This window comes from Drosophila pseudoobscura, chromosome 4, assembly GCF_009870125.1.
Source record: "Drosophila pseudoobscura strain MV-25-SWS-2005 chromosome 4, UCI_Dpse_MV25, whole genome shotgun sequence".
NCBI classification, from domain to species: domain Eukaryota; kingdom Metazoa; phylum Arthropoda; class Insecta; order Diptera; family Drosophilidae; genus Drosophila; species Drosophila pseudoobscura.
The window spans coordinates 15,245,003-15,487,642 of NC_046681.1; the positions used below are offsets into that span (position 1 = coordinate 15,245,003).

Consider the following 242,640-nt stretch of genomic DNA (forward strand, 5'->3'; position numbering starts at 1 on the left):
CATAATTTATAAAATATATTGCACATATTTGATGGATATTTAGGCATAAAATAATAATTTTTGAAAGTAAAAGAAACCTAAAGATTTTATACTTTATTTCGATTGATTTCAGAGGAAAAATACCCCAAATGAAGATGTCCCTTGATTGAAAGCCTACAAAGAAGCGTCTAAAAAGATGCAATTTATGAACAAAATTAAATAAGGTAATTTTTTCGTAATAATTTTATATTTTTAAAAATATTTCCTGCCATACGATTGAGAAATCTTTAATATTCGAGCTTCCTGCACCACCATTTATTATTATTATTTTATTATTATTATTTTATTATTAAATATTTCTTATTATTTATTTATCATTAATTATTATTTATTTATGGAATGATTGGCGATGGTACTTCAATAAATGAAGAATAATAAATAATTAATGATAAATAAATAATAATAACTAATTAATGAATTTTTTTATTATTATTTATTTATTTTTATTTATTTATCATTAATTATTTATCATTATTTAGGTATTATTATTAATTTATTGAAGTGCCATCCCTAATCATTCCATAGCCATTCAAACACTCACTAGCCACCCATTCATTAATTGGCTATTTATTCCATTGTCTATGCCATATCTTTGAATAAATTTACTGATATTTAAATCCCCCATTCCCGACTGTAGAAATTCCTAGAACGAAGAAGTAGGCAACTCTTTCTTCCTTTCCCTTTAAACTTTCTTTCTGTTATGCGAAAAGAATCCTCTTGGGGAAAAGTTCATTTGTTGAGCGCACAAAAGTGTGCTATAAATTTCCAGCAGCCACTAAAAATAGAAGTCCTTTTGCTCTAGCCGAAGGATAACTAGAAAATCGTTAGACCACCGAAAGAAAAAAAAAGAAGAAAAACTGCATGCAAATAGAGCGAAAATCATTATCTGCACATGAAAATCTGGTTAACTTCGTTTCGGAGAAAGGAGAGAAAGGAAAGCGCCGGAGAAAGGTGCGAGAAAGAGAGAAAGAGTTCTCTCTCTCGCAGGTAAAATGCAAACATTTTTCAAAATGCAGTCAAAAAGCCAACAAAACAAACACAAGCCAGCCGCAGAGGGTGAGTGAGGGGGGAGGGAGTTGGGGGGTAAAATGCAAATTCTGTGCCCCGCGAAAAGTGCTACCTCCTAGGGAGGGGGAGGGGGGGCCGCGGGTGGAGGGGTGAAAGCCAGAAGTAGGTGCCAACAAGTTCTGCAGTCGCGCTAAAAAGTTGTTGAAAGGTGCGCTTCCCCACTCTCCCTCCCCCGTCCCGCCACCAACTTTCAAGCAGATGAAAATGCGGGGAAAATTGTGGGGAAAAGTGGGTTAGGGGGAGTTCCATATATTATGTTAGTCGAGAAGCGGCAGGCAGCTGTGGCACCTAGCGCAAAAAAAAAGAAAACAACAGAAGGAGGCACGCGGCAAGGGCTGACTGCTCTCTGTGGCTGCCACTTGCATTAAATAACGGAAATGAAAACAAAAGACTTCAACTTCCGGGCCAAACGATAGACACGAGGGAGGGGCCGTAAGAGAGAGCGAGAGAGCGAGGGGAAGAGCGGGCGAAAGAGTCACCGAATTGCACTTGGAGTGAAAGTAGAAAGTGGCAATGTGGCAATGTGGCATTGTGGCTTTTGTTATTTGCTGCCTCTGCCACATGCCGCCTGCCGCTTGCCGCCTGCCGCTCGCTTTGATTGCATTGCCTGCTGCCCCGCCAGGTGTGGCGCCGTACGAGAGTATTCCCCCATGTGGCATAAATAATTTGCACTCAACGGTAAAACAAAACGCGAGGGCACTTGTAGCGCCTTCTCCGTGGAGTGAGGGGGGCGAGAGAGGGGGGTGGTGCCTGGCGTGGAGGAACGTGCCACATTGCTGTACTTCTTTCCCGTTGATTGCATTTGCTGCCAGGCAGGAAACGAGTGTTGCTTCAAGTGCAAGGACATGCTGCCACAGAAATGCCGCGTTTGTAATGGGAAAAGGACTGTAGAAGATACCCTGTAAAGCGAAAGAGGAAAGGGAGTGATGGCACTGATTTGGGAGGGATACAAGGAGTCCTTCCACAAAGGAGTTAGACCTTTCTTTTACAGGGTACCCCCCTGGTCGTGCCTCCTGCTCCTGCCATACCCTACTTTCGCTTGAACTCTCTCGCTTTTTGATAGTTTTATGTTCTGCTGCGGAGAGAGTGAAAAACTGCTAAATAATGTACTCCCGCAGCCGCCAAAGAGGGTCCGAAGGAGAGCATCTGCTGCTGCTGCTGCTGTGGCCCCCGGAATGTGTTGCATGAATAAGTGGCAAGGGGTTGCGCCTGATAACAGCTGGAATTTATAGGCAATTGTGGCGGCCACAGGATACTGCCAGGATGCTAATAGAATTGCAGCAGCAGCAGCAGCCAAGGCACAACAAAGGATTAAAGTCAGACGGGGAAAGGCCACGAGGAAAAGCCACAAGGAAAATGAAGTTCAAGAACAGCCGAAGCTTTCAGCATTTGAATTTGTATTTATGGATGGCATTAAATTGCCGCCAAAAAGAAAAGGAGAGGAAAAACTAGAGGAGTCAAGGGCCAGGGGGGGGGCAGAGGGGACGTCCTGTAACGAGGCCAAAAAAGATAAATAGGAAAACAAAGAAAAACCACTCACAGCGCAACGTAAATTGAAGATCCTCCGGAAAAAGAAAGGGGAAAAGTGTGTGTTTTCCGCCGGGCGCGGTCATCTCGGCCGGAGACCACCGCCAGACGAAGGACGCAGGACGAAGGACACTTAGCACACAGAAATTCTTTTGCGCGACTTTTCTTTCGTTTTTCATGTTTACTATTTTGTTGTGGCCAAAAAAAAAAAAAACGAAGAGCTTTCCTAGGGGGAAAACCCAGGCTGAGGCGGGGAAAACTTAGCGTTAAATTACTGTGAATCCTCGAGGGCATAGAACCGGGAAATGGAAATTTATGTCCCAATTGCATTTTCGGGTTTTCCCTAGCCCGCTCTCCCTCTCTCTCTCTCTCTCTCTCTCTCCTGCTCTTTCTCTTTGGAAAATTCAGCCGCAAAGAAAGTTTGCTCAGGCAGATTATTGGTTTTCCACGAGAGTTCAGCCTTCCTTTGGGGCCTTTTCCCCACTGGTTTTCCCTCCGCTTTAAAGTCCGCGTTTCCCGCTCCCATAATTATATTAAATTTGTGGCACATTTCCTGTGCCTATTCCTCCTCCTGGTCTCCTTCCTGGCTGCCCTTCGATGGCAAATTAACATAAATACACAAGGAAAATGCCTGTAAAACACTTAACTTTTCCAATGATTTCCCAGTGCCACAGAAGGGGGGGTATGAGGAGAGTGGATGCCACTCATTAAAAGGTAATTTGATATTTTATTGACTCTCTGCCCCACGGAAGTGGGAGAGGAGCGGGAGGAGCGTGCTTTTAATAGAAAAACCATTTAATAGAAAAGCAAAATATTGCACCCCGGAGTCATTTATCATTTTCCCGCGTGGCAGGCACTCGCCTAAGCCCCTTCGGCGGACACTTGACAGCCAGGAAAATGCTTGACATCGCGGCTTAGAACAGAGGTCTAAAGTTCAGAGAATGCCACAGAATGTTGCACCAGCAGCAGGAGGGGGAGGAGGAGGGGATAGAGGGAGGCTGGAGGCTAGAGGCTGGACATCGAAGCGGTGGAAAGATCAAACGAGAGAATCGAAAGATGGCATCTCCTCGCCTCCAATGAGAAAGTGGAACAGAAATTGAGAATCGAATGATTGCCTCTGGGGAAATCGAGTGGGAAATTCTCTGATTCGGATTCGTATTCGGATTCTGATTAAAATATGTAAATTTCCCTCAAGGAAAACGGCTGGGAGACGGAAGGGCGGTGGAAATGCAAGAGAAATTATGAGAAATCGGAAACCAGAGAAACGGCGAATCCTTTAAGTGGCGTCCTGCACTACCCTCCTCCCCCCTGCGATTATCCATTTATCACTGATTTCCCATTCGGCAATTGCTGTTCCTATCACTGGGATCCCATCTATGAGGAGTCCTGCCTGCCTCCCTGCCTCCAGCTCCTTTTCTGCCCCTCCTGATTGCCCGACGCCCGTTTCCAAGAGCGGATCAACGCGATGGCAAAACAAACTTATGTCTGCCTCCCCTGCCTCCCCCGCCATCCCCTGCTTCGACGACCTTCCGCCGCAGGAGGCAGGGGAGAGCCGTAAACAGCATGAAAGACGTTGCTAACAAGAGTCTAAGCCGCTTGCAGGAGGCCACAAATGATTCCACGCGATAGAAAGGGAAGAAATGGGGGGAAAGCAAATAGAAAGGGGGAAAGGGAAGCCGCAATAAAACCCCACAGCTGTGGGTGAAAGGGGGAATGGAAGGAGGAGCGAATCGGTTAGCGATTCCTGCGATTGAATTCAAATTCCGTCGATGAATCCACTTCAAAGTCAAGACGAAACCGAGACACGAGTATACGAGGACAAGGAGGAGTCCTTCCTCCTGGAAGGAACATCGTCTTCGGTTCGGCTGCAGCTTCAAGTGGAAGTCTCCCTGCTGCCTGCCGCATCTTCCGTCCCCGAATCCACATCGTAGTCCCAATCCCCATCCTCCTTCCTTCGTGTTTATCCTGTTGTATCCTCGGCGCCACTCAAGTGGAGTTCTCAGCTTTCTCTCTTCTTTCGCCCCCCTTGCGGGGCGGTATGTGGCAGGGGGCGTGCTTTGTTGTGGGGTTTAAATATTTTATTGATGTCATTTGGACAATCGACTGCTCGACTCCCCTCGAATGCTCACTTCAGTGCCTCCCGCCTCCCGCCTCCCACCTGCTCCTGCCTTCGTCTGGAGTTCTCTTTTTTGTTGCTTCGCTTTCTCTCTCTTACCTTTACCCTTACCCCTAGCCCTCCAGCATCCATCCCCCTCTTAAGTGCTGTCCTTCGATTGTTATCCTCCCATTCGCCCAGTCGGATGGGGTATTCCCTTTTTTAACTTTTTGTGGCTTAAACGATGGAAATCAAATCAAATTTCATGAGCCTCATTTGTGGCAATTACTCGATGGATGAGATGGGAATGGGTGAAGAGGGGGACTGTGGTCAAAAGGGGAGGAATAACAGCAATTGTGGAGTTAAGATTAACCCACAAGTTGACCACAAAACATGGAAAATATTTATCTTTTTTTCAATTTTCAAAAGTTATTCCTTCGATTCGCTCTCCTTTCCTTTCCTTTCCTCCTTCTTTCTTTTGTGTTTGTGTTTTTGTTGTTTGCCGATAAATTGAACAATTTTCCATTTATGTGCGGGAAATGCACTTACAACTTTTCCACTCCCCCGCCGCCCCTCCCCTTCCCCTTCCCCCTCTTTCTGCGCTTCTTTTGTGCGCTTCCTCCTTTAATAAACTCCTGTCTCCCGTTCCTTTTCCTTGGATCTCTGATAAAAAGTATACGGAATGGAGCATGTTCCTCCACAACAAACTTTTTCCCCCACAAACACCCACATGTGTGTGCCCCAAATGGGGCATGCCTCTCTGCTGTTGCTAGGCGCACTAGGAGCCGTGGACTCTTTTGAAAGAAAAGCCTAAAAGAATGCGAGCGGTGCAGCAGCTGCATCCATTTTGTGGCAGATTCCGGGGGTTTGCCTCGTCGAAAACTTTTCGCACAACAATAGGAAGGCGGGCATCGCATAAAGAGAGCCCGCGGCGGCCTCAATGGGTTAATCATGGGATGCGGGGGGGATTTTCCTAATGTTTTCCTGCGAGCATTTCCCAAATATTTCCAACGGAATGCCATTTTCTTTGGGGCTTAATTTAGTTCTCCAACTATTTCCGTGGGACTCCGAGTCTCTCCATATTTTTCGCAGTTTTTCTTCGGTATTTTATGTGCTTGACTTTTTGTTAACTTTACATAAATTTGGTGACATTTTCCCTGCTAGTTTTCCCTGGCTTTCCCTGTGCATTGCGGAAATTGTTTTGAATACTTCATTTCAGCAGTTTTTCCCGAGGATTTATTTATCCTTCTTTCGGCACTTTTTTTCTCTGGCGGAAACTTTCGTTCAAGCAGATTGCAGTTTTTCCGCAAAAGTACAAAAAAATAGTAAAAATAATTTCCCTTTTATGCAGATGAGTCCTTCCCTGTTTTTTTTTGTCTCCCTTTTCCTAGTGTCCTTTTTCTGTAGTAATGAAATTGACATCTTGTGTCGCTGTGTCGCGATTTCAAGCTGATTTCCGTTTTTGTTACGTTTCCGTTCTGGTTTCTTTCATTTTCTTTCATTCATTCCTTGTTTCCTCATCAAGTATTTTGGCTTTCCCTTTTCCCCCCCACCCCCCACCCAGTTTTCCGTGAAAACTTCTCTTAATATCCTCGTTGTTGTTGCCTTTCTTCTGGTAGTGTCTTTCAATTCAATTTCCGCGCTCACTTCTGGCTTCTTGCGACCTCTGCTGCTGTCGCTCCCCCTCTGGCAGTCATGCCGCAGCTGAGTGCTGCATTATGGGGCATTTATACTTGTAGCAGCATCACAAATGCAACTTTGATTGAGGCATGGAGCCGCATCTTTTTTTCGGTGGCATGATTAAATTTTGAGCGAGTTCTAAAGAGGAGGACTGCGAATTGAGATATTTTTAATTTTTCTATTGAAATTTATGCATTATTATCAATGTTATTTATTTTCTTCCTTTTTCTATAGAATTTAATTGTGTAGAATTTTTTTTTATATTGTGGTATTTTTTTTTTCTAATACGGTATTTTTTTCTTAAATTTTCTATAAAATTTTTGATTTTTTATTTTGATATTTTCTAGTATTTTGTTTTTGCATTTTAAGTTTTTTTTTTACTGTGGAGATTCCACAAAAATTCTTGATCAAATCTATATTTTCTTGTGGTATTTAGTTTTGATATTTTCTAGTATTTTTCAATTGTGGGAATTGTAAAAAACTCTCTATTAATTGTCATATTGTCTATTTTCTAGTATTTTTTTGTGTTTGTTTGATTTTAAATTGTTTGAGGGAATTCTGTAAAATATTTCTTCTGTTAATGTTTGGTTTGTTATTTTTGGTATATTATTCGCAAAGCTCTTCGCCATTCAAATTTCATCTTCCCTCCACTCGCCTACGCAACGACCTCTACAATGTGGTTTGTGGTACATCCAACCGAGAGAGTTCTTGATTAATAAATCCTTTACTGTTTCTGTACAATCTACCGCTTATTTTCCCCCTGCCATATAATTCTTCGGTCATATAATCGCATTTTCAGGAGACAATCATAAACCCCTCAATGCCTACGCCATTATCCTCCACTGATCATCCACTTCCTGTGTGCTTGGGGATGGAGCTGGGGATGATGCATCATTAACCATGGCAACCCTGTCCCAGTATCCCAGTGCAGCAGTGTCCCATTGTTGTGGCCTTTTGCAATTGTTTGATTAAAAAGCATAATGAAATATGCAGCAGACCAAAGTTTTGCTGCGTTTGTGTTTGCGTCATTGAAAATCAAGTGACAAGCCCCCAAAGCACCAGCCCCACACCCACCACGGACATCACACGTCCACATAATAATTAAATTGAATATGGCCATTTTTATGCAATTTTTTACTTGGTTTTTAATGGTTGTTATTGCTGCTGCTTCTGAATGGGTGACATAAAAAATGAATAAAATAAAAGTGCATAACGAATAAAATGCGGTCGGGCGTGCAGGCAGCGAAAGCCACTTGCTAGAGATCTGTGGCGACACACGGAGGAATGAATAAGGCGTGTCGACGGTTGGAATACCCTGGAGATTCATTGGTTTTGAGGTAGACTTTGACTTTGAGATTTTTATTCGATTTATGTTCTAGATCTTTGGTATCTGTAATTTTCTAGTATTTTCCTGGTATTTTTTAACTATGGGTAAGATAAGCCGATGGTATTTGGTGATTTGGTATTTTTTCCAGAGCAGAATTAACCCGATTGATTATTTTTTGATGAGATGTGTAGAAATACATAATTTGGTATTTGCTATTGGTGTTTTTTTTTCTTTTTTTTTTTTTGGTATTTTTCTGTTTTTTTTTTTGTATTTTCTATGTTTTTTTTTGTTGCAATCCTCATCTTAAAATCATGATAACCTCTCGCCGAAAATGCCAATAAAATACAAAAAAAAAAATGGCCCACTGGAAGCAGCTTAATTGTTTATTAATGTTTTGCAGAGTCTCGCGTTTTTTTAATATTGTTAATATTAATGTTTGGCCAATTGTTTGCACTGGGGCGTTGTTTAATTTGGTTGCTAATTAAGCATTTAACACATCATTTTTATGGCATACTCTGCAGCCTCTGCCTCTACTGTGCTGCCACTACCATTACTTACCCTGCCCCCTGCCACCCTCCAGCTGTAGTACCACTCGCTTTCGTTGTGTGTCTTTTTTGGGATTTTTATTTAATTTAATGCCTCAGTTACAACTCATTTTATATGCTTAAATACATGTTACATACGTACGTGTGTGTGTGGGGGGGGGGGGGCTGTATATAATGCTTTATATACGATTATATGTACTGTGTCTGCGTGTGTGTGTGTGTTTCTTCACTCGATTCCAAATATATTTCTCATTATTTAACATTGTTTCATTTCATTTCATCTCATTGTTTGTTAATTGTTAATTTGTTAATGTAGTTATAAAGCAACACATTAGTATTCGTTTGTTATTATATTTTTAGCTTACGTATGTAAATGTTTAACATCTGGTTTAATCTTTACATTACATATTAAGCCTTTACTTACAAGCTACTTAAATTATTGTATTTTTCTGCTGGCGCTGATGATGCAACAGATATTAATTCTGACTGGAAGAAGACTGGAAGGGTCTGTGCGGGTCTGTTTCGTTCTAAAGCACTTCTCTTTCCGAATACTGTTTCTTTAAGGACAATTTCTTTTGAAAAATGATAGAAATATATGAGGGTTTTGAGCGAGTTTTGTAAGTTTTGTTATTTTTTTCGTTTTTTTTTTAATTGAAATAAAAATTCTGGTATTTTTGTTGGTATTTTCTGGTATTTTTGTTGGTATTTTTGGTATTTTATTCCAAAAGCATTCTTCCATGCAAATTTCAACTTTAAAATAAATTCCCAAAAATGTTTGGCCGCCTTTAAACTAGAAAATATATTTAAATTAACCTGCATTTTATACTTAAACATATTCTATGCTCGATATGTGTGTGTGGGTCTATATATCTATTTATGTATGTATATATATATATATTTCATTTGCAATCCTTAAGGCATATGTATGTATATGTTGTATGTGTGTATTCATGAGTGTTTGTTTCTTCTTGTGTATTGATCAGCGTTTAACGCACAAATATAATGTATAGATATCGATGATGGAGATCGTGTGATAGATACATTATACGATCCGATAATCATGTGAAACGATTTCTCAGTTTTGAAGCACAGCATTGAAAGCAAAATGAAATTGCATTTACCCTTGTTCCTATACATAGATTTATATATATAGAGTATTTGTATAGATTGTGATTTGATGGATATACATATGCATATAACAAGCTCTCTCTCTGTCTGTCTGCCTGGATGTGTGTCTCATATATGGGGAAGGGCGGATCGTATTTAGGGTCTCGGTTCCACTAGTGGTTCTATGCGATTAAATATAGTATTCTCATTTATATGCTAACATTACGTTTGAAGCCTTAGATCTAGTCCCATACCATTGGTTCATAGACTTACACTTACGATAGAGCTAGTAGAACCAACCGCTGACTGGCGGATTGTTAACAAGAATGTTATTGGTAGGAGGAGCGTCATCCACGCAATGGCCTTGGAAGAATTCGCTCCCCTGTTGGCCTCGGAGTCCTCTGGATCATTCGCATTGCCATTTCCATTGGCCGCCAATGGATTTTGGGTCTTATCTAGGAAGGATTTTTGTTCAGATAAACCGATTTCATTCAAATTCGATTGATATCTCGTATCTGAATGATGGTGGATGGTGGTAGTGGTGGTGGATCATGGAATGAAATAGAAATCACACAAAGAAGAAGCCAAGGGATAGCATGACATGAGGGGGTTCTCTCAGGGGGGACTATTTCCTTATCGATAGATGATATGATACTCACTTTTGTCTTGGCCATAACTAGAGCGTTGGCCATCGGATCCGCCATAGGCGTAATTGTTGCCATTGATGCCATTTTCCCTCTCCCAATGGGAATCGGTTGTGCCCGATGATACGGTCGTTGGTGGATAGGAGACTGGAAAAAGAGGGGGGTTTTTAAAAGTTGATTTTATACAGCATTTACAACATTTTTCTCCATTTTTTCTAGGGTTTTAATTACTGGAAATAATATGCTCAAGGATTTATGAAAATTAATTTAAAAATCAGGTAAGTGAATGCCCATTGTGTGGCTCTCCTTTCTTTCATTATATTCGGTGTGAAATCTGCTTTTCATTTCATTCATTGGCTTTCCATCCATCAATCGTTCATTTACTTTACATTTCCTCGAACCAACAATCAACAAAGATGTATCGGAATATATTTTTGTGTGGCACAAAAAAAAAGATACTTGTTTTCATAAAATTTACATTTTTCAATTTGGCATTTTCACCACGTTTGCTCTTCTTTTTATAAAATTTATTTCAAAGTTTATTTGTATCTTTTTTTATATATATTTATTTAAATTTTTATTTGTGTCTCTTTTTTGTCTTTTTATTTATTTAAAAATTGTATTCAGTCTACTGTCTTTTTTTGCTTTGTCTCTCTTTTGATTTTTGCATTTCATTCGCTTCATTGGATTATGCAAAATGCTAATTATTTGCCGTCAATATTTCGTACTTCCATTGCCATTTCCATAATAATGTTTAAAATATGTATGTGCGTGGCGGGAGTATATTCCCCGGAAAATGTCCCTTCGTGTCTCCGTCGTTTCGTTTCCATTTTTCAATTTGTTGCAAATTATAATTCGAATGCGAGTTCTGTATCACAGCTGCACTTTCCACTAAATTACCGAAAACACTGTTTTCATATGCAAAATCGTTTTCCCGGGAAGGGGATGGCCGAAATTCATAATTAATGAAAATATGTCAAATGCCAGAACTCGCCCTCTGATCTCTGACCCCCCCTAAGCGGTGTGTCATGCGGAAAATATGAAAGAAATTTCAATAGAAAAAAGGGAAACCATAAATTTCTATGGGCTTAGGTTTTTTTTTTACTCTTTTAAATTTGTTCTATCTTTCACGAATGTTATCTTTAAGTTCCACATCCTTGGGCGGAATTTCCCAATCGATAAGTTTAAATTTCTTGAACGAATCCATCACGTAATTAAACGTAAAGACGTGATATTAACTTGCAACTTGAGGCCCCGCACTTGCAACGTACACATACAGACATACGTGCATACTCGTGTGCCTCATGTGCAAGGAGGAGGGTGGGGGAGGGGGGTACTAAACCCGAGAATCCGGAGGAACAGCCTGGCCAAAAAAAAAATTCCACACCTTCGGACCAAAAAGGACGTGACTTGATTTTTCACTGGCTTGATTATGGCGCTGCTCAACGAGCAGCAACGAGCAGGCAACGAGCCCCTGCCCCTCTCTGGGGCAGGTTCATTCAAGTCAATTGCGATGCCATGCAGCAGGAGGGGTAGCCATGTGCCCATGTGGCATGTGGCATGTCTGGGATGCCTTGATGGCAATTCGTGGCGAGGCAATTAAGTCACGGACAGTCCTCGGACTATCGTTCGAGATTTCTTTCTTTCCTGGCCACTTTCTGCGTTTCTTTTCGGTCTTTCATTTGGCCTTTGTTTTCGGTGGGTCTAAATGGCTTAGATTTGTCAATTTGTGTTAAGGCCAATGCGGCGATAGTTTTTCAATGCCTCACAGCGTTCCACAAGGACTGGGAGACCATTGAGAACTTAATTAGTTGGGATGTGAACTTGCGATTGAAGAAAGTAGAACTTTAAAGAGGAAATTTCAGGCACTTTTCCTCCGCAGCATGCTCTACCATAATCTCAAGATTTTCTCTTGCTTTTTGGGCGTGTGTTTTCCTTCCATTAAAAATGCATTTGCCAGCAAACATTCCCCCTTATGCCAATTCCTAATTGCCTTTTGAAGTTCTCTCATGTCTCTTCCACTTACCATACAATCGGATAATGCCATCAGTCTCTCCTCTGGGATTCTTGGCCACACATTTGTAGATGCCATCGTCGCCGCTGCTGACACTTATGATCGTTAGCTTCATGTGGGTCTTGTAGGCAGGCACGCCTACACTTGATTCAACTCTGAAAGTGGCAAAAGAAACAAAGGGTTTATAAATGAAGGAAGGCTTAGCTCTAAAGATAGATTTTTATAGAAGAAAGTCCAAGAGAAGTATCTCAAGAATTGAGGAAATCCTTTAAAGAACATCAGGAAAATCTGCCTTTGGCTAGAGATCTCTGTGTTGAACTCTACTTAATTTAATCTCTCGTTTAAATACAATTTATATATTTTTTGGACGCTCACTTGTACTTGTGCGAATCGTGTATGATTGGTCCCTCGCCGCGTGTCCAATAATTGAGTGATGTGGGATGCGCCTCCGTAAAACATTCGATGGTGACATTGAAACCTTCTGGTGCGCCAACCAATTGATGGGGAATGAGCAGCATTGGGGGGACTTGAGGGGCAGATAGAAGAGTAGAAAATACATGAATTAGATGTGGGATTTCTCAGCTTAAAAAATAACTCAAGTCTCTAGAAATCATTATGTTACTTTCATCATTTCCCATTTCCCGAATTTGTGGTCAAGTTTTTCTCTTAATTCATTTTCAAAGTTTTCAAAGTTTTCCTTCAGCTGTGCCCTCACATTTTTGGTATACATTTTCCATTGCATATATTTCGTCAGAGATATATCTAGATTTTTCGCACTGATGTTTTCCCTGGGGTATTTTTTTTTTGTATGCAAATTTCAGAGCATTTTTTTCTTGCTGATTTTCATTAAAATTGCAAGAAAAAGTCAAGCAAAGTGAGAGAGAGAGAAAGTTCTTCAAAAAAACAAAAAACTATCCCATGAATAGCATTATTCGGAACACGAATACGAAGATTTCTTATCTTGAAGATACTCGCACTCATTCCGCCCTGCCTGCACCTTTTGTATCTTTTCATCTATAGAAATGCAACCTTTGGGTTTCGAGCACAGGAAAAACCACACTTCTCGCGCATTCGGCGCACATTTTTAATTAAGATATTAAATGGGAAAAAGAAGTGTGGAAAATGGGGAAATGGGGAAAGAAAACTGAGGGGAAAATGTCACGAAAAGTGGGGACTAATGAACACTCGAGCATTACGGATTTTTTCATACAGAATTATTGTCAGACCACGGCGGAGGAATCTTCATCATCATTAAGTGCCACAATGGAGGTCCTTTCTCCTTCTTTCGTATTTCTCTCGTATTTTTTGTGTGCCTCTGCGGCTGCCTGCCTTTACCTTTTGTGGATTTATGTCCACCACGAGATGGCAATTAAGCTGAAGGCTAACACAAAAAAATTGTGTGGCATAAAAAGGTGTGATGGCGAGGGTGAGGAGGGGCAGACCGTCTTCTGTTTGTGCCACCAATTGAATTTTTAATCAGCTTTTGGACGCAAATTAGCAGGTTTTTTTTTCTGCTCTGCTCTTTAGTATTTTTGATGAGGCATGAGCCCCACCCGCCTTTAGGGGCTGTGGGGCATAATCCTTTTAATCAAAATACAGCTTAAGTGTGATGAAATGAGCGGCTTAATTAAGTTGTCAAGGGGTTTGGGTCAACGGTCTAGTGTCCACTGTCCACTGTCCACCGTCGAGTGTGAGGAGGGCTGGAAAACCACAAACTTTTATCCTGCGATGATATTTTGATTGGCTGTTTCTTTGGGGATAATATTTGTGCTCCTTTGTTGGAAACAGATTTCTCCAACAATTTGTTAAAACAACTTCTGTGTGACAGCTTGCATACCATGTCCTTTATGTCCTTAAGTCCTGGCAACACACACAGTCGGAGTAGCATACGTCTACGTTTTATTTTTGTGGCGTGCGTTGCTTAACAAGCAGGAAGCAACAAATTCAGTTTCTGTTTCCGTAGTTCTGTTTCTTTCTTGTTCCTTTTTCTATATATTTATACCCTCGTATGCTCGTATTATTTCTGACTGCATACTGATTTGTTGCCTCTTTGTGCAACCGAATGGCACAGCACAACACAGAAACACTGGGAAAACTTCCCCTCAAGAAAATCAAGGAAAAAAGGCAACATGTGCTACAAACGACCCTTAACCTGGCGCCACTTGTACCAGAGAATCGTCCTGCAACGGCAAAGGAATGTACAAGAAAAAGAGCAAGAAATGGAAATCTTATGGCTTATATGGAGACTAAAGGGTACCCTGTACTTAAAAGAAATATCTAAAAAATAACCATAGAAGTAAATAAAGAGGAATTTCTAGAGGAATAAAATAATTTCTAAACAAATTGTACGATTTCGATGAAAGTTGGAATTTAGGTAGATAATATCAGTATCTACAAACATCGAAAAGCAGAGATCGATATCTTTAAAGCTGTGGATGCTACAAAAAAAGACGGCAGGATATAAAGGATTGTAGGTGGAAATTACTGCTAAAAATTACACTACATCTTTAGGACACTCTTAGAAATGTTCGTAAAGGTGGAACAGTGCTGCCGAACACGAATTTTAGAGGGAAAACATAACACATATATACTTTCTTTCTTGATCTTGGCTGTAGTCATAAGCCGATCAAGTTGAATTTCGGAATATAGTTAGATATTAAAAAGATATATACTCGAACCGAAGAGCATACTGATATCTTTAAAATTGTGGAAACCACAATTTTCCTAGATTATAGTCAAAGTTTTCCTTGGGAAAGAAATATGCTAATGGCTATACGCACTCAATAACCGATGTTTCTCCATAGTCTACACATATTTTGAGTTCAAAGATTTATTCCTCTGCCTGTAACTAACCTGTGAAAGAGCATATTATACCCTCTTCCATTATAGATACAGGGTACACGTCTCAGAGTATTTGTAATTTCGTATGCAATGCAGAGATATTTTATATTGATATAATTTCTGTTGATTTCAGTCCCCCTCCCCCTCCCCCTCGTTTGGAGAGCAGAGCGAGAGGGCTTAAGCGAAAGAGCTTAAGCGGGAGTCAAGTGGTAGAAATCACCTTGAAGTTCGCTTGTCGTCGTTTTCCTTATTTTCCCATATTTTCCATTCATTTTAATTGCCCTTACAAAAGGAGAGTCCCGCTCAAGTGCTTTTCCCCCTCTGGCACGGGGACAAACATTTGTCCCAGGATAACAGCTTCTTTACCACTCTGCGACTCCGTCTCCGACTCCGACTCCCACTCCCACTCCCACTCCCACGGTCTTTTACTCGACTTTTCTTTCGTTTCGTTACGTTTCCGGGCACTGATTTAAATTACAATTGAGTGGCGACAATATTGGTGAAAGGCGGCGGTGGAGGGACCACCAGCTCTGGAGAAAGGACACTCGCCAAGCAGCTGCTAAGTGCCACAGAAAGAACCCAAGTCGACGGGTGGGCGGGCGTCCGGCCAGGACTTGAGTCAACAATAATTTAGCCCTCCAAACCGATGGCAGAGAAGGTGCACTGGCCACTGGGCACTTGGCACTGGACACTGAGTGACATTTTTTTGCTTCTATAGAAAATTACTGAGAAAAAACTGGGAGCTGCAGAGAAAGAGGAAAGAAAGAGGTGAACTGTCGAGTGTAAACAACTTGAAAATTAGCCGTTAATGAAGCCTCGTTAGAGGGTTCGGGAATCAACGGAGAGATTTGCAGGGAGGATTACCTTCTCTTCCTTTCCCGTTTTTTTTTTTTATTACTGTTGCAAGTGGCCATTGATTGGGGCACAATGCCATGGAGGGACAATATTTGTGTGGAATTAGTGTGAGACAGTTTTGTGTAAATGGGAAATGACGATGGCATTGACTTGATTGCCGGACAGGATAATGGCAGGAGATGGCGTCTATCCTTGGCGGGCAATTGTCTAGAGAAAATAAATCCTTTTATAGGATTGGCAAAGGCTTAAGGGGATGGGAATTACACTAAGAAAATGTTTGGGTTTTTGTTTTGTTGAGATGATCTGTTATTTTTCTAATAATTTGTATCTATAGGAGTTCCTCTCCTCCTCTGCCCCAAAGACCCACCTCTAGAGGGTTTGTACATTTTCTTTTCCTGCAATCAATGTATTTTCGTCTTTTCTTCTATGGTTTTTTTGGGTTTTTTGTGTTTTTTGTGTGTGTTTTTGTGTTTGTGTTTGCCACTGACCGCTGCTGTGTGGTTCTGTGGTGCACACGTGTAATTTGTACTGGAGTTTTTGTGGCAACAAGGACTCCGCCCCCCACCCACCTTCGTTCCAGTTCGAATGTCAGTGGCGAAAACACACACACACAAAAATAGATTTATGCTTGCGGCATTTTTAAGTGACAGCAAACGAGGAAATTTCTGTGACGACTGCGACATGGCTGGTGGCCCCCACTGCATCCTTCCTGCCTTGCATACTCCGTGGCGGGCCACGACAGGAGCTTGACAACACATGTGATGGGATGTGATGTGATGTGGTGTGGTGTGGTGTGGTGTGCTGGCTGTCTGTCGCCTGTAATAAATCTTAAAAAACTGCACCAACAGCCAGCGAACGCAGTGATTTGATTCCATCATTTTATGGAGTTTTTTTTTCAGCTTGTTTTCTTGCTTTGTGCAGCTGTTTCTCGTTCTCGTTTTAAGCCTCAAACTTTGCTGCAGACACAGCTACAAGTGTGGGTTCAAATTGCAAAAATGTTTGAAAAAATTCCACCAAAAGACTAAGCACAGTGAAGACTCAAAGGCATAGAAAAAGGCATTGAAAATGATAGCAGAAATATCAGAAAGATACTCTTGGAATATGCAAGAGTATCTGTAGTATCAGACAATGCCAGAGATACATTCCCCTTCAAGTTCTGCTGAAGGTTTCTCCCACTTTGTGCCACTGTAGCGCAGAAAACCTTTTCCCAGATTCTCGACTTTAATCCGCTGATCCGTCAAATGGAAATATGAGTTGGAAAAAAAGAAAACCCAATTTTAACAGCTAAACAAGTCTTTTGGTCAGGGAAAATAAATGGAAAACTGGATGGAAAAATAAAAAGAACCTCCAACAAAATGAAAGATAACCCAAGTTTGTGTTTAGATAAATTTCTGGGAGGATACTCCATTGAATGGTTAATGGAAATATGACACAGATTGCTGGATGATTCACTTTATCATTTTGGGGATGACAGGGAAGGATACTTACAGTCGACACTGACTTTGATGCGCTTGGAAACCGTTGGGGGCACCCCATTCGAGGCGATGCACAGGTAGGCGCCCATATCCAAACGGGAGATGCGAGTTATCTCCAAAGTATCGCCCTCCCATTCGTTTACTGAAGCGAGAGAGAGAGAGAGACAGGGCAAAAAAAAGAGGAGAGGACAGCGTTAAATGATTGATGCAGTGCATCGTCGCATTTCCGCCCTTCCATTTGATGCACTTACCTATGTGATTCTTATTGATGGCTATACGGGAGTTATCGTCCCGTTTCCATTTGATAATGGGTCTCGGGCTACCGCTCGCCCGACACCTCAGCGAAATGTTGGCGCCCTCGCGGACAATCACATCGCTGGAGCTCAGCGAATCATCAATGTTGGGGGGAACTGCAGAGAGAGACAGAGAGAGATTTGAATTACGGTGACAACGATAATCCTCTTAAATATACATATTTACAATTGAACTTTGGCCTCATGTTTATTCATGTTAAATATTTGTGGGCTTTGTGGAACCATAATATTAGGGCTTTTCATACAGGAAATTGCTTTCAAAACGAGGCCTCAAAAATATATTTGTTATTATGAGTGGAATAGGAGCTTATGTTAGAAGATACCCTTTAATTTTAAGCAGGAATTGGTCTCTCTCTTGCAGAATTACAAATATACTCTGTGCTACAGTTATAGCCAGTGCCTCCGAAGTCCAGCTTATCTGCTTGAAAGAAAGAGAGAGCACTACAAGCACAAAGGCAACGAATGTACATATTTGCTTATTTGTGCCTGCTTTGGAGATCAGCCGATGCTGAAGCCAATGTAAACTGCAATAACAATTTTTCATAGTCTACTTTATGCCACTCCTTCGCTTCTCAGCTAAGCAACAACACTTTTGCTTTTACAAGCGCCGGGGCTTGTCGAAGCCGAGACTTGTCGAAGCCGAGACTTGTCGAAGTCGAGACTTGTCGAAGCCGAGACTTGTCGAAGCCGAGACTTGTAGAAGCCGAGACTTGTCGAAGCCGAGACTTGTCGAAGCCGAGACTTGTCGTGTCCGAACATGCACAAAAGTGATCGTCTCTTCTTTTTGGTCTGGCAGTTGTACCCATTGAATAAAATATTAGTAATGATCAAAAGCAATGCATTGCCATGAGTGAAATCTTTATTTCAGGAGTACTGTGTGTTTGCTTCAGGGCCTCCTCTAGTAATTTTGAAGAACTAAATTTTAATATCAATGGGTTTTTCTACAATAAATCTGCTAAATGTAACACAAATTATAGATTTTTAAGGATATCTACAGCTTTGGTTTCCTTTTATTTATATTTATTTTTATACAAATTTTTTTTAGGGTTAATTGTTTAAGCAATTAGTCGAAGAATCATGTGCTTTCAGCTATCAATTTAATTGCAGTTTTCATTAGGAACAATTTTGAAGGAAACATGTTAGTTTTTTAATGTAATTTTTTTGCAATTATTTCTTAACTTCCATCTCCTATGGCCTTTCATATAATTTCGTATTTCTTTGTTTGTGTAAATTTTTTTAATTAAAAGCATGCGCGCATTCGCGCATTTCCCTTCCACAAATATCGCATGCATTTTTAATAATTTGTTTGTTGTTTGCGAAAGGCAGGGAAAATAATTTCGCCTGTGCAAAGGATACTGGATTCACAGTATTCACTGAACTGTGCTCCACATTTTCGGGTGCCTGGACGGGCCCGTGCTCTCGGGTCTCGTTCTGGAGTCTGGACTGTGGACTCTCTCCCGTTTGGCTTTCTCCTGTTTTCTGTTGTTTTTTTTTTACACCGTGCTTAAAGGCACATAAATTATTTTTTAATTCGCCGCGTATTTGCACAGGATTTTCCGGTGCGATTTTCACTTGCCCTTAGGCCAAGCGCTGCTGCCGCCCCGCCCCCGACCCGATCCGACCCTCTGGGGAGGCAGCCTCGTCGTTGATTAGATTTTCGCATAAGTTTTCCCCCTGCCCCCCTGCCCCCCCACTCACCCACAACATTGAGGTAGCCAAACTGCGTTTTGGCCGTCACCGTATTGATCTGGCACATGTAGCGTCCCTTGTCCTCCTCGTGGACATTGTTGATGTGCAGATACCACGTGCGATGCCTGTCGTGCTTGTCGTGCGTGACACTGATCCGTGGATTCCGCGTGATCACGTGGTTGTGCACGGTAAGGATAGCGCTCTGCTCAAAGTGCATCCATGCTACCTAGAAATAAAATTAAATAAATTAAATATCTTGTGCATATTTTGTAACGACTTGGTGACCTCTAATCCACACCCCCCCCCCCCCCTCGTATTAGCACTTGAAATGGAAGCTTAAAATATTTAATAACATCGCCCAATGGCATTTTCCGTCCATTCTCCAACTAAACTACACACAATTTCACCCAAGGACTACATATCCTGAGCAATTTTCGCAGCGTCAGCATTCAGGAAAAAAAAAACATAAAAAAGTGGAAATGGAACGCTTTGGAAAAGGCAGAAAGCGGAAGCGAGAAAATTGCATCATAGTGTCGCATATAAAAATAAACGCAAAACCGGTTACAGGATCCAGTGTATCCTGTGGATGTGTCTGGTGATAGCTCCTATGAATTACATGCATCCTACGAGCAGCAGAGGGAGCAGGAAGTGTGTAGCCTTACTCACAGGAGAACCTGCCACATGGCACTGCCGCCACTATTGCTACTTAAACATGCCATCAGCCGACTCTGAGGCTAAAACGAGAGCCAAGGAAAGAGAGAGCTTCCCCACTGCACTTTTCCTTTTGGCATTTTCCTCATGCCCCCTGCACGTGCTTGTGTGTAGGTTTTTCCTCTGTGTGTGTGTGTCACTCTCTCTTCCTCATTTACACCTCAATTTGATTCCATTTCCCACTGCGTTCAGACGAGACTATTGAATGGGTTTTCCCGGGTTTTCTTTCGTTTTTTCTTTTTTCTTTTTTGGTGCTAACAAGCCGCTCGCTCGCCCAGTGGATGCGATGATGATGCGATAGGTACTTGAGCTGCAGTGCTTGGAATTTCAGTGTGAAGTGTCCTCTAATGATGCCCCTAGCCAGAGGTCCTGTGTGCCTTCTAAGAGTTGGTAATTTGATGGGTCGCTCGTCTAGTCGTATCTCTTTGGGATCATCATCGTGTGGATAATTAATTAGTTGACTTTTCCTCCTTCTCGTCTTATCATCGCGCCTCATTTGCTATGCATTCCACTCTCTCCCTTTCTCTCCCTTTCTCCATCTGCCTGCCTCCCCTAATCTCCCGTTTGAACACCGTTTTTATGCCAAGTAATCAAATCATTAGCACTCATTACAATCTCCTTAATTAATAAATCATTTCACGTTCCTTTCATGCTTTCCCCTACCCTCGGCGCTCTCTCCTTTCTCCTTTCTCCTCCTTCTGATTCTATTTTCGCGCTAATGATGCATTAAAACTATGCAGCGAGACGCAATGTCAGCACTTTTCAGGGTCTCTCCTTTCGCTGTGTGCATTGCGGGATTTTTTCCAATAGATAAATGAATAAAATGGGGAATTTTTATTATTTTTATTTGAGCCAATTTGCGATTTAAGGCGAAAGATTAGTTTTGAAAAGAGAGGCAGGATTTTTGAAGGTAATAAAACTTAGGGAAATCTTTATGGGTTCTTAAACCGGAACAAGACCTAAAACTAGAGCTCCTAAAACCTTCAGGAGCCATCGATGGAGGCCCCAATGCAAAAGTCTTACCTTATATGATCCCAGATTCTTAACGGAGCATCCGAGCTTAACATTACGTCCGGCAGGTACAGTTACATTTTCGATGTATTCAGTAAATTCGGGTTCTTCGACAACAGCTGCAAAAAACAAAATAAATCAATAAATAGAAATTGAGAAATAGAGACAGCGAATTAATTTAGTGCATAAAATATTAATCCAAATTTTCATTTGATATTTTCATATTTGACTAAGTTGTTCTTTCGGGGGTTCGGGTGGTTTTGGCTGGGTTCCAATGTCAATATGTCATGCATTTGGATTGCATTTTGTATTTTGCATTTTGCATAATCAAATAGACCATAAAAATCAATTATGCGCACAAAATTAATTGTAAAAATGTTTTGTGGAACACATCGCCAAGAGCCATCGTTGGGTTGCAAAAATTCCTTTTGTGGGGCCAGTGGAAAATAATTATTTCATTGATTTCAGCATCGAATCATTATTGCTGCTGCTGTTGAGGCATGTGCCAGCGGCACAGGGGGCAAGGAATGCCAATGGTTGCAATGTGGACTAGAGGATACCTTTTAAATGGGGAAATATTGCCAGAGAAATCTTGGAGAGTTCAAAGGGTATATCTTTTACATTTTTGGAGGAAAAACAAAGGACTTCGTTATTCCAAAGGTAATACATATATAATTTCATAGATTATGATAGGGGTCACCAATCCAAAGCTCAGTTGTGTAGCCTCTCACATCCGATTGTAATGAATTTTTCAATTTAGGCGGCAAATAACATTATATTTAACTTAACCAAAGATCAGTTCTCTATCTTTTACAGTTACTAAGTTACACGATTTTTCTTTATTCCAAAATTCGTTTTAGGTGCAACTTTTCCCTGACTTCAAACATACCCCGTTGTACCCTGTAATAATAGCAATAGCAAATGTGTACAAATATAATTAAACACATGTTCGGGCACTCCCCCCCACACCGTAACCCCCCCCCCCCGCATTCCCTGTCGTTATTTCGGTTGAAACATCAACAAGTTGAACGTTTTTTGTTGCCTCTTTTTCAGACTCCTGCAGGCAGCAGCTGCACGTTGCATGCCGCATTCATTAAAGTTTTAATGGCCGTAGAAATAACTGTGCGAAATTCTCTTTGGCATTCTTTGGAGGGAGAGAGCGACTTGGCCTAAAACATTTAGCTGCTAATTTGTTTGGAAGTTAAGCAAATATTGAATATAGAAATGCAATTTTTGTTGACTCTGGGCATTCGATAGGCAAACGGAAACGGGCCAAAATCAATTCATTTGCATTTGAATTTGGCCATTCAATTAACCAGTTATTCTGTTTGCAGCAGCAATTATTCAGCAGTCCTTCCTGCAGGACCCCCGCCCCCCGCCAAAGGCAACGGCTAGGCGCTGAATAAACGACTCGGATTTCAATGGAAATATTTGTCAATGAAAGGCGGAAAGATGCTCAAAGAATGCGGACCTCTTATGTGCGATAAATTGATCAATTAAATGTGGAATTAGCTATTTTATGCCATTTACTTGGACGATTAGTTGGGTAAATATTTGTATATTTTTATAATCAAGGAATATTCCATAATTTTGACTAATTTGATACCTTCAGAAATACCCTTGATATTATGCGTAATATTCGATTTATTATGCTCTTTCCGTTTGATATTTGCATTCTGTGGAAATGGGGAGAAATTCGGTGGAAAAGCCCCCAACATTTTAATTGCAATTTATGATTATGAGCGTGTATATATGTATATTCCATATTTTCACAGACGACAGCGAGAGGGGGCGGGAGAGGAGGCCTCTCCAGTTTCCATCCATTGCCTAGGCTTAATTATCTATTTATGATGTCCGGCAGGCTTCTGCCCGCCAGATACACACAAATGTTGTACGATATAGAGTTACACATTTGCTGCAAGTGGAATGGGAATTGGGGGCAGTGTGTGCGCCGCACAAGTCAATAGAAATTCGACAGTTGACTCTCGAAACGGGCCATGAAAATGGTATGTGGTTACCCCTTAAAAAGGGAGGGTATTTCGAGCATCAGGAGAGGTTTGGTAAAACAGAAAACGTAGTCTTCGATAGGACCAGCCGACTACAAATTGGATGTCCTCTGGGGTAAAGGGTAGCTTCAGCATCGATCAGCGTTTCAATCACCTTCTGTGACACCATGTGACCCGGCCTCCTAGTGGCTAACAAGCCCCCGCAACTAATTAACGAAACAATAACACAAAATGTTGCATAAATTAGTGAAAGGCTGCGACGCGCTCCTCCTTACTCCAGAGGGGTCAGAAGGGAACGGCCAGCGATCGGAGGAGGCGACTCCCCCCATAGGAAAAGTGACACCCTTAAAAAAATGCGCGGGCAAACACTGTTGCAAGTCAAGCGTGCAACGTTTACGCAGTGGGCGTATGGGGGGTGGGGGGGATGGGCCAAAATTCTCTGCATAATCATGGGATTTCAGCCAGCTGCAATTTTCGCGCCAGAGCGCGTGTCTGCATATAAATTTTGCCGAGACGAGACGAGGCGAGGCGAGGCGGCTGCGGCCACGCCCTCAAAAAGCGACATCCAAACAAAAACAAAAACAAAAACAAAGCGAATGCAAAGAGATGACAGTTTTCTCGAGGGATTGACAGGGAATCGGAGATACTCTTCAGGGGGGAAAAGAAAGGGATTCTCCATGGAATGTTGAGTTGAAGTTCCAGACAGATTTCGGAGCATTTTCGAAGGAATTTTGGGACTTGAATCAGCTCCCAATCTTTCAATTAAATTCATTCTAGTTTCAACACCTAATTGAAATACAAACCCCATTTGCTGGTTGAATAGTGAATATATTCACACGACTATTCATGAATAATACTACGGCTGAAGGACGAGGATGATGCGGTTGGATGTCGTCGCCTGGTGCCACATAAATTATCGCTGCCTGAATGAATTTTGTGCACAGCTAAGCATACCCTTTGAAGAGGGTATAATGATTATTTGCAGATGTTTGTGACATCAGAAAAGGGAGGATTGATGGGGCTTTACAAGTAGGAACTAATGAAAAATCACCCCAAAGAGGAACTTCCACTTAAGACAATTGTTCTGGAAATTGAATGGGAATATATCTGGGTTTTTTTAAGTGTATCTAAACCTTCGACTTTCAGCCTCAAAAGTCTATCTTTTTTTATGCTGTTGCTCTTGTTGCTGCGGCTGCTTGTTGCACCTGAGAACAATGACAGCCGGCATTTGGTGGGGCCTGTGGCATGCAGTAGCAGTTGGGGGTGGGCGGGGGAGCATTGGGGGATATAACATTGAAAAAAGAGAGCAACACCTAACCCCCTGGGGGCCGTATTTCTTTTTCGTCACATATCTGTGCAGCTGCTTTTCATTTTTGGCATAAAGCCCGTGTATCACTTATGACCCTAGGCGACTCTCTATTGTCTCTCTCTCTCTCTCTCTCTCTCTCTCCCCATCATTCCCACCATGTGCCACTGTGGCCCCTTCTATTGTTCTGTATAAATATGACGCCTACGACGAGATACGAGATACGAGATACTGTATCCGCGGATGTTATTGATGCCATCATCGGGATGGCAGCAGCATCGAGAGAGTCAGAGAGCCACAGGGCCATGGGGCAACACTCGCCGCGGATAAAGATACGGGTAACGTAAGAGAATACTGCAGGGTTTTCATATGCGAAAGGAACTCTTTTTTTTTGGATAGGGACATGGTTCGAAGGTCTGATCTTAGTATTTTGCCAGTAAGGTCTAGTTCTCTCTTTTCCGAATGTACAGAGATATATGCAAGACCCCTCATACATAAAGATACATTAAATTATACCTGAGATATTTTTATACCCGATACTCAAAATGAGTATTGGGGTATATTAGATTTGTTGTAAAAGTGGATGTGTGTAACGTCCAGAAGGAATCGTTTCCGACCCTATAAAGTATATATATTCTTGATCAGCATCAATAGCCGAGTCGATTGAGCCCTGTCTGTCTGGCCGTCCGTCCGTCTGTCCGTCTGTCCGTCCCCTTCAGCGCCTAATGCTCAAAGACTATAAGAGCTAGAGCAACGATGTTTTGGATCCAGACTTCTGTGATATGTCACTGCTCCAAAAATATTTCAAAACTTTGCCCCGCCCACTTCCGCCCCCACAAAGGGCGAAAATCTGTGGCATCCATATATAAAAGATTTAAACTTTGAGGGGAATGGTTTAGTCGTGCCAAAATGTTTCTGAAAGGCACTGCAGTCCTCGCCTGCCTGGGCTTTTTTTCCCTGTCGGCGGCGTACGATATAACATCCGTTGTCGAAGATGGTAAGATCTTGAGAAATCAGTAACCAGCACTTTGTACAGTTCTCTGGTTTTTCCTTTAGGAATTCCTGGATCCCTCAAAATTTCCACAGAACCATTTGTTAGGATCGGCCATGGCTACTATTATATTGAGAGTAAAGTTACAAAGAACTGGTATGAAGCCTATGAGTCGTGTCGACGTATGAATGCCGACTTGATTGCCTTCGAAACCATCGAAGAATGGGATCTGATCAGACAGTATATTGTAGACCTGGAAGTCCGTAGTATATACTGGACAGCAGGCAATGATTTGGGGAATGAGGGTAAACATGTATGGCATTCCACTGGAGAACCGCTGACATTGAACATCTGGTCTCCGGGGGAACCGAATAACAAGGAAGGAGTGGAGCACTGTGATGAAGTGTGGTATCACGAGGCTAGGGCCTTTAATTTATTGAATGACCGGGACTGTTCTTTAAAGCGGCGGTTTATCTGCGAGGCACCCCAGCCAAAGATAGCCTCGTTTATCATCTGGTAATACTAACTCTAAGGAGATGTGCATTAAAATGAAGAACTCAAACGAAATATTCTTTTTCTTGGATATATAAGAGGTCGCTATGTTTTTTTTGAATCGTTGTTGTGTTTTGTTTTTACTCTCTGAGATCGGAATGTGTACAGATAAGACCGATTGGCTACGATTTTATAGCAAAAACGTGGGGCATCGTTGTGAGTCGCTGCTACGGCCGCGACTCTACATTTATACCCGATAGACAGTCAGTGTGGCCATAAGGCGCATGACAAAGAGTGTGTGAGAAAGAGAGACTGAGTCACTGAAGTAATAATCAGATCTGATCTGGTTTCGGCAGTATAGAAGATTCTCCTGACTTCAAAAATGTGGTTGCCACAGATTTTCGCCCTTTGTGGGATCAGAATCACAGAAGTCTGAATACAAAATATCGTGGCTCTAGCTCTTGTAGTTTTTTAGAACTAGGCGCTCATAGGGAGGGACAGACGAGCGGACGGACAGACAGACATGGCCCTACCGACTCTGCTATTGATACTGATCAAGAATATATATACCAAATGGGGTCGGATCGCTTCTTTCTGGACGTTACACACATCCATTTTCTATATTCTTTTCGAGTATCGGTTATTTGTCTAGACCGCACTTCCGTTTACTGTTGGCTTATGGAATATTTACATTTAAAGATATTTGTGAAAGATACTCACTGTTTAAATTCGTGGTTGGGCCATTGGCCACAACACCGCCACCGGCAACAATCACGCCATTGCTTCCGACCACCGTATTGCCAGTTCCTGTGGCGACACCGACTGCCCCGCCTCCGCCGCCATTTGTGGCACCGTTCGCTGTCTTGGCTCCGGATGGGTGCTTGCCAGGGGCGTCTCCGCCGCCGTTCAGTATTTGTGGCAAGATGATCTTGTTGTTGGTGGCGTCCCCCGCTGTGGCCGTGAGCACGAGGAGGGCCCCAATTAGATGCCAAGATGGCAGCAACATCAACTTGCCGTTCTTCTGGCCTTCGGCGACCGTTTAGCCAGAGCAACCTCAACCGCCAGGAGCAGCCCCAATGATGGCCTCGTCTCCTGGCCAAAGTGCATCCTCCTCCTTCTCTCTGTAATCCTGAATCGGCGCCTCTCCTCCACCACTCTTTGCTCTGTTTGGCCTCGGGTTTTGTTTTATGATTTTATGATACAATGTTTTTCTTTTCTCGAGCGTTTTTCACACGGTTTTGTTATCAGAGTTTTTCTTTTCCATTGCCCTTTGGCCAAATTTGCTTTTGCAATTTTTGTGGCTTAAAATTCAATGTAAAAAGATCTCACGTTTAGTTGAAATTTTTGGCTTAAACACACTTTTTCCCTCTATCTCTCTCTCTCTTTCTCTCTCTGGTGGAAAACCTAGAAACATTTTCCATCTGCCAGGGGCACACAAAAACTGCCTTAATTCTCGAGTTTTCCATTTGACTTTGGCGCCCCCATAAATTTGCCTTCAATGCACTGCCATTCCCCCTTGGTTTCCTCCCCCCCTCGTCCCCTCTTGACAATTGTCGGCTGTCTAGTAAGTTTCCCCCCGCATTTCCCCAGCATGCAGATTTTCCGGGCGGAATTCAATAAAGTTTGGCAAAATATTATCCCCATAGAGCCATATTCTCGCTGCCACGCCACACAGTCGTACCCACAGCCGTGTAGCACGTGTTGCAGCAAAGTTTCCCGGAAAGGGCTACCAGGAAACCCCGAAAAAGTCATAAAGATTTGCTCTAGAGACCCTCCTGCTCTCTCTCTCCCTCTCCCTCTCTCTCTCTCTCTCTCTGGCGAGCAGTTGATAAATGCTGCTCTGGTTTATCTGTATATCGATTCGAAATTAAAAGTCAAACCAAGGAACTAACGAAATGAAAGATTTACAGGATGTTTCTCTAAAAATTAAGTCTTTTTGAACTGGGTTTTTTAGAGTTCAGCAATGTAAGTTATTTGTCTTGATATCGGTATGATTATTTTGATATTTAGACTGCAATCGCTCAGAAAATATGGAATATTCCTGGAACTCATGGTGGAAACCTTGTGGTAGCCACAATTCCAAAGATATCGACTTCTACTTTGACATAATCACAGATAATGGTATTATCCACCAATATACCAAATCTCATCGCTATCGGAGAGCTTTGAATACTTTAAATACGAATGATTGAGGGTTTTGTAGCAGCCATAAATTCAAATAGATGGACTTCTGATGTGGAACCTTCTCAGGCAATGATATTTCCCACCTAAACTCCAAGATTCATCACAAACGGAGGATCATTATAAGCAGAAAAGTGTTCTTAAAACAGTTCCACAGTTAGAGGTATTTTCTAGAGGTATATTTTCTGTTTCTTTCTGTTTCGGGATAACATTTTAATGTCGACCCACACACATGTGCTTTTCAGACAGACAGTCTGAAGTTTTTTACGAGTATACCAATTAATTTGAATGCTCTTTCCATTTGTTGTTTATCTTAAGTTTTTTGAGGTTTCCCACGAGGGAAGTCTTCCATCTGCTCCTCTTCTCTCTTTTATTTTCTGACTTTATTTCCTACTTTTATAACTTTCATTTTTGTCAACGTTTGTAATATATTAAGTTTCCGTTTGAGAGCAATGTGTGTATGTACAGTGCGAGACAGAATTATATGTCTTTCGGCCTAGAAGTCTGATATAAAAGATCTATACTCCATAGAGGGGCCATCAAAATATCCCATAAAGAAAAGTTTCAATAAACCAAATGGCATCGTTACACTCCCGAAACGCACTGCACTGTCCTGCTATGTATCGTTTGCTGAAAGATGCTTCTTTTTGGCCATCCTCTCTCCAGGCGAAACTTTCTCTTCGAAATTTTGATATTTTTTATGGCTTTTAAGCGTGTCGCCAGTTAGCTTTTTGTGGCAGTCTGGCAAACACTCCCACACGCCCACACCCCTCCCACCCCTCTAGCAAACACACAAAAAACTTTTTCCCTTATGACTCGCTTATGAAATTAAGCAATTTTTGATGCCCCTTTCCCCCCCCCCCCCAACCCCGCAGCACACATGATGGAGCAGCATTTTCCTCATAGACCAAAACAGATTTAACATCCAAAAAATGGTTGTAAGAACAAGTGGGCGGGGCACACCGTTTTATGCACTTTTTTACGAGTTTGCCAAAGTGTTTGGTAATTAAATTAATAAATTGTTAGACGGAGAAAGTTCTCTCTGCTCTGTTTTGTTCCTTCTTTTTTTTTTTTTTGGTCTGTGAAAATTAAATTTTAATGAGGCTATTTAGCGCTTGTTTTGTTCGGGGTTTTCTGCTCAAATTTGTCCATAATCGTTTGTTTGCGATAAACGCGATTAAGGAAGAGAGGATATCCATCCGATATTGGAGTTTTCTTTTAGAGATCTACCATGTTTTTTCCATTTCCAGGGCCATATGCAACTCGGCCAATTAGCCTCGAAAAAAGCAGATTTTCGGCCTGTGGCAGAGACGGCAACTTCTGCCAGCCGAAAAGCAAACAAAAACCGTTGCTACGAGAATCTGCCGCATTGGCAGATACTCGTATTTCAGGGATTCCGGTCACATCTCGCAGCTGCAACTTTTTGTCGGTCCTCCTCCCGGAGGTCATTCTAATTAGACGGTTGGCCACGAGGACCTGTGGTCGCCACTTGAATTTATTTAAAGAGCATTTTGTTGGCAATAATAAGCCCCGACAGCCTTGACTTCTTCCCAGGGTGTAAATCATTGCTGGCTGAGTGGATGGGGACCCCCCTGGCCCCCCCTAAGTTTCGTTTTGCTGTTCCTTTCTCTAAAAGCTGACAGCTTTTAGTGCCACCCGATAATGGAGTGGAATGAGATGGGGAAAATGGAATGCCAGTGGGTGTCAGCGAAATTCTTAGCAATAAAAAGCCTCCTACAACAAATGATGGTGTAAAAAAAATAATGTAATTTTTTATGTATTGAAATATTTTGAATAATGGAAAAATGAAATTATTATTGTTTGGTAATAATTTTTAATATTTTATGATGGTTTTCGATTTTTCCTAATATTTTTTACGTTTTAACATTTTGTTGTGGTTTTCGATTTCGTATAGTATCTCTTACGTTTATTATTATTATTTTTTTCATTTTAATTTTTTTTGTTGAAATTGATTTTTTTTTTACCAATTTTTTTTCTTTCTATTTTTTTTAGTGTTTTTGGTATTTTTTCAAAGATTAATTTCTTGTTACTTTTTTAGAAACGCTCTAATTTTTTTTAATTTATCCAAAAAGTCCTAAAAGAAACTAAAAATGTAATAATATTTCTCATCTCTAAATCCGACTAAACCCTTCTCTTACCAAAAACGGAGTCTGAATAAACCAAATCACAAACAGTTTATATTTACTCCATTGTTAACAAAATGTTTCACTTTTGATCAAACAAAGTTCTGGCACAAAAGTCGCACAATATCCACCGAAAATCTCTGCCATCATCAGCTGCCATCGATGGCTTCATCATATTTTTGTCCCCCTCCCCGCATCACCCTCCTCGGCGCAATTTGTAAATTTGTTAGAGCAAACGAGCAAAACAAACCCGATTCCGAATCCGAAGCTAAATAAAAAAGGGAAAAGAGAAAACCCAGTGAAAAGCGTACAACAAATAGAGATATAAAGGATAAATAAAGGAGCAATAAGCTCTGCATTGCACTGACGACAAAAAGTTTTGCGCCAACAGCTGACGGGGGGTTTTTTTTTGGTGGGAGTGTGTTCTCTCTAGACCTCTTTCTCTGACTCTCACTGATACTCTCACTCTATATCTCTTTATGCCCCCTCGCTGTTTGCTCCCGTTTTCCCCCTTACACTGGATGTACGGCATGCATTGCCATTGATCTGCATCGATGCTAGGGAAGGCAAAACAACCAAAGTTTTGGCACAGTGGAAAACGCCAGGAGATGAACATTTCAATGGTTTCATGGAAAAACTCTATCAAAAGGAGTCGGAAGAGGTTGGAATCCCTCTAAAACATTTTTCGTATCGAGAAAGTAATTATTTCTCACGATTTAAGCAAGTATTGAAGTAAGGAGGGAATTCTAAGTCTAAAAAATGGTAAATTATTCATGGAAGAAGTCCGAAAAGAAAAGAATTAACCAGTGCTACCCATCTGCTTGAAAAATTACAATAGAATGGTCACACTGCACCAGAAAGGAGACTTCGTTTTAGGAGAAATAATTCCCATAAATCAGATGTTTGAAATCCTAGAGGCTCTTCAAAAGGTCCTCCCCTTCAAGGCTCCACTGTACCGCCTGCGTACACACACTGTACCCATTACGTATGCAGTTTTCAAGCAGTTGGCTGCAGTGCAGTGCCACATGCAGGGCCGTACCCGACCCTTTTGCCGTGCTGCCTTCAGCCAGTAGTGGGTTAATGTATTTTTAAGCTAAATTCTTTGTTTATATTTGCTTTGCTGTTTTCGACTGTGTTTGCCTGTTGTGCGTTGCCTTTCGCAGTGTGGCATCCACAGCCACTGCAGTCCTTTATCAATCGCTACTGAAGCCCCCTCCCCCCCGACCGTGCCTCCCTCTAGCTTCCCCCTTGCTACTCTTCTTTTTTTTTTTTGGTTAGTTTTTCCCCTCCCGAAAGTGAACTCTGGTTTTTCATTCATTTATTCGCTTATAAGTTTGTTTGAGAATTTTTCAGTCTGTCTGCCACTGCCACTGCCACTCCCGCTGTTGTAGCTCTGATTGAAGTGCGTTTGTTGCATGTGTCGTTCGAGGACTCGTCTCTGAGATTGTTTACTCTTTTGGCTGGCATGAAATGTGCATTAGCAGAGTTAACTATTAATTGTTTGCACATTTTAAGAGCTGCAGAAGTGACTTTTGCACAGGAGTTGAGGGGTTTTTGTGGTTAAAATAACCGAGAGGGGAGCAATTTGAAGAAAAGCCTGAGCCTTTCAAACGATCCGATGATTATGTGTTCGTAAAAGCTGGTATAAAAGTATTTTCAATGATCTTTGGAGTTTTTTAAGAGAAAAATATAGCACAGTGATCGTGGTTTAATGGTGTTCTAGTGCACACATTCAGGGAAACTCTAGTCTTAACTGAAAATATTGAGAATTATGAATTTCTTATAATTTTTTGATACACTTTGTATCCTCATCTTTTTGTTTTTCCTATATTTTTGGATGCATTTATGATCTTCCTTTAAAACTAAAACCATTTTTGGTTCTTAACTCAAGAGATCTTCATAATTTATTATCAAAAATGGTCAATTAAGAAAAAACATCTCTATGATCTTCACATCCTCACAACTCATAGACATCTGTGGTTTGTAGCTATATCTATCTTAAACTCTCACAAAATCTACAAAAATGATTTTCTAGAAATTCCGCCACCAGATCTCAAGATCAATGTTTGGGACCCAATGATCTTAGAGTTCTGAATAGATCAACTCAATTCTATGTCCACTTCGATTCCCATTTCCTATGATCACCTTTCACACTTCACTCCCGAATTTCCCGGCAAAAATAGTACTATAACTGTGACATTTCACTGCGACATTACGTGAGATTTTACGTTATTATTTTGATTTTGTGGCGCCCCAGGCCAGCCGCAACACGCGTCCGTTTCGTGTGGAAAGCGTAACGAAACTGATTTTCCGAGACAGAGCCCGGCTCTGGCGCTGCCCGTGCTGCGCCGGAAATGCTTCAGAAAAGAAAAGAAAATCCAACGAATGAAAAATGCTGTTACGTATACGTATACGCCGGGTCAGACGAATGATAACAGGCCGGAAAATGACGGAAAATGAGCCGAAGTTCCGAGCTTCGTTCGCTCGGAGCCAACCAAAAGGAGGCGGAAAATGCTCGATGCTCTTCGTGTACGGTTCGATGTGGTTGTTGTTGCTGTTGCAGTTCGTTCCGCCGTGCTTGTTGTTGTTGCTCTTGTTGCTGCTGCTACTCGTGTTTGGTGTGGTGTGTCGTGGGGCTTGTAGTTCTGCGTGCAACCGCAACCACAACAACAGACCGCAGAACACGCGACAAAAATGTTAACAGAGTGTCCGGCACCCACCGTCAAACCCTCACGCCATCGGTTGGAGTTCGAGCTCGAGCCGCGCTCGATGTTGGCACGCGCTGGCGGGCGAATCCTTGTCTGAGGCACTGTACATATTTTAATGGAAAATTGAATTAAAATGAATTAAAACACGAAAATCACAACAAATTTTCAACTCGAGCTCCGCTTTCCTTTTGTCCAGCGAATGTTGCATGTTGCACATTAGAAGGCGAGCATTTAATTAGAAGAGTTAATTCAATTTATTTTGAATTTTATACGACTATTTTATACGACTGTGGGTGGAAGCTGAAAAATCGTAATTTATTTGAGATAGCATTCGATATGACTCTGAGTGCTTTGATTTTTTTTTTTGCCCATGAAAGTAGGGCTAATTGTGTGGGATAATTGGGTGAAAGTTTCAATGCTGAAAGTTGTATCTTGATAAAGATTTTGAGCTCTCATTTTAGAGAGTTTTCAGCTGAAATTTGTTTCAAAATTAAAGCGGAACTCGTTTTGGACAGGGAAATCCTGAAATCTGTGCTTGAGTGTAAGCTACGTCAGTATTTTTTGTGGTATTAATATTTTCCCAATACATTTTTAGAGTTTTTTTTTTAGCTTTAGATTATTTTAAATATTTATTATTATTTTGTATTTGTTTAATTTTGTGGTAATTGATATTATAACATTTTTGTAGTATTTTTATTTTGGATTTGATATTTTTTTCAGGCATAAAATTATTGTATTATATTTTTTAAGAATTTTGTTATAACATAATTTTTTTGTCTTTTTTATAGTATACAATTTTGTATTTCTTATTTTTGTGAGAAGCATCGTGTTCGATTGTTGATAGACACTAGGAGAGGCTTTCAATCATGTGCAGACTCTAATTCCCATTCAATCTTTTCGTGCAGTCACTTTCAATCTCTTGCCTTTCCTGAGCCTCTTAGTTTTCGTCCAGAATTTAAGCTGGAATCCCATTATCCTTTCAGATTTTGGAGCATGGAGGCTAATTAGCTTTCCACCTTTCAGGGAAGTAGCACCCCCCTCCCACCTATCGTAACAGCAACAAGCGGATACCAGAACTTGGCCAGAAGAAAACGACAGCATGTCAGAGAAGGAGATAGAAAGAGATAGAGGGAGAGGAAGCGAAAAGTAGAAGTATCTCCCAGTTGTCCAAACGAGCTTAATGAACTCTTTCAAATCAGAGGCAGAAGCATCACAGCATCACAGGCATCGCTCAATGCCAAAAACATTAAAACTGACAGACAGACAGACGGACAGACGGAAGGCTAGACGGTAGACGGTAGAGGATGACTGCTGCCACACCCCCGTCTCAGAGGAAATACGTGCAACGCCGCGTGGCAAGTTCATTGTGTGTGCAATCCCCAGTGGTCTTCCGGGAGCTGTTGCTTCAACATGTGACCAAAAAACAGGAGGCAGAGGAGGCCACAAAGGTCGTTGCAACACATTCGCCTCGTTGTTGGGTCAAAAGTCAAGTGTTGTTTGTGGTGGGTGGGCATTTGGGGGACGGGGGACGGGAGACGGGGAAGGGGGGGTCCAGCCATTACAACACTTTGTTGGCTGCTTTCTAAAGTTTTTCTCTCACCATGGAGAAAGTTCTTCTTCTTTGGCTTTTTTTTTCGCTCTCGTCCTTTTGTATTTTTCACGCCTTGTCGAAAGTTTTCCTTCCCGGTTGTTGTTGTTGTTGTTTCTGGGTTTTTTTTTTTCCTATTTTCCGCCTGCTGCTGCCTTAACAATGAAATTTTTGACTGCTGATTGTTTGCTGTTTCTGATCAATGTTATTCTTCCAGTTCAATGCGACTTTAAGTAGACCAAACAGAGGAAAAACATGGGGAAAATTAGACTGGAAATGTGGCCCAAAAGCAAAGGATACCCCCCTTATAGCAGGGCAAGGAATCCTTCTTTATTTTCTGGTACTTTGGGGCCAAGTCTGCAGCAAATTGAAAATTGAAAGTTTTCCTCCACTTTTTCCTAGTTTTTCCCTTTATAGATACATTTTGTTTTGCAGTTTGTCTGCGACTTTTCTTTGGGGGGTTTACTAGGAGAACGATGCTGCTGCCCCGAAATAAGGTAGAAATAGTCGACTCTCGGGGGTTTATTTCTTTCTTTGTTTCGATAGAGATTTATATCGGAGAGAAAAGTTGAGAAAGGGAACATCTTTCGACCTAATAACATCACGTAATGCTTGAGGTTCACCCCCCCCGAAAATCCCGCGTGGAAAAATCAAAGCTTCTGCCCCTCACCCTGCCCCTGTGTGTGTGTGTGTGTGGGGCAATCATTTTTCCAGCAATTTTCACACTCAAGCTGGCATGCACTTTGCCTTGTGCATTTCCCTCCATTTCCATTTCCATTCCCATTGCCATTCCCTTCGTTTTATCTGACAGCTGCACTTACGCAATGTTACGCATAAGTGCCCCTGCTTGTGGCACCTAAAATGTATGCAACGTAGGTGTTTTTGATGCACTGCCAAGATGAGGGCATCACTCATCAGGGAAGAGGCTCACTAAAATGATTGGAAATGCGTAAAACGGTCGAGAAAATTGACTGCAAATCGAAACCTTTTTGGAAGAGAAGCGTGTATATCGATTGCCTGGCTGATTATCCCCTATCGTTTGCAGTATTCATATGGAAATTCCTTGCCCTGTTCCCTGAAGAGTATTCAAACCTCTCTGAAGCTCTCGCTTTCCTCTATCTATTTTTCTGAATATTATTTTGAATGAATTTCATGGTCGGAAAATATGTGAAAATTCATTGAAAAGCTTCCCTGCGCAAAGTCGCACGACAAAAGCCCCCTCGCATGCCATTAGCCCAAAGGCGCGGAAACCGTTTGGAAAACCGTGTGGAAAAGTGTTCTGTCATGCCGCCGATATTTGCATTTCCATTGGCTGTCAATAGGTGGTGGATCCTTTCCCTACTCCTGGGCTCAAAAATCATTGCTCGACTTTATTAGCAATCATGACTAAGCGCCTGCCCCCCGTGCCCCTTCCCCATCCTTGATGAACACTTTTCTCGGCTGCTTTTCTTTTTTTTTTTGCACGCTGACAAATTGACTTGCCACATGGCCTAAAAGTGTGTGTGGCAGGCAGCTGCCACGAGGCGCTGCGGCTAATAACTCAATAAAGGAAGTCATGCCTCATGCCTCATGCCACCTCGTGGCACTTGCCCGTCCCTGCGGCTTACCTTTTGTTTGGCAGGAGACGAAGTTTAAGCCGATTTCCGCTTGTTTGTCGCACAATTACAATTTGTCAGCATTCGGGGCGGCTTATGGGATGTCCTTAGCCTGTCTTGGAAGCGAAGGATATACTGTATATATATCCGGCACCTAATTAGGGATTAGGCATTGCGGCAAGGGCACAAGTGACGCGCGGGGAGCCTCACAGCAAGGACTTTGATGTGAAAAGTCGAAAAGTGTGAAAAGTCATGCATTTTTCAGGCGATTTTTCCCGAGAAATCTACAAGATTTGGTATTTAAATGGATGGAAAAATAATAAACTGTACAGAGAGGGAGGAGGATTCGAATAAGAAGTAAGAGGGGGCCCATATGGCACCATTTTTCAAAGCAATTTAGAATAAAAATTATTGAAAAATTCCTAAATTAATCTGAAAAGATTTCCAACCATTAAACACCTTTATAAACCTCTAAAAGTGCCCTTAAAGCACCACTTGGTAGAGTCAAAGTTCTACCATCGATGGCTGTGGCGCTGCTACAAATTGCCTGTCTCTTTCTCCCTCTCTCTCTCACTCTCTGGTCGTGGCCACGCCCCTCTGCTAGGCCTTGAGGCTCTCCTAATGACCGCACGTAGAACATCTTGGCGCTGCGGTCCTGCCATAAATAACAGTAAAGCGCATTTGTCATAGGACCAAGGGGTCACAAAGGCAAAGGTGACCCCGACGCTCACCTCACCTTTCGGCCAAGTGCAGTCCTTGGCCTTTGTATCGCTGGACGTGTTCTTGTGCCTGTAAATCAGCTCATTAGTTAAGTTGGCAGCAGGCACCTCCATTCCTGCCCCACTGCCTCCCTGCCACACGTTCTGCTGCTGCCTCGTTCTTCGTTAAGCTTCATTTAATCAAAAACAAAAAGTTGGTCTACAAACCACGTGAAAAATCACCCCATGCTTAAGGCCTACTCCTTGCACTCCTTGCTAATAAATCTCTCGGTTTCGGATGGGCTATCAACGCTCTCGTTTCAGTGGAGAGCGGAGGTTGGGGGTGGAGCGGGGGTTAATATACGATTTAAGGCAGTAAAATATCTGCCCAGAAAGTTCGAAAGGGATTGAACGATGCTTATGCCATTGGAAGAGGGGGGAAAATGGATGCGAATGGATGTGGATGGATGATACGTGTGTGAATCAAAAAGTTAATGAAGAGTTTTCTGCTGCCACTCCTAAAGGAAGGCATGAAGGAAGGGTTCAGAGTTCACAGAAGAAGCAATGGACCTTCATTCATATTTTGTTATTGTTTAAAACAAGCGTTTAGGGATCATTAGAGGGAGGGAGAGGGAGCGGGAGAGGAAAACTCTTTGGAAACAATAATAATAATTTGCTGGCAAATGCCCCAAAGGGAAAAGCAGGAGGGGAGACCCTAACGAGGGGTGGAGTGTGGAGTGTGGAAGAGGCTGCCCCACACCCATGGTGATGGCTATAATGACGTCAAAGTTGTCAGGTAGCGATGCTTACCTTTGGCTTACCTTTTTCCGCTACTGTTACTTTCACCTTTCCTTTCCCACCGCCCCTCCCCCTCCACTATGATAACGATAACGATAATGATGATAATGGCGCGCTGCTGCTGGATGCCTCGCAGGCTACTCTCTCGCTCGCTGGCTCGTCCGCTAATCTTAATTACTTTTTGTTTAATTACTTTGACGTTTTGGAGGCGCCTCCTCGTCCGCCATTGTTTCCACTTTTCAACGCCCGAGGGTTGCATGCAGCATAGCAGCGAAGCGGCTGCTTTTCTTTTCTTTTAAAATAAATAATGTTTACTTATTATTTTTGTTTTTTTTTCCTGCTTTTTTCCTGGAAAAACTTTCCATCGCTAAAACAAAAGAAAAAGGCGAACCTTTTTTTTAAGACAAATAAAGGCCCAGCATATGCTTTTAGGCGGTTCTACCTGCTTGCCCCGTGCCCCTTGCCCTTTGCCCCCTGCCCCTTGAATTAGGGGGCATTTTCCTGGAAAGGTATTTTCCTAGCTACATATTTTGTAAACTAATTTAGTGATTAAAATCTGTAAAAAGGCAGAAGTCCTCGAGGGCCACCCCCCATGGCCACGCAGGAGGGAGAGGGGGAGGGGGAGGGAAAAGCCCAACCTAACCAATTAACATAATAATGTTGATTTTTTATGGCCGAAAGTTTTGTCATTGACTTTTGGGGATCAAAATGTTTGCCCAAGGACCTGCCACAAGCCTCCAGGAGTGGAATATGTTGTCACAGAAGAGGGGTGGGAGCGGTGGCGGGGGCGGGGGGCGGGGCGGGCGCCATGTAGTAGTGTATAGGCCATGAAATTGTTTGATTGCACATTAAGTGGTGCTGTTTTCTGTGTGCCACAAAGTACGCAACGCACCACAGAAAGAGTGAGGGAGAGAGAGAGAGGGAGAGAGAGCTGCCTCCTGCAACACGAATAATTTATGGGGAAAATCACAAAACCGAAACCAGAGAAAGACACACCGGAAAAGTAGAAAAGTGGCCAATATAAATTCCACAAAGAGAAAGACCCAAGAGGGGGGGGAGTCATGGGGTAGGGAATAAATGCTGTGGGATTGTGGAATGCTTGTGCGTGGATGTTAGACGAGAGTGATACCCTGGAATGTTGGATATTTTTAGGGAATTTTATTTGGAAGAAATATTTTAAGATTTATTCATTGGAAGAACTATGAAAAAAGGAGTTTAATTATTGCTATTGAAGGAATGAATATAAGATTGAATAAGTGGAAAGACTTTCAAATAAGCCTCAACTAAATAAATGGAAATATGTATCAAAAAGGAAGTCGTATGGGTATTGTCTTTATTGACAAAATGACAATGAGAAAATAGAATAATTTAAACACAGAATTGAAGACAGAAACAGAAGCAGTATCCACCGACAGTTACCGAATCCATAGCCCGGAGAAGAGTCTTGCGGCCGAAGGATGTCGCCTCTGGGGTACACGGCCTGGCTGACGGGCTGCTCGCTGTTCACGGTGATGGTGTCGATTGTGTGGCAGGCTTATCACACGCTGCAGACCCTCAGCCGAGCCTCAGTGCTGCTCAGCGGTCTCCTGGCCATCGAGCGGACGCCTCCAAGGTGGCCTTTGGCTGTGGAGCCTGCACAGATCTGCAAATCAGTGCCACGGAGTACCACAGCCGCCGGGGAGGTCGTCAGAAACGAAGATTAGCTGCCCATTATTTTCAAAGCGGAGCCGCTGCGGAGCTTGTGCTGGCCAACGGCACGTTGTTCAAGCAATTGATTGAGTTTTCCAAGGTGATGGACAAGGAGCACGTCCATTGGTACATTGGCTGTGCGGTTTTTCATGGAGGTTGCTGAGGTCCTGCTGGGCGCACACAAGTCCAGAAAAACTGCGCTGCCTGCTGCTCCAGGAGATTCGGCTGGCGGGCTAGGAGATCCTGGAGCACATGGCGGGCGATGTCTGGGGTCCGTGTGTGCCAACCGCTTCAAACTGCACAGCAACAAGAACAATATGCACATCAGAGCCGTGGAGGAGATGACAAATGCCTTGAGGACTTATCAGCCCCAGTTGCTGGCGGCTAGTGGCCTCCAGATGATGGACGTTTTCAGCATTGGACCGGGAGCGCGAGAGAAGCGCCTGCAACAAGTGAAAATGCAGCTGATCAGCCAGCTCAGTGGTACACGGAATCATTTCGAGATGGCCTCCTTTGTCGGGTTGAAGCTCCTACAAGAGCTGCGTCGATTTGTGCTTCCCTATGTGGACTCACTGGGCATGAACGAACAAGAGCTGGCCAATCTGCAGCTGGTCCTGACCCATGGTCGCACCACCCTGGCGATCGACTGGAATCCACGCATTGTCCACACACTCACTCAAATGGGACAGGTTTTTAGCCACTACAGCGCTGAGAGTCGTGGCAATCCCAAGCGACGCCACACACTGGCCTATCAGACCATCTTGACCATCGTCGACTCCCAATGGAAGAACACGCGGGCTGCGGCGGCCAAGGCGACCCGCTCATCGCTACGTCTGCAAGACGCAGCTTATCCGTCCGGAGTCCGTGCTCCAGGTGTTGGACGACAGTTTCGCCACATCCATGCAGGAGGAGGCGCCACGCATGCGCATAAGTGCGGCCAGACCGATGCCCTGCTGGAAGGAGCACGTGCACCAGCGCATCGAGGTGGAGATCTGTGTGGCCCCCGTCCTGGTCTGTCGCGTGGCCAGGAAAACGTCCGGCGTAGGGGATAACATATCTGCCTCTGGCCTGGCAGCACAGTTGTAGTGTATAAGAGACACGACTGCTTAGTATCTGCCTAGAAACCTGCCATACAAGACTCGAATGGAAAAGCATGGCCTCCCTTTGGTGGATTTGGATACAGTACTCGGCTTACTTAGCACCTTATTGGCCTTAGAAACGCGTTACCTCCGCACAAATTTGAGGAAATGATTAAGGATGCGGCACAAGAACATCGACAACCAATATTGATGGCATATCTTTAGAGACTTTACTTCTTTCTTCTTTAATTGTCCATTTTATAAGAGGACTTACTCTACAAAGTCTTCAATATTTTTACCAATACTTTTTGATATGCTTAAAACATCAGCTGTTATCTGTTTTAAAATTGCGAAACGTACTGTTCGAACACTATCACATACCTATTATATGGAGAATGTGTAATAAAAATTCCTGTTTGGAGCGCAAACTTCTCATAGAAATGTTCCTAGAAATTCCCCCAAAATACAAAATGCCGCAGACGTGTCACCAAATGCCTGCCGCAGCCTGAAATACCCGCAGGGCATACCCTGTAGAGGCCACACACCTACGCCACTGTGGGGAATGAAATGGAATGGGCCACGGCCCTCAAAAGTATGCTATATAAATGTTAAGGCCAGAGAGCCACAACACGGCTTATGACGTGCTTAAAAGCCACAAGAGCGGGGGAGACGGAGAGCTGTGGAAGCAGTAAAAGTAGAGCAGAAACGAGGCGAAAGAAAGCAGCAAAGGAGAACCCAAATAGAAACTGAGAAACAGGGAAGAGAAGGGACAAAGTAGTGAGAGCATGGAATATCCTTTGAATTCTCTGCCATTTCGGATCTCTGCATAGAGATAATGTACCCCATTGACTTTGAAAAAGATAAATGTATCTTCTAGAAAGTAAATCTCAGTTTGCCTTTCACTCAATGTTGATGTTCGATAGAAACGAAAAAGGAAATTCCGAAAGTAACAAGCGAATCGGGGAAAAACTTTAAGTTAAAATCAAATTTCAAACTAAATTCCCAGTGAAAACTACCACGAAAAAATGGTATCCAAATTCGCTTGCGTGACTGCGGGAGGCCTCCACCTGATTGGCGCCGCTTTCTTTGTGCCTCTGCCGGAGGACCAATACTCGCCAGGGCCCAAACTGGGCAGCAGTTCCTTTCTTTTGGCCGCGTTGCTGTTCCTGAGCCACATGCAGGTGATTCCCAGGCGTTTCATGCAAATGGCACCGGGAGTCTTCGGTTTTGTGGAAGTGATGTTCACCGTCTTCGTCACGGAGTGGCTGATGCATGTCCTGTGGTGCGGCATGGAGCGCTTCATCCACTGGATGTCGCGTATCTTTTGCCAGAACTGTTTGTGGTGCGAGTTCGTTGTGGAGTCCGTGTCGACCCTCCTGATGGGCCTCGCGGCGCTGTATGTGGTCTGCGAGGTGGTCTGTTCCGTGAAGATGAAGACTGCTGTGGAACGGGCCGCTGGCAGGGCCCTGGACAACCTGCCCATTAGCCAGGGCAGTGGCTCATTCGTTCAGAGGCTCAAGGATCTCAGGACCTACATCAAGGGTGCGATATACTTCTTCCGCCTCACGAGGGAGCAGCGGATGCTCACCATTCAGGTGTTTGAGGTGCAAGTGGCGCACGCAAGGCGCGGATTTGTCCAGGAATCGCAGGAATTGCCGAGTGAAAGCCAGGAGGAACCCGAAGAGATGCAGTGCCATACCGAAGAGGAAGCTTCAGAGATCCAGGAATCGTATACAGAGCTGCAGAGTCAGGAGGAACCCACTGAAGAACCCACAGAGTTCCTGAGTGAAGAAGAACCTTCAGACTTTCCCAGCTACTACCCTCCGCTTTCGGAAGATGAGATGGCGTCCTTTGACCTCTGAGAGCAGAGAATCCTTCCTTCAGAGAAGACCAGCCACTGTCGCAATCTCCAGAAATTGTTTATTATTTATACAAATTTATGCCACAACATCTGTTGTTTTTTTCCCCCTCCTCCTCCCCTCCCCACCCCACCCCGTTTCTCTCCTTTTTGTTGTTGTTGTGTGGGCTTTCATTTTTCGATTTCCTTGTGGACTTTTGGGCTCTGCCTTTTATTTGCTTTTCATTTTTTGCCTCAGCGCGTTTTTTTCCATCCTCTGTCCTCCCGTTTTTAATTCCCGCCTGTCGTCGTCTTTCTCTATCCCGTTGCCATGTTAGCCGCAATAGATTTGCCGTAAATTGTATTTTTAATCTGTCCAACAAATGCCATTCCGTCGACAGGCAACAGACGACTCGACAGACGATTCGACAGTCGATGCCTCGACATTCGATTTTGTTTCGAAAGCGATTCTGTTTGTGTTTTCCTTTGCCACAGAGAGACGGGGGGGAAGAGAGGAGAGGAGTGGAGTGAAGTGGAGTGGAGTGTAGGTGTTAATGAGCGTGTCAGTTGCTTTATTTATTTATTAGGTAATGGATATCGTCTCTCTTGTAAAAAAAGGCGTTTCGTAAAACCATTTCATTTCAATTTCTCTGAAAATCGTTGGAATAGAACTTAATTTTGTGTTTCTTCTTAAAGAAACTAAGATTTTTACAGAAGTAGGAATTTTTCGATATCTTAAGCCAAAAAGTAGGGTTTCTATGAACGTAGGAACTCTCCAGAACTCTCCAAGTTCCATCCTGATTTGGGTTATCTAGACACAAAAAATAACAACAAATAGGTATCCAAATCGATGCACCCTGATCCCTAGCGTTACTTCTTAAGGCCTTGAATAGCCCCTGGAATTTCTTTAAAATTCCAATCTCTATTCCTTTTCACAGAACATCCTTTTGGATTGTATAAAACATCTAGTGTAAATTTATTTTGTAGATTTTGTTAGATGCAGCAATCGATTAAATTGCAAATTGAGCAGCAGCACCTGCCCCTGCCGCCCACACAACACATCAAACGGAGAGGCAAAAAACAAAAATAGAGGCAAAAAAAAACAACAGAGTTCTGGAGAAACAAAAGTCGAATATTATTTTTGGCAATTGCCTTGGAAATACATACGGGGAAAAAAGAAAAGAAAAATATGATTGACAGATGAGAGAATTGCATTAGTGTCACTCATACGTGAAACCCCCTTTCCAGCCATGTTTTTCCAGTGTTGAGTAATTGAATTTGTGCCAGTGTTGATTCGATGAGAGATGCGGAGATGCTGCTGTTTCTGGATCACGAATAAAGGTGGATAGATGGTTGCTTCCCAACGAATCAACGGGAAATGGGTGAAAGTATATTAAATATTTCACAGAACACCACCCCCTCCTCCCCCCATGAGGCTGGCAGAAGGGATAATGAGCTTTGACATTCCTTTCGAATGCATTTGTTGGGGGGTTTTTCTGTGTGTTTGGGAGATATTTATAGGAGTACTACTTTTTTTGAGGAGTTTGTATGGAAAATATCATTAAATGGGAGATATATATAGAAAATATCCTTAGATGTGGAAAAATATGGAATTTCTTACACTTTTTGTTGTAGAAAAGATCTTTAAATGGGAGATATTTATAGAAAATATCCCTAGATAGAAAAATATTGAGTTCCTAACACTTTTTGTTGTAGAAAATATCTTTAAATGGAAGAAATTTCTTGAAAATATTCTAGAAGATACGAAACTCATGAGAAATATATTTATAAGAAGGAAAAGTATTGCCTTTCATGAGGTTTTCTTGGTTAAAAGGGAAGTTTTTCCTGGTTTGTTGGGTATTTCTCACAAAAAGTAATGAAAACTCAAAGATACAACCTATTGTGTCTGTATTTCTTGACTGTGGTGGTAATATTTATCCAAAAACTTAAACTTCTGGGAAATATGAAGTACATTTTTTTGTACTTTTCATCATTTAAGACCTCCACTTGCCTTAAATCTCTTGCCTAACTTTCGAATCAAAGTTCTTAGCAGATTATCGGGACACGCACACCGCATCCGCACTCTTTGCTCTCAGCTGCTCCTTGAATCCTTGAATACCCCCCCGACCAGCTCCATCTCCCTGTCGTTACATACTCACGCGTGTGCATAGGCAATGGATGGTGTAGAAGGGGACTCTCTGCTGTCAACGCAGCCCTCGAGAGGAGAGAAATATGTGAACTTCTGTCAGAGGATTCGTATCGTACATATGTCGGCATCACATTTTTAAATGTATTTTTGTGTCATGGCAGCAGCAGAGGCAGGAGTCAGAGTCTTGTTCGTGACTGCAGTAAATTCCAGACTATCCCCGAAAATAAAATAAAAATAAAGAAAAAGAAAAAGAAAAAGACGAAGGATGCATGTCTGCAATTTTTTAAGCAAACATTTTATTTGCTCAAATGCCAAGGAAAACCAAGTGGAGAGCAGCTTCCCAAAGAAAACTTGAGAAACTGAGACACGGAGACACTGAGACACTGGGAACCCGGCAGAATGCACATCCCACCTCAAGAGGGAACTTCTAGCCTTTTTCTACTGTTTTTCCTGTTGTTTTTCCTTCCTTTTGTTGACATTTTGAGACAAATCTTCAATAAAATAAAAAGGAAATCAAGTGGCCAGAGCATAAATACAACTCGAGCTACCAAAAATGGGGGAGACTCGGGAAAATGCATGGCATAAGTGGCATTGTTTGCTGGACATAAAGCTGGAATTTTGAAAGGAATTGTTCTAGTTAAAGGATGGATGATGGGAGGAATTGGACATGGCTGTAAACTGTAGCTAGATCCCCCCTCCATAGGCCCCAAAGTTGTATCTAAGCTTTCCCTTTTGCAACCCAGAGACACCCTTCAACACCTTCTTTCATACGGAAAATCCTTGTCGGAACCGTTTTTTGTTGGTCTTCCTTTCTGTCCTCGTGTTGTGTTTTGTGGTCAAGCATATGGCAGAACAGGACAGACCACAGAAGGACATGCTACACACACTTCCTCCGGCGGGCAGCAGCAATCACGTAAAAACCCCAAAGCCCCCGAAAACACACACAGAAAAAGTTGTTAGCCAATTTACTAAAATGTCCAATGGAAGGTCTGTCTCTCTCGTTTGCCACTCTGTGTACTTTTATCTGTGTTTCGTATTGAATAACAAATTATTTGTGGCATCTGTTTAGCAGGAGGGAAAATGGACTCCGAGCGGGGGCGTTAAACGTCGCTGGTTAGAGTCCGTCCATCAGTCATTGAGCCATGGATCCTACTCCCTTGTTGTTTGCTCATTCGAATGGAAACCAGGAATTAAGATAGTTTAATGTTCTGTCTGTCTCTCTCTCTCTCTTTCTCGCATGAAGTTCAGAGTTCAAACTATCTTTTTGTGGCGGCTGCTGGCCCCTCCTTCTGGGATACGTGAGTAATTTTTCAATGAATAGAAAACATTTTTGACTAGAAGCTTATAACTTTTAATACAATTTGTAGGCTCTGCTGACCTCTGACCTCGCTGGCTATCGCTCTGTGGCTTCATTAGATTTTCCCCCATTTTTTTTTTTATTTTTTGCCAAAAGCCAAAGAATTTATTGCCGCAAGTTCAAAGCATTTTCGATGGCTGCCGTCGTCACGCTTACTGCATTTTCAATTGCATTTCCAATAAATTCCCCATTTTTCCCAGCCTCAAGTTACTCTTCTTCTTGTGCCTCGTTTTTCCTTTTGCCAAATTGTAGAATAGAAAGAAAATTCGCGTAGCTTTTTAATTTTCACATGACTTCCGCGAGGCAGAGAGAAATGCATTTTGAGGCCAGAGGTCGAAGATTGAGGCCAGGAGGTTCCCTCTGGGAGTTGCTCTGGGGGCATGTGGCAGGATGTGTAATTACTGGGCGTGGGCGTGTGTTAATTATCCTCCTAATTGGAGTGTGTGGCGTCGAGGAGGGAAATGGAAGGTGGTTAAAAATTGCCCCAAAGACCATGGGAGCAGTGCAATGAAATTATTGTTAAAAGTGGTGTCCTGCTTCTTAGGGACTATATTGATTGCTTCTGGTGTCACAAAGGATGATGACTTTTGAACTGCTTAATAGGGAGACTTTAGATTGTATATTACCATTCCCCTTCCCCCCTTCTTCTACCTTCAATTACTAATATCAATCCACACTCTACGAGAACAAGGCTCACCATCGCTTTCAACTATAATTTCAGTACTTTTCCAGTTTTAATAGGAGTTTTTTTTATCCTCTAGACGAAGGTCTTTATTGCTAAAATAGTATTGAAATGTGTCCTCATTTTGCTCACTTTTAAATCATTATAATTCCACTAGTATGTTCTATAAACGAAATACTAGTTAGGAGATTTTCTTTTGGGATAGTTTCGCCAAGAATTTTCCAATGAAAATAACTACGATTTGGTAAAACGAATCATGTTGATAAAAAAAACATATTGAAATGCATGTTTTTTAGTTTTTAGTTTATTAAATTATTTGTTAATTATTAAAATTTTTACATATATATATATATATTCTTACATATTTTGAACTTTATGAAAAACTTTTAGCTTAATAAATATACCATTTTTTGTATAACATTTTTTTCTAAAGATTTATACGTTTTATAATAATGAATTACTCGAAATGTTCAGTATTTCCCTATTGGTAGGTTCATATAAAATAGGATTAGAACCTCGTAGGGACACACTGAAGAATGATTACACTGCGTATACCTGTTGGAAATGTGGCCACACTGGTAATACTCAAGATCTTTCCAGGAACATCTGTTGAATCGATTTGTTTTGGGGAATATCGTTGGCTCCAGAGAATTTCTTTAACAAATATTGAAGAATCTTTTCTTTCGGATTCCTTCTTGTCATCATATTGCCATATGCATCCCCAGATGCTGTTTCATCCTGGATTCGACTATATTTCATAAATTCATTAAATTCATCGAAAAAGAAAGACCATCCCTCTCTCCAGGGTAAAAGGGATTTTTACTCCCTCCCCAGAAAATTCCCCTGCTTAAGAAAACACTCTCAAAGAGCTTTATAAATTTTATTGCCAAGTGTTTTTATGATTAAAAAATCCATAATATTTTATTATTTGCCAAACTCCTTTGCAGTATCTCCCAGCTCCAATAGCTCCTTCTTCAGTCCTAGTCTTATATCCTCCGTGAAGCCTTCTTCAGCGCCAACTAAACTTTTATTTGGCGCCGCCTTGTCTTTTATAACCTGCTGCCAGCCAATGGGAGCATCGTTTTTCAGTTTCTAAATTCCAAATAAAATGCGGGTGGAAATAGTGAGGGTGTTTTCGGAACAGCTTTTGCTTCCTCCACAAAAATAAAAGCTCCAGTGCCTGAGCTTGAAAACAGCTTTCTGAAGGGGCGAAATATGTTTTTATTTTCGAACAGAATGTGGTCTTTAATGTTTTTTAGCAGTAGAGGTTTATCCGGGAGGTGGATAAACAGGGTAATTTTGGGGTTTAACATTCAAAGGGTAAGAGAGCGAAGAGCTAACATTTCACAGTCATCTCGAAGCAGGCAGCTCTGAAACTCGTGCACCAATCTTTGGTGGAACAGGCCTGACGCTCGTCTATATAAAACAGGTTTTTGAGGATGTTCCTCAGCTGAACATTGCGCATTGTCAGAGGAGGTGGAGGACAGACCAGAGTAGCGCCTCTTGTCCAGCTATAGTTCACTGGAATCGGGGGAAATTAGTTTAATTAAATTGATGAGATGGCTCCTGCAGACTTCACGTGCTCCTGGATGCGGCTCGATTTGGCGTCCAACCTATTCCCCAGTAGCTCCTTCAATGCGTTGGTCGAAAGCAAGGAAGAATGGTGGAATGTGGTGCGGAAGGAAATATGATTTGTATTTCCTAATAAATTAATATATATTTAAATATATTTAATCCAAAAGAGCATTCCGCTCATCAATGGGAAGAAATAAATTATTAATCTAATTTTTTTAGAAAATAACTTTGCTGATCGCAACTTCTGGTTATAGCGACTGAACGACCAATGTTATGGTCCATCTCGATATATTTCGTTCCTTCTGTAAAAACATCTTGGCCTTAATAATAATTATTCAAACAGTTCTGGTAACAGAGAAAGAGAGAGAACATGTTAAAGTAAAGCCACATTACTTTCTAAATCGCTCTCAATTTGTTCGCCTCTTAGCCAATCAGAACACAGCATTTGTGGGGAAAAACCTATATTTTTCCGCTGACAAATAGCTGGAGAAAAATCTTTGTTTCTCTTGTCTGTTAAGATTTCCTGCTCTGTTAAAACGAACAGGCAAAGAGAGCTTTCATTTAACAGCGGCTGCTAGACAACAGCTACGCTAACATAGTCATTCACCTAACATTAAAGAGAGTTCAACAGCTAGCATTAACATCAGAAATTAACATAATAAGCTTAACAGATTATTAACATGAAAGTTGAGGACTGTTAAGAGGCATTCCACGATAGAACTAACAGTGGATTAACAGCTTTCAACCTTTGAGACATTTTCAATCGTTTTTTCCAGGTATTAATGAATTAATTCCATTGGTTTGTCAATAAATTGTAATCCCTTCTAAACCAACATTTAAATCTGAGGTTAAACATATATTTATTTAACCAATAAATGGCTTAAAATATCCAGCGTATGCCCACACTCGTATGAATATGGAAACAATTGCTGGATTGACATCCATTTGGCGTTCGATACTCTTTGGCTTTTGCGGTCAAAACAAATTAAGTGGAATTAATTTGACTTTCTCTGACTTTTCACCTGTGCAACCGCACACTCACTAGCAGCAGTAAATGCACCTCATCCGCACCCCCACCCCTCTTGTATCTGCATCTGTGTGCATTTATGATTTCAGAATCAGAAAAAGGCCTGGCCTCTTCTTCCACATCGGAACAGTAGAGGCCTTTGTTTGGGTTGCTGTGCGTTTTGCTGTTTTCGCTGTTTCTGACATTTTTGAGTTCCCCCACACCGTGCCCCTCTCTGCTTTTGCTGCATTAAATATTCATCATGGAAAAAGCCCTGGTACAAAAAATGATGCTAGCGATATCCTCCACACATTTATTCCCATATGCAGGACGAATGGAGTGAGAGAGTGAGAGAGATGGAGAAATGTTTATGGTAATTTATACCCGAATGCGGAGATTGAAATTCATGTAAATAAATTGCACCTGTAAAAATAATTAAAGCCAGTCCATGCCACTCTGTTCGCTGGCTAAAATTTATATGAACTCTGAGCTCCGTACCTTTCACTTGGCAGTGCATAAATTTACTCTCTTTTTACACACTCCCCACAGCCATGCCCATATCCAAATATCCGTGCATACTCGTATATCCCTACTATATAGTGGCTAGATGTAGTGGGTGTTAGTGGGTGGCAGGGCTACTTGTTATTTGTTATAAGAGTACCTGCGGAAAAAATGAAAATATGTACAAAAAACTTTCGTGCCAGACGTCGGAGCACTTGAGGTGTTCCTGGGGGACCTTCCTTTTCCTACGTTCCCAAAGTGCGGGAACCTCAAGTGGACTTCAGGCACGGGGGCAAGGCAACAACAACAACAAAAACAAGAAATCACGGAGGTATTTTTATATCAGAAGATGAAGATACCCTTTATTTAATTGCATTTTTCCCAAGAAAGCTCTCCGATGTTCATTGGTTCTTGATTTCAGTGATTAAATGCAGATTTTTCGTGCTGAAACTATATGATATAGTGAGCAGATCTTCAGATCTTTAAAATAAAAGAGTGTGTGGTAGAGTATTAGCCAGATATGGGGACTATTTTCCATAGAAAAGTACAGACAAATGCTTCTCTTCCGGTCTGAGACCCACCTCTTCCCATAGCCATAATACCCTTTCTGTCATACCCTTTCAAAGGGACGTCGTTCCACGTGCAAAAAATTCTTTTGCTACTTTTCCAGGGCGTAGAAAAAAAAAGTAATGGAAAAAGAGGGGGAGCGAGGGGGAGCGAGGGATAAAGGTGCTGCTCTTCAGCCAACAAATATTTTTATAATTTCCTTTTCCACAGAAAAATTTGCATTTTTCTGTTGCGTTTGCAGCTGTTGTTGTTGTATTTGTGTCTGTGCATGGGTGTGTGTGTGTGTTTGTGTGTGTGTGTGTGTGTCCGTTATGCCTGCCATTTCCGCTTTGCGCTTTGCCACTTTGCCATTTCCGGTTTTGACGGCTCGACGGGTATTTTCTATTTCTTGGCCATAATTGCAAAAAAGTTCGTCTTTCACCCCCAGAAGCATTTTGCATACAATTCCGAATGATTTTCAATGCGAATGTCAATGAAATTAAGGGATATTTTTTTTTTTTTTTAATTTGAGGAAAGCATTTTTCTGCTCGAAGGAGTACGCGTTGATGCTGTCGATTGTTTGCTGAAGGAAAAGACGTATGGATGGAAGGAGGGAATGTATGGGGGGGGGCGTAATGATGATTCGATTGATTGTTGAAACATTTATTTTGTGTCTGGCATTAAATTAAGGGGAATCGATTCGAATCGATGGCAGCCCATGCATTTGCAAGACTTTCTTCGTGCTTTCCGAACTGTTTTCAACACTAAGTTGGGGACTTACCAACACTACGTCTTGGCCGAATGTATCTACAGCTTCACAGCAGTGTTTTCTCTGTGTTTCCTGCACTATTTTTAGATCTCTCATAATTGCCCCTCGTTCTATTCCATACTCCTTTTTTCTTTTCGTTTTACAGCACTTTTTCAACCCGCTTACAGCACTGCCATCATTTATAAATCCCTGACAAATGATTAACCATTAAATTACGCATTAATTTTCAATTCAATTATTAACATTAATTTATTAATTTTCCATTTAATTGTCCATTTTCATTCCCCACTTTTCCGGCGCTTGCTGACATTCATTTATTGTTGGGCAAACAACGCAAAAAATATCCCTTAAATATGGATGGCCTACAAGGGGGAGACTGCGCCTCCTAGAGCGTCCTGCATCGAAAAGGGAGTCGTCTCTAATTAACATTTAAAATTATCAAGCTGCCATAAATAATAATTTCGTTCGGAGACACGGTTCAAACTTTGCAGACGTCGAAGGGGGAGGAGGGAGGAAAGGGAAGGGAAGGGTGTCTCTTCCAATTGCTGTTTCCGCCCTTTGTGTCTGTGGATTGCTTGTGGGTCACAGATACAGATACATGCAGAGATATATCAAAAGCGTAGAGGAAAAGGCGCATAAACGTTGCATAATTTACATAAAATTGCATTAATATGTTCTTTCCACACACGAGGCATCCACAAGGGGCATCCACAGACAGACTTTACTCGTAAAGGCAAGCTGTGTCCACAGCCAAAGAGGAGCTCCTCCGCCCCACTGGACTCCACTCGACTCCACGCCTTTCTCCTCCAATCTGCTTGGACCATAACTCATCCGCTTTCCCGGCCTCTCCTCGGCTCTCCTCTCCACTCTCTGTGTGTTGCTCTTCAACAGAAAATTCACACCAAAAAATCAAAAAGCAATAATGATGCTCGTGGAAATGTGGGAAATGTAGGAGGAAAAGTCTGGCTGGCCAATGTCTGAGTGTGTGTGTGTGTGTGTGTGTCGGGGGAAAAGCCAGCAAGTGCCGTGTTTTGGGCTACGTGGAAAAGTTTTCGAGTATTTGTCGTTATAAATTTGACATCAATTGCCACCACGCGGCATGTGGCCAAACGAACGAACGAAGGAAGGACCTGCATGCCTAAAGAATGCCGCCTGATGGTGGATGGAAAGGACCCCTATGGGATAGTCGGGGGAAATCGAGGAATTGAATGTCTGGAGGAAAATCTTGGTAGTAATGGGAAACGGTTTAAGGCAGGGCTTAGTAGGAAAGAAAGAAAAATAATGTAAAAATAATTAAAGATTGAAATATTAATTAATGAAACTAATTTTATCCAATTTAAAATCACCAAATTTTTTAATTGAAAAATAATACTGTACATAAATCTAAATATTTTGGAATTTTTAAATCATTTCTTTTATATTTTGACACTTGCAGAAGCATAGGATTTTCTTCTATTGTCATTTAAATTTTCCCACCTCAAATGTTGGTTGACAAATTCTAAAATCTATGATACTCCTATCTATAGCCATCCCTGGTCGCTCCAGGACTCTGTATGCATCCCTGAACTGGTGATGGTTCCATCCCTGGATTGCACCAGTTTATTTTGCATCCCTTGAACTAGTTCCATTTCCAGCACGCATGCCCCATAGAAAAACCATAGTTGGTGGATAAATTGAACTTTTGTAATTGAAAATTGTGAAAATAGATTTGGATTTAATCTTATATGTGACTTTCTATATGAATGTTTTCATATTTACATTAAATATTTAATGTATACGGTGTTGTGGGCAATTTTTTGTTTATTATAAAACGTAAAATTGTTTAAAAAAATAGGCATATTTTATTAGAATTAAACGTAATATATTTTCAATATATTTCAAATTAGTTTGCTTTTATATTTTTTACAAAAAGAATTCCTTATATCCTTTGGATACATTTCAAAGTATTTTACAACCATCTTCTGCATGTGGAAAAGCTTTTGCCCAAGACATGAACATTGTTGAAAACTTTTAGAGCTTTTCAACAAACTTTTTTGATCTAAAGAATTGGGTTTTCAGTTGTTTTTTCAACCTTCTTGGATAATTTCAAAGCTGAATTTAAAAAAAACAGACGTTTTATCTATAAATATATTTGTTAGAATTATCCGAAAATATAAAAAAATCAGTTGGAAAAGGCAAAATTATTTAAAATATATAACAAAATAATTGGGGAACCACCGAGTCAATTGCAGACCATCTGCTGGTCAAGAAGATCGGCTGGGGCACCCTGGATTCGTTGATCGGTGATTTGGTTGAGGGTCTGTCGAAGGGCTAGATAAAGAACCCTGCCGCATACGGCTCCGGGCATATTCGAGGACAAGTACAACCAGATCTTGCGAATTGAGGAGGAGATCGGCTGCGGTTTTAAGGTCGCCGGTAAGAGATTCGGGAAGTCTCACTCAGATTTGGTACATCAAGAGTCCAAGGACTGGATGATGATCTGCAGCAGGTGCAGGGGAAGACCCATCCGGGGGTGGTACTGCTACATCCCTATGTAATATCTGATGGTCTCTTAGTGTCGTTAATCTTTGAGAATCCCTTTATTCAATCACTCTTTGGTTTCCATAAAATATAGTTCGATTATCAAATCGTCCTTTAAAGTGTACTTTCCAAAGTTTAAGGACCCATAAATCAGTTAAAATTCGTATAACTTGTGCCATTTATTCCATGCAGCTTGTGTGATTTCCCCCCACTTCTGGGGAGACATCAATGCAGGAAGAAGGCAGCTAATGACGTGTGAAATTCTCTCTGATGTGCATTACCTGGCGGGATAGTAATGCCATCTTGCGGATGGGCAAACGCTGAGAGCCGACGAGCAGCCACTTAACATGGTATTCCGGGTAGATCCTTCAGGCCTCCTCCTCCCGGAGTTGCATGGGTTTTTCAATTTCACGCGCCCTGCCAAAGGGACATAAAGAAAAGTGCAAGCGTTTCATGTTCATTCGGGGGAGTGTTATCCGCAGGTGCATGCTGTCGGAAGGGGGGAAAGGGTGGGAAGGGAAGGAAGGGGTGGGTGGATGCAGCGACGCCCTCAATTTGAAATGCACATCACGTTTTTAGCCACTTTTTTGGCGACAGGCGGCAGACGAATGAACGAACGAACGGCAGGGGGGCGGGGATTGGGGGTAGCGTGGCAGACTAAACCATGGCACGTGTGCCCCTTCATAGAGGGGGGCGGGGACATTGCCTATATCCATCTCCATCTCCACCGCCTCTAAAGTGCATTTTTATTTAACAATTTTTTCCATCATTTCCCCCCACACTCTTCCAATGCCAATGGGACATGTTTCATTGCATAATCGAATTCAATCAGCAAATCAACCAGCAAAAATATACAATAATTCTATTAACCTTCCACAGTAAACCCTGGCATCAAAGGACCCCTCAGCTAATTGGAATCTTTGCAACTAAAATATGGATAATTCCTGGCATAATATCTGCATTTTATGGCCCCACGGAAAAGAGGGTTGGAAAAGCACGTAAGTAAACATTTTCCTAATTATACGGCCGCTTCTGAGTATATTCTCTTGGCACACGGAAAAAATAATTGCAATTGGCACACATTTTATCGTTTACTTTATTTCTAAAGTTTTCTCTCACGAGAGAAGTTTTTTTTTTCTGGCTTTGTTTTTCGTAGCCAACTTTTCGCATTTGGCTATGAATTTTATGCGAAAGTTCCATTTGTTTATACAATTTATGCTGACAGTTGTTCAAATTATGCAAAATGTTCTCGGGCTTGTATTTCTTTCAATGGATATTCTATGTTTTTCACGGGTTTATGGTCTTCAAAGTGGGTCAAAACGCGTAGAGAGATGGATTTTTGGATAGAAATTATTGCAGAAATTTTGGCAAACTTTGTGAATAATTATTTTGTCGAAGCAATGAATTTTTGGAAATTTATTATGATAGAAATTCATGAGATTAAAGGCATAGAAGGTTTTAATAAATGTTGAAACTAATTATTTTTTATACAAAATACCTTTAAATATAGAAACAATGATCTATAAAAAACATGCAATTTTTTTATTATACAAAAAATTCTTATAAATATGGAAATTCCTTCTGAAATGTAAAAATTAATACAAAAAAAGATTTAAGGGTTTCTTGAATATAAAAATGAATGTTCCAAGGGTAGTTTCAAGGATACTTCTAAGTTGGAAGTTCTAATGTTATGTTTTCATAAAATTTGGAGTACAAATATTCCAAAAATTACTGAAATATCTAAGCCCTCTCTTAACGCCAAAGAAATTCTTGAAGCATCAAAATTAGGTCCCTCTTTACCACCTCATTCCACCTTTTACCCCTTCTGCAAGCGGAAAAGCCCCCTTGGGAGCGACCTCTGGCAATAGATCATCATTTACATCCTCAGAATTTTCTATACATTTTCAAAGGAAATACACAGGAAAAAGGGGAAATGCAAAATACTTTAATACTTTCTCGTTTAGACGCAAAAAAAAAGAAGAACATTATTCGATTGAAATATAAAAACCACAAGAACACAAAAAAAAGGAACGCAAACAACAGAGAAAGAGGGAGAGAGAGAGAGAGAGAGAAACAGAGAGTGAGAAGAAGGGAAATGGCAAATGGAAATAGGGGGTCATAGGACAACACTAAAAAAAAAAGAAGGCAAATTTTATTTGCATTGCGGCTTTTCAATTCGTCTAAGAACATAAAACGCAAGCAGGGGTGGAGGGAGGGGAGTGAAGGGGAAACCCTTTCGAATGATGGAAAATAAAGTAAAGTTGTAAAAAGAGAAAAGGGAGACAGAGAGAGAGAGAGAGAGTGGGAGAGGGAGAGCTGCAGGCTGAATGGCAGACGGCGGAGGCGCGGCGTCTTAACAATTTCCTGGCCCAACTTCTGCTTCATTGCATATTTCCGTTTCCTTCTGTCGGGAGACGGTGCCTCCGACTATGGTCTATGGAGTGTAGTCCTCCACACCCCCACAGCCCCTCTCCTTTTGTCTGCCCCTTTGGCGGCGGCGGCGGCAGCGTCGGCACATATGGAAAAGCAGCGACAGCCGACGAAATACTTTTCTCTCGACTATTTTTCCCCCCGTTTTACGATTTGCAATTATTTTTGCTCATTTCAGCAGAAGCAAACATGCCCGCAATTCCTTGAGGGACAACTAACAACAGATACGAGTCCTGCCAGAGTCCTGCCTACTAGTTGTGGCAACAGAGGGAGGGAGCTGCCCCCCGCCCCCCCTTTTGCTTCTCTGACAATTTACATAAGTTGATATTTTTCGAGTTGTTTTACTTCGAGAGATTCCTTTCCTTTGCTTCGATTCCTTCGATGTTCTGCAGTTCTCGTATTGTCAAGAGATGTAGATACAGATACACGGAAAGAGGGAGCTAGAGATAGATTTACAACATGAAAAGCATTTTAACTGCAGCCGAACGAAGCGAACCTTCTGTTGCATGCCGCCGCTCTCTGGCGCTGTCTTTGGGTCTCCTTCTTTTTTGTGTGTGCGTGGGCGTGTGTGTGTGTGTTGAAGGATATCATCGCCTTGGGGAGGTAATTGTCTTTGAAATCGCATGCTGAGTGGTTTGTTTAATGCTTGTAAGTCGGAGATCTGTGCATCTGATGCATGGAAACATGGCATTGAAGGATGGGGCTAGTCATAGAAGTCAAAGAAGCAGAGACAGAAGTGTTCCTTTGCCAGAAAGGAAATAAATGAACATATTGTCTAGGCGAAATCCATGCTAAAGTCCCAGTACGAGTCTTCATTTAGCCCCAAATCCATCCCCTCCTCAGATATGCATCGAAATTTCCTTCCGTTTTTTTTGTTGATTAAATTTTAAAGTATTAAACCCTCGAACCCCTATACCATTGCAGAGAGGAGAGGCGGCCCTCCTCTAATGACGACATGCGGCTGTCAACATGTGGCGTTAACCCTCGTCCGCATCCCCCATCCCCATCCTCTAGGAGGAATCCTGCAATCCTGAAAATTACCCACGTAAAAGCTGGCGAAAAAAGAGAAGAGTGGAGCGTCTCTCTCTCTCTCTTCACAGCAACTGGGCTGAAAATGAAAACTGAGCCAACAAACAGGAGGAAAAGTGCCAAAACATTTGCCTTTCAAGTGGCATCCCCGCCCCACATATCCCCCTAGTACCACTCGTACTACCAATAATTTTCTAGCCGGTCGGCAGCGTGTGCGGAAAATCAAAATAAAACGTTTTTCGTTTCATTTGCAATGAAATTTTTGCAAGTGCCACAGGACGAGGCCAGGACTCTCTCTATCTCTCTCTCTCGCTGTCTTTGTTTTGCCTGCTGCCGTGATGCCTGTCTGTCTGTCTGCTGGTAGTTGTTTCCCCCTGAAAATCGTTTTCCAATACAGTATAGAGTTTTCTCTTCCTGAATGAGGCAGGGGGCTTGGGGAAGGGCATTTTCTATGCACGACATGTGGGCAATCAGCGCTCATGTCCATGGGATACTTCTTTTGGGTTCGTTCCCTTTTTTTGCCACCGGTTCCCTCGGTCCCAGCGTAAATGCGGTCTCTGGGTGAGTGTTTTGATACCCCTTAGGGTGCGGGGAGGTATTGCTTTTGGAATGCGAGACAGAGAGAAAGATTCAATTGGATATATTCTATGTGGTGGCCACATAGAATATGTTCAAGATATGCAGCTATTTCTTTTCATTTAGGAATATAATGCATTCAAGCATTATAGATCATAGGCACTTTTTTGTGTCCAAAGATTCAGAGATATGGAACTCTTTTCCTATATGTAGATATATATGTCAGAAATATCGAACTAAATACCAAAATTCATTGGAATCGTTTAAGTATTATAGATCATAGGCACTTTTTTGTATTTGCAGTGTCCTCTTTTTCAGAGATAGGGAACTCTTTTCCTATATATAGATATATAATGCTAATATCTAACTAAATACCAAATTTCATTGGAATCGCACAAATATTTCAAATCACGAATATGCTGTATATGTTGTCCCCAGTTTTAGAGATACAGAACTCATCTTTTACATAAAAATATGATATATAGTAGCATAATCCATCTAGATACCGAAATTTCCTGCAATCTTCAAAATACTACATCAGAAAGATAGGAACTAGATTCCCATATAGCCCCCTTTCCATTTATTTCTGACTCCTGGCACTCCCAGTAAAAGGGTATCTCTCGTAGTCGTAACTTCCAAGCAAGAGCTCTCCACTTTTTTTCGATTCTCTCTCTTTTTTTACAGAGGGATATCTATTTTCAGTTTTATTTCTCACTCGCCTCATGAATATTTAACTGCCGATGCAATTGACGATGATTGTTATGTTGTTTGTTGGTGGCAGGCGGGCAGGCACACACCTCGTGTTTTACAATTAGACGAGGGATACCCGTATTTGGGGGATTGATTTTCCTCCTCCACTTTTCATTTATCAATTTGCTTAACATTTTCTTTTTTCCCTGGGATTTTTCACCAAAAGAAATTGCAATTTTAACGCATGACAGGGCATTCTCAATGCGCTCCAAGCCAAAAAAAAAAATGAAGAAGAAAAAGAAAAACCTGCTCAAGCACTTGAGCCATTCTGCCTTTGCTTTGCTTTTGATTTTGCTGATTTTTATTTTATATTTCTTTTTTCTACTTAGACATCGTCGCGTAATCGAATATAAATTGAATTTTTTGCCAACAACAAATGGATTTTCCCCTCAAGAGTTTTCCCTCCACTCGACAAGAAATACAAAAATATAAGCATGAGATTAATATTATGCATTAAAAATGAATAAAAAATAAAATAAAATTCGTAGACTGTAAAATATATGTATGGGATTTTCCTAAGACTTTATTTTGGCAACAATTCTCGTTAGTAAATAAATTCTCTACATCTTTGGATTTTCTTGTTTTTGTAATTAAATTTTCTTGGCAAAGTTTTGGTTGATTGAAAAATTCGAGGCCATAAATTATGGATACGAATGCCTTGAGGCGGCTGGGGGGAGGGCGATATAATTTATGATGTCGTTTCGAAGGGTCATTCACATTCATTTATAATCATTAAAAACTATCATGAGGGAGGCCCCTTCTGGCTGGAACCCTCCAATGGATGGGGAAAGGGGTAAGGGATTGGTATTTAAATTTTACTGAAACTCTTTCCATCTCTTGGGGTGTCCTTTCTCTGCCATAAGCATACTTTTCTTTTAAAATATTCCTCTCCTGCTCCCTGGAGATTTCATGTCTATTTTCGGTGCTTTCTTAATATTTTTCTCTATATTTTGCACGCTTCTCTCTCTCTCTCTGACTCTCTCCTGTCTGATTGAATATTTTGTTTGGCTGTCTCGCACTTGTTCTGCATTTTATTTTCATGCTATGGCATGTTTTTTGCATTTATTGTATGGCCAGGACCTCCTCCTCCGGCTGGCCATAATGTATGCTCGTCACGTCTAGCCACTTGTGTCCTGAGAAGAGAGTTACCCTCCTGCCAACTGCCAACTGCCACCTGCCTCCGTTCCTCCTTTCCTCCTTTCCTCCTGTGGCTATTTCCATGGCTCGTGTCTGCACATTCACTTAGTGTGGCGCGGCGGGGGGGAGGAGGGTACCTCTTTTGCATATTGATATGCGGAGAAATCTACTGCCACTTTCCATTTACATTTCCCCGAAATTAAGAGGTGTTCACACCCTTTGCTGGGGCTGTACTTTTCCTCTAATTCTGTCAATTATTGTTGCCTACTTTTCAGCGCCACTTGCAGTTTTCGGAAAAGCGTGGCTAAGGACCGTGTCTAGCCGAAAAACAAATGCCCAACAAATGCCTCTAAACTGGTCCAATTTTCCCAGTGGAAAACCCTGACCAACCTCAAGGCGGAAAAATTCGTGTAAAATAAATAAAACCCTAAAAAGGCAAAGACCTTTTGCAATTTTGTTGTGTGCCCCATAAAAAAAAAAACGATGGGGCACGCGGCACGCAGAGGCAATTAAAGCGGAAAGAGAGAGAGAGTCGCTGCCGCTGCCACTCCACTGTTGCATGTGGCATGTGGCACAAACTTCTGGCGCCCAAATGGCGGCTGGCAAGCGGCGCCTCAATGTCAGGCCATTAAAATTTAGTGGGTGATTTTTGCATAGCCTCAAAGACGGAAACGAAGTGGGAAAAACACCTCCCCCTTCCGCTGCCCTCCAAAAGTGCAGCAGCAGCAGACGTTCCACCCCTCCCCCCCTCTGCTCTCACCCTCGGAAACTTTTCCCTGAAAGCTCATCAAGCCGGAAAAGTTTTCCCAGCGATAAATCATATGGTTTTCTTTTTTCTTGGCTTTTACTGGTTTTGGCTTTTTCTGGCTGCTTGTTAACTCGTTCGTTTAAATTAAGTCGAAAGGAGCATTAAGGCGCCTACGCGGGACTCAAATTTAATGTAATTTTCATGGGCGGACAAAACAGTGGGCGTGTCTGCGCTGACAGCTAATGAAAATATTTGTAGGAAATGAAGGGCCCGCAAAGAGAGAGTTCTCCTAAAGTGTGTGGCTAATTAGCTTTTGGGCAGATTCCTTTTGGCCTAAAAGAGGAATTCAAGTGGTGATAAATCTAGAAAATTATAAGGAAAACTTTGCCAAAGGAAAAGTGTAAGGAAAAGAGATTGAGAAGAGAGTCTATTGGTTATAGAATGATAGAATGATAAATTCCAAAAATATACATATAGAAGATTTTGCCTGAATTCGTTACTTAAGTCCCTGCCATGACAGGAAATCTCTGCATTGATCGCAGCACTTCTGACATCCATCAAAGTGTGTGGCCGCCCCCCTTTGGGAGGTCTCCCAGCGACACCTCTGGAAGCACTAAACAGCAGGCAGGACATTTCATGTGATTGCTCAACAGGACACAGAGCACTGGGGCCCCTCCGAAAACCACTCCCCAGAGCAGGACCTCGTGTTATTGTCATTGTTATCAACGCTGTCACAGGAAGAGCCGAGTCCTGCTGTAGTCCTGTGTTGGTGTTGGTGTTGTTGTTGTTGTTGTTGTTGGTAGTGGTGTCTCTCATGTGGGAATATGTTTAACATTTTGACACTTTTGCGCACGGTTTAACCTACGCACCGAAAGCCTCCTCCGTCCGACATTTGAACTTTCGACAATCTAATGGATGTTGATGAGGGTTTTCCTCTCACTCTCTCTCTACATTTTCCTGGAATTTACGATACATATCCAAATGTCAAAACAGTTTGCAGTGAAATTTGTAACAATTTGCAATAGTTTTCCGAAAGGGGAAGAAGAGGCTTTGGAATGCTTAAATAAGGGAAGCTGTTTGTAGGAATAAAATATATTTTTAGAACAAGATCGAATCGAATTGTTGCCATTTTGGTAGGGGAAATGTGGCACATATTTGCCTGAATCTATGTCCTATAGAAAAAGAACCCTTTCCATGGAATATTCTATCCAATTCGGATAATATACTCCTGTATATAATGCCAACAATGGATCTGTGAGGGTATTTAAAGCTTCTAGAACCCAAAAACTACTGCTGTACCAGATTTTCGCATTTTCCTGAGTAGTTTTTGGTATCCGCAAATCAGAGACCGTACAGCAATGTACAAATACGACAAATACTATCCCCAATACGGTGGCAGGGGCACGGGGAAACCCACTTTTAGTGGTTGCGGCATTGAGTTTGTGCTTTGCTGCGGTGCTGGTGGTCGCCATTCGATGATATTCGAGTTGTATTGAAACTTAATTAAGTGCCAGCCCCCAGCCCCCCAGCACAGGTGTGGAGTCCCCTTGGGGGTGCCACACGGAAATACGGAAATTGTTGTTGCTGCAGCCGGCGGTCGCTGGACAAATGTTAACATGTTTCTGCATTTAGATTTGGATTTCAGAGCGGATTTTGGGCTTCAATTTTAAAGTCTAACAAAAGGAGACCATGCCAATGGCTTTATCCCCAATCTTTAGCCATTAAATGCACCCTCGATAAGGACTTTGTTCCACCTTCAACACGTAATAAAAAATTATGCAGAGAGACAGTTAAAATACCCGCGAGACACAAAAGGGAGGCAGGAGGCAGTAGGCAGGAGGCAGGAGGCTTATCTTTCCCCTTGATTTCCCCTTCCATTTTCATGTAGAACAATTTTCCAATCGTTTCACAGGCTTATCCTCTGCTCCAGCACGCCATGGAGTAGCATTTTGCCCCCCATTTTCCGGCTGCCAATTTACGTTATCGTTTTCAAATTGAAAATTTGCGTAATCACATTTTCTTGTAAGTGAAAATCGCTTTGCAAATGAAATTAAATCGATTTCTTTAAAGCGGGTTGGGGGATTGAGGGAGTGGTGGAGCCCAGCACCACGGAGCAAACCGTTGCCAAAGCTTGTAAATATTCGCTTACATTATGGTTTTTCATTTCCGCTTCCTGGGAAGAGCTCTGGGAAGAGGGAAGACCCTGCCATGTCTGCACTGTCTGCAGTTGGAGTTGCAGTTCTCTGTCGTCGTCGCGACACTGCATTTCAAAGAGCCATCAACGTCATCAAATCGTTAGTCAAATACGGAAAAAAAGGATAAAAAGTCCGCGAAAGGAGTCGCTCTCTCATGGTAATAAAAATGATGAAGTACTTTGGAAGAGTTCTGTAAGTGCGACTTGGAAGGAACTCCTCTACTTAAAGAGGAGATTTCTTCTGTAGTAAAAGATGGCAAAATGTGGCGGGGAAAATATGGATAGACAGGGGCAGGAACAAAGGAAGGGTCTGTGGGGAAAAACTTGGCATTGCCGGCATAGCTTTTCCTTTGCCCAATCCTTTTAGCTGCTTTATGACCGTCGAGAGGGTATATTTCCTTTGCTTTGAGGTTTGTTGGTGACTGTAAAAGACAATCGATAACTGCTATAAAAACCTATGATTGATAAGTCGATAAATTTCCAATTCCGATTTCCTATAGAAATAGGTCTTATAATCTTTCTTATGAAATTAATCAATAAAAAATCATCAAAATAATACAAACGTATCGCTTAATTGCCTATAAAAAACGCATTAAGAGACAGTAAATAAGATAATCGACAACTGCTATTAAAGCCAATGAGTGCTAAATCGATAAATTTTCTGTTTTTAGAAGAGAAATATAAATATTCTTCTTTATCTCCTAAAAAATTAATCGAAAAGTATTAATCGTTTCAAATAAAATGAATTGATAAATTCCAGTAAACTTCTTATCGAAATAGGTTTTATCATCTTTCTTAAAAAATTAATCGATAAAAATCGATACCCCATCGTAATCGGGGGTACACAGTAAATAAGACAATCGATTTCACAAGAGTAATATTGGTATTCTTTTTTCTTAATAAATTAAACGCTAACAATAAATTTAATTGATAAATATTAATCAGTACAAACAAAATTAATTGATAAATTCCAATAAATTTTCTATCAAAATAAGTTTATCCATCTTAAGAAATGAATCGATAAGCAGCGTTTTTAAGAGACGTAAAAAAGGCAATCGATAATTACTAAAATCGATTAACTTTTTGTTTCAGCTTTGGGATGTTGGTATTCTTGTTAAAGCTTTATTTCTTAAGAAATGAATTGATACAAAAAAATAGTCGATAAAATGGAAAATTTATCATTAAATTCCAATCGATAAATTTCCTATCAAAATCGGTTTAAATCTTTAAAAGAGTATTTACTGTTCGACTTGTCTTATGGCCATAAGCTTTTCTCCCGCTTTCCTTTGATTCCTAGAGCAAACGCATAATTTCAGTTTGAAAGAAAGACCATTTGAGGAGTAGTTTTTCCATCCATCTCTACGCTGCCCTGCCTCATCTGCCCCATAGAGCGGGGCATGCAGATACATGGATATATATACAGTATCTCCCTAGACGTCTGTTTGCTGCCAATCTGAGCGTCGCGCCATTAAGTCAAACAGTTTGAAGTAATTTGAAAGCTACACACAGCCAGGCAGGCATTCCTCCTCTGCATCTGTATCTGTATATGTATCTGCGTTGTGCTTGGCCATCTTCCTCCAAAATTTTTTCCATCCGATACACAATTTTATGTTGATAAAACGTCACATTTCTGACTGTATTTTTGACATGCAATTTGCAATTTTCGCAACAATATTTCGCTGCTGCTGCAGCGAGTTTTCGGGGCCTTTGCTTTTGTGGCATTTGCCTTCTGGCGGCAATAAGTTTTCCCCTAGATTTTTGGCAGCCAATGCAGATGAGGCTCATGGATGATGATGCTGCCATTGTTGATGCGGCGGCAGACAAATCCCTGGGGAAAATTCACATCTGTCTGGCGGAAGAAAAAACTTTCTGTTGGCCCCCGCAGTTTTTGGTCGATTTTGGTTTGTTTTGAGACTAGAAGATACCCTGTTTAAGGGAGGCATCTATCGAGTATTCAGAGTCCTTCTTACCTCCATTTAGTACCTAATTTTTCTTTGTATTATCTCTCGTTAAGCGCTAATTAGCAAACTTATTCGAATGTATTCCAATTTGGTCATGTGATACTTTTGTGTCCTGTGGAGTGTCCTGTGGTGTGTCCTGCCACCTTCTTGACATGCCTCTCACGTTGCTGCTGGTCTCCCCCAAGACTGTCCCTCCCTTTTATGACTGATTATGCTCTGTGTTTCGGGCATTTAATTGCCACTTGGCTCTGGGATGTGACTATTTTTATGGTTAATGAGCGGCTTCTGTGCGGCAATTTGTGGTGGAAGGAGAGCCAGAGAGGGATCAGGTGAACGTAGGATGGAATGGGGCTGGGGGAGTGGGCAGTGAGCCAATTAAATGGGTAATATTGTGAAGAGGCGGCTGTTGCTGGTCGAAAACATATAAATTAAAATTTATAGGGGGATTTGCGTGAATGGAAAAAGGGGAAAAGGGCTTTTGCTAATGGTTGTGGGGCAATATTCTTAAGGACTTAAAGAGGAAATGTTACGAAAAAGAGTGCCATTAAAAGAGGGCCTTAAAAAGAGTGCCTTGAGTAGACACAATTTTAAAGATACAAAACAATGGATAATGCAGAATAATTTATAATGGTTTGATCTATTAGAATGCCAGAAATCATTGCAATCAGTTGATAATTATAGGCAGAATAGAGAAGAGTATGTATAGGAAAGTGTGCCTCGACAAAAACGTTTCTACGGAATCAAAGAGTAGAGTCTTTTGTGGTTTAATTTTTGCCTTTGGAGACTCCTTAAAGACATTCAAGGGGTATTTGCAGACTGTTTGAAGACATTTAATGGTTAAAAGGGAATCTAAAGTATAGAATAGATGGTATTTCGATGGAATATTATCCGTTTCAAGGAGAAGATCTTATTTTACTCGGAAATCTGAAAGTGTAACCTCTTTCCAGCTCCATATTTCCTCAATAGACAGTTCAATTTTCGATCTACCAGTCATAATATTTCCCAAATTCCCTGTAACGTATCTTTTAAGCACTCAAATATCTTCATTCCCCATCCCCATCCTCCTTCTCTGACATCATCTGTTGCCTCGCAGCCCTGGTGTGCCCCATTAAATGATTTGAAAAATCTTTCACAATAAATTAGATGCCATTCGGCAATTTCCAGTCTCGTTTCCGTCTCGACTTCCTCGGCTTTTCGGCTGCTGTCTGCCTCAAAAATTTAAATATAGGTCAAATATGCATTTAATTTCCGCACGAAATGAAATGAAAAAGCTGTCTGTCCCGCTCGCCTACACAGCTGTCACATGCACAGCCCTCCATGGCCTCTCAGAGAACACGTGTTTGAGCAGCCACCTCCTGCTTTAGTGGGGGGGGGGGGGACGTGGGTGCCCTTAACTTATTTGGGGGAGCTCCATTAAAATCTTGCTAAATAAATATTTAATGCGTGAACAACTGTGGGGAATTGTGGGCAAGGGAGGAGGCCAGGAAGAGCGTCTCTGAAGGAAGCAACAGCCTGGCCACCAGATGATTTATGACCTTCACTCTTGGCCCTCCTGGCCTTCGTTATGCTGCTCCTCTTTGCTTTACGTTAAACTCCTCTTTGCTCCTCTTTGGCCTTCTTGGTTCTGCGTGGCTTCTGCTCTTGTTCGGGCCCTTTGTTCCGTTCTTCTGCTGCTTTTGGCCTGCCTGCCTGCCTAATGGTTCATAATTGATTTTTATGCCTATTGTTGGCCCTCTGACTCTCTCTCTCTTTCTCTCTGGGCCCCCATTAAATGGCCCGCACTTAATGTGACGCACTGCAGCAGGTCTCCTCATTACAGAGGATCCTGCCTCCCTGGCCGTATATTTTGTATATTAAAAACTTATAATTTCTGGTATTGGCGGTGGGCATAAATCCCGTTTTATGGCCCTACAAAGTTCAAAGGTTAATGAAGCAATGATTTTAGGAAGAGGAGGGATTCTGATGGAATTATTTGCTGAAGGATTTCCTGGGTTCCAAGACTTTTTTGGGCTCCTCTAATGCCATCCCCAATTCCACTTCCCAGACAATCCCATGTTGCCTTTAACTAAAATCTAAATAAATAAATGTACATTTTCGGACACTTATTCGCACAAACGTGGCCCAGACACAGACACAGACACAGGCGGGGAGAAAGCAGAAAGCATTTCTAGTGGTGGTGGGGGGAAAGGTATCCTTCCACCTTCTGGTGGACTGGCATGGAATTTCATGCGTTTACTTTAATAATGCGCATAAATTGGAACCTCATGTTTGGTGGTGGGGGAGGGGGAGGCCCCACCTCGATCTTTTGACTGCTTCATTCCTCAGGAAGCACATCCTGGGTGGGGCGGGGAGGGGGTGGATAAAGCGTGCCTTCATTTCATTTAGCTTTTGTTTGACTTGGACCCTGCTCCTCCCCCCCCGCACATCCTTTTGGCATCTGTCTGCCCTGTCTAGTCCGACAGACATTGGACACTGGACTCCCCGAATATTTTCGCTTGCGTTTAATCTTTAATTTGCCATCCACTAGCCGCATATATATATGGGGGTAGCGGGGGGCATGGATACCAAACAACCCCCTAGATGCTCCTGCCTGTCTGTCTGTCTATCCAACTGTTGGGTCACTCCTCGCCCTCCACAGACAGAGGGCTCCATCTCTGTCTCTCTCCATAGCTTCCTGGCTCTCAATTTATTTGTTTCCAGCTTGGCTTCTGGTCGATGGAGGCAGGGGAAAAGGGGGAGTCATGGCTGGCCCACGCATTAAATTAAATACTTAGCCGCCGCCGCCGCCTCTCGGAGTAAAAATTATGCCAACATTTAAGTGTTTAATATCCGTCGGGGACTCCGGTCCTTGGCTCTTCCATCGAGGGTTCCTCTTTTGGTCCTCTGTGGATATTTATTAGTTGATTTTAATGGGGAGAAACCCCAGCAAACACTTGGCATACATAATTCTGCAGGGCCAAAGCATTAAACAAGAGATTTTTCTGGGTTCTAATTTTAGTTGAAGAAAAAGACTTTAAAGGCGAATTCCTTTTTGGGGACTCAACTTTTCTTTAAAGATACAGAAGATATGGGGGATGTGCTCTGCACCTTTCATCCTTCTGTATGGTTACACCTCATTGCCTATGCAATTTCCACACGAAAACCCCCTCTGGAGAAGTTAAACCATACCCTAAATGGATCCATGCCTCACTCTCTCTGTGGATGCCTGCAACAGCCGTTTTCCTAACCAGCAAAAACCCTCAAAGGGGCAGGCAACAAAACTGCACTCAACACAAATGCAACTACCCCTTGGAGTCCGTGGGGTCCGTAGAGTCCGTGGGGTGAGAGGAGGCGCCTCCGAATAAAGGCAGCACAAAGTGGAAGCCACTCTGCCGAGTGCTCTGTGCTCCTTCTGTGTGGCCTGCTACTGGCAGCAATTGTTAATAAGATTTGCACATCATTTCACGTGTCTCGGCCAACTGTCTGGCTGGTTGGTTGCATGGTTGCATGGTGGCATGATGGCATGGTGCATGCTCTGCCCGGTTGTATATTTGCATGCAATAAAGCCACAAGGAGTCCGGAGTCCGGAGTCGGAGTCGGAGCCCATTGTATGTTTGGCATTTCATGGCGTCGTTTGGCACTACATTCGGAGTCGTCGAGGAAAATAGAAGTGGCATTGGCATTGGCAGTGGGAAACCTAACCCCTAATTCGATCCCCTGGCTGCTGCCTGACGGACTGACCATTATTGCATATTTGATGGCATTTTTTGACACATTTCTAATGGAATTTACCCACACCCCACTCGCCCTGCCCAGAAACCCTTCCAGCGCCAGTGTCTTTAAATATTGATATGATTTTTCATTTCTTTCGTTTTTCCCCCTGTTTTCCTTGAGGAAAATCAGCAGCGTAATCGGGCAATTTGTTGTAAATAAATAACGCCAAGCTTTTCACTTGATTTCGGATTTTTTTCTTTCTTTTTCTTTTTAGCTGTTTCCCTTTTTTCGTTTTCCTGTGTGTGTTTCCTTTTTATTTATTTATTGCGGGGAGAAAAACAAAATTAAATTGCAATAAAACAATGATTTGCTTATTCTTCCAGAGAGGAGGGTGCCGAAAAAATATAATAAAAAGGCCAAGGACTGCGGCGTGGAGGGGGGAAGATGGAATGCGACAAATTAATTGGAATTTATGGCTGGGATGCGTGTGAAGAGGAACTTGGGTCCCCATCCCGATCCCGCCCCCTCACCGCTCCACAGAAGATGAATGTGTGTGTGTGTGCCCAATGGGGTGTCCAAAAAGGGGATTTAATGAACAATTAGGAGAGGGATTAGTGGAGGGAGGGACCCCTGATGCTTGATGGGGCGGCTACATTTGAAGTTTATTTGAATTTTTTACTACGAAATTTCAGAGGTGTGAGCCCTGATACTTGGTGGAACGTCCGCTGTAGGAACTTTACTTTTTATTTTGATTTTTTACTCGAAGACTTTAGGGGTTTTACTTAATAGTTTTGTGGTGGATTTGGATGTGTGTAACAGGCAGACAGAAACGTTTCCATTCCTATAACATAAATATACATACAAATATATAACATAAATCATAATTTCACGTTTGTACTGACTGTACTGACTGAATGTAGGGTACAAAAGTAGAGCCGCGATCCTTGCCGCGGCTCGCAACGTTCCCGCTCGTTGTTCAATGAAATTGGCTTGCTCTCCTTTCAAAGCTGTGTGCGGATACATTATGTAGGAACTTTAATTTTTATTTTTATTTATTATTATTTATTTATTTTGTAGTCTCCTCTCAATCTTTTTTTCAATCTTCCGATTCAAATACACGGAAGGGTAAGGGGGAAAATGCCCTGCTGCACTGAGAAAAAAATGACAGTAAACCAAACACATGCATATTTAAAATAAATATTCGGTTCTTAAATACAAAAATAGTGAAATTAAATAGAACTAGTATAAAATTAAATAAAAATTGAGTTTTAAGGTTTTTGCAATACGGTTATTTAAATATTAAATATGTATATTTTAAATATGGTATATATTCATTTTAATTATGAAATAAATTTAATTTAAATTTGAAATATATTTATTTCAAATATTAAATATATTTAGATCAAATATTTAAAAATTATTGTCCAAATGAAAGTCAAAAGACATATCATTTAAATATTTCCACTCTCTGGGCAATAATGTCATAAATACTATTTAAATCCACATCCAACAATTCGGGGCTCTGGGCTTTGTTTCCCTGGGCGAACTTGATAAAGCGACTGTAGAGAAGAGATTACTGGGCAGCCCTCATACCTAACATTATATTTGATTTTATTTTATTTTTTGTATATTTTTTCTATAAAATTTGTTTTGCCTTTCCATCCGTTTTTTCGTTTTTTCGGTGCTGATCTACTGCTGATAGGAGACCTTCACCTGCGGTTGGCTTCGCACTCAATTCAAAAGGCAAATGCATGCAAATTCAATGTGACAGCCTTCGGGGCGTCGAATATTTCCTCGATGGCAAGGCAAATCCATTAAAATATCAACAAAACCTCCAACGATGTAGGACATCAAAATGTAATTTTCAGCTCTCGGGAACAGCTTGTGCATAATAATGAGATTCGGTTCGGGTTCGGAGGTCTATCCTTTTCTTTGTGGTGGGGGGGGAAGTGGCAGGTGTGTGAAAAGGTTGAAAGGATGCGTGGGTTTATTTTCAATATAATTATCAATAGATAAGCGGCAGTCTAGGGTTAATACAACAGAGATTTTGTGGGCTTAAACTTTTGGGAGGTTCTTAAAGAAATTTTTGTATATTTTTTGAACATTTTTCCGGAAGGTTTTGTCTCAAATTTTTTGTAAATTTTACTCAATTTTCTACTAAACAATTTTGTTTTCCGTTTTCCAATTCAATTTTTGCGATGCCAGTATTTCAAGCTCAAGTTCAAGTGGCTTTTCCGGCCAGAGAAAGGCAAACTCTCTCCACGTAGTAGACGTGATTTCGTATTTATAGAATATGTGTGTGTGTGTGGTGTGGTGGGGTGTTTTACTGGGGAATATTTTCCAAGAGCAAGCCACAGACATGGCTCCTGACATCCAACTAATTGCAAGTTATTTTCTGCTGCCGCCTCCCCTTGTGGCAGGACTTGTTTTACATTCATTCCTTGCTGTGGGCACATCCTGGCTGTAGTGGCGTGTAGTTTTCCCCTCCTCCGCCATTTAGTGTGAATAATTTGCTGTCGTCGCGTCGTCGAAAAGGTGCAAAAAAAGAGGAGAAATTAAAAATCAGTTGCAGAGGTCCTGGCTCCTGCCGTAAATATATCTGTGGGATGCAAAGCATTTGTATCTGACAACAGACAAAGACGGATTCCAATTGAAATTTGAATAACGAAGGGGCGAAAGTCAAGTGACACGCGAAAAGGGAGTGTCTTTCCGCCTCTTTAAGCCGACACAGCTTTAACATTAAGTATACGCACCGCAAAGCGTTGTACGTGTTGCTCCATATCCCGGCCCTCGTCCTGCGAGATCTGCTGTCATTATTAATGCGTATAATTAGCGCACTTTATAAAGATTGATTGGTGGAGGCAAAAAAAGGACAGGGAAAACCCCCCACGAAGGAAGGAACGAAGGAAACTTTCGTCTTCTGTGTGGCAGGAAACCACAGTGTAAGCAAATACTGCCACACACCCCGTGCGGCACTTGTTTATGTGCCACACGCATGACTGAAGCGTAATTTTCTTTCATTTTAATAAAAGCAGCAGCAGATTTCGCCCTTCCTCTACCTCTCTCTCTGCGACGGGAGGAAGTGGGATTTATTGTTTTATTAAGAGTCAAGGAAGCGGTTGTTATTCCGAACGGAAAAAGCAAGTATCTTTCAGTGGAGTCACTAAAAAAAGATACATCTGCCAGCATAAACCAATCATTGATATAAACCAGAGGTATCCCAGAGATCCTAGAAGGTATTCCTCTCTTTCGTTTTGCGGTATTTTATTTTATTCCCAGTATTTCTTTTAGTTTATTCCACCACCCCCCATCCCTAAAGCGTTTACGTTGCATATTTACGATTATTGTGGCACACACACACACACACACACACACATTGCGGGTGTATCTTGTATCTTGATTCAGTTACAGAAAAGAGAGCTCCCTACCGCAGCTTTGAGTTCATTATTCAGCCACAGATTTGTGTGTTTTACGATACCCTGTAAAGAGGAGAAAGGAGGGATTGGAGAATGTTACAGTGGAGAATACTTTATGAAGGAAAATTAGAAAATTATCCAATATTCTCAGAGTTTCTCCACTCTTTTAGTACCACACCTTCTCCTCTTAGAATTGATCCACACTTTTGGTAGATAATTCCTCCTGCTGGTTGGCCTTTCATGGATACACCCTTCAGGGCTCTCAATATTCTTTATTCTTAGGGATCTCCTTCCTTGGAGAATCCTCCCTACCGCAGCTCATTGTCATTTCCACCTAAATCCAATCTTATGCCAAAGACACTCTCGTATTCCTACACTTTTGCTGTCTTAAGCGATTTTCTTTGTTTTTTTCGGTGTCTTTTATCCACAGATTACAGTTGAAGCCTCCTCAGCATTCGTTTATTTTCGGGGCCTAAGCTCCTCTTTCTGACCATGTGAGTGGTTTTGTTGGGCGCTGTTTTATGGCCAAGAGTAGAAGCATTTACTACTACACTAATCATGCAATTCTTGTTACAATTTTATTGGCCCAAAGCAGAGAGAGAGAGAGCGAGAGACCTTAAGCCTAAGCGAAGCTCATTAGCACGTTGAGTGCATGGTTAATGAGTGGCAGGAAGCAGGGACTGTACTTTGGAGGGAGTGGATATTATCCACAGAAATACGGGAAATTCTCTGATTAAATGGAACCCAAAACAATGCACACTCGTTAGACTCCAAAGACCAGGGAAAATTCACAGCCAAAACAATGGAAAAAAACTCCCTGGAAAATTGAGACAATTGCCTTCTCAATTGTCTGTCTGTCTGTTGTTGTTAGGACCTCCTCGGGGCATGTAATTTGCAGATTTTGTCAACTTTTTGGTCTGTTTTGAAGTTCTTTGAAGGGAGAAAGTTCCACCATTGAGAGAAAGTTGTGCCCTGTGCTGGTGCTGCTTTTGAAAAGTGCTGCTTTCATTAGTCAATGCAAATTATTTGGCAATCAAATGGAAGACCAACCAGTGCCACTGCCACACCTTCCATTAACCCAAGAAGCGAACTCCAGATCTGCCATAGAAAATCTCTGTATTTTGTGGCATTCAAATGCAAAAAAGTAAGCAAACCTTTCTCCACTGACTCCTCTCTGCTTTCTCCTTGCCCCGTTCTTTAGTTTTTGTGTGGCATTTCATCTAAATGTTAATAAGTCTCTGGGTTTTCCCTCTTCCTGCCCGCCTCCCCCTCCCCGCATGATGCTCTGTCTATTTGCCCCGTAACAAGGTGTCAGAGAGGTGTCCGGGGGGCGGGGCGCTATGCCAAGGCATTTTCCACTTGGCCGCGCTGATTGAAGGGGAGAACGTAGTCCTAGTCCTAGTCCTTGTCCTTGTCCTGCGGGTCTGCGCTGCCTCTGTGGCGCCTTCAAGCATACATCCTGTTTATTGGACTGGCTTATTGATGAGTCTCTGGCTCTGGTTTTTCTTTCGCTTTTCTTTGCTTTCTATTTTTTTGTTTCTTTTGTGGATTTAGGTTGACTAAATAGTTGTCTCTTTTTTCTCTCTCTCTCTCTCACTCTCTCTCTCGGAATATTCTATAAAAGTGGCACACACCGGAGCCTGTTTGAGGCTGAAAGAAAGTACTTGACACATTGGTTGGCTGGCTATTGCCACTTTCTTTGGGTATTTCTATTGATTGATTGACTTTTGGGGGATGCTCGGGGTCGAAGTGGGGGATTAAATCAAGGTTTTTCTTTATTTAAAAGACAGTTTGTTTTAAAAGATTGAAGAATACCAGAAATCTATTAAATGAAATGCTAAAATACTGCATAGAGTGTTTTCTTTCAAGAATTAACAGATCATTCGTGAAAATCGGCATGATTGAAGCACTATATTATATAGCTGATATAGGAATTATTTGTCTAAAGGCTATTTATAGGGGAAATATGTATATATTTTTTGTATTGTTTTTATTTTTTTTATTTTATTATTTTTACTATTTGTCGAAAGGCTATTTAATGTGGAAAAATATTTGTACTTAAATCATTCATCCAAAACGCTTAGATATTTACAACTACATATATACGCATTCAATGTGCTGTCGCTCTCTCCCAGTGTGGCTTTGGTTCTCTCTCTATCTGTCTCTATCTCTCACCCTATATCTCTCACTCCCACTCACTCTCTACCTCTCTATTTATCTATCCCTGTCTTTCTCTCCCTCTCTATCCCTGCTTTCATCGAATATTCCAATTAGTCTGCCAACCCCGAAAAAAGTTTTGATTTAATATTTTTATTTGTCGCATGTCGCTTGCTAATAAAAAATTCATGTAACTAATTTAAATGCATGAGAGAACTCCATCGCAAACAACACACTCCCCGTCCCCCGTCCCCCCTCCCCACAACTCTCACTCCTCCACCACCCCCGAACTACTCCTCCCCTGTCTGGCGCATATTTTAAATGAGAAATAAATTAACAAATTTTATAATTTATATAAAATGTTTTGTAATTAAATTATACGCATAAAATATTCATCACTCATTGGATTTTATACACATTTACTGCATTCAATACTTTTCGCCAGAAAAAGCAAATGTTGCAACAATTAATTTATTGCAGCATCAGTGGCGGGCGCAAAGTAAACAATTAATTGAGAGAAAATTCTATTAAAAATCAGTTTAAAATCAAAGCAAATTTTGTGAAAAAATAAAAAAAGGAAGGGGTATCCTTGATTTTATGCTTGAGAAAACTTTGAGCAAAGTTTTCCTTGGGGGATTGGGGATTTCGTTTCAGTGGCTGTGGAGGTGTAAACCCTCATCAATCCTCAACCGAAAGGTTTTCCGTCTGTGACATGCGTAGAAAACTGACGCGAAATCGTGGGCGTTGGGGCAAAAGTTTTCCCTCCCTCTCCCTCTCTCCCTGTTTTTAGCCAAATTTCCCCTTGAAAGAAGTCTGTTTCGGGCCAATTTTCGGCCCACCGAAAAAGTGTGTCAAGGCAAAGACTAATCCGAAAATAAACATGATTTCAGGAGCCCCGCATCAAGGATATATTCACCAACTATCGATTGATGGGAGGAGGGGGGAGCAGGCATGGGAAGAAATCTTTTTCTATCTGTTTAATATCTCTAGTAAAATTTGTACTCTATATTTTTCCCCTGAAAAGCCAACTGCTGTTAAACCAGGTCACCACATGTATCTTGGCGCACTTTTTGGCGTTCTTTTGGGGTGCAAAAGGAAAAAAAAGAACCGGAAAAATTGTCCCCCGGTTTGGCATTGAAGTGGTAAATATTTGCCTAGTGTCAGAGTGGCACAGAAACCATTCCACATCGGTTGTTGACAGTTTTATGGCAAAGCCAGAAGCCAGAAAAACGGAAAACACGAAAAAGTAAAGGCTTTATTTTGGGGATAGGCTTAAAGAGCCATCAACCTAACAAACCAGGAATAAAACTACTTAAAACTACTTAAATTATAGAAAATTCTCTATGAACATCACGTTATAATTGTAGTACCTTCCATGGGCTATAAGAACGTACAAATTCGAGGCCTATGTCCCGCGTATATTTATGTAGATTTTTATGGTATGCAAAGAGAACCACGACCTGGGCCAATTACAAGACAAAAACGGTCATAAATTGCACAGCCGATTTTCCGACTTTTCCCGCCTTTTCCCGCCTTTGAAGAGCACTTTTTCAGGCTCTGGCACTTGACCTCTTTGATTGTGGTGTGGCCTCTGTGGCCTCTGTGGTCGTCTGTGGGTCTCGACATTTGTAATAAACGTCTGGGGGAGAGCAGACAAAACATGGCAGAACTTTTAATTGCACGCCCAGGCAGACAGTACAGACAATACAGTAAACCCTCGCAAAGGCGATGCTGCCTCCCCCCACCTCCCCCCCTTCCAGAGAGAGAAATTGAAATATTCCAAAGCCCTGGCTGTAGCAAAAGTTTTGCGTGTTATTTGCATACGAGTAGACAGACACATGTGGCATGTGTGGCAGAGTGTGCAGTGGCTGGTGATTTGATGGGCCCAGCCCATCGGCAGCATTAAAGAGTCGACACAGGCGAAGAGTCCTGCCGCTTACCCAATCCTCTGAGCGATCCTTGGCTGATGCTGTGCCAAATTAAATGCATAATTACTTGATAATTGGATTTGTGGTCGCCGGTCGCTCTACTCTGCTGTGCAAAATTTCTAATTAAAATGTTTAGTGGCAGCAGCAACAGCAGCAGGGCTCTAGATGGCACTCTCTCTCTCTCTATCGCTACTTTCGAGGCCCTCGATAGCCACTTGATGGGCGCCAAAGCCTCAGGCACGTTCATGCTCGCTCTCTCGATGGGGTTTCTGGCCAAGTAGCTCCAAGTGGAGCCACGGCACGCCATCTCCCGCTGCGAGGGGAACGAACCTGAAGGAAACCCCGGTTTACCTGTGCCACACAAAAGAGTATAGCGGCTATGTGGTGGGGTTTAGCCACAATCAACCTATGGGAAGTGTGAAAAAGAGTTTTAGAGAAGCTTATAATAGGAATTATTATATATGTAGGCATTTTCTATGGAAATTGGATAAAACAGCTGAAGGCAATCTGCAAAATCTGGAAGAACAGATTCATTTCAACATTATTCATTAGTTTCTGATCGAAATATACCCTCCAAAAAATCTCAAATACCATTCTGCGCTGATATATAAAATATCTATCCCTATTTAGATATTTTTCAGTCATAATTTCTAAGAGAAAACTATAGAAAAAATCATAGGCAAGCCATTTCCCTTTAAATTTCATTAGAGAACAGATTTTTATCCGAAGCATTCGAGGCACACGTCCATCGACATTATGATACATTATTCCTTATTTTTCGCTGATAATCACATACAAATATTCCTAAAATTGCTCAGAGATACAATCAAAAACCTATCTTTTGTAAGGTTATCTGTTGTGGCCCCTTTATAGACCCACTTGTCCCATACAATTTCTTAGCCAACGCCTTGATAGGCGACCTGCCTGCTCTCTCCCACGCCTCTTGGCGTCTTCTTCGAATGTAGAATGTAGAAGGCGTTTGTCGTTCTAAATAAGTAATAAACACCTTTATTGGAGCTCTCCTCTGCCCCTACACTGCTCCCCTCCCCTCCCCACCCCACACCCCTTCTGCTGCTGCTGCTGCACGTTTCGTTGTAATAAATTTATATTTTCCTGTTTTGCCGGATTGTAGTTGTAGCCATGGGGTGGCTCTTCCGTTTCAGGAGGTGCTCCCAGTGGGTGGGTGGGTGGTTGGGTGGTGCTACAATCACAGTCACAGTCGGGGGCTACCATAGTTTCGGGTGGCTTTTAAAATTTTCATAAGGAGCCGCCGTCGCACTCTCGCATTCGTAATACAAGGGAATTTATTGCTCGTACACTCTCAGGGAGGGGGTGGGGAGGGATGGGCCTGCTTATTTATTCATATGAAATTGCCTGATTACCGAATGCCCTCTCTCTCTCTGTGTCCTGCCCCTTCAGAGGTGCAGTGGCACACTGTGTAGTATTAGTACGTGTTTGAATTATATGCCCCCTCATGCTGTGAATCGGGATTTGGATTCAGAATCGCAGGACTTACTGCCACACTCCCTATTCCTCCTCTACTCTGCTGCTATTCTTGTAATGTGCCTGTTTGTATGGCAATTGCTGCTTTGGGGCCCCCCAACCACCGCATTTTTTATGAACTCTCTGTCCGGACGGGTCATGACTTTTATGATTTGTATGACCATCCATGGACGGGGGATTGTACTCCCCCTCGTTGTACTCGTGCTCACATCTGTGTCTTGTAGTTTCCAGATACTCGAGAATCGCCATTGAATTAAGCAAAACGATGATGAAATGGCAATGCGGCAAAATGGGTAGAAATTGGAGATGGCATTGCTGGAAGATGAACTCTGAAATGATGAAGCTATTGGTTGAAGAATCCATCAGAAGGAGGAACCTTCTTTGGGCTATGAAAGGGCTAACGTTTTCCACTAATCACAGGACTTTTAAAGGAAATTGAGCTGCAGAAAAGGTAAGAATCAGTTACCAGCAAAAGGAACCTCTAAACCTTTTTATTCTCAGATATTTTTCAGCCTCAAAATCTTATAAAATATAACATAATTTTGGTAACATTTTTTCCATTGAAAATTCCCCTAAAGAATCCCCCTTCTATCTACCCTATATCATTTATTTATATTTCCCACTCTCCCCAAGTTTTTACCTCATTTTCCACTCAACAACAATCGCTTTTTCCGCATGCTGCAGTATTTTTTCTTGTCTTTTTGTTGTGCAACACTTGAGGCTCTATCAATATTTTGGTAGAACGAAACCTTCATTCGAGAGAGGCTTTTCCCTGCTCGAAAGCACACACGGTCGGAAAAGTGTATGTGGAAAGCCTCGAGGACTGACTACAGCACGTGCTCAAAATCTCAGCAGGTAACACACATGAAAATGAGGAAAAGCACACACCAGCAGCAGAAGCAGTGGCAAGTGGCAGTGGCAGCAACAGCAGTGGCAGAACTTGCCACAAAACACCTTTTGGCCATAAAGCACTAAAATATAACTTAATCCCAAACGAAATTGATATGAAAATTGTACACAGGGAGAAGGGAGAAGGAGAGACAGTCAGACAGAGAAGGAGGAAGGTGGAAGGAAAATTTTGAATTCCACTCATGAGGTGTGAAAATGTGAAAATGTTTGTTGTGTGAAAACTTTTTCTGTGTGCAAGTGTGTTTGTGCGGAGCCCTTTTATGTTGACAGTTTTTTTTCCCTCTGGTTTTCCAGCTTTTCCTTTGGTGGTGGGCGCCTTTCCCCCTTTGCTAATTTGTTGACGCTCTTTGGATGCTGATGCCTGATGCCTGACGCCTGATGTATCCGCAACTTTGATGTTTACTTTGATAATTTTTGATTGAAAAAGTTTTTCCAAACATTTCGGAGCACGTTTGCCCGCAAAATATAAAGAGATACAAATGATTATTCGTGATACTTTAAGGGGACATCCTTGAAGAGTAGAGGCATCGCAGAACTTTGGCTAATTGAGAGAAAAGCATCAGCCTTGTTCTACATTTTCCGCTTTCTGCCGCTTTTCCTTTTGTTTTCTAACGCATCTCTGGAGGCTCTCTGTCAGAGCCACGCCTCTTAGCATACTTTACAATTACTTTTAGCCACCGCCTTTTCCGACTTTTCCATCTTTCCCCAAGTAATTTTATCTCACTTATTGCCTGCCTTCCCCTCCCCTCCCCTCGCTGTAGCTTAATTTTTACACTTTTCCGCCTCCAAATGACATCCCCCGAGGTGTCCGCCGTCCCACGTATCCGAGTATTCTTATGAGCGGCGAGGGGTTGAAATACAATACAAAGAAAAAGAAAAGTGGAACAAAGTTTCCTTCTCCCTAGCCCGCAGCTCTCTCTTGGTGACTGGAGAGGGGCTCGAAAGTTTTTAAAGCGGCAGCCCCCACGTGAAAGGCATACAAAATTGTTGAAGAGAATTTTAATGATTTTTATTTATATTTTTTAAACATTTTCTAGCTGTTTCTTCACAGGTTTTACATAGTTTTTAATTATTTCTATAGCGATTCTAGACATTCTACATAGTTTTTACATACACAACTTTCCATCTACATACCTACCTCTTTCCTACACAAGTTCTACACAGACTACTACATAGATCTTAATATGTTGTACATGTATTCTACGTATTCATTTACATATGTTCTACATATTTTCTACATATATTTTCTGCATATTTCTACAAATAATTCCAAGAATATTTCTGCATATTTTGATCCCTTAATCATCTCCATTTTGAGGAGTAGTTTATCTCAAAAGAGCTCTTGTTTTTCTACACTCCTTTTTTTGTGGAGTAAAAAGGGTATATTGTAGTCGTTCTAATAAATATAGGCAAAAATATACGATCATACCCTAGAAGAATCGAAAGTCTAATCCTTCTGCTGCTCTGTAGAAACTTTTGTCTCCCCTTAAAGGAGACACTTTAGGTACTGCCTCATTAAAGGGTATCTTTCAGTTGAAATACCACACAGTTGCTTTGTTCTTCCGACAATTCTGACCAAAACAGCACTCATGGCAAATATTTATCTAGCGTTTTCTCTGGCACATCCGAGGGCTCATAAAGCAAACCTCAAGAAATGCAAATATCTGTAGAGATGGAAACCCGAGAAGGGAAGGAAGTTCTGAGGCGTTGTCTTAACCGCAACTAAACAAGTAATTTTGCGCACATTTCACTTGTCATATGACACGTTGCATGCAACACACACACCCTCCCCGCCGCTCCCTGACCCTACCGCAAAGAAACTGTTGTCTGGCGCACCCGATGCCAGTGTCTTGGAGCGATTTTCCTACTTAGCAGACACCGGGGCAGGCAGGGCCAGGCAGGGGCTTGCAGGGTTGAAAAAGTTGGTTGCAAGACTCCTCCGGACTGCGTGTTAAGTGCTTCCTTAACGCCAGATACAGGCCAAAAGATACAAGATACTTGTACTGGAAGTTGCAACTGTTTCGCTAGTTTCCGGTCTACGCAAAAAAGGTGCGCCCTGGAGCGTATTACAAAATAGCATTTTCCGAACGGGGGAAAACACTTTAAATATGAAGCCAAAAAGGAAATTTCCACGCCCAAAAGTCATTGTCTTTATGGTTTTTCCCAGTTTTTGGCTCCCTCTCTCGCGCGCTCAATGGCTTCACGTTTTGCCAATTAAAATTCTAATTGGTTCGAATAAAAAATAACTGCGAGTATCCTGGCACTTTTAAGCTCTCCCTTAAGTTTTTTTCCATAGTGCAGTTCGGCGAAACAAAGTTTCATATTAAGACAGCAGCCAGACAGCAGCGGGTAAGAGGGGAAGGTCCCTGCACATATATCATACGAGGAGGAGTCCTGGCGGTCCTTGCAGTAAAAGCAAATCAAGCGTGAGAGCCGGTAACACCTTGGATATAAAACCCTAAGTGACAGGTAAACATACACACACAGGGACACACACAGGGCGTATACGCAATGTATCTTGAAAGGCAGAGGGCTCTCAGAATGTAATTAAAGGCAAAAGTTATTGTATGATTGATGATTTTCCTTTTGGGAACCACTTTTCCAATTGCAACTCAATTAAAAGATTGCCGATCTATCGTTCTGTGAATGAAAGACAATACCTTGAGGTTCTCGGACGCTGATAAATGAGGCGGTCAGTGGCTGCCATTCCACGTCTCTCTCCCCCAAACGTCCGAGTTTCCTTTCAGTTCAAAGTTCAAAGAATTTCCACACAGATTCCAAGGGGCAGTAGGGAGCGAACATGTGTTTGGGGTTTTCTAATGAAAAAGGTCGACTTTTGTTTGCTTTTGAGGTTTTCTAAGGGGCGATTGTTGGGGGGTGCGAGATGTTCTTTTGGCAGACAAATTGCCAACGATTAAGATTTTTTATCGGTCTACGGAGAGGCTGAGGCTGGGTCCCATGAAAAATGAAGATGTTTTCTGTGTGGGTGGGGCGGGGTCTGTGGTTCAATTGAGTGAAGTCTTGAGATACTTCTCATAAGAGTGGATTAAGATGGCTTTAAGGTGGTCTTTTCCACACTTTAAAGAGGCACTGCAGTGTCTGTAGGAGTTTGAGTCGCACTTTGAATGTGTATCTATTACACGTATAATTATGAACCCTTTGGCTGTGTAATTAACACATTCTCCCACACCCTTGAGCGACCAAATCGAAAGCCCATTAATTAGCATCACGAAGGGTGTCTGCTGGGGCTATATATTGGGGGGAATATTCTGCTGATTCCAATCACACCTTCATTGACAATTCCTGCGCCTGCCACACAACACCTGCCTGCCTGCCTACGCCTCCATTATGGATTTGAAATCAATGGATACCGTCGATATGCCCATCTTCGGGAGCACCTTGAAGCTGATGAAGTTCTGGTCGTATCTTTTCGTGCACAATTGGCGTCGCTATGTGGCCATGACGCCCTACGTCGTGATCAACTGTACCCAGTATGTGGATATATATCTGAGCACAGAATCGTTGGATTTCATAATCCGTAATGTGTATCTGGCGGTGCTCTTTACGAACACAGTGGTCCGCGGAGTACTGTTGTGCGTGCAGCGTGGCAGCTATGAGCGATTCATTGAAGTGGTCAAGGCATACTACATACAGTTGCTAGTGAGTGATGCAAAAGATACAGTATCTAGCAGAATAAATGTATCTTTTGTTAGGAGTCTAAGGATGCGCACATCCTGCGTTTGGTGGAGGAAATCACACGACTTTCCATAACCATTGGAAGGATTAATCTGCTGATGGGAACCTGTACATGCATTGGTTTTGTCACCTATCCCATTTTTGGCTCGGAAAGGGGTAAGATCTGTCTTAGGGATACAGTATCTAGTGGATAAAGTATGTTTTTTGTCCCCCAGTGCTCCCCTACGGCATGTATCTACCGGCCATTGATGAATACAAGTATGCCACGCCCTACTATGAAGTGTTCTTTGTGATCCAGGCCATCATGGCGCCCATGGGCTGTTGCATGTACATTCCCTACACGAATCTGGTGGTTACATTCACACTCTTTGGGATCTTGATGTGTCGAGTGCTGCAGCATAAGCTGAGGAGTCTGGAAAAACTGGAAAAGGGCCTCGTACGTCGTGAGATCATCTGGTGCATACAATACCATCTAAAGCTAGCAGGGTAAGACCTCTCCTCGGGGTCTTCTTGATGGTGCTAAGATACTTTCTTCGCAGTTTGGTGGATGCCATGAATTCCTTGAACACCCACCTCCATCTCGTGGAATTCATTTGCTTTGGTGCCATGTTGTGTGTCCTTTTGTTCTCTTTGATTATTGTAAGTGCAACAACGAGATCTTTAGGGAAAGTATCTTTAGGAAATGTATCTTTTCTTTAGGCTCAAACCATTGCCCAAACTGTGATCGTCATAGCCTACATGGTAATGATATTCGCCAATAGTTTTGTGCTCTATTCCGTGGCCAATGAACTTTACTTTCAAGTGAGATACATCCTTATCTGTTTCTTACTTTTATCTTTAGATATTTCTGCCCTTTTTTGTAGAGCTTTGACATAGCCATTGCCGCCTATGAAAGCAATTGGATGGACTTTGATATTGATACACAAAAGACGTTGAAATTTTTGATAATGCGTTCCCAAAAGCCTTTGGCTGTGAGTGCTTCCATCTTTTATGCAATTATATCTGACGGTTAAGATCTGTTTCTCCCGTAGATACTTGTGGGTGGCACTTATCCCATGAATTTGAAACTGCTGCAGTCGCTACTGAATGTCATTTACTCATTTTTTACGCTCCTGAGACGCGTCTATGGCTGAGCCATCGCTAAGGTTAGTAAATGTATTTTCTTTTTTCATGGTTGGCTCCTTTTTGGCCGAACAATTGCCAGAATTGATTGCATTTGAGGAAAGTAAACGTTTTTCCCCCTGGAAAAAAGAGAGGAAAAGTAGCTGCTTATTGGATTGTGTTGCAAATGCATTTTCCACCAAGGAGACGGAGACGGAGATGGAGACGGAGACTGCTGCTGCAACACGTTTTCTGCCCAAAAAAAAAGGAAAGAAAAGAAAAGCAGAGAAGAGAGAAATAAACTATAATAATAAAAATTGCTTCTTCTGTTGCCGGGTTGGGGGTTCCTTTTGTTGGCCTTTCCTTGACCACACAACCCTCACCCCGCCCCGCCTCCCGCCCCTCCGACCTGCTTCCCACCCACTGCGTGGCTTCTCCTTTTGTGTACTTTTGCTATGCCCGTCACGTGGCATTCGTATAACTTCTATTTAAGCAAATATAAATCTAAAGTGTGTGCTAAATTAGATTAAAATGTTCTCTCTCGTAAAACGTAAGCGTTGTCCGATAGAAGAAGCTAAAGGAGAGAGAGGAGGAGGAGGAGGAGGAGGAGTAGGAACTCTTAGAAAAAGATTCCCTTGCTTACAAAGTGTCGCATGTGGCAAACAAATTGTTAATTAATGTTGGAAAATGGCTGGAAAATTAATTGTTTTACTTTCGAAAGTGTTCTATTTTAAGGGAAGACATTTGGGATTTAAAGTAGCTATCGATTGGCAATGTTTTGGTGCATTTAAGATATCGATTTGTTAATCGAAATTTATGTTCTTTGTTCTTTGAAAATGTTTTAAGAGGAGGGCGCTGCTTTTCTTGGTTAAGGAAGAAATAATATCTATCGATTGGTTCTGTTTTTATGAGTGTCAAATATCGAAGATTATCGAAAATGTATTATTTAAATATATCATGTGCGAATAGTCCTTTTCTTGAAACAACCTTTCCAAAGAAGAAAACATTATCTGAGGCTATAAGTAGCTATATATTCGCTATGTTTCTATACATTTGAATGATCGATTAATTGATCGAAATCAATGCTGTAGTTTCGATCAAATTGGCAGCACCTCTCAAGGCACAGAAGGGGCCTTTAGAGGGGTCTTTGTGCTTTTACTAACGAAAACTAAAGCCTTACTCAAGATCTATCGACTGGGCATACTTTCATTACTTTCTTGACTCTTTACTCTACAGATTCTTCACTCATTCTTTCCCTATATCTTCACACTTATCATGCCTTTTCCCAGTCCATGCAGCTTCCTAGGCTTTCCTTTGTTTTCCCTATTAGTTTCCTTTGTTTTCGCACATACATTCCTTTGGCCTTAACTTCAAATACCCATCCGCACATTATCGCTGCTTATTTCCCCAATCAGCCTTAACTTTCACTTCAGGACTTGAGCTTCACCACGTTCCCCCTTTCTGTGGCAGTGGCTGTGGCAGTGGCAGTGGCATTGGCATCATCATCATCATCTCTGACTCTCTGTGTCTCGTCTTCAAATTGACTTTAATTTAAGAATTTTTGATATGCCGAATGGCAGCAGGCAGACCCACAAATGGAACGAAACGCTTGACGAGGCTTCCGCCTTTCGCCTTCGCCTTCGGCTTCCTTCAGGGCTTTGTGTCTGGTGTCTGCTGCTGTCTGTGTCTGGCAGTCTTCTGTTTAATGGAATTTACCTCCTTCCGCCATAGAATTTCTCCGTTGACTTCATGGCTCGTTTTATGGGGGAGCAGAAGGAGAATGGGGGATTGGAGCTGAGGCCTAAGGCTCCTTCTGTGGCTGGTAGTCTTCTTCGAGCCGGAAAAGAAATGCTGATGCGACAATTATAGTTATTGTCTGGCGGATCCAGCAGAGATTCTCCCACTCCTCTTCGCGTACGTGAGTCACGCAACGCACCTCTCTCCCTCTCCCTCTCCCTCCTCCTCCACCTCCTCCTCCTCCTCCTGCTGCTGCCACACGACAGCTGCTGCTGGTGGAGCTACTGCTGCTGCCACATCCTCGAATTTCAGATGCTTCTACGCCTGTTTTATTGCTAATGTAAACATGTTGTTGCCTCCGCCTCGGCCTCGGCCTCCTCCCCCGTCAAATGTCTTTGACGCCAAATTGACACATTTTGAGCCGACTTACAGGGGAAGGATATTCCAGGATATTCGCATTGCCCAAATAGTGTGCTAAAATGTGGTACGTGAGTGAATGGAGCTTATCAAACACTAAACAGGACCTGGAGGCATTTTCCACGGGGATAATCTTTAATTTTCCAGGCAGGTGGCGCCTCGAGGCATTCGAAGGATGAAATCAATTTACGTCGATTCACGCCTTCGGGCGTTTCGCCTCCTCTGATGTGTGATTCGATTGCCTGAGTGGAAATCATGGACTTATCTGCTTCTCCTCGGTGTCTAATGAGGCGACTTTCTCCACAGACACAACCCTTTCTCCTTGTCATAGTTTTCCCCCTCTCGTTGCCCTAGATTTTTCCCAATTTTCATGCTTATTTTATGCGCATCATCCCAAAAATTGCCGACGTGTTGGAATTTTTAAAACATTTTTCCTCGGTTTTCCTTCATTTTTTTTCTGTTGACATTTGACTTTTGTCCTCGAGAGTCGTTGATCCCAGGATCCTGGCCCCCTGGCCCCCTGGCTCTGGTTTCTGTGTGAAATTTAGGTCAAGCGGTCAAGTGTTTTATGGCCAAAGGACCTTTTCGAGGGTTTTATGATGTTTGCCTGCAGTGCGGACAGGCATGGGAAAATGAGGAAAGCAGAAGAAAAGCCAGCTGCCGGAGGGGATAGAAGGTTCGGTCGCTTAAAATTGAAGTTTGGTGGAAAATTTGGCAAAAGAAATTAGAGGAAAATTAAGCTTAAGGAAAGGTTTTGACCTGGAGAGAGGTTCTACAAGGGAAAATGGTAGGAAAAAGTAGTCTAAAGGGAAGTTCTGATCTTTTTCCTTTCTATATCACACATTTCCCTTTCCCCTGCCTTTGACCCATGACCCAAGTGTCCAACAGATACACGTATCTATGCCACAGATGCGTCTGTCAATGGTCTAAAGTTCTCCTCCTAATGGAAAACTGAATAATTTAATCACATTTTCAGTTGAAATTGAAACTAAAAGCGCAATCCTCGCCACTCGGAAAACCTTTTGCATAATTGAGAGCCAAGAGAGTGGCGGCTTTTGGCCAAATCAAATTTAATTAACTTGACTAAACAGAGACCTAAACAGGTGCCTAAACAGAGGAGAACGTGGCCAAGGATAATATTGTGTATTTGTTGGGCTAATCAAATTAGTTTGCTCGTTTGACTTGCATTTGCAGGAGGCATACAAAGGCGGCACTTATGCCGATACGGGCACCGAACTTCTTGGATTTCAGGGCACATAACCCATACAAATTGCCAATCAAAATCACAGGTTTCTGCCATGAAACGCACTTAATGTCGAAGGCTGGAAAATGCAGACACTTTTGTGCATTTCGGCAGCTGGCAAATTGCTATTTACGTCCATGGACAGGTCGCTCTGGCAGCCAGGACAGGGCCAAATCTGATTAAGATTTCAGATTTCGTAAGCGATTTATGAATGCCACAAAACGAGAGTCGAGTGCGTGACCATGGCCAGCACTAGGAGGAGTTTTCTCCACTCTTTTTTTTGGCAGTAAGAGGGCCCTCCTACTCAAATGCTGGCTGCCGGCCAATTGCCAGTCGAAATGTTGGCCAAAGGACCTGATTCTGGGGATTGTGACACATGACACATGAAAACTGTAGAGAAAAGTGCATTTTCCTAAAGAGACTGGAATGAAATGAAAGCCCAGACTGTTACTTAACTCTTTTGGTGCAGAAAACTCTACTTTGTACGGAAATTTTTAATCGGATTAGAAGCTTTCCCTTGAAGGAAAATGGTAGTATTTTTAGAGAAATTAAATTTATTTAAAGGAGAGCCATCCTTGATTAAAACAATTGCTTCAATCTTCTTAAATGTCGGTATATTTATTCCCTGAGATGTTCACTAAAAGGCACTTTGAAACCCCTGAAATACCTTTGTTCTCTTTAGCTTTTCTTTTTTTTCCTTTGGCAAGTGCTCCATCATTATTAGCCCTAAATAACTTAGTTGTTAGGCAATTTCTTAGCCACAAAACAAATCTCATTATCAATCAATTGCTGTTGAAATCATTCCCATTCTCTGGCCAACAAATTGGCTTTGGCTGTGGCTGTGGCTGCAATTCCCTTGTTGCTTCTCCACTCTGTGGATGTATTCGCGATTTGATTACCGTGCGGTTTACTAGACTTTTCTTTTGCTGCTTTTCCGTGGAATATATTCCCGTATTTATTATGCATTTCCTTTTTACTGTCAGATGTCTAACAAAATGTTGTCTGGCGGGCTGTCTGGCGGCACTTTGACACTTTTTTCCCCAATTGGAGAACGGGCCTTCCTTCGGCTTGCCTGCGGGACACTTGTGCCTCCTTCTGGCCCTCTCTGTTTAGTCTCCCGAGTGGAGGATTATCACCAACACCATCAGCAGCAGCCGTCATGGCCAATGAGCCGCCTCTGGTGTCTGTTTGCCTCTTTGGCGTTTTAACATTTCAATTCTAATTTAAATATTATATTGAGAGGCAGACAGACAGGAAGCCAACGATAGGACTTTACTTTAAAGATAATTTCTGTGTGCTTTTAGTTGAAGAATTTTAATGGAATGGAAATTCTAGTTGAAATTCTCTTGTCAACAGCCCTTTTGCATGTCGACAGTTTTGCCTGATTTAGTGGCACGCCATCCAGCCAATTAGCTAATGAATGCAACCTTGAATGAAGGTAGAACGCCCACACACACACACACCACACACAGGTACAGTGCCACCCCTTGAAATGTTAGTTGAATGTTGATTAACATTCGCGGATGTTAGAGGGAATGTTAATTAGGATTTGCTCTGTAAATAACATTTTTCTACCCTTTTTCTTTATTTTTCGCGACTGATTGGTGGACTTTTCGATGAAGTTTTTGGCCAAATTATGATGCTGTCAACTGCTTATTGTTTCTACTTTTTGGCAGCCTTTTGCTGCTCTTCGTTGGCTTTGCTTTTGCTTCATTTGTTTCTTCTTTTGTTTCTCCGCTTTTCGCTGTTGTTTTGGCTTTTGTCTGGCTGTCACATGTCAAATGTCAAGTTCACTTTTTGCTGGGGTCGCACCAGCAGCCAGCTGTTGGAAAAACTATTTTGCATGGCGATTATTCTGCAGTCGCTTTTCACACTGCAGCAGCAGCAGCTGCCAGCCAAAAGCACTTGATGTCCGTGACTGCTTATGATAATTCAGTAGTTCCATAAACACCAACTAGCTATAGATATTGTATCTACACAAAGACCACTTGATTTGAATGGAATCTCTGGAGGAAATGTGACAGATGACGAGGCAACTGACCGAAAGGTCAATAGCTTTATTTTCAGCAGTGGAAAAAACAGCCAAAAGTTTAAGTAATAATCGCCATCTCTCTGGCTGCTAGAGAATAAATCCCCTGAAGATACTCCACCACCTCATAATGCCCCTAAATGAACTATAAACTCTAGGATTTAAGATTCTTTCATTCATAAAATATCACTCATACGCACAGCAGCTCCGGCGCCAAATGAGGCATAAAATGAAGAATGGGGAGAGGCAGGAGGGCATAAAAAAGAAGAAAATGAACAGCAGAAAGGTGGAACAATGTAAACAGGTGGAAACAAGAGAGAGAAAAAAACACCGCAACTAAAAACCAAGAAAATGTTGCCATAAAAATGATTTAATACACATTTTTATATGAGAAAAGTTTTGCAATTTTTGCACATTTAATGTCCCGCCACTCACTTGACATTTGACGTGCGGGGCAGCTCCTGTTCAACTTCCAGTTAAAGTTAACCTTAACTTTAAGACCTGCCTGGCTGTCTTCTTGGGTATTCCTTAGTTAATTATGCTCCAAAGTTTTCCATTTTCCTTCCTTCCTTCCCTTCGTGTGCTGCAAAAGTTGCGTAAATTAAATCTAATTGAATCTACAACTTCCATTCGGGAGTTTTCCTTCGGTTGCTGTGTGCAAAATGTGATTACAATAAGGGGCTTTCCATTCGTTTGGCTATGGATATGTTTGCTCAGGCAGCTGGGGAATTATTCATGTCACTTCCTTTACACTGACACGCCCCCATGGCCCCATTTCTAGGGGGCGGGGTGATAATCAGCGGCTTTGTTGCTGCAAAAGTTTTCCTTTTCCTTTCTTTACTTTTTTTATTGAATTTAGAGCAAAGTGTCGCTTGTTTATTAGAGAGTTAGCCAGCCAGAGACAGAGGGAGGGAGGGAGAGTGTGGGAGTGCATTGAAATTCCATTGGAGAACTGCCTCTAGGATCTAGAATGTCCTCTGGGAGGAGGCTATGGATGTGCTCCAGAAGGAATGGGAAGGAGGAATACTTAAGACGACAATAATGTGTCTTCTGGCATTGACTGACTCTGACATGACAATAAAATGGGCAAATGTACGCGTATTAAAAAGTTTTCAGTTTGTCAATCGTTAAATAAAAGAAAGAATATTAAATTTATGGCAATAAAAAGCTGGCGCATCTCTGAGGGAATGTGAATGGGAAATAATATACTTAAGGAGGAGAGTATCTTTAATTAAGAAACGTAGTACAGATTCTTCTTTATCTTGAGCTTTAATTTAACATTATTCCATGCAGAATTACACAGAATTTATTATTTATTTATTCCTATTTTTACCCCGAAAATGCGTATTTTTATAGAAGAATCTGATGGATAAAGAGGATTTCCTGCATATATCCTTCCATTCTAGATCTAATGACATATTCTATACCCTATTTTCAACCAAGGCCTTACACATACCCTCCCTTTTATCTCTTTTTATTGGTAATTATTATCTAGTAAACGATTTCCTTCGCTACCTCTCACATGTCTTCCAAAATTTCAATCATTTCCCGAATCAATTAAACCACAATATTCCTTTAATTTCCTCTTAAATTTCTCCTAATCAACTCTGTTTTCATTTACCCCAACATTACATAGTTTTCTTCACCAGCTTTTTCTTGGAAAATGCTCAATACAAACTTCATTTTCATGCTCATTAAATCCATCTTCTCTCTCTCTCTCTCTCTCCTCGTCGACGTCTCGCCATCGAACAACAACACAAAAAACTCATCAAATAAATCAAATTTTCCTTGTTAACCCTTTTCCTTGCCTTCATTGAGATTCTTTTCAGCAGGAGGAAAAGTTTTTGCGTGGCCTAAAGGGTTTAGCGAAGGAAAAGTCAGGAAAAGCAGAAAAAGTTACGCCAAAAATGGCGTTAAAATGTGTAATCAGAGAGAAACGACACGCAAAGAGGGGAGGGGGGGGGGGGGGCAGAGGGATCATCCAAGGCTTGGGGGTGCCACCAATTGAGGAATCGAGGGGCAACTGTCGATGACGACGACGGACTGTTAATGAAAATTGTTTTTGGTGAAAAAAAAAAACGAAGGAAAGAAAGCGCTGGAGAGAGTGGATGGAGAGGTTTTGGTGTTGTAAATGATTCGTGGAAAGGACTCTTATGCCCGCAGGCAGCAGGACGCAGGAAAGACTGGGACTGGGACTACTGCCGAAACTAATTAACGCCAAATGTGGCCAAGGCCTTTGAATGATGGACAAATGGCGGGAGAATCCCTCCCTCCCAAGGAATAGGAGTGGGAGCGGGTTTCCCCCTCTAGTTCTTTCTTCCGCTTTTTCTTGTTGACTTTCCCAGTGATTTGCTTCGTTAAATCCCCAATGCAGTCCGACTGCAGGACTTCTCTGCTCCTCGGAGAGCTTTACTTTCTTTGCCGCTTTTCCAGCATTTTTCCCACCACCACAAACAACAATGACTGGCATTTAGCAGTGAGCATTTTGCGAGTCCTTCTCTCGAAAGCCTTTCCAATTACTCACCAATATTTACCTTGGAAGAAAATGTTATTTCATTTGACATTTTGCTGGCCAGAAGGAACAGCTGTCTAGACGACAAGCAGCGGCACTTGGGCACGACTCTGTCCCCCACAAAAACTATATATAACTATATATATTTATCTATAGATATATGATATATCTATCTGCCATCACGTTCTCCCATATTTTTTGTGCTCTTCGGAGTTCTCTGTGCCCAAAAGCCCACTGCATCGATGGGGAGGCCATCAACGGGAATATTGATGGCCACTTAAAAGTATGCAATGAAATTTTGGGGAATTTATTGCCAAAGACACTAAAAGATAGTAGAATGTCGAATATATTTTTAGTGAGCGATTAATACGAGTATAAATGGCCATCTGCCATCGGCAGTTGCTCTTTGCTGTCCTTCTCTTTGAAGATCTCATCATTCGATTCCCTGGAATCTCTCAGATGCACATACAATGAGTCATTCTCGATACCTCTCCATCGCCACAAAGTCATTGGCCACTTGGCGCATAAATACCACAAAACCAAATGATTAAAATCGTATTAAACGATATGGAGGCTCCAAGTGTCACTGCAGCTGACTGAATTGCCAATGCCAGCCTGTCTGGCTGAAGTTTACCCGTTCCCGCAGCGCTCCCAACAGACGTCTAGTGTTAGGGCGGGGGGCCAGCCCTGGACAGCGCCAACCAGATGGAGGCATCGGAGGCTGCCTGCAACACCAGATCTTACGATGGCTACTACTAGATACCACCAGCAAAAAGCCAAGGCATCTCAATCCGTAGGTCATATCCGAAGTGGTCACCAATTCATTTCCATTCAAAGTGATGTCTCTCGACTTAGCCCTATTCCACTTGATTCTCTGGGCCCCAATCCTCCTTCACTCACAAAGAGACCAGAAATCTGAATATTCTGGCCATGGAGGAGGTGTAGGTGATTTCTAACAACACTGCGAGATACGTTAGGTTCATTTCGTGAACTAAATTCCTGAAAAAACACCCTGTTGTTAGCCCCAAAGAAGTTGATACCAGTTGAGATAGTTTGAAGATTAAAATATCCCAGAAAATAACAGATCGAGAGTTTTCCAAACAAAAAATGTATTCTACCTGTAGTATTCTGAAGTACTAGCTATTCTTCTTCTTGAACAGATCACCGACTGTCTGGATTGCTGTGACTTACATCTCAACCACAGACCTCCGATAAATTTCTGGGCACCAGAGCAGCTGTATTTCCCTTATGGTCGAAACGCGTACTGCGTGTGTTGGAAGGGGGATAAATATTGGGCAGCTCGTGAGGGCAACGGTCGTCATTCCAAGCAGGTGGATTGATTGATCAACAATGCAATGAGTGAAGATTCTACCAAGAAAATATGTTTTCTTTCACGCTTTCTACCGCTTTTTTTGGGTAATTTTCGCATTGTTAAATAATTGGATCACATAGAACATATGTATATTTTAATAGATATTAGACAGTTAGCACTCAACAGGCTCGAATACAAAACTTAAGACTGTTTGCTTCATCGACTCTCAGAAGAGAGTCGAAACGTGAAAGAGAGAGAGAGAGAGAGTGTGTGTGTGTTATCGAGAATGCGACTCTGCTTATTTGCCTGATGTAACACCTCACCTATCCATACGCTTACCTTGCCGTCAGCTGTGCTGTACCGCAATCGCCACTACCCCAATATGTAAATTGCAAACATATGTAGAAATCGAAGGAATACCTGTGCGGTGTGGGTAACAAACGAATTTGTTCATTTAGTTTGCCTATTCCATTTAGACGTTCCATCTGCCTAGCCATTTCCACGGGTAGCGAACGTACGTTTTTAAAGTACAAAAAATATAGAAAACAAAAATTTACCCAGGTTTTTGTAGGCGATTAGATGGCATTCTGTTTAGTACAAAAGATAGCTTTCATAATGATAGAAATAGGCATATGGCAATAGGCAAAAGTACGCGAAATAAAACTCGACTTTGGCTTAATCTACTAAAACTTAAAAATCTCCGAAACGGAACGGAACATACCAAAGCGATTAATTTACTTTAGGTGAGGATTAATGTAGGCTTATATCTTCTTCTTCTGATCTCCCTTAAAGTTTTTTAAACTGAATTAAGTACCGGTCGCGAACGTACGTATTTTCCTCATTTTCCCATCAAAATTCTTCATATTTCCTTAACAAAAAACCTTTTTAGAGATATCTTTGAGGAACAACTTTTATCAAAAACAATACTATAAAAATACCAAAACATACCGAAAAAGTAAACTTTTGTTAAGTTTCTAGGAAAATAGGAAACAATATCGGCTGAAAAGTATATGAAATTGGGTTCATATTAGATATTGGTCTATTTTTGGTCTCGATGGACTTTTCCACGGAAATGCCCATATGTACCTGGCTGGCTGGGCGACTATTCGTCGGAATTGGGATCATAACAGTCATATGATCTGCATCAATGGGGAATTTATGAGTTCGATTCGATTACAATTGCCGCCGGTTCAGCTGCTGGGTGGTTGGGTGGAAGATCAGATCGGGTTAACGAGGGGGAACTCGGCTGAGCCTCAGTTTTCTTGGGAATCGCAAGTGCTCCTCCAATCCCAGTCCCAGTCCCATTTGCTATAAAAGGTCTCAGCCTCAGCCATAGACCCTTCATTAAGTTGGAGAGGCGTTGGCTCTGTTGTCTGGCCAGTCTTTAATCATGTGTATCCTGAAGGTGATCTTTGTTTCTATACTTTTCGTCTCCTGCGTGAATAGTCTGGCTTTGTACTTGCCGGAAGCAAGGAGAATTTGGTTTCCTCCCGCACCCGGAATGAGAGACAAACAGGGGGAATTTAAAAACGAAACGCAGTCATATATAGTCCCTGGACACTGGAGATCAAGCGTAAGCTCCTGCACTATGGTTAGCGATTTCGAGAACATAACTGTTCGCCTTGGGTACAAAAAGAGGATGACACGCGTCTGTGGAAACTATGAATGCGTATCACGGGGTCCTGGCACGGCAGCGATGACCGTAGTCGAATAGTGAGTAACCACAAGTGCGAACAGGATCGACAGAGAATCAATCTCTTCGTCGTTTCAGTTGTCAACAGCCAGCCGGTTTCCAGGAGTGCGAGACGAATGGAATAGACCAGACGCAGAACTATCCGGAATGCTGCTGGAAATGCGTCGAATATAAAAACTGTTAGCTCCGAGGCACAGATCCTCATTCCTCATTCCCAGATCCAAATTTTAGCTATGTGTTTGATGGAGTGTGGGATCTTAATTGGCTAGAGTAAGAAAATAAAGATTAAACTACTACTTTATGGGGCCGTAGAGCATGTTTATGATCCTCGCTGTGAGCAAGGAGGCCCATAGATAACCAGTTTGACTTTAAGAGAAACAGCAACAGAGCCCGGACTGGCGCTTCAGGATATCCTTGGATGGCCTCCTGTCCGTGGCCTTGCGCGACCTGAAGACCTGTCTCTAATTCGCAGAAAAGAATGGCTTTGATTAGCGTTTGCCCTCCCCGATGCCCCTCGTGTAGGGCTGATATGCCGCTGCATAGATCGAGGGACAGGTCAAAGCCTTGGTCGTTCTCCACGGTATATCTGATACCAGCGAATTTTCGAGACCGTCAGGGTTTAGCTGTACACTTTTTTAAAGAATTTTCAAACATTTTTTGGCAACCCCCTTCCTTCCAGACGCTGGGGCTATAGACAGACAGACGGGCGTCTCAATATCTGAAAGGGAGAGAGATTCGAATGGAAGGCGAGCTGCCGGCTGGTACACTGAAATCATTTTTATGAAATGGGAAACCTTTTTATTCTGTTGAACCACAAATGAATTCTAATACGATTATGGAATGAGTCTTTTTCAATGAAAGGAATCGACAGCAAGCAGGTAGTCGTCGCTCGAGGAATGTGGCATCATCGGTAGGTGAGGTGAGGGCAAGAGAAGTCAAGGCTGGGAATCCGGTTTGACGAATTTTTTCGACTCAAAGCAGTTTAGTGATGCAGAAGAAAAGGGTTTGGATATGATATGGGGATACTGATCCAAAAACGGGGATTAAGAGCTAATTGGATATTACTTCTAATAGAATGAAATGATATCATGAAGGAATTTTAGGATTCTTCTTGGGATTCAATCGAGTTATATATATCCCCTTTGTCATTCGAGCGATAATAAGATGGATAATGATATGGAATACTGTTAAAGAGACTGTTCCTAAAGGGGTTTAAAGGAAATCGAGTTCCATTGGGATACTTTTTGGATTACAATGAAAGAACATTCTAATTCCTCTCTTTTCCTTCAAACATCATGCGTACACTATGCCCTCATCCATATGTAATTTTCCTATACAAATCTTTCAATCAAAGCCTATGGCTCTATTTGATGACCAATAAAGTTATCAGGCGGCGATAATGTTATTAACATTGCTTACAATAATTAATTTAATTTTTGTAGACCAATTTACACACGTAATTAAAAGACCCCAACCCCTATATGTATCTGCCTCTCGCTGTGACGATACGACGGTCTCTCTTTCAAGTCCCATGCCGGAGGAAGAGAGTGCGTGTTTCAGTACACGAATAGGGAAGGGGGCATGGGGCATGGGGCATGGGGCATGGGGCATGGGGCATGGCTATTAGTTTCTATTTCCATTGCCACAAACACTGACTAATTGCCCATGGTCAGTGCCTCGAACGACAATCGCGTCGCGGAAGCAGCGGTCTATCAGGGAGAATATCATCTAAATGAATATAAATGAAATGGAATTCTATGGAGATGCATACTTTTTGAGTTTTTATCAGTGATTTATGGGATGAAAACAAGCCCGATGCTGCTCTGACTCTAGACAGATGAATTTTGCAATCGGAAAACAAATAAACATACTATATATATGCGAAAGAGCCCATAAAATAACAATCTACAGAAATACATACATATTTATGCATTGTGGAATGTTCCATGGCACATAAGGAAATGCTCTTTCCCGAGGGGGGAGTATGGGGAACTACCAGGAGGTACATATATCTGTGGATCTTTGGAAAGAGAGGTTCTCTGAGAGATGCCTCTAAGAGGACGCCACAGGAACTGCTGGCCTACGACTAAAAACCTCTCGAGGACTTTAAAACCACATAAACACTCCCTCGACGGTTCATACTCCGCCCCCTATCCGGATAATGAAGGGCCATACTGACCTATGCGTGGCCCAGCTGAGGGCCGTCCGGGTTAACCTAACATAACCTATAAAGAATCCTATATTTATCAATGTTTTAGGAGTGATTGTAGACCTTTTACCGAAAAGCAGAGCCACAAGACCATTCATCCACCATTTGATGGCCAAAACCCAGCTTTAATGGACAGTACCCTCTTTCGTAGGGCATATCCTAGCATTATAGGAAGCACTCGACTGCCTTTCAGTCTGCTTGTCATCGCAGCAAATTCCAGAAGCAAATCAGTTGGCAATCAGAGCGCAGTTTGCTCTTTTGACTCGTCTTTAAGCTGATTCTTTCTTTTTTTTCCACTGTATTATCAATGCTGTAGTAGGAGGCTTATCAAGACAGACCAGACAGACACTCGACACTGGAGTATTCATCGACTGGCAACAGCGAAGAAACGAAAGAATGAGAGTGGAACCCGCATGTTGCATGCAGCAGCAGCAGCAGCAGCAGCTGATGCTGATAAGAGTTGAAACCCCGTTCATTGAGGAAATGTCACTTTTGCATACAAAACATATGACAAATCTTGGTACGAGTATATACTAAAATATCTGAAAAATTAAAAGAAAAGAAAAGAACTGAAAAGACAAAGTCCGAACGCGCCTTTTCCTGTTCTGCCAAAGTTTTGCGATAAAAAAAGAAGGGAAAAAAGAGAAGAACTTCTCTCTCGACTGCAGTGCGTTGAATGCATACAAAACGAAGATATGGCCGAAGCCCAAGCGCCGTATCAGGCGATATGCATAGAAAATGAAGAATAAAAAGAAAAGTAAAGAGAAGGGAACCACTAGGGGGAGGAGGGGGGAGAGTGGGAGAACTGCAAACAAAGCGCTGCAGCAATAGTGGAAAGAAAACTTTAGTTCTTAAAATGGCAGCCAGACGGAGCGGCGTCGTCGTCAGCATTTTGATAAACCATTGAATAAATGTTAGAACAGAAAACAATTATTAAAAAAAAAAAGAAGCAAAAATCCCCCCGAGAAAGAGCGAAGCTTTTCCCAATACGGAACGGAAATGCGGCACAGAAAAAGCAACAACAACAAATCTGAGGAACAAACGAAGGAAGAGCTTTATAAGGCAGAAAGAGGAATGGAAGGGAGTACTGCCGTACGACTATGAAAGAACCCCACAAATGGCATACCTGATGGGGTGTGGAGGGGGGAACAAATGGGGGCTTTCATTAGCAAATGTTTAAACGAGTATTTCTACCGATTAGATAAGCGTTTTGGATTTATAGAATGAATAGAGAAAGAGGGAGAGGGAGAGAGACTAGAAAAAAAGAAAAATACAAATTTATGGCGAAATCTTGTGATTCTCCAGAGAATTTCAGATGGATAAGACTCTGCTGGGTATATATTTTCATAAGAATAAATTCTGATTTGCTTATAATTATAGAACAATGAGGGGTTTTCCTCAGGGTGAGCTTCAGGGTCTCTACTGAAAGTTTAAAGAACTCTTAAACGGATAAGGCAATGACGTACTATGCGATATATACATACATATATACGACTATAGCTACAGCTATAAGCGTTGATATACTGCTTTCAATTCCCAACTTTGATCCACAATTAGGCAAAACATTCTAGCCTCATAAAGACCCCGTTCTAGTCATGCTTCTAATCCAACATTCAGATAAGATACGGCACCTCAATCATAATTTTTTATAGTGAATGTTCAAAAGGAGACTCCATGGAAACTGCTCACATTTCCAGCGACCCCTTCCTCAGAGATTCCCCAATCGAGATCCGATAATCACACAACAAATTACAGGGGAGGGGACATTGAGAACACACCAGCAATAAAGTCATCAAGCCACTTGTGACGGGTCGCCACAGACACAAAATTAAAGAATAAAATCCATTCAAAATGTATTCCAAGAATCCCCAAAAAAAAACACACACACTAAAACATAAAACGAAAGACGCGACACAACGAATTTTCATTCGAAATTAACGAAACAAAATTATGTTTGGCGCCAGGTCTGGGGCCCAGAGAGAAGATCCCCATGAATGGTGAATGGTGTTGCTGCAGTAATTGGAAACTAAAACCAACAACGAAAAAACTCGCATAGATCGTACCGAAATGGCACGTTCCGTTCCGTCTTAAAGACAGAGAGACAGAGAGAGAGAGAGAGATACGCCGATTTGCCGATTTGTACGATGATTTGCATAATTGCGTGATTCGCATACCGCAGAAATTTGTTGTATCTCTGAATCATCGTTTCTCTACAGAGGGGCGGGGAGGAACCCAATCTGAATCCATTCTCTTAGATGTGGGACTCATCTTTTGGTCTTACTTTCGTATTCAAAGTTGCCAATGAGTCAAGTGCTTACATTGTCTGTCAAGTGTTTGATTATCTCATTCGGACAGTATAAGAAATGGAATTCATATGCATTTTAAGCGACTTTTGGGGCATTGATGGACATTGAAAGCCAAGTAATTGACACTCTTGTCGTGGAAGATACATATTCAGCGATGAGAAGCCCCTTGAGAACCCTAAAGATTGGAATAGGAAAGAGTTTCCCATACATTTAGGCCATGGAAATTCCTCTAATATCCATATCAACTTTATATATTTCTTGAACTCCATAATATATCTGAATATCTATACATCTTTCTTTATTTCCTTTGCCTCGGGTTCTTTTATCTTGCAAATTCGCATTCATCGCATTAAAAAGTACCTTTGTATCTTTTATGTGAAGGAATTCCAGAGTACGCGTTCGAGCTGTGCGGGAATTTTGTGATATAATGTTCGAGTTCGATGTTCGATGTGCGTGAGGTTGCATCTGAGTTTGTTTTGGGTAATTTTCTATCCCAAATGAGGGAATTTTTTGTTGTTGATAGTTGAAGCAGTTAATAAATAGTTATTTATATGAATTATAACTAAAATTATAGTTTTTAAGAGTGATTTCCTAGCACTTAAGGAAGTCCTAAAGCTCAAAAAAATGTATTAAATTAATAATTTAGTTCGACTGTTTTCACCGTTCTATCCCTCTTGAAATACATTCATTCAACGTTCTAGATTTCATCTGTTTTCTTGCCTAATTCCACCCACAAATTCTCTCAAATACTATGACTGTTTCGCTGTACACCTTCACTTCCATCAATATCTCTATAGATAAAGCTATAAATTCCCTCTAGGAATTCCAAGAAGTTTAACAGTTTTTGTACACAAATTTATGGGCGATTGCAGCGCTGACTAAACCAGACACAAATCAAAACAAGGGAAATTCTCAACCTCAAACCCCTTCGAACGTGCTCGCATGCCGATGCATGCGCCAGGCGGTTCGATTCGAACACAACAAACGAGCGCCGCCGTGTGTTTCCAGCGGCAGACTCTGTTAACAGCCACTGTTAGGCGGTTCGAATTAACGGTTGCGGCGGGCGTACGAGAAATTCCTGGCCTTGCCGCCGCAATCTTTCGCGTTCGCTTGGACGGTTCGGTCGCCACGTATCTAGATACTCGAGGGTATCTCGTCCGTTCGCTTGCTTTGCGCGAGCCAGAAGTTGAATTTGAAAATAAAATTTTGCCCCGCTAACAAAATTGGTTTTTTCAATTGCCAAAACGCAAAGAAATGCGAGAAACGCGACGTGCTGCCAAACCAATCCAATCCAATAAATAAATCTAAGCGAAAAAGTATGTGTGCATCCGCATCCCCCCCCCCCCCCCCCCCCCCCCATGAGAAATCAAATCTCCATCAAAATTAAATTAAAGAATGAATTAATTGTCATCAGCGGAAATATCAAAACAAAACGTGTTCGGCATCCCGTAGATGCAAAAATAAATTATAAACCCAACGTCAGCGGCAGCCACAGCGGCAGCCAATAAACAGCTTCGCACAAGTGCCCCAAGAATCGGTGCGATTGCCAGATACTTTTGTATCTTGCACTTTGCAGCGTGTGTTGTGTGTCTGTGTTTCAGTATTGTGCGAAAGTAAAAACTACCTGCGAAACAGACCTCCTCAAAACCCGAAAAAAAAGAAAACCAGTTTTGTGAAAATTATTGAGACTGTGTTTGGGTTTGGGTTCGGTTTCAGTTGTTTTTGTTTGCTGCAGTCCCAGTGTATTGGCCATTTCTTGGTTTTTTTTTGCTTGGAGCATTGCTTTGGCTCTCTGTTGAAAGGAAAAACTGTTGAAATTGTGGCTGCCAGTTGGCGTCTGGCACCGAGAGATAGTGATAGATCATAAATTTACTGAGAGAATGGACCCAAAGGTGTCAAAGGTGTCGTAGGAAAGCGGTAAAAAACGATTGAAATTGGGGTTCATGGTTTAGTCTTGTGGATGGAGGAACTTCCTGGAATGACAACAGAAACAAGATAATTTCTGGACATTTTTTACCTCTTTAAAGCCAGAGAGAATTTTTACCTATTTTTCTTTAGTAAAAAAACACCTTTATTTTGAGATTTTGAATAGTAAAATCTTCTGTGAAATATCAGGGGAGGCTTCAGGGTATCCCAAACTAGAATCGCGCACTTATTTCTCCCCTTTTAAATGGAAAAACAGTTTCCAGTGGGGAAATTCTTAAGGAAATCTCAGAAAACCTCCCAAATCTTCTTTATATCCAAAAAAAAACTAAACACAAACCCCATTTTCGCCTCTCAATCCACAGTTTAAATAAAATACAACAAAAAGTGCAACATTTAACCCAAAAAATATAAGAAATAATAGAAAGAAGATACAAAAGAGTTCCAAGAACCAACACAGAAAGCATCATTGCCACAACAAGATGCTGATGCACCACACAACATCCACAACGTCCACGGCGACGATGACCAACTCGTCGTCATCGGCCACGCCCACACCAGGGTCGACCTCCTCCAACAACAGTGCCACACTCGAGACGCTGCACCACCAGCAGCAGCAGCAGCACCAGCAGCTGCAGCATCAACTGCAGCAGTTGCACACGAATGCGGCAAACAATTCGCGTCCCCCCTCGCGGGCGCCCTCGATTCTCGATAGCCCCACGCTGGCGCGTGTGGAGCGGGCTCGTCTCCGACTCGAGCAGCAGGAGCGTGAGAGGGAGCGAGAGAGGAGCAGCCAGAGGGGAGGCGACATCAATGGAGGGGGCATCGGTGGCGGTGGCGGTGGCAGCAGCACTGGAACGGGGAGCACGGCAACGACAATGAATCGTGAGGATAGCCTGGAGCGGAGCATATTGGATCCCAAGGTGAGGCAACGATCCTTTCCTTCTTCTTCTTCTTTCGAGATAAATTACAATTAAGATTTCCAGCATAAAGAACCAACTGCAAGTACAAGATACTCGCATATCTGTATCTGTGAATGGATCTCTCTTCGAAGGTATCGCTGAGAATTTAGAGAATCTTTGGTTGTATATTTATCACCTTATTTATGGAATATTTCGAAATCGAAACTGAATTCGAGAGGGGGAAAGCCTTGAAAGCTGGACGGAGGGGATCCCCAGAATGAAGATCTTTCTTCACCGAAATGATGACTGTTCAGCTGGGAAAATTCTTGTTAAATAGAACTGAGGAATGGATCATTGTTTAAAGATATCTTTAGATATTCCGAATGCCTCTCCGAAATCTACTACCCATCAGTCTAAGGGTTTTCCCTGTTAGATTTCTCTACAAATCAGTTATTAAATTACCTCCCGTTACCCACTTCCCTTCATCTTCCTTTATTTTCGTCTATAATCAGAACAAATGTCCCGCAAATTACTGAAAGCCTTGGCCTTCGACTAAGGAGCGCAGGGAGAGAGGATATTTCCTAAGCCAAATAAGCCCCAGACACACACACACACACACACACACAGGAGCCCCTCTTGACGGGAAGGCATTTTACTAATGGTTCAGCCGCTGGCCCTTGGACCACAGGCGCCACCCCTTGGTCTCTCCCTGGCCTTCCCTCAGGCAATAGGTGACTGTCCGTCCGATTTCGTCTGTCCCCCCGTCTGTGGGACTCTGTTCGTCCATGCCTCCGGAGGCTACTTCTACGACCTTCTTCTAGCATTATATGTAAATGCTTTTTATTCTGTTATTATTTTGTTAACGCTCTTATCTTTTCCACGTGGTTTTATCTTTGGCTGTGAATTGTGTGGCCATCATCTGGCCAGAAGCCCAAAGCCTCTTTATTTCTTTAAAGCTTACGAAAAGAGTGGACCCTCTGGCTCTGTGCTGGTGTTTTGCATACATGAAAAAGGGACAGAGTCCCCCCCAGAACCTGCCCTCTCTCCTGCTGAATGGCCAGGTAGCATTAGAGGCAGAACGAGAACCAGAAACAGAAGTTGCTCAGGTAAAAGAGGCCTAGGCATCGAGCTCGAACCTCCATGCCACCAGCTCATGGCTCAATGAGAACATAAACTCAGATAATGAATTGCGAAATATATCTATCTATTAGGCAGACGAGACAATAACAAAGATAGAACCGAACAGAACCGAACCGAACGGAACATGGAATTTAGATGGGATTTTGTTTTGGTTTTGGAACTCTTATCATTAGAGGGTTTTTACCTGTAAAACACGTGAAATTATTACATCATATAGGGTTTATCTAAGGAAGGTTTCGGGCTAACAAATTTATACAATTTCCTTTAAATGTTAGCCTTTCAAAGTTCTCCCGACAGAGATTTTCTTTGAAAAACTTCCATCTTAGATGCTCTAATAGTTTTTAGTGCTCTCTTTTCCCCACCAAAGAGGTTCCTTGGTTCCTTTTATCACATCATCAATTCTGTTTTTGGCCAAAAGCCAAACAGTCACAAGACTGATTACCTGATAGATGCAGTGCTTTAGAGCCATCCTGCGCCTCCTTTAGACGTAACAAATTGTACGTAACAGCTCTGGGGCCAAATTGCCTGCATAATTTCCCCACACAGCCTCCCCTTCCCCCCCTTCACCCCTTTCTGGGGGCACTACCCGTTCCCGTCGCCCAAAGGGAAACTGCAGCCAAAATATTGGCGCAGGATGTTTTTTGCTATCAATAAACTTGGAGTTTGGGCAGCTGCTAAATCTTGCAGGGGAACTTCTGGGAAGAAAATCAATAGAAAATGGAAAAATTGCAACACTTTTGGGTCATTCGTAGAGGTTTTTCGTTGGAGGAACGACTGCCGTAGTGCATTGAACCCCACGGAGCCACATCAAGTGCTCCAACCAAAGAGCGTCAGATTCAGAGTCAGCGGCTGCGGCAGCGGTAGAGCGTCATAATTAGTCACACTTAAAAAGGCAATGGCCCAAACAGTTGGTCTTGTGTTGGCCCGTTAGTTGGCCAAATGCGAAATATGAGGCGAGGCAAAGAGAAGGCTAAAACCGAAAAACAACCAGAGCCCGGCGGTAACCGGAGACACGACAAAAGACACGACACGAGAGAGTAGGAAGCGCCATGGCTCCACAAATGGGGGAAAGCAAACAGAAGGGGGAAAACAGACGGGGCCGAGGGGGTGGTACGTGCTGAGCTACGTGCCCCGCAAGCAGCCAGGCGGACTATGAGATACAATGTTTGACCCAAAGCAAGAAACGGAGGCGAAAGACCACGGGTCCAGTCCATCCTCTGGCGTTGCTTCGCTGCACTTGGCAGAAAGGGCCATCCGCCCGAGCCCGAGCCAGAGCCCGAGCATTTGGAGCAGAAAGATGGAGTTGCACTTGGCAAGAGCACGAGTGAAATCGGACGTACTCGTATATGTATCTTTTATCATTTCGCTCGGACATGGCGCATAAGCAATTTCCATAAATTGTAGGAGGACCACTCGTACGTCGCCTCGCACATTTCAATGTCAATTTATTTGCGCCGCTCGCAATTCAATTTAACGGCTCGCTCGCATTCCGCGAGTGCGAAATATTCTACAAAACAACAAAAAATTAAATGAAAAATACATATGTACACGGTGTTTTTTTTTTTGCATGGATGAATGCCCCCAGCCTTAGGAAAATGGTCAGAAAATGCGAGTGTTTTCAGAGTTCGAATAATGGTTCCAGTTGGGGTTTTGGATGAGTTGTGGCTGTGGTGCGATGCGGTTAATGGATGAGTCAGTGGAGGGACTCTGAGAGTTCTGTTGAAGAGGAATCTGTTGGGGTCGAGGGAAAAGTCCCACGAAAGATATTACTCATGCGATCATTTATGGATTGATTCATCGAATGGGAGCAGAAAATCAAAGAAAAGGTGTGTTTCCTGACTTTTCAACTGTTTTTCCCGGCTCAAAGACCCTAAAAAGTAAGTTGCAGGTGTTTCAAGGCTAAGGAAAACACCCTATATCTGGAATGGTATAAAGGGGTAGTATATGGTTGATCGATTAAAGACAATCCCCAAAAAACCCTGCCAAAAAGCGCCTAAATCAATAGAAAACTAATAGATTTCCCCCACTCCGATTCGTGCCTCAATTAGTCTCATAAATTAGCCCATAAATAGAATAAATAGCAACACTATCCACACAAAAATAGACCCCACGAAAACCTGGTAACCGATAAAGAAGGAATCAAATATCTGTGGGGCATGGGGTTAAGGCAGCCCAGTAATTTGAGTCTCGTTTTTTGGGGAATTGTCTGCTCGCACGCGAAAGACCAGCGAACCGACCCCCGAAAAAACAGAAAAATCGTGGAATAAATCGAGAGACGGCACACACACGTTTCGGGGAAATAGAGCAAACCCCACACACGCCCCTCCTACGGAAAAACTAAACACAGACGGGAAGGAAAATTAAGGAAAATGAAGGGGAAAATAAAAGACAGACAAAGACAAAGACAAAACACAAACGAAAAAGATGCAAAGACGACACGCAAGAAATGCGTAAAAATAAAAAGGAGAAGAATACAGAGAAAATCATTTCATTCCCCAACCAGCCAACCAGCCACCCACCACACACGCCCACACCCGCCCACCATCCCCCTGCTCGAACATTTTCATTCATAAAAGAGAGCGGGGAAAACTTTAGCGGAAAATATGCTCCACAATAAAATATACAAATAAATGGCTGGGCTTAATGCAAATAAAAGGGGGGATGTGGCGGCAGTAGGCTCAGCCCCCTCCTCGGAGGTCGTAGGTCGAGGGGGAGGGGGCGGGAGCGGTTACGCGAGGGAACAGCAAATGGCACACAGAAGTGCAATTTTTGTTTCGAGGGATCCCTGAAAAAGGGGGGCGGGGGCGGGAAGGGCGGCAAATCACAAATGCAAAAAGGAAATGCCAATGGAAAAATGTGTGTGTTTTCCAGTAAAACAAAAACAGGCAGGGGAATGGAGAAGTGGGGAAGGGGAAGTGTTTGCAGGGGGGGAGGGAAATGGCAGGCGCCAGCCTTAAAGCTAATTTTTGGGTTTATCTTTTTCGGTCTGAAAATTGCACTTAATATTTGTTTCGTTTTTATTTTATTTTTTTTTTTTGGGTTACTTTTGAAGGAGAGTCTGTTCTAAAAAGAGATCTATAAAGTATAAATATGCTTGAGGGGAATACAAAGTTTTGTGGCTATAATACCCTGGTTTTTGTGGTTGTGGATCGTTCTTTATACGCGTAACTCTTTCCACACTTATCAAAATCATACCACAATACTCTTTTCATAAAGCTCTCATAGAAAACATCCATCAAAATACAAATTTCATTAAACAAGGGCTCAAAACTATGCCAAATATGATCCAAAGCGAAGAACTAAAGCTGCCAAAGGAGCCTAGAAGTTAGATCTGAAAGAGTATCTTCACATTTGATCCCAAAACCTAGCTTCTGCTTATTGTATCTTTATCTCAAATTTTTAGCTCTTTAAAGCTCTTTAAAGAGCTTCTTCATATTCTCCCATCGGCTTGTGTCGGCTGTTCTTTTTGATGTTCTTGCGGCTGCTGTCTGCATCTCAATTTGGTTCTACGGTGTAAAGTGATATCTCATTTATGTTGGACTGTGTAAAGTGATATTTATTACAATTAAGCGGCTGCACAGTGACCCACTAAAGTCAACAGCCATCGCCAGCGCCGCACCGCCGCACCCCAACCGCCACCAGCCACTTGCCACAGCTGCAGTGGCTCTTCTCTCATTGCATTAAGTGCTGCATGGCGAGGGAGGTGGCATGAATGTAGAGCAGGGGATGCCTGAAGTATGGAAAGTGTTAAAGGTCAGCCGACCATCAGAGAGATGATCCCCAGAAATGTGTTACGCAGCAAATGGTTCAATTTGTTTTGGGGGGGGGGGTGGCCGCTCCAGCAAATTCCAGATATTTATCTATCGCATATTGTAGGAGCATCTAGGGAGAAACATATGGTGCATTTAGATCTGTTTAAAGTGCCTCGAAAATAGAGTATTTTTTCATAAATTTCAAACGCAAACAAAACTGTGAAAAAATTAGAGAAAATTTATCATAAAATATGAGAAAATGTATCCGAAAAATAAGGAAATATGGAATCTTTCTCCAATGAAATATAAACAGATAAAAACCATTTTAAACTTTTGTTTAGTGGCAATTTTCCGTGTTATTTTTAAGAATTTTCCACAAATTCTTCTCCCATTTTCTTGTACCACTTTCTAGTCGACAAATTTTAATGCAATTTTTCCACTAGATTTTCCCAGAACATCCGACCAACCGACAGTTACTTCTATAACCATTTGTGCAATGGCTTTCCCAGCTTTTCCACAGCTTCCACATTTTCCTCGACAGCAATTGCTGGCAGTGTTGTTGTTTTTCTGTGGAATTTAGCTAAAAGGGGGGCAGGGGCGGCCGGGGTGGAGAAATGTTTCTTAAGAAAAATCTCTCAAAAACAATGCAAACAATTTGCATATTACATCAACATGTTGCATGCCACACAGTCAAGATTGCAGTTTGTTGCAGTTGCTGCAGTTGCTGTTGCATATGCAATTGAGTTAAGCGCACTCCCGCGCTCCACCCGCCACTTGGAGTTAAACGAGGCATGCCACCAAACGAGGCAGATGCAGTCGAATGATGCACAGTGCTGCCGCTGCTGTGGCAAGCTGCATGCGTGAGTAAGGCAGGCATTTGTTTCCCAAACAGCAATGTGGGGGGTTGTCTGTTGCATGCACCACCTCTTGCCTCACTTAGGGCTTTGCTGCTGCTGCTGCTGCTGAAATCATCTTTAATATTGGTCCCATCTCTGAGGCTGGCTCTGGCATGGCACGCCCCTCTTTCATGCCCCTTTCTGCGTACTTGCAACACATTTATTCATACTTATTCATGCGCTCCTGCTCTTGCTCTTGCTCGTTTCATTTTTTTCCTTTTTTTTGTGTATAATTTCTTTATAATTGCCATTTCCCGTTTTAATGAATTGTTTATACGTTGAAAAGAGAGTCACAGCACAAAGGGGGTGGGGGGGATGGTGGGGCGGCCATGCAGGGGCCATGGGGGTCATGGCAACAGCGGAACAACAATACAAATACATGACCGTGCCCCATGCACCATGCCTACGTCAGTGGGGCACAACCTAAAACTGAAACCCAAACACAGATACGGATACAGCACACGCGTAGATACAGATACATGGATACATGGCTTTTGGAGGGGCCACAAATTGCTGGCCTGCCTGCCTGCCTGCTTGACCATTTTCATTGCTTCCGTTCCTTCAGCTGTTGTACACTTTTTCTAGAGGGTCTCACGCCTCTGAAGAGAGGTTTGCCATACTTTAGATACTTTAATGTATAGATACATTTATATTCGTTAAAGACCTGCAGGCGATGTCTCTTTCAAGACCTAAATTTCGATGCATTTCCGACTGAAACACAGCCCAAAAGCAAGCTCACTAGATCTGTGAGATCTTTAAAAGTATCTACATATCTCCTTCCTTATCTTAGGGTATGTTAGAGTATCTCCTTCTTCGGCTTCCATAGCCCCCTTCTTTTTCTACTTGTTTCTGCCTGCACTTTACTCTTTTCTTTTTTGGGAGGGTTGTTGCCTCGTTGTTGCAACCGTTTCTTGTTGTTGTTGTTGTGGCATGACAAACGGAAATTGTTTTCATTTGATTAGGGGGCGCACCACACTCGTTGCTCGTTGCTCGTTGCGTGTGCGCCACAAATGGGGAGTGAGGGGCGGTAGCCAGTGAGGGTTGTATCCATACGTTGGAGGATATGCCCCATAGAAGAGGCATCAGCTGCCCCTACCCAACCGCAAGGGCACGAACCTCTTAATGCATTTGAGCGACCGCATTGGGGATTTCCCCCTCGAACCCCATACCAGACCAAACCATAAATTGAGTTGATAAAAAGATAATGATGATGATGATAATGGGTATAGGGATGATTAAGGGGATTGCTGCTGCTGGGGGAGGGGGGGGATGGAAGGTGTGTTGTCCACAGCCTTGGCTTAATGGCTTTTTATGAGGTTTTAATAGGACAAAGGAGTGGCTGCAACTTGCACTGGCACTGCCACAGGGAGATGAGTAATGGGAGGAGAGTAATGCATTCCTACAAATCTCCAACTCTACTCCATGAGATCCTTCATTCTGCCCCCCCCAAAAACACTCTCTTTCCCAGTTTTCTGCCTGTCCCATGACTCAACTTGTGCACAGGAATGGATCGATTCCTATTAATAGTGTGCCTACCTCAACACCCAGTAGCCCTCTCATAAATTTTCTTCGGAATATGAATTCATTTGGCGAATCACAAATTAGTCAACCATCCCCTGCTATCGGTGCAAATTGTTATAATTGCTACGAAAGCTAATCAAAAACACCCGGGGCCGGCGTCTGCTAGTACACTGTTTATTTCGATTTCTGGTCTGTTCAGTTCTTATCTAGGAAATTCTTTAAATCACAGCGCCGTGGTGGCGGCAATGAGGAGCCAGACCGTTCGAATGGCCAGAATCGTTGACATCATACCCTGTAATAATCGGAGGGGGGGCCAGCGAGCAGGGGGGGAGGGACTTGAAGCACAGCCACAGGCACAAGGCAAATAAAATTAAAATGGTTAACGCGTGTGGCTTCTACACATAGTATGACATCATAGTTTTTTGAAAGGGCGAGAGTGTGGAGTGGAGGGGAGTGGCGTGGAGAGGAGAGGAGGGGCTGCAAGTGCTGAGTGGGTGCTAAGTGCGTGCGGCGTTTGTATGGATTTCTAGAGCCATAGACACCCCCGTCGGAGCAGCAGAAATTATGAGGGGGGAAGGGCATGAATCCATCTTCTTGGGACGGTGGAAAATCTGTTGTGGTAGGAAAACAATAAGGGAAAACTATAAAGTTCTTAAAGTGGAAATAAAAAACATTTTACATATACATATACAAATTTTACTATAGAATTAATATAGAAATTTTCGGGAAATATACAAATTTTAAATCCGAAAGATCTTTTCTTTTGATGTATTATTCGATTAACCGATAACCCTCACGATATAAACCCTATTTATACGATTTTTAAACCTAAAAGACTTCATAGAAAATGAATATTCATTGAAGACCCTACTTTAAATACCCCCTGATATATAAATGATGATTACTTCCACAATTATACCACATAAACCCTATATTTCTATGACAATTTCTATGATTTAAAATTCTTAAAAATTAAAAACGATTAAAAAACTACATATATATTTGTATTTTAGTTTTCGCAACAAATAAATTGGCAACAACAAAAATCTAATTGACAATAAATTCCATTTATTTCTGTTTTTTCGTACCTCCCCCCCACCCCAACCCACAACGACACAAACTCCGAAAACAAAAATATACTCAAATATACTCAAATCCTGCCCCTTGTTTCTACCTTTTCCCCCCACACAAAAACCACAACTACAATAAACTACAACCTGCCCCCGAATGAAAAACAAATGAAAAACTCCCATAAACGTCGACAAAAAAAAACAAAAAAAAAACAATTTAGAAAGAGACGGCGCCCTGGCATCAGATGTGGACGCATATGAAACGCCTATCGCACGCCTCCAAAGTCAATTCGACGAGCAGCCTGACGGCCCAGAAAACCGATGTGGGTGGATCCCCGCATCCCCGCCCGCATCTGCATCCACATCCACATCCCAATATGACGCCCACAGGGGGCGGCACGACAACAACAGCGGGCCAGGGAATGCCTGGGAAGTGCATTCTATTCCCGGACAGGACGTCCTCCCTGAAAAGCTCAATGTACACGCAACAGGTGTACTTCAGGCCCGATATGGTAGGAACACAATCCGTATCTTCTATATAGCTATAGACCTTAGATTCATACTGGCATGGTTTTGGATTTCGATTGGTTCATTGGCTCTCAAACAAATGTAGAAATGGCTGAATATTCGCTTTGATTTTTTGTTGAATTTCTTTTTGGCACCTTCCACAAATTCCCACAAATCTATTTTAAGCCTCTATTACGTTAATTAATGATCTTTTTTTTTTGGCTAATGGTTTTATGGATTTTTGATGATTTTTTTATTATACAATATTTTAAGCGTTCCTTTTTTGCCTGACTTTTATGCACCCCCTCCGAGGGAAAATCCTCTTCAAAGCTCAGCGTTGCATTAAATGCACAAGAAATATCGTATGAATGCAATAAACATAATCATAATAATAATAATCATAATCTTCATAAGCCAACGACATGGCAAATGCCAGGCAATTGACTTTTTTACCAAGGCAACCCCCCAACCCCCAATCCAACCCACGCCAGGCCAGGCCACGCACTCCCCTCGAAACTCTTGTGCAGCACAAAATCATAGAACCATAACTTGCAGCAGAGTGAAGCATGCAAAAGTTGGGGCTTTATGGCGGGGTTTAGCCATGCACTACAAGTACATGGCAGTAAATGTACAAGAGGAGTACAGTGGAGACTCCATACAATGAAAATTGTGGAGAGTTTGGATAGCAAGCCATTTAGAGATGGGAAACAGTGCAAGATTTCAAGTGAAAGACAGAAAATACAAAAGATAATAGAGGTGTTTGGTAGAGGTAGCATAGATAATCTCTGATCGAAAGAAAAAGACACTCCACAACAATCTACAAAGATCGAAGGCCCTTCCCTTCGAGTCTCTACTGTTGTCGTTGTACACTTATTTGATTCAACCACCCATAGCCATGGCTCCCCCTAGCAACAACAGCAGTTTCCCCCACTTTAAACATCAGTTTTCTATAGTTTAACCCCCACTTTAAATATATATAACCATACAACCCACCAAAAGGGTGACCAGAGCCACAGCACAACAAATTTTTGTTTGACATTTTGCATGGCATTTGATGGATAAAAACCTTAGCACAATATTTACCAGGCGATTACTTACAGCAGATGGCAGGGCAGGGGTAGGGGCAGGGGGAGGGGGGTAGCTAAATATTTAATGCCAGCTACGTGAGGCTGTCATAAATTTCAAGATAAATCAGCATCAGGGTCAGGAGTATCGTTTGGACAGTAGATGGAATGTAAGCCAAGAATCAGAGCCATCAGTAGGTGGGGGGAAAAGCGTGAAGTGGCGGGAAGGTGTGTGCTGTTGCCGCTGCCAAAGGTCGCAATATGCAAATTGCATTTTGGGATCGGATCGTTGATGTTTCATTGTCTCACCAGCTGACATTTCGGTTGAATCTATATCAGAGAATCCAGAAACAGAGGCGGAGGCTGAGGCCGAGGGATAGCCGGCAAACAAAGGAAAAACCGGCTAAAAGTTGAACCAAAGCCGGCCGCTTGCCGCTTTTTGTTGTGGCCAGAAACCTGTACAACCTCTGTTTTTTGCTGTGTCTGTTGTGTCTTTTTTTTTCAATATCAAGACACATTCGATGCTTCATTAACATAATTGATGCGCCATTGAATGGACTATGGGCCTCTGCTCTGCCGCTCTACGGCATGGAGTCTTCGTCTTGGAGTCTCATTATATTGTCTTCATGGCCCGTTTGTCGGGGCAGAGGCGAGGCAGAGCGAATCGCTGGACAGGTTTTCCTCCTCCGATCCATGCGCAACGATCTTGAACCGGTTTACAGTTTTTCAGTCTGTTACAAGCACAATCCCCACCCCACCCCACCACAGCACAACACAACTCCATCTCCAACTCCGAAGCGACTCCGAAGCGACTCCAAAGCGACTCCAAAGTGAATCCAAAGCGAAGCTCTCCAATACTGTCTGTGGCGATCTACTCTGTAATTTTCAATTTCATTTCATGATAGAAAAGGACAGCCTTTCCTCTCGTCTCATCTCCTCTAACACTGATTGATGCACAGAATGCCTCTGCCTAATGGGCTGTCCAAAAAGCTAAAGCTAAAACTTGGAAAATACAGGAAAAGTGTGCGGAAAATACTCAAGACGTTATCGAGTGGTCTAAGAGAGCTGTTTGTTGCTGTGTTTATCTAAGTGGGAAATTATTGTACGAGTATGATTGATAATGTGCGGCCTGGCAAATGAGAAATAAACGATACAAGTGGGTCATTGGTATAGGAAGTTATATATGGGACTTATTCACAAGTGATGACATCTGGATACATATAAAAGCTGTTATTAGTAGACGTTTTAGTAGATTTCTTAGTAAATAGTGGTTAATACTTACTTTTGGTAGGGTATATAATATTTTTGCGCTTCTGTCAATAATTAAAAAATATTATTATATATAACAATTCAGGGAAATACTGGTTTTCGAAATATGTATTTGATTCCATTCATAGTTTTTCTGTGCAAAATTCTATAGATGTGGGGTTAATGAAGATATAGACAAATACTCGTTTTCGAAATATGTTTTCATTCAGAGTTTCGGCATAAAATCGGTTTAAAAGTTGGATTACATTTTTCAGAATTAAATTTTGAGAAATACAGGTTTTTATTGATCATTCATTCATCAACGATTCATTCGATTATTGCACTTCTAACATAAATACCTCCTATAATGATCTTTAAAAAACTGGAAATCATTCGAGAATCCCTAAAATTATGGCTTTCGTGACAGATCTTTCAAGATCCCAGCTTCATTGTCGTAAGAATCTCAAGAACAAAGGTCCAAATGCCTTTGAATAAACCCTTTATGGATGTTAGATTTCTTTCAGCTAAGAGCAAACCTAAAAGAAAACCTGAATAAAGAATTAAGAATTCTTCTTTGGGCTCTTAGATGAAGGGCTCTCTTGTCCGCCGTGGCGGACAGCACGCATGTGCTGTAAATTGCTTATGTAATTATACAACAATTTGGCTCCAAAGGCAGCCCTAGACCCCCTCCAGCCCCTGCATCAAATATGCGAAAAAGAATATGGAAACTCCATGTGGAGACTGGACTATTAATTATGGCATCGGCTGGGGCTGTGTCTGCTGGCATCAGCTGCTAAAAGTTAATGAAATTTTTGCGGTTCGAGGCATTTGGCTTACATAAAGCGATGGCTAAAGCGATATCAATCAAAAGTCCCTCCTTTTTTTGCTATTACATGATTCGATTTATAGAGCACGAGGGGGAGACCCAGAGGAAAAGAGGGAGAAAAGAAAAGGCCCCTAAAGGCAAACAAGTTTCAGGCGCTTCAGAGGCAAAGACTCCGCAGGCCGCAAGGAAGATAAATGGCAGACAAAGGAGTGGAGTAGCAAAGGAGTGGGAAAGAGGGAATAATATCCCCATAATGCAGTCACCGCATCAGCACAAAAAAAGTCTATATAAAAGGCAATATATAATGGGAGTAGAGACAGGACTGAGGACTGGAAAAAAGTGCAGTAAAATAACGTAGGAAAATCACAATTCAATGCCATTTTTCTTTACTTCATATTTGATATTCCTTCTGGCGAGGATTTCGTTTTACTCTTCGGATATATCTCTCGTATAAATCAGCACTAAAAATCGATCCCAAAAACAGCGGAAGTACTTTTTGTTGAGGCTTGAAGAATTGGCAACAAAAGGCTCTGAAATCTGGAATCTGGAATCCTGGACAGCAGCCAGCAGCTGTCATTTGGGATCGCAGGGAGAACAATGCATTGGCCATGGCTATTGATATTGGTTATTGGATATTTGTTACTGGGTTTTCTCTTTCCACTTGTGCCGCTGCCGGACATTTGCCCGACTTCCTCGCTGTTTGAGCCTCTCGGCCTCTGCCTCGGCCATTCCCTTGGTGCAATTGTCCGAGTGGAAACCATGTGTGCCCCCTACAGTGCTCCTCGCTTTGTTGCATTTCGGCAATCAATGTTTTCCTTTTATTTTCTGCGACATCTGACAGTTGAATTGGTCGCAGGCCCAGGCCCATAGCTGGCGATATTAATTCTGTTTACCTTTTGATGACTCTTCAGGTGGAGCGAGCGGCATTGCATTATGTGTGCAGTGTGGCATGCCACATGTTACTGAGCCTTGTAAATATTTAATTGAAATCGATTTGGTTAGCATAGGAGGAAAAAGGCAGATCCATTGTTCGGGTCTTCCGATGAACTTCTAACAGAGTTTTGAGACCTTTTTTTCAGAATTAACTTTAGAGTTCTCTCCACCGCGGCTTCAAAGTACTGCCCCCACCGCCCCCTCGTACTCCCCTCCATTAAGTTTTTCCACCCACATTCACTTATTGGTCTTCTCTTCACTTCTCTTCTCTAATTAGCGGCGTGACCTTAATCACTTAAGAGTTTACATAAAGCCTAGAGGCCCAGGCCCAGGCCCAAGCCCCCCCATTGCTCCACTTGCAACTCCCCCTGCCGCCCAGAATAGAACAGGTCTCGGTGACGTAATCTGCTGTATCTTTCAGATAAGATAAAACTCCAAAGATAATGCAATTCCAAATGCCAGATGCCAGCCACGAAAATAAAACCAAAATCTTATACAAATTTTTGTGTCCAAGTTTTGTATTTTTTGGCCACGCGCTGAAACACACCACAAAAAATAGTTTAACCTTTTTTGGCTGGCGACCCACCATATAAGGAAAAATTACTTCAAGTTTCGTTTTACTTTATTTATTATTGAATTTTCTGTTTGGTTGTGGGCCGATTTTTAGAGGCGACATTTAAGTTGTTCGCCTGTCAATCGGAATTACGCGTAGAGTTATTTATGGGGCGATGACTGGGAAGTAAGACCTTCGGCTAGAGAATGACTGAAGGTAGATTGTGGATGGGTGTATGTTCTTCTTGTTAGCACACCACAACTTCCGCCTTTCAAGCGGGAGAGAGGCCTTCCTTCTCTAGTAATTATGAAAGTTGTGGTACCGCGAAGAAGCCCCCAATTAACAGACGCCACTCTCTCATCGAGGGCCCTCAGACAATGCACTGGCTTTGTTTTCCATCAATCCCAGGGTCACAATGCGCTGTGGCATGCCATCGGAAGATGCAGCCATGGGAGAGAGAGAGAGAGAGAGAGAGAGAGAGAGAGGTCTCTCGAAGATCGAAGAAGTATCCCATCCTCACAGACCAAATCGTTTGGTTTCGATGCTAATTACCTCTCACTTATCCCCAGACACTCAAGTGCAATGATCTGAAGAGTGATCTATGGGAGGGGGACTATAGGAAGTAGACATATCTCATCGTCTGTTGGGTAATTAAGGCCCCCCCATCACCCCTTCCTCTCTGTGTGTCTGGGAAGAGTTCTTTCACCCCTCTATAAAAAATATGGTATTAATAATTTCGCACTCAATTAAATGTCCCACACTTTCACATCCCATAGACATCGTATATAAATTCTGGTTCCGCTTGGTGATCTGCTATGTATATTTTCCCATTAAATTCTTCAATAAATTACTCACATTCTTCTCCCGTTCTTTTTACCATCTCTTTGTAGGTAAGTTCTCCTCGAAGTTCTCTTTCTCTCTGGCTCCCGTGACGTCAGTAAGTAGCCCACCATTCGATTACCCTCTTCGATTACCGCGTGAGTAATCGCTGAGGTAAGAAGCACTTCAGCTGCAATCAGTCGCAAGTCGCATGAAGGGGGGGGCGGGGGCGGGGGCGGGAAGGGAATGCACCTCGCGTGCATCTTTTTACTGGGTTTATTTTTTGATTAATTAATGGGCGGGGCCCGGCGATAAGTACGATCCAGGAAGTACATTTTGTGGCAAAGAAAAGACTCCAAAAAGAGGTGCTTCACAGTAACGAGAGGCTGAAGGGTATCCCATGGGAAATGAGGAAATTGTTGAGGCAAATGGAGTGCTTTTATGGATTTATCTTATAAGGAACTAGATCGAAAGAGCAATCTTTAGAATGCGGAAATTTGTCAACCATATTTCTGCTCCTTTCCGTAACAGAAAACGAGTTCCCCGAGATAATCTCTGGGGGTAATTCGATCATTTGTCAGCGGCCCCAAAGTTGGAGATCAGCCAACCAGCAACCATAATTCATTTCCTTATGGACGGTAGAGGAGACAGCTCTCTGATTCTCTCGTATTCTCTCTGGTAGTCTCTCGTATCTTCTGGCATTTCAATTAACCATCCATCCATCCATCCATCCACCGAACGAACGAACGATCCACTAAGCCAATTTCAAAGTTGATTTCATTTCGATTCGGACACACTTTCATTGAGTGAGTGACTTTCACATGAGACTGTCTCTCTCTCTCTCTCTCTCTCTCTGTATCTCTCTGTCTGTCTCTCTTTGTGTATCTTGTGTTTTGATTAAAGAAGAAGATTCGGTGGCTCTTTTTGCAAATTACTTTCATTTTCTCTGTGTAAGCCAAGAGAAACTGTGGCTAACAACTTCGTTGACAAACTGCCAGGGAAACAGCCAAAGTTGCGGACAGCTCAGGATAGGATTTAACAGACCTGTCAGCCACTCTTCAGCCTCTCTTCTGGTCTCTGCCCCAAAGTGTGTCATGCAAATTTTCCTTGTGCTGTTCACTTTGTCTGTAATTTGATATTGTCATTAGTTTGCTTGGATGTACACTCAACACTGTACAGTGGGCGCACTCGACTGTGGACAAGGAAGTACATATCTTGGTATCTTTTTGCACCCTTTCGAAGCGCTGCACTTGACAGCAGCGATTATGTTACTCGTCTTCGTAGTAGCTATAGTCGTACTTGTGTAGTGGGCGGCTCTGGGTGGCTCTGCCTCTGCCTCTGCCCTGCATTATGCATGCCATGACGCTCATTAGTGGGTCGCTTGTTAGACGACTAAAGAGATTGCCCACAGGGAGAACATGGGAGGACGAGCCCAAAAGAACAATGCCTCTAAATTACCCTCAAGGCAACCGCCGAGTGGTTGGTGGTGGCTCTCTTTGCCCTTAAATTAGCCACGAAAAATCTCCAAGTTGAACTTTCAGAATTCGGAATTCCATTAGAATGACAAAACTTTTAAATGGCACGAGTTGTGAGGGATTGCAGCACACAGAGAGCCACAGAGCCAGCACTTAACTTGAAAGTCAAATGTCAGATGATTTTGCTAAAAAAAAATCCATAGAAATTAGCTCTTTAAATGAAGAATGACACTCTACCGCGAGTAGATCCAAAAATAAATGACAATTGAGCGGAAAGTGGGGGGAAAAGTGTTGACAGTCGCCTGATGTTGCGTTGAAATATTAAAGTGGGGAAAAAAGATACTTATATTTCCAGAGGGAAAACCTATTAGGCAAGAAAACAGTGATGATTGGTTGATGATTACAGAAGGCTTGTTTTGTTGCAAGTTATTGGTGGAATGTGTTTTCAACACTTTGTTCCATTTGAGTATTAATTAAATGTGCGGGAATGTTGTAATAAATTCCCCATAGTGACACTTTTTTCTACCTCTCGTTTATAGAAACGTGTTTCATTGTTAACAAAAACTAGTTTCCGGTCTATTGGCTGACAGTTACCCAAAAGGAAACACTGGGAAATCTGTACATTTAATTGAAAGTAGTTCCTGTATGAAGTTAAGGAGATTACTAGAGGCCTAAGACTCAAAAACTAAAGGAAATAGATGGAGATTTATTTTTAGGAAATTCTGTCTCGCAAAAACTCAACTAAAAAAGGCCAAACCACAACCGAGGTGAGCTGCTGCATGACGCGCAAGCAAATATCTCAATGGTACACCCCTTCCTTGACAACCAATGCATATTGCAACTCATTTAAAATCATTTACTGGCTCTTTGGACATCTCTCTACCTCTGCGAGTCTCCAAAAATATATAAATCATAATATATTTCAATCAAAATTGCATAACTCTTCGGCTGTAACCGCTAACCGTTAAAGCAGACAATAAAAAACAATGGAAATGTTTTATAAAATATGCATTTCACGATGTCGATGTTGGGGGAAGTCTATCGTATCCCTCTATCTATCGGTGAAGCGCTGTCCACTTTACGATTGGCCACATTAATGAAATTTATTCACTCGCAAAGACCACAAATGAATGGACGGAAACTGAAGAGCTGGAGAGCTGGAGAGATGGAGAACGGGAGAATGGGAGAATGGTATTCCATAAATACCAAACCGCAGGCATTTTTCAATGTTTAACGCTTTGCAATGTCACTCGGACAGCATCAGTGGCGGTGCCGCCACAACACACAGTAATTTGCATCCATCAGATACAGTTTTATTTCTGCTTATTAAAAAAAAAAAAATCAACAAAGCAACAAAAAATATCATTAAAAATGCCTGCAATTTGCATACAAATCACGTATCTGCAACAGTTTTTTTTGGCAAGAAAAAAAAAACAGAATTCGTAATAAGCAGAAATATTTCTTGAATGAACTTGCGTCAGCGTGAACTTCGCCAGATACGTAGATACATTTGTAGCTATATTATATATATTATATTATATATATTTATATGGCCAGATCAGTCCGGTGGGTGATTCATTTTTGTCTCTCTCTCGCCCGCTCTCGATTTCTGTGAATGAGTAACGCGTTATGGAAATTTATGGCAAATAAAAACAGATACAAAAACCCGAGAGATACTTTCGCTCGAGAGACGAGAGATCTAATTGCCGGTTCAATTAGTCAGCGACACAGAGTAGCCACGCGTGTGGGATGGCTAATTGTTACAGATACATTTCTGTCTCGGTTAGATAAGGCGAATGCCAGACCAAATGTATCTGCAAGATATTTGCTCTCCGCGGAATGCAAGCATTTGTTGTTTGAACAATTAAATTCATTAAAATTCACGCTTATGGCACATTTTAATTAAACGAAAGACAAAAACCAAACCGAAGAGAGATTTTAAGCTAGAAAACGCATCTTAAAGATACACCAACAAACCAGAGTTCAAAGACACTCGACTGGGGGGAGGGGGGTGTAGGCCCACCTCCTCCCAATGCTTCCTGTTTTTAAACTACTTGAAAGATACAAAAACTGTGATAAAGATACAAATTGCTGCCCCATTTTGGCATTGTTTTAGCTGGCAATTGTTATGATTACACCCCCCCTCCCCCCCTACACCGCCGTACCCCCCAGATTTCATTCATAATTCTCTGACACATTTCCAAACAGATAGCATGGCCCCCGACAGAAAACTTTCCCAAATGGTTTCAAGGGGTTTTGTGTTTCATAATTTGGCCAAAATGTCTTTGAACCCCATTTGGGAAACGTGTTAATGAGTGCTCGCATTCAAGCTTCGAGCTGCTCTTTTTTTCTTGACGAAAAAAAAAAGCATTACGAAATCCGAATCCGACTTCAATTTCAAGCCCCGAAAACTTTTGGCTTTTCTCTGCCGCTTTCGCAAGTGAAACGAAAAGAAAACCCGACTCCACTCCACTCTCTTCTCTGCTTAGTTTTATATATATATTTTTTTAAGGGGGCAGCGGGCTTAATTATATTTTTTATTTATTTAGTTTCGTCTGGTGTCTGGTGGTCTGCTGGTCTGTGGGGGTTTTCTGTGTTAATTAGATGGCGCTGTACATTTCTCTGAAAGAGAGGGTCAAGGAGGAAGCAAAGCCCAAAGGTAATTAGAAAATTTAGACGAGAGATTTGGCTCAGATCCCTCTACAAAACACTCTCCGCCTATATCTTTACCGTAGAATTTTCCAATTGAAAGAATCTCAAATGGAAAACTCTTCTCAAGTGTCAAACAGCATTTTCCGTGTGCGTGCGTGTGTGTCTGTGAACCAATTTCTTTTCACTCCTTGACATTGACACAGACACAACTTTTACCAAGACCTCAATTACAATCAATCACACATGGCGTTCGTCTGTCCGTCTTTTGGCCAAAACCCAAAGCCAAAGCCAAAGCATTCTCTGGCCAATGGCCAAAACTGTAACCAAAGACGTGTGTGCGTGTTTTGTTTGAAAATTACAATAATAATAGAGGAGAAACCACCCCCCCCCCCCCTCCCTCCCTCCCGTCCCCCGCCATTCTTGGAAAAGTTGTGGCCTCCTTAGTGCAAAAATTTCATTTATCATCAACTTCTTCCTGCCTTTTGTGCAGCCTCCTTTTGTGTGATAAAAATGACAAAAGACTGTGGCCCTGCCACTGCCCCCTGCCCCCTGCCCCCTGCCCCCTGCCCCACGGTTAATGATGATGACAACCAGTGGAGAGGAGAGGAACGAAGCGGAGTATCCTCTTTTGGGGGCAAGGTGGCACTTGTTTTCCTAGTTTTTCCTTAAGATTTCACTCTCGAAAAAGATTGAGGACAAAAGTGGTTAAAGCGGTTTTCCGCAGCAAATGTCACTTTTCCACGTTTCGAGCAGCTTTTCATTTTCATTTTCATTTGGCGGAAAGTGCAACAAGTTTTGCAAAAAATAAACAAAAAACAAAATATCTATCTATTAATTATGAATTTGTGGCTAAATTAAGAGCAGGTTATGAGTCGGGAAGTGCTTGTCAAGCGAAGGAAAGTTATACACCTAAAAGATGCAAGATACATCTGTAAGATACACCCAACAGAAGAACCTGCTTACAGCACTCGTACATCAAACCACTTGACTTCCACATGCAGACACAAACCATTCATCATTCAGCATTCATTCGGCGTGTGAGTGCGAGTGTGAGTGTTGGGGCTGGCCATCCATTCGGTGGTGGCTTCTTCGTTTCCTTCTGTTAGACGCGAGTACATGACCCACTTGAAATATGCATGAAAATCAATGGAGCTTACAAAATATTTACCGCCCATTAGCACATCGTAAAGGGAGGCAGAAGGAAGGGAGACTTGCTCGTAGATATTTCTCACGTCTCTCTCTCTTCGGTGGAGGGTCCTTCTATGCTAATCAGACGAATGTCGTTGGAAATATGAGACTTTCTTTAAGTAAAAGACCGGAACGAAGAACACATGTAAGACTTCTGTTGGAACATCTACATCTGAAGTGCACAATGGCATGTCTTTGATCGCCTGCAGAGCGGCTCTTTGGGTCAGAGGCCACCCACCCTGCAACCCCCCTCTAAAAATCAATAGCCACCCACAAACGAGCGCAACTTTTCTGCAATTTAATTATTTATAAACAGAGCAAAGAGAGGGCTCTGTGGAAATCACTTCGCCTACCTGCAGGCCACAATCGAGGGGGACATTTTCCTAAGAACTGCAGCAGGTGCCAGCAGGCGACAGGCCATATCCCGCCGGCGCTCACTCACTCACTCAGAAGGGACATCGGAAGGGACAGGATGGGATGGGTCTTTCTTTTGAATCTCTTCTTTTTTTTTTGGCATGCATTAACCCTAATGAACTCTGGCTACTGGTTGTAGGTCTGGTGCGGAGTTCGTTCTACCTGAAACCTGGCTGCTATTATAAATAATTGCACAAGAAAAATGGTTCAAAGTAGTGCAAAAGTTTCCCCCACAGACGCACACATTTCCCTCTCTTTTGAATGACAATGGGCCCTCCACCTGGCATAGTTCTCACGGCCCGAGAGGGGCAGGTCTTGGGTCTTGTGGGCAGGCCAGCAAAGTGAACAGAGTTGCGTTTGTCTATTGTTTATGGTCAAAAAGATACGAGATCTTAGATGTGGGAGGGTGAAAATGTGCGAACGAGAGGCAGACACCCATGGATACTCAGTGATCAATAATCTCGAGACGATTATCGGGTATAGAAATCCCAAAGGGAAGTTATAGAGCCTTCCTTTTAAGCCTTTAAGCCACATACGAGTATGTACTTCCCCTCTTCCTTATCAGCTTCAGCCAACGAAACCGAGCCATCATTCAAGTGTCAAAATATCCCCCATTTAGCCCTCCGCCTCACCTTTCGGCTAATCATAACAAGCCATAAAAGCCAGAGCCGAAAAAAAGTGTGAAAACCGTACGCAAAAATGATTGACAGCAATTTTAATTGAAGCATTGACCAACGGAGAGGATGGAGGAGGGCACTGGATGGCAGGGAAGCTCTCGTCATCTGCCAGTTAGTTAACGCAGCGTTCAATCAAATGAAAGTCTAGACAAAAGTGAGAAAACAGCAAAAACTTGGCTAAGAGGAGGCCATTTGCCGTTGATGAATGACCGCATCCGAACGAACTTTGGCCCTAGACGGCTGATGATGGTCCAAACAGCAGATTGACAACCCGAAAGATACTCGTAAGCTTGTGCGGAGTTTTTGGGGGGAAAGAGTCAAGTGTTCAGGCTGGGTTCAGGCTTCAGGTTTGCGGTTTTTTTTTAGCCGGGCCAAGCCTCTTGATGTTAACAAAAATCTTGTTAATATTCACTGGCTAATGTACTTCACACCTTTGTTTGTGCCTCCACCGCCGCGTGTTCGTGAATCCGTGAATCAGTGTGCGCTAAAAGTAGCTGAAAGATACAGATACTCGCGTATTCGGTCGCGTACACTGCGCCATTCACTTCCTCGTCGTCGTCGTCGTCGTCGCCGTCGGTCGTCGCGAGCTGTATTTAAATTGCTCATCAGCCGAACAACAGGGTGGAAAATAAATAAAACAATATTCTAATTTACATAAACAATTAAAGGCAGCCAAGCGAGCCGCAAATAAACCCCCAATACCAAGGAGAAAACAGCGAATTTCACACAACAGATTATTGCACTTGAAAACCCCATGAAAATTAGAGGAAAAACTATCCCCTATACACTGTATTTTGTTAATTGTTGAATGTTTAGTGTGACAATTAAGAAATTATTACTCATGCCACGGTCTGAGGCGGTGCGTACGGACGGACAGACTCCGGTGAATGCCTGACCTTATAGAAACCGCGAGTGTCATTCGCGCTCTGTCTGTCTGGTTGTCACTCGTTCGCCCACACTTTGAGATACAAAATTGAGAACGAGAAAGAATGCTGGGAGTGAATGATCGACTAGAAAATACCTTGTATCCAAAGGAGATTATTAAAAGGAAAAGAAAGTAAGGAAAAAGTATAGTATTCTATATATTATAGTAATAATCATCCAATGAAGATGAATTTTGGCATTTAGGTAGAAAATAACTATATCTTAAACCAACATAAAGCTCAATGATATAGCTTTTATAGTCTTTGAGCTACAGGGTTATATACAGAGAGATATATGGATAGACGAACCATCCATTCGATTGCTAAAGCTGTATAGGAGTCCACTCATTCTCTGAGCCCGTAAATGCCACCCCTTTCCTGCTATATAGTTTCCCTTGTAGTCAATATACCCTTTATTCTCTACAAATACAGGGTATCTAACAGCTCTACAGACAACTATGTCGGTTGGCACACACTTGACTTGAACCCCACTCGATTTTTTGTTTTTACTATAGAACTTGTTTTGGCTCGCTCTCTGGCTCTCTCACGCCTCTGTTCCGATTGGATTGGTCAAGAGAGATATTTGTATATCTGAAAGATTTATAACATAATCATAAAATGCATTTAGTGGCCTTGCAGGTGTTTCGTTTTCGAGAAATATAATACATTTACATATATTTTGTATACGATTTTCAATTTAAGAGAAGCTTTTCCTTCAATTAGATGCTTAAGCTGCTTGGCACGACTTATACCCTACTTATAGGGCAATAATCCCGTTGTCTTATGATCTATAAACATGTTTTCTTAAGCTCTCAATTCTAATTCAATTTTTCGAGGTTTTTTCTGGCTTGTTATAGCTCTAGATAAATTTTTAGGAATTTTCCAAGTAATTAATCGAAAATTTCTCCATCTTTTTGTGTATTTTCAGGTGAGTTTCAACCGAAGAATCTAACGCTTTTGTGTGTAATGCCAGGCAAGATCAAACCAATATTTAAGCCACTTGATTCTGTTGCTAATAGCCTGCCATAACTTGTATCTAGATACAGCCACCCTTCCAGAGTCAAGAGGGAGAGTACATCAAATCTTTTCCCATAACAATGTAGCAGCAGGAAAGAAAAGTCGCAGAAAATTCGCTGTCTTGCAGTTTTTCCTGCTGTCAGATGCGAATACAGAAATACCAAAAAAGAATACAGAAATACAGAGAAAATACCAGAGACGACAGGGAACAGCGGCTGTCGCTCGCATGTGTTGCACTCTCGCTACGTGTTCATGTTGAATGTCATAATCAGGCAGCAGCGGCAGCGGCAACTGCCACACACACACACACACATTCCGAATGTTGTGCGCGTATCTAGATACAAAGTTGGACTGCAAACAGCATGTGAGAATGGTGTTGTTTTTAGGGGCGGTCTCATGCTAGGCGTGACCTTACATAGTTGCGGCTAATAGATACGACTACGAGTATTCCAAAGATACACATTCACAGAGGACAGAGAGAGAGAGAGGGGGGGGGAGGGGGACGGGGCTGCCACATCAATTGCAACACCTTACATCTCTCGAGGAGAGCAAGAACCACATGATTTTTTTATCGAGGAGACCCCATGACGCCATCATCAACGTCACAGGGGAAGGAAGCTGGCGGAAGGAAGGAGAGTCGAGAGTGCTATGCAAAAATATGCATAGAATTTTTAAAATAAATCAAGAGAGGGAATTTTTTAGTACAAGGGAAGATAGAAGATGGAATACTCTATGTGGAGGAAGCGTGAGAATTGAAAACATCCTTCAACCTGTAGACAACGATTCTTTAAGCTGAGGAAAAGTATTTTATAATAGATTCAACCATCTGCAGCCCTATTTTTGGCGATCTTTGAATGAAATATTATTGGTAGAACTAAGGTTCATTCTTTAAGTGGAAGTAGGGCTTGGATTTGTGTGGAATTTTCAATTTAAAGTATAAGACTTAAACCTTTTCCTCCTTATTCATATTTAATGGAAATTTCCATAGTAATCAAAGCTTTATGTAGTACCTTTCATGCTCTAATACGAATACATTCCCTCCCATCAAGCGAAAGTTTCTTTCCTGCTCTCAAAGTCCTAGTACCCTCTATCATACCCTGTCAAAAAACTGAGGCAAAAGCCAGCGGCGGAACATTTAGGCCCTGACAGCCAATGGACCAACACTTCCTGCCTGTCGGCCCAAGTTCAAGGGCTGCTGATTCTGCTTCCCTTTCTGCTGCTGTGGTTCCTGTTCTCGTTTCCCTTTTCGTTGCACACATGGCGCACAGAAATGCTGAAAACTCTTTTGTTTTTTCGTTGTTTTTGGCAGACCCACTGGCGCGTCCAGGGCCACCTCTAACGCGTAACGTCATACTGATGATGATGATGAAGATGAATATTTCCGAGAAGCCACGAGAGAAACATCACAAATTCTTGTTCTCTGGCGCTGCAGGAACTCCTGCCTCTCTGTTTGAGATTTTCGATTTGCTTCAAATTTTATTCAGATGCAGGAAGAGGGGGGGCTCCCCATTGCGAATCGTTTTCACAAAGTGCATTTGAAAGGAGAACGAACGCAGCTTGACAGACAGAAGAGAAACAAATAATAGATACGACGAGAAGGTCATTGGGTTAGGGAATTGCCTGAGAAAAAGTGTGATTTATAGATGCCAAAGAAAAACTATCCCGAAACTATATAGAATTCAGTCGAATTTCGTTACTAAATTCCTGAATAAATTCCCATGAAACTTGGCCACAAATTGATGTTCTTTGATGTTGGCCCTCATTCTTTATTCATTTACCACACGCCCATCCATTGGCACACATCGAATGCCGGCCAGAAGCAGCAGCAGAAGCCGAGATTTCAGCAGCTCTTTGGTGCGTCTTGAAGGTCGCCTTATTAACACATAAACCATAAAAGCCAAAAACCGTAGGCACATGTTTGGCCAACAGCAAAACGGCAACGGCAGAGGCAACGGCAGAGGCAGAGGCAGAGGCAGCGGCAGAAAATCTGCTTAGAATGGCCCACATGTGTGTCACGTCACGCGGCAGACGATAGGCGACAATATGTGCCTGTGCCACAGCCACACAGATACTTTTTGCATGTGCTCATGCCACACAGACACAGATGCAGATACAGATACCCAGATACGAAAACACTCGAACAGAGACTTGGGCTTGTTTTTGCCATATGTGAATGTTGGAAGAAAAAACAACAAAAAAAAAACACAAAACAGAAATGTTTGGGCGGCGGTTTTACTCTGTCATGAAAATCTTTGGCTCAACGGCACAGAACTTTTTTTCGAAATAGTCGTCAATGGCCGTTGAAGCGGCTCGGTGTGCGGTTCGATCGTCGAAGATACAGATATTTATCCGTTTTTTGTGCGTGAAAAAAGATACAATATTAAAACAGCTTTAAACTCCGGCAAATATGATTTTCTCTACGGATTGGCATTGGGTAAGGCAAATATTAGCGCACCTTTCCAACTCCTTTTTTAGTTGACTTTCCAAAGGCAAACATTTGGACGGGTTTTCCTCTGTGTGTGTTTTTTGCCAATTGTTTCAACATGTCTTGTTGGCAAATTGAATTTTCATTTTCATTTTGCGGATTATATTTGACTTTTGCTCAAACAAAAGTCTGTTTCTGTTTCTCTCTTTTGATGCTCCTCCTCCTCCTCCTCCTCTCCGTCCCGGCAAAAGTCATAAATACTTGCTGTGCTCTCAACTGGCAACAAAAAGAGGGTATAAAATATATATATTTATTAAATAAAAAGCAGGCTCTACCTTTTCACATTTTTACCCCAACTCCCAGTCCCCCAACTTTTCTTAGTTTCCCCTCTCTTCCCCCCCTTTCTCCCCTACGTTTTTCCCTTTACTTTTCCAGCTGTTGCACAGAGATTTTCACTTTGTGTGTTCTTTTCACTGAACTCCGCCGTGCAGTAGTTTCATTCCATAATTAAATTAAAAAAGTTATAAAAGTCATTGACTTTAGTGGCTGCTGCCTTTTCGAGATACTTTTTTATTCAAAGATACTTTTTGCGCCATTCAATTGTTTCGAAAGAGCCACTTTTTTGGTTATTAATTATTTCGAGCCGATGATTAATAAAGTTTTTGTGGATAGAGGGGATTGTATCTTAATGAAATATCTTTTAGATTTTCACTTTTTTTAGTATCAAGTTTCTTATTATCTGCCTTTATTGTTAGGTATTTTCTGACTCTTCCCAAAAGGTATGCTTTCAGTATACACCGCAATAAAAAAATACGCACAAAATGTAAGCATAATTTAGTACACAAAAAGCATAAAATTATAATTTTTCAATTATTATTTTCATCACGTTCCGGCCAGGCAAATGACATGCCCAAAAACGCTGCCTATGGGGATCGAGGGCCGTATCTTTGGGGCCAAACGGAAATAAAGCATATAATTGTTGATAAATGTAGGAGTACTGTATGTACTCCTAAAAGAACCCCAGATAGACATGATTTTTGGTTGAATTTACATCTTTTTTTTTGATGATATGAGCAATGTATGAGATTTTGCATTGGCATTGGCTGATTACTCGAAGGGAAACCGCCATAAATCACTCAACTTTGATGACTATTAATAGAGGCAGGCCCCCAATAAAACGGATGATGAGAGGTTGGGCTTCTCCGGTGAGATTGGAGATTGGAGATTGGGGAATGGGTGTTGGCGGAAATCAGAGACCAAAAGTGTCTGCAGCACATGAACTGTGTTCTCTGTGTGGGCATCATCGAGGCACCAAAAAACCAGCCAGAAGAAAAAACTGGGTGTGAATCCATCAAGAGATGGTATTGTACGAGTATCTGGCAGTGCAACCTCAATTAAAAGCCACCATAAAAGGGGTCTGGTCTGGCTGGCTCGATGGCTGGCTCGATGGCTGGCTGGCTGGCTCGCTGGCCAGGTAATTATATAAGGCCCCAACTGAATGCACAATCAAAAAGAAATACCAGAAATATATTATACTCGTAAGAGAGTAAAACCCCCAGCATAAATAATCAACTCTGCTGCAAAGAGGAGGAATTTTCAGCAAATTGTTGAAATTTTCACACACACACACACACAACGATCAGAGAGACTGAGACTCCACAAAAAATGACACGAAATGCAATTGAAAATGAGGGCATTATGACATTGAAGTTATATAATCATTTTGGAAAGTTGCAACAGGAGAAAAAAAACACAAAAGACCTACAGAAAAAAACTGCAACAAATTTGCCTTTGGTGCGCGCTATAAAAACAATCTCGAAATTAATCAAATAAAAACCAAAATTATTCCAAAAATTATTCTGACTTTGCAACATTTGCACTTGTATCTGTTTCTGTGTCTGTATCTGTATCTGTGTGCTTTCCTAATTAAAAATACATTTATTATTCATTTAAATTCTACTTAAACAATGATAAAGATATGTTCGTATGCGAGTAGAGTATCTTTAAATAGCAGACAGAATAAATAGGTAGCAGAATGAAGGCAGAGATAGTGCCCGGAATGGAAGGCAAATAGAGGTAGGTCTTAGGGGCCACAGCAAAACGCCTAAAGATAACAATGATATGGGGCTTTGTGGCACTAGAGCTGGAGCAAAGATTTTTCATGTTGTTGAATTAAGAATTTTTGGATTTAGTATGCTTTTTGAAAGGAGAGCCCGAGATGCAGAGAAAAAATTAAGATTTTGGCATGGAAAACTAACTCTGGAACTCAGTTTTGTTTAGAATTTCTATAGAAGATACTCAATTATCTTCCATAAGCTTCAAAGAATGCAATTTTATGACGTTATTCACTCTACATTAATTTAAGCCCCAGAACTGTCTTGTTCTTAGACAAAAGTAACCCACAAAACCCTCTTAAAACCTCAAAAGGAAGTACATTTTATCTTTTAAGACCCTTACTTCCCCCATTAGCCACTGTTTTGACACAGTTTTCCATTTAATTAAACCCCAAACCGGTCGCAACAAAAAAACCCCCGAAAATGAATGAATACATCCTCCAGCTAGAAAACGAAATGCAATTTCCACCCACAAAAATGTGGGGGGTGGATGAAGGGGGAAAAGCAAACTCATTTTCCTCATTAACTGCAATGGCTGCTGCACGTTTTTCTATGTCTCTCTCTCTGTCTGTCCCGCTCTGTGGCTCTCTCTCTTTCTTTCTCTAACAATAGTTTTTAATGCGCCAAATTAAGTTTGAAGCCAAGTTTTTTATACCGGTCTTCCCTTTTACCCTTTCCTCCCCTTTACTGGAGAATTATCCCCACAGATTCCTTGCTCTGCCACTCTCTCCTCTTCCTCCTCTCTCTCTCTCTGCTCTCTGTTTTGACCATATTGAGCTGGAAGTTGGCTTTTTGTCTGGCCTTTTGTCTGTGCCTGCCTCGTGACTAACATTAATTTCGGACCAGAACCGGCCAGAAAACTGGCTAAGAACTTCATTCCATTTATAGGATAGGATAGATGCCACGGCCCCGATAAAGCACGAAAAGTATCTTCAATTTTAGCAGCCCCAAAGATTTATTGACTCGTTTCGGGTATTTGGCAAAAGAGATTTTTCGGCAGAAATTGTTTTGCTGCTACCAGATTTGGGGAGTCTCTCTCCGTCTCTCTGTCTCTCCGTCCCTCTATCTCTCAATTATAATTCGATTTTCGATTCACGCTTTTGTCAAATCGCAAATAAAACTACCCGTTAGCATTTTGATGGATTTTTTGTGGACTCTGGCTTTTAGCCTTTTGGGCATTTGATGAGCATCTCATTAAGTTTTCGGTGAAGCCAATCCAATCCGTTCGATTCAATTCGATTCGGATTCGTTTTTGCTATTTTTATGACTCTGAATTGTTTGAAATATTCGTTCGCTTTTGGCCTTTGGGGTTCCGTCTGCGTTTAAAAGTTCAAAAATTGAGTTATTAAATCGAATCGAGCAAATCGTTGGCATAGCCTATCGTATCTGCCTATTGTTTTATTGCTTTTGATGATTGTTTTCATAGGGAAATACAGTTTTATTGGCAAAAGAAAATCGAAGAAGATTCAACAGATGCTGGGATCGTTTTTACATTTGTTTCTGGTTGTATTTCATTCAACCATGATGGAATTTATCTAGTTATAATGTATCCAAAAGATAATCAGTTTTACCTGGCAGCGTATCTGATAGATATTTCCTTATTGAAAGTATCTTTTCTAATCGATTCCCTTCTGAATCCCTTTTCAATCAATCTCTACTTGATTTCCTTTGTTTCCTTTACCTCTCGGTGTAATCCCCACCACCTACAGATTCAGATACATGATAATTACCCAGGATAAGCCCAGGAGCAGGATCTGCTGCCTGCTGCCATGCCACATTTGTTAATGTAAAATATTATAACACTATGGTTGGATAATAAATTGCCTTAATGCTCATAAAGCCAAAACAACAAACCGCAGAACAACAACCAACAGAATTTATGGCAGAAGAGAGAATCGAGGAAGGTACTGTGGGGGGGAGAATACTGTTAGGGGGGCAAGGGAGTAGCTGTGTGTGTGTGTGTGTGTGGGGTTGAAAAGTGGCGCAAGTGGCAGCGTTTTTAAAGCAACATTAATCATGGGGGGCTCTCCACCTCGAGAGTGGAGTGCCTCTCCAGCTTTCTCCCTCTCTTTCCGTGGGAAATTGGCTTTTTTTTCATAAAAGAATTTACGAGTACAAAACAGCTGAGGCATAGATATACAATATACCCCATAAATACATATACTATATAGCATTTTATTTCCATAATTAAATCAAAAAGTATGCACAATCAGCAACAATTTCATGCAACCCCCCTTCTGTCTATCTATCTCGTGCTTTTGCAGCAATCCTTGCTGGCAGGACGCATTCCGGTGGCCTCCATGACGGGACCCATTAAGCGAGGACTCCTGTGGCAGCAAAGGGATCGTCTGTTCTCCCGCTGGAAGGAGAGGTGAGTACGGGAAAGGGTTCGGTTCGGTTCGCGTAAATGTTAAGCGCTTTTAAATTTACCTCCACCGCAATCTGCACTCGGGGTGCAGGAGCAGCAGCAGCAGCCAGACAGCAGCAGCCAGGACTCGCAGGGAGCCCTCAGAAATATGCAAAAATATTTCCACAACCTCTGGGAGGATTGTTAATTGCAAAAAAGGCCATAATTGACAGTGGCGCTGAATGCTGGAACGTACTTGTACCCTGCCAGATAATATGCCAATTGGTGGGAGTGGGAGGGTGCTCTCTCTCCCTCTCCCTCTCTCTCCTGTATGACGGCTCTTTTGTGTGTCCTGTGTCCCCGCTCGCGCTTTATTTAATTGAAATTTAATTATGTTTCAATGCAATTTCGGTATTTACGTTTGGCTTTTCAGCTTTTGCTCTTTGAACTCTTTGAAATATATACATATATTGTACATATATCCGTGTTGCCGCGTAGCCGTTTATCCAGGCCGTTTTAATTGACATTTAATGACACCAACTAAGCCCCGGCTTATAATTTGATTTTTATGTTTGGGAATATATGAAAATATAATGTTTTTAATGTTTTGCTAATGGTTAAATGCTCGAGAACTCACTGTTGATAAGCAGAAATCAGTAAAAAGTGGGATACAAATATTCGCACTAAATAGATTTGTATTTTCTATAAAATAAAGCTGTTTCTTCACTTGAATTCCTTTGAAATTATTACGCAAACATTCTGAGAATCAGAAACCCCCAACAAACAGTTTCCAGTGTTTAAGTTCTCGCTCATCTCTGGCTTAGATCTCCGCAACCATTATGCCAGTCGAATGATCATTAGCCGCAGACAATGTTTACCAAAGGGAATGGAAGCCCAGGCACCCACCCATCGGAGCAAAACAACAAACCGTTTACCTCTTGGCCAGCAATTTGCTAGCACCAATTTGCTTTTGACCACGTTGATAAGCAGAGAGCTATCCGGCATCGGGGAAGTGAGCGATTAACTGGAAACCAAACCCCAAAACAAATTTAAAGCCTGAGAACCAAGTCACTCCCAGATATATATTGTATATGATGTTCTCAAATGCAGAATCACATTAAAAAAAACCGATTTTCATAGCCGCAAAACGGCAAGCGATAAAATCAAAATCAAATATTATTATTATCGTCTTAGGGAGGTCATAAAATCGAAGGCACTCTGGCCAGAGGATTTCCTTTTTTTTTATTTTTTTACATGATTTTGTGATTCATTTTCCCTTTTTGCTGTGACGCATGATTTATGATTTATTAATAACAAACGCTAGAGAGATATACACAAGTAAACATTATATATAGAAAGTACTTTAAAATGGTGTTGAATGTTGACCTTTAACTGGAGATTTGCTGGGCAGATATATTCGTACATTTAAAGGTCAATCGAGACGTCGTGAATGGTTTTTGTGACCATCTTTTTTGCGTTGTATCTTGCAGATACTTTGTGCTCACTCGTGACTACTTGCATTGCTTCAAGAGGGCCTCGGGATCGGCCAATGAACGTGCCTCCGATATGGGACAATTTATATTTAAGGTAAGTCCATGAAAATAGTTTATATATATGTAGATATTTTTTAGAATTACACATAAACCACCTTTAACTTTTTCTCAGTCATTCTTTATGGCGGGTGGGGGGAGCAAAACTTTTTTTTATTTACTGCGCATTGTGCAAAATTCTATTGCCAGCCAGCCAGCGAGAGGGAGAGATTTATGTAGCCCCCTGAATACTCCTATAACCTGCTCTCTGGGGAACAGATACGATAGATGCATGACTGGGGGACACACCTTCGTTCATTGCTTATAAATGAAGTCTTTTTGCGGTTGACAATGCCGGGCATTGTCACGTTTTGCCATTGAGATACAGCTGAAAGATCTATCTATGCCGTCCCGTATTGATGGGCAATCAGTTCCATGGAAATCCGTGGAAAACTATCGCAGAAACTGAGGAAACGTAAAGAAAAACTTTAGCTCTTCTCGGAAGATGCAACTAATTGGCTAAAACTTGCATCTGCTGCATGTTAATTTGGCCAACAACTATGTGCGCTCTAGACCACCCCCCGCCCACCCTTGCTTCGGGGGCGGTGCTCCTCCATTAAACCATTACGCCTCCCCCACCCCCCACACACAACTTTTACATGAAAAGAGAGTAAATACGAGAAAAAGACTACGGGCCAAACACAAACAGGAACAACAAATGCAAGAAAACACAACAAAAGTGGAGTGGAAAATTGAGAGGAGAAAAGTGGAAAATTGTATGCTCTCACCGGAGGATACCCAAATCTAATTTTAAGAAGATTATAGAATTTTCCCAACATTTGATGGTAATTCCAAATCCTTGTTTCAGTGGATATACGCTATGTTAGGGTATCTGAAACACGATTTGCAATGGAATTGTTCATTGCCTCAGCAGCCTCAGAGGCTGCCAGCTTTTGTCGTTGTTGTTGTCGTTGCTGTTTTTTCTGTTGTTTTCTGCTGCTTAAACAAATAAGGAAAATGCACATAAAAATGCAACAAAAGCAAACGCCACGCCATTCGCAAAGAGATCATGGGAAAATTACTTTTCCCTCTCCCCCCCTCTCTCTCTCTCTCTCTCTCTATGCTGAACTTTTTGCTGAATTTAATTGTATTTTTGTTTAAAATTTGTGCTGTTTTTCCTTTTTGTTGGCACTGTTCCGCTAAAATCTCTCTTAAAAGCATTGTCAATACATTCCGCCAGCAGGTTGTTTAATTTTAAATTAAAATACACTTTATTTGTTGTTGTTTTCAACTGAAAAATGTACCCTGTGTTGCTGTGCGGGCAATTTTCCAAAGTAAATAAAAGTCGATGGAAGGTGGAGGGCGGGAGGGGCAAAAAATAATGACAGGTGGAACGACGCCCCATGCGGGAGATTAACTTGTTTAATGCGCGGGGAAATATATTTATAAAGAAATTAGGCAGATCTTAAAGGCGGAATGAATTTGTTGGCAATGAATATGTGCCGAAAAATATTCTTTCAAAAGGGAACCTATCAAAAGTGCGATCAAAACGAATCCTTGGCTCCTTGTTTATAATGTTTAAAAAGTCCCCCATCTTTGGGCAAAATTATAGCTATAAAATACCTATTTCTAGTCTGAAACCATTCGGATCATTAGATTTACATATATTATTAATCGAAAATCTTTAAAGACCCATAAACTACACCTAAATGACCTTCAAATTGAAGACCAAAAATAAATGCCACCAAAAATGGTCAACGAAACATCAAAGACACCCACCCACACGCACAGACGCCCGAGCCACACGCCTTAGCAAAGACACCAACCATGAGCAGAGGAAAGAGATGGCGTGACAGAGATAGGGGTAGACAGTAGACAGAGATAGCACTGAAGAAATGCTTGTTGCTTCATTAGGAGACACACCAGCGAAGGCGGCGGCATCTCATTTTATCTTTTCTTTTTGGTTTTTTCTTTGTTTTCGCGTGTTCATTGATGTTTTATTGACACTACAATGATTCAATATCTCAATATTGTCAATATAATCAACTTAATCAATTAGGCATTGGAGGGAGGGAGAAAGGCGACGGACTGTTTCTGTCTAATTATTTAATTTGATTTTTGCATACAGTTTCAAACCATTTTCATCGTCCCTCTCTGTCTGGGAGATGAAACAGAATTTGTGTGCTGCTGGGCTGATTGTCGAGGGAAATCAATCGAGAATAATTACAGGTGATGAATGGGGGAAAGAGTGGTGATGGGGGGGAATGAGAGATATGTATGTATGTCTGCCTCCTGCCTGCAGGGTCGGATGTGAGTTTTCTTCTTTTGCTGAGAATTTTGCAGCTCTTTGCACTTTGACAGTGATTGAAATCAATATTGATTTTCATCCGCATTCATGCTGGTTGGAGGTGGGAGGGCGACTAGAGGGGGCCCCAAAGGATGCCTGGGGAAATGCACTTTTTTGCACCTGTTTCCAGCATTAATGAGCAATATTAATTGGGTTGCACTGAAGGACCTTCGCTGGCTCGGCTGCCCTGCGAAGGCTGCCAAGTGTTTAATCATGTATAAAATGTGTACAGCACATAATTAAAAGATAATCAATGGGGAGAGCTGGGCCATAGCTACATGAAATGATTATTAATTATGAGGATAATCAATCAAAATTAATTAGGAAGGAGCACATCCATAAAAGTCACATAAATCTACTCCTCTGATGATTGGGTTCGTCTGAAGCATTTGTCCAATAAAATACCCCTATCTGTACCTCTCATAACTCCTCCCCCCAGCATATACTTTCATAAAACACTACAAAATGTTTCTTTCCAATAATGCAATGTCAAAATCCAGTGCCCAACATTGAGTTGAGCTTTTGTGTTCGTTTTGACAGCTCATGCCATTAAATGTGTCAAAATACACAGGCCCAGGCAGCAACAATGGAATTTGTTCATAAAATCTCATAAATATCAATAATTTATAATAACACAACAACGAAATAACAGATCAATGACGACCTTGAACGTTGGTGATTTGTTAACCGAAAGTAAAGCGGAAAATATTCAACCACCATCGATTGTGGGTATGGATTTGCGTGTGGAGAGTGAGGTCAGAGTTTTTGGGAAAGGGAAAACAAAGGTCAAGTGAGAGGGACTGGAGAAAGTGCAGGTTGAAAAGCGGTTGGAAAAGATTGTGAAAATCCTCTTAAACGTTGGAAATTCTTGCCCTGAAAGCCCCTTTATTTTCCCCAATTTTCAGTCTTTAATTTTCGTGTCTTCAAGTCTATTTTTATCGTTCTCTCCTCCCCATCGAAAGATGCTGTAATTTTTAGAATATCATAAATATTACAATTTGATGTATTTCTTGGCTGTCTTCGCCCACGCCAGATTTTTGGAATATTACTCCCCAACGGGAGCTCCCATTTCGGTGCCTTTTGATCGTGACATGAACAAATCCCACGAATCACTCGTAAGAGCAATCGTTTTGGCCCCAACTTGATGCCATATTCCATCATAAAAAGTGGCCAGACCCCCGACAGAACACCCCCCTTCTATAGTGCTTAAAGAACTTAATTATGCTGGCCATTAGAAGAGGAGAGAAAATGAGAAAGAAGCAAAGAAATACTGAAAGGAAGAAAAGAGAGGCCGCATAACTTGGCTAATTGCCACACGCTGCTGGTGCTTTTGCTGGGGCTGCCTCAGATGCTGCTTCTGGTGCTGCTGACATATTTGCCTAATGGCCTCCGCATAGTTCTTGGCCATAATACTCGGTAGAACATCGAGAAGGGGAGAATCAGTGGCAAACTTAAAGTTTAACTCATAAAAAACATACAAATAAGTTCAATAAAAAGTTCTACATGTAAAAAAGTTGTTCCCAAAGGGAGAGGGACATAGACCCATGGAAGAGCACAGCAGGCCTCATGGCCTAATGACTTTTAACCGAGTTTCAAAATGCAAAAAAAAAAAAGAAAAGAGAGCGACACTTAATTGTTGCATTGTTGTTAGGGCATAAAGTTCTTGTTCCTACAAATAATTGAGCTGCAATTTATACTAGGGTTCTAATATGGATGTACATATATATAGTGGGGAAAATGGGAAAGTGTTTGGAGAGCGGAAAAGTTTTGTGGTAGAAAATACAGAAGTTTGCTTTGCTTCTCTAAAGAATGAACTTTTAAGCTGAATTCTGTAGATTCCATAAAGTTTTTACGGATTAAAATAGTCCTACTGCTAAGCCACACTGGAAGAGGGGACTGGGAAGCTAGGAAACTATAGCTCTGAGTGAGAAAACCCATACATTCCAGTCTAACCCAAGATTGGTCGCCTTTTTTACTGTGTTGGACCAAAAATTTCGGTTTTTTTTCTCGCTCACTCTTTATATACATATTTGCTTTGTGATTCTATTCTATAGTCAAAGTCTTTTTTCAACTCTTGGAAATATCAACATGTGTTCCTATCAGAAATCAGTTTTCATACTGAAAAAAAGAATTCTCGGGCGGTTCCTTTATCTGTTTTAAACCCCCAGAGACCCCATTCACACCCCTACGAGTAATTCCATTGAAAAATGCATTCTCCCAGACCCCCACTGAGGGGAGGGCAAGCCGAACATCTCTTTTGGTTTTTAGTTTTAACCTTTAACTTGTTTATCTAACGATTTCCATTGTTCTTCTGTGGCGTTTTTCCTCAGGTCAAGCTGGTGGATGTCGAGAAGGTGGAGTGGCTGAATCGGCGCTCGTATAGCGCCATTGGACTGTTGCTGGGACGCGAGGGTCGGGTGCTCTTGCGCTGCGACGATGGCCTCGAAGACTGGTTCGAGCTTTTGGAGGTATGTAGACCCTGAATAAAATACAATTCCGATTTAAACAACTAACCAAAACACATTATAGGAATGCACTATGACCTCCAAGGAGCGTCGACGAGCTTTGAAGATTGCCCAGGGACCGCGGTCGAGAGCCTCTCTGGCTGCCCCCGTGTCGCACGCCTCGCTGCAGTTCCAGCACTTCGGCCTGGGAGGCACCTACTCGAGTGCCCTGGACGACTGGCTGATGACGAACGGAACGGGCGGCGGCCTGGCACGCCACAAGATCGGAGCCGGCAGCCTGAACGGCTATGGCGGCGCCAATCCCTTCCTCTTCTCCGATTCGGTGCCGGATCTGAGCGCCTTGAACAACGAGAACCACAACCACCACTTGAGCGGCATTAGCACTAACCACTCGACGCCCCAGAAGATCCCCCATCACAGCAACGCGAATCTCAGCCGCTACTCCAACGGCTATGCCTCCGCCCAGAACAGCTTCACGCAGGGAGGAGCCCTGTACGGGTCGCCCAGGCGCATCTTCATCAACAGCAGCTTCGGCAGCAATCAGGTGGTCGACGAGGAGACCGAAGAGGCGGAGGTCCAACTCCGACGTCCCAGGCTCTTCCGCGGCGTGAGCGCCACTCCGGACAACGGCAACGAGCTGGACAGGGACTGGCTGTACCGCAAGCCCCGAGCGCCCACCGACATGCGGCACTCAGGTGAGTCTCTCGCATCATTTGAGGAAGCAACCAACTTATCCGTGGTCTGTTTTTAGTTCAACCCATGCTCCCCACGGGTGGAGGAGGCTGTGCCCCCAGCAAAATCGAACTGGACTGCTCGGCCCATGACAGCGGCTTGGATACGCCACCGTCCACGCATCGTCCGTCCAGCTATCGGGAGGCGTCTCGCGACAGCACCGAGACGAACGGCAGCTCCTCGCGCGGCACTCTGCTGAACAATGGCTCGCCCGCAGGCAGCTTTCGGGGCAAGAAGCTGAGCAGCCAGGTCAGCAATCTCAACCAGCTGAATGCCCTGAACGGATCGCGGTACTCCGTGCAGGACCAGCGCATCCTGAAGATGCGCAACAACGAGGAGGAGCGCTGCGCCTCCATCAAGATGGCCAATCGCTTGAACCAGAACCACGAACAGCAGCTTCAGCCCCAACAGCAGCTCCAGCAGCAGGCCTCCTACGATCCCAACCAGAATCGTTACTACAAAAACGGCAATGCCACACCCCCCACATCACTAACGCCCCAGCATACGCCGCAGCATAAGCTTCTGATGATGCAACATCAGCAGCAGCACCTCCACGGCAATGGCAATGGAAATGGTGCTGCGTTGAATGGAAACACCAATGGCTCGGCCATATTCCGGGAACGATACCAGCACCCGGCCTTGGCGGCCATCATCAACGAGGCGCAGGGCCTGAAGTTTCGAGGTAGGTGCATCGGTTTCCCCATCGCCACATGGCTCTGATTGCACTCCTCTCATAACTCCCCATCTCATCTGGCATGCTTTCCACTTTGGTTATGATTTGACATCTTAAGCATTACAAAACACGGAACACACATCATTCCATTAAGCATTTCGTTACGTTTCTGGGCATATTAGCTGGAATAGGAAGCATTTATTCTCTCCTCTCTGGTATACGTGTCGCGCATGTTATGTGGCAGTGCCCCTCGGCACTGATTTTTATTTCCTTACTATAAAATATAAAAAAGAACGGCCAATCATCCGAAATTCCGTTTAGACCTCTCTAAACATTTCGGTTTCGTGTTACGCGTCATACGGCAGTGCACCTCGGCGCCAACTCGTTTTTACATTGCTTTACAAAATTTCGCTCAAGCCAACTAACATTCGACCTACAAAGGTTGACAATCTACGAGTCTTCAAGAGAATTTTTATAAAATTTCGGTTAAAAGTGTCGCGCGTCATGCAGCAATGCCCCACGGTCGCAGTATCAGAATCACAGCCGGGACTAAGTCGTGGGACAGACTAACAGCGAGTAAAACAAATCATCGAACATTTAATCATTTAACGCAGATAACCCCCAGCCCAGCACCATATTCAACTCCAGTCTTATCGAATATATATTTATATTATTTTTTTTTGTAATTTTCCTTTTTGCATGTTAACAATTTAAAGAAGAAACGGAAAATATGTGGTAAACCAAGAGAAAAAAAAAATGTAAGAAAAAGTGCATGCTTTACACACACAGAAAACACTCCTTAGTGCATGAGACAAGATCGGGAGATATATCGGTATATGTATATGTATATATACAAATATATAATTATAGAGCGCGCCTACTCGGACAGTCAGCAGCGTCGCCTGCTGAACAACAACAACGGACCGTCGGCCGTCCAGCCAGCCTCGCCGCTCGCCCAGAGGCGGAATAATCCCGGTAGCGGACTCGGAGCTGGATCCATCTATGGGACACCGACGCGTGTATAGCGTTTGCAGGTCTAAGGGATGGATGATGACTGAGATGAAGACCATTCCGAATAGATGATAGATAAGCACTTGTGGAGTAGATGTAGACGAAACCAGTCATGAGTAAATGAAATTAGAAATTTGCATAGAGAATACGTCAACGAAGATAGTAGATATTAAATAAGTAGACTCTTAGTGTATGTGTGCTCCAATGTCCAGCTTTACGTAAATGTTTAAATAAAATATATATTCTAAAACAAATAAGAAACCATAATCGCTTGTTTTTCTTACGTCTCCGTTGAAAATGTGCCCCTGCTAATGGAGCAATCGGATGACAAAGGAAATATAATAATAAAAAAATAGAATACAATTACTGTTGAACTTACTTGTGGAGTGTGATCCAGGTGGATCATAAAATAATAAACATTTTGTACTTTTCACGAGGCAAATATTACAATGCTGGCCTGGATGAATAGATCACTTCCTAATGCATACATACCTAAAATTTGCAATAATACCCCCAAAATCGTTTTAAAAATTTAAAAACCGCTATTTGGTTACTTTTTTAACTTGTATCGGCCTCTATAGAGCAGATAACCACAAAAATTGAATGGATTTTAAAGAGAAATGTACGACCTTTCACAAGGTTTTGGTTTCGTGGATATACCTGAAGATATAGCGACCCAAAGTTGAAGTTTTGGCCATGTCTGGTGCCATGTTAAACGCTAGTTCTTTGGTGACATTAATTCTCAAAAAAATTAGCTACTAATCATTAAATTTGTTCAAAGAAAGTCAAAAGGAACGAATTATTCAGTAAAATTCAACCCTGTGCCTCGCGAGATGCAACCCTGCGAACGCGGGAAAAGCATACTGTTAGAGAGAGAGACAGAAAACGGATTGAGAATGCGAAAGCGCGAAATCAAAAGCACCCCCAAAGGATACACCAAGGAATCCAAGGAGAGAGCGACACGACTCCGTGTGGGAGAGAGCGCCCCCAATAGATGTGTGTGTGTGTGGAAATTAGCTTTTCGGAGTCAACAATAAAATTTTCATTCAGCTTTGGGACGCATTCAGCAGCACAAGTGGCTGCAACAGCAGCAGCAGCAGCAGCAGGAGCGCAGGACCGCCTTAGGAGAGCTAAAAACCTCAAAACCTCGACCTCGGCAACAGGAGCAACAGCAACAGCATCAGAAACAGAATCAGAATCAGGGGATAGAGAAAATCCGCAGTGGGCGCTAAAGAATGCGAAGTCGCACCGAGCTGGTGACCACCACATTTGTGGAGAGCGACGAAGAGGAGGACTACAGTCCAGACGACGATTCCGACTCGGAGGAGGACTGGCGACCCACCAAGAAGCGGCCACCAAAGCAGCCACGTATCGGCGTAGCCATTGCTGGAGGTTCGGGTGCAGGTGGAGCTGCAGGTGCAAGCGGGGGACCAGGCGGCGGTGAGGGCGGTCGCAAGAGAAAGGCTGCTGGAACGGCCGCCAAGGCCAAGCGTCGCCACTCGAAGGTGGACAGCGACGACGAATCCGACGACGACGACGACGATGACCTAGAAACGGATCCCAGCGACGAGGACTTTGAGTATCCACTGGCCAGCACCTCGAAGCGGCCGCAGAGTCTGCCCCCGAAGAAGCAGTTCGTGAAGCTCCACCAGGTGGATCTGCTGATGAAGAAGGCTGACCTCCTCGACAAGGATTGGATGAAGAACACTCGCCTCTGCCTGTGGCGCAAGGATGTGCAGGCGAGTCTCCTGCAGAAGTTTCTCAGAGTAAAGTCGGAGCCCGGCGAGGAGCAGCTGCTCTTCACTTCCAGCTCGGTGGTAAGTCTCTGCGGACTATCCATACGGATACGGTGTAATCTCTTGCATTTCTCATGCCTGTGCAGTATTCCAGCTGGGATGAGCAGCAAATTGGCGACTACTTGGAGGTGAAGGCCAACTGCTTGGACCCCAACAATCGACGGTTCAAGCTGCACGATCTGGAGGGCATTATGAAGGTATCCCAGGAGTTGCTCGAGGAGCAGGATAAGGAGGACCCGGATGAGGAGGCTGCTCCACCTGGTGCTGATGACGACGACGAAGAAGATGAAGGAAATCCCGAGGACCCCGAGCTGGAGCCAGAGTCAGAGCCAGTGCCAGATCTGGAGGAGGATGAGGAGGAAGACGAAGCCCTCGACGAGGAGGAGGAAGCCGAGGACGAAGGCCAAGATCATACCGATGAAACAGATCCATAAATCAAACAAATAATCCTACTATACAGTATATACAGCGAGAGAACATTTGAGATTCTCAGCCGAGATTAATCGTAAATAGTTGGCCAAGTTAGCATTAGAGATCGAGAATTCCCAAGCATCTGGCTGCTACTTTGAGACAACTTTTAATTTAATTTAGTAAATTAATTGAAGAAAACCGAAAAAGAAAGACATTTTAAAAATATCCATTCAAAACTTTGGCGTTTCAATTGCAATACAATGTCAAAGTCGGTTAGTGTATATATAATGTACAGATATATGTGTAGTATCTAGAGGAGACTCCTGCTTCCCTCTCTCTTTCTCTCTCTCGGTGTGGGGGGAGCTGCTGCTGCATTGGCAATTTGCACAGAACTATGATTTCGGGGATCGGATTGTGGCGGGCTACCGACGGCGCTCTCCCTTGACGGTCTTGCGCTTCTCCTTCTTCTCCTCGCGCAGCTGTTTCTGCTTCTCGCGATCCTCCTTGTCTTTGAGCTTCTTGGCCGCACTGTCCAGGCGCGCCTGCTCCCGCTTCTCCTTGGCCAGAGCCTGAACATCGGACTTGTTTGTGTTGCGGGCCACACCGCCGCTGTCATCATCGCTCTCCGCCTCCGACTGCTCATCGTCATCCCCAGGAACGGCAGTCTGAAAGGCAAAGCACAGGTTAAGGACTTGCTTATGGCATGGCTTCGATTCGTTGGCGAAAACCTCTGAATACTGCGCCAGAATCTGCTTCTTGATGCGGCGTTCCTCTTCGGTGTATTCGCGCTCTTTGGCGGCGGGTTGCTGCAGCTTCTGTTGGGCCAGCAGCTTGGCCAGCTGAGCGTTCACATCAATGTCCAGGCCCTTCTTGGGCGGCTCGTCGGTGCTGGGATGGCTGTGAAGCCATTTTTGCATTATGGTGGCCACCAGATCGTCAATGTTGGCAGACTTTTGGGGGACGGGGGAATAATGCAATTAGCAATTAGCAGGCTTGAATTCATGGCAAATGGAAAGAACTCACCCCGGTTTCGCTGAGGATTCCCTCGAGACCCTCAGCCTTCTCCTCGTCCGACTCCTCGCCTTCGAGTATGCCCACAATGTACGAGCCAAAGACCCCCTCGTCTGTGTTGAGCTGGCGCAGCTGCTCGTTGAGCCAGCCCTGGAACTCTTCGCTGGCGCTCATAGTGGACTCCAGCCAGGCGTATTCGATGATTCAGTTTAAATCCAGTTGCTACGTACCAAAATCTCCAGCCAGCGAAAAATTCAGCCACAAATGGCAGTAAAATGTAGATTTTCGGCGTGGAACGTGTGGGGCAGTGTTGTTACATGCCGTCAGCAAACAGATGTTTCTGTACTGTTAACTGTTACTGTTAACTGAATGTTACACCAGAAATGTATATGAAGAATTTTAGCGCAGTTCAGGTGAAAGATATCGTGGGCGTTCTGTTAATTGAAGATGAAAGATAAAATCTAATGACTAAGGTCGTTTCTTTATCTGTATATTTCGAAAATGAGAGGGTTTCTTACCACCATATCTAGCTCACACACACTTTTAATTAAGTAATTTCGAGTATTTTTTAAGATTAACTAACCCTCTTGGCCAATGCACCAATGTAGAAATAGTGTAGAAATGCCATTTCGTGAAAAAATTCATGTCAAAAAGTGGATAGCGAAGGTTTTCACACTGGCGCTTCCATGGGGCTTATACAAAAAAAATTCCAAACTTGTCAACAAACGATCACACACATGTAGTTAATATGTAGGAAAAATGTAGTCAGTGTGTAGTTGCCATGTAAAAAGAATAATATAGTTGTTGCTGACTTTTTGGCTAAGCCTTATTTTATAAAGAATTCAATATAAATGAGAGCTATAAGTTAGCCAATCTTGTAGAAAGTGATTCGTCAATAGGATCAAATTATTTATTGCGAACTGAGGGCCCTAGCTAACTAGTTATAAGCAACCGAAGATAAATAGCGAGGAATACAATGGAACAATGAATACAAATTCGTCAGTATATTTACGGTATATTTTGAAAATGAGACGGTATGTTTTGGTATATTTCAGAGCGTCAGACCGTATATTTTATATTCCAACGCGCTCCAACAAAATTTAATTTATTAATTTTGTGTTTAATAAAACAATGCCTCGTGCATAATTAATCCCCCTTCGGTTCTGTGTTAGTTTCTCGACATTTTGTGCTTGAATTGAACAGCGGGAAAGTGTATTCTATCGTTCAATTGTTCTGTTAAACAATTGCAAATGTTTATTACGTTAAGCTGTTTCTTACGGTTCTTGCGTTTTTGTGCGTGAGTGTGTTTCTCTGTCGCTGCTTCAGTGTTCGTACGCGCCTTTCCTTTGCCCCCTCTCTTGTGTTTCACGTCATGTTTGTCGCGCTGTAATATTTCGCGGCCCCCGCCGCTCCCCCTCGATACGTCACACGTCTGCGACACCTGCGTTGACGTCGTCGCTCTGTCGCCGTTTGCTGTCGTCGCCTTCGTCTTTTGTTTATTTGTTGCACTGGCAGACGCCGTTATAAACAAAAAAAACCACTTCACAGACGCACGCATTCACACACACACACACACGCATGGACACTCGAGATTCCAGCAACAAAACGCGCAGTTGGCAACAAGTGGAACATACATACAATCATGCATTTGTATAGTGGTGTGTGTGTGTAATCACAAGACGGCTTTCGGCAAAGACCCTAAAAACACCTCCCCAAAACAAAAGCGTTATTTGGTGGAGGAGGGTTTTTGTTTTTTTTTTTGAATACACTAAAAGGTGAGTTTTATAGTGATTTTGGGGGTTTGGCAGGGTCTGCCAATTGGCAGCGCATTTGGAATTCTTATCAGTTTCGTACAAGCAAAAGGCGAGAATTACAGTAAATGATACTCTGTCGCTCTCGCTCTTTTGTAAATTAAGCAGTTGTGCTCAAGGTGTAATTTATACAGGGGGAGAGGTGGTGCTGTAGAGCCGGCTCATGCTTGGAAAAATAATAGAAGATAGGAGCTTCATATTGATTTCTTAGTCATTTATTTCAGTAGAATTCTATTTGAGTATTTTCTTTGAGAGGAAAAACAAAATAGACCCTGATCGTAAGAGCGCTGTTTTACCTTGAAAAAATGTACCTTGGTTTTACAGTAAAAACTTGAAGACTTGAGGAACAGGCAAAACTCTCTCAGAGAGGAATTACGAGCAAGTACGGGAAGGGCGATCGACAAAAGCTCATGTGCAAATCGGTTACTCTGCTCTGTAAACTTTACATGGATTATGACGAATCTGAGCAGAATGTTAAAGGCATCACAGAATAATGAAATTAAGCTCTTGAATCGCATTCTTCTTAAGGAATTCTCCCCGTTTCTCTGCCTTAATATTTTCTTAGTACATTCTTAGCCCTTGCCCTTACTCTTCAAGCGAGAACTTGAGTTTTGTTGACTGTTTTTTAATGGCCCACAACGATGCAGCAGCGACGCTGTTTATGAGCTTGTAAATGGAAGCGTTTTACACTTTCCAATCTCCGTGCGGCACACTCATGTGTGCGGGAGAGGAGAGGAGGTATTTGTGCTTGTGGCATAATAAAGGCCATTAAAATTAAGTAATTGACGCAAGCAGAAGGCAGACGACACTCTCCAAAGGAACGGGTGTGCAGAGCGAATCCTAGTGGAAATGTGAAAACCGGAAAAGTATGAATATTCGTGGCTTCATTTACGCTTTTTTTAATGGGGAATGCTTCTCCTTGAGGGTTCCTCTTCGACGTGTTGCATTCGTCATTAAATTGGGGAACCATTTAACGTTCAGAGAGCTCATAAAATTCACACTGTTCATTGCTCATTCGGGGGAGAGATACAGTGTGACAGGGGCTGTAGATAAGCGAATGAAATTTGATTTGAAAAGAGTTAATCATGACGTACTTTCAGGCCCTTCCTTCCCACTCTATTCTATCTGTTCTGTTTTCAGTTCTCCATTGAACAGTCCCTGAACCACTGTGCAGAGAGGGCTCCTTCCTCTGGCCTCTGGTCTCTGGGTTCTTTCGATTTTTACGGCTCTCCCTTCAACTACCATCTTGGGGCACGCCCTCGCCCATAAAATCGGTGTATTTTCCTGGCCGCTGTTTATGCGTAGGATTCCGTTAATGGCCTGCTTGCCCCATCAACCTGATTTCTTGGCTCTAATTGTGTGAAATTTCGAGTGGAAGGAGTTGCAAATTGATTTCAACTGCAGACCGTGCAACAAGTCCAAAACAGAGAAACAATACGAATACGAATACGATAGGAATCCTTTTGTGGGGGGAGGAATAAGGCTGTGGATTGGATGGTGCAATATGTATGCCACAAATACAACATTCAACAACAACGGGGGGGCAGAGCGGATGATACAGAGCGGGGGCTTGTCAAGGATGCCACGGGGCGCTTATCCTGTAAAGTACTTTCTATTCTTGTAGCTGATGGAATTTTCCGACCGAGACCACCCACCGCGTGGAGCGTGGAGCGTGTGCCACAGAACGAAATAATGCGGGAGGATTACAGGGCTGTACGGATCTCTATAGGGACATGCGTGTGGGCGGCTGTCGCTGACGGTGATTCGCATTGCGGTAACTGAAAAATACATGTTAGTTTTGTATTCCAATCACATGTTGGTGGTTTTGGGGGATTTACGGATGGGAGGAGTGGGAAATTCCAGATTTAAGTTGAGAAAAACTTTTCCCAGAGAAGCAGAACAGAAGAAGCTCCCCTGTACTCCTGTTCCACTAGCTTCCACTGTTCCACATTCGTCAATTGCAGCGAGTGATGTTGATTCGGTGCTAAAATGTTCCCTAAGTGAACGGATACATTCTCACCATATGATCCTCAGCTTAATATTAACATATTCTTTCTTCTTTTCTGAGATTTATACTTTAAATTCGGCTGTGTTTTCCCTTTTAAATTTGCCAATGAAACATGCACTCGCCAACATGTTTCTCCTAGCGAAAAAGAGTTCTCCTTTATTTGAAAAGAGCTGCTAAGTACGACCCCCCCTCGAGGCTAGTTAGAGGCCATATACCATACCATAATATCCAGCAGCTCTGTTGGGGTCGCATTCCATCGGATAATGTGATTGAAAAGGTTTCGTTGGTTTCGCCTGCTGCCAGTTGGATGCCGATGCGATGACACCATGGGCGGTTGATGGATTCCATTCCTGCCACGAGGAGGCGCCCTCTCTCTCTCTCCCTCTCGGTATCCACTTAACTATTGGGATGTTGTTGCCGTTGTTGAAGCCCGATGCTGCTGACATTTTCATTTACCCTCGGAACAGTGGCTACAGTTTTTCTTGGTATTTTCCTGCTATATCATTGCCTCATGTCGTTGACAAATTGTTTTTGGGGGCCAAAGACGAGGAGGAGACGAGCCAAGTACAGTCGGACCCTAAAATGTATGTCAATAGATGTGTGTTAGGAATACCGTTAGTCAGGATGGAGACCCAAGATGGGTTCACGGTGATATATGGCCCCGCAGAACGGAAGCCAGGAGTCGTCTCGTTGCCTCCTGTTGCGCTCTCTCTCGCCCTCTCTCTCTCTCTGTTGAGTCGCAAACAATTTTCAATTAAGCGCACAATCACGATAAATAAATCTCATTGTGTGGAAAAAGCCAGTTTTCATCTACACGATGGCTTATGCTTTAACACTGGCTTTTCCTTCGCAGATGTATAGCAATTTTCTGCGGTTTTTCCTCCCGTTACCATTACCGCCAGTGGTTTCAATGGAACTCCACCCAGGTAGCAACTACCATTGCCACTGCTACTGCCCTGCTGCAACAACCATCTTTTGCTGCCACAGCTTCCTCTGAGAACTGCTAACACGCTTTTGCTTTTGCTTCTCTTCTCGAAATGTGGGCTAATCGGCAGTATCTTGAGGAATAACACTTGAGAGGCGGATAAGAGAGGCAATAGTGGATTAGAAATAGAATTCCATGAAGCTTTCAGTATTAAAATACGTTTTAAATGAATTTTAGTTGAATCCCTATTCTATTCCCACGTTCCAAGCTTGCACATGTTCCATTCCTTGCTTCCAAAGCTAGAAATCCCGTGTTAGGGAATCTCAAATTCGATTTCCTTCAGACAACTTCCTTTTCTTGTCTGCATTTCATTTCCTTGCCATAAATTCTGTGGTTAAAGAGGTAAATAAATAGAAAGAGAGAGGGACATAGAGAGGAAGTTGTACACAAAGAAAAAAAAAAGGAGTTCAGTATATAGAAATATTGATACAAAAAATAATTTCCATTTCAATTTCCATGTTACATGAGAAACATTTCACTCTTTTCGATAAATTTCGTTCCGTGTGTGGTCAAAAATTGACAAAATACAAGAATATTTAAAGCATATAAGATATATACAAATAAAAATGAATAAAAAATGTGAAAGAAGGAAGATTTCAAGAAAGAAACGCCGCTCGGGACGCAAAATGCAAGGCAAATTCAATCAAGCGAAATTTAACAAGATTTCCGTGAAGCGGTCGAAGCGGCTTCTCCTCCCCTGCCCTCCCGTCTAATGGATAGAAGCTGTGGTGCCCCCTCCACCGGCACTCCTTGGGGCAGACACAAATTAAGCAAAATTTTGATACCCCGCTTCTCCTGCTGCGCTCATCCCTATATCTCAATCCTCCCGCCCAAAACTTGATTTGGAGGAGAACATTTTTTATAAAGTAAATAATAAATCAGCGACCAAGACGATATATGAAAAAAAAAAAAATATATACATAACAGCACACACAGATGCACAGATACACAGATACATACCCACATCCATCCATGAGATGCTGCTGCTGCCCAAAAAAAGAATCTCCTAAAACTTGTGCCTATAGAAGATTTAGTGGCTCTGTCTTCTGCTGTCTGCTGTTCTGTTGCGGCGTTGCTTAGGTAGCTTTTGAGCTCAAAAAAGGAAGTAAACAGGATTCGAGCTTTACCAGGAATACCCTTGATACTCTCACCGATAGAGCGGGTGTGGTGATTTTGGTGAAGGGTTTGTAAACGTAGAGAAGGAAGCAACTGCCAGCAAAAAGAGAGCAAATTGGAACCCTTAGGAACCAACCATTCAACAGATGTATTTATCAATATATTTAAACTAAAACTCATCCAAAGTATGGTTTCCTGTGTTATTTTCAGCCGTAAAACGTGTCCCTTCACCTATGGGAAATTTATACAGCGCATCAATGTTCCATTCCACAAATGCTGCCCTGTGGAACATTGCCATCAGGGCATCTAGTACTTCGTCCCCCCCTGAAAAGGAAGCCTTCCCTTTTTCGTGTCTTTGTCCGTTGTTATGGTTTTTGCTTTTTGTGTGTTTTTTGTGGCATGTCTTTAACCTCTCGGCACGACGGCATTAGGTATAAAATAGTTTCTTATATGGTTTGGTTCCTCTTTCCTCCCCCTCCCCCACTCTCCCCCCTGCCTCCTCCTGTTTAGCTTTTGCTTTCGTTTGTATATTTACTCGAGGAAATTCGATATATTTAAATATGTACATTATATTATGGGGGACTTTTGTCCCATCGCCCCACCGGGAGGCGCTCTCTCTCTCTCTCTCGCTCTCTCACTTAATAAATTCCCCTGAATTTTAATAAATGATAAGACTCGTGTAATTTGAAGACATTGTACATAATTTTGCGGACGGCTTTTTTGTGTGAGAACATTTAGAAAAATTGGTTTGAAAAAGTATCTACTTGTACGAGTACGAGTATATGGATGGATGGATGGATGGTTGGATGGATGGATAATGTGGCTTGGTGTGTGTTTGGGTGTTTTTGGGAGAAGTCATTCCGTCAGTCAGTCACCTGATGCCTTCGGTTCGCAGAATTTTCATGGTTTTGCATTTGACAGTTTTTTTGTTTTTTCAGAGTTGAAGGTTCTTCACATTTTGTGTGGCCAAATTTGTTTGGTGAAGTTAGGCGCCTTTCGGGATTATTTTGGATTGGAAAAATGTGGATCTATTCTTTATTTTTTATGCTTTAAGCCTTTAAATGTAGTAATTTTTTAATGCGCCAAAGCCCCAGAAAAACTTTTAATTAAATTCCATAAATATGCATATACAAAAATAAAAACATAAAAAAAAAAGGTGCCAATTATCCATGCGGGTAGCACATTCCATTCCGTTCCATTCCACTCCACACATTTCGCATCAATTATTCATGAAAATGCACTTTGTGGACCTGGTTTTATGGGCATTTCCTATTTACCGTTATCGTTTTGTTTACCATATTCCATTTTCCCCATTTGTTTTTCTTATTATTTGCCTGGTTACCATGCTCCGTCCTCCGTCCTCCTTGCCCCTCCCATATGCTTTTCTGCACAAGTGAGCAATTATTTGTGCAACATAATTAAAATTTTATTAATTCATAAACAAATGCGCAGAGAGCGAGAGCAAGAGCGAGAGAGAGAGCGAGGTGTGAGAAGGTGAGGTACGTAGGACGTAGAAGGGTATATTTAATGGGAAGGTGTGGCCGTTGGGTAGGGATTGGTCTGGGGTGCCTACTGCCTTACCCTATATGTAATACACCTTGCGAAGAAGGACTTGACGACGCAACAACAACAGCCACTGCAGTTCTGCCTTTCAGCACTTCATCAACGCCAAATTGTTGTAGCTTCTCTGCCGACGCTGCCTCTGCTGCTGCGCTGCGCTGCTGCTGCTGCATCATTCATAAAAAATTCCATAAATGCAGACACAACAAGTATGAAGGCGAAATTATCCATTACGACATTGGGGATACCCATAAACTGTTGTTTATATTAAGTGTAATGCTACGATGAAAAAATAAACACAAAAATATGTGCCTTAAATACGGTTTAAATTGCATAGCCATTGCATACACAAAATATCTGCAAATGAAAGCCTTTTCTTTCGTTTTGTTACATTTTAACCCACCAAAACAATACACCCCGTCGCTTCACGGTTTGCGAGGTAGCAGTACCGAGAGTAGCTGAAGCTCTCTCTCTCTCTCTCTCACACTCTGTTGCCTTGCCCATCTCCCTCTGGCCCCCCCGGCTGTGGCTCTTCATATTGCATTTTCACACATAGCCTCATGGCTCTCGCTCTCTCTCTCTCTCTCTCGCGCCTCCACCCACTCTTCCGCCCCGTCGCCTTGTCAATTTTACATGTAAAGCACGTGTCGCCGCTTGTGTACAGGCACAGAGGTGTTGTTGTTGCAGTGGCAGTGGAAATTTCTTCCTTAACTCTAATTAAAGAACACTTCAGAAAATCTCCTTGAACTTCCAGCTACCCAAAAGACCCTTTCATTTTTCGAGATTGTTTTTTGTAGAGCATAGAACTAGCAACAAATCGCATAACTTATTCAGAGTGCAAAAGAGTAGTGGAAGTCGAGAGAGTACTTTTTCTACATATCTTATGTGTGTACTATATTTCACGGTTGCAACACCTGTCGAAACTGTGGACATCAGCATTAAATAGAATCCAAATAAGACAAAAGAAATACGAAATACTATATCAGAAAATGTGTTAAATATAAAGCTCGAACCCCGAGAGAGCAGACACAGAGAAAACCCAGAAAAACGGCGAACACGGCAAATACGAATACAAAAAGAAATGCATACACCACAAACACCCCGTGCGATATATGAACAATAATAAATGTACATACATATATTATAGAACAAACAGCACGAACAAAATATTAACAGAAAACAAAAAACGTATGGAAAAAACGGTAATAGAAACAAAGCCAGGTGTGAGCGGGCCACGGAGGGAGGGAGGGGTCAAAGCAAATAGAAAGAAAGTCAATATTTATGAAATGCCAAATGGAAAGTTCTGTTAGCACAAATTTCAAACGCGTGTCGCCAACAATACACGAAATACCCGATAATCGAGAGCGAAAAAAGGTTTAAAATTATTACATATTTTTTTTGGGATAATTGAACGTAAAAATATTCAAATGTAAAATCTACTCAAAATAACAAAAATTCCTCAAATTTTTAGTATATATTTTTATATTAATTGTTAAAGTAAAAATAGTAATTTTCCTAGAAAATACTAAAGTTGCCAAATAATAAAATTTAAAAAAATACTCAGGGCTTGTAGCAAATCTAAAAAGAAGTATAAAGAGTAAATACAAGAAAATACTAAAAATACCAAACAATAATATTTATAAAAATGTCTAGAACTTGTGGCAAATTTTTCAAATCTAAAAACTTGTTTAAATAGTTAATACTATAAAATATTGAAAATAACAAAGAATAAAATTAGTAGCATATTTTTAAAAAATTAAATGTAAAAGAATAAATCGTAAAAATAAATAGTAAATACTTTAAAAAAACACAGAAAAAATACTACAACTTAAAATAGAGGTCTTAGATTTCTACCACAGATTGATTTTCGTTCAAAACCAGGACCAATAAGATATGATTCACAAAAATTGCATTTACTGCAAAGCACAGACCGTTTCGCTTAGTAAATTATACACTTGAATTTATTTATTTATTTTTAAACTTCATTCAATGTTTTCCGCAAACAAATTCAAGGCAAAGGCCCTGGCAAAACAGCAAACAACCAACAAAAAATAGAAAAGCAATCAGTTTTGCTCGAAGTTTGGCCAAACGCTTGCTCTTTTTTGGGTTCCCCAACTTTGATTTTGAGGGTCTATCGGACCTGGGCTGGAGCCCGAGAGGGGCGGGGATCGTCTGCACAGACAAGACACAGAAATTGATGGCGTCACGTTTCCAACTACTGGTTTTTGATTTTTATTTTTAGAGTTTGCTTTATGGCCTGCCGCCTGGGCTCTAATACTCTCGTATTTCATGGGCTTCGTTGCGGTCTTTTGCTTATAATTGTCGTATATTTCTTGGCCATTTTATTGGCTGATTTGGTCAAAGGTAAAAGGTAAGCTTGGAGTCAGATACGAGGAAAACTATCATCTGCGGGGAGGGGCGGGGCAGTATCTGTCATTTTTCTGTCTATTTAATTGTTTGCAACATTAACAAAAAAATACACCGAAAAAATGATGGTGGAAAATCAACAGAAAATGGCAGAAAAAATAAAGTTTTCAAACCGTCAGCAATTAAAGTGGCACGATGGCTCTGCCCTGGCTCTTGCCGTCGTCACTGCCACTCGGTGGTTGCCTCTTTGCCACTTGATGTGGCGGCTGGCAGTAGTTTGGCAAATGTTGTTTTTTGTTTTTGCTGCTGTTTCAGTGGATGGGCAATTATGTGCATAAAATTATCAACCACATTAGGAGGGCCCCACAACAGCCAAACAGCCCACAAAATGTACAATTGTCATGCACAATTAAGGCCTGGAAAAACTCATAAGAAAGAAAGAAAAAGAATAGAAAATCCCAAGTGTTGACAAAGAGTTAACGGCAAAAGATTAGAGGGTTTTCCGAAAAAGATTCTTTGGGCTTTTGCCTTGCCAAATGCCCAAAAGGGAATAAAGGCATATTTATGTATAGGGAGGGGGGAAGAAAGAAACCGAAGAAAGACGATGGAATAATAGAGCTCGAAGAAGGGCTAATTGAGAACTCAAGAATGATGTCATTCGGTGGGGAATGTTTTTTTTCGAAATTTGAGCTCTCTTTCGTGGTCTAGAAGGTTCTTATTTTTCAAAGATTGGAAGGGATTTAAAATTTTAGAAAATATCTATAATTACAGATTATTGAATTCCTCTCAAATATCATTTCTGAATTTAATAACTATTTTCCTCTTCTCTTACAGATGATATCCTAGGTCAAACGTAGTTTTAAAGGTACTTTATATATTATATATACATATATTTAAGATATTATTTTACATGGAATTCGCATTTTTCATTGATAAAACATACACCTTCTCCATAAGAACCGATCTCCCATTTTCAGACTATTTTCCACGCCACAAAATTATACAAAATCCTATATTTAATGGCTTGCACTGTACCTCCTCTCATGACAGGCTATAACTTTGATTTATCTTACGAATAGAACTACTTTTGAGGCGAGAATTCTCTCTGACGAGAAGCCACTTGAAATCCCATTTCGTCAAGTTTTTCGGCTATAAAATGCATTATATTCTAAAAACAAAAACCGCATCACAACTCAACACAAATTGCCATAAAAAGTAGCTAAATAGCTGCAAATACATACATATATACAGTAGATACCTATATATATATATATATATACAATCTGTAGCGTCAGAGGTGGCTATACTGTATGCAAGTGTGTGTGTGTGTGTGTGGTGTGTGTGTGGTGCTCTCTAGTGCTCTGGCTGGTGCTGCTATTGAAATTGAAGGCGACGTAGACGTAGACGACGACGTTCCAAGAGAGCTTTTCCATCGCTTTTTTTGTGTTTCTTCTGTGTCTTTTTGCTGTTTATTTTTGTGCTTAATTTTGTTTTGCGTGCGGTTCGACGACTACAAGGCAACAAAAGAGAGTGCCAGTACTCTCACTCTCTTCGTAGCTCTCTTCGGGACCCTCTCTCTCTCTCGCTCTCTCTTAGGTTTCGAGTCGAAAACACAACATGTGTTTCGTCATCGCAATTTTGTTTTTGTTGTGTGTTCGTTGTGTTTTGATGTTGTTTTTATTTTTTATGGCGGACATTTTTTAGATATTTTAAGCGATTTCGGGAGATTTAATCAATTTTGTATAATTTAATTCTGTTTAATAGAATCTTTGCAATGTTTTCCAACATTTTGAATATTTTAACTTAGTTTCTTAGGATTTCTACTTTCTGAAGTTTTCCATCTATATAAATATTCAACATCTTCTGAGAAGCTTTCATCAATTGAAATGCAATTTCCGTAGTTTTTCCCACTTCCTGATTGGGACTCTTCAACATTTCTTGGTTGTTTTTCCCCGCCTTGTTCCATGGACTTTGCGTGTTTTTGTTTTTCAAGAAGCCGCCATTAAATTTCTGCAAAGACACAACAAAAACAGTGAGTGTTGGAGACCAAGCGAAAATGCCGGCAGTTCCATCAGTCTCTCTCTTCAAAAGCGCCAACCATCTAGTCATCCCGCTCTGATTGGAGGCCATCAAGGCGCTGGAGTAAAGATATAGAATATATATGATAGCAGTGGCAAAGAGAGCCGAAAGCCAGAAGAGAGAGCTCCACTGTAAAGTACTACGTCACACAGCTGCTGTTAACATCCCTCTGCGTCCTCTAATTCGAACTTAACAGAGTTTCCTACTCTAGTTAACAGTTTTCTGTGGCTTTAACATGACAGCGTTGCTTCGTTTGCATAGAAACCGCCGACGAAGTTACAGACTCATGTGATGTTGAGCGAAACGAAGAGAAACGAAACAAAGCCAGAGCCGGAGAGAGCGCTGCTCATTTTTGCGTCGCGTTGGATTGTACGGCTACTGTGGCCCCAAACTTTTTTCAACTTCTGAATCGAGCGGTTGCTGCGTTGCGTTGCCTCGTCCGTCGTCGAACAAAACCCAAGTACAATCTTTGGATAACGTATATTTCTTTGGATCTCGATTTCGGTTCGGCGGCAATGCGGGTATTGTTGATTCTAAGAAAAAGTTAAATCTACGGTACAAGCTAAGAGTGCAATCGAATCGTAAAATGCAATATTTCTGAAATGTGTTTATAAATCGCTGGGCCGCGGAGAAGAGTGCTCTCTTCCGTCCGTCCCCTCCATTGTCGACGTGTCTTGTGCCGTGCGGTGTTGGCCCCCGCGTCGCGCTCTCTCTCTCACTCTCACTCTGTCTCCAACATTATTTATCTTTTCTGAATAATAACTAAAAGTCGACTAAAAGATACAAAAGTATCTTGAAAGTGCGTTTCGTAGTAAAGGAAAAAAGTTGGCGCAGCCCACAAAAAAAAAGAAAAGCAAAGCAAAGTGCGCGTGTGTGTTTGTGTGTGTGTGTGTGAGTGCGTGTTGTTTCTTTGAAGAGCAGATACTTTTGAGAAGTATCTTTGAAATAACTAGAAATTATGAATAATTAAACAAACTTCCTCCAAATTCGTAGATATTTATTTGAGTTTTTGATTTGAGTTTGCTCCAAAAAATTTAGAGTACTATTTTCTTCGATTTTGTTGCGGAATTTCTTGTGTGGCGGACGTTCCACCGCCCCAACGTTCCAGTGGCGCTCCATTCTCTTTGCTGCCGCTCTTTTGGCGGCGCTCTCTTTTGTCGCGTTCGGGTTTCGTAATCGCCAGTTTCGCTGTCGTCTGTTTCCTCCGTTCGTTCGTCATTCGTTCGTTATTTATATTTTGTTTCGTTTCCATGCCGTTCCGCTCAAATGTGAATTTTAATTTATGGAAATATTCGAAATAAATACAACAAAATATTAATAGTTTTTTTACACCCACAGTTTCTCAGATAAAATACTATATAATTTTCCCCGCAAGATAATGATCTATATACCATATATATATATATACCCCATATTTTGTGCAAATAAAAAATAAATACAAATAAAAAACCATAAATAAAATATAGCCTTGCAAAAATCATTGAAAAAATATATTTAAAAAACCAGAAAAAAATCAAGAAATAATATATTTATACACACAACGGTTTCACTTTTGCGAGTTGTATACAAAATATAAAAAAATTACAGTTGTTAAAAGGCCACCAGTTGCCTGAAAAAAAGTGTTGGAAAACGCCTGATAAATAATCTGCAAAAAATAGTGCAAATAAATGTGCAAAAATCAATTCAATCTTGTATAAAATGCAGCCTAAAACTAAATCAAATTTAAAGGATTAACGCATTTATTCATAGATTTATAATCTATGGGATTATTACTGTTCTTTGGATCTAAATAATTACTCTAAAAAGGTAAAGAAAATATAGAAAAATACGTTTGGGGATAAAATATCTATTAAATGGGGTGATATATTTACTGGAAAATGAGGAGAATCTATCCCTTAGAACTGATCTTAAGATCGGACAGCATCAGACAAGATTTACACAATGTTCAGGCTAATAGCAATTACACGTGTAAATGATATACAGATACACAGATCTTGTGTAATTTCTTGATAAATTCAGCAACGGCTGCAATTCTCCTTCAATGTCTGTTGCGGCAACGTTTCCCTTAGAATCTAACCATTTCCCAACTTTTTGTCATAATCAATTTGCTTTGGCAAGAGGCTTATCAACGGACGACGAATCGTATTCGTATTCAATAGAAGTGCAGGCCAGGCCATCGTCATAGGCGGGACGGGCGGGACGGCACGGGACGGGGCGGATCGGCCTCTATTACATAAGAAAACGTGAGTAGAAGTCGAGAGTCGAGTCGAGTCGAGTCGCGTCGTTCCGTTCGTCGCTCCGTAGCTTCGTTTCGTTGAGTTTCAGTTAGAATTCTTTTGCTAATACAAAAACAAATACGAGAATACGAGAGTATCGTAAAACAGTCTCGGGGCCTACGGCTACGTCTGCGTCTGCGTCTGGCGATCCAACGAAAGGTTTCTTTCTTGCGCGTATCTCACAGATACATTTGTCACACGAGCGTGTCCAGTGTGTCGAGTGTGTTATTGTTATATTTTCGTTTTCCTGCGATCTTTGCATATGATATTGAAACGTATTTATTTTGAGAACACTTTTTATTTAGATTCTCAATGAAATCTCCGCTCAAATATCAGCTATTTTTACAAGAAAGAAGACCACCAACAAATACACGACTAGCGGTGTTCTCTTGATGATTTTGCGACGTATTTTTGAACGCTTGATTTAATTAGTTTATTGTTTGCTAGGTTTTTTTTGTTGTTGTTTTGTTCGCTATTAACTTGGCCGTCAGCATGTATGTGTTTTTTTTTTCGGACAGGTTAAACCAGTTTCACTCTGTACAAAACAAAAAAGAAAAAGTTACGACTAAAATAAAGAACACCTCAAATATTGCCACATTTTATAGTTTCTTTCTCTTCCATAATTTAATAAAAATTTAAACATACAAAATATAGACTTGGGAGAAATCGAAATTGGGGATACCCTTAATGACCCTTGGGGGAATTATCTAGAGGTTTTCCCCTTAAAGATGGGTAATTTCTGTTCATAATAATGTCGATAATACCCTCTACTCATAGGGTGTAGAGGAAACTAACAAAATGCTACACTTAGGCTTATCGCCAAGGCAGCAGAATGAATGCCCCCCTCCTAAAACGCACACAAACACACCGAACACCCAACACACACACAGATACACTCTCTCAGAGGGCCATAAAGCAACGATTAGATAATGGCATTTTAAATGATGTCTCTACTGTACAGTAGAGTCGCGAAACACACGACACGAAAGTGACCAACAATGGGAATCGGAATGGAAATGGACTTTGTTTTGAAAAAACACTGACAAACGGACTGATAAGAGACTTCCAGGGAGAGAGAGCACTAACAGAGACAGAGAGAGAAGAGGGAGAGAGAGAGAGAGACAGGGAGAGAGGAAGAGCCACTAAGTAAACTGTAGATTTTTGGGTGGATAGGCGAGGGTTTTTTTTTCATTCGGGGCCTCCATTTATGCAAAATGTCTACGAAAAACGATTGAAAAGAGAAACTCAAGAGATTTCGAATGATTTATTCATCTTTTGTGACTCCGAAATGTTTTTGGAATGGAGTTTTGGCAGGTTTTAAAAGTTGTATCAAATTTCCAAGATTATGGTGATCAAATTTTGGAGAAGAGAGGCGGAGAGTAGAGAAGTAAAAGAAATCCATTTCATTTGATGGATTTTCTTTGGAAACACAAGAAATTGGCACAGAAAAGTCTTCGGAATGAAGTCCTTTAGGAACCTTTCGATCCTTTTAAAATGTTAAGGTAGCTTCGAAGAGTGGTTTACTGCGTCTGAAATCTGATTTAATTGTTGAAAAATCTTCAAGATGAACTCCAGAAACCAACTCCGATTAACTTTTAAGATCCTTGGACACCTGGGCACTGTTTAAATTCTATTTAGTTGATGTATTCCTCCAAAGGAATGAATTCTAAAAGTATTCCGTGTGAAGCTCCGAGCCCCTGATCATGTCTGATAATGTGCAAAGTCTTTTCCCAAATTGATGTTTGTTTTCCCGCGAATATCAGGTTCTTTACCCCAAAACAGCAGGGGGGCGGGGTAGGAGGGGGGTCCGAGCATGCCCCATGCACTATCTTTTACAACTTTTACCATGCGTATTTCATGTTTCGTTCTTGCACGAGAGTATCTATAAAATAAAACACGGGACGATTGCATTATGGCCATAAAAAGAGAACATTTCGTTGTCGTTGTCGTTGTTGCTGTCGCTGTCGCTTGTTGTTGTTGCTGGAATGATGATATCGTTTGTGGCAGCTTTCGAGTTTCTCGCTTGACCTTAAGCGCGTCAATGTCCCCTCAGGAGGAACCTTGAACGATGATGTCTCCACTCGGACTCGGACCCGCAATCGCAGGGAAAACTCCCTCTCTTGAAGGGGGGGACACGTTTTCGGACTTACGTTTCTGAAGCGTAAATGAATTTCGTTGTGTCCCTTTGAAGTTTTTCCATGTTAATTGGGGAAATTAGGCGCGTATCCATCCATTCTTTTGCTTCCATTGAAATCGCTCACTCGCTCGCTCGGACACGGACACGGACTCGGACTCGTATTATAAGACATTTTTTTGTTTTTATCGTCGAGTTCTTCGTTTTTTATGTGGCTGCCGCTGCACTACGTTTATAATTACGTTAACTTCAATTACTGGCCTACGTACGTAAAAATATCAGACCAATTTCCAGGTGAAAACTGGTTTCAGGTTTTCAGTTGCTCTCTGCCTCATTTTGTATCGTTTTTTATTTTTATTTTTTTGTGTGTAGAGCTCCAGCTCCAGCTCCAAGTTTTGCTATAATTTTAATTTCTTTTTGAAGTCCAGCGCTAACTGTGTCTCTCTCTCTCTCTCTCTGTCTCTTTTTAACTGGCATTTTAACTAGTAGTTAAAAAATTGTTCGTAAGCATCTCTAAATTCTTGGGAATCAAGAGGCACGGCACACCTTACAGATGGTTTAAAGTCCATCGATTGATGGGAATACACCTTCGAATTTTAGGGGATATTTTACATTTTTTTTAGGGAGATTTGTGTTGAAAAAAAATGCAATAAAGATCCTAGATTTCTGGATGTAAAGGGGGTCTAAAGATGCAGCTATGAAAAAGTCAAGAAAAAGGGTTGTTCCAAGAATATTTTCATGGATTTTTCTGGTGGAGAACTCACATATGACTCGCAAGAGATCTACTACCATATCTTTGAAATTCTCTTTGCAATGCACTGGAAAATGAATATGTTTTACCATTTTGGAGATCTTTAAGGTCTCCAAGCACAGAGATCTCTGGGGATCTTCCACACACTATCCGCTGAACCCGTACCCGTACTTTGACACCTACTCTCTTTCCCCTCTCGCCCTTCCGCTGGGGCTCTTTTCACACCCTTTTGCTTCCTACTGCTGCATTTTGTGTTTGTTTTAATTCAATTCTCGCTCGTTCTCTCCCCATCTCTCCCTCTCTCCGCTCATCTCTTTTCTCTCCGCTCCGCAAGAGATTTTGTAGTTTCACAGGGAAGTGCGATTGCGGGGGCAGTGTGGGGGTTCTCTCACATATTTCTGTGTTTTGTTTTGCTTTTGGTTTTTGGTTTTTGCATTTGTTTTTTATGTGTGTTTTGATTCGTTTCGTGTTTTGTGTTTGCTGCTGTTGCTGCTCTTTAAATTTCATTTTTAGATTTAAATTTATTTTCGGCGTAGTTTATGCCAATTTGGTTTTTTGGGTGCGATTTCTTTCTGAATATTATGTATGCCCCCATGCCCCATATGTGCATGTGTGTGTGGGTTCCCCCCAGCGATTGTGTGTTTGTGAGTGTTTCTTCAAACGAATTTGATTTGATTTGATTTGATACTCATTTGCAGTATACCCTCAAAAAGGCAGAGGGGGTATTGAGGTGTGGAGATGGAATGTACCAGATAGAAGATACAATCGTATAAGAACCCACAAGAAGGGTATCTCTGCCTTCGGCTTGCATTTCCTTCTTGTCTTTTTTTGTCTTTGCCGCTGCCTCGTGTATTTGTTGTATAATAGCCAATAAAAAAGAGCAACAAATGGGAATGCAAGCGCTTTTTGAGCCCTACTGTACCACCCTCTCGTATCGCATCTCCCATCTCCCTCTGGCGTCTGTCGTCTGTGGCGTCTGTCGTGTGTGTCATTGACAGAATACTATACAGATCTGCTGCTGCTGGTGTTTCTCTTTTTTAAAAGCATATTAACTAATTGACGTCTGTGTTTATCTATAAGCAAAAAAAATAAGAACTGTTTCCCTTGCTCGAGGATCCCCCAGCCATTCATCCATCCATCCATCAGTCCATCCGCTGGCGACCCACAAATATTTGAAATGACTGACATTTTGGACACAAAAAACCAAAAGAAACAAATGTTTTGGCTCAAAAGGAATCTCTGGGAAAAGGGAGACAGAGAGAGAGAGAGAGGGCGAGATCTGGCGGTACTTCAGGCCTCAAACTATAATTATCTTAATTAAAAATCTCCAAGTCAAAGTTGTGGCAAGTCCGAAAGTCTCTGGAAGTGGCTCTGACTGTGGCTCCGACTGTGGCTCTCTGTGGATAGGGGCTAAGGCTAAGCCAAATGATTAGCTCATCTGGTTTTCTGGCGAATTAAGTAATCAAAGTCGTTTAAGGCCAAGCGACAGAGCTGCTGCCTTCTATAGGGAAAAACTCGAGACAAACTCGGCTTTTGGAGGTACCCACATACACCGCTCCCCCCCCCGCCCCAAAAAGGCCACTCCGCACTTGCACATTGCTCTCCCTCTCTCTTTCGCTCTCTCTCGGTGGCTCTCTGTCTCTGTTGAAATTTAAATATACGAAATAAATAATTTTCAGCTGGCTTTTTGGCCGAAATAATGTTGATGTCATAGGTTCGTTCTCGTAAAACAAAAACAAAAACAAAAAGCAACACCAACGATTTCTGGTAGGCATTCACTCCGAAAACGCTTTGAGCGTGAGCTAATGCAGGCATCCCATTCTCAGCCCCAACCCCAACCCCAACACCTCCCCCTTCCGAAGAAACAACACAGCGAAAAAGCGGCAGAGGAATGCCCATTATATTTGCCAAATATTTGCTTTGTCAAAGTATTTTTCTGGTTTGCTTTTTTTACGAGTATTAGTTGATTTCGGAGTGATTGAAATGGTCAGAACGCGCGTGCTGCCAGGGCGAGTGGGTGGGGCCTGGAGGGAGGGGCGTGACTGTATCTATAAAAAAAACTACAGGGAAGGGTCTGTCTGATTAGGGCGCCCATGAGTCAGACGGCTCTCGGTGCAGGGCGGTACGGGGCAGAGCGGACTCCGAATGGATTGTCCAATGTAAATACACTTCAAGATTATGGCGTTTTGCTGTTAATCTGAAATCGAACCGGTTTTAACCCATTACTGTAGCTATTACATATTCGGAGTAAACTTTGAAAGTTAATTGAGAAGGTCTTAAGCTCTTAAAACACAGGTTTTCATTTCTAGATTAACTCAAATGTGTATACCTATCTCACTATAACTTTCGGACTTTTCGGAGTCAACTCCGAAAATTTTCATGGCCTTTTTTTTATCATTTTTAGATGTTTGATAAATCATTTGGCAATATTCTAATCAGTTTATCTTTTTGGAGTCAATTCCGAAACTATTCCAGAACGTTTTAATTTAGTTTTCATCATTTACGATCAGTGATTAAGTGTTTAGGCAGGTTTTTAAACAGTTTTATTTTTTCGGAATCAACTCCGAATATTGTTGTGTTCTATTCTGCACCACTTTGACCCCGTCGGAGCTTTCCAGCAATTATTTCACAACCAATGGGCCTTTCGGCACACTTTCGGCCTGCCATATCGAAAACCCCCCGGCAAATCAAGTTCTAGTTTTAACTGCATTTGATATCTTGCGAAATCGTTTCGGACTTCTCTCTCTCTCTCTCTTTTCTATTCCTCTTACCTGTTACTTAAAACCCAACAGACGATCTGAAAAAGGCCCCAACTAAACTCTATTATTACCAAAAAGACTGAAAGAAACCGAAATCGAAACCGAAAGATGCCCATAAAGCAGCAGCAGGAGGAGAAGAACAGCAACAACAACAGCAAGAGAAACAACAAGAGCAGAGCGGTGGCGAATGACCGACCAAAAGTCGAACGAACGTCAGAGCGAGCGACCACCTTTTCACACACACACACGAAGGCTCTCGTATCAGTTTTTGCTTGAGAATTTGAGAATCTAGAATAATTATTAGGCGTGTGTGTGTGTGCGGGTCTAACCAATACAACAAACAACACATCAAACAGCAAAAGCAGCAGCAGAAACCTCTCCAGCGCCAGCGCCAGAGCCAGAGCCCAACAGAAAAGAAGAGAGCCATCAGGGGGGAGCAGGAGGAGGTGGAGGAGGAGGTGGAGCAGCTCCAAGACTTTACCTAACGCTCGTACGCTTTGGGCTCGATTCGGAATCCCATTGCACGAGTGTGTGCGTGTGTGTGTGTGGCAGCTCTGCGTATCTGCGGCTGTGTGTGTGTGCGTTTTATAAAGTTGATTGCACTCGATTTTTAGATAAAGCTTTTTCAAGGTCATCAACGAAAAAACAACCGACGAAACGTACCCCAAAAAAAAAGCGCGCGCTCTCGTTGCCACTACTCACATGTGGTTGTTGTGGTTGGTGTTGTTTCTTCTAAGAGAAAACAAACATCTTGCAACACCTCCAAGGAGATTCCTGCATCTTCCCGAAGGAGTGTAAGCCTCCCTCCTCCCCTTTTTAATTGAAAACTATGCCAGCCGAGCTTTTCGGACTGCAACATCGGCGGCAGCAGCAGGACCTCTTTCGCATCGCATCGGGGGAATAAAATTAAATAAATCAAAACAAGATTTATGTCTGCTGCTGCCGCTGCCGCTGCTGCTGCGACGATGTCTGTTCTGGGGCCCGTTGTGTATTCAAATCTGACAGTCGAAAATAATAATGCCCCTCGGAAGAAGCACCGCCGTCCGCCACACACCGAAATCTCAATCCCCGAGACAATGGGAGACGCGGCGGCGGACGCTGCAGCTCCTCCTCCTCCTCCTCTTCGTCTTCGTCTTCCTCTTCCTCCAGCGGACGAACCTCTATAGAAATTATATTAGACGGCGACTCGTTTTTGCAGCAGCCTCCTCGCTCTCTTGTTTTTGTTTTTTGTGATATTTTTCGGCATTTTTTGTGTGTTTTTTTTGGAAGGAATGAGATTTTTTGCAGCTGTTGGACGAATTGAGAGCCGGTTTATACGGAGTATTCGTTCCCCTTTTTTGTGGGTTCTGTGTGAAAAGAAGTTCTCAAATGCAGAAAGTGCGGTGTGCAGCGGATCAGGTTCTGTGGCCCCGAAAAACATTGGTTTAGTGTGAAAAGGGATAAGGTGGGCTACGACAAGGCGTTGATACATAAATTGGCAATTTAGTATTTTATTTAGTATTTTTTCTGAAAATATATAGAAAGCTTCTATCTTTAATTCGTGGGGTTTCTAATTGAATTTCTTTGAATTTACCCAAAATTCCAGTTTTTTAACTTTTAAATTTCCATAGAAATTTTATTCAAATATTTGAAAATTCCGTGAAATTAGTTTTTTTCTCTCCCAAGAGATTTTTTGTTGCAAAAATGAATTTTTTATTCCCTTAATCAAATCAGTTTTCCACATGACTTGCATTCCAAATCCCATGGGATAATGATAGCAATTTATTGATTTTTACGAGTGCCCCATGGGGCAGGGCAGGGCAGGGCATTGTGCAATTAATGGAGCGGATTTTATTTCGGAGTGCGCTTTGAAAGACGAGTCTTGGAAATCGCACAGAAAGTCCAGAAATAGATCGAAGAGAGTGGGTTCTGGTTTATTTTTTGGTTTTCGGGGACTGTAATTCAACACCTGTTTTGCGGCCTCCACCCCCACCCCCAGAGCCACTGCCACTCCTCTTTACAGTCTCCCTCTCTTTGTTCCCCTCTTCCAGCGCTCCTTCCTACCCCCTTCCTCCCTCTCTTTTGTCGTTTATTTCTTTCGATTTTCTAGCCCTCGAATTCAATTAAATTTTGGTTTGAAATTCCACAAACCCAAATGTGATTCAATTAAACATTTATAACGCGCAATAAATGGTGATTGGAATTGATGATTAATCGATTCACAGATACCCTGTAAGGCAATAGAAGAAGCAAATGTTTTACCGACACTTAAAGGAAGTTTTTTACAAGGTAGATCTGGGGTGGACTTTCCTTTCATCAAATCGATATACCCTTCAGCGAACCTTCTTCCCTGTGAAATTTGCATACAACTATGCCCCACGCAGCACACAGCACTCATCGTGGATGGGATGTGTCTTTAGAATATAGAGCATATATTCGTATTCGTATTCGTATTCGTAGTGGAAATATTCACTCATAAATTTACGAGTATTTCTGCGTCATCGTTCGCTCGGCGCTTGGCGAAGAAAATTCCAGCGCTGCGACGATTGTGATTTTGATTTTGATTTGATTTTAAGTCGAGTGCTCCATAAAATAAATCCACACTTATGCATCGTATTGCAAATGTATCTGCATGCGCGCACATGTATCTTTTGGCTGTGTTTTCTGTACTCTCTGTATTTGCGGATCGGAATCGAATGGAATCTACGCCATTTCTGTGTGGCACAAAACTAATTTGCATTCCAAGTGTAAACAATGGCCAAATGGAATACAGAATACAGAGAAATACAAACATATATATGGAATATCTATACGATGTATACCCCATCGATATGTGATATATTTTTGATTGGGAAAATTGTTCCGAAAATATTGAAAATTGTACCAACAATAGATTTTATATTTTGTATATTTCTGCTTCATAGTTTCTGTCTCTTTCTGTATCTATATTTTTTCTGATGATGGAGTCATCTGCAGCACACAAAAAAAAAAAAAATATAAATAAATATTCCCTCCACTTAGCTCACACTTTTTTTTTGGTTTTGTGGTAGGCTCTGCTTTTTATTGGTTATTTATTTGGATTTTATGTAAATTTCGCCAACGATTGCCGGGGTTTTCCTTTCTTTTTTCGTGTGTCTGGTGCCTAAATTTGACATCTAGTGGATGGAGATGCCTATTTTATAGGGTTTAAACGAGATCTATGGCGGGGTCTGGGCTTGATTATTGTAAAATGAGTTATTTACGAAAGCGAAGGGATTGAAGATATGGAGTTTTGTGTGGGAAAATGATGTCAGAGTTTATTTGGCAATGGGTTTTTATGAAAGCCGAGCGTTTTTTAAAGGGAAAATTGTCATCTTTCACGACTAGTGGTTTTATTTTTCCACCTATGAGATGTATTCTTCCCCCTAAACCATGTTCTCCCGCTCCCTTCCTGTGGAATTTCCTGTAAAATGTTATCCCCAAATTACCTCCTAAATGTTTTTCCAAAACTAATTAAGTTTTTACGACTACAAGTCTGGCACTTCCACTTGATCCCTAGATCCTTTACAAGAGTGGAGTTTATGGAGTGCCCTTCCCCATAAAAATAATGCATAAAAATCCATCATAAAAACGTAGGGGACCAATGAAATGGTCCGCGCGGGGAAAATGATGGGAAATGCGTGACATATGAGAGATTATACAGAAGTTGATGAAGTGAAAAGCTAAAGAGAAGGAAATTTAAGAGGGGAAAATTATGAATTGGGACAGATTTTCATGTCAAAAGGTCACATTTTCTTATCGGCCAGGCTGTCAAGGAAAAATCGACCAAAAGGAAAGGAAAGCCCCTTCTCTCAGAAGGGGAGAGAATTTACTTGGCAAAACAGGAAGCAGAATATGGGAATCCCCAAAAAACCAAAAGGAAAATGAATAATGGAAAATTAGCGAACATCTCTTTCCGCTCTACCTCTCTTTCACTCTCATTTTGATTTGATTAATTGCCCGAAAATTTGACATAAACACGTTTTCGGGGGCACAAATGAAGCAAAAGTCTGAGATACAAGATACAAAATAACAGCAGCAGCCGCATCGATAGATAGAACAAAACTCTTGTCCAGATTCGTGGATTCTTTTGGGATTCGGTTTCGAATGATTAATGAATTGATTGACAATAACAACAACAACAACAGCAGGCAGTATCTTTTAGGCCTTTGGGCCAAGCACTTGCCATCTTTGCCTTCATGGTGGCTAAAACGCTTCCGGGCATTTGGTTTTTAAGGGAATTTTTACGGGTTATTCGGGTTTCGGGATTGGGAAAGAGGCTTCCACTGAATATGTGGTTTTAAGTGTGTTTTTTTGCTGTTAATTGGTTGTGGGTTTAAGGGTATGGCACTGCGCCTTAATGATAGTTTTCTGTGAAAAATAATGACAGAATTTTAATGAATATTACATGGAAATGGTAGTTTGAGATATCCTAAAACTTGAGCTCTAAGAAGATCTTTAACTCCACATTCTTTGCCCCCCTGCTTTGCTCTGGCTGGAGCTTCTTTTGGGCCATCTTTCGGTCTTTGGCTTGCATGCCAATCCGCAGTTAGACGTCGCACAGAAACTGTATGAATGCCAATGATTTATGCTGCAAAACACATTCCATAGACAGCCGATAGCTTAACCCAAATATCGAATGTTTTTGGGAGGGGATTTTGGGTGTTTGCGCAGCTTGAACGAGCATTTGGGCAGGTTTTCGAGGAGGATTATCTCCATGCCGATCGGTGGGATGTATTTATGTGGGGTTTAAACAGCTGCGGGGAAGCTTCCCCCCATTGGGGTTTCTATGCGATATTCCACTCACGTAAACCCGAGCGAACCTGTTGATATCTCTATAGGAAAAATACGACTCTTTCCCCCCCGAGTGGCTCTCTCTCTGTCGCTGTCGCTGTCGCTACGATATGCAAAACATGTCGAATGATAGTCTCGGGCCTCGAGCGGTGGCTTTTGTGCGGCATTAGCCCCTATGTGGGCCCCTCTTGGCTTTGCTTCTTTCACGGCCCACAGCACTGCTGATAGCGCACTCCATGCGGAAGCACTTTCTGTACTCAAAGTTGTGCCTGGAGTTTGATAAACCTCCGCCCAGCCAAAAATCGTTTGAAGTTGGCTAAGACTGTGCCGTGGTCTGTCATTATGCATGCATCCAATGTTCGGAACCCCGTAAAGAAAACGAGGCATGTCTTTAGGTTCCTCTAATGGCCGTTCAAGTATCCACCGTTTCCTGTTCGTTCCCCCAGAGATTTTAGAGCTTAAAGTTTATATCCCAGGAAAATGATCACTCCTTATTTGCACGCTCCCTACTTTCATCGCAATCTCAGGCGCGAAATTCCTTCGTAAAGACCTTCTTTCCAGTCCCAAAGATAGCCATTTATTTGTCAACTTTATTCTGTGTAAATTTCTCTATTTGCTTAACATTATTAATGTCTCATTGTTTTATGTTTCCCATATTGGGGCCACACACATTTTTGTACGTATTCTTGCGTACGCGACAATAAAACCATTTTTTAACGCACGAAGCCGAATCTTTTTTTGCAAACACTTTTTGTTTTTATTGTCTTTACACACGACACACGACGAAACGCAGACACAGAAATAATGAGTTTATGTATTTTAAACCGACCTAAATTATGGACAAGAGAAATGCTTTTTGCGGAATTTCAAACAAGGTCTCGGATCGGATCTACTTAGATATGGAAAAAGTACAGTAATGCGATAACCTGGCAAAAAAAAAGCACGAATCGTGTCAGCGATAAGAAAGACGGCGGTACTCTTTGGGGTTTTGGAAGGAATATACAGACATTCGATTGGGAGAGGTGCTTATCTGCGAACACCGATTGGGAGGCCTATTATTTCAATGAGTTTTGATTGCCATCGGATGTAGAAACAAGATCTTCAATTAGCATTCGAATCGGAATTGATACTTTGGATAGCTTTCGAAGAGATTGCTGGCATTTTTGCCTTCAATTGGATGAGAGATCTTTATCTTAGGAATTAATTCCTCCATTAATTGTAGGAGGTTCTTAATTTTCTTGCTTGATCTTTGAATTGATATTTTAGAGGGATTTCTTGCAGAGTTCTACCTCTTCCCTGCACCTTTCTCTTGAGACTTCTCCCTCATATCTCAACCCAAGGAGAACCATCAATCAAGTGCCTCTGAAATGTTGTGTTCATAACATAATTTACACACAATTTACGGTACAACTCGTATCCGTTGCTACTCGTATAAACAATCCTCCTTATTTCTCGAGTATTTTTCGGTTATTTATTTGAATATTATTTTTATGCAGAAATTTGTACGGAGTGTTGATAAAATTGTCACGTAATGTATTTGGTGAAGGAAGGAACTTTCGGGAGTTCTTGGAATTGTGCCGGGGGTGTGGAAATGATTAACAAATATCGTCATAAATTATGTTTATTAATGAGCGATCATTTCTTGTAGATTTTTGATAATTGAAACTATAAAACAAAAAGCTATAAAATTATGGTAAATTTTTGAATGGGAATTCAGCCGTTTTTTAATTTGCTTAATGATAAAATATAATATTTGAAGAATAAATTTGTTGGGACTCCTAGGGAGCCTGGGAATAATTTTCTCCAAATTAAATACAAATTTCCCTAAATTTGTAATCAAATTTCCCATAGAATTTACCCGTCCTCTCACATTTATCGTAATCGTATAATCCCTCTTTTTCTCTCGCTCGCTCGCTCTCTGGAAAATTATACGTTTCGGGCATTATCTCACCTCTCTCGTTCTCCACTTCTCTCTTTCTCTGTCTCTCTCGCTGCTGCAAACTTTTGGCACTCACTGTGTAATTTTAATTTAATTAAATTCTAAGCACGTCTTGGCGGAAAAAAACTGTAATTACGAGTACGAACAGAAAAAAATAATATAATACTTTGCGAAAAAAAAGGAGAAAAATTGCCAAAGAACTGTAGGAAAAAAACGAAGACGAAACGAAGATGAAGATGAAGACGAAGCCAAAGCCGAAGAGAATTCTTTGGAAATCTTCTGCTCTGTTCCTCTGTCCCTCTCTCTCTGCCCCTCGTTCTTGGGTTTTCTAAACGGTGATTTAGCCATTATGTTAACGGTAAAATGTGCAGAATCTCTTGGAGAGGGAGAGGGGTAAACCGGTTCCCTCCAGGTAGGAGATGCCGCTTCGTCGTCGTCGTCGCCGTCGTTCGCTTGCTTTGTGCAACCGATTCGCTTCTTTCGTGTGTTGCATAACCACCCCCCTGCCCAGCCCCCACTCTCCTCCACTCCACTCTCTGGCGTTTTGTGTCTCGTTCCAATGTTTGAGGAGAGGAGAGGATTGGTGGGTTGAACACGGTTCTAAGCGGAGTTTCTTTGTAAAGCGGCTAACTTTCGTAAGTTTCGTCTGCCGCAAACTGTTACGCCACAAGCAGAACAAAAAAGACGACAAAAAGAGGTAATTTTTGTTAGTAAAAGTTGTTAAAATTAATGTGGCAGCTAGGGGTTAAGAGTTAGACCATGACATCTCGATGTTAAATGGTAGATAATGGAACACACAAGCTGAGAATTAACGATCATTAGGAACCATTGAGTTTTCACCGAGTTATGAATAGTTGAAGATGGTATAACACCTTTCTGAGATAACGAAAGAGGTAGGAATGCACCAGAGAGTGTTTTCTCCTTGTAAATTTACAGTCAATAAATAAAATAAAATAAATAAAATACTGAAACCCCAAGAAGAAGAAGAAACGGAAGATAAGAAGAAGAGGTAGCCACAAAGAGAACACAAAGAAAAGGCAGGAAAAAGAGAAGGAACACCAATCATTATCAAAAACTGCATTTTCTGTTCTTGTTTACATTTCCTCTCATAGTCTCTCTCTCTCTCCCTCTCTCTCCCTCTCTCTGTTTATCTCTCTTTAGAGAGCATTCCTTCCTTGTCTGTGGCGCTGATAAAAATAAAATCGGATCCACAAACAAATATGTATATTTTCAAGCCGCGACGACCGTCAGACGACGACAATAATAATAAAAATAAACAGAAATGAAATTTGTTCTGCCTGAGAGTCGAGTTCTGAGTCTGAGTCTCGCCTGCGACTTGTTGAAACTGTTTCGTGCAAACAGGAAAAGCCAAAGATACAGATAGTTCATAGAGTTGTGTCCCCCCGCCCCATCATCGTCTCTCTTTCGCTCAATTAACAGGCTTTTGTGAAAATTTAGTGAATCTCCTTTAATGAAGTGGCGTGTTGGGCGGCAGTTCTACCATTTTTTGGGTCTTCAGGTCTCGAAATAGATCTAGAAAATAATGATTTATGAGGGGCTTGGTTCCAGAGAGAGAATCGATGGAAATCCCCTGTTTTTGAATGTGAATTTAATTATTCTTTGATTAAAATACCAATAAATATTCCCTTGGTGTATTTATCCTTTAAAAGATACAATTTCGCTATCGTTTCGAGGGGGAGATACATTTATAAATCTCCTCTTAGATATATCTTTTGCTTCTTAGTTTTAATCAACCCAAAGACGTCGTTCTATGAAAATTCTGGCGTTTCGTTTAAATACTTGGCGTATCTGGCAGATACATGTGTCCGCAATGTATCTGTGCATCTTTTAAGCCGCACAAAGTCGCGTACAAAGCAACAATTATAAACAATGACAACAACAACAATGAAATGCATATTATTATCAGCAAAAATACATGACAAAAGAATAGACAGAGAGCGAAAGAGAGAGAGAGCGAGAGAGAGAGAGGGAGGGAGGGAGAGAACAGAGAGTGAAAGAGAGGGAATGCGATTATGCTTCTGCCGCTGCTGCTTTTGTGCCACGCGTACAGGAAATTATATAAAACAAGTTTCTGGAGGGGCGGGGCAGAGAGGAGAGTGCAGTGGCCAGGGGGGTATGCCCCAAGGGCTTGGGGGGTAGGGGCAGGCAAAAACAATGAAGAAAAACGCAATGCAGTCGCAGTGGCAGTTGTATCTCTCTCTCTCTCACTCTGCCTCTCTGTTTGTATCTTGTATCTTGTATCTGTGTGTGTGCAACAGAAGAAGAAAATGTTGTTGATGTTTAAAAAGCAAATACAATAAAGCATTCTCCCCATGTCACACACACACACACACACAGCTACAGATACAAGATACAAATGTATCTGTGTGTGGCAAGAATGCTCCATGCTGCCATGTGTGCGTGTGTGTGTGTGTGGAAAAACTCTTTTGGGTGGTGGCTGCTGCTGTCATCGTAGGCTCCTCGTTGCGCATACGACACGTTGGCCCATCCCAAGAAAATGAGAAGCAAAAACCCCAGCAGAAAAGATACTTTAATTTGAGCAGAAACTAGAGGCTATACGGGTATTATTGTATCTTGTAGATGGAAGGGTTTATGGGGAGAGAGATATAGATCTCTGATATCGGATCACATTTCAAGGGGTTATGAATAGTTGAAGGATGATACAAGAGTCTTCATACGACTTTGTCCATCCATAACTGTTATTTTCGCATATCATTAAGCTTTTTGAATAGAAAACCAGCTTAGAACCTGCCATATATCATTATGATAATCGGTTCCCATCCCCAATAAATGATGATCTATCATCTGTTTCCCTATAATGATAGATGGTTGTCTCTCTGGCATACCATTTACTTATAAGACGTCCCTCCATCCTATTTGCATGCCCTTCGCTCCTTCTCCTCCCCACCGACACGTCTCCTTATTGTCTGCAGCAGCTTCTGCTCGTAGGAGCCCTCCTTCCCCTCCTTCGTTTGAATCCTTTTCCGAGATACATTTAAACCTTAACCCTTGCCTGCCGAAAACAGTGAATGATGAGGGGTAATGGGAGGGTGGGGTGGGGCTAAAAGAACACTACACTGCGCCTTTGGCAACACAAAAGAGGCCTCCTCTCTTCCACCCCTTCAGCATGCCCCTCCACACACACACACACTCTTCTTCGGCGTCTTTTACTCATTTCGTTTTTCCGTCTTTTGGGGCTAGGAATAGGCATAGGTATAGGGTTCTTCTTTTTTCGGTTTTCCATGGGGCTGCTGCTGCTCCCTCTGAGGGAAAGGGATCTCTGTGCTCTGCGCTCTGCGCTCGGAGCCCCCAAGTCTTGGCCCTAAGTGTTTCTTGTAACTTGAGTCTTCAAGTGGCCATCTGGCATTTGCTTTTGCCAGCTTTTCTTCCCCCATGCAGTGCCCCTGTTCTCCCCTCGAGTGTGGCAACTTATGTCAAGCCGGGCGTTTTGTTAAGAAATAATACTATAAAACAGTACGAACAAAAGCCGTAGCGTGTAGCAAATGTTAATACAATTTTCCTTTCTCTTTTCTTTCATTTTTCCAGTGTTTCATTTACGTTTTTTCCAACGCGTTTTTTTTCATCCGCCGTGCATCTATCCAAGCCCCCGCCACCTGCCACCCCCCAATCCTAAATCCTCAATCCTCCAGTTAGGCATCAGAAAATCAAACGACGAAAAGTACAGCAGAAGCAGAAGAGCAGAAGCAGCAGCAGCAGCGGCAGCGGCCACAAACAGCACATCATCGGGAGCATCATCTAACGCTGCAGCTAACAGATGAGCCCCAACAACAGATGTCAATTGCTGCAGCCGAAAATGCAGGGTAAGTAGGGGCCCACGGCTATGGCTATACGGGGGAACGATGCTGTAGGGTGGGAGGTCTCATGGCTAATTAGATAAATTGGATGGAGGAACAATATCAAATGGAGGAGGGGGAACGTAAATTACCTTCAATTCTATCCCTATCGGACTTTAAACCATCAAAACTCTGTAGGAATACACGGAATTTATGTAATTGAATGGAATTATAAGGGATAAAGGTGGTTCCCTATGGAAAACCCTTAAAATATACCACAAATACACTAAAAAACTATCCCCAACAGTCTCCAACCCATCGTAACTCAGTCATTTATTATACGATCTCAATCAAAACAGTTTCTAGCGCCTTAATTTGCACAGAAATAATGATATAGAGGGTCTTCCTTATGGCTAATGAGATACCTTCGATGGATGAAAGCTATTTGTGGTAGAATTCCAAAAGGGGAGAATGTAGGCACAAGTTTAGTCGTAAATACTATCCATAACAGACTCCAAACTATCGTAACTCAGTCAAAAAGCGCAACATTTCATTCAAACCACTTTCTATGGCTGGACTTTGGAACCTACTTGGAATAATCATGAACGTGTTTCGGGCCAACTCTTAACCCATGGCTGCCAAGAGCCCTTTTATCGGCCTGGGAAATACCCAAATGGCACTTGCCTTTGCCGGGGGGGGGGGAGGGGAGCCAAAATCAAGTTTCAGGCAATAAAAATCGCAGAGGGCGAAGATGGAATCATAAAATTCGCCACATAATTTGAGTTGAGCAAATAAAAAGAGTAATAAAATCAATTTCAATCAAAATACCAAACGACAAATAAAACAAATACCAAAGAAACGGAAAGATGGCAAAGACAAGAGAGAAATTATGAGAACAGAAGAGCAGAGAGAAACGGAGAGGCAACCCAAGCCCAAAAGAAGAGGCACATTAAAGGCACATTCTGGAGGGGAGGCCATAAATCAAATGCCGAAATATGCGCAAAATGTGTGCAAAGAAAAAGAACGAGAGAGAGAGGGAGAGGGAGAGAGAGAGAGAGATGCTCTGAAGGTGTAGTTGCAGATATATATATCTCTCAGATACAGATACAGGGCACATGCAATTAATGAACGAACGAACGATCCGACAGGCGTGATGTCGCAATATTCAATGAGCTTCTAATGACTGGCACATGAGTGTTGTTCGAGGGTTGTTGTTGTTGTAGTTGTTGCTGTTTTCGGGTGGCTATAACATTCACAGATTAAATGTCTAGCCAGCATCTAGACCCTGCCCCCTCAGACATGGAAGCAGCTGCAGATGGGTCTTTGGAAGTTCGGCTCTGTGATAAATTGTGGGTTTTTCCACTCCCCAGAGACCCAGACATTGCAAAAGAGTTTCAAATATTTATCAGAAGAAAGGAAAATTTAAGATTTCGTGGAACTTTCCATCGTTTTGCACATTTATCGGGAATATGTGGCACATTGTTGCATGGCAACCCAAAAATATAACTCTTTGTATTTATACACTGGCAAAAACCCATTTTAAATTAAATTGAAATTCTATATAATTTTTTTCTATAAAATATTCTGCTTTTTCTGGATTTTTATTTTGTATTTACCCAGTTGGTACATGATTTAATTATTTATATTGAAAGCACTAGTCACACAATTTTCCTATCTTATAAAAAAAATGCATTGATTTATAGTACAAATAATTTTTAAAAATAATTTTTATTAATTCTAATTCAACAAAAATGTACTTAATCGTGTTTGATTTTTTGTGTGTTTATTTTTACTAATCTTTAAATTTTAATGGGCATATATATTTTTTAAATAATTTTTTGTTTTTATTTGATTTAAAATTTTTTTTTTTTTATTTGATTATATTAATTTTTTTTTAAACTTCTTTATTTTAAGACCTTTTAGGAGGTCACTTGTACATTTTCCCCAGTGTACGATATGCACTCATTTCAAAGGCAATGATTTTTCCTCAAACGTTATTAGTTTTTCCAGCCCAACACTTTTCCACAATGTTTTCCCCCAATTAAACACAGGCGCGGGGCAGGGGTAGGGGCAGGGGCTGGGGGGCGGCACTCATGCAAATCCAATCCACAAAAAAATAATTAAAACTTTTACCCCAAAAAAATACAAATATAAAGTAAGTACAGTTGCTATTTAGTTTCGAGCACTAAACACAGAAAGCAATAACAATTAAAAATGTAGTAGTAGTTGTTGTTTTTGTTTTTGTTGTTGTTGTTGTTGTTGTATCGTTCGTTGCAATTAAAATGAGAAACTTTGTGGATCGTACAGTGCGGTGTGTTGTTTGCTGCCGCCACTAATTGTCATTGGAAGACGCCACAAACACAAAAACAAAAACAACAAAAAAAACAAAAAGTGAAAGTGAAGAGCAATATACCAGTGTAGTGCCATGTAGCAGAGTGTAGTGCCGTGCTGTGCAGTGTTTTGCATGGGAAATCCATCAGAAGAGACTCCGCCGATGAGTAATTTCCAAACATTTTTTGTGCCTGCCTCTGGAAATAGTTTTCCCCTCCAGCAGCAGCCCATGAAATATGAAACAACTTTATTTCATTGTCAGTGGGTCTCTCCGTGTCTCTCGCTCTCTGCCATCCGCTCTCTTGGCTCTCTGGAAAAACCGGGTCGAAAAAAAAAAAAAAAATGATTACGCTTTTGTGAGCCAAAAACTAGAAAATGAAAGTGAAAGTAGGCCAAACTCATCAGCATTCGACTCGATTCCGTCTACAAACGACTCTGGCACTGACTCTGACTCTGACTCTGGCACTGGCACTGGCACTGACTCTGACTTTGACTACTCATCGACTGCTACCCAGAGACCGGGGTACAGAGACTGTGTGTGTCTTTTTTTTTTTTGGTAGGCCTACTCTCGTATCTAATATCTCTTCGCGCTCTCTGTGCGATCTCTGGCTCTACTCCAGTGTGGAGTGGTGGGGCTTCCATTCGATTCGACTTTGCTTCACTTTCGTTTTCAGTCTTTGAAGAAAAAGTGAAAATAATTCAGTGAAAATCTCCGCTTTCTGACAGCAGCGGGAAAGTGAGTTTTGGGGCTTTGGGGGCTTAAGAGTTTTATTACGACATTCGGGTTTTTTTTTTATAGGTTGGGCTTGGCGATTGTATAACAGGGAAATATTCGGCTGTGAGGTCGATTTTCGTTTGGGAAAATGAACTTCTTTGAACGCCGGAATGACGTAAAAGGTTGGGATAGGTTAGGGAAGGGTAACACATCGTTTAAGCAGGAGTTTAGGGCTGTGAAAATTCCCTAAAAACATCTCTTTAGGATAATATGCCCATAGATCCACGAATTGTTGTATAATTTCAGTTTAGGAATAAATTTATAGTAAAATATCCATTATTGTTGCTATTAAAGCAGCTTTCACATTCCCTCAAGCACTGATTTGGCTAATTGACACACCCTCAAGCCTGCCTCTATGTACGACTATCCCCATTTAATCCCCAGCCTAAATCCACTCCCAAATCCAGTCGCAAAGATTTCATACACGATTCTGTGATGCCGCAAGTGAATTTTCTCGCTTGAGATTGGGTTTGGGCCCCAAGGAAATAAAGAAAAGGAAAAAAAGATCTATAATTTACTTTTTAAGCGCCCGCAAACATACATTTTCCATTTCGGCAAACAGCAATTTCCACAGCAACCAGAAAATGGGAAAAACTCTAGCAAAAAAAATCAAAAAAACAGCAAAAAAGTAGGGAAAACAGCAACAGCAGTGACGATAACGATACCGATAGCCACAGCCGCCCCCACACACAGAAACAACAACAACAACAAAAGCAATAGCAATCGACACTTGGGGCAACGCCCAACAACAACAACAGCAACAAAAATTATAATTCTCCTCCTTTCGGTAGAGCTCCCCTCTCTCTATCTCCCTCTCTGTACCACCCTGTAGCTCGTTCTCTCTCCCATAGCCCTTTCTCTCTCGCTCTGTTTTGGGGGGAAGAAATTATAAGCCGCTTACATAACAATCAATGGGGGCCTAAGACTTGAGGCCTGTTTTACCAAAGTATCTGCTGCTGCTGCTGCTGGAGGGGCAGTGGCGCCACCAAAAGGGGTTTTCCCTCGAGGGTTTCCTTCCTTAGGATGCGCTAAAGAGAAGAGTAGAGGTAGAAGAAGAGGAATTGTAGAATCCATAGATACAATGAATATTATACATAGGATCTGTGGAGTTCTTGTAAAGAATTGATCCTTGAAAAGTACAAATTCTGTATATATATTATTCCTTAATATTCCTTGTCCCTTGAACGATTTTCTTCCTGGCCTTCCTGCCAATAGAGCCCCCTCGTTGCCTTTTTTTGGAGCTTCAGAAGCTCTTCCGATAAAGAGGGAAAGGGAGAACTGTCCCACGTGTAGAGTCAACAAAGAACTTTTCATACAGATCTTCAATCTTTGTCAATCTATAAGATACTCTTCGCCCCTTTGAAAGTCATTTCGCAGTCTCCGCCCCTGTTCCAGCCGGGCACCATCCTTCTCGAATCGAGTGTAAGTGACTCTCACGATGGTTTTTTGCGCCCTAATTGCACTGGGCGTGGCAGGCAAATCAAATTGGCAAACAGATTTTGTTGTTTTTCGAGGACTGTTGAGGGGATTCACGTTTCACGTTTGAAGGATGCAACATGCCAGTGGAAAGGGTAGAAAATTCAAACAAAAAAATGCGAAAAGTCAGAGAAAAAGAGTAAAATATATAGAATATGGAATACAGGGAGAGAAAGAATGATACATGTGTGAGAAGAGAGCAAGAGAAAAGTGATAGATTTATGGAGAGGGAGAGAAAGAGAGGGAGTGAGAGAAGAGACGCCCGTCGTCGTCGTCGTCGTCGTCTCGTTGACGCCCCAATAGGAAACTTTTATTCTTTTTTATGACTTACGCTTTTGTTGTTCGTCCCGATACTTTGTCATTCCACTGTCATGACCCTCCCCCACCCCATCCCTCCCCCACTCTGTGGAAAATTATCGCATTTTATTTTCCTCCTTATCAGAGACGCATTTCCCTGCCTCCCTCCCTGCCTCCCTCCCTCCTCCTGCCTTCCTTTGTGTTTCAGTACCAAAAATTTATATGCAGACAGCGCGCGATATTGCACTTTGCGTTTCCCCCTGCCCCTGCCCCCGCCCCCCTTCCACACTTTTCCGCTCTCTGCTCAGTTTTCCCATCGTTTTTCCCCCCCTCATTTTTCTGCTCTTTCTCAGCCATTTGGCAAAAATAATTTTCGCTTCTGTTATTACACAGTTTTTCTATGCGTTTTTCCTTTCTTCTGTTCTGGCAAATTGCTTTCAATTTTTTATAGTTTTTCGACAGCGTCAAGAGAATAGATGTATCTATTGCTTACTCAGAATATGGATGTATCTATTGCTTGGCAAAGAAAGGATTCAGAAGAAAACGAATAAATTAATTCGAAAGTTTGAATGGTTTTGCAGAGTATTTCCAGAGTCCCACAGTTGAATGTTCTTTCTCCTTCAACACATCCTTCAATATGTCAGAGCACAAACAACAAATAACTGGAAGGCAAAACAACATTTGATATACCATCCGTCTATGTCGATGGCGATGTCGATGGCGATGCCATCATTATGCTTATTATTCGAATTACTCGCGAGGAGTATTTTTGGAGGCACATTCTTGCCGGTGGGGAAACATGCAAATATTAATTACAGGCTGCTTACCTCAACAGATTTCCCTCGAAGGTGTGGGGGGGGGGGGCCGGCAATTTGTTGTCATGGAAATGCAGAGGCAGCAGAATGATGGAAATGCGAGCCATTGAAGTCGGCTTATTTGTCGCACAGACACAGACGGAGGGCAGATGGCAGCCGGTGTGTCCAGACATGATTCTTCGATGGGAAATCACCTCGAGGTGGCCAATGGTAAGGGTTTCGCTGTCTAATTACCCTCTGGAGATCCCCCTTAGAGGAGAGACCTCTCTACGGCCATATTGTGTTTCGCTTAAATGATTCCCCAAGTGGATTGCCGTGGCTTATGCCAAACATTTGCCGCCGTTCACACATTCATCAGATTCATCGGGGCTGCAGGCCCATTAAATATTAGCAAACGGCCCAATTTTTCACTAAAAAATAAACTACCGCCTGACCGCCCTTTGAACGCCCTCAATTTCCTTGGCTTTTCCCCTGCTTGTGCATTATTAAGCATTTCACTTTAGGGGGACAAAGGGACAGTCAACAGCCGACTCTTCGGTGGGGGGAGGGTATTTGTCCAGCATGTTGCCAATTCGAATTTATCAAATATTTACAATGGAATCGCATATGCAGAAGGGCTGGGTGGAGGAGTCCCAACGGAGGGGGAGGGGCGGTGTGTGCTTAGGTCTAAAGTTTTGCGTTAAATGGATTGCATATTGGGGAACTATGAATATTTGAGTGGGGGATAAGGTAACGGCATTAAAGATTGGTTTACTAGAGGGGCAGCATTGGACATAAATGTATGGCCTTTCGCCTAGGGCAACTTTAGTACAGAATGGAAGATGGAACACTGGAACCCCTTTTCGAACAGTGCCCCAAGATCCATCATAATTTTGGTATCTTTGGGCACAAATCTGTCGCTCGTTTTGCAATTTCCCTCCGAAAAGACAGACCCACGAGTAGAAGCAGAAAAAGTCTCGTTTACTGCCTCAAGCTCAACCCAAGGTTTTGCTTAATTACCCATCCAAAACGTCAGCTTTACTTCACTTTCGTGTGTATCTGTATCTGTATCTGTATCTCAGCGTGTACCTGAGTACCTACCTCAATGGGAGTCTTTTTGTGTTTTTTTTGCAGATACTTAACCTTCAAACAAAAAAAAGCTATATATATTTTTAGTTATTTTTTTTCCTTCTGCAAATCAAGTTTATGCCCAAAAACTGAGCACTGAATTTTTGTGGCTGTCCGTCGTTTGCGATGTCTATTTCTATAAATGTTGGTTAAGGTTGGTTTAACTTTGAAATCAAGTTTAGAGAAACACACACACACACACACACGCACACACACACGCACGCACGGAAGGCAGGCAGTAGAGGCAGTAGCTATTAAATTATGGTTTCGAATGAGGGACTCGGGGGGTGCCCTACCGCTGGGTGGCAAGCAGCAAAACATTAGCTACACTTCTCTCTACCGCTCTCTCCCTCTCCCACCCTCTCTGTACCTACGATACTCGTAATTTAATGCCTTTGTCTTTATGGTCTGTTTTTTTGTTTTTTCTCGTATCCGTGAGTACGATCTTGTCCGCTTGTGGGCTGTGTGCTGTGGGCTGTGCGCGAGATACTCTGGCGTTTCGTTCGTTTTCCAGTTTCCAGCGACTGGCAGCGGAGTATCATTGCTGGGCATTAGACACGGTCTGATTATCTGATAAATTCACAGATATGTAAGCGATGGCATTAAAGTAATGGCAAATTATGTTTACCAACTACCTTGCAACTGCCACATCGCACCGCTGGGTGCACTTGAGGGTGGTCTCCAGCATTTTTTTTTTTAGTGTTTGGTGGGTTTTACTTTGTTTCAGTTGGATTAAGCGAAGGGAAGCCGAGTTGCCATAGTCTTGTGTGGCTCCTTCTCGGGATCGAACATTATAAATGGTGCAAAATGAGTCTAGAGATGATTCCGAGGCAGGTTTTCCTTGTTGGGGATACGAAAAGTCTATACAAGCAGAGTTCCTATAGGTTTTCCCTTGATAGGGATGTTGTTTCTCAGGATCTATAGCATATAGAGGTTTGGGAACCACTTTAAGGTAATCTTGAGATGTTCTTTAGCCAGTTTTCCATAAAAGCTGAGTTACAATAGTTTTTTCGTTGTTAGAGATGCTCTAACTTAGGATCTTTGATTGAAACATGCCAAAAAATCAATGAGGGATCACTATATTTAGGAAAACGAGGCTCGAATCATTGCCAGAGATCTTTAATCTACAGATAATAGGTCTGTACCTTTAGATATGATTCATTTCTGAAAGAAACCCACCATCCGTTCTGTGTTCCAATCATTGGCTCGAGACCAAAGGCTCCCTTTATCCTGCTGCTCCTCCTCCTGCAGCTCCGTCGCCGTTCAGGTCGCGGTGGAAACTTTGTTTTTATTACCGTATTACTCATTTATTGCTTGCTGCAGTTTGAAACAATGAAACGAGGAATATCCAGGGAATGCCATGCCATGCCACGGAATGGTATTTCTGCAGAAAGGGAGGGAAAGAGTGGGGGGAATTGGGAATGGGGAATGGGGAATGGAGAATGGGGCTTGGCATGCGTACATATATAATTTTACGGCTTCATTTTGGCAAACCCCAACACCAGAGAGCCACAGAGACCGAGAGCCACAGAGCCATGGAGCCACACAGAGAGGCAGAGAGACAGAAAGATAGAGGAGAAATAATAAAGGAAAATCATATAAATGGCAAACAGAAAGAAATTGAAAGAATGGGAAGCACAGCAGAAGCAGAAGATGAAGAAAATAATAATAATTTTTGCCTTGGGGTAGGTCATATCCCCCCGTCTCCATGCTGCTCCTCCTCCTCCTCTGCCCTGCTCCTCCTTCTGTTCATGCCACATATGTAATAAAAGCTAAAAGGCATCTCTGAATCTGAATCTTTTCCATACATATCCACTGCATTCAGTTTTGTATCTCGTGTGTGTGTCTGTGTGTCTGTGTATCTGTATCTGCGTCTGTGTCTGTCGCTTCGTTTCATGTCTCATCAACGCTCCAAAGACGAAGACGAAACATTTCGGTATGCATCAGCATCATCTTGGGGCAATTGAAAGCCAGCCCTGCCCTGCCCTGCCACAGCCCTGCCCTGCCACAGCCCTGCCCTGCTGCTGCACATTTCGTTTTCGTTTATAATAAAAATCCACACATTCACATAAACCGACAAAAACATTTACGATCCCCAGCAGCCAGAGGAGCAGCAGCAGCAGAACCAATGTGCAAACCATTTAGTTTTTATTATGATGCAAACTTTCACCATTTAAATATTTAATTTCAAAAACTCCCCGCTAGCCCCCTCGACACCCCCATCGATACTTTGATGTACGACATTCGATACTACTACATTCGATATCGTGCCACAATCAGCCATCGAATATGAATCTCCTTTCAAATGTTTGCCTCCATTATGCAAATGCCCCTCTCTCCCTCTCTCTCTCTCTGCTCTCCTCTGGTCCATCAATTAATTTAATGGCTGCAACAATGAGTGCTTTTATGACTGCATAAATTATTATTAAATAAATATTTGCCAGCAATCGTTAAGTCGTTAAAAGTGTGTGTCGTGTGTCCAATATGTTTCTCCCTCTCAAAGCGAAAACCGTTTAATTTTTATTAAAATTCTGGCCACATTGTAGCTCAAAACGATTTTATTTTCTCATACATTTTTCTAAGATTTTCCTAAGATTTTCAATGACTTTTAGCCCCCTGTTCTTTTCGGTATTGGAATTGTAAGACCTACCGAATTACCTATGGCAAATGTATCCTTTCACTTAGGGACATTTTGTACAGAAGTTTGTTGTAAGAAAATGAGAAATAATCATTGAAGGGCACACCCTCTTGGTTGTGTTTTCTTTTTTAAGAAAATATGACCTGAAAAAGTTGGAAAAAATTCCCCTAAAAATTAGAAAATACATTAATCAATAAATTCTTTAGGTTATTCGCAATTTTGACGATAAACAGAATGATAAATGCATTATTAATCAGAAATCCAAATATTGTAACTATTTCTTTCTCCTGCCGTGTTGCCTGGAAATTGCTAGTCTCGTCTCAAAGAGGTTTAGAACTCCACACAAATTCTTGTACGCCTCTATGACGGTCTGGCCGTCAGGCACCTGTGACTCGAAGATCAGGCAAAACTTTGAAGTAGTGCGTCGTAATGGCCGTATTGCTCTAGTTGGTGCCAGATCTGTAGCTTAAAGGGCTTACCCATCTCCCCAGAGTAATCGGTCAGCAAAAATACATTATTGGGGGTCCTATTCATCTGCCAATGGATTCCCATTCCCATCTCCGGCGATCTCTAGATTCACTGCTCTGTGGGTCTCTTCGTATTCCTTCAAGATTGTCTTTCAGCCCAATCGAGCAATTCCTGAGTCTACCATCGTGATCTGTGCTTAAAGTGCAGAGCATTTAAGACTAGAATGGATCCCGGATCGGATTCATCTTTATCGCTGCCTCGAATAGGTGGATGGGTTATCGACTAATTAATTACTTTGTTTACCGTTGCCTGACTAATAATAATTAAAATATACCTTTGGAACATTTTCAATATTTTTCTAATCTATTTGCAAGCATTAAAAACTATAAGCTTTCGCTTAAAAAAAATCTATAAAAAACTGAAACCATAATTGAAGGCCGTTAAACCCCAGGAAACTCTCAATATTATAAACCAATTCTAGATATTAATTATGGTACTATGTTTCTGTGCATTCGAATGAGCAACCTTTACAATCGTTAATTAATGGTTTTAATCGGTTTGCTATGAATTTTGCTTTTTTTTTAGTCGAACATTTATAATAATTGCCAGGCCGGGCCGGGCCGGGCCGGGCAGGGGCGGGCAGGGCGTTGTTTCCGTTTCACAGAACTTTCAAGTTCGATTCTTTCGGTGGGGGGGGGGGGGGGTGATGGTGGGCTGGGGATTCCTTTGTTCCGTAAAGTTTTTCCAACAGCATAAAAAGAGCAGCGGCAAAAATTAATGAAAATTGCTGTTGAAAACGAGTTTTAATTATTAATTGGTTTTTTGCATGTAAGAGAGAATATCTCCAAAGGGGGTGAGGGGGCGGAGGAGTTCCCTTCTGTTCCGAGAATCTATATATATTTTTTTGCGGGGTGCGGCTCTACGTTTTCCTGTTTTCGGTCCGTCCTTCGTTCTGTCTGTCTTTTTCCAGAGAGTGCGTGAAAACGTTTTCCCCCATTTTCGGTCTGGCTTTGGGGCATGCTACTGCTGCTGCTGCTGCTTCTGCTGTTGCAGCTGTTTTCTGTCTTTCAGCTGTGCGCGAAATTTTCCCTGAAAATTGTGCTTCTGTATCTTCTCCGCTGCTCCACTGCACTCCGCTCTGGCGATTGTTTGTTTGTGGGCGGGCGGTTGGTTGGTTTTTTGTATTTTTATTGCAATTAAACATGCAATTTGGGGCCAGACCATAAAACATACATCCATTCGCATTCGTATTCGTAGGTGCAGTGCCTGTCTATCTGAAGATACTTATGTGGAAAATGTATCTGAAATGAGTCACAGCCACATTTTACTTTCATTTGATTTCATTGTCTGGCGAAATAGCTGCCATTCCATTGAGGGATGGATTAACTCCACTTTTTCCATGGAAAATACATGAATAATCGCCAGAGTTCGCTGAGGTGGGAAAATGGGTGTTAACCTTAAGTAATTAACTGGATTTCTTGGCAGTAGCTTCTTTGTTTCTTTGTTGGATTTGATTTTTAAATAATTCCCCCTCAAACATGGAAAACGACTTTCCTTTGCTACTTTTTCTGGAAATGGCATCCCAAATGAATGCCTAAAGTGGCAACGCCCTACAGAATGGAGATGCCAGATCATTCTCAGGTTGCCATTAGAACCGATAGAGGCTTTAGTTGCAGAATCTTGATAGAATTACCTTTCAGAATCTTTTTATTCAATTTCCTTCGTTGGCTAATTCAAAAGTCCCTCCTGCCAAAATTCCCTCCTTCCCCTCTGGAAGTCTATGATTTGTCTATAAATGAAATGAAACTCTCTGACTGACTGACAGCTCTCCTTCAGGCGACGTCTGCTGGTGTCTCACCACGCCTCATTTCCTGCCACCGCACTCACACGGCGTATACGCAACGAAGGAGCCGGCTGCCACTCGCTTGGATTGTGGATGGTGGACTGTTTTTTTTTGATGAAATGTCTTGCGTGTGTGTGTGTGTTTTTCTGTGGATTGTATGATTTATGACGATGCTATCCAATAGATTATTATGGACAGAACAGAGCAGGGAAGAGGCCGAAGACGAATGTTTGGCTGAGCGACGACAGCTGCAATTTAGAAATTAAATTTCCCATGCAACATTAAAACAGCCAGAGGAGGCGGGAAGGAAAGGCTGAACAGACTGTGATTTCCACTTCCAGAGAACTCGCAGAAAACGCCTTCGCCTTCGCCTTCGCCTTGGCAATGCTGCCTGCCCTGCCTTCTGTTGCATGTTTGGGGAAGAGGCGACACATGTTGTCGCATTCGCTAATATCCGGGCAGCAAAAGAGCCGAGAACCCAGCAGATACAGATAGAGATTCGTTATAGAGATACGACCAGTATTCCGTATCTTTTGCCGCTGCTGCTTCTGCTTCTGCTAATAATTCATTATCGCTGGCGCTTTAGTATTTGTATCTGTATCTCGCTCTCTCTCTCCCTCTCTCTCTCTCTCTCTCTTTCTATCTCTTGTGTATCTTTGTATCTCTGGTAGGTGTTGCCAGCCAGAATGAGAGCTGCCTGCCTGTGTTTTCTCTGCTTTTCGGTCTCTGTTTTTGTTTTTGTTAATTAAGTGCAATAAACTGTAAAGCGAAGACAATGAACTTTTTGCCCGTCAGGGGTTGATGCGTTTTTTCGGTAAGCGTCATAGTCGCATGACGTCATGAGCCCCCCTCCCCATACTCATTTCGGTGACTGTTTTCCAACCCATCTAAAAGGTGTTACATCCACCAGATGCTTCGGTTTTGGCAGATCTTAGTGGAAAAGTACTCTCCGACTTTCCATCAAGTTTTTTAGCTCCAGAGAGCACTCTTTTCTGCAACGCAATCCTTTTTTCTATTAGTTTTGAGCTCAAGTTGGAAATCGAAGTGGAAAATGGCAACAAATGGAATGTGTGGGTGTAGAAAATCTTTCGAATTAGCAAAACATCATGTTCCACTCAAAATGGCACGCACTGTATAATATTCTAGGCATTCCATCAATGGGGGCGGCCGAAGGATAACTAGGGACAAGGGCATCGTCAAATTTACACAGTTGTTCTTGTGATTGGGACACTTGTGGCTCCCCCAGCCCTAGCCCTGGCCCTGGCCCGTGTTGCTGTTGCTGGGCGAGGAACCATGTTTCGGTGAGCCCCTAATTTATGCCATTGACAGGCGACAAGCCATCAGCTGGCAGCCGTGTCCTTGTCTCTGTTTGGCAAAGGATTTTCCGAAGGCCCACCTTCGACCCCACAACAATTGACACCTAATCCTGCTACTCCTCCTCGCGTCCCGCCGCCCTCTTTTTTCATTGCCAGCGGATCCCTGACAGGGTCCTCCTCCTGTTTTGAGGGGCCAAAGGACACCATTGCCAGTCTCATTGTCAAGTTTTATATTTTTATTGTGGCAACATTTCTGCTGCTTCTCTTTGCTTCGGCCCTCCTCTCCTCTCCACCACTCGACCGACCTCTCTATCACCTGTTTTTTATCATAATTTTTTATGGCTTATTGTATTTGATTACACGTGTAGCGAGTGTCAAGAGCCCTGCATTAAAAAACAACTTCCAACAACATCTTTTCATTCTGTTTTGCTACTTGTGGGTTTCCCTTTGTTCGGGCGGGGCTGAGGAGAGGAGGGAGGGGGGTCTCGTCTCTGTTTGGGTGGGGTTTCTATTGCCATTTCTATTTTCGATTTTTAACTAATTTATTTTTCGATATTTCCTTTCAGGTATGTATTCACAAAATGAAGTGGAGATGATAAAAACCCCACAACAAGAGTTCTTTGATTTGAGGTATGTTTAAGGATCTACCATGTCCAAGGATGGAAATGGTGAAGGAACATCCATCCCAAGTAGGATATTACTGGGGTAGACTCTTGGTTGATGAAAAATGATATCAAAAATAGGTTGTCTATAGGGTAAATTCTTAGTCGATAAAAGACATCCACTATTAGAAGCTTTTTTTGGGCGTCGAGTATTTATAGTAGAAGTAGAAGCACTTTTCACATTCCCTTTGGATTCCCAACAGTCCGCATCTTGATCAGTTGGAAAGAGATAATACCCCGAAACGAGACACATTTTTCCTATAAGGGGCGTCCTGCTTTTGCGACTAATCGAATGGGCTACAAACACACCACGGGGCGGAAGAGAAGAGCAGGAAAAGTGTGGAGAAATGCGCCTTGGATTGCTTTGCAAAGAATATCCAAATTTATAGCAAGTAAACAAACGAATTGGGGAAAGAGCGAGCCAATAGATCTAGATTAAAGGACACAAAAACCACACCAAGCAACAGCATTCAGTGTATTAATGGAAACATTTAAGAGATGATATCTTAAATTGTAAAAAAAGAAACGGAGAACGTTTTTGTCGAGGCACAGGTGACAGTTAAAGAGAGAGATCGCTCGAGGAGGGGCGAGTTTTGCTTCATACCACAATTATTTACCTATTATAATGATTTTTGGGAACCACTTAGCTAAGATCATTATTTATGATTCTGTTGTTAGAGATTTATTGTATCTTTGAAATGATTGCGTTTTGAGGGAACTGTTTCAAAGATGGGAGACCAGTCTGACCATTTTCCAAAAAAAGTCTGTCATAGATATACAACATTCGAGGGGGTTTACCCGAATGATAACCCTGTGTGACGCATAGCTATCACTAAGTGGGCCCTAACTGCTTTTAGCCAACTTTTGCATTGCGAAAATCGAGAGCTCTGTGGATAACCCTTAAATCTCTTGGGAAGTTTTGTGCAGCAAAGAACAAGTTCCGCCAACATCTGTTGGCCAGGCCAACGACAGGCAGTTACCAACTCCCCGCAGGGGGGTCGTAGCTGTCTTTATCAGAGCTATAAATCTAAAGCGGCATTTCCGTTTTTCATTAAGTATTGGCAACAAGAGAGAACTCATTTTTTTTCTGTTTCGCCCCCGTATGTGGCTCTAACTCTGTCTCTCTCTCTCTCTCTCTCTATCTATTAGTGGCGCTTATTAAAAAACTTGCTCCAAGCAATTCATTAAAAGAGGTAAAACTTTCCGAGGGGGAGATGGGAATCAGAAGGAGGAATGACATTATTTGTATTTGCTTTGGATTTATGGCGCGCGCCAAAGAAAGAGAGTAGGAGAGAACTAGAGAGAATCATGGAGATATCCCCCTGCTTTAGCACGTACCCCCTCTAGCGTACACCCATGGTCATTCCACATTACTTCATTCCACACTCCACACTCCACATACACGTTCCACTCCACACACTCCAGCAGCAGAGCTGAGCAGTCAGTCAGTCCCCACGTTACGCTTACGTTTACCCCCCTGCCAGCCCCTGCCTGCCGCTGCCTACCTCCGCTGCGTGTTGCTGCTGCAGTGTGTTCCACTTTGCCATCGTTCCGCGAGAACATTTCTGTGGGCAAAAACACAAAAACTGCGACGCAATTCTGACGCCTGAACTGTACAGTGGAGGACATTGACATTTTGCATTTTCGTTTCGTTAGCATTTTTCGTTCGTTTCGTTCTGCCAGAGAGAGAGAGAGAGAGAGAGCGCGCAAGAGAGAGCCAACGAAAGAGAGGAGAACAGAACGTAAGCTGAGAACAGTTGGAATGGATGGCCAGAACACGTTGGTTGCTGGATTGTTGGATGGTTGGATGGATGGATGGTTGGGGTCCAGAAGAGGTACTACCAGAACACACTCATTAAAGTTGTGGATAATGCGCGGGTTTCATGTTCTCACTTTTGCAAATTCTTGACAGTTTTATGGAGCATTTTGTTGGATCGTACGCCCGTGTGTGTGTGTGTGCGTGTGTGGGGATCAGCAGGGATCTCCCTTGAAAGCAAATGTAGGAACCAACTATTATAGTATCTCCTCTTGTATCCCACTCCCCAATGAATTCCAAAGCAAAATTTATAATTGATTGCCTGCCTGTTTTTTATGGTAAACAAAACACAGCAATGTGGCCCCCTAATGGGGCAAGTGTGAATAAAATTTAGCAAACTATATATGTATATATTTCTCCACTCATTTGTTGAGAGCTCCTCTTCTCCCTCGTGTGTTAATTAAAATTTGTGGATCTGTGCTCTACATAAATCTTATGGCGGGGGCCCTCTTTTCATTAAAAAGTCTTTTACTTGATTTGATTGGACCATTGAGATGTTTATGAATGAATAAGTGCGAAATTGTGCGATGGACAAAATTTAATTGGCACCAGTTTTGGGGTTTCGACTATCTGCGGCATCATCGCGATCTCCATTGCCAGAACTTTCCCTAACGCCTCTTCGTAATCCACGTAACATTATGAAAATCTTCGTTTTAATGGGAATACCCCCTGAATGACCTTCAGCGACGGCTTAAACGGAACTTTCCCTAATATCTTCATTTGCATAGTGAAAGCGACACATCGCCCCTCCCGCCCTGCCCAACGGCAGGCCATATGTATAATTTTCACCATAAACACAATCTACAATACAATCCTTTTCCGTGGCATGTTACGTCCACGTCCAAGCCCTTTCCATTTCCTGCGTTTTCCTGAAGGGTAATTTCAACGTTTTGTAGGGGTTTGGGGCCCAAGGAAATTTCATTCCTTTCGTGTGAAATATTAGGACAGTTCCTTGGAACGGAACGACTTCTATTTAGAGCCTAAACCACACCCAATGGAACTTTTATTTCGGGAAAATTACCAAAATACTCGTATTTATTCCAGAAATAAAATATTTGGCGGTTGGATTTTGATGGGTGGGAGGTAGGAGCTTTTACAAACAAGTTTCCGTCTATGGCAGACGACGAGGTGAGATAATTGAAAGAAATTAAGCGGCAGAGAGAAAGGTGGAGAGAATGAGAACGCGATAGAGGAGAGACAGCGGGAGAGAGCGCATCCCACATGGGATATTGTGAGACGAGACCCTATCCCAACCGGCGTTTGGTTTTTTTCTTTTCGTGTGCTGCTTTTGGCGTCATCATGAATGGGGCGGCCCGAGATGACAATGAAACACTCACACACACACACACACGCACAGGCAGAGAGAGAGAGAGAGAGAGAGAGACACACACGCGGGCAGCGACGACAAAGATACAAAGCTACAAAGCCACAGCAGCTGTTTGGATTCCCAAAGAAAAGCTTTCACCCAGGCCAAAGAAAATGTTGTCGTATTGTCTTTGCAAAGACAAAATGACGCAAGCTACAGAGCCACAAGAGAGAGACAGAGAGAGAGAGAGAGAGCGCGCGCGAGAGAGCGGTCGTGTGCTGCTGCTAATTGGAGCAAAACAAACACAAACAAAATGGCAATGGGTCGTTTCATTCCCAGAGTGTTCCCTCCTCACTCTCTTTCTTACGCTGGCATTGTTGACGTAGTTCTTCTCTTCTGCCTTTCCTACCGCTGTGGTGCCCTTTGGCAGAGGGTATAACGATTCCGTGGATATTTTGGCAGCAATGGAAATCACAATATCTAACCCCTGAAATGGAAACACTTCATATATACATATATTCTTTATGTTTAGAGGCTATATTTCTTAGAGGGTATCGAAAGCTTCATGCCACGAAGCTACCCTTCTCTCTTGCGCTTCCCTTTGCTGTTGTTTCTTTGCTGCTGCTTCCCATTGCGGGTTCTTGTTGTTGTTGTTCGGTAGGTCGTTGCGGACTAAGAGAGGGGGGGGAGGGAGATGCGGTCGGTTGTGAATCCTTCTGGTCCTTACACAACTGTAAATGTAATGTGTCAGGATTTTATGCTATGCTCTCGAGCTTTACACGGTTGTTCTCCTCCGGTTTCCCCTCTCCCCTCTGCCCCCTCTTGACTGTCATTTCCTGCCTGCACTGCTGCTGCTGTTCTGTGTCCCTCCTCTCTCTGTCTCCCTCTCTCTCTCTCTCTCTCGCTGGCTTTCTTATCTTTTTGCATTGATCTCTTGCTACAATTTGAAAATAATTTGTTTGTCTGCCTCTGGTCGCGACGTTGTCTTCTCTCTCCTCCTGCCCTCTCCCCTCCCCTGCTCATTCTCTGCGTCGGTGCTCTTCTTTTTGTTCTTTTTGTTGCGTTCTTGTTTGGCTGCCTATTACGTCACGTGGTTGCTGTTGTCATTCTCATTTATTTTTCTGAGGGGGGCTGCTGCTGCGTTGCATTTTGTGGAATGCTGCGAGCGAATCTCTAAGGGAGGAGAGATCTGTTTGCCTAATGAATGATTAAAGCCTTCAATAACTTTTTATTGGGCCTTCATTAAAGCCACCTTCAACTTTATGCAACACGCAACATGCGGAAAAAGTGGAAGGAGGGGCAAGGCAGCAGCAGCAAGGCCCCCAAAGAGCTTTTGAAGTTTAGCTTTTATCGACAGGAAACTTCATTATAAACGACATTGGCACACACACACACGCACACACACACATGGAGAGAGCAAGCCGACTAACGGCAAATTGCAACTCCGCCGCCACTGCCTCTGCCTCTGCCGGCACAGTGGGACAAAACAAGCCGCCCAACTGGTTGTGTGGTAATAGGCCGCCGCGTCTGCATTGCTGCCAGGGGCAGGTCTGCACCTACAAAGTCAAGATGGAGAGTGCCAGAGGGGCGGTGGTGGGGCGGGGGGGAGAGAAAATAGCTGTGTGAAACAAATTACAAAAGGTGGAACGAGAGTGGGAGAAGAGCGAGGTCTCTCGGGGGGAGTCGGTCGTGTGTCGTGTCTAACATTGCAACGTGACCATCGCGCGCGCGTTGCCTTTGCACTTGCAACATGTTGTTGGAGTTGCATTTTTTGTACCAATCCTGCCCCCCCACCCCCACCTTGCGCCCGGGTTTCGTGTAGCTGTAAACTTGTTTGCGTTAGAGGGGCCTGGGGTTGGGGCAGCACCAAAACTGGATTAGAAGAGAGGCCGGCCTGCCAACATGCGTCGTCTCCGGCAAAAATCAACAACAACAAAAAAAAACCTGAGAAAAGCTGCCAAACCAGACACGGAAACAGTGGAGCGCGAGGGAGAGACTTAAGGAACATATGATATTAAGGGTAACAAAAGACCTTGGTCTTTACAGGAATTTACAGGAAGAACGTCCCTTTTCGTGCACTTTAATTCCCTTGAGGATAGATAGATACATTTTCCCATATTCCCCAGTTAAGACTTGCGTTTTCTTATTTTGGAACCATTTAAAGAGGTTTTTCTCCCACCAAAAAATACATTTACTATTCAAATTATTCATATTTTCAGAGACTCTCTTTCATTTCCATTTATCTGTGATCAAAAGATGTCCCCTACTCGCATCAGGCCCGCATTCATCGACTGTTATGTAATTGCTCGCTGAACATTTCACATGCAAATCCTCCGACAACCACTGTGCGCACGTCATCGGCTTGCAATGTGCCTTGTGCTTTGTTTCGTTTGTTTCTGTATTGCTTTGGTATTGGGTGGTGGCGTTGCATGCCTTGATGTGGCATCTACGACGTCTACGGTCGTCTCCATCTCTCAATTGGGGGCTTTGTTGTTGTTTTTGTTGCTTTTGTTGGTGCTGTATAATAGGCAAAAGTAGTGAAAACTCGTTTTCATGCCATGCATTTTTTCCACCTCTTCTTCGTCTGCTTTTGCCTCTTCCCCTGCCCCTGCTGCTTCTTCTCTTCTTCCACGTTTGTCGGCTTTTGAAGTTTAACTACTTTTGGAGGTAAAAAATACAACTTTTTTATGGCCAACCAGGTTGTTGCTGTTGCTGTTGCTTGTTGGCCATATCCTTTAACCCCCAACTCGTTTTGGAGTCTCCACCCATTTCTATGCTGAATGCTGAACATCGTCTGCGCGCTTTGGTCGGAGTGGCATGCAGCAGAGAGGCAGAGAGAGGGAGGCGGTGGAGGCCCGGGACTACAGGCCGTTTGAAGTCAATGTAAAGTTGCAGAGTAGGTCAGGAATGCAAACGGTTTTGTTGTTGTTGTTGTTGTTGTTGCTTTGTGTATACCCTGTAAAGAGAGACAAAGGGAGGGAGAGATAAATGCTATTTTTGGCTTTGAATCAGATGTTTTGCAAAGCAAAGAAGGAAGTACATTAAACCGATTCCATTGTATTTTTCTGACTGAAAGTTGGCACAGATCTTGCTTATGGCTCAACAAAGGGTAGAAGTCGGTGCTGATCGGTTTGGATACCTACATATGTATATCTTATAGCAGCCATAGGAACAATTGGTTTCTGGAGATAGAGCAGTCATATGGGTTCGTACCAATAAGAATCCAAATCGTTTGACTACCAAAGAAATCCAAGACCTTCAAGGGTATCCCAACCTTCGATTCCCCAAAAAGAAGCTGCCAATCTTTGCCTCTCTTGTTGCATTTTTTGTTGAAGTTGCTGTTAAAGCTTTTGTTGTTAACTGGTTGTTGTTGCTGTTGCCGGTTCTGCTGTTGAACAAGGCTAAAAACAAGAGAGAGACGCGCCTACTTTGCGACTGCACTTGCCACAATACATACTCATGCGAGTGTGTGTGTGTGTGTCTGTGTGTCTGTGTGTGTGTGGCTCTTACGTGCACGTTCATGCATGTTTGCATTTCTGTTTCCCTCTCTCGCTCACTCTCCATATTCATATTTACCGTTAGAAGCCGCTAAAGTTTCTCGCCTCTGACGCTGCTGCCAGATGACGACTCTCGGACTCACGGGCTCTCGGGCTCTGGGCCTCGCCTCTGGGGCGCTCTGGGGCCTCCTTAGTGGCTCTTTAGTTGTTGTGTTTTGTTAGTTTGTTTGTTAGGGCCGGGCCCGCCTTATCGACCAGTTTGTTGTTGTTGCTGTTGTTGTAGCTGTCATGTCATAAAATTAAATTAACAACACTACCTACATTTATGTTATTTTTAGGGCTCTTTTTTATCATCCTTTTTTTCTGCTTTTCTTCTTTTGTAGGAAATTTGCATGGTTATGGGAAATGTTTGTTGATTTTTTTGATGACATTGACAGCTTTGACATTTACAGGGGTTGGGGGAGGGGAAAAAGAGTTGGAAAATATCAGAAGAAATTGTTATGCAAGGAAGTGAATGATTTGGGTCTGGAAGGTACCAACCATAGAAGAGTTTCAGAACTGTATTACTATCGATTATAGTTCGATTATCGATTAAGCCAAAGTTAACCTCAATCTTCTTCATAATCAACTCTGCCTTAAGCCTTAAGCTGCCAACTCATTCAGATCTTTTTTGCCACTTGATTCAGAGATTATGTTGAGTATTTCCCCAGACACAGCGAACTCTGAGCCATGACGACGCCTCTTGTCTGCCGCACAGTTTGACAGGCCATTAGCGAACGAGTTTTTGCATCCATCGGATACGGACAGTACAGTACAGTACAGTGCGACTTAACAGTAAGCCACAATCATGCACCACAGGCACAGGCGCGACTCGTTCTTTGGCGACAAATGGCATTAAAACATAACTGCTATGCAATGCACTCGCTGGCCGTGGATGTATCTCTCTATCTGCCGGATTGTAGCTGTATATTCTGATGATGCCCCGCCGCTCGTTGGCTGTAATTAGACAAAACTAATTAATGTTGTATGTGGCATGAATGTGTGCCATGTTCATGGCATACAACTATGTTATTAGCATCCTCTGAGCATCCCCCCTCCCCACCACTCGCTCTCTCACTTGCCCCACTGTGGGCCGCACCGTTAGCTTGAACCTAAAAGTTATTAATTTCCAGTGAGGAAATGGGAGGAAAACAGACTCTCCAAGATGCCCCGACATGCTTCGTGGAACGGCATCAAGCGAGGGAATTAACTTTTTAGAAGGTTCTAATTGAGAAAGGTATCTAAAACACTTAATTGTTTGAAGAAATGGACTACAAAAAATCGAATATCTTGATAAATGTACTTCTGCAGCCAATCATCACTCATTTTTGAAGTACAGTTGTGCTGAAAATGTTAGTTATGCTCTAATATCTACACAGTGATGATATTTAACGTTTTTAATATTTCCTAATCATTTTCGTGCTGTTTTTGAGTGGGATTTATGTTTCTGCGTCGGAAATATTCCACTCCCCATTCATTTTGTGGCTTCTTTAATGTTGGCAAGTACAGTTGCCCACAAAACATGACTTTAAATGCTATTTATGCTTCTTAGGCTATCCCAGATGTAATCTAGTATTTCTGTGTCACCTTTCTAGTACGCCCACCACATCCTCTAGGCCCATAACCAAGTCATAAACTCTTCCAAAACCATTTTCTTCTTGTTGAAGGTACAGTTGTGTTTTGCCCATAAATTCCTCGCTCAGCTGTTGCTCGCACCCTCGTTTGGGATGCAATGTAGTATTCCATTATCAAATAAACTAAACGTTTCGAGTACGTGTGCAATTTCCCTGCAAAAACCGCTGCTGTGGGGCGACCCTTTAGGCCCTTCTCCTGCCCAGACAAGAAATTAGCATAAGGAGAAAAATCACTTTGTTGCAGGCCCAGGCCCAAGCCCAAGCCCAAGTCTTGTGTACATTTTCCTTTCTTTTTTTTCCCCTGGTGCGGTGGCTTTCCTTCGTTTTTGCTCTGGCGGTGCTGCTGCTGGCTGTTCCTCTTGTGTTATGTTTTCGGTGGAGCCTTTCACAGCCGCGTCGTCAAGTTCAAGGTTATTTGGGGCTGCCTGCTGCCTGTCGCCTCTCTCTCGCTCTTGACGTTTTCTCTCGCACACGTTTCGCTTTTCCTTTTTGGTTGGGCAGATTTTTGGGCGTGAATTTTTGCGCTTCGGATTCGTCGAGGATGTCATGTGCCGGGGACTTGGCTCTGGCTTTGGCTCTGGCTCTGCTTTTTGGGGTGTTGTCGCCCGACACCAGACGACGTCGACGACGACTTCGCCCGACTGTGAGGTTATTTACCCAAACGTGGAATTCGTTGAACTTGAATTTGTATCCCCACCCCCCACCGCCGCCCCTCCCCCGTGCGGGTGACACTGAGCCCAGCAGAAGGCAGCTGCTCGAAATTTCCAAGCGTTGGTGGCCTTTTTTTTAGTTGGTCAAAAGGAATGAAGGCTCGAGTTTTTTCCAGGAAAGGTCCTTGGAGCCCATACATGGGATTCTGTGTATGGAAAGATTTAAATTCAATTGAGTTCGAAATCGAATTTATTTCGGGGATCAATGGGAAATTATCTTTGGAGATTAAATGTGGAAATCTATTTACTTGGGATCTCTGATTAGGTTTTTAAATGGAATGGAAATATATCCAGGCAGGCACTCAAGGCACTCAAGAACTGCCCGCCTCTTGATCCTGTTTTCTTAATTTTTTTCCATTCAAGGAAACTTTTTTGTTTGCATAGAATCCTTTTGTGTGGCGTGAAATATCCCCATCCATCACAGAAATTTCCATAGTCAATTAACTTTCCATCAAGTTTTTCCCCGAGCCCCGCCCACAACCCGCCAATACGCCCGAAAGTCGACCACAAATTTTCATTTAATTTGAGGCACAAACAAAAACAAATGCACAAAAAATATCAAATTATTGTTTGACAGCCGCTGCGGCTGTCGCAAGTCCAAAAGCTGGCTAAAAGCTACCAAAATTCGCAATTTTCAGCCAATAAAAAGAACAGTTATGAGGGGTGCTAGGGGTGCGGGGCCATGACGACTTTGGGGCTACCCTTTAAAGGGATTTTAACGATTGAAAGTGGGGGGGGGAATCGAAAATCGAATCAGCTGTCGGCTGATAAAAGGACAAAAAGAAATTCAATTTCGTTTTTGCTGTTTGGATTGTAATTTCGAATTTATGTTTCAAGATGGACTGAATATCAGGGAAATATCTGTAGAATTCGGATACATCATAAATATTTTTAAACAATCTTTAGAGCCTCTGATCTTCAGGTTTCTTGTTAGTGCATGTACGATTACAGGGTATCAAAATGGTGTCAAGAAAAGAGCAAACACAAAAAAAAAATGTGTTACGCAGCATTAAGAAACAGCAACAAAATCGAAACGCTTTTTGGGACGCAGTTGAATGTCCGCAGGTCCTGAGTTCATTCACCGTTGAAACCAAAATCAAGATACAAAACAGCAGCAGCAGCGGCAGCGGCAGCGGCAGCGTGGCAGCAATGGCAGCGGCAGCGACGCCAGCGCCTGCATACGTAAGACGCAGAGCTGAAGGCAAGAGCCAGAAGAAGGAGCAGGGGGAGACGCAGCCGCAGCCGCAGCCGCAGCAGAAACGAAACGGAGAAAAAGAGCACAGAAAAACAAAAGTAATACAACAAAATAAATAAGAACAAATGGCACAACAACAACAACAGCAGCAGCAGCAGCAACAACAGCAACAGCTGAAACCGAACAAAAGCTTTTAACGCACTACCGCAAGGAGAGTGTGAAAGAGAGAGAGAGAGATAGTGATGCCAGAGTTTGGGTGTTTGTGTGGGAGAAGAGAGTAGGAGATGCAGAGAGAGAGAGAGAGTGCGAGGAGCAAATGTATGCAAATAAAATGCGTGTGCGAGACTTTTTTGAAGTGGGTTAATATTAAAACAACAAAACCATAAAGAAAGCAACAACAACAGCAAAAAAGAAAACAAAAACAATAAGCAATTGCCAAACCAAAAACAAAAACAATCGAAAAAGGAAGATATCGAGGGACAGCGAGGGGGAGAGAAGGAGAGAGAGAGACCTAACATTTTCTAAGAGCCTGTTTTTAGGCGCAAATACCCTACATACCCCTATGATACCTTTCATAAAAGGCCATGTCTGCGTTTCCTCATTTCAAATAATTTATAAATATTTGTGCCACTTTTTTAAAAGAATATTGGACACCGCACTGCTTATTATTGGTTTTTTTCTTACAAAACAGAGAAAAAACAGAACATTCTCTATAGAAAGCACTTAAACATACTCTACGGTTCCTGCCTAAGAAATCTCTGCGAATTTCTCTCCCCAACAGACCACAAGCCAGTCACAACGCCTAAAAGCAGGCAATAAACTAAGCTCTGGGATTAGTGTTTCCAAAGAGATGCTCTTCTAATTTAAAGGGGAGACCAGGCATTGAACTAGAAATCTTCAGTAGACAGAAAAATCTGTGACTAGCAAATGAAGATGTCCCACGAGGGGGTTTTCCACGCCCGAATGGTCTCTTATTAATGCCAGCCGAAACGAATCTATCCTTTCACTTATGGGAATCTTTCGTTCAGTTATCTCGCTTGTCTTTCCTCCCATTGAATCTTAATCGCTTAATCGCTTTCAGCCCACTACTCGATTGTCCATCACATGACAGGACACTCCTGTCTGTGAGGGCCTGGACACGCGCAATCATAATTACACAATTACCAGAGCGACACAAACGCAATCAAAAGCAAACAAAATGTCAAATTTAACGCCAGCGAAGAGCTGGAAAAAACCTGCAAAAAAGTGTGGGGGGAGGGGGAGGGAAAGGAAAAGCGGAGTTGAGTGTTGTGTTGTGGAGCAAAAAGGAGGAGTGTTGGGTGATGAAACGTTGCTCACATGTCAGTGATAAATTAACAATTTATTAAATCACCACGTAGCCAAATAGAAATCAAAGCAAATGGGACACATGGCCACATCGCAGAGCCAAGAGATGGATGGTGACACGGAGCCTTGATTTATGGTAGCCGGCAAGTGCTTTCCACAGACTCTGAGAAGGGGGGCAGGGCTATGCTGAAGGATTATGTTATGCTATGGCTTGGGCAGGGAAAGATCTATCAAATGTATTCCACATGTTAACGATTAATAATCAAATTAGGAGAGTTATCATCGATTAACGGCAAACATAATCATCGCCGATTCTTATTTAACAAAAGGGGAGCCCAATAAGGAACCCAATAAGCCATCGATTTTTCCATCCGTTCGCGGAGTACTTTGTCGAAAAGCGACACGACACGACACGCACCACACGATGATAATTAAAGCGAATCGGGCACCCAAAGAGAGTTGGCCAACTGAAAACCAGTCCGAAAGAACAAGTCAATGGCTCCCCGAAGGCACTTCCTCGTGGAGCTCTCCGGCATGACGTCAGCCCCCAACTTGAACTATTTTTATAACCCAGCCTTAGCGTAGGAGCTGGAGCCCTGCTCCTCCAGGGCTCCCCTCTCCCCTCTCCCCTGGTCTACGCCTCTACGCATTTCGAATAAAATGTGGGCATGTTTTGGACATTTACGCGTATACGTGGCTTGTGACGGAAACGCCGTATTATTTGCCGCTGCCGCTGCTATTTTCTTTTCCTTTTCATTAGCCTTTTTTCACTGGGCAAAAGTTCAGTGAACCTCGAACGTTCGTTAGCAGGACATTAACCGAAAATCCTTTTATGACTTTTATTCTAATTGATTTGAACTCCCGTGGATTTTGTGCCGTGTTCTTTGTTGGAGGCCTTTGCTCGTATCTAATCAATTGATTAGAACTGCTCCCCATTCAACACGTGCCCCTGGCTGGAGTTCCGCTGCCGTTCAACTCGAGAGAAAGAGAGATATCTCCATTCTGCTGCGGTTCATTGGCATTGACACCTTTCTTCCGCTTTTCTCTCTGCGCCTCGAGAGACCTGTCACTCGCGGGCGCTTTCAATCTTTCAATTTGATTGCATGACGCGACAGCTTTTCAGATTTCAGATTCAGGCAGAGCAAAGCCGAAGCGAACCAGTTCGCTGTGTCTACCGTTAAAGAACGTTCCATTGGCTGGCCAATTTATTGGGGGATTAATTTGTGGAAATTGGCTATCGACAAGAAAACATCTGTGGCAGACCTCATCACATGGAATTGGACCTGAAAAGAGGCCTTATATGGCAAGGGATTTGTTGTTCAAGAGACAGAACACATGTCTCATGGGGGATTTTGGGAATAAGTAAAGACTACACACCACAAAAGTCTTATATCTTAGGAGCAGCGTAGAGGAATCTCTGCAAAAGTTGGATTTTTAGGAAGTTCTGCCTATTTTCCCTATCGAAATGTTTGTCAAACATTCACGCTCGATTTAGTAGCTTGCTTAGCCCTGAAAAATCCCAAAGAGTGGGAGAGAGAGCCCCGAGCAGAGCACATCACACGATGAAATCTATTTTCATCAAGTTGACACACACGCAAAAAGCAAAAAAAACGAGGGGGAACGTTGTGAGTTGCTGCGGACACCGCAACTCTACATTTATACCCGATACTTAGTCAGTATGGCTCTTCTCCGGCAGACGCCGCTAATATTAAACGGCACGACAAAGAGTTCGTGCGAGAGAGACAGAAAATCAGTATGAACATGTCGTCGGGCGCTGCGTAGCCACTGCAAATTGATTTGTTCCTTTTGGCTATAAAAATGATCCAATCAGAACCAGATTCAGCAATCTGATAGCAATCTGGTCATTCTCTATGATTGCGCGTTTTTAGTTTTCTGGAATCTTCAATATTGTGGATGCCACATATTTTCGTCCTTTGTGGAGGTCCCTTCCGCCTCCTGTGGGGCAAAATTTTGAAATGTATGTGTAATAGTGACATATTACAGAAGTCTGGATACAAAATGTCGTTGCTCTAGCTCTTATAATCTTTGAGCCCTAGGCGCTTATAGGGACGGACAGACAGACGGGGTTCAATCGACTCGGCTATTGATGCTGATCAAGAATATATATACTTTATCCCTCTGGACGTTACACACCTCCATTTTACCCCAAATCTAATATATGTATGTGTATGTATATGTATGTACGCCTACACTCATTTTAAGTATATTGATTTTTATTGAATAATTATTATTCTTGATTTTTATTGAATAATTGTTATTATAACTGTTATTCTTGATTTTTATTGAATAATTGTTATTATAACTGTTATTCTTGATTTTTTTGAATAATTGTTATTATAATTGTTATTCTTGATTTTTTTGAATAATTGTTATTATAATTGTTATTCTTGATTTTTATTGAATAATTGTTATTATAACTGTTATTCTTGATTTTTATTGAATAATTGTTATTATAATTGTTATTCTTTTTTATTGAATAATCGTTATTATAATTGTTATTCTTGATTTTTATTGAATAATTGTTATTATAACTGTTATTCTTGATTTTTATTGAATAATTGTTATTATAATCGTTATTTTTGATTTTTTTGAATAATTGTTATTATAATTGTTATTCTTGATTTTTATTGAATAATTGTTATTATAACTGTTATTTTTGATTTTTTTGAATAATTGTTATTATAATTGTTATTCTTGATTTTTATTGAATAATTGTTATTATAACTGTTATTCTTGATTTTTATTGAATAATTGTTATTATAACTGTTATTCTTGATTTTTTTGAATAATTGTTATTATAATTGTTATTCTTGATTTTTATGGAATAATCGTTATTATAATTGTTATTCTTGATTTTTATTGAATAATTGTTATTATAACTGTTATTTTTGATTTTTTTGAATAATTGTTCTTATAATTGTTATTCTTGATTTTTATTGAATAATTGTTATTATAACTGTTATTCTTGATTTTTATTGAATAATTGTTATTATAACTGTTATTCTTGATTTTTATTGAATAATCGTTATTATAATTGTTATTCTTGATTTTTATTGAATAATCGTTATTATAATTGTTATTCTTGATTTTTATTGAATAATTGTTATTATAACTGTTATTCTTGATTTTTTTGAATAATTGTTATTATAATTGTTATTTTTGATTTTTTTTGAATAATTGTTATTATAATTGTTATTCTTGATTTTTATGGAATAATCGTTATTATAATTGTTATTCTTGATTTTTATTGAATAATCGTTATTATAATTGTTATTCTTGATTTTTATTGAATAATCGTTATTATAATTGTTATTCTTGATTTTTATTGAATAATTGTTATTATAACTGTTATTCTTGATTTTTATTGAATAATTGTTATTATAATTGTTATTCTTGATTTTTATTGAATAATCGTTATTATAATTGTTATTCTTGATTTTTATTGAATAATCGTTATTATAATTGTTATTCTTGATTTTTATTGAATAATCGTTATTATAATTGTTATTCTTGATTTTTATTGAATAATTGTTATTATAACTGTTATTCTTGATTTTTTTGAATAATTGTTATTATAATTGTTATTTTTGATTTTTTTTGAATAATTGTTATTATAATTGTTATTCTTGATTTTTATGGAATAATCGTTATTATAATTGTTATTCTTGATTTTTATTGAATAATCGTTATTATAATTGTTATTCTTGATTTTTATTGAATAATTGTTATTATAATTGTTATTCTTGATTTTTATTGAATAATCGTTATTATAATTGTTATTCTTGATTTTTATTGAATAATCGTTATTATAATTGTTATTCTTGATTTTTATTGAATAATCGTTATTATAATTGTTATTCTTGATTTTTATTGAATAATTGTTATTATAACTGTTATTCTTGATTTTTTTGAATAATTGTTATTATAATTGTTATTTTTGATTTTTTTGAATAATTGTTATTATAATTGTTATTCTTGATTTTTATGGAATAATCGTTATTATAATCGTTATTATAATTGTTATTCTTGATTTTTATTGAATAATCGTTATTATAATTGTTATTCTTGATTTTTATTGAATAATCGTTATTATAATTGTTATTCTTGATTTTTATTGAATAATCGTTATTATAATTGTTATTCTTGATTTTTATTGAATAATCGTTATTATAATTGTTATTCTTGATTTTTATTGAATAATTGTTATTATAACTGTTATTCTTGATTTTTTTGAATAATTGTTGTTATAACTGTTATTCTTGATTTTTTTGAATAATTGTTATTATAATTGTTATTCTTTATTTTTATGGAATAATCGTTATTATAATCGTTATTATAATTGTTATTCTTGATTTTTATTGAATAATCGTTATTATAATTGTTATTCTTGATTTTTATTGAATAATTGTTATTATAACTGTTATTCTTGATTTTTTTGAATAATTGTTATTATAACTGTTATTCTTGATTTTTTTGAATAATTGTTATTATAATTGTTATTCTTGATTTTTATGGAATAATCGTTATTATAATCGTTATTATAATTGTTATTCTTGATTTTTATTGAATAATCGTTATTATAATTGTTATTCTTGATTTTTATTGAATAATCGTTATTATAATTGTTATTCTTGATTTTTATTGAATAATTGTTATTATAACTGTTATTCTTGATTTTTATTGAATAATTGTTATTATAATTGTTATTCTTGATTTTTATTGAATAATTGTTATTATAACTGTTATTCTTGATTTTTTATTGAATAATTGTTATTATAATCGTTATTTTTGATTTTTTTGAATAATTGTTATTATAACTGTTATTCTTGATTTTTATTGAATAATTGTTATTATAACTGTTATTCTTGGGGGGAGTGGGGGTTATTTGTTATTATACTTGTGTTGTTATTATAATTGTGCGTGCGAGAGAGACAGAAAATCAGTCTGAGCGTGACGTCGGGCGCTGCGTAGCCACTGCAAATTGATTTGTTTCCTTTGGCTATAAAAATGATCCGATCTGATCCAGATTCAGCAACCTGATAGATATGGTCATTATTTATGATTCTGCGTTTTTAGTTTTCTCGAATGTGCAATATTGTGGATGCAACAGATTTTCGTCCTTTGTGGGGGCGGAAGGGGGTGGGGCGAAATTTTGAGATATTTTTGTAGCAGGGACATATCACAGAAGTCTAGATCCAAAACATCGTTGCTCTAGCTCTTATAGTCTTTGAGATCTAGGCGCTGAAGGGGACGGACAGACGGACAGACGGACGGACGGACAGACAAACAGGGCTCAATCGACTCCGGCTATTGATGCTGATCAAGAATATATATACTTTATGGGGTCGGAAACGATTCCTTCTGGACGTTACACACATCCACTTTTACCACAAATCTAATATACCCCAATACTCATTTTGAGTATCGGGTATAAAAAGACATAGGGACTCATCACGAGTGGGAGAGAAGTACGTGTATTTATTTTTCGGCTTGAAAGTTGGGTATTTATTTGTTCATCATCACGTGGTGGCCATCGAATGGGCCCCAGCCAGCAGCAAATTCGTTGATGGCCAAAAGATAAATCATTTGCTACTGCCACTGCCTCGCACTTCACAGCCCACGACAGGGAGACAGCCAGACAGACAGAAAGACTCTTCCTTGAGCCAAGGGGCCTCTGAGTCATCTGCTGTCAAAATTAGTTAATTATAGTATGTTTTGTGAATGATTAGCTTGGGATTTATGGGAGTCTGTTAGTGTTTAAACTTTGAACTAATGAAATTTCGTACTTTTTCTCTTTGCAGGTAAGCAAAATTTAATGGTTTTCGAGGGCTACTTCTGGGAGTGAGTATGAAGATCTTCAGGGAAAGGTCTACAGTGGATTGGAAACCCATAGAAAACTGTTCCCCAAGAGATAACTCCAAATCCATAAGAGTTTCCAGTATTGGAAGTATGAAGATCTGCAGGGAAAGATCTACAGGGATTGGAAACCATGGAAACCCATACAAATACATAAGAGTTACCATCTCATTAATGAATTAAAAAGCCCACAAAAAGGACCTACTTTACCCAATCCTCTCGACAACTCTCAAGTATCTTTAAACCCAAATGAAAGATAAATATCTCAAGAAAATTTATGAGAATTTTAAAGATTTATTGTGGGATTTGTGATGTTAAAAGGGAGCCGGCCATCACTCCTTTCTCCCTGCATGAAATGCAGTCCCCAAATAAATCAAAAATTCGCATAAATTGCTTGTGTCAACGCGCTGTCTGACCCCCAAAAAGACAATATCCCCTCTCGAGAGAAGGTTCTACGTGTAAGTCCCTGCTTTGTGGTCGATTGTCTGCTTGATTCGTGTTTAATTTTGCTTATTGCCTTGTAATGAAAATTAATTGCGGTCATAGAAGACATTCTCTCTCTCTTTTTTCCTCTTTTCCGTCTCCGGTTTGCTGCTTCTTTGGGTTTGATTTTGATTTTGCTGTTTTATTTTTTTTGGGAGGAGGTTTGTCCCCAAAGTAATGTTTGGGCTTTCGGTCTCGTCTTTCATTATGGGGTGGGCGGGGCTTGGTGGGGCGGTGAGGGGCTCCCTTTTGTGTGTGTGGGCGAAGTACGTGCAGCATATTTACACAACAGATTAATTCTTTGCTTTTATTCAGCTGTAATGGACGATGTAAATGTTGTTTTGTGGATTATGCGAGTGGGCGACGGCACTTTGTGCTGAAAGGAGAGATCGATGGTGTCTGCGTGGGAGGAGGATATCGAGCGGCAGGTTTTCAGCACTTCCACTCAAGCCTGGACAGACCCTAAAATGATTCAATATTTCTTGGAGAAACCTTACGACATCGTAAACCCTATTTGTATCGCAATTTGTGGCTACTTTTATTGGAAGAATTTTCCATTCTAAAAACACTTTCGCTGGCCGCCGCCTCTTCGGTTTTATTTTCATCCACTTTTATTGGGCTATTTTCTCGCACACCTCGCTCTCTCGCTCTCTTCTCCCCTTGATTTTTATGGGCAATTTCCCTGCAATGCATTTCGGGTTCTAGCTAAAAAAGATACATATAACCAGCGTCTGTGGATGACTCTTTTTCCCGGTAAACCGCACAACAGATATCCATTTTACGAGCCATTTAATTGCCCCAACGACTTGGTCAAGGGAATATCTGTGTGCATTTGATACAGAAACGGTTAAAACGGTTGCAATATGAAAGCGAATGCTGTACTCGCAGTCGTATTTGGCACAAAGTTATAAGCCAAAGGAGCGCAAAGGAGGAGGAGACCGAACCACATAAACATTTGGCCAAGATTCGGTCGTTTGTTCGTTTGTTTGGTGCGTGACTTGGCCAGGGAATGGGAATTGGATTGCGATTGCGAATGCGAATGCGATTGGGGTTAACCCGAAAAACGACGATGCATTTCCTTATTGCATATTTGCTGAAAGATATTTCAGTTTGTTTCGGTTTGATGCTACCCTAACAGAAGAGAGGGTACAATGGCAGAGAGAAGAGACATTCCCAATAGAATCCTGCCTCTTTTATCTATAGTTTTCCTGTTGCGCGTCATCCAGCAGCTCCCCTCGGTCGCTTGGCCTGCTCGAAACAAGCCCATAAGTGTATCTCTTCCTTCGGCCTCTGGTTCTAGCCTTTCTTTATGGTTCATATATTATGTTTTTGTAGGCGGCATGCGACTCAAATGCAAATATGCAAATATTTGCCAATGAGGCAGTTTTCGGTTCGGTCTCCACAATCGGGTCTTAGTCATAGAACCACCGGCCGGGAGTTCATTGCCCTCCCCCACACTGCAAGAGACAGAGAAACGGAATATATAGTATTTGTTTTTATATGACATTTAAAAGTTGTAAAGTCCGTTAGTCAAATATTTGCTGTTGCTCCGCACATAAAAATGGCAAACCACTCGAAATGGCATTTTTCTCGCGTATTTGTTCTTGTTTTCATGCGCTTTTTCCAACCAAACAAATTAACGAGAGAGAAACGGAACATTTCGTTTATAAATAGCAGAGACCTTTGCCTGACTTCGACTTTTGTGGTTGGCCTGTGCGATAAGCCCCCTCTGGGGTAGCGGAGGAGAGCGCTCAACAGTTCCCCCGTACTATATAGCGAGGGCCAGCCGATTCGGTATATATAATCGAGAGTAGAGTCCGTTGGGTGTGTTTTCTGGTCAGAAAGCAAAAGGAAAATAATCTGAGAAGCGTGTTTGTAATTAGCGAAATGTTTGCGCAGGTTTTGGTTGAGTGGAGAAGGAGATGGAGGGGAGGGGAGAGGCATGCAATTTTCCTGGAAAGATCTGGAATTCTATATTTTGTGATTGGAGGGGTTTCTTTCTTAGACTTATCTTTTCCTTAGACTTGTTCCTTGTTCCTTCGGGTGATATTGTCCCGAATTACTTGCCAACTTCAGTGAGTTTTCCCCCCCGTTTCCACCTGCAGTTCGTGTCGTTTCTCTTGGGCTTTTCACAACAATTGCCATGGCAATCAGCTTTTTATTTGATGCTTAATTTTCCACTTGGTTTTACTGCTGTACCCCAGCCCGTACCGCCCCTTACCGGCCCATACCAGTCCATACCGGCCCATACAATTTGCAGTATAATTCACCGTTCACTGCCGTTCAATTTTCATCTTTCGTTTTACGAGTACATGTATTTTTCCCCATCATTATGATAACTGTACGCGAGTAATTGTAAGTGGCAGTGGGGCAGGCAGGCCGCAGGCAGGCAGGCAGGCGGGTGACAAATTTGCAACATGCAACTTGTGGTGTGTGCGATTTCACATTGTTTTTCGTTTGTTGTTGTTCATTCGAGAGGCAAAGCAGAGCCTGCCGCCGCTGCCGTGTATTAAGAGTATTGTTTGGGGATGGAGACGGATTCGGATTCGGGTTCCCACCTCTGTTAATGCGCTCCCACGCTTCGTCTTCCCCTCTGGCGGGGACTGTTCCCCTAAGGGCACTCCAGTTTATTATTTGGCTAAATGCTGTGTGGCCCGATGTCAGCGATAAGTTTTAACATGTAGTTTGCGTCGTTTCGTGGCCAATTTGCATAATGGTTGGGTGGCTTGGAGGCACCAGTTTCTATGGATTTCTAGATGGATTCATCTTTTTTTTATGGCATCTGTTCTGTCTACTGCTCTGCTATTTTGTGGTCTATTTTTTTGTGGTCGGGTCGGTCTTGCGGTGAGCATTCGGAAGCTGGCTTCGAAATTTACGATTATTATCTGGTTTGTTGAACGACGACGACGACTCTTTGCGTGTGCGTCTAATGGATTTTATTAGAGCCTTCGTTAAGCTTCGTTAGGTGTTTTGATTTATGGTCGTGTTGAGATTAGGCTTTTTGTTTACACTCCGTTATGGATCTGTGGTGCCACAAAATATTTTGATGGCCTTCGTTGGGTTTTAACAATTCAATTAAGTTTCTAACAGTTTCGTTAAGTGGAAAAGTCTTGGAGAAAGTTACAGTCCCCTTTAATATGTTGGTAGACAAAATCAGCTAGTTTCGTTAAGTTTCGTTGAGCTTCGTTAAGTTTTTTCATGCAGAAAAAAACACTTTTTAAGCTGATTAATGGGTTTTTTCCTCAGTGTTCTTTTTCAGGCTTCGTCAAGCTTTGTTAAGTGTAGCTAAGTGAATTTCATAACTATTATTATAGTTAGTACTACTAAAATGACACAGGAAATCGATTTCAATGATTTGTTCACTTTCGTCAAGTTGTGATCTTACGCTTAAATAGATTTTACGCTTAAAAGATTTATTTAAACTTCTTTATTGAGCACTTAACACATTTGCAATGCCCCGCAAAATGCTGTCAAATCCAAATCCGAACAAATTCGATTTCCATGAAGCTGCAACGCAACTAGACAGTTCCTTGACATTTTCATGATGAAGTTTTTGCCTGTGCCACCCCTTTGGGCTCTTCAGGCTCTCGATACCACATCAAGGGTCTGTCCTCGCACAACACACTGTCCATCAATCTGTCCAGGATGTCATTCCAATGCACACACTCGCACACACCCCTCGCCACTACCCCTCTCTAACACTCCCTCCACTTCCGACCGCATTTTCATCTCGGCAAAGTTTTAACATATTTTTGCATTTACGTCACATGAAATTACACTATGCGTGACAAGCTTTTATGTGTTTTTGTAGGAGAGTGTGAGTTGGAGAGAGAGTATTTATGGATGTGTGTGTGTGAACATAACCTCGGCTAACCCAAAGGCAGTTGGAAGATGCAAACTTCAACTTCAGAACAGCAGAAAACAAACCAGAATTACGAAGGAAAGAGACGACCAATGGATACCTTGTAAATATGTAGAACCGATAGGGTAAAGAGCAGGGAACACTTTTACAGGGAATTTGGAAGGCTTTGAATACTTGTTTTCCTCCTAGACCCTTTGCCTCTGCCATACATCCCCACATAGCCGGTATACCCTTGCACTCCCAGCGTACAGGGTATTCCACGACAGCAGCTACAGCATCAGAGCATCAGCAGCGTAGCGGTGACATATTTCCGCAATATTGCTGCAGGCCAGAGCACAAAGCAGCAAACGGACAACTTTTCATTAAAGGAATAACGAATGAAAGGGGGAGTAAAGAAAGAGAGAGGCAGGAGAGAGGAGAGTCTGTTGCACAATTGAGAATTTGTTATGCAAGTCTCTGCAGCTGCCTCATCGTCGGCACTCCTCCTCCTCCTCCTCCCGTGGAGTGCATTATGCGGCACTGCATTGGGGTAGGACTGCAGCAGCAGCAGCAGAACTTTCAAGTTCCAGAGCTACCCCCAAAGAAGTACCCGTAAATATGCACATAAGGATGAAACACGACACACACACGCACACGGCTCACAGGATCTGTCAAAACTTGTTGCTGTCTCTCGAATTTCTCTGCTACTTTCTTCTCCATTCGCTGTCTCCCTCTCTTTCACTGCCATGGCGAATCTGAAAGCCAGCGTTTTGGTGTGCGACAGCAACAGAACAAAATAGCGGCACTGAGAACTTAACGAAGCATTAAATTGCGTAATTTACTGCGCATTTAATTTCGTGTTGCGCTCTGCAAAAGAATGAAACGATACGAAAAAGAAGCGAGAACCGAGAACCGAGAACAGAGCGGAACAGAGAATCAAAGAGAAACGAAACGAAACGAAACAGAGGTAAAAAATGCTCGAAGCTGAAGCTAAGCTTTCGATACGGTTAAAGCTTGAGCCACAAGCAAAAATTATGATGGCGTCGGTACCGTCGTCGTCAGACATTTGTAATTGGAAATTACGATGATGATGATGATGATGATGATGATGATGATAGAGGGCGGGAGGGGGGGGGGGGGGGGGGGGGGAGAGGAGCAGCAGCAGAGAGCGTGGGTGCTGCTCCGCTGCCAAAAGAATTACAGAAAATTACGAGCCAAAGACCGAAAAAAGTTGAGCTTATTTCGGAGACGGGCTTCAGAGGGAAGTATCTAGTAAGTCTAGTGAATATATGAATTATCATTTGTACGATAAATCCATCTTAAACCCACGATGACACACTTAACGAAAGCTGCTTCGACCAGGACCCACTCCTCCCTTGCAGCCCTTCCTCGCTGGCATTGTACGCCTCCGATCGACGACGATGGCCTTTAGAACCGGTAGACAAAAGGTCTCTCTCAGTGGGAACAAAGGACGTCGAGCCAGAAGAAAAAAAAGCGGAGGTAGCTCCGCTCCGAGCAACAACTAAAACAGCAAAGGGAGCGGGAAGCGAGGAGCGGAGGCGGGAGCGGGAGCGGGAGCGGGAGCGGGAGCACCGTAATAGACCTACAAACCTACAGCTAAAGAGCAGGGCAAACCCCAGCACACAGACAACTTATCCATCCATCCATCCATCCATCCATTCGGCCAACCATCCGCCCAGGTAAATCCAGTTTCGAAACAAAAGTTCGAGGGGAGCTGGAGAGCTGGAGACGGAGACGGAGTCGAAGGCAGAGCCAGTTTAAAGCAGCCCTTTTTTGGGCTGGTGTTGGGGCGTAAGGAGGGGGGCGGTACTCGACAGGAGGGGCGTTGGTTGGTTGCTCAGACGCGCGGTGCTCTCTGCATACAACAAAAACAAAAGCAAAAGCAACAACCGATGAAAACCAGAAAGGAAAAGGCCATATCGAGAGTCGAAGCTTTGGATACCCTTGAAGGGGCATGGGCTCTGATACAGAGAGCCGTTATGCTGCGAGTATTGGTATAAGAAAAGGGTATATCCAGTGCTTATATGATCCTCAATCCCTCCCTTTATCCATTGTAAAGATCTCGTCTAAATGGGGATACCCTGCTTCCGAGGGTATTAAAAATAAAGAAGAATCTCTGTTGGCGCGCTGTTTGTTTGTATGCCGCCCGTCCGCCCACCTTTCCCCCGAGATTCTCTGTGTATTCCCCTTCCTATCCCTCTCTCTTTGTCTCTTTGCTCAGAGCGTTGGTGCAGCGCTCTGTAATTAATTTGGCAGCTACAAAAAGAGAGAGAGAGACACTCTTCCATACTTAAACACATCCATGGAGGCAGCAGAGAAAGAGAATATTTAAAACCCGGCGCAATATCGAATTACCATTGACGGACGCACCGAACGGACCAACAGAGCAACAGACCTGGCCAACCCAGGCACATACATAATATACAGGGTGTCTATACGTCTGTCTGTGGGCGGATACGCTGGTAAACAGATCATAATTAAATTTATAAAGAAAGAAATTAAATAAAAACTTTCGAAAAGATTGGAAAAAAGTTCCGTTTAAATGCGATTCAAAGAAGAATACTGGGAAGGGGGAGAGAGAGAATTCTGGGATTACTGGAGGTAGGGATTGAGAGTGTTTAAATATATCTCGGAATCGAGAGTACGATGAGGGCTTGAAAGCAGAGATGAAGAGCCATGGAACTCCATCGAAGCCTAGTTCTGCATTTAGCCGCCTTCTCTGTTCAACTTAATTACTCCGCACGGTCCTGCCTCCCCCCCTGCTCCTGCTACCCCCCTCCCCCGCACTCCCTTCGATTCCCATCTTTAGCTCGGCTTACAAACAAAACAGAAATGGAATGAATTAAAGAGAAGTAAAGAGAGCCAAAGGAAGGGGCAGAGAAAAAAAATCCATTTAATTAAATTTGCATGAAGACAACAACAGCAACAAAAACAACTACTGGAGCAGAGGAAGAGGGGGGGAGTGGAGGCAGCCGCAGTCGACTGCAATCTGAGCGACAGCGTCAATGCCAGTGCTTGTCAAACTGTGACATGCGAAGCGGCGATGGAAGTTTTTGAAGAATGAAGGAGGAAGGAGAGCGCAGATGAGAAGAGTGGAGTGGAGTGGAGTGGAGTGCAAAGGAGAGGGGAGGAGTGCAACGGGCAAGGAAATACCGTAATGAATGAGAGGAGAACGCCCTGTAGGGCAGTAAAATCTAAAGAGATTTTCGATAGGGCGAGGGAATAGAGTTTTTCGAATTAAATCAAATTATTTAAATTAATTTTAGTTAAACCTGGTTGGAATGCTTATATTTAAATATTCATATGTCCTTCTTCCCTGTTAAAGTTCTTCATTCTCTAGAGCCGAAAAGAACCTGCCTTAATGTGGAGGGCTGTTCAATAACTGGACTTATTGCACCTGCCACATGCCACTTGCCACAGCACTGCAATCAAGTCAAACAAATGTCAGAAACTGTGAAACCAATACGAAAAATCTATATGTGCATGCGAAAACCAAGGGTTGGGGGTAAGGGGGTGGTGCAGGTGGAGGTGGAGGTGGAGTTGGAGGTATGGCAGGAAGGAAAGGCTCTCTCCTGCTGCCCGCTGCCCGCTGCCGGCTGCCTCGTGCCCCGCCATTATCGGTCAACAAGACAAACAGACACAGCAGGAAGCCGCATGAGCGGAAAATTGGAAAAACTCTGGAAAAATACTCGTCCACTGTACGCTGTACGCTGTACGGTCTGTTCTCTGTTCTCAGTTCTGTATGCACGGAGGGGGAAGGGGAGGTAGATGGAATAAAATGCTTGCCGACTGTAAAGTGAAAAGCATACAAAATGCTGGGCAATTGCTGTAGAAGGGCGGTGTCCGGGGGGGGGGGGTTCTCTGCCGCCTGATGGGTGGCATATAAAGTGAAATGTTAGACAAAGTGGCAGCACACATAGATACATTCACCCACACACACACACGGATACTCACACAGATACCCACGTGTGCGAGCGGGGGACATATGCAAAGCGGTTTTGTGCCGTTGTAAACTTATACTTTGCGCAAACAACAAATGGAGGCGGACTCCCCCTGCCCCCAGGTCCCACCCCCACCACGTTGCCAGAGCTCCTGTCACATGAAGACGCACAATTACACGAGTGTATATGTATGTGCGCGGTGTGTGTGTGTGTGCGGGGCTTAAAAGGATATGCCATGGTTACAGGATAACCAGGGATTGGTATGGGACTACTACGAGGACTACGAACAATTGCCGCCAACGCGAGAGACAGAGAGAGAGAGGGAGAGGGAGAGGGAGAGTGGTTGCCGCTGCCGTCGTGGAAACTGTGACAATGTTCAGTCGTGTGTGTAAACAATTGTAATCCGGTAGAAAAATCACAAGCAGCCCCCGGCCCCAGGCCCCTCCAGACCCGGCAGCAGCCCCAAAGCCAAAGGACAAAACCATACAGGAGAGCCACGGCCTACAGGACTAGGCCTACGACCAGAACGGAGTGACAGAGAGAGAACTGGAGAGCCAAAGTAGCTCAAGCGGTGGGGGGTGAAGGGTGGGTGTATCCAAGAATCGAGTGAAATACAATATTGGACACGTAATTGAAAAATAAAATGTGTCCTTTCGTAGGAGAAAAGTGAGCCGGGGGGCCGTACGCAGAGAGAGGGAGAGAACAATGGGTCTATTATCAAATTAACGTGAAACGAGATTGCAGGAATTTATTTAAATGAATCCGGTGTTACCTAGGAACCAGACCATTATAAGCTGAGATTATAATGATAGGCAGTAGAACTCCATCTTTGGGAAACTCTTCCCCGAATAAGGAACTCCAAAGCCCTACACCTTTTCCGAGAACTGTTTCCCTTAAACTCTTTTGGCTGTGAACCTTATAAATATTAATAATTTATAGCCTTAAATCCCCTCCTTATCTCCAAACTCACATAACACTAATCGCATTTCCTTCCCTCTCTCTCTCTCTCTCTTTGATTACAGGTGAGTAATGCCACAACTTTCCGTGAGAGTTAAAAGAGCACGCAATAAGGGACATACTATATACGATATTATGTACACACAAATACATATATGTTTCGTATATAGTGTGGAGTATCGAGAGAACTTCATGGCTCACCTTTGCCGCCCAGTCAGCGACATGTAAACAAAATGCAAAGTGCACAAACCCCACAAAAGAAACAGAAAAAGCGACAGCCGCAGCCACAGCCACAGCCACTAGCACAGATACAGCCACAGAATTTTGAAGGTTAGCTTTTATATAAATTTTATTATTTACTCATAAATTAAATTTTTGCATTGAAACGCAGCCAACGACGACAAGCCCCGTATCCGAACAAGGTAGAGGAAATCAACGCGTGAGATTTCTTAAAGATTATAAACACACTCGCTCGTATACATCGTATCCCCCGTAAATCCCCTCCAGCTGGAGCTGGAAGACAGCCGAAGGTTTCCCCTGAAATACTGTACACTCGCACATTCGACAGATACGCGTAAGCGTATCCTAAGTCAAGCTCAAATCGGTTGGGGCTGTCAGTTATCACAGTTACCGTGACAGTTACTGACTGGGGAGTGGAGAGCGTGTGCTTTGGGGTTTGATATCATTGCAAAAAGTGGGAGATTGTAGTTTGGGAGGCGCTGGTGGTAATCTGAGAACTAATCTATCAAGATTGTATCCAAAAGATTGTATCTCTGTACAAGAACTGTTACAAGGAGAGAACTGTTACCTAAGAGGTTCCCTCTAAGAAATGATTGTAAAATATGAAACATCTTTAAAATCTCTATGGAGAAGTAGTTCTTCAACAAGGCAGAACTCCCCTTGAGATGCCATAATATTTCAAAACTCTGAAGATCTTTTGGTTTAGGTTTTATGAAGACATAATCAGCCAGTCTACGGTATTCGCAAATTGTTTGCTTTAACAATTTCGGACAAATTCGTACGAATTGAAATCCGTGTGCTCCTATCGATATGGTTTCATTCCCAAATTATATAGCGATACAAAAATCTGTTTTTCTTTTGGAAATTTAAATATTTTAGTCAAATATTATTTCGTTTTGGGAATCGCATTATATGAAATCAAAGGAAAACGAATAGCGTTAACCGTAGCACGCTCTTTCGCTACTTTTTGCGATTTGCGATAACCGGAGCATGGCTGTATGTAGATGGACTCCTCAAATTGTCCATCATTTATGTGATGCGACTTATACTCCCGGTTGAGTCTACTTTTTCGCAATTATTGCCCCCGATGGATTCATTTTAAGAAATCATAACTTTATTTTTGCTCAATCGTTTCATATTTAATTATTTAAGGTTTCCGCAGTTTCCTCTTCCTTGGGTTTTCGTAGCTCAAACTCTTCTTTTTCTCGATTGCACGATCCTCACTCCTATTCCTTTGTATTAGTGGTTCTTCCGTTATTGCCTTTGCTCTTTTTTATACAAATATTTCTTATAAAAATTCCCAAAAATAAATACCCCACTCTCAAGACTGCCCTGCATTTCCCCAGTGTTATAAATCTTGGGGACATTCCATCCAGCCGCAGCGCACACAAAAATGAATATTTTATGATGCAAAGTTGTGCATACAAATGCTCGGATTATCCCAAATGGCACCCCATCCATATGCCGCAAGTACTCAGCAAGTACGAGTCGTGCAACACGTGCAGCAATGCAAGCCGAAAAACCACAATTAGAATTCTTCGAGTGTGGAGTGTGAAGTGGATCGGAGTCTTGTGTCTGGTCTGGCATTAGGGTTAGCCTTAGCCCAGTTTTTGTGCAGCTTTTGAGGGGCCAAGGGGGGTTTTCAGTTCTGTGGAACAGCTGTTTTGACTGCCGCCGAGAATATGAGCTAACCTTAAGCTATATATCAGACACAAGCACACAGAGAAACAGCACAGCAACAGCAACAACAAAATGCTAAATCGACTCTGACCCACTGACATTATTTCTCATCGGCCACATCGGAAAGCGCCAACAACTTGGACACAAAAACAGCAACAGAGACAAACACAGCAACTGTGCAAAGTGCATTCAGTCATTCCGTCATTCCGGCATTCAGCAGGTGTAACAGTCAGACAGAGAGAGAGAACGATATGTGCCGGAAAGAGACCTCTGTGGGGGGGTGGCGGGGAAGGGGGACTTGGCCTCTCATTAGATGTTATCATTCCATAGATTGCTGCAGTTACTGTCTATTGAATCATTTAGTTACAGTTCTGATATAATAGCAGACGCAGACCCCCAGATACAACAGTCGTTACCTATGATCGCAGCGAAAGATGGGGGGTTGGGGCTGGGGTTGGGGTCTGGTTCCGTGGAAATTGCTATGGGAATTGTGCAGTGCTGCTGAACCCAATCAAATCATGATTATAGATATCGTTAAATGGCATCCAAATGGCTGCAATTTGCCGGGCTCTAAAGTGAATATTAGATTAAATTTATGATTGGGTGGCAGGCGTTTCTTCAAGTAGCGGCGGAAACTATAGAAAAAACCAAGGTGCTTCCGTTTGAAAATTCGTTTGCGTTTATTACTGGAAATATTCCTTGAAAGACCTGCTCTGCCCCCCTCGACAGTTCTCCTTGCCAAAAATCATGCTTAATTTGTTAATTACTCGCGCATTTTAATTGCCACAAATTGGTTTGCCTTTCGTTTCGCACTCTTCGGTGGTGGCTTGTTGTTTGTTATTTCTCGCTGGTGTGGCGCTGAATGGAAAGTGAAAACTGTCGTCGCACTGCCTCTCCTGAGTTGGCAATTAGTCAGTGAAAGTGTAGCAGATGGCACGAGTCTGTCCGTCCGTCCATGGCTCTTTTCTGAGGCTGCTTTGGTGGCTCTTTCTTTGCGGCATAATAAAAAATACTTTTAACTATGTGCCGCACATAAATCAATGTCAATTAACTGATTGAAAAACTGATTTATAAAGTGCGAAAAATCATTATAAAATTAAAATAAAACTAAGAAAAAATCACCACAAAAAATCAAGTACTTCCAGAAACCAATTTTTGCCGCCTAATTGGATACAAAAATATATGATCTTGATATCATAGAGAGATAGAGAGATATAGAGAGAAACACCTACCGATTTCCACTTCCCCGAAATAGACAACGAATAAAAAAAACCTGAATCATACAAAACATTCATGAAATTTATCAAATATCCAATTGACGGCTATGCTTTTTTGCAATAAAAAACGCACACAGACAGACAGACAACACAACAAAAAAAAATATATATAGAAAGAAAAATAAAAATAAGTATCAGCAAACAGCAACAAAAGCAACAACTGACGAACATCGGCAATCGAAATACACTTGAACGTGAGTGAAACAAAATTCATGACCCACTTTATAAAACGCTTTTTCTTTCATCCATGACCCACTTTATTATTTGTAGCAGCAATGACTGCCGCGAGAGAGCACCAGACCCACTCTCCAAGAGCACAAAGAGAGGGAGAACGAGAGAGAGAGAGAGAGAGGGAGAGACCCCCGAACATATGTTTTATTCACACAATTAGTTTGCTAAAACTGCAGGCTTACCCACATACGAATACTCGTATGAGAGATACTCGGCACCCATACTGGCATTCACACCACGATTCACATGCACATTCACATTCACAGCTGAGCAAATGAGGTTGTGTGCGGTGTACGGTCTACGGCTAACGTCTGAGGTGGAGACTAGACTTGCGACTAGTTTTAGACACTGATTAAACAGCTGCACCGCACTTAAGGCGAGACTTAAGGCGACAACTGACAACAAATAACATTTAAAATTAGTGTAGAGACAGCCTTAAGCAAGGATTAGGCAGGGGTGTATTTAGAAATATTTAAAGACCCTTCGAAATTCCCTTCTCTAATCCAAACTCCCCTATCGGCTATCTTCTTTTTTTTAGCAGAGTTTTCAACCGGGAATCCCCCACAAATAAACGCAACCCATAAAGCCCGCATATTTTGCTGTTTTTTTTTTGCTGATATTTAGTCACCGTGAATCAGCATTTCGGTATAGTAATTTGTCATTCAAATTCCACTGGAAATGCCACCAAAAAGCACGAATATTTGTTTGAGTTTTGGCGAGAGCCAATCGGAAATTGATGTCAAGGATACCTAGTGCTGACAGAAGCGGAAGTGACACGAAAAACAGTGCAGGAAGCAGGAAAACTCCAAAAAGAGAGGCTTAAACCAAATTGAGTTGGGGTAGGTCTAAGGGAAGTTCTTTAAAGAGAGAAGAAAGGAAGTTCTCCTTGGACCTGTTTCTTCTAGAAGCGCCAGGGCATTGTCCCAGAACTTTTGGCAAAGCCATAAATCGTGGAATATTTAATATTCATTTGATGCTGTTTATTTGCGCAGCATCTCCTATTAATTGCTGGATGAATGTGTACCGTACCTTGACAGCAGCAGCAAAAGATACAAATTGTTTGGAAATTGCTTCTTGCTTAACGTTTCTCTCTGCCACTGACATTGATGGGGCTCCTCCTTTGCTCTCATTTCCTCCTTTCCTGTTTCGAGCACACAATTTCCACTCTGCCATATTCTCCAAGCTCCAACCTCCATCCTCCAACCTCCAAGCTCCATCCATTTTCTATCCCATTTTTCCTTGCAGTTTTCTGGTTGTCTTTCAGACATTTTCCCTGACATTTTCATTGCACATTTGTCTGCTGGTTTGTTGTTGTTGTTGTTGTTGTTGTTTGCTTTGTTGGTTTTTGCTCTCGACTGGCGGTTGGTAAAATGTTGCCTGTTGTCGCTGTCATTGTCGATGTTGTTGGCTATTAATTGAGACTGGCGTATTGGCAACATGTTTATTTTGGCCAACAGGCAGTTCCAATCCGCTCGGAGCAGAGGATGCAGGCAGCCAAGAGGACGTGGATGCTGGATACTGGATACTGTGGCTGTTGCTGTTAAAGTGGCAAACGGTGTACGTTTAGATATTCCTTCAGAGATTTCGTTTCGAATGGAGGTAGTCTTTTCTGCTTACAGATTCTCTTACATTGTCAATAGACTTGAATATATTTTACATTTTAAAGCATAATCAAAGTCCATTCCGGGTTCTCCGTTCCGTGGGGCGTCGAGGCAAACATCACGTAGACCCACCAAAAAACACATCTAAATTTTTGTAAGCTTTGCCCTCAAGCGTTGTTTCTGCTTCTCTCCCTCTCCCTCTCTCTCTCTCTCTTCCTTCCTTCTGGCAGACTGTGCGTATGAGTAATTTAATGCAGCATCGCAGCACCACAGCATCACCACCACCATAATAATCGCCTTCATCATGAGACTCGTGACTCAATTTGTCTAAGGCCCCCCCCCATCCATGTATCTCTGTCTCTGTGTCTCTCTGTCTCCGGCTTTACTTGCGTTCTCGTACGTTCTCTTATATGGAAGTCAAAGCTCAAAACGCCGCAAAAAACAAACGAAAGCAAATTCCAAAACTCTGCATGGCATTACTCGTATAATCAACATTAAATATAATGAGTAATTTACGAGTTTTTTCACCACAACCCCCCCTTGGCTGTGATTCATGGAACGACCTTCTCTTGGGCTTGGTATTTCATCAGGCCTGGGGGTTTGATGATGGCAGGGAGTGGGACTTTCGAGATCTGGAAGATTGGAAGATCAGTTCTATCAAGAAATAAGGTGGACGATGATCCAAAGAGTATTCTCCCTCTGGCAGTGCTCTGTCTACAAAAATACCATTTAGTATTTTATCAGGAAAATACCCAGAAGAAATATTCTCACACGACATTGAAAATCTTGTGTCCGAAAGAAAGAGAAGGAGAGACAAATGCCAGAGGGAAAGAGAGAAGAAAGTGAAATTAATTATTTGGCCCCGACGACAAAGTTGGCGCTGATTCAGTTTTATGCCCCATTAAGATCAATGGGGACACCTCTCTGCCTCCACGCTGCTCCCCCTTCCCCCTGCTCCCCCCTGCCCACTCTGATGATCAAACAAATGCGTTCCATTGTCCATTTGAGAGACGAAATGTTTGTTTTGCCACAGCAGAGGCAGGGCGAAAGTGGCATCTCTCTCTGGGTCTCTCTCTCTCTCTGTGAATATATTCCGCTGTTTGTCTATAAATATCATGTGTCGCTCTCTTTCTCCCTCTCTCTGTTTGCCTTATGACGATAAATTGCGAAAATAGCGAATCGGAATGAGACGGAGATTGAAAGGCCCAAGCGGCAAAGTGCAAATTGATAAGGCCCACAGAAAGCAGCAAAAAAGCCAGAAAAAAATACTAAACAACAGTATCAACAAAAAGTCAACTGACTTGCTGCATTAATTGTAATTTAATTAATTTACGCTCCTTCTCTCCTGCTTCTGCTGCTGCCTTAATTAAGCGCGTCAATCATACGCCCTGTGTGGCACAAGCCGAAAGAAAAAACCCAAAAGAATATTCGCGTTTAAGTCTGAAGGAGGATCAACATCAGAGCAGGCTGCCACATTTAAGTGTCGCCCTGTCAAAATAGGCAACAACCAGAAAGCAGAGGCTGGAGCCGAACATAGAGATGCCCTGACAGAAGGCTAAATGGCACTATCTATAGCTCCAAAGAGTTCTTTCCAAACAGCTCCTCCAAAACATAATGCCCTTCTGCAAAGGGTACAACCCCAAAAACAACAGAAGCAAAAGAACTCCCGCAATTATAGCGCTTGTCGGGGAGGGCAAGGCGCCAAGAGGGGTGGAGGCTTGTACGTCACTCATTTTGGCGCCCATTGCATTCACATTTTGGCCAACTGCCCGTCATCTATCCCCATGCCCGATGCCCATGCCCATGCCCTGCCTTTCCCCATGGCACTCCTCCCTAGCGTCGGACGCTGATTACATCTCCTGACCATGTCCAGAGTTTTGTCTGTAATTACTATTTCTTTTTTTTGAGATTCTCAGAGCCCCAGAGAGAATGGACAGGGGGTAAGGGAGGTCTTCATTATGCATATAATGTAATTAAAAAAGAAGAGGAATAAGCACAAGTTGTAGCACCGGGTGGTCTGCAGCTCCTCAGAGCTCCTCGGAACTCCAACAGAAAGAACTCTTTGCGGCTCGAGAACTGGGACGACGGGACTCTGTTTCACGCTTAACTGGTTGAGTGAGCCTCTCTCTCTCTCTCTCTCTCTGTATGTCTCTCGCTCAGTCGGTTGTTCAGATACTCGTACAACATTCAGGCAAATGTTGCTCTCCACAATTTTGCATTTACCTCGAAGTTTCGTTTCTCAAGTGGCGCTCGAAAAACCTAAAAATACAATTTATTCCACACTTTAAGCAAATAAAGCAAGCAATTAATCAAGCAACCAAATAAAATGTGACATGAAAGGAGCCCCCGAAAACCGACAGAGAGAGAAAGAGCATGCAAGAGTAATGGCCATGATGGCCACTTGAAGTGCTGCCTGGACCTGTTCCGGTCCATGCGAAGAGGCTGCTGTGAGGCTGTGCGTTGCCCCAAAAACTGACAGCATTAATTTGACTAACGTTGCGGTGGCAACCCCCTGACGGGGCACGTCTCGGGGTCACCACTCACCGAACCCCCGAAGAGTGTTTGTCCGAATCGCAGCTAACAAATGATTGAGGTTGAGTGGGAAAATCAGGAGAGCAGAAGGATAGACATATGCATCCTTTGAAGTGGCTGCCACGAAATGAAGATGTCACATTCCAAAGAGCGAAAGCTCTCCGAGCAGACAGGGGCAGCATTCCTGAAGCTGCTGTCGTCTCGTGGAAATAGTTGGGATTGTCAACCAAAAACAAGATTGTGGTGATTGGCTGTGAAATTGTTTGTTAACTGAGAGAAAGTATTAAATACCAACAGAGAAGAATCTACGGAATGTTTATCTAATTCTCTAAAAAAAAATACCAAAAAAGTCACTTAATTCTCAATAAATTCAACAGAAAATTCACCAATATTTCAGATGTAGAATTCAACATATTTCAGTAATTTCCAAACAAATACTAGAAAATATAAATAGAAAAATACTAGAAAATACTAGAAAAAATACCGTTAAATGTTGATCATTTCCACTTCTTGTGGAACCTAAAACATACCTTAAAAATACCAAGCTGACTTATAAAATACCAAATAAATACTGATATACGGTACCACTAATCGGTTTACTGTCACACTGGAACTCGAATTTCCTAATGCGCAATTAATCCAATCCCCCTAGCTATCGCTCCACCCCAAGACGCAAACCACAGAAAGCAGAGGCCCCAAAAACAGCTGATTGCTGCCGCTGTCTGCGTCTCTCACGCTCCTCCTCAAATGCAGATTAATTAGGCAATAAACTGTAATTGAGGCAGCACATTAGCCCAAAAGAAAGAGGGACTGGCGGGGGGCATGGACATGGGAATGGGCATGGGTATGGGCATTTTGCATTTTGATAAGCGAACGGGGCCAAGCCACAAAAGCCACAAAGCCCCAAAGCCAAGGCCATTCGTACAACAGCGCGTGCAGGCAGGCCCCCGGCACCCGGCACCTTTACAGCTCTTTTTCTGTTCCGTTCTTTGCGCAAATTCTGGAGAACTTTCCACTAATTCGAAATTCAATTCACCTTCTTTCAGGCTTAGCCCAAGTGACTTACCAGATCATTGGGCCTCAGGTACAGCGAACCCCACGACATCAGCCTCAAGCAGCAGCAGCAGCAGCAGCAGTAGCCTCCACCACAGCGGAGGCAGCACCGGCGCAAGCGGCAAGTACAACAGCAGCAACATCTCCGTGTGCAACCTGCCACGCTCCTCGCCGGCCGCCGCCACAGCAGCCGTCACCCTCTCTGCGGCCGCGGGCGGCAGCAGCCTGCTGAGCGGCCTGCACCACGGCCTGGCGCCCGGCACCCACCCACTGCAGCGCGCAACGGCGGCGAGCGGAGGCGGCGGCGCTGGTGCCGGGGGCGTTGCAGGCGCCTCCACAGCGGCCTCGCTCTCGCTCCAGCAGCAGCAGCATCAGCAGCAGCTGCAGCAGCAGCAGCAACAGCAACAGCAGGCACTGCTCTACCAGCAGCAGCACCAGCAACAGCAGCAGCAGCATCACCTCAACTCTCATCATTCTCTCCACAAGGCAGCGGCCGCCGCCGCAGCCACGGCCAACATCGCAGCTGCGCTGCAACGCTCGGCCATTATGAATGCGGTGGCGTCGCCGATCTCAGCCAGCAGCGCAGCCAACGCCGCGACGTCAGGCCGGAAGATACGCCGCAAGACGGATTCGAAGGTTAATTTGGTAAGTATTTTCCCTCTCTAGAAACACCAAAGCGATGAGGATTTGGACAGTACGGTCAGATAAATCACCATTAAAGTTACCGAATAAGCAATCACGGTACCATTATTCTAGAAGTTTTAACAATCATAATCAAAGAATCAAACAGTCAGTGGGATTATCGAAATTAATATTGAAAATATAACTTGATGATAACTGGAGATAAGATTTAGGAGTACGATTAAAGTTAAGATTAAGATTGAGGCAGTTGCGTCAATAGGAATAGCAAAACAGATCGAAACTTATAGTTAAGTACTCTCTAAAATGCTATACATAATATTAATAATGTTGTGTGTACTGACTTCTTGCAGCCGCAATCACAAATCAACAAATGCAACAATGAGAAGCGGCGTCGCGAGGCGGAAAATGGTTATATCGAGCAGTTGTCGGAGATACTAACGCTGAACAAGCGTGGGGATATGACCTCAACGAAACCGGACAAGGCGGCTATACTGAATCAAGTGGTTCGAACGGTAAGTCGAGAAAACCCCACCCACCCGATCAATCGAGGAGGGCCCTCAATTACAGACGAGAGAGACCTCATCAAACGAAACTAATAAGGCCAAAATCGCTGAACTACACGAAAAGCAATACAAGTTGTTATAACACCCTGCCACTGGGGACTGGGGGAGCCGGGCACCGACAGTGGACGGTGGACAGTGTGCTGGCCTGCGCGGAATACCAAATGATCCATTACAACATCCAAACAGAGGCAACAGAGGGTGTCCGTCGCCGTCTCCGTCTCCGTCTGCGAATTCCCCAATGTAATTTCCATTCGGTCTTCTCCGTAGTCGCCTACGTCTTTCTCTGTCTTTCGTTTGGGCAAAGCCGAAAACGCGTTCCAATTAAAAAGCAATTAAAAGCTCGGCCCGCAAAGAGCTTAAAAGAATTCGCGAATCGTATAGGAGCAGGGCATCACCGGACGGACCCTAGACTGAACTGACGACTGTCGACTGACGTAATTTAACCCGCCGCAGCACAATTTAATTAATATTTTTATTTAATTTACATAAATTTATTTATGTTTGAAAGCCCCGGCGCGACCCGACCCAATCCGACCCGATCCGATCCGTCCCTCGTCCCGAGTATTGTGTTGTTTTAGGCAAAGTTATTGTTGGTGTATTTCTTTTATTGGTTTCAGGTAGCCTAAGCACTTTATTATGTAAATTATTTGTGAGCCAAGCGCCACGCTTTGCCGCACAGCCAACCAACAACCAACATCCAAATCCAGCCAACAAAAAGCCAAAGCCAATGCCAACAAATGGGTTTTTAAATGAAACGCGGCGGCGGCGCCGAAAAACCATATACAAAAAATATACATAATTTTATTTTGTAATCCATACGGGCGGGCGAAAACTAAACAAGAGTCGCAAGTGCCACTGGTCTAGGGTTAATAAAAAACAATTAAAGCACACACCACACGGGACGGCACATGAGGTCCGTGGACACATGGGTTCCGTAAGTAATAAATAAATTGAATTAAATGGGTTCCGTGTGGCAGTGCCCAGGGCTTTTTGTCGCCTAATAAGGGAAATCATCCGGGACGCTAATCAAATTGATAAAACCATAATCCAACAAATTGCCACAAAGTGAACAAAAGTTAGAAAAAGAAAAAAAAAGTTGCAACGGTTTCCACAAAGGCCCCGACGAGATTCGAACTCATGATCTCCTGTTTACTAGACAGGCGCTTTAACCAACTAAGCCACGGCGCCCGTTGACGATAGGGCGACGGGTCGCTTACTTCTGGGGTATCGGCGGCATATGCTGCGAGCGGTTTCGCGTTCTCCGTGAGGTGTGGGAATGTGTGGCTGTCTATTTTCGGCAGTTGTGTAGATAGCGGCAGAAAGAGACGGATGCATGAGTATCGGAAGAAATATTGAGGGGAATAATATTGTGGTATAGAGTAATCATAAGTATCGCTAAGAACTCTCTATCTCTGTCGATCCGTTAAACACCGTGAAGGACCATCTCAAACAAGATACTCAGTCCTTTAATGCACGTTCTGTCGAGCTTTTTGTCCCCTTTTTCACGTACAAACCCCCTTCTCGCGCTCTGATCTCCGTTTTCTGCCGAAATTCCACAGCTGCTGCTTCTCTTTATCGCATCTTTTACCTGATGCGATCAATTTTTGGAAGAATCTATGGGCCAAAGCCCGCCAAAAAACAGACCGAGAGATAGAGGTGGAGAGAGGCGAAATCCAGACACGTTTCAGACATTTGCACGCCATTGCACGCGCCGTGTACTCTCTTTCGGTGTTGTTCCTTTTGTTGTTTACTTTATCATTTGACTGATATTTTTCGGAGTGCCTTCACCCCGACACGAAATTTCGTTCTCGGGAGCAACTTTTCCTGGTCACACGGACACACACAGTTCTGGCACAGCGAAGCTTCCTTCCAAAGAAATTAAAAGCTCGCCGCGCTCTCTCAGCTGTCGTTGTTGTCCCTCTTCCACTCAGCTGAAAGATCAACGAACTGCTTTTGAAATGTTTTTTGGACGATGACGGTGACGTCGCACCTCGATGGCAATTTCACATAGTTGTGATTCTTCGACGTTCCACTGTTCCTGCTCTTTCTACTCCTTCTCCACCCGCTGCCGGCCCGCCGTGTCCGCCGCCACCCCCCCCACACACACACTGCACAAGGTGCAAGCTGCAAATTCAATGTGATAACACACACACACACACACATATATATACTACCTCTTCGCGTACGGTACAAGCAAGCCGGTAAACAAAAGCTGGAGAAGAGAGACAGAGCGAGAGAGAGAGAGTCGCATGGCTTGGTCAAGAAGCTTTATTGCTTCCAGAGAGAGAGAGAGGGAGGTGGTGAGAGCCAGTTGTTGTGTATTTTTTTAATACAATTGCATCAAAAAATGTGCGCTTATTATTTCGGCAACTTTGTGACTGAACGAACGTTCCACGCGGCTGTGTATCTCTGTTCTGTGTTTTTTGTTCTGTGATTTCATTTGTGGCACTCTAAAAAGTGAGTAATTTTTGGCCCAAATTGAGTCATAGACCGCCTCCAGACCTGGCTCTGACTGATAAGCAGCTCGCTTCCCGGGCCCCTATAAAAACAACGACAAACCAAAACAATGTGAAATGCCAATGACATTTGTCCCAGAACACACGCGACGTAAAGTGCAAGTTGATTGACCTTGAATAATGTGCCAGCGAATTTCGCATTCTGCTCCACTGTTGGACGGTGGGCGGCGGGCGGCGGTGGGGTGGTTTGGTGTCGGGCCGTTCTGGGCCTTGCTGGGCCGCGGAAGGTGTGTGCTTTGGAAATCCATCAAAGTCGTCGAAAAGGAAAGCCCCATAATAACAATAATATTTGAATAATGCGAGTGCGAGTGTGAAATGTGTGTTTGGTTTCGGTTTTCGGTATTTTCTGTGGAAAAGTCAATGGACTCTCAAACGCGCGCGCGAAAATTTTTGCGTGTCCGAGTAAAAATAACGCAAATGCTCATAGAGAACGCATACAAATGGCAGGGACTGTGCTGTGTGTGAGGTTTATTGCACTTCCATTGTGTCAATAATACAATGGAGCAGATCGGATCAGAACAGAACAGCCAGAATTATGATGATGGAGTACTACGACAAAGTGTGCCATAATATTCGTGAAGGGAATGGAAATGGGAACGCGAATGGCTTCCGCATTGCAAAAATACTGCAGTTTTAGTGTCTCGTCTCTGATGACAAAGTGGGTCCCGGGTCCTCGGCTTCGAGGCTGGGATCCGATCTGATATGAATGAAGTTTTTATTGGTGGTAATGGTGCCTCTGTCTATAAGACTCGTCGCGACAATTTAAATTGAACGTAGAACGAAACAAGATATGGGGGTGTGAAATTCCATTGTCCCCAGTACTAAACAACGATCCTTTCGTTAAGTATTAGATATCGTATTCGATTATTTATTGATTTTATTCGTATATTTTTGCAGTATCGTGAAATTTGTGACAAAGGCCAAAATCGTGATATATCCTCAACTTCAACAAACAACAACAACTCCACGGCGACAACCAACAACAACACAAACAATAATAACAACAATAGCAACAGCAACAACAACAACAACAATAGCAAACCACAAACAACCTCAACGCCCCGCTGCAGTCGCTGTGCAACAGACAACTGCTCGATCCATCCGGTGCAACAGGGAGAGGTCTCCTCGACAGAGCCACCGCTGCCACTGCCACTGCCGGAGCCATCGCTGCTGCTCGGCCAGGTGCCGGAGATCTCCGCCTACTTCGAGGCCCTCGAGCACTACATCAGCGGCGTGGGCTGGGTCCTGCTGCAGGTGAACGCCAACGGCATCATTGAGTCCTGCACGCAGAACATCCGCGAGCTGATCGGCTATGAGAAGCAGGAGCTCTACCACCAGCCCCTCTACATGTACCTCTACGCGGGGGATCACGCCAAGCTAGAGCCGATCATCAACAACATGTACAGTAGCGGAGGTGGAGGAGGAGTAGGAGCTGGAGGCAGTGGATCAGCCAGTGGAGGTGGAGGTGGGGGCTGGGGCGATCTGGATGAGCTGAACAACGGCAACGTGTCGCAGCAGTCGGCGGGGTCCAACTCCAGCTCGGGGAACGCTCAGTCGGGCAAGTCCAAGCGGAGTATCTCCACGAAGGTGCGCATGCTAGTCAAGGACCCGCGAACGGCCACCCAGACGTCGTCCAACTGCGAGGCGGGCATGGAGCAGAAGCCACTGAGGCAGTCCGGGCAGCAGGACAAGTACGAGGAGGTGGTCCTGATAGCGGCCCCCGTGAAGGGTGAGTGGAAAGCAATAGATCCCTTAGGACCTGACTCTAATCAATCTTTATTCCACAGACGATGCGGATGCCAGCAGCTCGGTCCTGTGCTTGATCACGCGGCCGGAGGACGAGTCGCCGCTAGAGATCAATATGCAGCAGCACGTGCAGCAGCAGCCCATCGAGCAGATGACCTTCAAGCTGGACATCCACGGCAAAATACTCAGCCTCGATCCCACTGCCCTGCGGGAGCCCTTCAAGCAGCACATGCAGACCTGGGTGGGTCGTCTGTGGCAGGACCTGTGCCACCCGCACGACCTCTCCATGCTGAAGTCGCACCTGCGCGACATCCAGGACTCGGCCAGCCCCCACTCACCCGCCAGCGGGGGTCCCGGCTCCGGCTCCGTGCACATATCCAATGTGGTGTCGCGTCCGTTCCGCCTGCGCCTGGGTGCCCCCGACGTCTACGTGCATGTGAAGGCCAACTCGAGACTGTTCCTCAACCAGACCCCAGGCGAGGGCGACTTCATCATGTCGGTGCAGACGCTCCTCAACTCAGAGAACGACATGAACAGCAACAACACGGGAGCGGGAACGGGATCGGGACCGGGACCGGTTTCCGGAGCGAGCTCTGGAACGGGACCTGGAGCGAGTGGCGGCGGCGGCATGGGCGGAATGAGCCAGCTGTGCGCTATGTCGCCGGGCCCCTCGCTGGCCAACTCCCTGCTCAACAACCTCTCGATGGACGGGCTGCACAGCAGCTCCACCTCCTCGTCGGCGGCCTCCGCCATGCTGCCCACGTACCTCCTGGGCGGCCTGGTGGGCGGCGGACAGCACAACAACGGGAACGGTAACAGCACGCAGACGACCAATGTGGGCGGGCCGCTCATGAGCAGCGCCATCCACAACGGCACCGGGATGCAGCAGCAACAGCAGCAGCAGCGGTCCTCCTCCGCGGCCAGCTCCTCGGCGGCGAACCTGGTGAACACGTTCACCGCCTCGCCGGCCCCCGGGGAGCACAGCTTCTACGGCAGCGACACCTTCGAATTCGACATTGCACATTCCTCCTTCGACATCGATCCCAGCGGCGGCGTCGGCGGCTGGACGGACTCGCGTCCGAATTCGCGGGCCTCCGTCGCCACGCCCGTGAGCACGCCGCGACCGCCCTCCGGCCACGGCTTCAGTCCGGCCGTGTGCGCCTCCCCGGCCACGCCCTACCAGCTGTCCTCGCACTCTGCCGCCAGCCTTCCATCGCCACAGTCGAACGCCAGTGCCGGCGGGGGCAACTATGGTTTCAACTTCCCCTCCTTCGAGCCGGGCGACACCAAACCGGAGAAGGATCCCCAGCAGCAGCAGCAGGGCAACAACAGCAGTAGCGGTGGCCCCAGCAGCAACAGCAACCCGATGCTGGGAGGCCTTCCGAACGGTGTGGGCGGACTACTCCTCTCCCAACAACAGCAGCAGCAACAACAAGCGCAGCAGCAGCAGCAACAACAACAGCAGACGGCGCCGCAACAGCAACAGGAATCCTCGGAGCGACTGCGGCACCTGCTGACAAAGACCAGTAGTCTGGGAGGACTGGGCGATGAGGAGAAGGTGAGCAGAAGGCACTACTATCGAAGGGCTGCCATCAGACATATATCCCTGCACTTTCAATGAATCCTCTGGTAATAATCGATTCTTTGCAGTACTTTAAGCAGGAGAGCAGCGAAGACGAGAAGCTCAGTGGGGGACCCGCTGGCAGCTTCAAGATGGGCGGCCAGCCAGGAGGAGCCATGGGCATGTTTGGGTCCATGGGACCGTTGGGACGCAGTGCAAGCGCCACGACCACACTGCTGCACAAGCCCGGCAACTCACAGAACACCATGCTGCTCAAGGTGAGTAGAGTGCTCTCCAAGAGCCCGGGAGTGCGAGAATCCTTTTCTAATGGTTATATTTTGTTGGCAGCTTCTCAACGAGAAGACAGACGATGATGATGTGCCGGGAGCCATGAGCAATGCCCGCCAGAGCGAACTGATGCGGCAGCTCAAGAACAACGACGGGGGCCATGGGTCCGGCCATGGGTCCATGCACCGAGTGGGCGCCGGCGGGAACATGAGCAACGAGGATCTCAAGGCCATGCTGAAGATCCAGAGCGATCCGTCGCTGAGCCGCAAGCGCTCGCTCAACGAGCCCGACGACGACCTGTCCTCCGCGAAGCGATCCGAGGACAAGCCCAGCAAGCTCTGCACCCAGAACAAGATGCTCGCAAAGCTGCTGCAGAATCCGCCAAAGATACCCAAAGCCCCCAACGCCGAGCAGCCGCTGCAGGTGAAGACGCTGCCCGACATCACCAGCTCCTCGATGTCCGCGATGACCTCGGGCAGCTCCCTCTCCGCCCCCGGCAACCTAATCAGCGCCGGTAGTACTGGACCCAAAGCGGCAGCCAATCGAAACCGCAAGCAACAACAGCAACAGCAGCAACAGCAGCAGCAGCAACAGCAGCAACAACAACAGCAGGCAGCCAGCAATCCTTCCCAGCAGCAGCCGCAGCCAAACGATGTCTACCTCAGCCAGCCGCCGCACCAGCAGCCGCACCAGCCGCCGCAGCTAGCCTTCCAGCAGCAGCAGCAGCAGCTGCAACAACTGGCGACCTCAGCATCTACCTCAATTACCACAGCGGCCTCGACCTCGGCGGCTGCAGCGGCAGCGGCGGCCATTCTGGGCGACGGCGACACGGAGTTGTCCAAGCTGCTGGACAGCGTCATGGAATACTATCCGGACGACGCCCCTATTGTGGCAAACGCCCCCTCGGCGGCCTCCGCCATCAGCGACATACAGAAGTCGCTGATGCTCGACGTGGAGTCCGCCACCTTCGGAAGCGACCTGAACCAGCACATCCTCATGAGCCAGCAACAGCTAAAGGATTCAAGTGTGGGGTATGTTTACCATGACAGCTGCTAAAGCCAGCTTACGATTATTATGGAGGAGTCGAGTCTGTTGTTGTAGCGGTATGGGATTCTGTTTTTGAGGCGGAGAGGCTGCGTTCTCTATCAGCCCTCCTCCGAGTATGATATACGGTCAAGGCCAGGGGAGCTATCTTCCGCCATTTGTATTGCTGTTGGGGTCGGGATATAATTAGTAGGGGCATTTATAGGAAGTTTGTTCGAGCGGAATGTTGGGAAGAAGCTCAGATCATCTGCTGCTTCTTCTGGCCATGTGTGGGCGAGTGTAGATCTGTAGATCGAATGCATGTTTTTAGTGGGGTAAGGTCCGCAGAGAGGTCTGATGTTAGACCATATTTGGGTTGGGTGTAGGGTCTGCATTAGGGTGAATTTTTGAGGGGAATTCCGATTTCCGTTTGGTAACCTTGTCGCTTTTGAGAATTGTAAGATCGGAACGGTACGAGGGAGGGTAGTGGTGGTGTTTTGTGGAATTGTCAAAGTGTTACTAATTATGTTTTTCCCGCAGAGATCCCAGTCTGCTTCACCATCAGCAGCAACAGCAGCAGGCGGCGCAACAGCAGCAACAACAGCAGCAGCTCTTGGCCCTCCAAGTGGCGGCCCAGCAGCACCAGCAACACCGGCAGCAGCACCTCCAGCAGCCGCCCGCCTACCCGGGCATGCTCAGCCTCCAGCAGCAGCAGCAGAACCAGCAGCAGCATATCATGCATGGACGAATGGACGCCATGCGCAACCAGGGCTTCCAGCGACCGCCGCCCATGTATTCTGCTCGTGGTCGCGGCCCCATGAATGCCGTGGCCACGCCCGGCGGTGCTGTGCTGCCCGCCCAGCAGCAGCTCCGCAACATGCGACAGCAGCAGCAGCTGGCGGCGGCCCAGCAGAAGGAGCGTCTCCTGCAACAGCAGCAAAAGCAGCAGCTTCTGGTCCCAGAGAATGCCAGTGAGTACCCAGAGAATATCTTCCTTATATAGAATAATTTATCTAGCGCAGTGTCGAGAAAAGTTTGTTACCCCCAAACTAAAAACAAAACAAAAATCGTAGCTCCAGTTATTAATTATTTAAATGGTTCAAAAATTGAATTCTTAACTTTTAAATAGGCAAAGTTATCTATTTGTTTCCCTATTTTGAGATTCCGGTTTGGAATGCTCGATCGACAATAAAATGAGACTGTCGAGTCTCTTCTGTCCCATTAAAGATCTTAAGTGGTTTTTAATTATACATATTTAAGTATTTTTTAAGTATTTATTTTTTTGAAAGTCTAGTCGCAAATCCCATTTTATTGAAGGCTTTAGAGAATTTTTGCTTAAAAATAAATATAGATCACCGAAGATTAGCAGCAAAATTTAAAATATAATATGCATACACTCTGATGATATTATACAAGGTGGTCCGCTTCCACAACGCGCTTCTTTTTCGGGTCTTATTTTACTCAGTACAACAGCACACATTGTTCCTCTCTTCCTCATCAAACATGGCGGCAATGCGCTCTCAGTAGTGCTGAGAGAAAAAAATAAAACCAGAAAGAGAGTTAGCGGACCACTTTGTAGAATTTCTGTATGGCAGAGACTATCTTTAGAGCAGTCTATTGGTATATTTCAACCTTCTGTGTGAATATTGTAAGTGGTGGTCTTTTTCGGCTAGAAAATAATCATTATTTACGGTCCCTGAAAATAGCTGATCAATTCGTTTTTCCTTCCAGCTGGCATCAATGCGGGCCTCAACAACATTGGCTCGCTGCTCAATACCACGGTGGCACCCAATGTCTCCCTCTCGCGCACCAATCTGCCGGCGGACGCTCAGCTCAGTCCGGGCTTTGCCCAGGCACTGATGCAGCAGCAATTGAGTCCCGGACGCAGTACACCCTACAGTCCGCAGCCGAACCAAGGTACTGGTATGGATAGCTAGTCCCTGCAATGGTTGCTCAAACGTGTGTTTCCTCTCCCTTCAGGCTATGCTCCGACGTTCCCACAGCCGGGCCAGCGTCTGTCGCCGCAGCAGCAACAACAGCTCAACCAACAGCAGCAGCAGCAGCAACAGAACAACGCCCAGGCGCAACAGTTGGCCTACCAGCAGCAGCAACAACAGCAGCAGCAGCAACAGGTGGGCGATGGGGGACGGTCCAGCACGCCGTTCGGCTCCAATTCGGGACTGCAGTCGCCGGGAATGCAAAACAGTCCGCAGCAGTGGCCCACTGGAGGAGCAGGGGGAGGACCGGGAGGTCCGCTGCCCTCCGGCAATGCGGGGCGAACGCTGCAGCAGCACAATCCCATGCTCATAGCACAGTTGCAGGTAAGTCCTGAGATCCGATTGCCACTGCCAAAGTCAATAACTAATGCCATTCCATGACGCTGATGCAGGGCGTCAGTCCGTATAATGCGCGTCAATACCAACAGAACCAGAGACGAGGCCTCAACTCTCCCGGCGCCCAGGTCGGGCCTGTGGGCAATGCGGCGGCGGTGGCCCTGCAGCGCCAGAACTCGTTCCAGGGCCAGGGCGGCGGCGGTGCGACGACTCCCGATGGCAGCGGCGGACCTGGTGTCGTCGGATTCGGTGGCCCCCAGTCGCCGTACGGCGGCAATGTGAATGTGTTCCAGCAGCAGCAGCTGCAGCGACTCCAGCGCCAGGGAAGCGTCCCGCAGGCCACGCAGCATCTGCCAGGTAAGAGATCTTCAGATGGAAGAGGAGCTCCACCTGAGGTTGCAGAAGATCAGATCAGAAAAAAGCCAAAGATTAGATATTAGTACACTAGAAATTGAAAAGAAAACTAATTGGAAAACTACGCGTTTTTCCAATTCCGAGTCTCAATGAAATGTAGAAGAAAAGAACTCTTTGTGGACTAGCTCGGGAGTTCTCCGTTTATAGATCAGTTAGGCGCCCCTTAATCCATATACTAAACATCCACATTTACTTAGACAGCTTCACACACACAACCAGACACACACACAAACACACATACACACTTTAATCTCGATTAGTTTTAATCAAAGCCAAACCAAACCACCGCTTAACCAAAACAGGCTCGCCACGCTTCGGCTCCTCCCCGGGCACGGCCGCCAACAGCAGCAGCCACAGTCACAGCCACAGCCACCACACTGACAATGCGGCTGCCGGCAATCCCTCCCAGCAGCAGCAGCAGCAGCAACACCAGCAGCAGCAGCAACAACAGCAGCAGCAGCAGCAACAGCAGCAGCAGCTCCTGAACGGACTGAGCATGTCGCCGCATCCACATCCGCATCCGGCCATGATGGGCGTGGGCGGAATGGGCAGTGGCGGAGGCAATGGCATAATTGGCCTTGGCGGAGGTGGCGGAAATGTCAACTATGCCGCCGCAATGGCCGGCTATGGGCAGGCCCAGCAGCCGCAGGCGCAGCAGGCGAATGATTTCTATGGTCGAGCGCAGACCGGTAAGCCCGTGTGCTCTCTCTCTCTCTCTCTCTCAATCTCTCTCACACTCAATCGAATCTCCATTTCGCTGTACAATCACCATGCCTATATGTAAATGTGTGTATATATCTGAGTATATATCGTATAGCTGTATGATCCATTGCCACCCATCGTAAAGCAAATGAAAATTTGGGAACATGAACATCCGCAAAACCGTTCGACACATTATTGTATATACAAAAAAGAAACCAAAACCAAACACATCAGTATTTGTAATCCAAACCAATCCAATCCACCTTTAACCCAGACATTTGCGTGTACTATCTACCTATCTATCGTGTATAACAACTGTATGATCCACCATTGTATATAACCAACCCAACCAGCCCAACCCTCCGCAAGCCAGGTCGGTTGATCTATATCTGTATATAATAACTAGAGAATAGTCTTAGGCGATGCTCCCTCCTCCCAAGCAAAAGCCATTTGGTGTACTATTAACCCCGTAAAACTATATTAGCGATACGAAAGAGCGTAATCTAAGAGGATGCCCTGCTGTAAATTGAATATCCAGAAGAATATCCATTGGTTGATGCTGTAGGAACTTATGTATACCCTTCCCAACGCCCAAGGCCCAACCGCCTTGTATCCCGTACCCTACCCTACCCTGCCCCCCTCCAGTTTTATGTGTGCCCTCCCACTTTTATGTTCCATGTTGTATTCTGTTGTCTGTTTGTGTACTTATTTATGTTTAATTTATGTTTTATGTTTAGAAATGATCCAGAAAAAGTGTGACTAAACTTAGTTTTACTCGTATGTTGTCGGAGCCCCCACCGATCCTTGATCCCTCCGGGACTCCATGGTCACTTATCGCTTCCCCTTTGATTCTTTCAGCTGGAAACGGAGGAGGCGGTGGCGCAGGAGCTGGAGGCAATGCAAATTCCGATTTCGTCAAGCAGGAGCTCCGGGCGGTGGTCAGTGTGAGGCAGCAGGCGGCTGCGGCGGCCACTGGAGGCGCCGGCGGGCCCGGAGTCGTGGCACAGCGCGGCCAGACGCCGCAGAGTCCGCTGCAGCAGGGACCAGTGATCGGCGGCGGAGGCGGCGGCATTGTCGGTGGCCCCAATAGTACAAATGCCATGGGCAATGTCACGCCCACGGGCAGTAATGTCGGCAACCCTATGCTCAATACGCCGCCGGATCAAACGCTGGGCTTCAGCTTCGAGACGCGTAAGTGAACCAGGATATGCATATGTAGTTGTGGAAATATTTTAAAGCTTGTATTCCCCCACAGCGGACTTCTTCACCAGCAGTGCCACGAGGTGACCCTAAAGTGCCTAAGGCACGACCCAAGGATCAGGAAAAGCAACTTCTCTGGCGCACGCATTTATGGCTCTAAACAAACGACACGTTAGCGAAAAACAAAAGAATAGGAGAAGCAAAAGGCGCCGCATGTAAATCTAATTTAAAATTACTAGCAGCACTATTTAAAAAATATATACATAAATATATTTATTTTATAATACTAGCAAATATTAATTGTAAAGCAAAATGCAAAATGGGAACCTCGTCTAAAAGAAATTGCAAAACCATAAATACCAGACACGCTATAGTTAAATATGTACATATTTTCAAAACGGAATCGGAAACAGATACAGAAAAAGCTGCAAAAGCTGAACACACACAAAAGATGATACATGAAATGCATATTTATTACGTTTAAAGATAAAGCTTAGGTATAAGCTAAAGCTATTATTCATATATACAAAAGAGAGAAAACGAGAAGGAAATCCAAGCAGAAGCATAAATAATGAAAGAATGGGCGCGTTCCGAGATGTTGTTAAATGGATATATGTATATTTAAAAAATATTATACAATATGATATGATGTAACGTGTATGGACAGGCGTTGGCTAGGCTCTAGACTCTAGCGACAAGCGACAACAGAATGTATACAATTTGATTGGAGAACCATATACCATATACCACATACCACATACATATAGCACACAAACACACACATGCATACGCAAACGCATACGCATTCGTATGCGTACGTATGGAATTTGTATATTTAAAATTAGTGTTGAATTTTTTTCAGTGTGATAATTTGTTAAATTTTATATACTAAATGTTGCTAATTTGTTGCATGCCAATGCTTTGCTTTACAATATGTTTAACTGTTTCAAACAACTTCAGACAGGACTCCTTTTGACCTACTCTCGATAATCGACTTCTCTTTCTCCGCGACTAGGGAAACAACAAAAACAAATCCCTTTATCTGTATATATTTCACTATATTTGTATAATTTTGCTAAGTTGCGCCGTCTTAAACTCTAATTCGTAGTTTAGTTAATGCTCGTCTAAAATTGTATTTGTAATTATTCTTAAATACTTTTATATCAAAGCGAGAAAGCAAAGCGCGCAAAGCAAGTCGGCGTTGCAATTTCATGTGAAGGCTATATTACAGGTTTTGTTTAAACTAATTTGTAATTTTAACCATTTTTATATTAGCTTGTACGAGTATGCATACACTATATACTATATACTATATATATATATATATATACTAAATACATATATGTAATATGTAATACAATTATATGTATACCTGTGTATGGATATGAGACACAATTTCAAGAAACACTTCTGTGCGCGAAGGCGATTCAAAGGCACAAGCTTCACGTTTTCTATTTGTAATTTTTTATTGATTTTGATTTTGTTTAAATCTATTAAGTCTATTAAGTTGGGTTCAATCGTTATAAATATTATTTAAAAGAAGAAGAAACGAAACAAATGCTATACAAATATTATTGATATAAATTTAGTTTATATTTTTATTAAATTACTGTTTAAACTGCAAAGCCCGAAATAAAAATTCACATATGCAAACATATATTTAAAACAGGTATGTAATTATCTTCTCCGTTTATGTTAATTTCTTCCAATTTGTTGCATCTCTAGTAATCTTTGATTTGACAAATTGTAATACTGAAAAGAAGTGCACCGAAACAACGACAAACAACACGAATAAAACACATTCATACGATACACATACGATATATGTATAGGGACAAAAGGCGATATTAACACTTGGGAAAATAGAAATACCTCTCGTTAAGTTCAAAAAACGTATAATAATTAGAAGTTCGTAAGAGTATTGAGCATACCCGAATAAATCCGCGAATTACATAACGAACTTACTCGATAAATTGTAAATAGATTGCAACCAGTTCAGATTAAAGTATTCACTAATTAAGAGACTAGTTTTTTAGACGCTGCTAGCTAAATTTCAATTGTCACGCGTAAATAGATATATATAATTAGCATAGGTTTGGGTTCTTCTTTAAGAGGCTACATTTAATGAAATTAAATTGAAACACGAAATGGTAATGCAGAAATGGTAATCAATTTAGGGCCAATTTTTGGCCTTCCCTTCAGCTCTCCCTTAGTTTTTGATACTGACAAAACCTCAAACCAGGAAAGAAAAAAAAAAAGTAAAACAACAAAATATACACAAGTATACTGCATTTAGCATTATATATTATATATATATACACCTAAATATATATAGTTTTAATGCAAGTTATTCACATATACCGGCATATACATATACATATACATAAATATATATTTATATGGGATAAGAGTATAGCAAATTTCACACAGCAACACGAAAAGTACATATAAAGTGCATTAATGAATTTAAGCATTTAATGAAATTAATTAATTTATAAGCCTAACAAAATATATTGAAATAATTCGTATATATTTAAATACAACAAATACAGAATATTTACAAACGGTATAAACATCATGGAGAAAAACAGAAATATCTCTTAAAACTCTAAACGCTATCTAACTCTTTGACATGAAATATTTACGTAAATGAAAAGCGAACTTCATTTTTTTAAAGATACGTATTTTACCTACTTAAGTGCATGTGAAGTTCTATAAAATTCATTAAGTTACAAAGCACTTCTGAGCGTATAAGTTACCCCTAATTAATTGTACATAGGGAACATTCAATCGAATAGTTCATAAGTTATTATTCAACAGTCTCGTACTCGTACCCGCTACACGCACCCTCTGAAACCTTCAGGCAGATCAGATTATATTGGGGTTTGGTTTATTTAAAAAGTATAGAATACTTTAGGACGAAGCCTTGATAAAGTATCCATCAGGGATATTCTCGAGATTACGAGAAGGCGTAGCACGCCCAAATAGGGCAGCAAAAAGAGAACAAAATTAATTTTTTTTGATTGTGAAAATGTCCTTGATCCTTGATAGGGACTATCAAATCAAGGATGGTCCCCGATTACATTAAGCCATAGCACGCCCAGATTGGTCGAGAAATGGCGGAGAAACCTTAATAATTATAAACGGAGAAAATATCCCTATTCCGAGCTAAGGACTTTTCCAAATCAGGGACAATTTTCCGATCATAGGCAGCCGTCGTACTCCTTGATCGCCCAACTAATAGCCGCGATAACTAATTATGTAAGAAAATATATATTATTGAAAAAATATCCTTCGTACTTGGTCCTTGATAAGGACTTCATTGGGTCAAGGATTTTCTTACGATCACAGGAAGCCGTCGCACGTCCCGATCGGGCCACTAAAAAGGGTGAAAATGAGATCTATTCATCTGGAGCAAATATCCTTGGTCCTTGATAAGGACCATTAGATCAAGGAAGTTATTCCGAACACAGGAGGCCGTCGCACTCCCAGATCGGGCCACAATTAAGGGAGAAAATGAGATATGTGTCTGGAGAAAATATCCTAGGTCCTTGAAAAGGACTTTATAAAATCAGGGACATTTTGCCAATCACAGGAAGCCATCGCACGCCCAGATCGGACCATAAATAGCGGAGAAAATGAATACTTTTGATCCTTGATATCCTTGGTCCTTGAAAAGGACTTCATGAAATCAGGGACGCTTTACCGATCACAGGAAGCCGTCGCACGCCCAGATTGGGCCATAAATAGCGGAGAAAATGAATATTTTTGATCCTTGATATCCTTGGTCCTTGAAAAGGACTTCATAAAATCAGGGACATTTTGCCGATCACAGGAAGCCGTCGCATGCCCAAATCGGCCCATAAAGAGCGGAGAAAATGAATATTTGTGATCTTGGATGTCCTTGGTCCTTGAAAAGGACTTCGAAAAATCAGGGACATTTTTCCTATTACAGGAAGCCGTCGCACGACCAAATCGGCCCACAAATACCGGAGAAAACGGCCAAAATCTGGCTGGGATACCAGGGGAACAGAAATCAGCAGCAAGCAACTGTAGGAAATGCAAAAAAATCGTGTTGCATACTTTTGGGGGACCGCAAATTTTCAGTTACCTTCTGCTGATTTATGTTCGCCTGGTATCCCATCCAGATTTTGGCCGTTTGACGCGAGGTTTTTCCCTTTGTACGGTGGCGCCCCTATCGGTGATTTCTTGAACTACATTTTTAAAGACAGTTATAAGCCAATTTTGTTTTCTCGTTATTTGTGGGCCGATTTGGGCGTGCGACGGCTTCCTGTGATCGGTAAAATGTCCCTGATTTTATAAAGTCCTTTTCAAGGACCAAGGATATCAAGGATCAAAAATATTCATTTTCTCCGCTATTTATGGCCCGATCTGGGCGTGCGACGGCTTCCTGTGATCGGCAAAATGTCCCTGATTTCATGAAGTCCTTTTCAAGGACCAAGGATATCAAGGATCAAAAGTATTAATTTTCTCCGCTATTTATGGTCCGATCTGGGCGTGCGATGGCTTCCTGTGATCGGCAAAATGTCCCTGATTTCATGAAGTCCTTTTCAAGGACCAAGGACCAAGGATATTTTCTCCAGACAAATATGTCTCATTTTCTCCCTTATTTGTGGCCCGATCTGTGCGTGGCATGGCTTCCTGCTATCGGAATAACATCCTTGATCCTTGGATAAGGACAAACATCCCCAGCCATAAATATTATGTTTTCTCGGCTATTAGTGGGCCGATCTAGTCGAGCGAAGGTTTCTTGTGATCGGAAAAATGTCCCTGGTTCAACGGAGTCCTTATCAAGGATCAAGGATGCTTTGCCCATTCAAAAATATTAAGTTTTCTCCGCCATTTTTTGACCGATCTGGTTATGCCACACCTTCTCGTGATCGCGAGAATATCCCCGATCGTTTGGCATCAAGGACAATAAGGACATTGCCTTTCAAACGTTATCGATCGCTATAGTTGCGCAATTTCTTGACCGATCTGGGCGTGCCACGCCTTCCTGTAGTCGGGGGAACATTCTTGACTTGATAGTCCTTATCAAGGATCAAGGATATTTTCCCCTCAAATATACTTACTTTTCTCCGTCATTTCTTATCCGGCCTAAACTTGACAGACGTTCTCGTAATCGCGAGAATATCCCCGATAGTTTGGCATCAAGGACAATAGGGACATTGTCTTTCAAACGTCATAAATAGCTATAACTGCGCCATTCCTTAAACGATCTGGGCGTTCCATGCCTTCTCGTAATCACGAGAATGTCTCCGATCGGTCCAAGACTTTGGCTTCAAGGACAATAAGGATATTGCCCTTTTAACGTTCTTATCCGATTTGGGCATTTCTGAAATCTCCTGATCATTTGCGATCCCTACATGTCCTGAGCAAGGACTTTGGCTTGGCCCTTTTGGTTTTCCCACAACCGATTTGAATCTGCATAGCGGGTAACTCAAAATCGAGACTGTAGCGAACGTACTTACTCCTTTTTATTGTACAGTCATACTTACTTATGAATTAATTTCTTTTTTATGCAACCTAGTACCATAAAATTTGTACCAAAATCACACACTGATGAATGAGGATTATAACCGAAAGAAGAGATACAAATGAAATAATGCAACGCCCTGTACCCGTGCATAATGCCTACAAAGATTTGTTAAAAACTTAATATTATAAAAAAATACTATTTACGAAATACAAAATACAAAAGACGCCCTGAACCGCAATGAGTAGTGCCCAAACATAAGGATAACGAAATACAAAACAAATATATAAACTAGCATTTAACAAGTTATAACGAATTCTAAAGCAACAGCCTACAAAAATAGTTGTAAACGAAATAGCAAAACTAGCACAATTTTGTATAAAAAGATTAGAAATTTGTACGAACGCAACATGAACCATAAAAGATCCGAGAGCAATACAACATAGAAAACAAAACAAAAACCAAACAAGTTACAGAAACTCATACGTAAGATTACAGAAATTCATTTGTTTTCATATAATTTATGCATCATTCTGTACAGGAAAAAAGGGAACGAAAAACGTTAGTTGAGGAGGAGAGCAGAAGGCATTGTTGATTGGCTGTGTTAAAACAAAAAAGGAAACAAGAGTTGAAAGACCGAAAAACGTACGACGAAATAGGCATACGATGAGCCCAAGAACGAAAAAATTAAAAAGTGAGACAAAAACTTTTCAAATAGCGGTCGAGTTTAGTAAGGTTGGTGGAGGCTGCCGTAGCGTAGTTAGATGCGTTCAGGGAACGCGCGTAGGATCGAAACTGATTATTGATTAGGTTAGAGGCCCGTTAAGGGATGGATAAAGCGCAGTTGGTGGGATGATTAAAGTCGCATGGAGCAAGCAAACTTAAGTTCAAATTGTCACATATGAATTCTCTATTCTTTACCTATTGAAACTTATTTAATATTTAGGAATATGTATTATCCACTCATTCCTTACATACATCTTTGTTGGGTATTGTTTATTGGTTTGAGGGGTGTCCGAAGTCGTGATCCAGGGCGTAGTCTGTGGAGAAAATGAATTGAAAATAGATTATTTTGAAAGATTTTTATATTAAGTTCTAAGCGATAAATAGATTGGCTTGACAGCGGATCGCCCTACCTTGAATAATTTATATTCTTGAAACCTTTTTACAAAATGAAAACCCATCCAAACAGAATATTTACCCCGCATACGAGAAGCCATAATGAATGTTACAAAATAAGAAAAACTAAGTGTTATGTTGTTGTCACCTGTCACTGTTCGTTCACTGTCACTGTCACTGTTTATATGTTTGTCTTTGTCTCTACAAATTGTATGGAATAATTCAGTAAAGTAAACAAAAAAGATGCATATTTTAAGTCTATATATATGTACCTTTTTGCTATGTATTGTATTTTTATGTAACTTACTACTAAGTATGTATGTATGTATGTATATGACATGAGACGCCCTTCACTCACTAACACTTGGATAATATATGAATTTTCACCTTATGTACGAGTAGGAACCAAAGGGAAAGGGAACGGAAAAGAAGGAAATGCTAAATTCCACACTAAATACACACTAATTAAAGAATTAATGATAATTTTATATTTAACATTGTATATGTGTAAATGTAACTTTCGTATAAGAGCAGACATCTTTTGAATCCAAACAATTCTTGGAAAATGAAGAGAAAACGAAACCCAAGGGAAGTTTCAATTGAACTTACATTAAAAAGAATACAAATAAATTAATTTAATTCAACAAAATACATACACAAGTACGAGGGAATATTCACACTCACGGACACACAGATACACACATGCAACACAATAGCAAAATGTTTAAACAATTTAAAAATTAGTGGAGACGAAACGGAACTTCTGTACGCTATGTTTGTACTTAAAAATCGATATATATACATACGTCTATATATATATATACATATATATATAAAGATAATTAAATTTATTAATTAATTATACAACCAACGCAAGCGAACAGCAAAAAACAAACAAACGGCAACAAGAACAACAGACACACGTTCACTTAATGTTTAACAACTGAACAAAACCATTGAAAATGAGAAAATGAAAAAGACTAAATAAAATATTAACGAAATAAGCGTAAAATGTAGCTACCTGTCATTGTTAATTCGATCTCCATACATCCTACATCTTCCCCACTTTGTTGGCCATGTCCACAATCATTCCTAGATTGGTTAGCAAAGTCTTCACTTAGTTGAGTGAATTCGCGGTTAGCAGGGGCTACACCGTGATCACGCCCTTCTTGATGGGTATGTACTCCTCCGCACCGCATTCCTGCTGTGCATTCTGGTGAAGAGAGGAAGAAAATTAATTTATGAAAAAAAAGCTTAGCGATTGCTTCAGTATTGATAATGAAGTCGTTTCAAATTATTCAAATTATAACAAAAACGGAATTCACTTACCGATTACCGGCACGCGGCCAACGTACGAATGTGATCGGTGGTACTTTCTTGGGAGCTCCTCCACGCTTAAAAGGTCCTTTGTCCAACGATTGTACAATTGGGCGCGGCAGCTGGAAGGAATCACG

The 242,640-nt window shown here is 42.4% G+C and overlaps 10 protein-coding genes, 1 long non-coding RNA gene, 1 other non-coding gene and 1 pseudogene across 27 annotated transcripts; 9 read left to right on the forward strand and 4 right to left on the reverse strand.

Moving 5' to 3' along the window:
• Window positions 1–8,980: 8,980 nt before the first annotated feature.
• Window positions 8,981–32,478, reverse strand: DIP-zeta (Dpr-interacting protein zeta). Of its 4 annotated transcripts, none has more exons than XM_033379423.1 (10): window positions 32,291–32,478; window positions 26,458–27,038; window positions 20,955–21,061; window positions 19,230–19,446; window positions 17,469–17,627; window positions 17,231–17,359; window positions 12,422–12,572; window positions 12,059–12,201; window positions 10,048–10,179; window positions 8,981–9,903 (listed from the first exon to the last, which is right to left on the reverse strand). In XM_033379423.1, exons 2-10 carry the CDS (start codon window positions 26,741–26,743, stop codon window positions 9,650–9,652), a joined length of 1,578 nt encoding a protein of 525 aa, XP_033235314.1. In that variant the 5' UTR covers window positions 26,744–27,038; window positions 32,291–32,478; the 3' UTR covers window positions 8,981–9,649. The 4 variants fall into 4 exon arrangements, with proteins under 4 accessions (XP_033235314.1, XP_033235313.1, XP_033235312.1 ...); XM_033379422.1 differs by having other exon boundaries at window positions 32,279–32,478; XM_033379421.1 differs by having other exon boundaries at window positions 32,208–32,478.
• On the forward strand, window positions 10,250–77,135 carry LOC117183918 (uncharacterized). Its single transcript, XM_033379428.1, has 3 exons — window positions 10,250–10,310; window positions 54,039–54,157; window positions 76,906–77,135. The coding sequence occupies exons 1-3, from the start codon at window positions 10,288–10,290 to the stop codon at window positions 77,118–77,120; spliced, it is 357 nt and encodes a 118-aa protein (XP_033235319.1). The 5' UTR covers window positions 10,250–10,287; the 3' UTR covers window positions 77,121–77,135.
• Window positions 25,144–25,812, forward strand: LOC117183917 (C-type lectin 37Da-like). Its single transcript, XM_033379427.1, has 2 exons — window positions 25,144–25,251; window positions 25,311–25,812. Exons 1-2 carry the CDS (start codon window positions 25,164–25,166, stop codon window positions 25,763–25,765), a joined length of 543 nt encoding a protein of 180 aa, XP_033235318.1. The 5' UTR covers window positions 25,144–25,163; the 3' UTR covers window positions 25,766–25,812.
• LOC6902402 (ADP-dependent glucokinase-like) lies at window positions 38,777–40,649 on the forward strand (annotated as a pseudogene).
• Window positions 41,104–42,165, forward strand: LOC4816186 (uncharacterized). The gene has a single exon (XM_001355801.4). The coding sequence runs from the start codon at window positions 41,243–41,245 to the stop codon at window positions 42,077–42,079; it is 837 nt and encodes a 278-aa protein (XP_001355837.3). The 5' UTR covers window positions 41,104–41,242; the 3' UTR covers window positions 42,080–42,165.
• A 49-nt stretch (window positions 77,136–77,184) lies between the features above and the next one.
• Window positions 77,185–100,218, forward strand: Or30a (Odorant receptor 30a). Of its 2 annotated transcripts, XM_001355802.4 has the most exons (8): window positions 77,185–81,250; window positions 81,304–81,442; window positions 81,502–81,772; window positions 81,826–81,925; window positions 81,986–82,087; window positions 82,150–82,257; window positions 82,318–82,431; window positions 100,134–100,218. In XM_001355802.4, exons 1-7 carry the CDS (start codon window positions 80,939–80,941, stop codon window positions 82,417–82,419), a joined length of 1,134 nt encoding a protein of 377 aa, XP_001355838.3. In that variant the 5' UTR covers window positions 77,185–80,938; the 3' UTR covers window positions 82,420–82,431; window positions 100,134–100,218. The 2 variants fall into 2 exon arrangements, with proteins under 2 accessions (XP_001355838.3, XP_033235317.1); XM_033379426.1 differs by lacking the exon at window positions 100,134–100,218 and having other exon boundaries at window positions 82,318–82,435.
• On the forward strand, window positions 92,978–93,631 carry LOC6902403 (uncharacterized). Its single transcript, XM_002133302.3, has 2 exons — window positions 92,978–93,350; window positions 93,409–93,631. Exons 1-2 carry the CDS (start codon window positions 93,028–93,030, stop codon window positions 93,512–93,514), a joined length of 429 nt encoding a protein of 142 aa, XP_002133338.3. The 5' UTR covers window positions 92,978–93,027; the 3' UTR covers window positions 93,515–93,631.
• Window positions 100,219–100,220: 2 nt separating the features above from the next.
• LOC4816150 (uncharacterized) lies at window positions 100,221–139,089 on the forward strand. Of its 6 annotated transcripts, XM_033379418.1 has the most exons (9): window positions 100,221–100,691; window positions 109,271–109,561; window positions 130,149–130,255; window positions 131,722–131,818; window positions 136,438–136,575; window positions 136,637–137,267; window positions 137,324–137,986; window positions 138,694–138,735; window positions 138,848–138,944. In XM_033379418.1, the coding sequence occupies exons 1-8, from the start codon at window positions 100,251–100,253 to the stop codon at window positions 138,714–138,716; spliced, it is 2,391 nt and encodes a 796-aa protein (XP_033235309.1). In that variant the 5' UTR covers window positions 100,221–100,250; the 3' UTR covers window positions 138,717–138,735; window positions 138,848–138,944. The 6 variants fall into 6 exon arrangements, with proteins under 6 accessions (XP_033235309.1, XP_033235308.1, XP_001355839.4 ...); XM_033379417.1 differs by lacking the exon at window positions 138,694–138,735 and having other exon boundaries at window positions 138,848–139,089; XM_001355803.4 differs by lacking the exon at window positions 138,848–138,944 and having other exon boundaries at window positions 138,694–138,773.
• Window positions 139,090–139,755: 666 nt separating this feature from the next.
• Window positions 139,756–141,429, forward strand: LOC4816215 (glutamic acid-rich protein). The gene is made up of 2 exons (XM_001355804.4): window positions 139,756–140,805; window positions 140,871–141,429. Exons 1-2 carry the CDS (start codon window positions 140,224–140,226, stop codon window positions 141,216–141,218), a joined length of 930 nt encoding a protein of 309 aa, XP_001355840.4. The 5' UTR covers window positions 139,756–140,223; the 3' UTR covers window positions 141,219–141,429.
• On the reverse strand, window positions 141,421–142,541 carry LOC4816258 (coiled-coil domain-containing protein 43). Its single transcript, XM_001355805.4, has 3 exons — window positions 142,219–142,541; window positions 141,924–142,145; window positions 141,421–141,860 (listed from the first exon to the last, which is right to left on the reverse strand). The coding sequence occupies exons 1-3, from the start codon at window positions 142,378–142,380 to the stop codon at window positions 141,618–141,620; spliced, it is 627 nt and encodes a 208-aa protein (XP_001355841.3). The 5' UTR covers window positions 142,381–142,541; the 3' UTR covers window positions 141,421–141,617.
• Window positions 142,542–143,228: 687 nt separating this feature from the next.
• tai (basic helix-loop-helix family member taiman) lies at window positions 143,229–236,382 on the forward strand. 6 transcript variants are annotated; one of them, XM_015181495.2, is made up of 16 exons: window positions 143,229–143,981; window positions 152,888–152,918; window positions 172,350–172,624; window positions 221,576–222,227; window positions 222,575–222,736; window positions 226,201–227,032; window positions 227,091–228,607; window positions 228,700–228,888; window positions 228,959–229,929; window positions 230,462–230,892; window positions 231,653–231,838; window positions 231,902–232,242; window positions 232,311–232,611; window positions 232,971–233,357; window positions 234,229–234,561; window positions 234,626–236,382. In XM_015181495.2, the coding sequence occupies exons 3-16, from the start codon at window positions 172,596–172,598 to the stop codon at window positions 234,655–234,657; spliced, it is 6,363 nt and encodes a 2,120-aa protein (XP_015036981.2). In that variant the 5' UTR covers window positions 143,229–143,981; window positions 152,888–152,918; window positions 172,350–172,595; the 3' UTR covers window positions 234,658–236,382. The 6 variants fall into 6 exon arrangements, with proteins under 6 accessions (XP_015036981.2, XP_033235306.1, XP_001355842.4 ...); XM_001355806.4 differs by lacking the exons at window positions 143,229–143,981; window positions 152,888–152,918 and adding exons at window positions 154,507–154,687; window positions 155,471–155,938; XM_033379413.1 differs by lacking the exons at window positions 143,229–143,981; window positions 152,888–152,918 and adding exons at window positions 154,507–154,653; window positions 155,471–155,938.
• Window positions 191,599–193,416, reverse strand: LOC26532440 (uncharacterized). 2 transcript variants are annotated; one of them, XR_004469045.1, is made up of 2 exons: window positions 193,266–193,416; window positions 191,599–192,403 (listed from the first exon to the last, which is right to left on the reverse strand). It is a non-coding gene; the product is annotated as an uncharacterized lncRNA (long non-coding RNA). The 2 variants fall into 2 exon arrangements; XR_004469046.1 differs by lacking the exon at window positions 193,266–193,416 and adding an exon at window positions 193,024–193,209.
• TRNAT-AGU (transfer RNA threonine (anticodon AGU)) lies at window positions 223,902–223,975 on the reverse strand. The gene has a single exon. It is a non-coding gene; the product is annotated as a tRNA-Thr (tRNA).
• Window positions 236,383–242,640: the final 6,258 nt, after the last annotated feature.

What these genes read in the sequence shown, in the direction of transcription:
- LOC117183917 (XM_033379427.1), top strand. Translation starts at nt 25,164, where the DNA reads ATGTTTCTGAAAGGCACTGCAGTCCTCGCCTGCCTGGGCTTTTTTTCC. An exon ending in AACATCCGTTGTCGAAGATG is followed by an intron (nt 25,252 to 25,310) that starts GTAAGATCTTGA and finishes TTTTTCCTTTAG; the next exon opens with GAATTCCTGGATCCCTCAAA.
- LOC4816186 (XM_001355801.4), top strand. Translation starts at nt 41,243, where the DNA reads ATGGTATCCAAATTCGCTTGCGTGACTGCGGGAGGCCTCCACCTGATT.
- tai (XM_015181495.2), top strand. Translation starts at nt 172,596, where the DNA reads ATGTCAATTGCTGCAGCCGAAAATGCAGG. An exon ending in GCTGCAGCCGAAAATGCAGG is followed by an intron (nt 172,625 to 221,575) that starts GTAAGTAGGGGC and finishes ACCTTCTTTCAG; the next exon opens with GCTTAGCCCAAGTGACTTAC. An exon ending in CTATGGTCGAGCGCAGACCG is followed by an intron (nt 233,358 to 234,228) that starts GTAAGCCCGTGT and finishes TGATTCTTTCAG; the next exon opens with CTGGAAACGGAGGAGGCGGT.
- LOC6902403 (XM_002133302.3), top strand. Translation starts at nt 93,028, where the DNA reads ATGTGTATCCTGAAGGTGATCTTTGTTTCTATACTTTTCGTCTCCTGC. An exon ending in GCGATGACCGTAGTCGAATA is followed by an intron (nt 93,351 to 93,408) that starts GTGAGTAACCAC and finishes TCGTCGTTTCAG; the next exon opens with TTGTCAACAGCCAGCCGGTT.
- DIP-zeta (XM_033379423.1), bottom strand. Translation starts at nt 26,743, where the DNA reads ATGTTGCTGCCATCTTGGCATCTAATTGGGGCCCTCCTCGTGCTCACG. An exon ending in TGGCTACCTCAATGTTGTGG is followed by an intron (nt 17,628 to 19,229) that starts GTGAGTGGGGGG and finishes CTCTCTCTGCAG; the next exon opens with TTCCCCCCAACATTGATGAT. An exon ending in TAGTTATGGCCAAGACAAAA is followed by an intron (nt 9,904 to 10,047) that starts GTGAGTATCATA and finishes ACCATCATTCAG; the next exon opens with ATACGAGATATCAATCGAAT.
- LOC4816258 (XM_001355805.4), bottom strand. Translation starts at nt 142,380, where the DNA reads ATGAGCGCCAGCGAAGAGTTCCAGGGCTGGCTCAACGAGCAGCTGCGC. An exon ending in GAATCCTCAGCGAAACCGGG is followed by an intron (nt 142,146 to 142,218) that starts GTGAGTTCTTTC and finishes GTCCCCCAAAAG; the next exon opens with TCTGCCAACATTGACGATCT. An exon ending in TTCTGGCGCAGTATTCAGAG is followed by an intron (nt 141,861 to 141,923) that starts GTTTTCGCCAAC and finishes TTTGCCTTTCAG; the next exon opens with ACTGCCGTTCCTGGGGATGA.
- LOC117183918 (XM_033379428.1), top strand. Translation starts at nt 10,288, where the DNA reads ATGAAAATTAATTTAAAAATCAG. An exon ending in AAAATTAATTTAAAAATCAG is followed by an intron (nt 10,311 to 54,038) that starts GTAAGTGAATGC and finishes AACCTTCCACAG; the next exon opens with TAAACCCTGGCATCAAAGGA. An exon ending in AAAGAGGGTTGGAAAAGCAC is followed by an intron (nt 54,158 to 76,905) that starts GTAAGTAAACAT and finishes TGTGTCTTGTAG; the next exon opens with TTTCCAGATACTCGAGAATC.
- LOC4816150 (XM_033379417.1), top strand. Translation starts at nt 100,251, where the DNA reads ATGCTGATGCACCACACAACATCCACAACGTCCACGGCGACGATGACC. An exon ending in TGGGACAATTTATATTTAAG is followed by an intron (nt 131,819 to 136,437) that starts GTAAGTCCATGA and finishes GTTTTTCCTCAG; the next exon opens with GTCAAGCTGGTGGATGTCGA. An exon ending in GCAGGGCCTGAAGTTTCGAG is followed by an intron (nt 137,987 to 138,847) that starts GTAGGTGCATCG and finishes ATATAATTATAG; the next exon opens with AGCGCGCCTACTCGGACAGT.
- Or30a (XM_001355802.4), top strand. Translation starts at nt 80,939, where the DNA reads ATGGATTTGAAATCAATGGATACCGTCGATATGCCCATCTTCGGGAGC. An exon ending in CATTTTTGGCTCGGAAAGGG is followed by an intron (nt 81,443 to 81,501) that starts GTAAGATCTGTC and finishes TTTGTCCCCCAG; the next exon opens with TGCTCCCCTACGGCATGTAT. An exon ending in CCAATGAACTTTACTTTCAA is followed by an intron (nt 82,088 to 82,149) that starts GTGAGATACATC and finishes CCTTTTTTGTAG; the next exon opens with AGCTTTGACATAGCCATTGC.
- LOC4816215 (XM_001355804.4), top strand. Translation starts at nt 140,224, where the DNA reads ATGCGAAGTCGCACCGAGCTGGTGACCACCACATTTGTGGAGAGCGAC. An exon ending in TCTTCACTTCCAGCTCGGTG is followed by an intron (nt 140,806 to 140,870) that starts GTAAGTCTCTGC and finishes ATGCCTGTGCAG; the next exon opens with TATTCCAGCTGGGATGAGCA.